Genomic DNA, 254,056 nt, shown 5'->3' with positions numbered 1-254,056 from the left:
TCTACATTCAAAGAGATGGTGACCTAACCACTTTCCCAAAAAGTTGGTAAAATGTCCCTTACATAACTTAAAAGCCTTACCATCATAGGATAAATATTTTGGACTTCATACAAGGAATAAAGATAAAAGTTGCTGAATTGGAAGCTGGTGGTTACCAAGAGACCCATGTTCAAGGCCTGATTATATTTAGCGAGACCAATCACACGAGAGTCTCAAACAAAGCTTCAAAAGCTTTAATTTATGAAATCTCAGGAAAGTCATAAGGAGGATCTGTTTGGGTAATATATCTGGGCAGAACAATGTACATGGGAGATGATGGCTCTTGAGGAGCATTTATTAGCTGTCCAGTATTATTGTCACTGCCAAAGAAAAGAACATTGGTACTATTTTCAGTTGTTAAGAGAATGCCATGATTAGAAATAAAGAAGCAATTTTTAACAAATGAAAAAAATTGGATACAGGCCAGAAGAATGTCAAATGAGAAGCCACAAATCTTGGGAAATTGATATGGGAAGATAAAGCTGCCAAATAAGAAGGTCTCTGACTGGAAAGTCAAAAGGGACTATATAGTTAAGAGCATAAATATAAAAAAAAGACTGCAACAAACCCTGCCCAAACCTCAAGCCCCAGAAATGCTTGGTCATAGCTAGATAAAGCTGGTAAATTTGCTTTTAATGCTGGAGAAAAGACAAAATAAGTATTTCCTTACTATACTTGGGTGAAATCAGTATGATACGCATATATCAAATTAACTGCTTTCTGAACCAATAAAAATAGGTTTGTTAAGTAACAGATGCTGACATTGATAAATCTGTGGGACCAACTTTTTGCTCCTTTGAGTTATAAAAGCATTGGGCAACTTGACTTCTGAACCTTCAATAGTTTTAACAGATATGGGAATGATGAAGAAACCCCAGAAAATCATGTCTTAGTGATAATATTGTGTCAATATTCAGAGAATGAGAGTGATACTGCTAATTATAACTTAGTTAGCCTGATTCAGTCATGGTAAAATAAGGGAAAAGCTGTTAAGGGATTAGCTGAGAAAAACCTGAGGGGTAAGATTATAATTTATGTCAGTTAGCATGTTTTTAGGGAAATGAGTCAGATCAAACAGTTGTGCTGCGAAGACAACAAGATACACCGATAAAGGCAACCCCATTGATACACAATATATAGATGTTTATAAGGCAGTGGATTCAGTACCTCATTACACTGATCAAAACTGCACAGTGCAGTGAGAAGGGGGCCCACATAACCTGGGTTAATAGCTGGCTAAACCATGGCTCCCAGGACCTATTTGCAAAGCAGAAGCTGTGGCTGAGCAGTTGTACTGTGCTCCTCCTCTGACACCACTTCTGGGCACACGCCAGTGGCTTGGGCTGTGCTCAGCAGGGCCGTGCTCTGGGGCACATCCCTGTAAGGAGCCTGAGGACTTTCACAGTGATAACTCCAGCACAAAACGATAGGTAAATGGACCACAGCTCCTTCCCTAGATGGTTTTGAAAGAAAATGCCCACTTTCTCAGTGGAAGACTCTGGTTGATCGTCCATGAACAAATAGCTCAGAAGAACCTGGTGCACATCAGGTCAGAGGGTCTGATAACCATGGACTGGCTCTTCTTGGGCAGGAATGCCAACTTGATTTCTCCCTGGCCGTGGCAGGAATGCCCCAGAAAGATATTTTCAAAGTCTCCTTACCTAATTTAGTCAGAACTTTTCTTTTTCAATTTGTTGTTCAAATTGGAAACAGTTTGGAAATAAGATTGTAGCACAACTGGAGTTCCCCTTGCTTTCCTGATGAGAATGGCTGAAGTTTGTTTTGCTTAAACTTAACAGAGGAAAATTCAGCAACTGAATAAACCAGGCATGGGAAATTTTTGTCAGAAGGTAATTATGGGCAATTGTAAACAAGAGAGCTGAATTGAAACCCTTATGCATCCTAACCAAAATGAGCATTACTGATGCAATAAAACCACAATTTAGATTAAGTATATTTTGCTTAGTGTCAATTTTTCAACTAGGTTTTTTTTTTTTTTTTTTTCCCTAAACAGGGGCTCAGTGTATGCACATATTTCTTTGCTTCCCATAAACTGTGTCCATGAGCACTGAGCAGAGGCAGACTAAAGGGAATTTTGGAAGGATTTTTCAGAATGAATCTTGGGTGCTTTCTCCTTATGTGCATTTCTCTTTCAGTAATGATAAAGAAGTACCACAGTGGAACATTTATTCTGACCTGTGGAGAATGTGTCATGATTTGTTTCCTGCTTGAAGACTGATGAAGCTGCTAGCATGTGAAACTCCAGTTGTTGGCCATGCTGACAAAAGAGGAATTTGTAGTTTTTAAGAACTGTCATTAATCATACCTCGTGTCAGGGAGGGAAGAGTGCAGCAGTGCCAGCATATTTCTAAGGAAGGCTGACAAAAAGGGGAGTGGGACTAAAGAATTGCCTGTGTTTGGCTGTGAGGCTGTTTGGTGCTGTGCCACGTGGGTGGAGTGTGCTGGTGTCCCAGGTAAGGGGGTCCCCAGGCAAATGCAGATGGGAAGTTGAGCTGCTGATTCAGAAGGTAACTTTCACAATGCACATGCCTTTGGGAGAGGTGTGGAAGGTAGAAGCGGGTTGTTTGCCCCAACTTTTCACTCCCTTGCTTCCCAGGGTTCGTGCCAAGACTATTTTGTACTTGTGTACCTTAAAATGATTTTTAAAGTGCATCAAATTAGTTTCCTAATAGATTTCAATTGTTAAATAATGTCTGTGAGGGATATGAAGTGTAGCTGCTGACAGAGAACAAGATTTATGTGCTGTCATTAGCTGTACATGAAGTTTAGTGCAATAAGCCACATTAAAAGCCTTCTGTCTAATGTAAACAGTACATTTCTTCTACCTGTTGGTAAGTAGGTAAATAGACACGAAATAGCATAAACAGAAGCATTCTAGGCACAGATCTACACTAAATGTTACAGATACTTGCATTATTTATTATGGGATATCCATGAACAATCTCTGAATCTCTGCCATGAGAAAAATTCAGCCAAAACTAAATTTCAAGCTCTTCATAAAAAGAAATCATAAAGCCTGAATGCTGGTACTTTAACAGTAGCATTTGAGCAGAAATAAATGGTGATAAACTAGTCTGAGCAAATTTAAAACAGATGCTACAAGATTTTAATCACTGAAGAATGAACATACTTACACACTGAGATGTAAGTGCAACTGAGGCTGAGTCAAATATAGCACAAAGGAGGCAGAAAATGTGGGTCTGGTATGCTATAAACTCATAAAAATGAAGCTGATAAATAGAGAAGCTGATAGACCTAATGATGGGAGAATGATGGGCTGGGGAACATGTCAGTTTAGCCACAGGATTTCTGCCAGAAGTGCTCCTCTATGCAAAAGCAGGCAGAGTAGGAGCAGGCAGGAGGTAGAAACCAGGCCTGGCAATATCTAGTCAGGTCCTTGTGTCTGTGCAGAAATGTCACAGCTGCAGAGCACACTATGAGAGAGTTTTGTGAGACACTGTCTACCAAACACACGAGAAGAACAAACCTTTAGTATTGTAAAAAATCTGCAAGTTACCGTGATCTTCAAGGCCTTCTATAAATATTCTTTTGTCTCTGGGAGACATCTCTTTCCTGCGAATACAACTCGGTGTGATGCAACTGGCTCACTCAGATCTGGGTCAGGTTTGTCAAGGAAGCTGATTTTCTGTAATTACACACACCTTGTTAAGGCAAAACACATGTACTCCCCCTGAGATTCTGATGGAAACTCACTGGTTGCCTGGGTATACCCCCATGCCCTTATCTCACCGCTCTGCTTTTTCTCTGAATCGATGCTGCCCAGATACTCGGTTCTGGAATTTCTCCCCCAGTGTGGCATTTTACTCTTTGACATTTCAAGCTTGTTCCATGTATATAATAATTTTGTTTCATTTATTTCTATTTCTGCTTTCACTTTCCTTGACGTTCTTGGTGTTCTGTCTGTTGTGTATGTTAGAATATGAAACTTCTGTGCCTGGTTTCATTAGGTATTCTCAGAAATGACACATTTCCCCTTCATATTGCTTATGAGGACCTTATTCCCAGTTACTCCATCTCTAACCCAAATATTTTCCTGCCTTGTATATACATCTTTGTGAAGTAGTTGGGCTTGTCACTACTACTGGTGGTGTTTTAAAATTTTCTGTTATATCTGCTCAAACCATGTCAGCTGCTCTTTTGCTGACATTGTTTGGCATGTTTATTTATTTTGCTTTTTAGTTCTCTCTGGTCTTTACTGAAATAGTTTTAAATGGGTTGCTTAGTATCATGTAATCTGTGCCTTTTAAAGACATTTGGGATTCTGATTCAGTTGCCACTCAGATATTTCTTTTTCAATGAATAACAAGTCATCAAACCACACCAAAACCCCACAACAAAACTCTTCAGGGTGAGGGTGGGAAATCCTACTTCCTTTTTGTATCCTGAACTCTCTCTGAGAAAATGGACATTTCTTCCTATGGACACAATGTTCTTCCTACCTTTGCGTTGGCATTTCAAATCAATGTCCTTTTTTATCTCCCTATACAAAAGGCAACCAGTACTCCCCAGACCAGTGCCATTCATTTAATGGTCATCTCTTTTACTAGTCTAAATGATTTTCATGTACAACAGAAAGTGCTTGTTGAATCTCATATTTTTCAAGATTTTAGTATTTTTTAAAGCTGCCATATTATTTACACAGTTCCACCCAGTGAGGTTGAAACTCTGCTTTTGTTGTGATTTTTCTGTACCAAGGTTAGTGATTTTCACCTTAGAGTTATAAAATCATTTGGGCTGGGAAAGAACCTTAAGATCATCGAGTCCACCCATAAACCTGACACTATCAAGTACAGCATTAAAATATGTCCCTAAGTACCACACCTATATGTCTCTTAAATAGTTCCAAGGATAGTGACTCAGCCTCTTCCCTGGGCAGTCTCTTCCAATGCCTGATCACTCTTTCCATTAAAGAAATCTTACCTAATATCCAGTCTAAACCTCCCCAACAACCTGAGGCCATTTTTTCTTGTCCTGTTGCTTGTTACTTGGGAGATGAGACTGAATTCCACCTGGCTACAGCCTCCTTTCAAGGTCTTGTTAAGAGTGATAAGGTCTCCCCAGCTGTCCTTTTCTCCAGGCTAAACACTCCCAGGTCCCTCACTGTTTCTCATCAACTCTGTTGCCCTTCTCTGGCCTCACTCCAGCCCCTCATTGTCTTTCTTGCAGTGAGGGGCCCAGAACTGGACACAGCACTCGAGGTGTGGCCCCACTAGTGATGAGTACGGGGGACAGTCATTGCCCTGATCCTGCTGGCCACACCACTGCGGATACAGGCCAGGATGCCATTGGCCTTCCTGGCCACCTGGGCACAGCTGGCTCATGTTCAGTCAACCAGAGCCTCCAGATCCTTCTCTGCCAGACAGCTTTCCAGCCGCTCTTTTCCAAGACTATAGTGTTGCATGGGGTTGCTGTGATTCAACTGCAGGATCTAGCAACATTTTCCACTGCCTTGATCTTTTTTCTATATTTACTGTGACTTGTGATTTCCATTTTAAGGACTCTAATGCATTGAAGTCCTATTATATGCAAATTTTAGGCACCAAACCACAAACAGTAAGCACAACATTCATGCTGCTATCTTTTATTCTAGCTTTTGACTCGGCCACTGTTCCTGAAGAAGTATGTGAATATCTAGCAATGATACAACACAATAACCTGTCAGCAGTTATTTAACTATTGGATGGAACATAAACTTCCATTGCAGCATTTATAGGGAGGCTGGATAGGCTCTCTGAGGCATGAAAGGACTAAATGTAAAGCTTTGAAGACGTTCAGGTAAGATCAGCAGATTTTTATTTATGCTTAGAGAAGGGATGAAGTTGGCTTCATTCTTCCTGAAGGGAGACAGCTCCCTGTTCTTTGTTTTCAGAGGGTGTGCTCACATGTGGGTGTTTCTGGAAGGGGAAAGAAGAGAATGTATAATGATGCTGAAAGTATATAATCACAGATACAGTAGAGCAGAAGTTCCCAGTCTCCTGTCTCTGGACATTTTCATAAACAGCGGCAACACTGGTCATCACAACCAGTAGAAGCAGGCACAGAAGCACCTTTTTTCTTCACCCATTGTCCCATGCCTAGATTTCACCAGAGAAGCTCTGTATGAGTATCCAGATTTTCAATCTCACTGGAACAGTAGAATTTCTAAGTGTATCTAATAAATCCAAGTATCTGCAAATCTCCTGTGTAGTTGTTCCAGCTGGGGGGGCTGTGTATCTGGAAGTCAGGGTGGTTTCAATCACATGCCTCACACAGTTGCTGCATAGCTGTCAAGTACAGCTCGTGCCATGATGATGCACTGGACTCAATTACTTTCTGTCTGCTACTCAGCCAATTGAGCCTGAACAGCATTTTAAGCAAATTCTGGGTTCCTTGTGTATATATGACTTTGATTCATACCTTAATAAATGCAGCATGATCAAAATGGTCAGGCTTACTACTCACCCACACCTACGTACATCTGGGAAATTCCAGACCAGCAGTGGGAGGCCACTTAGGTTCACATGGCACAGCTTGAATACAGGCAGGGACCCTGTGGGATTTGTGGCTAGAAAGCCTCATGCAGTGGAAGGGGGGGAGGATATTAGAAGTTCCTAACTAGAGGCACTTCAGAGATGCAATGTAGGGCCTTTGCTGGATACATTTCCATTGCAGCTTCTGCAGGGAAGCCCTGCAGTGCTTGTCTGATGTTTGGATATGTGTAATTACAGACCCACACACAAGCTCAGCTAAATGATGGTGGTAGGAAGAGCATGGCCACCTGAGGGCTGGGTGGTTTTAGATGACTTGGAGGGAATGATGGGAGAGAGGGAGAAAGTGTTAGATAAATGAGGGCAGGATTACTGAAAAGTGTAATGGGCAGACTAACATATCAAGAGGAAGCCTCATGTTTGGATGAGTAAATCTTCCATTTCCACTGGCTGACTTTCAACCTGCACAGAGGCAGATGGAAAAATCCCTGTCTTACTGTTACCAGTCCCAACAGGCACCCTGGTGGCTTCACAGGGTAGCAAGGATAAGCACAATGCTTAGGACACAGCCCAGCAGCTTTCCCAGCTGCACATCACTCTGGAGCTGGCTGGATAAATGCAGGACAGACAACAGTCTGACAGACATTTGATGGGTGAGCATTGCATCCACGCAAGAAAGTAATGTATTTTCCCACTGTAGCTGATGATGGTGCTCCTGACCTGGCTTTTTTGATTCATTTGGAACAAAGGAGCATTGGTGCATAAACTTCACAGTGTACCATGTGAACTGACAGCTGCTGCATCTGGTCAATTTGTCTTGATGCCTTCAGCTCCACCATCAGGCTTGAATCAGCCTAGGAGATCCCAGGTATAAAGGTATTATAGGTAAAGCCTGGAAGAGCTGCAATTTTTGTAGAACCTTTCTTCCCTCCAGATCTGCGGCTGGGCTAATGAAGGGAGGTAACAATGTGTGAGCTGACACTGTTATTTTTACATCAAGTGGTATACTCTCCTGTAACAGCAGAATTCTTCACTGCCTGTTCACAGTCCAAGGCTCATTCAGTACCATGAACTGAATGAGAACATTTTACCCAAAATTAGGCTTGCCAAAGGACTTGCTTATCAGCTTGTTGAAGTTCTAAGGAAGTTTATTCTTGAATGTCCATTTTTCCTTCATGTTTTTGTCTCTTTCTAAAGTGAAACATCTTTTAATTGCTCTTTTGATATTGAAGGAAGATAATGCCGAACTATCAATAATACAATGATAAAATGTTAAATGGTGATATATTTAGGGGCCCTTCGGTTTTCCACATGACTTTCTTTAAATAGAAAACATTTTTTTTTCCTTTCAATGTACAGATATAGAATAAAAACACTTGAAACCAAAGAGTGAATTGGATCTCATTAAAACATGGAGTTAGTGAAATTGTGACAGATGGGCCCTGCTGGGAAGGAGAAGATCGTTGAATGAGACTGGGATAAGTTAGTGACTTTGCAATTATAAAGCATGTGGCTTTGTAATTTCTAACCCCCAGTTCTGCAAAGTAATCAGTGCAGTTGGGTTCATATGCCTGCAGGGAGGCTCATTGAGACAGGCACGAAGATCTGCATAGAAGAACAGGGGACAGGCAGATATTCCAAAACACAGCTGCAAGGGAGCGAATCTCTCTCTTTTCCAGCCAAATTTTAATCTGCCCTCTCCAGAATGGAAGAATGCTTCACTGTGAAATATGAACTTGATTTTCACGCTCTCCTGTAGCGCTCACCAGACTAGGGATGGAATTCTAAGAAAAACATGACCCTTTCAACACTGATTGATCTGCTACTGTTAAATGTTGTCCATCTCAGTATGCCTGTGGCAATGGGTGACAGGATTTTCTAATTATGTTTCAAAGCAGACTCTGACTTGTTTTTTATAATGTTGAAAATCTTTATCTTGACTCATTTCTGTAATAAACTTCTGGCAATGGGAAGCTATAATTTATTTACTTAGAAATTTCTCATCTCTATTATAGTAAAGATGTCTTAGCAATTCTATTTTTAGGATTGCACAAATGGGGCATAAATCCTGTTTCTCTTTTAAAGCAGATTGTGCTAGGATGTCAAACATCAAATGTGTGAGATTTGTGTCCATCTGAATGATCAGCTTCATTTTTATTTCCAGGGACAGCCTCAGCCATCAAGTCTCACCATATGCAAAACCAGACCACTAAGCAGGTGATATATTTAATTTGTTACACAATCTCTTCCATGCATTTAACATGCTGCAATAATTCAGGGATGGTCTTCCCAGTGCACACTACAGGCAACTATTTGGTTTTAAGGCCTTGAAGCTGTGCAGCTCTTGGCTCTATTTTCTGACCATCCCTGGAAAACTTATTTTCACTTTTAAGCCAAAGAATGACATTGCTGCTGCTGATTCCAATATGCAACTCATAGATACCACATTTTCCTTTACAATCTGATATTTATGCTCATTTTGTGTCTCTGTAAAGAAGATGCCATGAGTAAGTTCAGTTTTCATAGCTGCAAATTTTCTGATGTAGTCTAATACACTTTCATGGCTCCCAAATTTCTTTTTGATGTGCAAGCCCTTTCATGCCTTAGGGAAGCATAGAAGAAAGTATGGAAGTACTTGAAACATTAATAAGTAGGTGCTGGAGGCTCATATTATGGTCCAACTGGGTGTAGGAGGAGCTGGTGTCTTAGTGATGAATCAGAAATGCTAGGAGTGGGGGAAGGCATGTCAGGAAAGATTGGGAAGATGCAAAGCTTGAAGTGACACAGAAAGGGCAGTCACTCACAAAGAAAATGCCTTTCCAGAAGCATTCTGAATGGATATGAAAAGTGAAATACTGCCTTTTTCAGAACCAGAGACAAGGAGGCATGATAATACCTAGGTGGAATAGTTTGGCTGAGGTGATGGATCAGAAAGTTCACATCTTTGATATGTTACAGAGAAAAAACTCAGCAAGGTGTGAGAGAGAATTTGGATGTGAGGACATAGGGAGAATTCAGAGCAGAAGACCTTGCACATGATAGAGGTCTGAATTAGGAGAAGAGTGTGTTCTCATCTCAATTGAAAATAGAATGAGGCGAATGAGATTAGGACAGAAATAATCATCCTGCTATAGCCACATTAAGGCTGAACAAGGCTAGTCTTCCTCGTAAAGCTATAGGGTTGCTTGGAAGAAAATGGGATCTGAAATACAAAGGTCGATTTGAGATTATTATTGTGATAGAAATAATAGTAAAATGTATGTTTACATACACCCAGCAACACAAGGAGGAGGATATAGAGAGCAGGGCAATGGGCCCAAGAACAAAGGTTTGTGGCAAAGCTTGGCTGAGGGTAAAGTCTTTTTCAGAGAAGCTGTGATTGGAGGGATAGGGGGAAAAACATAAAGACAGTCACAGAAGCCACTAGTGAGTCTAGAGACTGGATTTAATGAAGAATGTGCTCTTGGGACCCAGTCACCATTGAGTCCAAGAGAACATGAATGCTATTTCAAGCTACATCAGATTTTCCATGGAACCTGGAAAGGCTGGACAGTTTTGGAGAGAAAACTGAAGAAGAGGCTTTGCAAATAATGGATCCAGACTGTGTGCCCAAATTCTGACGCTAGAAAGGATCACTGCAGTTTCGAGAAAGTGATATGGCTCTCTAGTTCTACAAGACTTACTTTGTGTACCTCTGAAAAATGTGAACTGCCCTAATAGCTTTTTAGAAATGTTGGCTTGTGGAAATTCAGTGACTTTAGTACTGATGATCAAGCACTTTTGGACCTCAAGTTCCCAGTTACATTAGCAATTGATCAAAGTCAAGGCAGTCAGTACAGGAAATTCCTGATTCTGGTGCAAACCTTTATGTTTCAGCTCAGGACACTTTCAAGAGTGTTCTGGGTATCTGTGATAAAACACGAATAGATGCAAAATCTATACAGTGTAGCACAGGCTCACAAAACCCAACTAATTCAATATAGTTCTATATTTAATGTTGTTCAGCTACAGAGTAACACCACTGCAGCGTGGAAAATCACTGGCAAACTTACAGGGATATGCATATTACCCAGTATGACAGAACCAAAGGATGAAAAATTACTAATAGACTTTGGTAAAAAGTAAGAAAGTCAAAACAAGCACAAAATTGTAGAAATACAAAACTTCATTATGGTTTAGACACAGATGCTTTAGAATTTGGAAAGGTCATAATAAACTAAAAAAACTACAGAAATGTCACTTTCTTCCAATAAACTAAACACAAATAAACATTTTCTAAAGAAATTGGAGACTTCTGCTCAGTCTTTTAAAGCAAAGGAAAAACTAGCAGTTGGCAGAGAAGAGTGAAGGAAAGGGCAAAAAACTGAAGAACAAAAGTCTTCATCTTTGTTTTCCAGACTGTGTGTAAAAGCAATTTAACAAGCGAAGACATGAACATATATGAAGATAATTTACTTTACCAGATCAAAACTAGAAGACAGTTGAAATGGCCAGCGACCAGTTGAAGCATGTTAATCCTGTTTTAACAACATTCAATGCTGGGTTTAGTTGCTGTACTGACTGGAGTGCATTGTAGTATCACTGATAATACAGCTCTTTTTGTTTGTCTTCTCTTTGGTATCTCTGCCCCACACTGGCTTTTTGGGTTTTATCACCTCATGGCAATTTCTCACTCTATTCTGCTTTTCACTAGTGCAAGATTACTGAGCAGGGCCCAGCTGTCTGCTGCATGGCAATGTCATAGCATTTCTTTGTAGAAAATGGAGAAGAGGAAGCAAAGTAAGTTGATGGAAGAGTTTAGCTGAGCAAAGAGATGGGAAAGGCCAACAGCTCCAACATGGTATGCAGTAAGATCCAGCAAGGGGGAATTCAGAGCTTGGTTGTGAGGGTATAAGGAGTGGTCAGAGCAGAGAAATTAATCTTGTCAAGGTCTCCTTTACTTTGAGCAGTTAACTTCAACTAACTTGATTGGCCCTAAGTGTTTCTTAATCTGAATTTTTTTGACGCTCCTAGACCTGTGCTACTATATAGACTGTCAAGAGTATTTTTTATTAGCTCAGCTGCTTTCCTTCCCTGGAGATCTCCCAAATAAACTTTTCTTGAGGGCTTAATTTTCATAGCAAACCACACTCAGATGAGCAGCTGAGGACTAACCTGCAGCACATCCAGTTGGACTTGGGAGTTCTTTTTTCACAGGCCAGCATAATTCCACAAATTCGAAACACGTAAAACAAACTATAAGCCAGATAACAAACCTAAATGCCTGGGACTGCTGTTATCAAACTGCATTGCTCAGATTCCAGCTGCTGTGACAGGGATCAAGGCACCCCACTCATGGGCGTTGGCAGCATTTGTGGTACTGGAAACCACTCTTGGCTTTGTGTCTGCTTTGTCTATCTGCAGGACATGTGACTTGGTGTTTTCTCTCTCACTTTCTTTGTGTATTTACACCTCTACATGGGATTCCTCTTCCTTCTGGAGCTTGTCTCAGCAGGAAGGTTTCCTGCAGGGAGCTGCTGCCTGCTGCTTCAGTTCAGCTCTCATTCTGTCACTCTTACTGGAACCTGGGATTGTCGCCTGCACCTGGGAAGTCCTCTCCAGCTCAGTTAGCTTTACTTCAGCAGGCTGAGCTGACCTGTTCCCTCCCCTGCCTTCATACCTCCTTAGCTGTGATTCAGGTTTGGCTGCCAGGTTCACTAAACAGACTCTGGTCTCTATAATCTGTGAGTACCTGAGTCTCTGGCGTTATTATTAAACCTTTAAAATGCGGAAAACACCTTACTCTGAAGAAAGCTGCAGGTGCAACTTGTTTCCCAAATTTATGAACCTACTTTTGTTCTGTGACCTCCACTGAATCTTGTTCCTGCAGCTCCCTTGACCAGGGCTTTCCTTTTGCTTTTGCATGAAACCTTGTCATGGGGCCCTGTTTTATGGGGTGCCCAGGATGATTTCCTTGAGATCCTCTAGTCCAACCCCCTGCCAAGGCAGGGTCACCTGGCGCAGGTTACTATGTGCAAATAATAGAGCAGGAATGCATCCAGGTGGCTTTTCAATGTCCCCAGAGAGGTAAACTCCATGGATCTTCATGTTCCAGTGCTCTGCCATCCTCAGCGTCAAGTTCTTGCTCCTGTTTCGGTGAAACTTCTTGTGTTTTAGTTTATGACCACTGCTCCTCGCCCTGTCGCCGGGCACCAGAGGAAAGAGTCTGGCACCATCCTCTAGGCACCCATCACCGAGATATTTACGTGCATTAACGGGATCCCCTCTCGGCCTTCTCTAGACTAAAAGAGAGCTCTCCAGCCCGCTCAGCATCTTTGCGGCCACCCATCGCCCGTTTCCCGCAGCCGCCGGTCCGAGCGACGCTCCCCCGCGAGCGGCGCGGCGCCCTCAGCCCGGCCCCGCCCCGCCCCGCCCCCGCCCCGCGCGCGTGCGCCGCCCGCCGCCGCCGCGCAGGCGCCGTGGGGGCGGGCAGAGGGTCCGGAGCGGGACCGGCGCGGCGGCCGCTCCCGGCGCCGTTCGCAGCGGGGCCCCGGCGCGGCCAGGGGGATGCGCCTCCGCCCGGCCCGGACGAGGGGACGCGGCTGGAGCGACGCCGCGCGCCAGGCCGGGCCCCCGGCTCCCCGCTGCCGCTCGTCCCGCAGCCCCGCGGCCGCGGAGCTCGGGGAGCGCCGCTGACCGGAGTCGCTCGCTCGGGCCCGGCTGGCCCCGCGGCGAGGGAAGGAGGGCAGGGGGCGCGCAGGTAGCGGGGCGACCGCGCCCCGGCCCGAGCCCCCCTGGGGGCGGGGGCCGTCGGGGCGGCCCGGCCTCCCCCCCTCCCCCGTCCTCCCTTCCTCCGGCGCCCGCGGGGAGGATGGTGATGGTGCAGCCGCCCGCAGCCCCCGAGCCGGGCCGGGGCCGCCCTCCGCAGGGGCTGAGGGGATGAGCCGTGCCCCGCCGGGGAGTCGCTAGCGGAAGGATGACCACTCCCGCCCTGCTGCCGCTCTCCGGGCGGAGGCTGCCCCCGCTGAACCTGGGGGCCTCCGCCTTCCCGCACCACAGGGCTACCTTGAGACTCTCCGAAAAATTTATCCTGCTCCTTATTCTTAGTGCCTTCATCACCCTGTGCTTCGGGGCGTTCTTCTTCCTCCCCGACTCCTCGAAGCACAAGCGCTTTGACCTGGGCTTGGAGGATGTGCTCATTCCCCACGTGGACACCAGCAAAGGGGGCAAGAACCTCGGCGGCTTCCTTATCCACGGGCAAGGGCACGACGAGCACCGGCACAGGTGGGTGCCTCGCTCGCCGGCAAGGGAGCGGGACTGGGTGACCGGGAGAGAGCCCTTAAAATAGGTCCTTCCCCTGCTGCTTTCCCTCCTCTCGCCGACATCCTCGTGTCTCCCCAGCGTGTATCAACTTCTGAGCGCTCGCCTTGCGTCCTCCAGCTGCCATATGTAGCTGTGGCTCCATGTTGCCTTCCCCAGTGTGAATTTAGACTTCTGGCGAGATAGAGCAGGGAGGGCAAATACGAGGTGTCCTCCAGCGGCTGATTGGTTTTCTCACTCTAGCCAATTCCATGCATCAGGCGTGGAAAGAAGGGGGTTAAGTTATGGTATTTGTGGAGGCAGTGTCAGTGACTGAAAAACTGCCGCATCTCTTCTAGAGCTATTATGTGCTTACTCAAAACAGCTGCTTGTTGCTGACTAGTGCACAAGAACTTTGATCTGAAAAAGACTTCATGCTGTGATCCAGAGGCTGTCAGCCTATGACGTGCAGGACACAGAACTAGTGCAGATGGCACAATTGCCTTTTTCTGGCCCTTAAAATCACTTGCTCTAATGTTAATCTAGACGATTGAAGGTGCCGGTGGCTGAGTTTCCTTAATTGTATTTGCTAGTGTAAAGAAATCACAGATAAAATAAGAGTACCAAGGGTGGATATGCTGTATCTACAGCTTTTTAGGGGCCACCTAAAGCTTTGTGTGGTGCACGCCTCTAAATGTTCAGGACTGGATCATGTGAAGTTAAACATTCAAAACGGAGGTAAAAAACCTTAAATGATGATTATATAGTATATTTGCTTCTAACATACTTCAGTGCCTAAATCCTACCCTGTTGCCTGGATCTTAATGAAGCTGACAGATCTGTCTCTACTGTCAAAAATATGTTAAAATATGATGGTGGGTGATAAAATACCTGCTTTTCTACTCAAATTAGTAATACAGGGAATTTTAAAGAAAGGTTACTTATGCTTACAGTGTTCCTTTGAAAACAGCTTAAAATATATTTTATTGACGTAAGAATTATTTTAAGGTTATTTGTATGAGATTAAAATGAGAGGGTTTAATTTACTTATTTGTATTAATCTCTTATGAGTTATAAAGAACATGTGAATACTATGGTATTTTTCCTTAAGGCATCTTTGCTGTTGGATGTCTTGGGGCACTTACTATGAGCCCTTTCTCCCTGAGAGGGCATGGGTTCTTAACATTTAACAAGGACTTATTTTTTCTATGATGTTAATTTCTGGTGTGGTTAAACACTACATTAAACATAGAGACTGTCTAAATCTGATATGCCTTTGAAGTTCTTGTCTTTCACTGTGTGGGTTTATTTATTTTTTCTTCTCTGTGTGTGATCTTATTTCTTAGCTTCCCCAGTCCCTGTAGCACATACAGTCAAAATGAGTTTCTAAAATATAGGACACATGAAACAAAATGAAGAGTTCGGAAATGTTCAAAACTCCAGCTGTGGCTGTTGTACCTTGTGTTGCCCAGTAGATGGGCTGTAGAAAATAGGAGTCTGTTGATAGTGATAGTTCATATGAATCCTTTCCAGGTTCCCTCTTTTAGTTACTGAGGCCACAGCTTTAGGAAAGAAGGACTACTTTTTTGTGTCATGTGTAGGTAAGCAGTAGCTTACAATTGTCAGAGCTAAATGCATTTTGGTTGTTTGGGATCTGTTTTTAAACAAAGTGTTTATCCTGACATCATTTAACTGTCCTATTGTTCCTGTAGTGCTATGGCTGTGTGTACCTCCCGCCTGCCCTCCATCCAAAATTTCCCTGTCGTGTTCATTTTTTGAGTTGTTATTTGAGCAAGAATACTTATTGTTCCTGTTGATTTAGCTTTGCAAACCGGGTGTATCTTAACTACTTAAAAAGCCTGTCTGTTTAACCTGCTTGTATGACCCTTGTGTGAATGTCACAGTATGCATTGTGAAGCAGAGTTATGTGCTTTACTTTTGAAATAACTTTGGCCAATTACCACAGTTTTATCAATGGGCTCTTTGCCATCAGCCTGGGGCTGATGTGGTTGTTTACCATAATGGAAAACACATGCTGTCATTTTCATTGTGGGGTTCTTTCTCCTGGATTGCAGGGATATTGACAGATGGTATTTTGAGAAAGTGTAGGATCTTCAGTGGTGAGCTCTGGATTACTTACTGTTGCAGTTTAGGATGGAAAAATTTGTTTTCCTTACTATCAAGGGGTAAAGTCAGGCATCAGCTCCTTTGTAAGTGTTGTTTTTTGGGTGAGGCAGAGGAGTTAGATCAAGAGAAGTTAACCTAATTCTAATATGAAGGAGGATCACCCTTCTGCAGTGTGAAGGGTGAGGATGGATTGACAAGTTGCATTTCCAGAAATCGAGGGCCTTCGGAACTAATTGGATCAAAGGTCATTCCTATGAAGTAGACACTTGATTATGAAGTGACAGATGTTTTGATTTAGTCACTAAAAAGGAAAGTGTTTATTCTGTAAATGCTGGTATTGATGTCTATCAAATGATAAACCACACATCTTATTATACTGCTCCCTTGGTATATAGGCTATAATATTTTAATACTCATTTTTCCTTACTCAAGTCTTTAGTTTTGTAGGCTACTGGAAAATATTTGTATTTCTATCTTCTAGAAAAATGCAGCAGTGATGTAGGTAGAAAATCATCGTACCAACCATGCTTTAGTGTTGGGTGTGCAAACAATGGTTCCCACTGGACTTTCTCTGTATTCCTTGCATGCTTTCCCACCTCTTCCCCTGGGCACCCTTGACATTCTTGAGTGCTTTTATTTTTATTGTTACAGTGGTTACCCCTTGCTGACATTAACTTTACATCTTCCATTAAATTGTTTTCTTTACTGCTCCTGTCTTTTGTTTTCCCCTTCCAGGCAGAAAAATTTGGGGAGGGGGGGTTGTCCCGACTCCATTCCTCACGGTCTTAAATATTTATTCAAGAATTACAATGTTCTTGCCTATCTACGGAGAAAAACACATTTATTCTAAGAAGATGGTTAAAATCTGGAGTAAAACTGCAGTTTGTGTTTGGGAAATGGATGGTCTGTATTGCAATGTAACACTCACTTTCAGCTGTTTGTTTCATCTGTAAGCTCTTCCTGCAGGGTAGTGCGTGGGGAATAAGTGAGTAATGTTGGGAAGGTGTACCACAAATTTTTGCCTTTGAGAGGAGGGAGAGTGGAAAGGATTAGTCCAGGACTTAAGAAGATATGTGCATACACATATCACAGTTTTAAAAAATAATTTCATTTCCTGAAGATGAGCTTCTTTCCATTTCAAATAGGATATTGCAGAGATTCTGGAATGAGAGCTGCATGGTTTTGAAGACACATCTTGCCAAACAAACTTGTGTAGCACCCAAAATTTCTTACATGATTTTAGATAACTGTAATTTTCCCAAAGTTTTGCATCTCTTGCTGCACAAAGATACTTAAGGTGTTTCTTACTACCCAGTTACTTTTCAAGTGTCTGTGGTGTTTCATTCTTCACTACCAGATCTAAAAGATAGCTCTGGAAGTAAACCAAGACATTCTTATAGCTTCTTTGCATCTGATGCAAATGAGTGAGACTGCAAATGCCCTGTAATCTCGTTGAGTTCTCAGATTTTTTAAAAATAAGATTATCTGCAATATGTAAATTGAGAAGACTTGTTTCTTTAATGTGTGAAAGTAGCTGCTCTCTGTATTACTTGACAAAAGCTAAGGCCATTTCTGTGGTGAAAATACATTAATCTTAGAGGCAACAAATAATGTAATTTTATGAGCTCATAGCTACTTTGTAGCAGCACTTGGACTGCTGCTGGGCAAACACTTCAAGCCTTCAGAACTTGTGAAGATGTATCTTGAGCTGATGAATTCCTGTGTATCACTTCAAGTCAAAATTTCTGTCTGGAAAAAAACCTCACCAACCCTCAAGTCATCAGGTTGACAGCAGCTGCTGCTAATACAAGTGCCCACCTCAATAGCCTTGGCCTCTGTGTGGCAGTGGGTATAGATCTGTTTAAATCATGCTTTTGACTCTGTTTCTGGAATGCTGAGGAATACTGACTGCTGTGTTATGCAAAGATGGAAGCTCTGTAGTCTGATATGATGAGTTGTGGGTCAGCAGTTGTATGGCAGTAGCTGCATGCTCTTTCTTCTGTTGCTCAGTATGTGTTTGTCTCTTTGGTAGTAGCAGTGACTGTCTCTATTCTTAGGAGGTGAAAATAATAAATTATTCTGAGATGCTTTTGGTTTTAATTTCTTCTTCTAATTTCTGTGCTTTTTAAAAAAGGAACATGAAGAGCTTAATATGCTTCTTTTGAATCCCTTTATCTTCTCTCATCTATATTACTTAGCTTTAGTAAAAGTGGGCAGAGGAGATAATTTAGCTTCTATTACTCAGTGGGATCAGTGTCTTCTGTCATCCTCTGCCATGCCATCGAGTATAAAAGTGCATAAAACTCCTTGCTCTTCCTTTCCAACTTTACTTGGGGCACAGTTCATTAATGAAATTAAGAGTATTTGCTATTGTGATTCAGGGAACCTGCTTTTTTCCCCTGAAAAATCAGGAACTACTCTAATGTCTGCAGCCCAGCTCCCACACCATTCAATTTTTCAGTGCATGAGATTGAGCCTTTAGGGCAGAGTCCCCATAGTCTCTCTGAAATGTGGGCACTGATTTTAAGCTGAGATGCTTGATCTAGAATCAGGGATTTTCTGGAGTGCCACATTCAGGAAATACAAGTCCTCATGGTGACATCTCTCGAGCCAGTGTGTTCCAAGTCAGGCTTCAGAAATGTCTCATATGTCTAGGGTGAAGCTGACCTGTAACTGCCTGGTTCAGTCTTCAGCTGCTGAAGCTTCTGCAACAGCACTGACCTTCTTTATTTGAAGACTTTTCTTAGCTGGAGTTTTTTAGTGGCCACACGTTATTCTTTCCTCTGGAGCCTGTGTTGAGAAGAGACTTGAGAGATTATGATGGTACTTGAAGAATTATGGGAGTTTGATGTCTTCTGGAGTGCCCACATTATAACCTTAAACGTAATTGGGATTTTTCCTGAAGTTACACTGGACAGTGGGAGAGGTGCCCTCTTGGATTATTTCTAAGGTTCTGCTGAAATTAGTGCTTTATGTTGTAGGCTGAGAAATGCTTTCAACTTTGAAATACAAAATGTAAATTTTAGACCATCTGTTTAGATGTCCTCCCTCCTTCCCCCCAATCTGCTGAGCAGCCTACATCATATGTAGAGTGCTGCTTTCTTCATGTTATCTTGCTGTACTTCAATTAGTCAAAGTATTTCCTGTATTATGAAAGAGAGGAGTTGAGTGCTGGTATTCTTCAGTTCTTTCCCTTTCCAGTAAAAAAAAAAAAAGGCTTGAACTTGTTGCTTTTCTGCATGATCTACACTTTGTCTACATGATGGGAAACAATCAGGCGTGGGAAAACTGCAGAAAGCCTGCTGGCTGGATTTATGCCAGCTAGTGGGTGGAAGGCAGTAGCAATTTGGTTCATTTGGAGTTTTGTAGATTAAAATCTCAGAAGAACTTTAGCATAAATGTGGGTTGCTTGATGATGGTAGCAGTGCAGGCAGTAGTAAGCAGTATGGCTAGTTGTGGGCATAAAGCACTACAAGAGTTCCCCCATCTTCTGGTCCTTTCAGTTTCCTGTAGTAAATATAAGCATCTCAATCCTACTGGGCTAGTTCTGAGTTACATGTTTTTTCTTCCTTACAACAAATAATACCAAACTTGTAATTAGTTTTACATGCATGTGTGTTATGTGTACATGTTTTCATAACAATTGAACTGAGGCTGAATATGGGCAAAGAGGACAAATTTTGTAATGCCTTTTTTCTTATGTACATCCCTAAGAAGCCTGTAAAATTCTAAATATGGTCAGTGCTTTTATTCTACCATCCTTCACTTTTAATTATTGCAGCTCTCAATGTTGAGAAAAGTCTGGTCTCATGGGTAGGCAGCTGTTTCTCACAGTAGTTATTCAGGCTAACAGAGTAGGAACCTACTCTGTAGGAACACATGTTTGGGAATAGTTTGTGGAATTTGTTATTTTCCTTTCATTTTCAGAAGCAGGCTCAAGGTAGTGCTGTCATCTGTCTTAATTCATTAACTAGATTATCACTTTTTTACTGAATTACGAGTTAGTTGCAAGTAAACTGTGGGGAGAGGGGTGCTCAACAGGCCAATAAGCCAGTAAGGGGCAAGAAAGGGAAAAAATAAATGCCTTTTTCCTGCCACCTCAAACCTTGAAATAAAAAAATTGGTGAGCTCCAAATGTCCTATATGCCTGTAACTGTTTTATTTAGAGTGAATACATGTATTCATGGTGGAGGAAGATTGGGAAAAGTTTTGGTGACTAAGTTCTTGTCATATGTTTGCTCATAAAATCTGTAGGCTTTTGATTCCTTTTGTCTTTATGTTGTCTAATCTAGTGCCTAGTATAGAGCAAATTATGTAACTTTATCTATTCACTCAAGGATGTGGAGTTTCTGTATTATTTTTGAGCTCTACAAATACTAAATGATAAATAGTAAGGGAGATAACTTTCTCTGGTAACTTCCATTCCTTCCACTCTTGTCAGAGTACGTAACCAGGTACCCTAGCCTTTCTAAAATTTAAAGAGGAAAAGGAAAAAAAAAAAAACACAGAGAAGATTGGTTAATAAGTAAGCTGTAATATTCTTTTGTTTTCTAGAGAACTGCTTTTGAAAGGTCTTTCTGGCCTTGTCTCTCAAGCAAACAAACTTTATGTGGATGTGCTGTGGACACATTGTAGCTCTCACTGATCCTTGGCTCTTCTCTATTCCCTCCTTTTTCCCAGTCAATCACTAGCAAAGGTTGACCTGTTAGAATTACATTTCTCTAGCTTGTGTGCCCTGGTGCTGAGGGAAAGACCTTAATTGAGAGCAGTGCTGAAGGAAGGATCACAGAGCCCAAGAGTAGTTTGTGATACTTCTGCTGCTGCTAGTCAGTCTGCACAAATGTAATTTTGAGCCAGCCACAGCATGAGTCTTCTGTTCTTCACTGATTGTTAAAGAAGGCTGGTTGGAAATGAATGCTGTGGTAAGGCAAACCTGGGTTTTGTGGCATAGCAGTAGCAATGGGGTGTGTTTATTGAAGTAGTAATGAAAGCGTTGGGACAGAAAGCTAAAGGCCATTCATGTTTGAAATACAGGGGTGTGTTGGTTCTGTTTCTCAGAGGATTTATTTGCCCAAATATTGAATCATATTTGTAATTTTGTCTTGCTGTCTTTGTTCTTCTAAATATTCTTATGATGCACACCTGTGAACTGGATTACCTTGCATATTGTATTCAGCATGAGTTTTGTTGATGTTTGATGTGCTCTGTTACTTGTTAGTTAACTGTTAACCCACCAGAGGATTTTGGAAGTGCTTCCCCAGCTCCTTGCAGCAGCACTGCTATTGCAGCTTCCAGTGGCCAGATAGTTATTTTCTGTGACTCTATTTGAGAGATCAAGTTTGAGGTTTTCACTAGGCTTAACATTATGTAATCTGATCAGTATGGCATGAGCAAAATTACAGTTTTAAGGGAGTGCATGTGACAAAAGTATTTTCTTGCTATATAAAGCTCTAAGAGCTCCTCAATGAGATTACTTTGTGTCTGTTAATGCCAGCATGCAGAAGTGTCAATTTTCACAGAATCCTAGAACGGTTTGGGTTGGAAGGTATCTGGAAGAACATCAATTATTAGCTCCCCTTCCAAAAGCAGAGACACCTTCCACTAGACCAGGTTGCTCAAAGCCCCGTACAGCCTGGCCCTGAACACTTCCAGGGATGGGGTATCCACAGGTTTTCTGGACAACTCATTCCAGTACCTCATCACCCTCAGAGTAAAGAATTTCTTCCTAACATCTTATCTAAACCTGTTTCAGTTTAAGGCCATTCTCTCTTATTCTATCACTACACACCCTTGTAAAAAGTCCCTCTCTAGCTTTTTTGTAGGACCCCTTTTGGTACTGGAAGACTGGTAGAAGGTCTCCATGGAGCTCATTCCAGGCTGAATCAACACCAGCTCTCTCAGCCTGTCTTCATAAAGAGCTGCTCCATTTTTTTCTGTTTGCTAGTACCCATTTGGAAGTCTTTTGCAAGCTGAGTTTTGCATCTCAGCTGAGTTTTAGCACCATTTGCAGGTCAGCAAGGCATCTGAAGCTTGCACAGACAAGCTGTGTAAGTATTTTCTCAGTAATTTGTTATCATATCTCTCTGTGACCTGTTGACATGTTTTAAGGCTGAAGTATACCATCAGGCCACTTAAAAGCAGGTGACCATCAGTGGTAAATCAAAATAATCCAATTTACTTTATATTGGATCAACTTGAATGTACTTACAAAGGGCGAAAAAAAACATACAGTTTGTGGGAGCATTATATTCCTTAAATCGTTCAGTGGGAATGGGAAGATCACATCTTCTTGCTTTAATTATCCTGCTGGATAAACAAACCTGGGTTGAATATACTGGGCTCTATTCCTGGTTTAGATTTGTTGGCTAGTAAGAATAGCTTACAGCCATGTGCTGTTTCCTCAGCAGATTTTTCTGGGTATGTTGCTATCTTTACCGATGTATTGCATTTGCAGGGCTATTTGCTGTTTTCCCAATGCAAGTTAGAGGCTCTGCTTTTGCTTCAGAATACTTGCATCCTTTCTGCAGTATATTTAGTGAATCATAATCCAGAGCTGACTTTCTGGACCACAAACTTCCTGTTTGTTTTCATTACTTTTATGAAATAGAATTTGCTATACACTTTAAAAACAAAACTTGAAAGAAGACCTGCCACTCTCTTGGGTTGTTTGAGATGGCAGTAGTGGGAAAGATGCTTAGAGAAGAGGGAAGTTATTTTCCTGGTTATTTCTCCCCTCTTCTTATTTTTTTTTTTCCCTCACAGAAAGAAAGTATTTTGTCTTGAAAAAATGATAACATGAAGTAGCTTGACTTAGAACCGTGTTTCTAGTGACCTTTTAAATCTCTTAATCAGTTTTATCTTGGAAACACTGATGAGTATTTAATTCTAAACTTAATAATTGCAGATGATGCAAGCATGTGTCTGTTTTTCCAGTACTGTAATCACACATCCCTAGTTTCCTAAAGGCATCTGTTCTGTTGTCACTGGCTTCTGTTTGAGTGGAAAGTGTTCTCCAAGTGATTAAGTAACACGTAGTGAATTCTGAATTGCAATGCATGGTGTTCTGGAGAAGAAAATATTGCAGAGGTGTAAGCGGCTCTTTGCATCACAGAGTTCTGATGTTATAAGGAGTATAATGGCAATTCAGATTTCTAATTTGTGAATAATTCTGCCTTTTACAGACAGTGGAATCCATGACAATTAAAATATTAATGGGTCTGTAATACAGACATTTTCCAATAAGTAGAAAAAAAAAAATCAGAACAAATGTGAAATAATGCAAGCAATTAAACAAAACTTAAGTTTTATCAATGTCTTGCACATGATTTTAACTGGTTGTTACCGTGAACTGTCCTGATTTAGATACTTAAAAACAGTCAAGCTGGATCTGCTAATTGTTACACTTGTTAAATTGCTCCAGATCCATGCAGTGAAAAGTTCAAAGAGTTTCACTGTTACAGCTGTTTCTGTGTGAAATGAGTTACTTTTTCAAATCCCTGATGCTGGAAGGGAACTTAACTGCTCTTCAGTAGCTGTCACACTGATAACTAAGAATTTTTTTAGTTTTGTAACATGTCTGGGAGCTTTGTCATTTTGACGGTCTGATACCTATGGAAGAAAACTAAGGTATCTGTGTATGTGGTATCTCTAAACTGCCCAGTGAGGTGGATAATCAATTGTCACTGGCATCATTTAAGTACTCGAATGTGAAACTTCAAAGCCAATGGCTAAGGAGATGACCGATACTGTACTGGCAGTTTTTATGAATAACTTCTATATGAACTTGGTTCAGTATTTTCTTAAAGAGATAGAACATGATGATCGGAAATAATTCAGAGTTTTTAAACAAACCACCAACTTTATTGGTAGCCAAAAGAAGCTTTTTGGTGAAAATAAGACTAAAATCCACTCAAGTCCCTACCCAAAACCAAACAATAAACCCTGCAATCACTCCATCATTCTTGGTATTCCTTAATCTGAAAAAGATTCCAGGTTCTCTTCCACCAGTGGTTTTTTTTTTTGTGGTTCTTTCTGACTGGCTTTTACTTAGCCCCATGTTAGTCTTGCAGTATTTGCCAGCCGCTGCTTGCCAGAACAGGCAATGGGAACAGTTTATTGACTCACTAAGCCAAATGCCTGATGCTGATTTTGTTTTTGTGTGTGTTGGTGAAACAATGGAATTGTTGTGATTGTGTTTTAAACACTCCATGTGAACCCCAGGTCCTTAGTTTGGTTCAGGTTTTATACATCTGTGGTCTTTTGATATGTTTGTTTTGATTTCCATAAATCACTTGAGCACTAATTTTATTCAGATGGATTTGCTGTTGCAGTTATGCATCGTCATTTGCTTGACACCCTGTCTCCCCTCTTCAGACATAATTTTCTCAGAATAGCATCTGGCCATCACACTACAGTGGGACTAGATCATCCAATCTACTGCTATTACAAAGAAAAATGAGGCTTGACATATTCGTGTCAATTTGGCAAGATGCCTGAATCATTATGCTCAATGAAATATGTGACATTTCAAGTGGGAATGTAACCTGCAGGAACACTTGCCGGAGAAACTTGAGGCAGTACAAAGAAAATGCCACCCTTACTTAGGCTGGGATGTTGAGATACTTACATGAGCCACCTGATCAGTACCCATCACAAAATTTTGGCTTAGTCCGTTCAAATACTTAATTTTGTTAATAATTTTTCAATCTCTAGAATGTGGTGGTGGTGGTGATCCTGGGAAAATGTAAAGAACCTTTTGAGTTTAAAAGGAAAATAAAAACAACATCCAAGGAAATATCTATGGAACTTCCTTTCATAGTGTAACAAGTAAACTAACTAGCAACTAGCCCAAAGTCCAAAGCAGTGTGTGTAACTTTTGAGTCATTTGTAATTGCATGCTCTTCTTTGGTTCTCTAGCAAATTTGTTTTGAACCTTCATGGATTCGTAGTGTGGAATTTTTAGGAAAAAAGCAGGCTGTGTAATATTGTCTAGTGTTTTAGTAACTAGAAAATATATGGAAGCATAAAAAAATGTAAGTACTCCTTAAATATGATACTTAACAAATTCTATATCTGAATTCTTTTAAGAAGAAAAGAATTCCTGGAGCCTGTACAAACTGCAAGTAGAGTTCTTCCAAGCTGTCTTGAAAAAATTGCTTTAAATTTCATCAGCCATAACCTTGCTCTTTCTAGCTTTAAAGGGTATTCAGTAATGCTTAAAATAGAATGTCTTTTGAGATTTAGAAACTCTTATATTTACATCAAACTGTTCAAACACATTTGTGGCAGATGGTTTTTGGTTTTGTATTTTATTTTCAGTTTCTGCTTTACCTTTCTTTTTTATAGAATTGTTCACTTATTTTTAGCAGTTTGACCCTACTGCTTTCAGTTCAGTGCTCAACAGTTGAAATAAAACAGGACAGTGAAATGGCAAGGGCTGTGCAGTGGCTCTCTAGTCCAGAACTTCTAAAACAGCAGCATCTCTGCTCTCTAGAGATGGGAAGGGAGGAAAGGATAGGAAGAGTTGGCTTGAAGTGTAACGCAGAAATTTTTCTTGTATTCATTTATACCAATGTCCTGGGGTTGACTTTATGATGCTGAATTGTATCCCCATTCATCTGTTTAGCCCAGAATTAAGTTTTGCAACTTAAACTACATCTGAGAGTGAAGGAGGGGAGAAGAAGCCATGAAAAGTCTGAGGTGGCTGTATTCAAAAACACAGGGATAAGAGCTTCAGCCTACTCTCTCAGGAATGGTCTTGTCTGCAGCATGGACAGTGGGACTCCTTTGCTTTTAGTTAGTTTTTTTTGCTAGGTGAGGCAGAGGAGTTCTCCAGACTGTGTTTTTTCTTTTTCTGGAATTGATGAGCCTTGCTTTGAACCAAAAGCCCAGGAGCTCACAGCTGTAGCCCACTAGGGCCTGGGGTGCAGCATTTTCCAGCACCAGAGGGACAGATAAGAGACTGAGCAAGCCAAGACACACCCCATGAAAAGGACTTTCTGAATTTGCCATCTCTTCAGAATAATGAGAAGCTTTACTGTTTAATATTATTCGTTTTTCCATGTTTTGACTACTTTGCTTGTTAAATAAACAGGTATTTTTCCACTTTTCTTTAAGGAAATTTTTGTCTCCCAAACCAGGTGAGGGAGGGGCCATTTGAATTTGCTTTCTAGATGGACCCCTTTGGATGTTTGATACCTAAATTTGCCCTAAACCAGAACAGCCATGCTGTTTTTCACATCACAGCCTTTGGCCCAGCCTTTTTTCTACAAAGGCTTGGTGTGGTCCTAAAATATGTTATGGTCATGGATGGGTAATATTGCCTCTTTTAACCTGTTGATAATGACTGAACTTTTACCTCTGAGAAGAAGGAATGAGTAAAAGGCTCCATAACACTAAAGAAATCCTCAAGAAATGAAGTTACATTAGGCTTTGACAGCCATCTTAAATATCATGTTTTGTGTTATTTATTTTGCCCCATACCTTCTTTCTGGAATCCAAAATGGTGAGTGATGGTGACATAATATTTACTGGGGAGGGAATAAAACTTCCATTTCCTAGTCTGAGTGCTTAATTTTGCAGTGTCTTTACTTTAGGGTTGGAAAGAACTTCCAGCTAATATTCTCTTCCATGCAGAACATTGGCTGCAAGGACATGACCTTTTGCCAGACCATTAGTCTTGAGAAATAGAGTCTGTCTTTAAAATTACTGTGGGTGAGTGTTCGGCATCTTCTACCATGCACAGAAGTTCTTCAAGCAGGAGATACACAGCAATTATTTACTGGCTCATGCAGAGAGCCTAGCCAGTTAGGCAATTTACTGTGGATTAATGTGCTTACCAGCTCAAGGAGTCCCTGCTGGCTTGCAAGGTATAAGGTAGGAAAATACCAGCCTCCTTTGATCTTGGAGTGGGTTGATTCTTGATCTTGCTGAGTCAACATGTTCCAGCTCCACTTTTTTTTCAGCCTTTATGCTTTTAGTCAATATTTTTCTCTTGAATTAAGTTAGTGTCTCATCAGTTACACTTTTTACCTTTTGTGGCTTACAGCAATGAGAGAATCCTCTTAAAAGGTACCAGTTTATTTTTGGAGGCACTCAGCCCAAGCTCACACTGGATTTTTGTAAAAGAGTAAAATTCTTGGTTTAGTGATCTTGGGACTGCATGCTTGTTTACTCTGGACCAGTGTATTTGAAGCTATTAGATCTGAATTAAAAATAAACATGACTTGGTTGCCTACAGCCAGTGAAATGAAGAAAAGGGTTGTGGGTCTTTTTCCATTTCCAGAGCTTTCATTAGTCAAATCGACAGTGTTATCCTGCTTGAGTAATCTCTTTCTTCATTATGTGCTATTATAGTGTGGATGTATTTGTTAGTGAAATGAACTCTTTTTCATTAGTAAGGTAAGAACATTGCCATAATAATTTTAAGTAATGAAACAGATTTTAATTTAATCTTGAAGGACTCAAACATGTACTTATGACTATCCTTGAACTGCACTTTGTTATTGGGAGTTCAGAAAGTTGTATGTGGTGGTGGTAGAGGAAGAAGAAATTAGACTTTACATGCTGGATGCATATGTTGTTTTATTCTGCAAATGAACAGAGGAAGACAATGCTGTGTACTATGTACCGTTTCTAAAGCTCTCTGAAAAACCTGAGATTCTATTGTTGAAGACAATTCCAAGGTAAAATTGCTGAGACATTTTATACCCCCAGCTCTCCCATTGCTCTAAATTCATGTTTTGGGCTGTGATAGTTCTGTGTGTTTTGGTCATGTTGAGAGTAGTTTGTGTCCAGCTCATCTGCTGCTGCATACTTCTAAAGCCTGTATATGTAGCTTGTAAAACATGCTAATATTAAAAGTATTTTACTGATACTAGAAATAGAACTGATAGCTTTAAATCAGCATTTCATTACATTAGCTTAATGTGTTAATACTATGACTGGCTTGTGAAAAGCACACATGGTAGTTCTAAATGTACATACCGCTGAAACATTGCTTATTTGCTGTATTTTGTTTCACTTGTGTCCTGACAAGATTTTGATTGCAGATATATATTAACAAAGATTTGCTCAGCAATTCCTGAAGAATGCCAAGTCATCTTTGTCTGAATTATCTGTAATGTAAGAGTAGTTTACACATCATAGTTTATTCTCTTGTACATTTTCTTTTTGCATTCTGTGGTCTTTACTGTCATAATGTTACCTACCGTCCTTACCTTGTTTATGAGTCAATGTTTCCTTAGACTACATCCTGGATTTTGCTGAGATGGCTGTCAACAGTGTTGTTTAGTCAGTTGGGAAGACATTTCAATAGGGAAGGTATCTTTTGCACAGTGAAGCTTAACATTCATATTTTGTGCAGTTTTTTCGTGGAATGGAGCAAATGAGCAAACTCCTGCATAATTTGTGGCAATGATGCCTATATTCTTGAAGATATTTGGAAGCTATCTGGATGTGATCCTGAGCAGCCACCTCTAGGTGACCCTGCTTGAGCAGTGGGATTGGATCAGATGACCTCCAGAGACCCCTTTCCCCCTCACCCTTTCTGTGATAAGGACTGTGTTCTCATCTGACGTGCAAATACCTGCTTTCCATATTTATAGATGTACTGAGTAGTCTGAGCCTTGCATTTTTAGTTTTTTTGGATGGGGAGTTACTAATCTAGTGTTGCTTTTCTGGTCTTTTTGAAAAGGCAAAAAACCAACATTCAGTTGTCTGTCTTCTGAATCAAAATCGTGTATTTTATTAGCAGTGGGGATTATTGTCATGTGGAAACTTATTAAAAGCACCTGGAAGGCTAAATAATTTGTCATATAGTTGTCTCTTATCCTCTGCTTTACTGACAAGAGTAAAGAACTTTGTGAGTAATGAGATAGAGTTCTGCTCTGTGGAAACAGTGCAGATTAGACTGTACGTCATGATTTCCAGGTATTTTGTTGCTCTGTCTTTAGTTACTGTTTTGGCTGATTTGCTAAGTGGAGAGGTATAATGCTTTGGTGTTCTTTCCTTCTGACTAGTCCCAGCGGTACTGAATCGGAGAACTTATATTTCTGTTTCAGTTAATGCAGCATTACGTATATCTGCACTATCCTGTGTCATTTTATATGAAAACCTTTTAAATCACAGTGTATATACTACATGTGTGTATGTGTATATATGTATTTCCACCCTGAAACAAGGACAACTGTATTTAACAGCAGAACATTGCCTGCAGCTCCTGTCCTGTTAGAGCTTTTCTCACAACATGTCACATAATTCGTTCTGGAAACTGTGGATATTCGGAGACTGAGTTCAAACTTTTTTTTTTTTTTTTTTTTTTTACTGTTGTTGCCCTGCAATTCATCCAGTTTCTGCATAGCAGGGTTGTGTTTTAAACTGCTGCCACGTAGAAGGAAGGGAGTGATCCTGCCAATCTTGCACTGCAAGACTCTGTGTCTTTCAGACAAATGCAGTGCTGCTGCTGTGCCACAGTGAGTGTGCACATTGAGTAGCACTGATGCTGTGTGAGCCAGGAGGGTTGTGCATAGTGGTGTCCTGGTGGCAGGAGGAACAAGTCAGAAGAAATTGTTCTAGGCCTGTGTTTGGACAGAGCTGCACACACTAGTAGTGTTGATCCCCCATAACAAAGAGCTTGTCTCACTTTGCTATGGGAGATCCCAGGATAGTCATCCTCTTTCTCTTCAAGTTCTGCCATACAACACATTTCAGTGTAGGGCTTATGACAACATGCATGTTGAGTACTATTCTGATTTTAAACACATTGATAGACAGGTGTCAATTTACCATACAGACATATGGTAACAATTATTGGTACAGGAGGAAGATAAATTTGAACAATGTGTGTGAACTTCGAATTAGATATTTAAAGCAATGTTGCTTCTGGGATGTGCAAGGCAGCTTTGGCTGGGTGATTAAAATAGCATTATGGAAATGTGGTAGCTTGAGTTGACAGAACATCTGTGTGAGGGTAGTCACTTCCTTAGAGCTCTGTAGGACATGCCAGTGGGTTTCCCATGCAGAGAAGCCTGGTACCATCTGCTTAACTGAAAGTTTGCCATCTCTGAGTCTGCATTATGTGCCACTTGCTACTTTTACTTTGTAACAGCCATTCTCAATGTATGTGGTTTTTTGCTGTCAACTTGTTTGGGTATTTGAACAATTAAGAACTTTCAGACTAAGACTATAGCAATATCATGGCTATTGCTTTAAATTGCTAACTTTCTCCAGCTGTTTTTCTTCTGTTAGTGAGAGTTTTGGTTGCTTACTCCTGGAGATCAGGCTACCAAGGAGACTCCAGAGTGTAAAAGGAGGGAGCTACCTTATTTACTGTGTGCCTGTTTTGAACATGGGCATCAGGAAGAAGATATTCGTTCAATTAATATAGTTCTAATTTTCCCAGTATAGGGGGTGGGAAAAGGAAAGGAAGTATCTGATTAGGAATGGGAGCCTGGAGGGGAGGAATGAGGTTGAGCCAGGGCTAGCAGAGGACCTTGGTGGTGATGAGGAGCAGCAGTTTATTTCTTTGAAAGTTGGAGAGGGAAACTGCACTTGGAGCAAAATAGACAAAGGTAGGATAATTCTGAAATAGTGCTTTTTGGTTTACTTCCTTTTTTCCCTAAGTAGAAAAAGATTATTGTTGTCTCAGGAGTAAGAAGAAGCAGGCATTGGCTGAGTGAGATACAGAGGCCTTGGGAGAGGAGACATTTGGAGGAAGTTGATAGTCAGGGAGGCATAAATAAAATTTAAGATGGTGTAGAGTGACTCTTGCTGATGGAAGAAGCAGTATCAGTGGGGTCAGCTAGAGAAAAGGAAACTATATGGGTGAGTGATGGAATAGATGGAAGTGATAGTAGGAAATGGCCGCGGATAATGGCTATGTGAATTTGTGGGCAGAAAACGTGCTACTTGTACCTTGGGCTTTAGTTTAACACCTTGTACATGCAGGTCTAAACACTTTGAAGCTCATTTCCTGTTCTGCTGTGTCCCCAGACATTTAATCTTGACTGTATTCTAGCCCCAACATCAGTGTTTAGGCAGTCAGCCAGTTAGGAGACCTGATTTGGCCTGAAATGATCCATAATTTTTCAGCTGGCTCAGCTCACCACTGGCTGAATGGCTTGTTGCCCAGTCTCCTGAGTACCAGCATAAAAGGAGTAAGGGAGCTTGCTTTTACAGGGCCACTAAAACCCTGAGAAAAGAATGATTTGCACAGAGATGGTGACCAAGGTAAGGAATATAGGGTTATAACATCCTTTATATGTAAACCAGTATTTCAGCTGTTACAGTTGATCATTCTAGTAATGCTCAGTCACACACAATCAGTCTTTAACCTACCAAATCAGCAGCATGTATGGACATCCAAGCATTCTTATGTGTCACTTCTTGTTTCTGCAGAAATGTGCTAGTTTTGTTGCCATAGGTGACTGGCTTGTGACAATGCCAGGGAAGAAGTGGGCTTTATCTGGCTGGTGATCAGCAGAGGGGACCCTGCTGATGGTGTGTATCTCTTACCCAGGGATATTTTCTTACCACACAGCTTAATTTCTCAATCTCAGGTGTGCAGTGAAGGCAGTGTAATTCTGCAGCTGGACGTTGGGTCTACAGATGGGTGCCCTCTGAGTTTGTCAGAGAAGATCTTCCCAGAGTTTAACCTGCCAAGACTTGTGGATGCATTGGTGATCTGTGCTGTAGGTGTTGTTTCAGTTCTCCAATTATCATTAATCTCACCATGTTTTTATCCAATAGTCCTCAGTTTCCAGCAGATCCTTGCCTTATTGCTGTTGGGACCTTTCACTTGTCCGTAGCTAGGTATTAATCAGCTTAAATATAATGTGCAACTGTAACTGGAGTCTCATTTTTTTTGCTGTGAGCAAAAAAATATGTGAAACCCTGTCAAGGTATTTTCTCTGCCTCTGTTGTTTATATAGATGGAGGATGACAGCCTCCTGCTACTGGCTGAAATGGTGGATTCTCTTAATGATGAAAAGCTCACGGATTTCCATTTTGAAAACAAAGAATATTAAAATGATTGTCATAATTTTCAGTGATTGCTGCTTCTTAATTTTCTTAAAAAACACACCCTTACCCCCACCTGCAATTCTATATGACAAATGTCTTTTGTCAGCCTATTTTCTGTTGTCTTAGCTTCTGTTCTTAAGGTTGCTTACTTGACGCTTCTAGAAGTCAGTAAGATATTGCTGCTCACAGTTGGTATCTAACTTTTCCTGGGTATTATTTGAAACTAAATGTAGTTTTCAAACCCTGTTCTTAACAAAATAAAATTTAAAAAAAAGGGGATTCATAGAGGTGTTGGCTTGTTAACTGTGTTGCTTGAAAAGTTTTCTTGGTCTGTGTTACGATTTGCTTGGTCTTTTATCCAAAGCATCAGTAGACGAGGAGTTTTCTTCTTTCTACACTTCATCCTGGAATCACGCATTTAGTGTGGGTTTTTTGGACTAGTTCTTTTCATGTCCCCTCTTGTTCCTTCATTTTAGAACAGCTTATAATATCTGTGTAGAATGTCACAGAAGCATCTGTCCTACCACATGTGGAGAATGAGGCTATCCTGTTCTATTAAGTATTTAAAGCTTTTGTATGAAGCACTTCTCATTGAAAGGAATTAATGCAGCTTTCACTGTGATAATCTTACACAGTGATTGCAGCGAGCTTTTGATACCTGCTGAATGAAAGTTTTCAAGCTATAATTTTATGAAGGTAACAGGCAAAATCCTGTTTCTCTTTTGCTTGAGGATTCTCATGTATTGTTGTTTCTGTATGTGAGGTGAAATGTTCAAAAATTCTTCATAGCTTATGAGACAGACAAATATCATTCTCTTATTGGGCTGAACAACCTGAACAAAGGCATATGCACATCAATAGATGTGCTAAAAATTTCTTTGCTTCACCATGTGCATGTGCAGAAGCAAAATAAATTTTTTCAACTGGCTAAAGCTCCTACTCAGAACTTCAGTTTCTGGAGGCTATTATTTGTGTCCTTTCCATTACTCCTGAAGATTTTTTTGGCATGACTTCAGAAACTTCTTCTTTTTCTCTGGTAGTATCATTTGTAAAAGGAGAGATTTATAAATTCTGGGGTCAAGGAATATCAGAAAAGGAGGGAGGGCAAGATACTGTGTATAACACATATATATGATTGCAGTTCCTTTGTTGTCACTTTGTTCTTTTGTTTTTTCCTCATATCCTCCCTGTACCCAGCATCCTGTCTTGGCACAACTCTTAGGCAATGTGGGTGGTACAGAGGGTGAAGGAGTAGCAAGTCAGTAGTGTAGTGCTGAACATGTAATTCAAGCCTTCTGTAGAGCATACACTAAAACAGTTGCTGATAGTAATTTTCCTTAGGTAAAAAATATTTAGGAATTAGGTTTCTGAAAAGTCGAAAACTTCTCACTCCCCAGAACATTAAAATGTGTACAGTAGTACCTGCATATGCAACTTTTGGGTCTGCATGTGCTTGAAAGGGTGAAAATTAAGGTGTAGCAGAAACTAGTGATATTCTTAGGGTTTAGGTATTTGAATATATTTTTTAATCTAAAATTAGCTAAGTTTAGCTAAGTTTAACTGATTTTAGGATTCTGTTTAATGTTGGGTAGCTAAGTTAGCAACTTTTTCCCCTGAAAAAACTTCTATCAAAGCAGCTTCGTAAATTATGGTGAAAATTTTGAGTTTAGAAATACTCAGTTTGTATAGAATAAAGAAAAATAAGTAATGCTTGTGAAGAATGTAGTGTGGTTACCTCTGTGAAATATGAGCTTTGAGTGATATGGAAAATGCAGTAATGCTTCAGACTCTGTAGCAAGTTTTGTGATAGATGCCAATTTATTGAATGTACCACTCTTATTTTCCTTTATGTCTTGTGTTGATGAGTTTAAATATTTGGGGTTTTTTTTTTCCCCATTGGAAACATAGTTTTGGGCAATAGTGGTAGACTAGAAATAATATTAAAGAGCTTAATGCTGTGTGTGGGAGTACTCTGGTTCCTTTAAGTTCTGCTTGAGCATATGCTTCAGTATCTGATCTGTGCCATCAACATCAGTGGGACTGCCCTGTCCTATATGTAAATGTGCTTATTTTTAAAAATTTCTTCTTTAATAGGAAGCAGAGATGATGCATTGGTCTTGTACGAGAACTCAGTTCGTTGCTTCCTCAGTGTCACACAACCAGCTATGTATTATTCTGCCTTCATCAAACTATCCTTTGTGTTGATAAATGATACAGTATGCAAGGTGTTGGTCCATGCTTCTTAGACTTGACTGTAGTGAGTAGAGTGTAAATACATTGCTATATACATGATTAAATTTGTGTGACAGCAGTGCTCCCAGTGACTTAGCCTGATTTGTAGTAGAAAATACAGTGGTTTGACATTGTTAATTAAAATGGGCTTCTCAAATTAATTCTGAATTAAAATAATCCTACTGGTTTTTGGTGGATTGAAACGCACATCAAAATAAACCTTACATTTCCAAATGGAGAATTCTTAACTTTTTCCCTACCCAATTCTCTTCTTCAGTATTGATATCTTTTTCTGTTCCTTACTCCCACAGTCTATATGTATTTTTTGCTCCCATTTCTTGTAAAGTTATTTCATCTTCATTACTGTTAAAAAATAAAATCTATCTCACTTGGGTGCTAGCTGGAAAGGAAGAGCTGATGCTCCAATCAGTATGGTGCTAGGATACAGGAAGTTATTTAAAACAGTTTTATACAGGGCAAGGTACCACCATTCTTCTCATTCAGTTTTCTTGAGGAAACAGGAAGAGATCCTAAATTTCCTGAACTTTTAGTAGAATTTTCAGAATCTTTTTATAGGCATAAGATTGATTCCTAAAAGATATTTTTCCCCTCTATATTAGCATTGTAAGAGCTTGGACCAGATTTAAGACCTTGTTCTGCAGACACTTAATATTCTGCACAGAAGTAATTAGTTGCAGATGTTAACTCAAGTTCCTTTAATCACCAAAAAATCTGAAATAATGCCTATTTTTGATTGTATTAGTGCATTGAAGCAAATGTGGTTGTATTCTCTTTTATACTGGAGGAGCAGAAGAGAGACAAAAAAGATGTATTTGATAGGGCTGTAGTGATTGAAAACTCTACACTGTTGATCTTTGTGCAACTACTGCTATTTCTAATGATTGGTTTTGTAACCAAATGACATTAAGACACTAAAAACTAAATGAGTTTGCTTATATCTAGTTGAAAATGTGTAATTTTGTTTGGTCACCACTTGTGAACATTGCATTAATTGCTGTTGTAGTCATAAAAAGTATTGTTTTTCTTCCTGAAATAGTTGATCTGACTCTTCTGAAAAATGTGTTTCAGCTGATACTGTAAATTGTTTTGCAAACAAAGAAGTTTCATGTAATCTTAAAAGGTTTGCAGAGTCTCTAGTGACCCTTCTTAACGTTGACAAATGCCTGGCTGCTCTTGTGTAAGTGCAAGTGTAGGAGTGTTTGTAGAAAACAACTACTTTTCATCCCTAGTAAAACTTGAGCTGGCTGTACCAGCTATAGCAGTACTTCCTGAGCTTGGCACCCTTGTCCTTTTTTCAGGTTTGGTTTTTTTTTTTGGGATTACATGGCTGCTGTAAACAGAGATGAGGAAGAAATGTCTCTGCTAATGGTCACACCACTTCACAGATTCTCAAAATAAGTTTTATCAATTCTGTTCATGTAAATATTCATAACATAGGAAGCAAATAATTCCCAAAGGATGATCCCTTACCTGCATATCTTTTTTTTTTCCTTCTTCCTTCAAAGGTTATACATGTTCAACATTTGATAGTGTTAGCTGTACTGTTTTGTTCTTAACTGGAAGGTATGTTTTATTCTTTTTATTATGGTTGTAAAGAAACCCTATGCATTCTTTTATGTTACCATTCTTAATTAATAAATTATTAGCATATGAAGATTCATGAAGGTCCTGGCTATGTTCCAAAACAAAAAGATACCAAGGAATACTAAGTGTCTTTTTGTTTTGTAGAGGATTTCATGCATAAGGGATGTGCTTCAGCTCTGCACTCCCTTCTAGAAGTTCTGTGTGCCCATCCTATCCCTGTTTTTGAAATTCCCTCTAAATAGATTTCCCCCAGGATTTTGCTTGTCCTCATTCTAGAGCTGTGTCCAAGCCCATACCTAAATTAGAAGACAAAGGAAAAGAAATAGGTAGAGACAGTAAAGGAGTAACAAGTAGAAGGCCTCTAATGACTAGCATAGAAATCTGTGCATTTAACATACCAGACTTCTGGAAATAGACACGTTTTTGGATGTTTCAAAAAAAATGCATATAATGAATTACACTTGCAGGGGAAAAAATACAGAAAGGCGGTCTAAGGATGTCAATAGATAAGTGGCTTGTCTTCCTGGTGGAATTGCTGAATAAAAGGAGCACAATCAAATTCTGAGGGCTTCTAATGGTATGTGTTAAGAAAAACTGAATTTAAAATACTTGGCAACTAAGCAGATAAATTAGGTGTAGTCAGGTTCTAGGAAATGGGAAGAATGCCCAGACACTGGCAATCTGGACAATGGCAAAGTTTCCACTGCTAAACAAAAGAAATGGAAGGAAGATGAAAAGTTAAGTTACAGTTTATTTGCTTTGAAGGTGACACCCAGCTATCTACAAGGAAATGTCAGGGGCTAATGTTTTGGTTTAAATGCAAGACCAGATCTGAAACGGGATCTGTGAGCTGAATTTCCATCATGGAGATGAGAAGTCTTGAGAGCAGTGATAAAGGTGGCTGAAAGCCCAGATTCTTGGTCTGAGATTTGGGCTGCAAAGAAGAACAATTAGGGGCATCATTTCTTGCAGAGAGGTGGAAGGACATTTTATTTGAAGAAGATCTGCATAGACTTTGTTGGAGTATTTAGAATTCAAGGAGAGTGCCTGTGTCAGTGAATTCTCTCTTCTCTCTCATTGTCCAAACAAGTTCAGTGAGGAGGACTGGCATCCAGAGTAGTGACCATGCCCTTGTTGAAGACCAAGGAAGCAAACTAGTGAAGCCTAAGTTGGTGTAAATAATAGTAAAGGAAGGTAGGAAGTAGGAAGGTGAAGGAGGTCAAGAGGAAGTGTCACAGCAAGAGGGGAAAAAAGCTAAAACTAGATGGAAAGGGATAGGAGTTGAATAAGGATTATGTCTCATGTTCCTTCTGTTTGAGGAACAGTGCTCATGTCATATGCAAATCTAACCACTTGCTAGAAATAAATTCTACTGTCATATTTGTCTAAAAGAAACCAATGAATTTGGGGTGTGGGGTAATTTTCTGGGCAATAAATCATAGAATCATAGAGTGTCTTGAGTTGGAAAGGACCCATGATCATTGAGGATCGAGTCCACTCCTGGTACTGAGGGGACAACCCCACAAGTCACACTGTGTGCCTGAGAGTATTGACCAAATGTTTCTTGAACTCTGTCAGGTTTGTTGCTGTGACTGCTTCCCTGGGGAGCCTGTTCCAGTGCCCAAACACCCTCTGGGTGAGGAACCTTTTCCTAATATCCAACCCAACTTCAGTCCATTTCCTCAGGTCCCATCACTGGTCAGCACAGAGGAGAGATCAGTGCCTGCTCCTCCTCTTCCCCTGATGAGGAAGTTGCAGCCTGCAATGAGCTCTTCCCTCAGTCTCCTCCTCTCCAGGTTGAGCGGATCAAGTGTCCTCAGCTGCTCCTCATATGGCTTCCTCTCCAGACTGTTCACCATCAGAGGATGGTTCTGCTTTGGACACTCTCTGATAACTCCATGTTTTTCATGTAGCACTCAAAACTGCCCCCAGCACTCGAGGTGAGGCTGCCCCAGTGCAGAGCAGAGCGGGACAGTTCCCTCCCTTGCCCTGCTGGTGATGCTGTGCCTGATGCAATGTTGGCCAGCTGGTTGCCAGGGCACAGCTGACTCAGATTCAACTTGTCATTGACCAGAATTCCCAGATTCTTTTCCACAGGTTTTCTGTATATGGAAAAGTTATTCAACAATAGCTTTTCAAAGTGTATTAGATATGTTCTCTTCTAATGTCATAATGAACTTTATTGACTCCCTTGGGGAAGAAGCTTTGAAATGGGGAATATTCTGCATTTCAGCATTTCATTCCCAGGCCACCATATAGATGCATAAATAACTGTATAGTGTGTGCATATAAGCACATGTAGGTATTGCTGTTTTAATAATACAGTGACCAAGTAGGATGCTTGCAGATAACTAAAAGCATAATGTTCTTAAACTAGTTTAGAACATAAACAATAGACAGTTTGACTTTGTCATTTTTTTAAATAACAAAACCTTTTTCCTACTAAGTTATCATCTATTTACTCTGCCTGTGCTAGCGTTGTAGGCCTGCGTGTCAATCTGCAAGGTTATTTTAAACAAAGGTGAAAATATGTTTAGAAACAGTGCTTTGGACAAACACTGTCAGATGGATGATTTGGGGACAAAACATCCTGTTGAAAATATGCATAATATTCTTGTTAAAGTTTGTTTGGAAAATCTTTATAACCAATACTTTGACAGTGGTTTTGATACACTAAAGTTATCTTCACAACTGTAGAATACATTTATTTTCCAATAAAAATATTCCTTTCTAACCAATGATCTCTGACTTGGTTCATTACCTGAAGAAAAAAAAAAATCAGTCTAATAAATACAATCTTAACTTGCTTCGAAAGAGAAAACTTGCTAAGTAACAGCCTCCCTGTTAATGCTGGAGCTTCCCTCTTCAGCTCTCACAGACACATATTGCTCTGGTACTCCTTTGAGTGTACTTCTGATGCATCAGAGCAGCCCATCAAATTGGGAGAAAGTAGTAACTTTTGCAGGATGATCGTGATGAAAACCAAACATTAGAAAAAAATAATCAGGCCTCTTTTTCTGTACATGCTTGACAGTGATACAGCCATGCATACAGTAAGGGTGATCCAGCAAGAACAAAGCCCAGCACAACTGTCCTGTTCTTCCAGTTCTTCCTCTTTCAGACTCAAATCATGTGAGGGGCAGTATATGTATCTCCATGCCTGTTGTATGCCATGAATGTATATTCACCAGATACTGAGAGAAAATGGGGTTGTGATACGTGGGGTTATTATAAAACTGTGTATGCTGAAAGAATGGAGTAAAGTTTTGCAGTTAATGTGTGAAATGTTTTTAGGTGCTGGCTCTCAAACTTTTTTGTTTCAGTTAGTGCCTGTTTTTTTTTGTTTCACTGTCTCTGAAAATAGCCTCCGGTTGAAGATCAAGGGTGAGCGAAGTATAAAAGTTAATGATTTCCACACAGGAGGCTATTTCTGAGTGATAGGCTTACACAAATGTTTATGTCCTCTAACAGTTGTCTATCCAGCTGCTGAAATTCCAAATGATAATAAACTGTGTATCCTTTTGGTATGATATGCCAGTGGCCTACTTTTTAGTGGCAAGAACAGTTGCTGGTGGCCTGTTTGTTTTTCTTGACTCTGTTCTAATTTTTATTTCAGCTTTTTAAATTTTGAATCTCACAAAGAAATTTGAACAAATTTTTAGAGGTGTTTTTTTTTTTTTTTCAGTTTGCTTTCTAAAGAGCCTGTTGTGTCACAGCAGATAGGAAATACTTTTGTTAGAAGTCGTTGTCTTGACAAGTGAGGCTTGGTAGCTGTTCAGAAGACTCGCTACTCTGTGCATAATTAAAGCACATTAAGTTCCAGTTGGTGATTTGGGTGTCAAGCCTTATAATTTGTGGTCTTCTCTGAATGATATTTAGGCAGCTCGTGGACACTTTGAGGGCATATAGTGTCCCTACATAGGCAGCTGCAATAACTTATTGCAGTGATTGTTTAAAAAACTTGCACCTGTTTCTAGTTTCAGGTTCTAACTATTAGATCTATTTATGGTTCTTCTTGGCAAAAGCAGTCTAATCACAGGTTATTTTAACAACATTGCTTTGTTTAAAGTACCTACTCCTGTAGTATTTGAACCTCTCTTGAGACTCTTGAATAAGCTTTATGGATGACTAGAAGAAAGTAGCTTTCTCTTAGATAAGGTTTGGAAGAGTTACTCAAAATACTTTAAATTTTAAGAGTTTACTTTTGCTGCTTGGAAGCGAGGGTGGGATACGGAAACAGTTTGACAGGTTTTGGTATATGTGTTTATGCTGGGATTCTCTCCAATCTTATATTTTTAGATTGATCCTTCTGAGGTCTCTAATTATGAGTACTTTAATATAGTGCTCTCTGCATGTGCTAAATTGTTGCTTACTCTTTCCTCTGCTGGCCAGGGAGCTTATTGGTGATTTGAGGGGGTGTCAGCTGCTCACACATAATCAGTCTTCTAATTCTCTTAACTTTATTCTGTATTTTCACTTAATTCAGCTCAGAAGAAAAATGTGGTATTGTTATTTAGGGGTGTAATTTTTCTTCTATCAGGGTCTTATACTTCAATACATTTAAAAATATGTCTTCAGCTGGCATGTAGAATATGACCTATCATGTAGCTCATGCTGTCCATCAGTGGTAATTGCACAGAGAATTTGTGTCTGCAGAAGAAGCTCTTGTGCTATCTCCTATAAACTCCCTCAAATACCTGTTGACCTTTCTCTTCATCTTACTGTTTGTTTATCTCAAAATGTCACTTCCTGGAAGAAAGGCTTTGAGCTGATCATACAGTTAGCATTGGGATTTTTCATCTATTGAGTCTGTTTATTTTCTTCTGAGTGACTGAAGGAAAGCAGACTGTGCCATTCAAACTTTCTTAATGACTCTAATTGGATTATAGTGCTCTAGAAATGAACCGCTTTTGTATGTTTATACAGTGGTTACTGCAGTGTAGACAGATGTGAGTTCAAAACTTGTTTTCCAATTTATGGCTGTTTCATGCTGTTTGAATCTAGAAATAGATTAAGTTGGTAGAGTGATGGAACTTATATTATGGTTGTTGCATGCAGCACCTGGAACTGAAAACTTAAAAAAAGGTAAAAGGAAAATCTTCCTGGCACTTGATATTGATAGTGCAAAGTTGTGAAGGTGCACAAAGCACATCAGCAGTGACTCATTTCAGTGAATCAGACTCACTGTAACTACTCAAACTTCATAAATCTTTTTCACACAGGGAATTGTATTTAGGCACTTCCAAGTTAACCATGTGTTTTACCAAACATATTTCTATTTTTTAGTAAAGCAATTAGGTTAATATAAATATACCTTGACCAGCTTTTTATTAAGGTCTGAGATACACTGTTACTTTTTCCCTCATAAAAATGAAGTTATTTCAAGGATTGTTGATCCTTTGCAAAAATAATTTCAATATCTATCAGCAAAATGTTAGTGAATTTAGTCAGAAAGTAAATTCCCTACAGATACTGAATTTTGAATATGAGAAATGTACCTGCAGAACACATTATTCCCACACTGAAGTATTTTGACTCTTAACCGTTCAGTAGCATTTCAGATTTCTCATTCTCTGTCAAGCACCTCTTTGGCTCCTTTACATCCTGCTGTTTCTTGGGGAGAACATGACTGTGGGAATGATGTCTTGTTCTGGTAACCTCATTCTCATTCTCTCTAGTTGCATCTTATGTAGAGCCCTCTGCTAGCCTTGGAAAAGCTTTCCAAAGCTTCAAATCTTCCAAGTGGTAGAAGTTTTTGTCTGCTTTTGTTATTGATATTTGAGCATGATACTGCTGCCACGACAGAGTGTGAGTATCTTTTTCAGGAACACAAGAATGTTATTTTCTGATATAACTGGGTCATTGTAGAAGTAAAAGTTACCCTAAATGGTATTACTTGTTTTCTCTTTTTAGAGTAGTGGTTTGCTGCCTTGGAAGTTTTTTCTTTGCTTCTCAGTTAAGGGATAGAGGCACTGATACTGTTAGACAGTATTAATGATCTTGGATTTGACAGTCAAATTGAGGAGCTCAGTCCTTTGTTTTTTTATTATTATTTGGAAGAAATATGGATGTGGTGTGAATCATATTGAGAAAAGTGGCTGAAGAACTTCAGTTTGAAAGTGTTTCCATCAGTGCATCTATTAAAATGTTGCTTTGTATTCCTAGTACTGATATATTGCAGGTAATAATGCTGCTATAATTTATTTTAAATGCAAACCTAATAGCACTTTAGAAAAATGTAAGGGCTGATAAAATGCTCTTTGTGTAATGCAGTTTTTTTACCTAATGCTTGTTTTAAATGCCTACACCTTTTTTTTTGGCTTACATTAGTCATTGAGCAACTCTGTTTTTTAAAGAAGCTTGATAAGGTGGTGCTATATTGAGAGTCTGATGTGTGACTTTCTGATGCCTTGAAATATTTTAGACTGGAATGGGCCATTTTTATCTATTGTTAGAATAACCTCTTTAAGCCAAGCTTTAGAGTAGTCTTCGTTCTATGTGCAAATCTCAAAACCTTAACTAATCATTAAAGATCACACTGTAAGATACTGCTTAAAATCAAGATAATGTTGGTCTTGTTGAGAGTTAATTTCAAAATCAAAATCTTTTTTTACTAAAAGCTCTTATGCTCCTAAATGGCTTTATAATTAATTCTCCTTTTAGGACTGATGCTTTAAGGACTGTATTGATTGGAACAATGAGTTGTGGATTGAAGGGAAAACATGTTGTGGTGGGAGTTGTTAATAAATGAAGTGGCGGTTGTTTTTTTTTTTTTTTTTTTTTGTTTTGTATTTTTTTGTAGTGGTTACTTCAGATCTTGTCAAGTTGTGTACGATTTATTCATTGTGGAGAAAGTGAACAAAAGCCCTTCTGATTTCTTTAAAAAATATTATTGAATTATTGCTGGATGTGCCTCTGCACAGATCCTGTAGTTGAAGTACAACTCTAAATTCTTGAGTGGACAAGCAAAGGTGTTAAGACAATCTAAAAAATTCCTATGATAAATTTTTCTACAGTGTTGTGGATGTGTGTCGTGTTCTTTTGGGGTTCCTGGCAAAAATAGTGTAAGACTGTGCACTAACACAAATCAGTAAACTTGTCTGAATCGTTAGACTTGCTTAAAGAAAACCAGCTTTAGAGGTGGCTTCGGTTGAAGCTGCAGTTTGTAAGCAATGTGTTTTTAGTAGTGAGATGCTGACTAGCGTTTGTGTCTCTAGAGAAGAAGAGGAACGTCTGAGAAATAAGATCCGAGCAGATCATGAAAAGGCTCTGGAAGAAGCTAAGGAGAAATTGAAGAAATCACGGGATGAGATTCAAGCTGAGATTCAGACAGAAAAGAACAAAGTAGTTCAAGAATTGAAAAAGAAAGACAGCAAGCCACTGCCCCCTGTTCCTTTACCAAACCTGATAGGGATAAACAGTGGAGAACCAGCAGACCTGGATATCCGAGAGAAGAGGAACAAAATTAAAGAGGTAAAGATGATGATGATGATGATGATGTGGTCCTACCTGTTCTTGTGTCTGACAGCAGTTATTTATATGGCATTTAGTTGCTGTGATTTATTTTAAGAAGGAAAAACAAATCTACAAGTCATGTAGTAAACTGGAAGTGCACAAGTAGTAATGAGCATCAGCATTATTGCATGTTTTTTTCCTGGTGTTGGAGTATTAATATTTCACTGGATAACAATTAAAAAATTATTTCAAGGAATTTATTCAGCTCAGTGGTATGGATTCAAACTGAGTTTGTCATTAACACATGGAAGAGTAACAAGAGCATCTTTAAAGTAGAGCATGACTTTATGAGTTTCCTTTCAAAGAATGGGATCTCTTACTGTGTCACAGGATACTTTTAGATGTCAAATCATTAGATCGAAAAGATAAGGAAAAAGAAGACCTGCTGGTAATATTTGAAAATTACCAAATTATCACTTTTCAAAATAAATTTTAAATGGGTTTAAAAAATTTAAATTGATTGAATGTTTTACAGGTAAATGAGACAAACTAAGATCTTTGTTTAGGCTTTTGGTTCTGCGGCAACTTACACTATGGGAATTGCTGTTTGTGGTCTTATCGTCTCCACTACTGGTTTGCTGTGAGATTTATTGCCCCTTTTTGTCCTGGCATTGCCAACTTCCTATTACTATTGGCAGACATTTCTCTGAGTCTGACCTTCTAACTAGTATGGCAGAAATATTGTACAGCCTCATTATTCTTTTTCTTTCCTGCACTGTGATGAGTTTTGTGCCAGAAAATCCGTTTAGCACAGCAGGAATGGTTCAGGCCAGATGCAGATAAGCACTGACTGTTACTAAAGAATGTCCAGGACAATAGCACTTAGTATTTACATTAGATAAATCTACTTTTACATTGTAATCTGAGTTTACTTAGCTTATAAAACCAGAAAGAAATCTGTCATACACCTGTTCCTGTCATAGGGAAGAGTTGTACCTGAATTATGTGCCATTCTGTGGGTAGATCACCCAAGCTGGAATTTTCCTTTGGATACTAATGATGGCTAGATGGAATCAACTCTTATATAGTATTGAGCAGCTGGTTATTATACATGAGTGATACAGTGTGGAGCTGTATCACTATCTGTAGTAGTTACTCCATATAGAGTCCTGTCACAATCTGGATATCTGAAGTGGCAAATCCTTCCCTGCAAGGAATTACAGTTAGTGATTACTGCAGAAGTACTTTTGCCTAGGAAGTTGTGTCTAGAATATTGGACCTCCTTGACCCTGCTTAGTTAGGGCTGCTTCCCAAAGAACATAATTGAATTGTGGATTTGAAAAGGCTCTACTAATTTGTCTGCAAACATTTTGAGTGAGAATATATAGAGCAGTTTGCTTTTCTATATGTTTTTGTAGGGTAAACAGTGAATGGGATGGTTGTCAACACTTAATTTTTACTACAGATTTACTGTAGCAAAATACCTTTGAGATTAATTTAATGCCTAGAATAAAAATGGGTTGACCAAGTAATGCAAAATTACTGAGCACAGCTAACAGTGAAGAAGTATCCGGAATAAATAATCAACCAAAGTTCTTATAGACCAAGTCTGGAACTGGAGTGGTGGTTGAAAATTAATATTTGCATTTCTGAGGTTGTTTGGTCCGTGTAGACTGAGAGATGGTAAGCTCTAGGCTAGTGTACAATGGCAATTTTCCTGGTCTCATGAAAAAGTAGTAAAATTTGGACCATTCTTGCTGATCTAAACCTGGAGGTATAGCAAATTCTAAGGAACTCAGGGTATTTTGTGAGTAATAATCACCAGGTGGTGATGCTTAGCTGCAGTTGCCACACACCTCGTGCTGTAAAAAGGCTTACACCTTTTTTTGATGATCAGCCTACATGTGAGTCACAGTGACAAGCTGTTTTTCTATTGCATAACTTGTTGATGACTACTATTATGGTTTCTGAGGTATAGCTTTTCATTACCAGACCGTAGGTTTCTGTGGGACTATTTTTTAAGTGGTTAGGTCCTTCAGTTAGGATAATAATGCCTTTGTCTTGAGCAGTTTTCATTTGTGCGCACACTGTGCTTGTAACAGCCCAGGAGCACGGGAGCATGACTGAAAATTCTTTGTTATATGAATTGCCTTCATTGACTCAGCCATGCTAGTACTGTAGCTACCAGGTAATCTCCAGAATTCTTAATTTTTGAATCATGCAGGGCAGGAGATTGTCACTTCTACAGCTAGATGTGTGAAGGCATAGAACATTGCAGTGAGAGGTCTACTAGGGAGAATGGATAAAGGGTAATGCTGAGGAGCCATTGATGGAACAATGTGGCTGAGATTAAAACTTAGATTAATAGTGTCAAATGAATAATATTTTACCTGAAGCCTGTTTTTGACAGCATCACATGTCTCAGAGAAGACAGCAGAGCTTTCAGAGATGTGAAGTACATTTTGAAATACGTTCATCACTGAGGTCCTCCCTCACTGTTTTATGTAACCAGTGTGTAGACTAAGACAAATAACTTTTGTAGATAGAGACTTAGCAGAAAATAAGAACAAGTTCCAGGAGACAATATTTCTAATGTATGTCCACGACTGGTAGCTATTAAAAAAAAAAAAGTAATTTTTGATGTTAGACATTATGATTGCCTGGATTGAGGCCTGAAAAACAGCTCAGGGAAGCTGCTGGCTTTTTAGAGGCTGCACATCTGTCTTCAAAATTCCTGGTGATCTCAAAACAGCATTTGACCTGCTTTGGTTTACTATGAATTGTCCTGATACATGTGTGAGGAACTTGACTCTCAAAGAACAGCTTTAGACTGTTCAAATTCACAAAATTAATGATGTTATACAGCCTATTTCACTCCTATCAAATGGTGAAAAACTGTAGAGAATTGGATGGAATGATGGGGGCTGTTTGTAATACACGAGTCTTTACATTAGGGAGAAAGGCTGGAAAATTTTCAAATAAGGATTCAGTTTCTATTATTTTTGCAGAAAATATATTACCAGTTTTTCTTTCCAAATAGCAGCTTGATGAAGGCTGTTTTTTAAACATCTCTTTATGAGTGGTTTGGCAGTCGTTTAATATTTTAAAAAGGCGTTTTTTTGATTTTAGAAAAAAGTGCATATAAAAGTAAAAAAAATTTTCTGTAATGCTCTTAAGAGAGCTTTGCAAAACATTTGAAAGGTTTATATAATAGGAATGTTTGCTGAACACAGAGAGAGAAGCTTCTTAAGGTCAAGGAATACAACTGGGAGCAGAATTTGCATCTTACTAGGGTTTTTTTTTTGTTGTGTCATTTGGTTCTCATAATTATATATAGTGTTACATTGTATTCTCAAGCTTAATTTACAAAATTGTATAATCTGTCTATATTCTTCTAAGAAGCTATTATTTCAAAAAGGAGAATTTGAGTTGGCCGATTTTAGTTGCACAATGACAACTCTGAGAAGTGAAGGTTTTCCACTTGGTTACCATACATGCTGTATAGCACTTCTCTGGCATATTAGCTTGCTGTTCAGGCTTTTAAAAGATGCTTTGGTGTTTAATTAACTGGTACTTTAAGAACAAACACATTGAAAATTCTTCTTGCTGCTACACTTTAGCTTTGTATTTATATTTTAGCTTTTTGTACTATGTAGAAGAAAAATATTGAAAAGAGAAAATATTTTTTTTTTTTAAGATTTTAAGTGCAACTTGTATAATTTTACAGCAAGGCTTTAATATATGTCTTTTCATTGTGGTTAATGTGGAGAAATTAAGAACAAATCCCGTCTTTTGGAAGTCATTGGCTTCCTTTCCAAGTTAAATTAGCTATAAATTAGTTGAGCACTTGGAATTTTGGCACTTAATTTCCATTATTGTACTCTTTAAAGATGTTCAGAGTATTTTTTTTCTTTCCGTTTCAATGTAATCATCACATAGTGCTATTAGGTCTATAGCAATTTTTGTTTCCATGGGAAGGTAAACTTTACCCAGTCAAAAAGGGAAATTTTGTAGTTCTTTTCACACCATTCAGGATTCATGTTTTCTTTAATTTCAGCCTAAGGTGTCACAGTATTATCTTCCTGCCAGCACTCATTTAGGATACTTGTTAAAATCGTGTATTTCATCCAGTAATGGTCCTAATCCTATGCAGGTGATCCTTCCTCTCTGCTCAGCACTGGTGAGGCCACACCTGGAGTCCTTTGTTCAAGTTTTAGACTCCCTGGTATGAAAGAGGAGCATTGTTGGAGAGGGTCCAGTGGGAGACCATGAGGATGCTTAAGGGACTGGAGAGTTCTCATCTGAGCAAATGATGAGGCAGATGGGCTGGACAAGAGAGGGAATCTTGCAAAATACCTGGAGGGAAGATGCAAGGAAGACAGAGCCAGGCTCTTCTCAGTGATTCCCAGTGGCAGGCACAAAGGCAGGCACACACTGTAACATGGGGAGGAAGCTGCATCTGAACATCACAAAGCGTTGTTTATTGTGAGGGTGGCCAAGCACTGGCATTGGTTGCCTACAGATATTGTGGAGTTTCCCTCCTTGGAAATGACAGCTCGTTTCAAATTGCCCTACTTGAGCGGGGAGGTGGGACCAGATACCCTCCAGAGGTCCCTTCCAACCTCAGCTATTCTGAGGTAGGATGATGTTTGTTGACTAAGCCTGTCAGCTGAAAGGCAGCTTCTCCAGAATGTTACATGAGTGCTCATGGTAAACTTAAGAGCTAAATAATAATGCTGTAAATTTCAGATAGATTGTAAAATCAGAATTTTCTGGAGCTTCTGTTCTATTACTTGTTCTTTGTTGTGATACGCAGTCGTGTAATTACACAGTGCTAACTGTAAACACCCCTTTTTTAAATTGAGCTCAAAGGAAGTGTGGTGTCCACAGAGGTAAGGTACGGTTATGAAGTGACCGAAGCTGCTGGCTGTACCATTCTTGCTTGTGCAGTTTAAAAGCTCTTATTTTTAATGAGATGAGATGGCAAGGTGCTATCTTTCTAATAAGCTGTTCTCAACATGGCAAAATTCTGGTTCTGTTCCTGTGTGTCATGCCTTTCTGGTAAAAAGAAAAAAGGTGGAGAAGACATTTAAACAAAAGTTATTGTGAAATGGACATCCAGGAAGTAGAGGCACCAGAGTTAAAGGTCATTGAATAATAGGATAGTTTGGGTTGGACTAGATGACCTTTAAAGGTCCCTTCCAGCTTGAAGTTCATTTGTGACATGTGACACCTGTAGAAAGAGTTAAGTTTAGATGCTTTGCACAAGTGAGGAAAAAGTCTGTCTGGGAAGTTGGGGATGTTCTGACTTGAGTTCTTTTGCCAGTGAACTTCCCTCAGCAAAACTTCCCATTTATCCTCTTTTAAAATTAGAGTTGTAATATATTGCCTGTTTGAAGGGAAGGTAGGAAGTTAATGTATTTAATATTAGTGGAGGCAATGTCAGAAGTACTTACAGATATGTGCCAAGAAGAAAAGTGATTAAAATGTATTTTCATCATGATCTCTGGATGATACTCAAGAGGCTGCTAATACTGTTGGGAAGTAACAGGTTGTTTTATAAGCAGCAAAACTTACCATGGATTTTTGACCTATATCCCCTTATACCACCCTCTGATCATCATGCACTTTTTGCTGTGAATATCCTCTGAACCTTCCTGTTTGAGTGCATGAATTGCAGTGTGTTCTCTGCCTTCTTTAGAGCTACTGGTGTGCTAAATGCTGCCAATGAATAAAGGGCGGGATTATAACTGCTTTTTTCTCAGGGTAGCAATTTGTGTAGGTCTGCCTTATCTATGCACGGATGTTTTTTCTTTTACTCAACACAAAAAGTAGAGTATCTGGTTCCTCCAGCTCTTTAAAAACAAGTGTGAAATTGGAAAATGAATTAAAAATGTATGTGTCAAATGATGGATGTACAGACAGCAAGATTGCATAAGCCTCATTCTTTTAAGAACTTGAGCTAAAAATAGTGTGTCCCTTTACCTGAATTCTAATTTGTGTGCTTATTGAGAAAAGAGCTGTGTAGAAGGAAGAGTTACTTAATCATCCAGAGATCTTTTCATGCTGCCTAAGTCCTCTTTTCATAGTTACTATTCATAAAACTTTCAGACCTAATCTCATTTATTGTTTCTAATTGCAGTATTTCTGATCTAGCCAAATAGGCTGCCTTCTGTGACTGGAGGACCTTCTTTTGAAAATCTAAACCCAATTTAGAACAATTTCATTATTGCTGACACTTTACAGTCTTTGTTTCCTTGGTCAAATTTATTTGGACTTCTAGCTGGTTGCAGCATCAGTTTACAATAATCCATGCCTGTTAAGGGTTTTGCACTGTATTTTGTAGCTCACTGCTCCTGACTTGCATTCCTTCTGTTATTTCCTGAAACTGAAGGACATAATTATCACCCAACTTTTTCCGTATTTAGGTAACACTCCCTGCAGTGTGAATGTTTGTATAGAATCCATACACACACATTTTATAGGTGTGTGTGTATAAAAATCTCTTTGTATCTATACATGTGTATACACAGACACACTGTTTATTAGTTGGTTTTGTTTGCACACTATTTGGATTCTCTGTGTTCTGGGTTTTCCAAAGTAATTTGACAAATTAAGAACAGGTAAGTTGGCTTTCAGTTAGTTTTGCTACACTGTTTTAAAGCTTATCTTAATTTTACTGAATTAGTGAAATCTGTAAATTAAGGATAAAATCTTTCTGATGGAGCTGTTGGCAAAGTAGTTTTCCATTTATATATTAGAATGAATATTGTTCACTTGGCACTTTGACCAGTACAGACATGTTAGGAGTGGCCCTGAACAAAGCTGTGCCCCAGCTTGTGGGAATGATTTTATAAAGAACTCATTTTGCATTTGTTAAATGAATCATTTATGTCTGTGAGAAGCTTTGCAGCTTGGTGTATGTATTCTACCAGAACAGAAGAATGGAAATAAAACTCCTAGTGTGCAGCTTCATTTGCAATATTTCTGCTGCACATCCAGTATATGTTGATTTGATTAGTAACTTAAAATGTGCTACTCATGAAGAATGCAAGTTTTTGTTTGAGGGTATTTTAAAAATGAATCAATTTAGTCAAGTTGTGGAAATTACAGAATTCTCCAGTGCTTGTGCAGTATTGGAAGCGTGTTAAAAATTCAGGAAGGTGTTCATTATTAAAGATATCTTTTTTCCAGACCATTGTGAGAAGAACCTGTCTTTCAACAATGAATTAGCACATTTGCAGTATTTAAAACTCATAAATGCAAATAAAAATCGAAGAAATACTGAAATATTTCACTACCTGATATTATCAGCCAGACAGAAATGAGTGAAACTCCAGGTAAATTTTTTATCTTCAGAACTGGGTAAATCAAAAGACTTCATGAAATCTAGTTGACCTTACTGCTATTTTTTTTTTTTTAAATTTTGTATTTTTATGCCATTTATTCCTGTGAAACAGAAATGCTGGTAGCAAAAATCATGAATTACAGCTAGATAGAAGAGATCTCTGTTTTAAATTACACACAATCTATTGTACAAGTGACAATAGGTGTGTTTTCAGCTATGGAGACTTTAATTGGAAAGCCAGAGCATCCTGTTATGTTCTTATTAGTCATCTTTGCATAATTTCTCCTGTAGTCCCCTCTGTGTTTGCTGGAGCAGCTCCATAGAATATATACCAATGTGTTCTTAACATGCAGTTTTCCACATGGCATTAGCTCTGAAGTATTGATAGTAATGATGTCACTGATACACAGTGTGAGCTACTGGGAGTTGATGTGTAACCTCTCACAGTGCCATTATTCCATTAAGACAGAGACCATCTGCATACAATACTGAACTACCTGAAACTCCCTACAGTTCACTCTTAATTAGTTTGCTCTGAGGTTTGGATTCCTGATTTGCATCGCTGGCATCTATTCTTATTTTCTGCTTTGTTACCAGAGGAATAGTGGCTAACAAGGCATCACTGTTGGAAAGGGATTCAAGGGGAAACCAAAGCACTGCAGAACCCTGTGTCTGCTGAATGAACTGCAGATGACCAGAAACCAGAACAGGGGATAGAATCACTGAGCATACAGATATGTAAGATGTCCTGTTCTATTCCAAAGCCATAGAAAATCCCAAGAAGAGTCAAGAAACATGTGAACAAGTGAGAGATGGTTGGATACATAGTTTTTAAAAAAAATATTTGGCAAGGTTCACTGCTAAATAGGTGTTGAACTAAGCAGCCATGGGATGGAGGATAGTTTGCCTGGAGAAACTGGTTAGAAGACAGGAAATGGAGAGTACAGATAAATAGTGCTGGAGGCCACAGAGGACATGTGCTGGGGATCCATGCTCTAAATTATACAAATGAATTATTTAGAGTTTAAAAATGGATGAATAGTGGTATGACAACTTTGCAACCAACATGAAGAATTGCAGAAAAACCTTATGGGACTGAGTGATAATATCTTTTTTTTATTTCACAGCAAAATGTAAAATGATGCATATTGGGGCTGGAGATGGAGAGATTCCAACTTCATGCTAAGTATGAAAAGCTGTGAGGTGACTTAGTACACTCGAGAATGAGAAATTGTGTTTTTTATAGTTCTTGGAAATGTCACTGTAGTGCTTAACAGCAGACAGTGAGCAGCTATTCAGTATTTCAGAGAAGGAGAATAGAACAGATGAGGTTCTTTACCACAGTCTGTGAAGCTGTGGTGCTCCTGCATCTTGTAAGCTTCACGTAGTTCTAATCTTTCAGCTTCAAAAAGGAAAGGGTAAAACTGGCAGGGGTGCAGGGCTAAGCAGGTGGTGGCTAAGCTTAGACTAATGCCTAAAAGGACAAAACTGGAAGAAAGGAGCTATAGGAAATTCTCTCTCCTGGCTGATGTGCAGTTGTGGCTGTTTACAAAGATGATTCGAGAAGCTCTACTTTTCTAAACAACACAGCACCAATCAATCTTGTGAATACCATATTCTCTTGAAACCATAATGATGCCCAAGGTCAAAAACACCTGCATCATGTTAGATTAAAAATATTTGGCTTTCTTGAATATTTTTGACCAAGGTTCACTGCTGCAAGCTCTCCAAATTCAGGTTCTTTACATCTATCATTCCAGTTCTCACCAATCTGAAGGATTTTTTCCTATATAATTTCATTAGGGATCTAAGGCTTCAAGAATTTAATGCCAGCAAAAGGAGTTTCCTACTTTGCATCCATTTGATAAGTGCTATTGTTTTATTAATGGATTTGTTACTAGATTTGACAGTAAAAGAAAACCCAGTGTTTTGTGTGTGTTAGGAACATATTCCAAACAGACTTTTTCAGTGACAATTTTTAAAAATGCATAACAGAGGCATGAATTGATGCCTGAAATAATTTGAGATAGAGCTCCCATAAAAATAAAAATAAATGTATGAGTTTTCTAATTTTCATAAAAAATCTGAGTATACAAGGAAAAGGTAATTTTTAAATTAATGTCCAACAGTAGGAAAATGGTTATTAATTTTTAATCTGCCAATTGAGCAGTAATTTTGTCTAGCAAGTCCTTGGTTAATTTTAAAACAGAGGTTGAAGGTGGTTTATATAAATCTCTCAAAATTGTATCCTTAAGCAGAATACATTGCTTTGAAAGTAAAACCTATTTGCTGTCTGTTATGCACGTTCCTGATGGAATGGCAGGAACCAGTAAATACAGCAATTTGCCAGAAAATTGCATCTTTTGCTTATTTCTCAGGACTCCTACTTTCTGTTTGCCAGTTGCTGTCCTATTTTTAAGACTGGAAAGGGATTTTTGAACCAATCCTTAGCTTGAATTACTGTTTTTGACATGCTGATATAGTGGTAGAACTTCCTTACAACTCTCTTTTCAATAATTGTAGCCTTCTTCTTTGTTTGTCAAAATACATCATTGCCGCTCTGTTTTTATAAAAAATGTTTATAAAAATCTTGATTTTCCAGTAACTTTAGAGGATTAGATCCCATGAACATGTTCTAAAGTCAGAAAAACCAACTAGATAATGGTGTACCTACAAAAGCAGTTTCATTTTGCAGGTCTTGCTTTTTGCTTTTCTGTCTCTCTTGCAGCAGAGTCCAAATTAGTCTTTTTTTGTAGAATTGCCAAGTTGCATTTGCAGCAGTATCTTGCTGGTTGTTACTTCCATTGTATCACATAATAAACATTTTCAAGATTAGTATGCAACAGACCAATACCCTATGAATGATTTTGTTTTCAAAAGCAAGATCTGTCATTAATGGTGTCAGTAAAAAATCCATTGCCAAAACTGCTTGTTCTCTGGTGGACAGATTGCAAGATCTATATATGACATGGCCAAGTTCCAATCCTTTCCTCTGACAACTGCTATCAGGTATGGAAATTTCAGCTATGGAAATGTGTGTCTTGCATTTTTCACACTTATTCATCCATGCTTGTAATTTTCATTCTACTGAGCCTAAGGTACCTCTCTTGAGTTCTTTAAGGCCTGGGTACATTTGTTTTGCTAATAGTTTTACCTTCTTGCTATAATCTGTAGTGCTGATGTTCCAGTCAGTTCTGAGACTTTCCTCTCCTCCTAAAGACAGAGCTTTGTTTTAGGAAAAGCCTATCTATCCCTGTAGCTGTTCTTCAGCATTTCCAGTTTGTATTATGCAAACACTTCCTAGTGTAACTGCAGAAATAACTTTGTTTTTCCTATCAGGACTTCATGTTACTTGTACTTTCTGAGCCAAAATGCCATCCTCAGTTACATTTTTTAGCTGTCAGAGGCATCTGTCTTCTTGTGTCTCTCCAAAGCTTTTGTGTGCACAACTGCTTCCAATAATACAGATGTTCTGTCTGTAGCATAACATGCTACCTGTTCTGGCAGTAACAGAAACCTCCATGTTGTTACAAGATCTCTTGGCAGATCATCCTTACAAAACTTAATACTGTATGCAAGAGCTCTGGGGCTTCTCACTTGCGTGTAATGTGCAGCTCTCCGCTAACGTGATACCATGAAGTCTGCTTGCTTTGTGGTGGAGGAAAGCAGCAAGTTGAGTGCCAGAGTAATGGTCAGCATTCATCTGGAAAAAATCAGGTGGCTACTTAGTGTAATAAATGATTCTCAAGGACTTAAAACACCATATTCTTAGTGTTTGGGGTAGGCAGAGGGGCAGGGCAGACGTGTTTGTGGTTACCAAAGTAGCTTAGTCTCCTCAAAATATGATTTCTTATCTCACTCTTAGTTGATGCAGTCAACTGTGTCTTAGTCTCTTGTGTTCAAGAGACTTTCACGTCTTACTAGTGTATTCTTAAGTTGCTTCTGCATAAATTCATGTATACATTGAAATGTACTCCTTTGCAGTTTCTATCTTAATAAAATTTTCTTAGGATAAATTATATATATAGAAACATCTTGTGTTGTATGTATTCTGTTTTAGCCCTTTGTAATTTGCATACTTTTTTGGGTTTCTTCAGAATGAAATATTCTGTAATAAATTATGTACCTTCCCCCCAGAAGCACAGTGAATTAGGACAGTGAAATATTCCACAATTAACATTCTGCTGTGGGGAAACAAGTTGTTCTCCTGGACTTAGCTAGTTTTGATCTGTTCTGGTATTTGCTATACCATCAGATTTTTAAAAAGCTAGAATGTCAATGGCTATTTGATTCTCCTTCATGAAATATTTATTTGGGGCATCCAAAGCCCAGTTTCCCTTATGTGCAAGCCACTTGGTTGGATCTCCCATGTCATGGTCACATGTTGTTTAGTCATCTGTCTGTTTTCAAACACATAGGGTGCACTGGTCAGTCTTTAGTTTCATCCTCTAGTTCTTTCTAAACCTTTAGGTCTGTTTTCCCACGTAGAGTTTTTAGGACTAGCAGGCTGCAGGTTAGAGCAGGACCCTTCACGGAAGCCTTGACTGTTTCCAGTTCTTAAATTTCCCCGAACTAGGTAAAGCCTAAAGTAGCCCAGAGTGATCCCATAAGTGATCATGCTTTGAACAGGAGAGGCATCCTGAGATTCCTTCCCATCTGAATGATGATGTGAGTCTAGCTTTTATGATACTAAGTTAATGAGCAATTTTATATGGGAATTTGTAGGTTTGTTCTAGATAACATAAGTGAGAGCTCTCAGAGGAACTTCTGTGCTTACTGCCTGTGACCAGGCTTTTATTGGATTTGTCATGCTGCAGTTTTCTTACCTGTCAAGAGAGGGTCCCTTTACCTGACTCATCTTGATGTTTCAATAGCCATGAATTGGCCAGTTTGATAAGTGCTATGTAAACACTTAGGAGTTTGTGAATGCTAGGGAAATGGCTTTTCTCTCCTCTTTTAGTATATTTGCATCCACTTTTTCTTACACTGCTAGTTCATTACACTAAAAAAAGTTCTAGAGTATTGTGGCCTAATCAGGTGTCAAAATTAGTGCAAATACTAAAAGCAACATGTGAGCTGACAAGCAGTAAGAGTGGGACTTTGGCATCTTGAGAGGGGCAGTGTGCTTAGGTTGATGCCAGTTTAACACAGAAGTGCTCCCCAGTTTCCTGGGCCTGTGTGTAGGGTTCAAATTTATTTTCTAGGCATGAGTTAACTGAGCCGTGGGAAATTTGGAGGGAGTTTACATTTAAAGGAATTACAGCTTTGTAGTTTGGATAGGGATCTCTTGATGGTTGTAGGGAGAACAGGGACTTTGTTTTCTATTCTCAGCTGACAGTTTAGATGCAGTTTGAAAAATCTGGGATTCTTGCATGCTGACTTCCACTAAATCTTGAATTTGGTGGGAGGAGGGATCTGACACGTAGTAAGAGGAGAGATGTGAAGTAGTGCTGGTAAGGCAGCTGGCTGCACCTCATTTTTTAGCCAGCATCTGCTTGTTCCCTCACATTTTCTGTGAGTATGGTGGCTCTGATTAAAGTAAGAAAATTACGGTCATGTAAATCATAGTGAAAACAGATTGCCTTGCCTCAGTTTCTTAAAGGGTTAGTATTGTTCTGTTAGTTACATTCACATAGTTTCTCCTCTTAGAAAGCATTTATCAAACTTGTGAAAATCATTATTTTAAGTCCTATACATTTTCTTGGGGACTTTGTTTATATTAACACTATTATAATACCATTTTTAAAATGAAAAATAAAATAAAAAATGTATAATGTTGTGGATACAGACACATTGCTGTTGTTATAAAGGTTTCTTCTTAGTGTTCTTGTGTCTGGGGCAGTCAATGTCTTTTGATGTCTAATTTCCTATTACTTTTATCTGTTTAGGTACTAATAATACTTATTTCTTTAAAACTGCATTCACTTTGCAATTTGGTGGCTGCTGAATTTCCAACAAGTAAGGAGTTTGAAGAGTTTTAGCGAATTCATAAAAGCATTGCTTAGTGGCTGATGTGCACAACTAGTCAGCAAGACCTTTTGGGTTTTTAGATGTAATTTTCTTACTAGGTGGTGGAAATATCTATTAAAAAGCTAAATGTTTTGTGTAGTAAATATTATTAACATTATACTGCTTTGTTCATTATGCTTTCTTAAAAGCAAAGCTTTTGGCATTTCTTTTGGTAGAGGCTATATGATGGTACATCTTCATCAAGTAGGTGTTGCTAATGAGAAATCTGTTAAGCCTTTTGCAAAATTGTTGATTCCTACTTGGATGTACCGGTGTAAATAAATCCTTTTAATGCTTCAGGTATCAGTAGGTATATTTTTATTTTAGTTAGCACCTTAAGACAGTAGCCAGTGTTTTATAGCAATTTCTTACACTTAAATGCATTCCTTATGGTTACATTCTTAAATGTCTGTGCATATTTTAAAGGAAAAGAAAGAACAAGAAAACAAGCTAATGCAGAGCATTAGATTCCATAGCTCAAGTCAAATAGACTTTAAATTTTTTCCTAATTTATTCATGCTGTAAAATCTGATTTCTGCAGGAGATAGAAGCAGTGACAAAGTAATTAGTCAGTATGCTGCGCTGCCTATGAAAGATGAAGTCTCAAATAAGGAGTAAAATATTGTTCATAGAGAGTACTTTTATAATGTAATCAAATCCTATTTTTTTCTGTTTCTTAGATGATGAAGCATGCCTGGGACAATTATAGGCAATATGGATGGGGCCATAATGAGCTCAAACCAATTGCCCGGAAAGGACATTCCACCAACATATTTGGTAGGCTATATTTTCTGGTTTGTTTGTAATTTTGGTTTTTAATATTTCTGTCTGTGTATCTTTAAAAGTCTACCCAAACTTTCTAGCAAACTCTGTTTTAATAAATAATCTTTCTAAGTGTGACAGAAATGTATTATTTCAGTGGTGTTTCACTGAATTACTTTACTGACCTATCTTTTTGGGAGTAGTATGTTCTTATTGTTGCAGAGGCTGAGCTGTGTCTATGTGCACTGATGCTCTGTGTGTGTGCATATATAAATGAAAGTCCTGATGCAATGGTGGTTATTTTTTTGTTATATTTTGAGAGGCAATGAATATAAATGTGTTTTGTTTTAACCCTCTTCATATTGTCTAGATCTTTGTGTTTAGTTCCATGAGAATCATGGAACAGTTTGAATTGGAGGGAACCTTTTAAAGATGATCTAGTCCAACCCCCCTGCCATGGGCTGGGACCTTCCATGAGACCAGGTTGCTCAGAGCCCCATCCAGCCTGGTGTTGAACATTGCCAGGGATGGGACACCCCACAGCTTCTCTGGGCAGCCTGTGCCAGTCCTCACCAGAGGTGCTTAGCACAGTGCAAGGAGAGAGTGTGAGCTGAAGGGAACACTGGAGCAAAAGGCTGCTTCCTTGACAGAAGAGCATTTCTTAGGTACCAGAACAGCATTGTGTAGTATCTTACTTTGTTGTCTTGCACATAGGCACTGCCTTAATTTTCTCTAAGAAAATCTCTTCTGAACCTTCCTGTGATTTAGTTTTATGTTATGATTAATTGATGGCTTTCCTTTATAGTTTTACAGATGATGATGTTGGATTTGACAGGGAAAAATCTTTAATGTTCACCTCTATGATCATGTAGTCTTTGTTACTTGCAATTCTGTTGCTTAATTTGCCATATGTAATTTTAGATTAGCCTTGCTTTGTAACCCAGACTCTATGAAGTAAGTTTTTTTCCTTCATGTGGCAAAAAGACATTTTTATGATGTTTGTTTTTAATGTGACTGACATGATATTTTGAAGCAGTTATGTATTATAATTTCACTGTAGTCTTTTTTTTCCATTCCTCCTATGCTTACTTCTAACATGTCTGCTAATGAGTCTGGAGGATTTCTGTTTTTTTTTTTTCTTGGAACGATTATTCTTTGGAGTGCTTATTTTTGAATTTTTGGCATTGCTTTCTGAAAGAAATTGGAGGCCTTGTCCATGATAAAGTTTCTGCTCCTCTTGTTCCAGCTAACTCTAGCAGCCAATGTCGTACATGTTTGTTCTTTTAAAATCCAGATGCTATTTTGTGCCAATTTTGGCTATTTTAGCCAAATCATGTCATGATTGCTCTATTCAAGGCTATTTCATATGAAAAACTTTCTGAAACATATAATCTTCAGCATATATCAAGTCTAAAATAGAATCAGCTATTGTTCATTTGGTGGATGGTTGACGGGGTTGGGGTGTGTGTGGAAATTGGTCTTTGTCAAGGACTGTCTAGGCTGTATTGTTATTCCAAGCTCTTTACCAATCTCTATTACCCCTATTGACATGATTCCCAGCAGTATTTGCCTTTTTAGAAGGGTTGCTTAATTTTTTTTGAAATTTTCTTGCTAGTTTTAATAAAAAGATGCTCAGCAAAATCTGTTTTTATTATTCATCTCAAAGATGATTTGATCTAAACTATTTTCAGCCATTACTGCAATCTACTGTGCTTCCATTTCAATTCCTAGCACGTCTGTGAAATCCTGCAAGGAGATGGTATCGTTGGTTGAGCAGCAGCCCTTTGCACGAATCTTTGGGGAATCAGGTTTGCTGGTAACTCCCAAGTGAGGTTAAACACAATTCAGTTTCAAAGACAAATAAGTAATTAGTCTTCCTCATTGGACTCTGCTTTTGTTTATATCTATGCCAAGGAGAACACAGTGTTTCTAACATTGCAAGATCTAGCAGGTTTCAGTCTGGGGTCAGAGAAGGGGAGATGAGGTGATCGGCTCTGCTCTTATAAATGTTTTAAGTAATTAAAAATATAAGGAAGGATAAACTTTATAAACTTGAAAGCAAGATGCTCTATGCCTCACTGAAGCATGCCAGCAAGGATGTGTATGGGCTTCCACAATTACTAGTTTGACTTTTATGACAAAACATGGTAGTTTGCTTTAGTTGGCCTGCAGCAAGAAACTCTTGCCAGTTGTTTTGAGATGTCTGACTGTAAATTGTAAAAGAGAGTCTGCTAAAAATACTGTCTTTCAAACTGTGTAATCAGGCAAAATCTTGAATAGCATCTCTTCCACAGCGGGGTCGTGGCATTAGTAGTATGGTAGCGCTTTGGTAAAGTATGACTGGGAGTGGGTCAGCTTTTAAAGATACTTACATTTAGATTATATATGAAACAAACCTTAATAGGTTCTCTGTTGGTGAAATGGGGTGATAACTGCTTTTGAAAAGGCTGGCATTTATTCCTACCCTGTAAAATGAAATATAAAAGTCAAGGAGAAAATGCAGCAGAGAGGTGTAAATTTTCATTCCAGTTTAATTTTTATTTGCAGCTCTGCTGAAGGTTGTAGCAGTTAAGCCAAAAAAGAAAAGTTGACCTTTTTTGTTGGTGAAAAAATTTGATGGCAGCTGCAGGGTCTTGCTGCAGAAGGAGTTTGAGATCTCGATCAAGTTCTCTTTAGAACACAAAGGGTAAAGAGAAAAGGCTGATGGAAAATTATGCATGTAAGATAATGAGCAAGCACAGCAAACACTGAGCTTGCTTCAGGAGGGTTTCTGAGTTTAGCATGAACCAGAGTAGTTGATGGTATTGTTGAAAACTCTGTAATGAAATCTGATTGGATTTGCTTTGGAAGATGAGAGTAGCCACCTGGAACATGCTGTTTGAAGATAATTTGTCTCTGTGCATGTTTGATGACCTGTAGGTGAACATCTCCTGAAAACACAATTAAATTAGTTCAGATATGCTTCAGAGTTTTAATCTGTATGTGTTTGTGGTGTATCTTTGCATCCAATATCATATGAACTAATTACTGTAGAATAAACTGTAAGGATACTTTATTGAGTTAAATTGAGTAGTTAGTACTACTAAAAAAATATTTTGAGTAAAATGGAGTAGTTAGTTTCTATCAGTCTTCAATCTCTTTTTCTAAAATATATTTAGTTGAGAACCTGAGCTACTATAAGGAACAATATAAAGAAAATAGACATTGCTGGAGCAATTTGGAGCACTGTCCTCAGCAAAACTAGAAATCGTGGGCTGTCATTGAACCTGATGCTTTCTGAAATGAGAGTTCTGACATTTGTGTTTTGTTTTGTTGTTTTGGGCTTGTTTTTTGGTTTGTTTTGCTAATTTTAATTATCTATAAATAAAGTGAAGATGTGCAATTTGTCACGTAATAAGTACATGGCAAAGTATTGATACAACTCTTGCAAAATTGAAAACTTCCCATATTGCTATCAGTGCACTTCTAGACCTTGCATTTGGATGTATTCTGTCTAGAGATGAGCTGCTTTATATGAAGATGATCCAGGAATACACATAATCCATAGACACTTACATGTCTAGATATGTCTTGAAGGATGTGGAAAGATTTCAATAATGATAAAAAGTTTTAGAAGTTTAAAAGTTGTAGATGCTTGCATATACATGTGCCTATTCTCATGCACAAAGATTTAATAAAGTCATTATTTTGTATTTTGTCACACTAGAGCTGTCTCATGCATTGATAGTGCTTTCATGCCTCTCCTGTTCTCTCACATGCCACGCAAACAGTCAATTTAACCTCAGCTGCCTGCCAGCTCTCTCTTGGGATCCTTCTAGGGGGGAAGAGAGAATTGTCAGTGAAGTCACATTGTGGTTGCATTTGTGGCACCTGGTGGAGCCCCAAGGCTTCAGTGCAGTGCCTTATCTCTTCCTTAAAACTTGTCCAAATAAATCTGTCCTCTCTTTTATGAGGAATTTTTGTCTGGCATTTTAAGTGTTATTGGTGACCACTATATGTCCAAGGGAATAACTCGAGGATTCAGGTGGGGCAGCTCATGTGCTGAGTATTCCCTGATATACCAGTGGACTCCTTGGTTTGTACCACATCATTGAGCATGTCCAGCCTTAGCCTTTTGCTGCCAGTGCCACTGATGAACCCCCGTGACAAGGGACAAAGTTGCTGAGGTGACTGCCCGGTGCTGCAGCAGTGTAGGAAGCTCCTGCGGCTGCTCCTCGTGTTGCTAAGCAATGGAGATCTGACAGTGCATTTCTCCCTGTGCCAGGGAGCAGGAGCAGCAAAACTCCCAAAGAAAATGCATCTGTCACACTGCAAAGATGGGAGGCTGTTGCAAAAAGGAGCTGAGTCAGGCACAGGAGCCTGCTTTTCCAGTACCTTTGACAAGTACAGTATAGCTTGGGAGAGCAATGTGATTTCTTTCTCCACTTCGTGGTTCCTGAAGTGAGAGGGATGGAATATTTCTTCTAAGCACTGCAAGAAAACATAACAGATTTTTTATTATTACGTACCCTTGGAAATTCTTTAGTTTATGAGACATTTTTGTTATCTGTCCTTGTAGCAGTTACTGGGCTGCCTTGAGCTGCTCTGACACTACCATATGCTGTCACCTGATTAGTTGTAATTTACTTTCAGAGTTCACATTAATTGAGTGTCAAGGGTGTCTGATTTAGTAAGCCTTTTGTATTTTTTGGTTTGTTCATTTGTTTGGTTTTTAGCTGGCAAAATACCTGTTTGTTGGAGACAAACACTTGTACTGGAAAGAAAATAGATTATATGCTTTAAAGACAATGGAATGACCTCTTAAAAATATGGTGGAAAACTTCTGGTGTCTTCTCACTGTAAAATTCTAATAAAATAACAGATGGAAAACACAGCTCCTGCTCAACATCCTTCTTCTGTGCATGTGGTCAGCCTCTGAATCCATGTAGAGGATAAATGAGCACAAAAAGGGAATGTGAGGTATATGTAAAGAAAGATGTTCTTGACTATATGTTATCTTGATAAACAAAAGCCTCCTTAGTGAGCAGTAATTCTTATCTTTTAACTGTACATGCACAAGTAATTTACTTATTATTGCCTTTTTCTGTGGCAAATGGAAGGGGAAAGAAAATCCATTCATGCTAACTAGGGAAGAGAGGTAATTTCACAATGCAAATTTCAACCTAATCTCTGTATTTCAGGTTCAAGTCAATTTTAAAATAAATGGAAATGGCCTTAAGACAGGTCTGTGCATCTATGTCCTCTGCAAAGTCCATAATGAGTGATTACAGCAAGATAATGTTGAATTTTATATGTACATTGAATGTGTATTTTTTTGACCAGTAAGACAAATTTTGGAAAGAGAAAATTTTGAGAAAGAGCATAACTCTTGAACTGCTGGCTTTATTTGAAACTAGAACAGTGTTCTAATATCACAAGAAATGTTCCTTCAGGTCAGATGACAGATCAAACATGATCATTACTCAGTCTTCAAAAATTGCTCACAGCATGTACCTAGGGAAGACATGTGAAAGCAGGAAAAACTCATCGTGAGCTTGTCTCAGAGTATCCACAACCTTACAGAAGGTTGTGTAGTGCTAGTGCTTCTGTGGTCAGAGGCAGCAAGTTTTATTTAATTGCTTCTAGTTTATTTTTCCTTGATTTTGTCCAAACTGCTTTGGAGTCTGGGCAACATTAAGAGCAACAGAACCCATTACAAGTGGTTTCATAGTTTGATCTGATATTGTGTAGAAAACCTTTTTGTTTTGAAGTCTGCTCGCTGTCCTGGATTACTACTTTTGGTGTTGGAAAAAAAAAAATCCATTTTTCATTTCTTGCTTGCCATTCATGAGTTTGTAGAACTGCATATGCCCTCAGTAGTACCCCTGTTCTGCATAGAGGGTCTTAGCCTGTAAACTCATTTCTTTTACTTACATTTTTTCCCTACCTGGTGTGTTATCTTCTTTCTTTTTATATTTTCAAGGTGGTGGTTTTGGAATCTTTTTTGGTCTTTGAGAGAAAGACTAAAACTTTGTTCCATTTTCTGTTTTGTTTGCTGTTCCTTTCCTAATAATTGTATTCTGTGTCTTTTAGGCTCCTTGTTGAGTCTACAGCCACAGTACAGGGTAGCTTTTCTGCAGTAGCATTCCTTTTGGGAAATCCTCATCCACTGTATCCAGTGATACATTTTATAAATCTAATGTTATAAATACTTTTAGTTATTTAATATTTAAGGTTTTGCCCGATCAATCATCTCAGTAGGATCCCACTGGTGATTTTACCTCACACTGGTGGTTGTTTACCTATATCCCATTACCTACCTTTTAAACCATTATTCATCTGCATGAGATCAATTTTCTTTTACCCTGTGGCAGGTCAGTTTTCTTAGGAGTTTTTGTTAAGGGGTGGTCTCAAATCCCTTCTGTGTATGCAAGTTCACTTCTTAAAATGATTTTAACATTGATGCTAAGACAAGACTTCCCTCTACAAAATTTCTGACTTCTCCTTTGTTTATCTCATTTACAGCTGTCTTCTGATTGATGCTGCCAATTGGGCAAATAGTAATTTGTTAGCACTCTTTTGCTTCAATGCAGCGCATATCATGCTTAGAATATAGTTGTTCTCTGAAACTTGCAAATTTGTGCAGACAGGATACAATCTGTCTGTGTGTTCCCTCTTAAGTGTTTTGCAGCACTGGTGCTGTAGATAAAAACAACAGCTTAGCTAAGAATGTTTTTTGAATGTCACTGATATTTCATCAAATTGTCACAAGTGTGCCTATGCATATCAGGAAAATTCACCATGAGCAGCTGTTGTCTTGTTCTTTTTAATAATACAATATTCCTACTGAATTCTTCTCACACAGTTTGTATTACTTCCTGTACAAGACAATTAGGGCAGGTGTACTCAGTGACTTTTTAAAGTGTCTGAAACAATTATGTTAAATCCTATTCAGAAGATTGAAAATTCTGCTTTATCCAGAAAATCCCACAAAACAAAAAAAAAAAGATGCACAAATGCAAAGTGAAATTAGATAAACACACCTAATTTCTGTAACCTGCCCTATAGGATAGTGAGGTAAACATCTGCATGAAATGGAAATGTAAAAATTAAGTCATACTAGACTTAAGGGCTGAGGCTTAGACTCAGAATTTTGATTCTTCCCAACAGCATTCTCTCATGTTTTTCTTGTATAAACCAGATGGTTTCCTCAGTGGAAAAAAAAATTGTTTCCTGTTGGAAATCTTTGGACTTAACATTTATTTTGATTTGTGAATTATTTAGGTTGTGGCAATGCTATTCATGAATTTAAACTTTTTTCCTATCCTTTGGAATTGTGAGCAGAAGGTATAATAAGGAAATTAACAGGAGGCTATGCACTCTTGTTTTGGACAGTGTTAAAATATGAACAGACATGACAGCTGAGTAAGAATTAGCATTCTGAGCTCTAAAACTAAATCTGCTGAGGACAAGTCCATGGGCATGTGCACGGTGAGGGAGTCAGGTGTGGGTGGGCTTTGCTGTGGTCAGAAGGCAGCAGATGCACGAGGCAGCCGGAATTTGGGAATTTAACCGTGTGAGTGGAGCGCTGTGCTCGTGTCTGATACACTGATACTGTTCACTCAAGTTTTGCGCCCGTCTGGTGAAGTTCTGTGGCTATCCCACTGAAAATCAGCTCCTCTTATGCTGTCCCAAAGAAAATTTACAATGTGGTTTGGACCAAAGTGTGCAGGAGTGGCCCAAATATAAAGTAGAAAAGTTGTGTGCCATGATGGCTCTTAGGTGGTTTTTTTTAATATATATGCCTTTCCCTACTGCCTAGCTGACCAAGTAATTTAGCTTACAATTATCTGTGAGAGATTGTATCTTGTCTTGGAAAATCTGTACTTAGCTTGCTTCATACATCAGGTCACACAACTGTACTAAAGTCCAGATAACATCTTGTTCTCTTATTTACTCTCAAATCTTGCTTGCTGTGGTTTTTAACTGATTGCTGCAAGTGTTTAGGCTCTTCATACTTCCAGGCCATCATTCACAAATACTTTTCCCTTCAGTTTTCCACTTCTTGTTTTCTTAAAATGGGCTTATTTCAGATCTGTATTTTTTGGTTAATTTTGATTGCTTTGTGGGTGCAGCAGATTTGCTGTCACCACTAATTTTCCACACATTATTCTTGTTTTCTTTCTGATATGCTTCCATGGCCTCCTTTGTACTCAATGCCATCTTCTCTCCCTCCTTCCTTTCCTACTCTGAAATTCATCCTAACCTTTCTCTCCTGACATTGTGGCTTCTCAGTTATCACTAGGTCTTAACCTTCCACTAATTCAGATCATAGTTCCAGCATTAATCTATATTATGGTCTGCATACAGTCCTCCTCCTGTGTACAGTAATTTAGTTTGGTCTTTGTGCTTAAAAATAAAAAAGAAAAAATATGGAGGAAATTGGATAGAAATGTAGAAAGTTGAAATGGTCTGAGGATAATCAGGCTTTGTACTAGAGGGACTGCATTCAGCTCTTGCTTGCATGAATTTTGAATTAAATTGAAAGGCCATGTAAGATTTAGAGAGCAAAGTAAAGCCATCAGGTGAAGAGCAGTCAAGAGGAAGGTTTATTGCAGTATAGATTCTTAGACAAAGTTTTAAAATTTGTGTCTTAAGAGCATAGGTATTCAGGTAGCAGTTTGTTGATTATTAACAAATACCAGCAGGTCCAGTTTTTAATAGGTTCAAAGTCTAGCTTACAATTCAGTGTTCTACTCCTATGATTTCCTTGGTTGTGAAATTAAGGAAAGCATTAAAATTGATAATTTAATGTTATTTATATGCTAAAGTACTCTATTGTCTGGTACAAAACGTTAAGACCTCCTTTTCATCTTGTCTATTATCAGCAATTTAACAGAACTAAGTAATCAACATGCTTATTTTTTTGTTCTGCTTTTTTAATTAGTCTAAAATGTTAAAGGCAATTGGTTTCTTCATGGATACTTACAGGCTTATTAATTTCATTTTATGACTGAGCTGAAATCATATACTGCAGTTTTCTATGAAATGTATAGTTTCATTGACTAATTTTGATGCACTTGTTTTCTCAGTGAAATTAAACTCTCTTGTTCGAAAGTTTAATTAATTTTCTTAAACATTATCTTGTTCCTTGTGAGTCATTAAGATATTTTGCAAGTGGCACGCTTCAGTAGTGGCAGCTTTATTGCCAGACCCTCATTAGAGATACAGAAAACAGTTGATAATTGTTTGCTTTTAATTTTCATTTTACATATTTTCATACCATGTCTCTAATTGTCTGTCACATCAAGAAATCCTGTTGCTACAGTCTGAAAACTATAATTATTTAAATATTTTCTAATAGAAATTGTTATATTTTCTAATATATAGTGCAGTCTTGCCCAGTATGTATTTTTCAGGCGTTACGAATCTGGACAGACAGGAATAACAATAACAAAAATATTTATTTTCTTAGGATTGTAATAACTCTGTATTTAATATCAGGCTGAGTTTATCAAGGAAGCATTTTAACTCACTTACTGGGAACTAAAACAATTGCCTATGTGAAAAATAACTAGACTTTTACCTTCAGAATGTGAGAGAGTATATATTTCTCCTTGGGGAGGCTTTACATCTCCTCTTTTGTTTTTGGAATCATTGTGGTGGAAAAGGGAGGATCTGCTTGCTCTATGCTTGTGTACACCCCACCATTGGGTTGCTCTGTCAGCAGTGCTGGGCCAGTCTGAAGCTGAGGTTGCCTGCTTTAGTGGAAATTTATCTTAGAAATTACAGTAAATTGTCCCTGAGGCATTGGTCCTCTTACATTCCTTTTGCAAGCTGATCCTGCTTTCATCTCCAAGTAGCTACAGCAGCAATCCAGCATGTTCTGCACCAGCAGGAATAGGTTCAGCTTTCACTAAGTGATGTCTGTCCAGGGCCCTGCAAAAAAAAGAATCAGATGTGAGAGAGGCTAAGACCAATACTATTTCTGGCACTATTTCTGTTTGTATCTTATGGTTCTGTCAATCAGTATGATCACCCCATTGGCCATGGGAAGCTGTTTCAAGAGTGAAAGCTATTTTCTTGCATCTAGATCTCTAGTCTTTGCACATAACTAACTATGGATTCCAGCTTTTTATTGCTTAGGAAGATAAGTCTGCTTTCTAGACTGTCGGAATCTGAGGTATTGATGATTCCGAGATTGTAGAAAGTCTCTGTCTCTCAGCCCCCCTGCCAGAGAAGAAGCCATAATTCAAGATTGTTTATTCTTGCCTTTTCAAGGTTGTTTATTCTTGCTTATCTCTAACATGTTCTGCTGCCCTGCCACAGGTCTGTCCTGCAGGGCAGCGTGTGGGGCTCTTTCCTCAGTGGGATGTTACAAACATTATATACCAGAAACTACCTGTGCTATATTTACAATAATGTGCCAATATCTGTCACCTATGTTGAACAGTGTGTCCCCAGCCTAAACCAATAGAAAAATGCCAACACTACAGTGATCCTGATGAAACATGGAGAGCATGAAGAAGAAGAAAAAGGATGAGACACACCCAATTTCCTCCATCTTGTCCCCTTTGAACCCCTAATCTAGAATTCTAAAATTTTACTTTTGCACCTGTGCTACACTTAATTATCATTTATATCAAACACTCAGAGCTTGTAGTTCATCCTGTAAGATTGAAAACTCTTTTCCATGGACAGAGATCAGAGACAGTGTCTCTCAGGGCTCTGTACAGGGGGGTTCCTAACCCCCTGCCAGGGTCCCAGGCCTTCCAAGGCAGCCAGAGGGAAGCCCTGGATTCCCACACTAGAGTAAAAAATAATTTATTTTGATTGCAGGGGTGTCTTAACACAGAGATACTTGCTGTTTGTGTGGTGTTGTCAGAGACAGTTGTCTTCAGTAATGGCCCAAATGCTTTTGTTGTATCCAACTTCTTGTTCTTCCTCGATCTTGTAAATTCCCTTAGCTTTCTTCAAACTCTAGCTGCTGCTGATGTCTGCAGGCTGTCTTTGCAAAGGAGAGTAAGAGTCCTTATTGGATTCCTGTGTAATTTTGTCACTGGTTTGGGAACTATGAAAACCCTACCTTGACTATAAATGGACTGATGAGCATCCTACTCTGGACATGTCATCTGCTGTCTTTTCTGAGGAAAAATAAAATGCTTCCTTCTCAGTCTCTGCTTGAGGTGGAAGTGTTGGAATGGTTGCATGCGTCTATTAGGCCTATTTATATGACTTCCTTGGAAGCAGAGTGACCTCAGTAGTTTTCCACTTAGGCTGCTTTCATTGACTTCGTAGCAGCAGTGTACATTTTGGTAATGAGAGATCCATATGAGTAGGCTGGATTTCTTTCAGGTTTGTTACTCCTCTAGCAAGTCCCTGGGTAAATGCCAAGAGTGTTGTTAGACACTCGCACACTTGTGGCACAGAGGTGTTGGAGCACAGGCAGAGGGAAAAAGGGTAAGAAGGAAATTCTCTCTCCAACCTTATGCCTTCTCCTGGCTTACTCACTGTGGGTGTGAAGGGGGGCAGGAAAGAGAAAGCCTTGATGCTGTGCAAGCACTGCTCAGCAATACTCAAAATTCTGGTGTTTCCAACACTGGTTTAGTCACACATCCAAACCCCACAGTACCATAAAAGCTGATGAAAATTAACTCACTTTCATGCAGACTCAGTATCCCTGCTCAACCCTCCACTTGGGCCAATGACAGCCCCTATGGAAGTGCTTTTCAGGAGATTTGTGTGTGGTGTATACATGTTGAAGTAATGAGGAGGTATGGGTGAGATGTTAAATAATCAGAGTTTCTGTGAAGCACCTATTTGATGATTACCTTTCAGCTCAGTGCATGACTTCAGTTTTTTGGTGCAGAGTTTTGTCATCTTGTTTCTTACTGAACTTGTCTATGTCTTATAACTTTAGTATTTTCTCTTCATAATTGATCCCTACATAGTTGATCTATTAATATATTTTCTCTAGTACCTCACTGCTTTTAGTCTCTTCTGCTTCCACATAATAAATACACAAAGCAGCCCTGATCTGGTATCAGATGTGCTAAATCTCTACACTTTTTCTTATGGTATAATGAAAATGGGGTATTTATTTTCTTCATATTTCTTTTGTTGTGGAACACTTGACAGCAATCTGTCTCCCTTGTACTTTGATAGTCTCTTGTGAGACTTTCAAATGGCACTAATAAGCCAGTTCCTCATCTAGTGCTTTGGCATACTGAAAGAATTCCAGATAAGAAGACCATTTTTCTTTTAGAGGTCCTGATATTTACACTTAGTAAATTTGCTAGATTTGCTAGACATTTCAAACTGTAGATCTATGTAGTATCAAGTGAAGGAATTATTTGACTTATCTCAGGAAACTGAAATCTACCTAACTAGAAATCTGAATTACCATTTTGCAGTCCTTTAGAATAATACTTTTGCTTAATGACAGTGTGCATGATTTTCTTAATAGTTCAGCTATTTCATTGCTAAATTCTTTCCATTAGCTCATGATGGATGTTCTGTTTTATTTAGAAGAATGGGCATTGCATTCATTAGGCAAACTTCATTAAATTTGGAGCTCAATCAACTAGAACTATAATTATATGGAGAGGAAACTTCCTAATCTGACGTTTGTAAAACTGAGCCTTTTTTGGAATTGGTTATTATCTTATGTGACATGACTAGCTGAGCCTTTGTATTGAACAGAGGCAGACTCTGGGAGGAGTGCCTTTCAGCTAGCAGAAGTGTTATTTTCTATTATAGTTTAATTGTTTTATAGGCTTTTTTCACCACAATGAGACATCTGCTCCTTCTATATATGGAGCAATAATAGACTGCTTGAGGTGGCAGCAAGAAGTGTATACTATAAACTGTTATCTCATCATTTAGGGTTACTTTATGGCACTTCAAATGATACCTTCTGCTGTTTAATTCCAGGAAGGTTATCCTCTTGTCCTTTTGATCTAAAATTTATGGATCTTGGTATGTCTGTGAAAGGAAAAAAAAAGAACACTCTCTATTATGAATGGAAAATTATTTCACTTTGTGACTTCAGATGAATGGTTTCTATCAGCATCAGTAAGGGGAAGCACCACTGCTTATCCATTTCTGCTTTACCTATAGCAGCACATGTAACCCTAGTGCAGGTTAGTGATTGGAACACTTGCTGTTTCTTCCTTCTTCGGTTTTTGGTCAATGCCTTCCTGGAAGTGCAGTACATTTTAAGATGAAGACAGCTAATAAAATGTCACTGCTTGTTTTGGTCAAGCTGTAGATACTGAAAAATTCAGTGGAAGCTCTTACTTAAGAACAAATTAAGAATTACATTCTTTCTACATACTCTTGAAGAAAGAAGCTGAGAGCTAATTTTACTCTCTGACCAAACATCATGTAGCTCAACAAATGGTTTTAAGTTGTACCTGTCTTGCAGTATAGAGCAGCCAAGGTGTTAAATGTGTACTGTCCTCAGTGTTTCATTGTGTTCAGTTCTGCCCTATATTCTTTTAGGTACAAGACTTCTGAGTGTGAATTCTTCATTTTGGACTTTTCCACCTCACTGCCCATGAGGAGTGAATTAGCTTGCTTCCTGCTGCCTGATTGACACTAAAGGAAGAAGACTGGGCAGACAGTCTGTTGAAAAATTTTGACTTGTTATCCCTTGACCTTTTGGAAACATATTCAGCCAAAAGGATTTGAAAATGCAAAGATTGTTCTTCTGAGTCTGCCTCAAGGAAGAAGTACTCATGTGTAGGAAAAAAGAGAAATAACTCAAATTTGGTTGAAATAGTCTGCTTATATGAAAAAAGAAAAATAATTTATTATAGGTTGGGATGTATACGCTATCCTTAGGAGATTGGGATAAAAAAATAGTTGGGCTCTCACGTGGAGTCCAGAAACAATAACCACACTGATTTGTGCCTCAAAAACAGGTACCCATCAGAAGGGGTTTTTCTCAGTAATGTTTTGTTGGACATTCATGGTTCTAGAAAAGATAAACATAAAAGGTGAAAGAAAAGAGTGTAAAAACAGCTGGAAGGAGGGCTTGAACAAAGTAATAGAGTATGGCCCAGACAAAAATCTCAGAGCCTATGCCTTTTATTGACTCTTAAGGACAAAAAGTGCTGAACAAGCTGGTTTTATTGGCTGCATTTGTTTCTGTGGCTGCAAACAGTGCCAAAGGATCTGGTGTGAAATGGGTTGTAGGCAATCCCTTTTGGGGACCACTGGTTTAGGTGAGATCTTTGTATATGGGGTTGAGGGCTCACTTTTAACATGGTGATAGTGAAAGCAAATTTCTTGTATGTATTTGGTGAAGTCATACTGTTCAGTCATTATGGGATGCACTGGGGAAATTTTGAACACCTTTGATCATCTCTGGAGAGAGCTCTGTTCTGTTCTCTCTAAATTCATCTATTAGATTTGTGAGATGGCAAGAATTATGTGCTTTTTAATTTCCATGGCCCTTTTGGGTTCAGTGCAGAGAGAACTCTGTGATAAAGGTTGTTTAAGTTTGTTTTTTCAAAGATAGTTTATTGACATATGGCAAGTAGGCATTCTTGCCCCCAACATATTGCTCTCCCATGTTGTTGACACTGGAATATAGTTCTGAGATCTAGAAAACTGTGGAAGATTTGTGGTGTCTGAAGTTCTTTGGAACAGTGTGGGGAGGTAGGGTGGCAGACAATGACACACCAGTTCCATTTCCATGCTACGTGTTTTCCACATCCCTTGCAAGTTGAAGAATATAAGAGCTTACTGAACTGATTACCACTGTGTTTAAGTTGGAAAGTTTTATTTTTTGAAACTATTGCACGAGGAACTTCCAGGATTTCCCAAGACTTATGTATCCTATTTGTTCAAACACTGTGTGTATTTGGAAATTTTATCAATGTGGCTTAAATAAAGGAACAGAAATTTGAGTGTGTTGTGGAAGCTGTATAACACATTCCAACTTTATGTTAAAAAAATACTTTGTCAGCTGGTACTGTAGGTAGTCCTTGTGTCATGGCCTTATTTGCATATTTTTGAAGTGATAAATTAGATAACTGTCACATTATGCTTTTGAGAAGGTGCTAAGTGCAGTGCTCTGGCTCTGCTCAAAGCAACCTCCACTTTAGCATAAGCAGTGGAATTTGTCATTTGGCTGAAGGCATTAAACCTTACAGTGCTTGAGCACCACAGTGAATTAATTTCCTGAGAGTTATAGGTATGGCTGATGGACAGTTTGTCAAAGGATTTGTCTTTTAATTAATCTTGCAAAAGGTAGCATGCCCCAATCTGTACTTGAATTTTCTTAACAAACACTGCCAACTTCAGGCTTTCCAAATCTAATTGCAATTAATTAAAAGCAATGCATGACTATTATTTAAAAATTAGTTGGTGGTTACATTGTCATGGATACCGTTGTGTTTAATTTTTATTATCTGGGGAAAGAAGTCCCTGAAAATGGAATTAAGCTTACATCTCAGTCATTTAAGTGTGTGAAAGAAACACAGTGGTGGTGATGGATTCATTCAGTTACTATTATGTTTGAGGAGAAAAAATATAGCACTAACCATGTGAAAGTCAGAAATGGATGAATAAAAACTACCACACACGAACACTGTGCTGTAGAGGTTCCCATTATGGGTAGAAAGCACATTAAAAGAACACTAAAATGGACTTGTTCGACACTAGTGTCATTAAATTGCTCATCAGTTTACTGGAATTTATAAACCAGAGTGTGCTGGTTTATAGATTACAGGTATGAACAGTGAAATTTGGCTACTTTGTTGGTGCGCAGGAAGTTTTAAACACTCCATGAAAACAGATAACTCATGATAATTTTGGTTTCTCTAGAAACCAAGATCCGTGCCTACTGAGGGCAGCAGCTTGGGTCAGGATGGCCTAGGGAGACCAGGGCTATCATGGGCCATGGCTCACCATCTCTTCATCCTTGCACAGACCAATGAGTCACTCATCAATCAGCTCTAAATTGCTGCTGTTTCAAGTGAATGGCATTTTAGCTTAAAGCACCATTGATTTTTATTTGGCTTTCAATGCTCCACTTGAAGTGGTGACAGTTGAGAAATCCATTAGCGCTCATGGCTGCGTCCCTGCAGATGCCCAGGGGAACATCTTGGGACTGCGGCTCTGGCGGTCACGCCAGGCCAACGCTTCCCTGTTCATCAGTCCGTGCTTTTCAATCATTAGCTAGCATCCATAATTGGGAAACTTTGAATATTTCAGACCTAAATGTTGGGAAATGCAAGGCATTACTGCAAGTACTGATTGCTTTATCTTGCATATGCTTTTTTTTTTTTTTTTTTTTTTTTTTTTTTTTTTTTTTCCCCTAATGCTTCTGTCCTAGAATTCCTAGTAGCTTTTTGAAGCTGCATGTCTTTCTGTCCTTTGGTTAATTGTGGGGTTTTATGTCTTTCTGTCCTTTAGTGTTCTTTTTTCCCCAGGAGCCAAACTGTGCCAGAGGATTGATACTTTGAGAGAGAAGTGGGAATCCTCTTATGTACCTGATAATTCCTTGCTCATTTTGATAATTCTTTGTGCTGACACTGTTGTAGTAACTTTGCTACTGCTTGGGTTATTTTCTCATGTTTATGATGTTTAGGAGAAGTAGTGAAATACTCACTTGTAATAGAAACCCTTCTTTTCTTGCATGTAGGAAACTCACAAATGGGTGCTACCATAGTAGATGCATTGGATACTCTTTATATCATGGGCCTTCATGATGAATTCAGAGAAGGACAAGAATGGATTGACAAAAATCTTGATTTCAGTGTGGTGAGTAGAGCCTGCTCTTAATATTTCTCTAGTCCTTTTCAAGGTGTTCATCTTGGGAAGAGCCAGAAGAGGTCTTTCAAGTGAAACTTAATAAAAATTACAGATCAAAGTGTCAGATGTAAACTTGTTACGAATGTGACATTCTCTGTGTGTCTAACTTTGTATTAGAAAAAAAAAATGCCTGACCTTTTCACAGTTATGATTGTAAGTAGAGATATACCTATATATTGTACTTTCAAAGTACAAATTATAACTAGATAATGGAAATAAGGGGAAGTGTTTTGTGAGAAACAACCAGGCCTCAGAAATGAAGACATAAAGATAAGTTTTTTTGGCTGATAGTTGTTACAAATAGCTGAGCTATGAAAGACAATTTCCCCCCAAACTACAGTGTATGAATTACTTAAGAATACAATCTCTTCTTCTATTTCTTAAGAGTTTTAACACAAAATATGTCACTTGAATTCTTGAGTTTTCCTACAGGCTCTTCATCTGTTGACACATCTATCACTAGAATTTCCCAGTTGGTCATGTAGCATCTGAAATTCTTGAGAATCATTGAATAGAAGCATTAAGTGGAAGAAATGGCTCTATTTTAGTCTTATTGATTAGTGTACTTAATACTAATTTTGGGACTGTCACAGACTCTGTGATGGAATTTGTATTTCAGTCCTTGGATTTGCCCTGTGGTTCCAAAAGTAATTTTTCATTCATAAATGCAAATAATAAAATATAGTTGTACACTCTGAATTCAGCAAATGCTTACTGTTGTTTCTATATTTTAACCTACTTTTCAAAAATTATTTGTTTGGGCTTTTTCCTTTTGATCTATACCTTGACTGTCTGGCAAGCATCAAAGAAATTTTACTCTGCTATTTCAGTTAGTGCCAGCTAATTATTCAGTCTAAAACAGAAGGTCCTAAATATATCAGAGACAGTGTAGAGATAATGATACCATTATGAGGGTGAACTAAATTGCTTCCATAGCTTTTGTCTGATCTTAGGCAATTTCAATATAAATTTGCAATATTAATCTAGGATTTGGATGGAAGAAATTTACATGACCCTCTGGGGTTCAGTTACATCTTCCTATGTATCAAAATCCATTTTTGAAGGTTAATTAGTTGTCTTGTGCATACACCAAACTTGAGTAGTTTCCTGATATGGTTTGGAGTTTATAAATAAATACATAAATTTTATCCTCTTGGATTCTTCTACTGGGACATGGAAGTCATTGGCTTTACACTGTCCCACTGCATGTGTGATTTATGACTTTAATAGGTATTAAGTGGAATCATCCTGCATTGGTGTTATTTTTCTTGTATCACCTTTATGTGAAAAGCCTTTTATTAAAACATTAGGGAGTATTTCAAACTTCAAAGTTTTAATCAGTGCTGTTTGAAGAAATTTTTATTCACATAATCTTTTTGAAATATGTAATATGTGCAAAATGAATTTAGTTTTGATCCAAGCACTGCAGGTGCCGTAGAAATTGCACAAAAGGAAAGATGTACCTGTAAATGTCATTTCAGCTGTGTGCAGATTGGTGAGTCAGCTTGTTCAGTGCACGTTGTAGTGACTTTTCTGGATAAAAGGAAAAGTCTTGCTGATCTCAAAATCTCTTAATAAAACTACATTTCTGTGTCTAATAGGTTGAAGAGAAGTTTATGGGGGAGACAGATGGAGTGTATGTGGAAAATTAGCTGAATGGGGCACAGAGGGAGTCAGTTGTTAAAACTATCTGGTTCCTCTTAATTTTTTGTGGGTTAAATGAGTCAAAAGATACTGTTGAATTTAACCTAAGGATAATAATGTGGAAGAAGGCAATAAAATCGTTTATTCTCTTGAATTTCTCAGTGGTCCTGCAGTACTACTTGTTATAATATAAAGGCTATTCCAAGACAAAAATTATGTTAAGATAGAGCTCTGAATTTAAATTTAGTAATTTAGGTTAAAAAAAGTGCTTTCTGGGAATTCTCTAATTACTATTTTGCTTTATCTTTTAAACCTAGAAGGTTCGGTGCTATACTGAAGCATAAGAGAGAAGATGCTGAATTATAGAAATGTGCAGTCCTTGCCTTTTTTCCCACCAGCCCCATATTACTGTAATTGCACTTTGTGGTGATAAAATGGTTAAAAGGCAGGAGAAAAACTAATCTGATTTTAATAAAATTGGTTGAAGCTGTAACTGGGATTGTCATTTGGTGTCACAAAGATGTGCACGAGCATTTCAGTTTGGATCTAGAGACTGCAACAGTACAGAGCCTTGCATGTGGATTGCCTTAGGATATGTACTTTCTTTTTCCTTGATAGTTTTTTTCCTTCTTTCATTAAGGAGTTGGTTAATTATTTATTAATGCTTTCTTTCTGTTCTAGAATTCCGAAGTGTCTGTTTTTGAGGTCAATATTCGCTTCATTGGCGGTCTTCTAGCAGCATACTACCTTTCAGGACAAGAGGTAAGGAGATTGGAAGGTATCTGAAATTCAGTGTATTATAGCAAATGTGGCAGATGGAGCCTTTTGTAGAATCTTGATTTCTCAGTAACTTGCAGACTAATTTCACAGCAGTCAGTTGTCCAAAATAACCAAATTCTTAGAGTATGGAATCTTTAAAGTTTGTTTCTGAGTAGGTCTCTTGGCATTTAGGACACTTGGTTACAGTTTTGAAATGCTTCTTTTATCAAGATGTTTTCAGAAGATATCCACTCAAATAAGCATCAGCTTGAAATGTCAAGTGAAATGTCAGCCTTCTCATGCCAACAATAACTTGTCTTGATATTCTGCAACTCTATGAAGGTAAAAATAATAGCTTTGCCACTTGTCCTGCAAGGCTGTAGGTTTGCTTCATCAAAGTGCTACTCAATCTTCTTACCATTTTCTCGGTGACAAACTGAGAAATAGCAAGCCAATTTTATACAACTTTTGAAACTTCTGTTAAAAATAAGATGTAGAGACATGCTTAGATTGACAGGATGCATGTCCCCAAAGACTTGCAACAATGGACTTCCTTAGTCCAGCAGTCACAGTGCTGTGACCTCTTACTTCACATACTTTAACAAGACTAGAGCTTGACCCCAGCAATTCTCATATCTTAGGAGCTGCGTGTCTTTAACCTATTGCCTGTGTCTTTGATTCTTTGGGTTTGTCCTTTATTTTTCATGACCCTTCTGTAGCCAACCACCTGACGTATTTCGTGGCTTTCAGGTGTTCTTAGGCATCTTCTTCCTTTGTTTAGGGAAGCACCACATATGAATCAAAAAGTTCTCAGAAATTTTAAGACTGCAGCCCTAAAAGTAGCCAAGAGAAAACTCATAATTTCTTGTCTCTTTAAGTCTTTGGCATCATCCTGGGATCTGTGAATTTTCTCTTTTATGAGTGTCTTGGTTTGGGAAGAAGAGCTCAGTGGCAAAGCAAAAACCTTGTGTACATCTTGAAAGAAATGAGTGGTTTATTTTTCATCCAGTGCTCCTGCTTCACCTTCTTCAAACTGGAACATACTCCTTGGAGGTATTTACTGTGAATATGAAAAACCTCAGAGAAAAAGCAAGAATTACACATTCACAGCTGAATTATTTGTATATATTGTTACTACACTTGTGCACAAGCCCCTTAAAAAGAACTTTTTTGCTCCAGTATGCAGATGGGTGCAGCCAAGCACTGCCAAAACATATGCTTTGCCTGCAGAGTAAAGCAGAGTATTCCTTCTTAAATTTGCTTCTAACCTCTTGGTAGAGTCAGAACAAGCTCCTTTGCTTAAATAGCTTTAATTTCTTTCCTTCTTAGAAAGCATCTACCCTTGCTTTCCTAAATGGTGGCTGGGCTGAGTCTTTTGTTTTTAAGATTTTTATGGCATAATTCTCTCCAACAGACTTCAAATGCTTCATGACTTGTGATACAGGATTCCCGTCAAATGTCCATATGTATCATCTTTATTTTCCTAAAGAACTGCTATAAAAAAGAGATCAGACTGCATTTCTTTCAAAATAGTGTGGCAGCTAGGATTGCTTAGGGTATCTCAGAGTCTCCTTCCTTTGCCAAGTTGGACGGGGTTTCTCTGCAATTTGTCATTGTGGATATGACAAGTAAAGGATTTTGAGGCTCTTTAGCAATTGAGCCCAGGAGAGACACCTGCGTCTGGGAGCTCATTGGAGTTGGAAACAGGTTGCTTGAGATGTGATTTCCAATCTGGTCCTCTCTTCCCCAAAAAGGGAATATATTCCTTAGCTCAGGATTGGGGTATGCTTGATTTCTTTATCCATTGCATTCAGACATGTGAAGAGGCACTTTGTAGCGTTCGTAAGACAGACAAGCCTGTTCCCAGCCTTTTGGGTGTTTTACCTGATCAGGTTGTGAACATGCACATGGGCTTACACCTTTAAGGCAGTCTCTGTCTCCTGGTAGTTGTCCTTTCTTTGTTCATCAAGCCATCATTTACTTGATCATATTCACTTACCACACCTTGTTGATATTCCAGTCACTGTCTTCCTACCTCCAAGCCTCTACTTCTGCAAGGCTGTTGCTAGATTGGTTTTAGAATGGTTTCAGGTTAATTTTCCATACTTTTGCATGTCTTGTTTGATGTATTTTAAGTAAGGTCCAGTGCAATGAACTGCTGCTTAGAATTAATTCTGTTTTTCTCCTTTAAATAAATATAAATTCTGCATAAGTCTGCAACAGGAGTTACTGCTGTTTGATGATAGTTATAAAAGCTGCTCTTACTTCATTTGGACTACTATCACTTAGTGTTGATAAAGGTGCTGTAGGGACAACCATAAAACAGTGTCCAATACTCAACATCAGCTGTGGAACTTTAATAATTTGTAAATGGCCATGTCTGGAGAATTTTAAAGTCCTCGTGGTGTATCTACAATGCTTTTTGTAGGGAGAAGGCAACTGTGCTTGAATCTGATTGATTGATAATGGTAGCTATAGACCATAGTTTTCAAGTACAGCAGAATATTAATTTAGATTAAATAGTCTTTTTAATGCTTTTGCTGAAAACATGTTAGATTTAAAGTTTATTTAGCATGTCTAGTGGCATGACTCTGTGGCTTCCATGCTGTATTTAAACTGTCCTGTTACTGCTATTCCTTAGAAGACCATCAACTGAGATAATGGTTTTAATAATGCTGATTATAATTAATGGAAGAATTTTAAGCCTTTTTTGCTAAGATTGTGAGTATTGCTGTCCTTTAATCAATAAGGGTTCCCTCATACTCACTGCGATGAAATGGGTGAATAATGAAATATATGTCCCATATAACCAAAAATAAAATTGCTGTTCTTAGCTGCTGACAGCTTGGCTGAAAATGCTGTAGGGTTTGTTCTGTCCAGTGCTGAGTCACAGGCCTTTCTTTGTGAAACATGACTTGTGTAAATTTTTTAACAGCTCAGCCTTTCACATGTGGGAATTTCTGCTGGGCTTTCATGAGTGATGAGCATGTAAAGCTAAAGCTTAAGAAGGATGCATTTTGGTGAAAATGTCATGGTTGTCTTGCCTCCCTGTACCTGTGTGCTAAAGTAGGGAGACATAGTTGTTTCCCTAACAGGCAGTTCTCTTGATGTGTGAAAGATCACCATCTTTCTCCATTTTTCCATGTCAGTGTGCCTTTTAAATGGAAGATAATCAAGATACTACTGCAAACCTAGACATAGTGGAAAGTTTGCCCATGCATTCTGTTTCAGTCTTCTAAAGTTGAAGCAACATTGATACCTCTCTGGTGGCAGGAGTTGTAGGTCTGCAGTCTGGTGGGGGGGTCTTGTTTAAATCCTCTGCACAGTATGTTTCTCCTGGCTGATTGTGGACAGGCCATCTGTTGTCTGGCTAGTTGTATGTTACCAGATAAAAGAGTGTGCCTTCTTTGTCTCAGTTCCCACAGAGAAATGAGGTCCCAATCTGTCTTCAGTTTTGAGATTCTTTGACTTTTCTCCAGGGTACATTATTTGAACTATATAATGAATATATGCTAAAACCGTGGAGTATAGAATCATAGAATGGTTTGAGTTGGAAAGGACCTTTTAAGATCATGTAGTACATTCCCCCTGCCATAGGCAGGGACAGCTTTCAGTAGACACATTACTCAGTCAGTGCTCTCTATGTCCTGGCCTTGAACACTGCCAGGAAAAGTCCACAGCTTCCCTGGACAGTACAATCTTGTTACCCTCATTTTAAAAATGCCTTCCTAATAGGGCCCTAAGAGGGCTTTGAGCAGCCTGATCTGGTGGAAGGTGTCCCCTCCCATGGCAGGATTTGGAACTAGATGATCTTTAAGGGTCTTTTCCAACCTAAACAGTTTAGTGATAATATCCACTCTAAAACTACTCACAGTTTTAAAACAGTTGTCCCTTCTCCTGTCATTAGAGGCTGTAGTAGAAAGTCCTCTTCATCTTTCTTGGAAGCCAGGCCCCATTCAGGTGCTGGAAGGTGCTAGAAGGTCCCTCTGGAGCCTTCTCTTCTCTAGGCTGACCAACCTCCACTCTCTTAGCCTGCCTTCAAAGCAGATGTGCTTCTGCCTTCGGATCATTTTTATGTCTGTCTTCTGAACCTGCTCCAACAGGTCCACATTCTTCTTTTATTGAGACCCCCAGAGCTGCAAATGGTATTAGGGTCCTCAGTATAAGTGGAGGGTGTTTAGTGTATTTCTTTCGAAATTATACAAATGAAAGGAAGAGGAGGTTGGACCAGATCATCCCCTGGGGTCCCTTCCAACCTGACAGATTCTGTGCCACAGAAAGAGGCTCAATAAAAAAGGTTGGAAAAAAGCATGATCTCTCCTGGGAGTGCTCTGTGTCATAAAATAATAGAATCATCTAGGTTGGAAAAGACCTTGACAATAGAGTTCAGCCTCTCCAGGCAGACTCTCTTGTATTTTGCCATATTCCAGAGATTTCTTCCCAGTTCCAGTAAGCAACCTGTGTAAAGCGTTCACTCTTAGTTATTCTTTATTAAATTGTATGCTAATAGGTATAATCTCTAAGTACCTAAATAAGAAATGTAAAATTCATTGTGCCTATATTCAATAAGGAGCCACTAATTAAATATTTTTGAGGTGTAGGGCTTATGAGAGTTGCTTAGTAGAATCGTGAGTGACTGGAAGACATACTGTGAAAACGAGGCACTCCTGTTTTCTACCCCAGGTCATGATAGAATGGATAACATGTTTATATTTTACATTTTGGTCAAACATTATTGTAGTTAAAGTGTATGAACTGCAAGTTTCCCGCCTTCTCAGTTCAGAGGCACCACTGTGCTTCCTCTTTTGCATCTGTCAAATGAAATTAATAGTCCAAAATAACATCTTGATGGTAAAAGATATAATGACTTCTTTTCTAAATTGAACCAGACTGTTTCTCAGTAATCCCTGAAACAATCGTTTAATTTCTGTAAGAACTATGTACAGTCTTCATTATGCTTGTGGGTTGGGGGTGAGGGACAAAACTATGATACAGCTGATAATGTAACAGATAAGCAGAAATTAAATGTTCCATATGTCTAGTTTGGGGTAAACATTGAGTATGGCAGCTTAGGCTGAAAACTAGCTTTATATTATTTAAAAACAAACAAAAACCATCAATAAAATCCCAAAACAAAACAACAAAAAAGCAAGTTTTTTTTTTAATGTGGCTGCATTAAGTATTTTCTTTCTTATGTGCATCATACCAGCACAAATATAATTTTTGTCTTTAATTATGAATCCATGTGTTTTTTTATAGTTTTCAGTGATGCCTAGCAAGGCACTGTTTAGAATTTTTCCCAGAACAGTAGGCTTCTTTGTTTATTCCAAGTTAATTCCCTAGATTTACTGTATAAGAATGTTTTGTATTCTTTATGATTTTCTTTAATTTAGTATCCAGCACTAATGAAATAAATATCTTTATATTACTGTATTGTATGTAACAGCATCAGGATAGAAATGCTTAATGAAAGAGTATCATGTATACAAGGAGATTAGAGCAAGATAAAGCTACTTGTATTTCACAAAGGAAAAAAAAAAAGGATGCTATTGCAAGTTGTATTCTTATTAGATTGGATCTATCTGTTTATACAGTCTTCTAAAGTAATTTTCCAGGGAGGTTATCTGGAAATGAACCCACAGGGCATGGCTGTTTACTGAGGATCTGCCTCTGGAACTCTTTGATCTCCTTTGGTGTCTATCTAGTTCTGTGGTTCAAGATTTTATTCAAGATCAGTCGTATTTGGAGCTTGTTTTTTCTCTGAGTAACATGGGGGTTTTCCTCTTCAATATGGATGTTGGTATTGGTAAATTCTTTTTTTCAACACAAATTATCTAATTGCTCTTTATTTGATATATGGTTGATTATATGTTCTTCCACTTCTTTCAGTTGCATCTGTGGATCTGGATCCTTTTGGGCATCGGGGTAGCTGATACTGATTTCTGAGGGAGGATAGGAGAACTATTTTGTAAAATCACTGCCTGTCCACAATGCTTTCAACTCCTGGTGCAAAAGAGCAACAAGCAGGCAAACAAAAAGAATGAATGGCACAAAGCAGAAATGAGTTGGCTGATCTCTCTGTGTTAATGCTGAAAGAACAAAACTTGCCAGCAGACCACAGCGATGAGCTGCAGGAGAATTTATAAAATAGATCCATGATGATTGTGTCTGAATGTAGAATTTGTGAGAGTAGGCTACCAGGAAAACAGGAGTTACAGTGTCCTCAAGGACTAAAACAGTAAAAGGTCTATTGCAACCTGATGTAGGATATCACACTGGAATTTTCAACAGAAGTTGGATTTTCTCGTGAGGTGCTGCATCAAGTGGTCCAAGAGTTGTAATTTCTGCTATGCTGTCCCCAGACCTGGCTATTAAAGGAGCAGTCAGTACGAGGAGGACTTCACCAATGACAATGCCAGAAGAAATCAGATTCAAGCCTTCCTATTGGGTGTGTGAACTTCTTTGAGCTCATAAAGGCAGGTGGAGATTCCTAGAGCATCTTGCAGGTTCCATTGTTCCTCATTTCTGAAATCCATTCAAAAGACAGCAGTGAAGATACTGAACCCTGCTACGAGCAGTATTTTCACTTCCAAGTCTTTGTGAACACACTGTAAATGAACTTTCTGCTCTCCAAATGGGAATTTGTTCAAGGAGGGAGAGACAGACATCTGCAGAGCCCGTGTTGCATACATGCAGAATCATCCAGTAATTAAACACAGGGAATAATCATTGTAGCAATAAAGCCTAAATAAGACAAAGAACAATCTTATACCAGAGGTTATTGCTCTATGTTCAAAATCCAATTTTTTTACAGTTGTACTTGATGAATTGCTGTCACTGCTCCTCTATGGCTTCTGTCCAATAGCCTCCAGCATTGATGATACCTACTGCTAGAATGAGCATGATTGCCTGCCAAATGTCTGTCCAGCTTCTTGAAAAATAGATAGATAAAGTCCAACTTTTTGAGTAAATCTACAAGAATAGTAATCTCTTCACAGTGATCCCAGTCACAGGCATGTCTGCTGTCTCTGAATACTGTGGCATCTTTCCTAAAGGTTAATAATCCTTGACTATTATTTATTTTCCATGCTGTGGGACCACTTCTTGCTTTTAAAAAGGTTGTATTTCCAGAGTGGCTTGGCATACTTCTTACATGGCAAGCCCTAGCCAAAAAGAAAAGGGCCCCATCCACTGATAATTACAGAGTTATCAGCATCTCCCCAGGACAGGAGGGAGTCTTCTACCTTCTATGTATCAAGTTTTCCCCTTCCCCATGGCTACAGCCCAGGCTGTGACACTGAATGGCTATCTGGTGGCTCGCTGTGGTGGCTTGCCCTCATGACCATGGACCCCTTCTGGGGCTTGTCATCACCTGTGGGAGTTGGTGAACTCCCTCAAACAGCAGTTTCCTGGGTTAGGGATTTTGGTATTTCCCCTGTGTGTTCCCAGCATGCATTATTTTCAGTTTTCTCATAATATGTGTTAGGATATGTGTTAAGTGAGATACTGTTCATATGGAGAGCAGGAAATAAAATCCTCTAATGCTGAAAAAGAGTACCTGGAGCAAACTTAGGCAGGCACTTGCTGGAGCTGTAGGACAAGGCAAGATGCAAAATGCATGTCATCATCAGGAGGCTGGGGAGGTGTAGTTAACTGAGACTAAGAGAGTCAGAGGAACATGATGTTATATGATCTATTTTGTTTCACTGCAGACTTTCTGGTACATATATTTTATCCAAATTAAGATGGATCCTTTAAATATGTGGATTTCCCCTTTCTTTCTGAACATTAAAGATGAAATAGTACAAAAACATGTAAATAGAGCCCACATCTATACAAACAAAATTCTTTAATGGTCGTTTCAGTGAGTAAGCCTGTTTTATTTTCTGATCCTTAAGAGATCATTGCTTGTTTTGATGTGCTTACTCGCTAAGATTTTTTTTTAAATGATATCACAGGCTGTAGAATGCATCTGCCAAGTTGGTTGTTTTGAACTAGGATTTCCCCCAAAGCAGTGTGTGTGCTGACTGTAGTATGCTACCAACACTCCTCTATTCCATGTCTGAGATGGTCACTATATTCCAGGGTGTTTGGGAAGTTAGTGCTCTGTTCTGCAGATGCATGAAATGCAACCTCAGACAGAGGGGTGATCACAGGGGAAGAGCTAGTTAGTCATCACCCATAGGTGCTGTTCAGGAGAGTTGGCAGAGGTGTATGTGTGTGTACCATCTGTGTTTATGAGCACCCAGGGTGAACTTCCTGTTCTCCATCCCTTCTGTGGAATTGCATTGGACATATGTCTCATGAAGATTTACAGTGTTTTGAGAGTGTGTGTTGTTGTGCTCATTTCAGGCATTAATAATTGCAAAGTGGATAGACTTGAGGATAAAAATACTAGAGATAGTTACTGGATTTGGAGTACTTCAGTGATCAGGAGTATCACATTACCTTTTCTCAGCAATTAGCACTCCGAGTGCCTGTGGCCCTCTTAGATTAGAGTCATTAAAGCTTCTGACAATTCAGCACATTTTCTGAAGCAAGAAGAACCAGAAAAAGGAATGCCACAGTTATCTCTTAAAACTTGGATTTAACTTTTCTGACTAGTATCTGATAGAAAGTTTATAACAAAACCAAATGTTCAGCCCATGGCTTTGGAATTGCTTCCCACAAAAGTTCATCTGCAGCTGTTTGCAGCAGAATGTGAAGGTTGTTTCCAGTTCTTGCATGTGTTCTGGTTTGTAGGAAAAGTGGCTGAGAATTGGGCTAAGTGATCTTACATGCTTTGCCAAGAGCTCCTTTGTTAGCAGTTCATAAGAGATTTGTAGGGTATGCAGGAGTGACCCCATCTTACAGTAACTAAGTGTTCTCTGGTATGAGCAGCATTTGTCTGAGGAGAGAGTGCATAAATGACCAACCACTGCTTGCTTTTTTTCATTAAATCATTAAAACTTGTGGTGTGACTGTCACTTGGAAATAAAATATTCCTGCTAGCAGTACTGCATGGAATGACAAAAGTCCAGAGGTGGATAGAGAGTATTGTGATTGTTGCACAGTGTACACGGCTGTGCTTGAGGAACAGCGTGATAGCAGCAGGAGGATACTTGCACTATTATGACAAAGTGTTCCTGTCTGCTGCTGATTTATTAATACAATAAAAATGGTAGCTTATTGTTTTATTTTTGTTGAACAAAGTTATTTACAGTATTTGCAATATTAAAAAAAAAATTAATAGTTTACTGTATTTACCTTTGCCAGCTTTAGATATAAAGCAGTTCATTTACATGACTGTCTTTTTCATCTTTTTAAACACCATCAAAATGACATATCTTTCTGGGCAAAATAGTAATATAATTTGTGTGGATAAATCCAGCCTCAAATCTCATTTAAAGTAGAGCATGAGGGATGTTAAGTACCTGATACTCTATTAACAGATAATCAAACTAATCCTTTCCAGGAATCTGACAGGCAGCATCTCCTCTGTTCAGGAAAACTCGTTAGTCAAATTATGTTATATGTGTCAATGGATATCCCCAACAACCAACCTAACTATATAAAATATAGGTCTTCAATAAGTAAGACAATACTGCATGTACTGGTTTCACAGGATTCTTAGATGTACTGATGAAATTACCTAAATTAAAGCTTTAAGGCTTATCTAAATTAAGTTTTCAAAGGGTGAAAATCTCAGAAGAGTTAGCAGCATTGTGTACATCCTGTTCAATGAATATGAGATTTGAGCTTGTTGCCAGGAGATGAGCTGCTTATTCATAAGTAGTTGTGACAGCTCACTGGTCTCTTAACAGGACACAGCCTGAAAAAAACCCTCTATTTTTCTCTGACTTTTAAAGCATTGTCTCATATTGGGCGTTGCCACTGCTCACTGCAGTGCAGATTGCAATGCTTGTGCAGTTTCTGTTTACCAGGCTTGAAGTAAACATTTTCTTGACTGGCAAAAGACACTTAACCCAGTTTATTGCTTCATCTTGGTGCTGCATGATACCTGAAGCAGAGAAAACTGACTTCATTGCGGATTTGTTTCTTCCATTCTGATTGAAAATAGGTTTTTTTCTGTTACTATAATATACTTTAAACTGGTGGAAATAAAGGACAATCTGATTTAGCACTAGAAAATAGAATAACTGTGCAGTGATAGCTACTCTTAAAACTTATTCTTTGACTATGTTCCTGTGGAGGGCTGTAAAAACTAAGAGGTATAGGTAATTGGTAACTATTCTTCATGGTAACATGAAGAGGAGATGCCATGCATCTCCTCTTGACCGGGTCTGTTAGTTTTTCTCTCTCTTCATTAGTTTAATAAACATATTGATGCTGATGGGCACCAGTGACAGCAAGTACAGTATCCTTCCTCATGTTTTTCCAGGCATTCATTTATTGGCATTACTCTTGACACAGTAACACATTAGTTTCTACCATGGAGTTTTCTGGTTCTTTCCTCCTGAGGGTTTTCACACTTTGTCTGATCCAGAAAGGAAGTATGGCATTGTCTTTTGTCAACTGAAAAACACAGTTCTTCCAGCAGGATTTTTTTCACTTTGAAACAGATCTAAAATACAACTCTGGACATGATACTACTTTAAAATTGTGCATCTTTGGCTGGCTTTGCCTTTTGGAACTTGTTCTCATTCACTACTAACTCTTTTGTTTTTGTCTTGAAAAGGAATTTGCATGCTAGCTGAGAACAGATATGGTGAAAGAAAAATAAATGCCAGGAATGCTACAATAGCTGCTAAGCAAACCCACTAGAATCTGGGAAAAATATGGACAAAAAATATGTTGCCTCTGATGATGTGTGCACCTACCACGTGATAAAGATGGTGAACTCTTCTTATGTGCTAGGAATCAAGAGGATGCTGCCTGCAGTAACATTCAGTTACCATTTATGAAGTGGAAAATCAAGAAACATATTTTTAAAGGAATGGCCAAGAAGTTGTGTAGCCTTCCAACTCAGCATATTCTGTGATTCCATTATTTTTTTTTTTTAATTCAAAACACAAGATTGAAGATGAACGCCTATATTAAAATAATGCAACTATGTGCATTTTAAGAAAAGGTGTTTTAAGGTGACCTAAGTAATTGTGAACCAGATAGTCTGATTTCACTTCTTCTGCACATCCCAGCAATTTATATAATAGAAAATAAGAGATGATCAGTACAGTAGTGATTTGATAATAAAAGTCTTAACTTAAGAATTTATATCTGACTCTAGGTTTGCTTTTGTTGAGATGGCAAATACGTAGAAAACTGCTGAGAAATTTAATTAAATGTTTAACTAGGCCTGTGTAAATTAAATCCACTTTAGTGTTGCCAAAGGTGTAGGTGCAGACTGGCACAAGAAAAATGAATGACTCATGCTGAACAGACCAACATGGGGACAGAATAAGGGATTGTATTTTGAGTAGCTATGGCTTTGGAAGAGTATGTGAAATTCAAAAAAGGCAAGCTGCTCAGCTTGAACCTCTGGTATGAAATCCTGTAGCAAAAGACCTATGACCATTTGGGTTTATAAATAGGAACTTTTATGAGGAGGAATTTATTTCTGTTGAAGTCATTAATAAGGCTTAAAAGACTGCTGTTGGTATGCTGCAAGCTTCTTGGTAATGATGTTCTCAGAAGGATTTGTGGAAGCAGTAGAAAGTTGTGAAAAGTTAGAGGAGTGGTAGTTGTGCCTCATGGACACATGAATAGTCAGGATGTAGTACAGGACAGAGTCCAGATATCTCTCTGCAGGGAATCTTCCACTTAAGTACTGCTTATTGATGTAACTATAGAGGTATCTCTACACTTTTTATTTTATGCAGATGATCAGATTATTGCTCTTGAACCTTTTTTATTTTCATTTGTGTGGCATAAAAGAGCAACATTTTTATCTTATAGTTCTGGTCCTGAGAACTATAAATTATGCTCCAGGAGTCTGGATGTTTATCTCACTATTTTGTCAAAACAAATGTCTGGTTTTTCAAGTGCCTTGCAGAATTTATGCAACTATGAAGATTCAGTGCTTACTAATTCATTGCTCATAGATTTTGCTTGCCAACTAATTTTCTGTCAGAACTCAGTCCATATATGTATATATGAACTGTAAATAAGCTATATATCAGTTGATTGGGGAAAACATGCCAGTTCATAAAAAAAGAAAAAACAAACAAAAACCAACAACCAAACACTATTTACTTTAATCGGGTGCAATGTAATGTGCTTTGCATCTGTCATTGTGTCAGGGATACGTTTTTGAAGATGTAAAAGCTGTGTGATTTTTACTTTTTTTTTTCCCCCTAGACTGATTTTTGTGTTGTAATCTGTCACATTATACCAATGGGAGAAGGGTGGCTGTGTGTATAATGACTGCACATAGTGTAAAACAATATGCAATTTAATCTCTGTTTAACTTTTTTTTTGTAAAGGCAAATACAGTCTAAAAGGGACTGAGTAATTTCTGACAAAGGGGAAATCACGATAAATTTAAAATGGAAAGCTTGGCAGCACATTCAAGAGAAATGGGAGACAGAGGAATAACTGAGAAAGAAAGTAAAAATTGAGACAATCAAAGCATAGAGCTGAAAGACAAAAAAGAAAAATGTATGGGAAATATATTTCATGTCATAGACAAATATGAGAAATAAAGGAGATACTTGTCATGAATAGAAAAGGTGCTAGGAAAGGTGTTACCAAAAAGAAAGCCAGTGTAAAGCGGCATTAATAATCACAGGAAGTAGATAACATCTATTGCACAAAAATGGTTCTAATAAAACTTTTTAGCTTAATACAAACATCTTAATTATTTTATTTCAGAACCATTTCTTAAGGTTTCTAACACAGATTTTTCTTCTTAAAAAACACAGAGTGACTGAATCATCAGTTGGACTGCGAACTTCAGACACACAGTGCAGTCTGTAACTCAACTGAGAACAGCTGGTAGTACCAAAATACCAAAGATCATTGATTGATAGAAAAAAAACCCACCCCAAGATTTGTTGATACCAATTGCTTTGCCTGGATATATTTGGCTACAAGGGCATGTTGAAAGACTGATATATTAGAGTCAATTCTAGATCCTACGAATATGTTTTGGAGATGAGATGAGCTGATGTTTTTCCCCTGTCAGATTCCCCAAGATGTTTCTCATAATCCTGTTCCTTACAGCTGTACTTTTGGCAGTCCATCCCTTTTATGTCTTACCTTCTTTAGATCTCCATTTGTTCCCTGTCTTTCGTCTTGATGCCCTTGTTTCTCCCCTTCACTGCCTATTTATGCTTCCTTCTTTTACAAAATTCTCCCTGACACTTCACCTTGTAGGAGGTGGGAGACTGGAAGCTCTGTCCTTTACCACTTCTGCTTCCCCACTGGCAAAACTCCATGCTGATCTTCTTTCTCTTGATGGCTCTTTTCTTCAGTTTCCTGGTGGCCATCCAGATCAATTTTTCTCCTTTTTCTTTCTCCATTCCCTTTCTCCACAGTTTAAATCAGTCTGTCCCTATGCCAGCTACTAGTGGGGGAACATTTAAGCCAGAAGCCAGGCATTGTCCATGGTGTCACATCTGGTTCCCTCTGCTACTGTAGTAGCTCCCAGAGAAAGAGGAGATAATGCTTAGGCATGAGTGACTGTGGTTGGTGTGTTATGCAAATTCAAGATTGTTGCTTTTAGTTCAGGGACCATTTTTTTACAAAGGTAACTAAACTGGCAGATTAATACTGCTTGTGTAGGTAAATTTAGAGTGAAGAAGCTGGAGATATGAAAAGCAGGAAAGATGAAGCACAGAAATTGCCTACTACTCTAATAATAATAGCAGAAGAGAAAATTAACTGAAGACTGCCATGGTTTTTGGCTCAGTTAGATGGGATGTGAGGCAGTGTGCTACATCTTCTGGAATTATCAGATTGAGGAGGCATTTATATGCCAGATTTTCATTACATTCATTTTGAATTTTAAGTCATCTGTGATGCTGACTGACTGGTGTAAAGTGCCTTGGATTTGAAGGCCCTTTAAAAATTGAGAACATGTAGCATTTCTACTCAGAAATGCATGAAACTTGTGCCAAGGAAGCTAATACAGCTATTGAAATAAATGGAAATTATGCAGTTTAATTGAAGTATTATTAGCCAGTGCCAGGTAGTTCAAATATGATTAGCTGGTTGCCCAATACATGCCAAATTTTTATGTTCAGATCTTCTAAAGCAAAAATTCTGAATATTTCTAATAAGCTAATATATGCACAGACTTTCTCATATGGATTTTTCAAAAATAGCAGTAGTGTGAAACCAATGAATATTTCATTATATCCTGAGATGCCTCAGTCAACAGTAACTGGATTCCTCATGTCTCTTGTCCAAGAAACCATATTTGGAAAACTTTTGAAGAAGATAAAGATAGTATCACTTAAGAATTCTGTTTGCAAATCTTTCCCTGCTGATGGTAGAGAAACACCAGAGTATTTATCTTTTATCTAAGAAGCAGCATTTCAATATATATTAGCTAATTTGTAAAATGTAAATAGGGGAAGTTGTAGTCAACCAGACAATATGTCTTATCTGCAATTAACTGATGGAGTTGGAGTATTTTTGAGTGTTTATTTTTCAGCTCATTTGTAGACTGTAGCTGAACAATATTATCAGATAGACATTTTAATGCTTTTCAGTACAACTCTTAACTTAGGAACCACCACTAGTATACTTCTCGATTGTTATGATCAGATAGTTTTTTCCCATCTCTTTTGATAGTCTTTGTCCCTGTATTCTTTATTCAAAAAAAACTCATGACCTGTATTTTCATCTCAAAACAGTTTAGAGCCTCTAGGAAAGACGCAGCTTGGATGCATGAATGGACCTGTCCAGTCCTCTGGGCTTTACTGAGCTTTTGGTTCCAGACGTAAAGTGCAGAGCATGGTTGCAGCTTTTACCTTGGAAGTGGTGATAGTTGTGATACCCTGAATTAGAAAAATTTTACCAACTTGATATTTGGATCCTTAAGCAGAGAAACTAAGGAGAACCAAACTTGTGTAGCCATGAAGTTTAAGTTAGGTGTTTCATCATCTAATTTCTTGCATCACCTGAAACTGGACAGCCTTCCTTCCCTGTCCTACTGTTCTTTAAAATTGTCAGCAAAAGTGTATCTTTCAGGGAGGAATCTGGTGTGACTTTCTTAAATAAAACTGTTTGTAGAAGTCTTTTGATTTTACTGGTTAAAGAAAATGTCAAGCTAGTCTACATGTTCTGAAAACTAAGGCAGTTTCTTTTTTCCACAAAGAAGGAACATTCCATGAAGCATTTATTGTCTTGTGAAATGAGCAAATCATCAAGTTATGCAATATTTATGGCTTAAGTACTATCTGCTTTATTCTGTTGCTCTTGAGAGACCAGAATTCTCATAGCACAGGAGTACTTTGTGGCAGCAGATGTAATCAGTCATGGACTTCCATGAGAGTGAATTTTGGCAGTGTTTTAAAATTTTGGAGACTGTTAGAATTAAGCAGTTTCTTTCCCTTTGCCTGTGTAAACTGCCTGTGTGTAACAGGTGAATGCCTTGCACAGGTGTAGGAGCTTTGCCACCAAAGGTTTAAGTGGGTATCATTTGGCACCAAAGCTCAAGGTGAGTGTGATGGCATCACCCTTAGATTATTCCTACCTTCAAAAAGGGCAAGCAGGAGGATCCAGGGAATTAGAGCCTGGCCAGTCTTACCTCTATCCCTGAAAAGATGATGGAGCAATTAATTTAGAAAACTCTTCCCCAGAACAACGGAACTCATATTCAACTGACCTTGATGACCTACGATGAACTGACTTTATTTCATAAGATCCTCATAAAGAAGCTGGTGAAGTGTGGGCTGGATGAGCAGATAGTGAGGTGGATTGAAAACTGTCTGAGCAGACAAGTTCAGAGGGTGATCATCAGCTATGCAAAATATAGTTTGAGGACAGTAACTGGTGGTGTACCCCAGGTCCAATCCTTTTCAATGTTTTCAGGAATGATCTGGATGATGACACAGGCGGCACTCGCAGCAAATTTGCTGATGACACCAAACCAGGAAGAACAGAGGAGCCTCAGTAGGATGGAGAAATAAGCTTGACAGGAACATCATTCAGTTCAGTGAGGGCAAGGGTAAAGTCCCACACCTGGGGATGAACAAACCTAGGTGCCATTATCTGTGAGGACCACCCAGCTCTGTGGAAAAGTGGTGGACACCAAGTTGACCATGTGCAGCAATGTGCCCTTGCCGTAAAGAAAGTGAATGGTATCCTGGCATGCATTAGGAAATATGCCAGCAGGTCAAGCAAGGTAGTTCTTAGCCTTTGCTGTATCCAGTTCTAGGCTCCATAGTACAAGAGACATGAACATACTGGAGAGAGTCCAGCAAAGAACTGACAAAGATAGTTAAAGGACTGGATTATCTCTCATTTGAGGGAATGCTGAAAGAGATGGGACTGTTCAGCCTGGAGAAAAAAAGGGCTCAGGAGAGATGCCATCATTGTGTGCAAATATGTGAAGGGAGGAAGTAAAAGAGTTGTCATTATAGCCATTTTAAGTTGTCACCATAGTCCAGATTCAAGTTGATTCTTGGTTTTTTAACTCTGATCTTAGACTGCTGGGATGGGTTTAGGTTTTTCATTTCCATGTTGATTATTTTCTCTCGCACAATAATGTAAATTCATAGAGCATTCCCTTTGCAGCATAAGTCTTCGCTTGTTTAAAGAGTTTCAGTCTTTTGGAAATCCTAAGTGTTGTTCATCAAGTACTTTGGTAATCATTGCAGTTCACCAAGGACAGCAATAGTACCTGAGCTATGGCATTGTCTTTACTGTATCTGCAAATTTTCCCTCCTTGAACATCTGCTACAGCTCAAGAAACCTACAGTGCTGATGAGGTGGTGTTGAATTTATGTATTTCTACATCATTTCACCTCTGTAGGTAGTATAGTATGTAACTGATTTGCTAAATGTCACATGAACATGATTTGCATTCTCCGGGACCAATTCTAGATGTGGCATACCTCTTCAATCATCACTAACAAACATCTATGAAATGTACCTCAAGTGTTCTCCCACTCTCATTTCATACTATGATAGCTGAAATGTTACCAGAATCTTACTGCATCTCTCTCATCTCACAAGATGACTTTGTAATTACATCCATGAAAATTACTAGAAGCAGATGTGTAAAGAGGGAGCTGTTTCTCCATTTCTGGGCAGCAAGATGGCCCCCACTAGCAGGGGAGAATGCCCTAGGAACAGTGTAAAACCTAGAAGCCCCCAAACTTTACAGAGGCAAAGTGTGTTCGAAGAGCTATTCATCTAGGATCTTAGAGCTATTTATCTGGCATGCAGACATCTTTTTCCTATGCAGTAAGACTTAGGTGTAAACAGTCATCAAACCCACAATGCTTATTAAGCTACTTCTGGTTTTCTTAATTTGTTTTTTGGTGATAATGCTGCTTGATTTTTACTCTTGCAGAGAGTCCTTTCTAAGAAGTTGACCTTTAAATGAGTGTTTAGCCACCAAAAGGCAGTGAGGAGCTGACTGCTGCAGATTGAACTCTGAAGGTAGAAGGATAACTATTCTTGATTGGGCCAAGGAATACCACACAATTTCCTCAAGGGTCTGAGTCTGGTATTGCTGTCAAGAGCTCTGGTTTTTCAATCTACACTTAGTAATTTGATAGGTCTCCCCCATCCTCTTCATCCTTAGTGTTGAAAGGAAATGTGTTCAGGATTTGATACCAATATAATGGTATTGATGGTGAACCAAGTACTACATTTCTGAGAACCTGTGCAGTATGTCTGTTTTTTCTGATGTTTTTTTTCAATGATCCGGGGCCATCAAGCCTACAGCTCCAGCCACGTTGCATGGCCATAGATTCTCACTAGTTTATAGCCATAAGATTTCAGAGAAGTCTAGCATTTATTACTTTTTAACAAGAATGATTCAAAAGCTGCTTTATGCGCATAAATGAAAGAGATTCCTTATTTGTAGAAAACATCTATCATCGCTCTCAGAGTTAGGAACAGAGGCCATCCGGTGCTGTTTGCTATTCACAGTGCTGGAAGGGAACACCTCACAGCAGTATTAGCATAATACATGAGAGCTGCAGCCATGCATCTAGGCAGTCACTGGATACATCAATAAGACTTTTGAAGAACTATTGAAATCTTTAAGGCCCTTTTCTGCTGAATGTTTTAATGGCCTTGCTTGGATTAATCAGCTCAGGAGCAAGCTTTCATACTGTGGGGTGGGTGGCAGGTTTGATATGTTAAGCATCAATTTAATGGATGAAAATTATTCAGGCTCTCACAGCTGGTCTGCTGTACATACTAGTTTGTAAATACTGATTGCTGTTTTCATCTTAATGAGGGATCCACTTATCCGATTTGGGGTTTAGATTTTGCTTTTTCTGCCAATCTAGCTGTAAACAGCTTGATTTGTTTTTTAAAGGTGGAAAAAATTCTTCCATTGGTTTACAGTGTTTGCAGAAAGAAGTATTAGGCTAGTAAAGGCCATGTAAATTGAGGCTTTAATATGTTACATTTTGACATGTAGAATGGAGACACTTCTCCCAGTCTACAGTGGCTTCTAAAACTTTTCTGAAGGACGTACGTATTTTGGGACTGGACAGAACAGCTACCTTGGGATTAATACCCATTTACTTATAACAGTCTTTCTGGATCTTCAAAGCAGGATGTCTTGGTGTTGTTGTTATGGTGTTTCTAAGAAGATTCTGATCAGTTCAATACCTGTAGCTTTGTGCTAACATAGAAACTTGGGCATAGATGGTCTCCATTATCCATGAAAGGTGCTATATGTGTCTACAGAGTAGATACCATACCTGAGAGGCAGAACATTTTAATCTTACATGTACAGAATGTGCACAAGTCATCTCATACTTGGGAACTTTGGTGGGTTGACCCTGGCTGGATGCAAGGTGCCCACCAAAACTGCTCTGCCACTCCCCTCCTCAACCGTACAGGGGAGAGACAAAAAATAAATGCAATGAAAGACTCATGGGTCAAGGTAAGGACAGGGGGAGATCACTTGCCAAGTACTGTCATGGGCAAAACAGATGCGACTAGGGGTAATTAATTGATAGTGGGAAATAAAATTTAAAACCTTACCCTCTCTTCTTCACAGGCCCAATTTCACTAACAATTTTCTCTACCTCCTTCCCCACAGCAGCATGGGGGTCAGGGAATGGGGTTGCATTAGGTGTTATCTCTGCCCCTCCTTCCTCTTCAAGGGGAGGAATCCTCACACTCTCCCCTGCTCCAGCATGGGGTCCCTCCCACAGGAGACAGCCCTCCATGAGCTTCTCCAACATGAGTTCTTCCCAGAAGCCACAGTTTTTCACAAACTGCTCCAGTGAGTGTCCCCCACAAGGTTGTCAATCCCACCAGCAAACCTGCTCCAGCATGGGCTCCTCTCTCCACAGGGCCACAGGTTTGCGAGGACCCTGCTCCATTGTAGGCTTCCTACAGGGTCACAGCCTCCTTTGGGGATCCACCTGCTCTGATCTGGGGCTCCTCCGTGGGCTGAAGGTGGATCTCTGCTCCCCCATGGACCTCCATGGGCTGCAGGTGGATCTCTTCTCTGATGCCTGGAGCACCTCCTTTCCCTTCTGCACTGACCTTGATGTCTGCAGGGTTGATTCCATGACATATTCTCACTCCTCTGGCTGCAGTTGCTGTTCTGTGGTTGGTTTTTTAACCCCATTCTTAACTATGTTATCACAGTGGCTCTACCACTATCACTGATGGGCTCAGCTTGACCCATGGTCAGTCTGTTTTAGAGCCAACTGGCTGGGGCTCAGCCAGGCATGGGGAAGCTTCTGGCAGCTTCTCACAGAAGCCGCCCTTGTGCCCCCCCGCTACCAAAACCTTGCAGTGGAAACAAAATGCAGCAACATGGCTGGAAGAGTGGCAAGGCAACTGAGTAATTCTCAGTTGTTTTTCTGTTCCTTAGCAAAGTTAAATAATCTAATTCTTTGTATGTGTCGTACAGAGCATTTGTAAAAGCTTTAGTGATGACTTTGCAGTAATCACAGTCATGCTGCATTAGTAGTTATTCTTATCCAAGTGTTTCCTAATAACTGACTTACTTTTCCTTGGTCCATTTTGGTGTTATTTTCTGTTCTCCACATCCATGGAAAAATATTATTTTCTTTTACTTGTGTTAGCCTTTTATATACTGCAAAGTCATTATCTTGTCCTCTCTTGAACATCTTATATCTAGACTAAATAACCCCAATTCCTCTGCTGTTTCCTAATGAGCTCTATTTTTAAGGCAGCCATTAATTTTTGTTCTCTTCTGTTCTTCTTGCCTATGTATTTTTTGAAATGCATTGCCTGTCAACAGGGAACTGCCAGGGCTGAAATAGAATCTATGAGCTCAACTCAGTTTAAAAAAAAAATTAAAGTAAAAATATTACATGATAAGTAACTGTGTTGTCTGATACCATCACATTATTTATAAGCTAGAGCCCGAGGCTTTTACTGTTGTTCTTATGGTAAGTTTGAAACTTGCTAAAGAAGGCACTTTAATGAGTGCAGCAGAACTCTCTGGACACATCTGCAGTTTCCCGTAAATGACACCTCACTCACCACTGCTTGCTACATTTCTTTTCCCTCCCTCTCCCCAAAAATGCTCTTGTGGTCACTTGGCTCTGATAAAATCCTGGGCAGTTGTCTCCCAGTTCTTGCTCCAGCCTGCATAGGTAACCACTGTGCCAAACACTCAGTTGTTTTTTTATGCAGAAGTAGCGGTGAGATTGGACTGAGATGACAGTAATAGAAATGCCTTTAACCAATTTTTTGTTTCTGTATATTCAGTTTTGGATGAGAGGCATATAGAGAGGGAGTGTTGTACCCTTCTTATGCTAGATCAGTGGTGCTCAAGGGTCCTCAGCCCGATGGAGGTGCCAGGAAAGTGCCTTTAATTGCAGCCAGTTTGGGCAGGTACTGCTAACAGCATGGTTGTCTGAATGAGCAGTTCCTGCTGGTGCTCTCATGCTGCAATGGCTCCATGATTGCCTTGCTTAACTGTCTTGCTCAGATTCATGCACATTTAGATCAGCTCAACCTTTACTTCATACACTATAGCTAAAAACTTCCTCAGGTACCATACATTTCAAACGGATTAAAAGCTGGATGGCAATGTAAATAGTTAACCATTAAGAATATGCTTGAGCAAGGAAGTTTCTAAGGATGTTCTTCCATTGAATATTCTTACCCTAATGTTTCAGTATCTTTTATTAATGAACAATATGATAGTGCATAGTACTTTCAGAGGGTGTAAGATATGAAAGCTGAAGACAAACAAATTCATGTTACAAATGTCTTTCCAAACTATTTACCATTTCACTGAAAGTCATCATTCTGTTCTTGATTAGGTATTGAAGCTTGCCTGCACTGTAGAGTCCCCCCAGATGACTCCCAGTAGATAGTTCTGTCTGGTCTTGACCCATCTGCTACTTAAAATTCTGAAAGTTCAACATGAATTTTTGATGCTTATTTATACATTCAAATGAGATAGTTCTTATTCATCTGGGCCAAGATCGAGGTTTTAGTTCTCTTAAGGCTTTCTTTTTTCCCCAGTTACCATAGATTTCACCTGTATTATACCTCTTCCTTATATTATGCCTTCCTATTCAGAATGGGTCCTTTATTCAAGGTCAAAGTGCTATATGAATTTTACTGCTAAATTCCTGCATGTTTTATCAAAGACTGTTTCTTGTCAGTTTCTTTGCTAAAAATAATTCAAGCTGTATTGCCTCTGTTGCTTCACAGTTCTACCAAATCATATGCTTAGGTATGTCCTTTTTTGGTTTAGACATATCCCATCTTACAGTTCATATGGAGAACCTCTCTAAAAGTACTTTATCCTGGCTCATTGCTTTCAGATTCACCTCTATCTCTCCATACTCCACTGCATCAAATACTATTAGATGTCATCTTTAATATTTTCTTCTGGTTTATTTCATGTCTCACTAGTCATTTCCTCAAACATTAAGATATTGATTTTTTTCCCACCTTCATATAAAAAATAAGTATATTCCTGATTGTTTATTTTTCAGCTTGCTTCTCTAGTGAGAATTTCTTCCTTTTCTTTCCACAGACTTTACAAATCAGCTGCTGCAGTCCTTCTTAAAGATTTTATTCATTTTGATTACAGATTACTGGTCAGGTAGTTGACAATAGAATTGTAGAATATCTCAAGTTAGAAAGACCTTTAAGGACTGGGGAATCCATCCCCCTGCTTCTCTCAGGACAAGCTAAAACTGAACCATGTGACTAAGAGCATCATCCACACATTTTCTTGAGTTCTGACAGGCTTGGTGCTCTGACCAGTCTCTTAGAGAAGAACATTTTCTCTATCTGAAATTGTCCTTGTGCATCTTCATTAGATTTCTTCGTGTCCCATTGCTGGTCACCAAAGAGATGATGTTTCTATACTACATCTGGGATGTGGTAGCTCTTTTTGTTACTGGTTTTTATGGTGCATCAAATGGGTAAATAATGTTATCTTCAGTTTAAGGAGATACCTGTCCAGAAATGTAGTGAATACTGAGAGTGCATTAATTAAAATGTATGCTAGCAACTAACTGGTAAAAGCAGATTCATACCATGGGGTTATACCAAATACGCCTTTGGAAAACATGCTTGCAGGAAGGCTTACAAGGAACTTCCTCCCATTTGCTTGTCTGTCTAATAAATGTTGGGCTCTGAGTAAGGCTATTACAGACTTATGTTCTAAAGTAGAAATAACACTAGAAGTGACTGAGATTTTGTTCTGTCAGTAATTTCTGTGAGGGATCAGACTAGAGAGGCAAGATTAGCCCTGTAATTATTTTTTATATGCATTATTGATGAAGGAAAAGCTAGAGGAAACTGCATATCTGGTTTTGCATAGACAATGTTCGTAAAATAATAGGAACTCTGTCTGCACTAATCTCATTAAAAAGAGGTTGGAAGTTTGTAAAAGCTAAAATACTTGGGTAGGAGAGTTGTGTCTTGGTTTTTAACTAAAAAATACAATGTATGATTTAAAGACTGTTTTAAAAAGTACTTGATTTTCCTAATACTGGTGGAGGGTGGTGGGAGGAGACCTGATATTCTTCTGTAATAGGAATCTAAGAACTGTTGCTGGGGAGCCTGGAAGGAAAGAAATCAAAATGACAAGTTTGCTTTTCATGTACAAATCTAACCAAAAGTTATAAAGTGAACAAGCAGCAAAAAAATTATAAGTTAATATGTTTTTTACAATGTAAAGCTTTTTTTAATACAAAGAGGTAGGTGGGGCAAGGAAATTTCAGTCTTTACAGTTCTTGGAGATAAATCAGACTTAGTAACTATTTGCAATTGATCCTACTATCTTAGGTTTTCAAGATCAAAGCAGTACAACTGGCAGGAAAACTTCTTCCAGCCTTCAACACACCTACGGGTATACCATGGGCAATGGTGAATCTGAAAAGGTAATGAATTTTCTTTTGTGAAATGTGTTCCTTCCCCTCCCTCCAACTTAATAATGGCATATATCAGTTTTTCTTAGTAGTGGAACTGTAGAAAATGCAGACAAATTGACATTCCTGGCATGTTAGAATCATTTTGATAGAGTTCAGCACATTCTAACTCACTAACTGCAATACATTTTGATCCTGTTTTTATTTTTATGATTCTTCAATAAGCATTCAATTGGACCACACTTAACATATTCTTCTGTGTGTTGCTCTAGAGCTTAATAATTGTTTCTTTAGTAATTACAAAATCTGTTAAAAACCAAAATTGTTTGCAGGACATGGTTGAACTTACTGAGTTTTCTGTACTGTGTGAGCTGTATGTTACCTTTAGAAGATTCCTAGCATTTGAGAAGATGATGAGACTCTGAAGTTACTATTTCATTTGACATTTTAGCTTGGGGTCTGGTGTGCTAAAGTGAACTGTGATCTATGCAGATGAAGAGGCTCCTTTAGATGACTGTTCAGATCAGACTGAACTTAGATGGTCTGCATTGCCTCATGGAAAACAACTGCCTTGCCTAATGTATGTTGTATTTCTTGCTCAGTGCTAGGATTTGTTTCTCTCAGATTTTGAGAGCATTTTTGATGCAAGGCATTCTTTACATTTTCACTATGTCCAAAACAGTAGCTGAATTGGGATGTATATCTAGATTGTGTGTACACTTACTCATATATGAAATCTTTTTATGAGAGGAAGTAGCAGTAATCTTCAGAAATACATAGTTAACTACAGAAATTAAAAAACTCAATCCTGAAAGGTGATGAAAACTCCCAGATTAGATTAAACCAGAGGTAATTTAGGAGTTAGGATTAGTAAAATGGTCTCACTCTGAGTGCAAAAGGTAGGAGATATGTCACACTTTCTGCTGATTCTTTAGGTGAGCTGAGGAACTTGTATATTGTGCCAACAGTAAACATCCTATATTCCTATGTGGACACAAGGTAGGGAAGCACATCCCACACAAGTAAAGGGAACACAGCAGATCAAGGCAGCAAAAGCTGCCACCTTCAAAACTTGTCTTACCTTGATTCTTGTTCTTAAGAACATGCAGTGAATAAAGAACAACTGCAATTGAGCCCATTGTTAAGTCATCATATTTCAGTGACTTCATGGTATTATATTTTGTTGATGAGGTTATGGTATCTTTATTCCAAAAAGATTCAACCAGCAAACCAACTGATCAATCAAATCACAACTCCTGTAATCTTAAGTGTGGGTTAAAATATTGTTGTTATTTTCTTAATTGGCTGTGGAAGTTGTAATGTGCACAGTAGTTCTGAATTTTCTGTTGTTTTCTTCCTTTCTTTATACATATTTGTTGGAATTCAGTGGTGTTGGTCGAAACTGGGGCTGGGCTTCTGCTGGCAGCAGCATCCTTGCTGAGTTTGGTACTCTGCACATGGAATTTGTCCACCTCAGTTATTTGACAGGGGACCCTGTATATTACAACAAGGTGAGTTTCAAAATAATCAATATTTATATCATACTTCTTATCATAAATCTCATTAAAGGGGAAGTACTTTCTGTATTGAATTCTACTTCCATTCTTGGTAGCAGGTAAATACTTTCATGCTTGTATTTCTGTTGCCAAATAGATTTATTTTTCAAGTAGAAATATATGATAACATAGGTTTTCTTATTTGTTTCAGAATACTTTTAAAAATCATGATTTTTAAGCATGTTTATGTAAGCATACTTCAAAAACAAAGCTGAAGAAAGCCCTCAGGAAAGCTTGTGGTTCAGATTAATAAAATTTGCTACTAAAAATGAAAGAAAAATGAAAAATATTAGATTTAAATATGTGCAGAGGGCAGATGAACTTTGTTAGTGGTGAACCTAATTCTTGATTTAATTTAGGTCATGCACATTCGGAAGTTACTTCAAAAAATGGATCGTCCTAATGGACTTTATCCAAATTATTTGAATCCAAGAACAGGCCGATGGGGTCAGCGTAAGTATTCTTATTTTATTAATTCCTAATTAGAAGCCTACTTCTTCCTTTGTTGCTGAGTTGGCAGTCAGAATGTTTATTCTGTAGGGCACAAACAGCATTTCTTGATAACATAAAACACAGAAGGATTGCTTGAACTTGAGGTATCCTGTAATGAATCTTTGCCTGTCTCTGTCTGAAGTCACAGAGCTCACTTTTTAGGGTACCTTCTGAAAACAGATTGCTACTTAATCTGATGCCTATCCTTATGTTTATCAGTCAATAAAATCTTAGTAATAAAGAATAAGGCTGAAAGTATTTCCTCTTTTTGATTCTGTTCCTGGTTTTGTTCTGGAAACCATCTGCTAAGTGGATTATTATAAGGTGACGTGCATTAAAGCATGTTTGCGGTGGTTAAATTGTGTTAGGCACTGACATCTACAAACATAATTCATCTCCTTAGTGGCATATGAAATGGCATGGTGAACCTCCTTATAGATGTTAAAAAAAAAAAAAAAAAAAAAGCTTTGGAATGAAAAGAAAAAGCAGGCATTGTTGCTGACAAGGTAAGAGGAGAGATAAAACATCAAGAGAGGAATACAAACAAGATTCTTTTATTGAAGTGGTTCTTTCAAAAAAAGTTGAGTGGTTTTGTGCTTTGATAGTGGCAGTGATAAAAGAGAATTTTTTTCTTCAAGGTTTTATTTCTTTTTCTTTCATGAATGCAGGTCTATTTAGGAAAAACACGCAAGATTTTCTATTTCTGTCCTGTTTGACATCATTGATAGGTTTTGGGGATTTCAGTGGTTGGCTGTAAATATCCAGCAGAACATGTTCTGGCTTGCAAACTGAGAATCTGCTTCTGACTTTGAATCTGGTATGTGAGGGAGATGAATACAGCTGTCATTGCAGTCATTGTGAAATACTTGTCTAATCCCATCTTTAAAGCCAAAATTCTCTCCAAAGCATCACGTATCTTTGAGTGAATCATGAAACCATCTGAGATGGGCGAATGGATTGATGGGACAAATTCTTCTGATAAATTTTAACAACGTATTCAGAAATAAGAAAATATGCAAATACAAATACTCTGGCATTATTTATTCAAAAGACAATTTTGTATTTTTGCTTTGAAACAATTTTTTGTATTGCTTTTTTTTTTTATTCCTAACCATCTGCTTGTGCTGGTTTTATCAAAAGTAGTCTGATGTGACATATCACCAGGATTCTTTAGAGGCTTTTTCATAGAATCATGGAATGCCTTGGGTTGGAAGGAGCAGTAAAGATCATCTAGTTCCAACCCCCCTGCTGTGGGCAGGGGCACCTTCCACTGGGTTGCTCAAAGACTCTAACCTGGCCTTGAACACTTCTAGGGATTGGACATACTCAACTTCTCTGGGCAATTCACCTCCACAGTAAAGAATTTCTTTCTAATATCTAATTTAAACCTACTCTCACTTTGAATCCATCTCCCCTTGTCCTGTCACTACATGCCCTTGTAAAAAGTCCCTCTCCAGCTTCCTTGTAATAACAATGCACAGAATTAGTATCTCTTGGCAATAAAATACTCATCATCACTAAAAATAAACATACAGTGAAAAGTTTAACTTTGCAGAAGTTTGGTGGAGCTCACATATACTATTAAATGGATTTTGCAAGATAATACATTTGGGATTCAAGTTTAGGATTAGAAACTGAGATTTACGTTCTGAGGATAAAAATAAATACAAATTCTTAAAGCCTTTAATTTTTCTATGCTGATCATGAATCCTAAATTTATTTCCTGGAATTTGGTTATTGGTGTTTGGGGGGTTTTTTTGAGCAAGTAAGGTTCCAAGTGCATATTCAGATATTCTGGTAATATTTCTAGGATTTTCCCAGTGCAACAATGTAATGGCTTAGGGTGGTAGTGTCCAATTTAGTAGTTCCCTAAAACCACACCTGCTGCTCACTCACCCTCTGCCTGCCTCCTGTTGGAAGCACAAAAGATCATTGGTTGAGATAAGAACAATTTACTGGAAACAACAGTGAGATAAGAAAATGAACAGTAACTGCAGCAATATTAATAATAAAAGGTATAAGGAAAAAAAACTGTTTACATAGAAGATCTGTTCTTTGCAGCCAGTTTCTTCTCCCTGACCAGAAAGGATGCCCTTCTCCCGAGAGGAGTTGTTTTCCCTGCCTCTGGAAATGACCTGAGATGGTATTGAACAACATTGGGGTCTAGCCATGCCCCCTCCCAGCTAATCTAAAAAATTAATGCTGTCCTGGCTGAAACTAGGACAAAACAGCATTTGTAAACCTAATACTGATTTGTGGAGACTAAATAGCAAGAATCCATAATCCTGCATTTCCTGTCACAAATCTGGAATCATGAGAAAATGTCTCTGTTGTATCCCTGGTAGATCACTCTTCAGTGCATCTACTTGCAAAAATTTAAGAAGTTACAGTAAAGGAGCATGTTGTCTGAAACACTGAGCAGATGGGATGGAGGGATGGAGTAGCTGAGGCTTAGGCAGGAGTTCCTTTCTCCCATGCAGAGGTTGTGTCCTGCTATTCATGAGTGAGTCAAGTAAGGGTGATGCCTTCACACACAACATCCCAATTCACTAGAGGACTCGTGTCTAAGTCCTCTACACTGTTCCTGGCTTGAGTCCCATGGTTGGTATTACAGGCAGGCAAGGCTTTTATGTTCCCCTCAGAAGGTAATTTCAAAGAAGATTGTATTTGGCTTGTTATATACCTTTGTGCTGGAAAGACTGAGACAATGGAAAGAGTATCAAAGCATAACTTTTCTTTTTCCAATTTCTGGGAAAGCTGCCCTTTTCATCTTTGCTGTAACCTTTAGTTTGATGCATCTTACCTTGTACAAAGTACTTTCTGCAGAGTTTCTGAAAATTATTTCAGAACACTTTATTTGCCTAGATACAAGTAACTTCACTCTGACCTTTCTAGTGTTGCTTTCCTTTCTTTTTTTTCTTTCTTCCTTTCAAGAATTTTTTCTCCGCTCAGACTTTTTTTGGTTCAATTCTAGTTAGTTGGTTTTTCTTGTTAATCTGTACAGTATTCCAACTAAGTCATGAGGGGTGTGAAATAGATAAAATAAATCAGCATAAATACATACCTAAATGCACTGCTGAAGAACTATAGGTTATAGCTGTAACATAGCATCTTTCTAGTGGTGGGTTGATTTTTCTATTTCTGTACCCTTCATTCTAGTGGTGAGTACCTTTATTCAAAGTAATAATAACATCAGTGGTGATGGGACCTTAGTAGTCAGACCAATTAATGCTATTACTACCAGTTGATTCTTAGTATTAGACAAGATATACAGTGGAAGAATTAATTTAGGTCAAGTTTTCTCAGCAGTTATATTTTGTCTTTGCCTTTTAATTTATTTTTTTAAAGAAAAAATTTACAGTATTTGACTAGAAGAAAAATCGTACCCTTCTGGAAGTATTGCTGTTTTGTTCCAACAAGCTGATAGGTAAACTGGACTATTTAAAGAAAATTCCTGTTGCAAGACTGTGGAAGAAAAGGGAAGTATCATTTTCTCTGGCTTTGGTGTGGCCCCATAGGGCTGTAATCTGGATCCAGCTCTACTTGCAAGCAAAACCTTGTGGAAAGTTCTTGGTACTTTCTACCTTAATACTCATTAGAGTATTTTGATACCTTCTCAAAGCTGTTTCCACTAGGAGCCTAGGCACACCCTAATTTTGTGGGTTTTAACCAAAGGTACACTGGCCCCCCAGTCCTTTTTGCATATCTAGGGTTCGTGAATGGTGATGAGCTAGCTTTTGTAAAGGTCTTTCAGCAATTGTTATGGGGTTTTTCTGTGCCTCAGAATATTTCTTAGCCTCCATAGATGTTAGGCCATGTTGCTGTGTCTTGTCTGGTTTGTCTTGTTTAAATGTAGGTTCAAAATGTGGTCTGTACTCTGCTTGGGTCAGGAGAAGGGGAGCGGTGTATGTGACGTGCTGTAATCTTGTTGACATCCTTCTGATGTGGGGGTGCAGGGTTCAGTGAGTCATTTCTGCTGGGGTTTGATTTATCAGAGTGCAGGCCTTTTGATCTCAGTATAAATAGCATGTTCTGCAGTTTCATTGCTGGGGACACTGCCCTGACATGTGCAGACCACCTTTTTCACTTGTTTGTCTGCTGGAGCTTACAAAGACGTATGCTTTCATTCAAACCAGTCAACGTGTCTGTTACAAGTGCCTGAACAGTTATAACCAATGAAGTAACTTACCAGTCAATTAGCAATAATGATTTCATCAAGAAAGATGTGACCATTGCTTCCAGGTTCTTAGCAAGTTATAGAGATGAGTCAAATCATTATGTCAGTGTGGCATTAATCTATAGGCATGTCTTTGAAGTGCTTACAATTTAATTAATGTAAATTTTCATTTGCATTTAATGCACTTGATGTAGCCCTTGAAGAAGGGTGACAGATTACTTCTTTTTTTTTTTTACTGCCTGCCTCAATGAAAAAGCAGCAGCAGCCAGGGTCTGAAGCCACAGCAGGCAGGACTGAGCAGGGACTACTGCTTCATCCCATAATTTCTTTCCACTTGAATGCTGTAAACCCCAATCCTAAAAACTGCTGAATGAATGGCTTACTGGTCATTGCTAAATCCCTGTCCTCTCCAATGCAAATGCTTTGTAATACAACTGGACACTTAATGCTGTGTAGCAGCAAGGGGCTTCATTATACCCAGGAGGAGGGAAATGATAGCTAAATATTTGGGGTTAAGTTTATAATGTGCAGGTATTATTGCAGCATGGGCGTCATGACAGGTGTCTTTTGAATGGATTTAGCTTAGTATTTGTCAGCTCACTTGGCCATTTGCTAGAAGGTAGAGCTATAATGCCTACAGGAATGTTGACAGAGTCCAATTTTACCTATGGGTTAGGGTGATGGTCCAGTAGGAACAAGTTATTCTGCATTGAGGTTTCAGTTTCTGTAAGACTGAAAAGAAAATAGCTATCAGGAAGGATTTTCTAACCTCTCACATTAACCTTTAGTTGATTTTGTTAGCTTTTCATTTACACATGGTGTGTAGTTAGATTGGTGTGAGCATCAGAACTTTGAATTTAGATTATTTTCAAAAGCAGTAACAGTGCTTTCTAGAGAAGCCTCCTAAGCAAATGTAATAGAAAGTTGATATAAAAGCTGGGATTTCAAAATTACGGAAATTGATTGGTAGTGAAGAAAAATGATTTCTTAAAAAATTAAAATATGTTGAAAAAATTTAGTTTGCATTTGCAAACATGTTAGATGAGAATACCAACTAGAAGGACAATAACAAAAGAAATGCCAAATCTGTGTGTTATTGCAAAGTCAGGGTATGCACATCGTGTTTGCACATTTCTGTAAATTGGGCATTCTTCCTTTTTGCTTTCCAACACTGAAAATAAACTACTTGATTTCTTCTGGTTCTAACATCTCTTGCAAGTAAGAGTGTTGTTGAAGGGGAACTCTCTCTTAACATCAAATCTCATTTCCTGCATCTGGGGTACCTATGGAATTACCTGGATTGGTTACTAAGAGAGTTGTCAATTTAACTAAATTTGGAGTTTAGGCCAAATTTGGCTTCCATATTCAAAAAAAAAAAAAAGCAGAAATGTCATTCTGTATTAATCTTATATGTTTATTTCACTTTAGTGATATGTGGGCACATTAACAAATTGCTGTGAAGTAAGCTAGCATGTGAATTTACAGTGCATGAGCTGAGCATTGCTAATAGGAATGTAGCAGCAGACACCGAATTTGTCACCACCAAATGCTGATGTGATGAACATTCAGGTTGCAGTCTATTCTCTGCTGCTTTATTCATGTCTCCTTACAGAAAACAAGCCCCTTACTCAGACTTGCAAGTAGTCCAGGTTGAAAGTCCAGTGGGGGATCCTGTCATCATCTTTATAAGTTCACATTGACAGTGTAATATTGATCACATGTGATAAGAGTATTAAATGTACTAAATTTAAATGGTGTCTTCCTTGTCAAAGTGATAGGTATCCTTTAAAGACAATAAGAAGATTCACACAGGTATTTAGCCTGTTACACTACCTTAGCCCCCTCTGGTGATGTTCTCACTTTCTTGCAGCTTCCTGCACCTGTTACTACAGAATAGGTAGAGGTACAGCTCAGGTGGCCAAATGGGAGATGTTTATATCCTCTATTTCCCAGTCTGTTGTGCTGTAGACTGGCCTTCAAATAAACTTAAGCAAATATCTTTATGGATGTGTGTACTGCATTTCCTTCAGGTGGTCTTAAATTTTCAACAATAACTGCTTAAATTAAACCAAGTACTTTTAAATTTAAAATGCTACTTGGAGATGCATCTGTAGATTTAATTTATTTGTGTTGGATTTACACTTCTTTTAAAATGGTGCAATTTTCAAACATTGGAAAAAAACTTTAAATTACTGTCATTTAAATGGAAATAGTGGACAAATATTCCAGGTTTTTTATGCCTGCCTGTACAGCTAGTTTGAGGCTAATGCCCTAGGGCTGAGCAAAGTAATTAAGCAAACTGCTTCATTTAAACTCTTGCAGGTAATAGACAAACCATGAGCAATGCATCCTATGTATTTTCATTTGTGATATGATATTTTATCAAATACACAGCACCATCTGTCTATATTTATTTTTCAAAATTTAAAGGAACAGTGAAAATAAATTTGATGTTAATGTATATAACATGGTTAAAGATGGTAATAAAACCACTGTATTTAGCAGACTCCAAGACCTGGGGATTCCTCCTTCCTAGCTCTTGAAGGCCAGCCAGGTCCAAGTGTCTCCATCCCTGTCTGATGGATGTGACTGCTGAAGTTCCCATGTGCAGTCAGGACATATTCTAGAGGTGCATTAAGAGGACACTGATGCAGCTGCCCACACAGAGAGCCTCCAACAGCCCTGCCTTTGCAGCACCCCTGTATAGTCCTGCCACAACTCACCTGCAACATGCTACAGGTAGCCAGGCTTTGATCCTCCTCCTTATGTTCACTGTCAAATAGATGCACAGGCTTGCATCCTTCACAAGTGTCCTCATGCTCATGGACCCTTCAAATACCAGCAGAGGCTCTCAGTCCAGTACCCGTGCTTGTGCCCTGACCCTGTGCAGCCACCAGCACAGAGCTTGGGTCTTTTCAGATCAGCAGGTCCATCTGGGAGATTGCTAATGATGCACTCAGGATTAAATTCACAAAAACAAACACACAAAAACTGTTTTCAGTTTCTAGGGCCCTGGGACCCACCATCAGCCTCTGATCCCTGCCACCCAGCTCTCCCAGCCCCCATGATCTGCAGACCCTTTTTGATGAAGAAGGTGCTGTCAGAGTCTGTGCATCCCCTTGTGAGAATGCAAACACTGAGAAAAATCAGCATGTCAGCTGAAGGGTATTGCCCTGACAGTGTGAGCTCTACCTGATCCATAGGGAGAATGGCTCTCTAAAATGAAAACTTTCAAGGGCGCTACAGAGATAGAAATCCAGATCTTGATTTATTTATCAGTTATTGGGCCTTTCATTTTTAAAATTAAGCAAAAGAAACCCTTTCAGTCTTCACACCTGCCTCTGGGAGATGAAAACCCTTGCAGATGGCAAGGTGAAGTGAATAATACTGAAGAATGAAGTAGTCTTTGAAAAGATTAAATAAATACTGCAGATACATATTTCAGATAAAAATATAATTATGGAATAAATTAACAGGTTGAAAGTGTAGTTAGAGATAGTGCAAAGATGCTAGTATTGGAAAACCTGTCTTTGCCAGCTGAAGCTACTCATCATCTCCTTTAACTGTGATGATATTATACATTCTCTCTCCTACCCTTATTTATTTACTATATACCTTGCTTAGCACAAGGAATATCTTAAATTATTATATTAATACCTGTACCTTCTTTAAAGAAACTAGGAATGTCATGAGTCAGGAAAAATAAAACTATGAAATGTAATGTCAAGTTCTGGGAAAACATTTCCATAACCTTAAAGGAAGCAAAGGGAATTGGGTCAAATAAGCCTTGTATGTTCTAAAGTATTTTCCAAAACTCATCAGATAACTGCTTTCTATTTGGACTTGTGAATAATAATTTCTAATACTTTAACTCAAAGTTGATTATTTTTCCCCTTCAGCATAAGGAAAATATTTTCTCTCTCTTAAATAGAAATGATACCGAAGTAAAGTAATGGCACATTATAAAAGTACACATAGAGTAGTTCCAACCTGACTGCATTTTTTCACATTTATTTGATTTAGCAAGTAAATTTGTATTTTTAATTCCTGTTTTGAACGTCATTTATAGAAATATGTGATGTATGTGATAGTCTGGACATTCGTGTCAGCATTTATTTACACAGGTTTTTCTATTTGAAATCTGTTTTCAGTTTATTGCATTATAAACAAATAAAATTACTGCATTATTTGTAGACTTCCAGTAGTAAGCATGCTGTTGCATATGAAATTGTGTGGGTGGTTCTTTGCAGTTTAATTTCTTTTGCTATCTTGGCAGGTGTCCTTAATTTTGCTCTCCAATTTATTTTGTGTTGTTCTGTCCTTAGGAACATGCATGTGTTTTGAATAGAAGATAATCTGTGTAATCTCTGCTGGGGAATTCCCCTTGCACTTTTGCTTTACAATCTTGTGCAAATGTAATTAGCTGTGTTCCAAGAAAAAATTGCATTCAAATTTGTTTATTCATTAGAAGCCAAGAGCAAGATCATCTGTTAAAACTTTATTTTAATGAAATGCAACAGAACTATGCATTACAGGGAATATGCTTTTATAAGACTACAAGGTTATAAGACACTTTGCTGGTCTGCTGAGCAAGATGCTGAAAAAGGTGAACAAATAAAACCTTTGTTTAGTGTGTTAAAGATTCTAGTGTTATTGGAAGGTTAAACATGTATATGAATTATGCATTTGAAAAGGAGTGTCTATAAATAATTCCTAAAGAAAGGATTTGGATATGGTATAACTTTGGGTTATGAGAATGCTTGCATACATTGCTAGGCAAAGAGATGGATATTTCATTTTGCTCTACCACCAAGCTATACTTTTAGAGCATGATCTCAGTGAGGAGTGCATCAATATCTAGAATTTGTGATTTGTCCCACAGCTGCTTTTCCATTTGTCTTTCTCATCTTTGTCATTTACTGTGAATTCAGTAAATCCATCTGTATTAGAGAAGTCTGGCATGTTTAGAGTACTGCCTGTTATTTTTGAGAGTTTACACTGATGACTTTGAAGACATTGACTTAAAATGATTGGGGAGTAAAAAGTTATCCTTTGACACCTCTGTGAGTTTTTAGTTTGATTTCCTGTGGAATCTTATTATTTCTTTGATAATTTTATGCCTAAAGCTGCATTTTTGAACCATTCTTGACTTATTAGATTCTTGTGAAAGGGAAGCCTATCAAAATCCAGTTAAAACTTGTTACAACCTTATGAAACTTCCTTGGATTTATTTTATCCATTCTTTGTAATGGAGGCTGTGCACTTAAATGTTTCTATTGATGCTCTCTAGATGATTGGTAAATTTGGATGACACATCTGTTGTCACATCTGACATCTGTTTCTTTTTATTCTGTCTTCAATATGTGAGACTTCATATTCTATGTGTAGATGACCTGCTGGTGGTCACGTGAAAAACATTTCCAGTTTGGTGACATTGAGAAAAGAGGGTCTATAGTTCTGTTCAGTGAACATTGAATGTATCTTACCAATGGCTTCTTTTAATCCTGAAATTCCACTGGGAGTTGGACTGTCCTTGTAGCAGCAAGCTAAAAGACCATCTTTACTTGAAGATCTGTGTGATTTTGCAGATATGATCCCATATGACATACATAGTCAAGTAAGAGAGGAGTGGTGATGAATGCAGCCCACATATGGTATGGTAGCTCAGTCACAGAGCACGGACTGAAAGTCTTATAATCAGCACAATGTCCCAGCACTTACAGAGTGATCAAAACTTCAGGTGGCTGAGTATGCCATTTCAGGCATCTGTCATGAGAAGAAAAATAAGAGCTACATAGACTAAAGTTTAGGAAAAAGAAACAGTCAGAGTAGCCTGGGTTTATATTGCATGTGATATAATCCAAAAGTACATCAAAAACAGGGAGTGTCTTTCCTTGCTCCTTAGAATCACTTTTGACTATCAGCTTCCATGTGGGAGATACACATATATATATATATATGTATGTAAATATATAAACTTCCATGTCTTGATACAACTTGAAGGGTGATGTTTTTGATAATGGTTTTGTCAGCTGATTTGGTACAGATGAGTGTTGGACTAGATTTAATCTAATAAAGATTTCCCTCTCCCATGTTCTTGTTTATAATCTTCAAGAGGAGAATCCAGATCTTCAAGGAAGATTAAGGTGAATAAATTAAAGGGTGTAACAACCTTAAGAATTTGTCAATCCCCCTATGAATGAACTCTTATTCAGAAGGGACTCTTTGGGTTTTAGGTGCATACCTACAGCAGTATTGTTTGCAACAGGTGATGTTACCCCTTTTAGCTCTTTCACAGCCACCTTGTCAATTAAAAAAAGTCATCAGAGACAAGCGTGCAGGTGACTTGCCATCAATCCACTGCGAATCCCAGAGGCTTCATTAAAGCTGCCCACACAGCTGGGATTTACAGTGACTCCAAACTTGGCTGAGAGGCAGGTGTGCTTCATTTGGGTGGCTCTGTGGGTGAGTGTAATAACCTTGGAAAGACAACTTCAGGTGATAGAAAGCTTTTCAGTAAACACACTGACATAAGGATTTAATATGCTTCTAATTTTAGTATGTGGTCTTGATGTATTTAGTTGATTGGTGTTTAATTCTTAAAATGTCTTCTGAGAGATGACCTAAATCTTTCCAGAATTATAAATAATAGCTGGAATGTTTTGATGTTTCAGGAAAGTTTGAATAAAAAAAAAAAAGAAAAAAGAAAATATTTGTTCCAGCTGTGAATTCCTGAGAGTGAAAGTACAGTCTGTTGTAAGATACCAAATTAGGATACTCCTTTGACATTACAGAATCATAAATCACATTCAGTCTGAAGAAGTGTTTTGATTCTAAGAACACTAGTTACCTAAATATGTATGTTAGTTGGCTCGTTATATTTGCTGGTCTGTTTCAAAGTATTTCTATTGTCTTTGGACTCACTTGAATTGTGCAAGTTTAATTGTTTTTAATCTTTAGTTTGATAGTCCCTACAGATCTAGGAAGTAATTTTGCTTAATTTTATTATATGAGAAACTGGTAGCACTTATAATTAAGATTGCTTAATTCTTTCCATTAAGTGATTGTGTTTTCAGTTTCTTGTAGCTACCAGACTTCAGTTCTTCCAACTGGAATATTCTGTCTGCCTCAAGCTGTTCTCTTGGGGTTTCTTTAAACAATTTAAACAAAAATGCTTTGGCCATTTCTAAATGAAACTAGAAATGGAACATGATTCTACTCAGATTAAAGTTTGTTTTTTCAAAGAGTACAGTTAAGGAACTCAAGAACCATCCATATTTTTCCAAGCCTTGTGAAAATATTCACATCTAGTTTCTCCATCTGGAGTTTTTGGAGTTCAGCTGCTCCATTCTGCAGGGCTGTGTGTGCTGAGCAGGCGTGCTCAGGCACCCCCAGGTGGGGAGGAGCTGAGCGAGTGGTTCATGTTGCTGGATACTGTTGTGGCACCAGACAGTAGAATGGGAAGCAGTGTCTGGTTAGCTACCTCCCAATTGATAAATGCTTAACTTACATTCTTCAAATCTGGTTCTGTTACATGACACTCTGAATGTTTTTAGACAAATTCTCATGCTGGGAATGTGTACCTTAGTAATACATAGTTTATATCTGACTATAAATTGCACCTCCATATCCCTTTGCTAGGGCTGCCTTTGCTGCAGTTAATTTACAAGTGTGTTTGCACTTTTAAGCCAAACACTATGGCTTATGACATCCTTAGGTTGAATTTCTGCTGTGAATTGCAGCAGCTGCAATTTCCAGGGCCTCTGCTTTCTGGATTAAAGGCTTAAAAAGGGAGCTTGCACCTATTTAGAGCAGCTGAGGAGCTGTAAGTCCAGCTACATGAAGTAAAGATTGAACTGAAATTTAATCAGAGCCAGACTGAAGACAAACAGAAAAACAATTCTTTGGAAGTTTCCTGCACAGAGAAAGAGGGCCAGAACAACTAATGGTGGTAGGGTATGTGGGTTTCTTAAAGAAAGTCAGTATTAGCTTAATCACTTTGCTACCCCCTCCTTGGTCACTTAACTTTTCCACTCTTGAACTCCTTCTCTGATATATTACAATAGCACTTGGTCAGTTTGTGATCCTTGAGGAAGATCTGCCTCCCTTTTTATTGCTTCCCTCTTTTGTTTTAAAGTGATTCTGTACTACTGTTCTTGGTTGAAATGAATCAGTGGTTTGTTTATCTTGGCATTTCCAGTCTGCTGAGTATAGTGCAGCTTTTAGTGAGTTTTGCTTTATTTTAATTTCAAAAGTAATGATTACAGTTCCGAGATTTGAGTTTACAAATAGCCAAATTAATGATTTTTTGCTTGGTTGTTCTCTAGTTTAAAATACTGAATCAGTGAAGTAGTTACAATTTTTGAATTAAAAATACTATGGGCATAGTTGATCCTCATCTCCACCCGTTTATGCTTCTGCACTGCTCCAGTGTTATCTCACAGTCTTGCTTTCCAGCAGGGCAGCCTGTGCATGCTGAACATACCTCTGCTCGGTATTGTATTTCATCTTTTTTATTCCGTGTGCAGTGAGCCATGCAGAAGCTTTCTGCCCAAGGCAGATGTGCCCTGGGGTCAGGGAGGGGCAGTGGCTCCATCCCCTCTGCTCCTGGCTAGCAGGAAGCCTCACCCTCAGGTGTTGGGGACTGCAGCATCAGTTCTGCCCTTAATACAATGCCTGACTTCTTTATTTATTCTTGCTCCTTGCCAAGAAATGACAATTGAACAATTAAGGCACAAAGCAAGAGAGGGTTTAGCAAATCATGAACTGTTTTTAATTTGCCTCATTAAGCTGCTGTTAACTACTTAAAGCCATCTGCTTAAAAATAATTTGCACATCTTAAGTTTGCTCTAGAGAGCAGGTAGACCTTCATTAGAACAGGCTTCATTATTAATGTTATCTTTAGGGGGCTGTCAGTTGTTGTGGGAAACATGCTCACTGAACCAAACTTTCCCTGTAAACAAAAGGAAGTGGCACATGTTGGTAACTTGCAGTCTGTGGCCATAACTGTATTCTTGGGAACCACTGCCATTCATGTGGAAATTGGCTTGCTGTGGAGGAAGTTATTTACAGATATTAGGTAGGTCTGGGAATGACAAATGAGGAAGAGCTGTGTGAATGCATTGTATCCCTGGTATCTACAACTGTCCCCAAAAATTAGTCCTGAAGAGAAAGAACAGCCAGATCTGTCTCAGTGCCTCACTGAGGAGGGGGAACCTTGTTGTCCAAGCCTTGAGGAGCTGTTTGTGGTAAAAGAACTGTTTATTTGTCTCCCTATATTTGTAAAGAAACAGTTTCGCTTACAGAGAACAAATCACCAGAGCTCTGCAGACCCTCCCTTCTCTCTGGGGCTGAGGTCCAGTGGCATTTCAGTGAGATGTGTGACACTGTCTGACCTCCTGCCTGGTGCTGGGGCTTAGTGCCGACCTGCTTCTTGTCTGGGAGACTGTGTCAGAAGTGAGCTCATGGGTAGCTGATACCAATAAGATCATTTGGAATGAAACTATCTTTAAGAATATTAATAATGGTGGTATGAGGTTTTAAAAGAAGGTCCCCCTCTCAGTCTGCGAGAAAGAGGTAGATCTGGTTTTCAGCATATTAGCTGAGACACAGTATGTTACTGAGTATAGGTCTTTTATCAATACATTAAAAACTCATTAGAGTGCTGAGATTGATTGGTGTGTTGTTCATTGAGGGGGTTTTGTTCAGTTGAGTGCTGATGATTAAGAAGAAAAATGCCAATATTTAACAGGATGTAAATGTAGTGAGCAAAAATGTTGCTATGAACTTGAAATATCACTGTCTTTCTATGAAGGTTTTATTTGTCCCTTTTTGGGAAGAAGAATCCTTACTAACTGCACAGGTTTGCACACAATATGCTTTCAAGTGTGACAAACCAGAAAAAGTACAGGGTTTCTTGTAATTGCTTTTGGTTGCAAACGTTGAAGGTATTCTTTCCAACTGCAGTTACTGTGTCTTTCAGTTTGAAAATAATTCCAAAGTAATCCTTGACTGGAATCCTTTTATGTTTCCCCAGTCATCTGTGCCTACATTTGAAAAAATGCAGAATGAAGAAATTACCCAAATTTCTCTTGATTTGAAGGAATGAATGTTCTAAAAAATGTATACATTGAACAGAACATGTGGCTTCAGCCACATTTGTTGTGCTATCATACTTCTGTTCTTTTTCCTATATTTGTCTTAATCTGGAATGAATTCTACTTAAGGATTTCACTGTAAAACAGCTCTTCAAAAATAAAAAAAAACTTTACATGACAAAGAGCTAATTGAATTATTCTTGTAGATCAAATATGTGAAAGAGCTAATCTACTAATTTTCAAAATGCTTGTACTTACTGCTTATCTTCTCAGTTGTTTACTGAGGAGTACCCAGTGTCAAAATGCTATTTTAAGCTTAGTTATTCAAATCACAAGTTACTCCTTTTTAGTACTCTGGATTGATATGGAAGGTTAGGGCCAGTGTGAAAACGTCAGTTTATGTGGAAAACATTTTTCTGAGCAAAACATTCTGAGTTGAGCTGACTGAAATCTTTGAATCCATCTGAGCTATAGCTCAAAGAGAGGAGAAAGTGATAACCACCATGGGCCTTCTGATAAGTTTGGATGGGGAGGTTTGCTTTTAGGAGAGAATGATATGCGGAGACCCAATTTCTACAGTCTTCACCCATTATATATTTGCTAAGGAATCTTGGAAAATATTTCTTTAGCATTTCTGCTCTAGGTAAGAGCAAATTGTCCAAGACCCACAATTTGTCACAAACTGCGTTTTAAGAATTTCTACTTATAGTTCTTATAAAATGCAGCAAATTCTGCTTTAGCAGACGCTAGCAGAAAAGCTGAAGAAGCTGAAGAAGACCTTGCCAGGTTAAATGCAGTTAATGCAGCTGCAGAAGCTGGAAAACTCATTGTTTAAACCTCAGTTCAGCTGCTGCATTGGCCTCCTTTTCACTTCCATCTCCTTTTGGCTATTTTTGTGGATGGGGAGGGGACAAGACATAAAGACATCTGCATCTTGATGTGGCCAGCTCCCCTGAAATACCATCGTATGTTCCCACCAGAAATATTTCATATGTCCTTCTCCTGCTGCTGAGGAGAAGGAACAGGATCCGTTTGCCTTTTTTGACAGGTCTTCCCTCTGGTCCAGCTGTGAAAGCCATCAGCTGGGGAGTGGAGTAGCCCACTGCTGAATGAGAAAGGAGCCTTGAAAACTCTAGGCTGGTCAGAGCTGGAGTGAGGTATGCATAAAAGGAGCAAGGAGAATGCTGCTGCTGGGAATTGGAAGGCCCTTGAAAGGCCTTAGTTTCTTACCATGTGCTTGTCTGCTTCTGAATGGGAGGAGGATCTGAATAGGAGAGGCTTGAGCAGCCCTGCTCTCTGCACGAAGAAGGTGCAGAAAAGGCTGTCTAGGGGATGAACTCTGTGTCCCCCAGTGCTTCTGGTGTCTGTGTTCCCTATACTCTTGGCTGAGAAGCAATGTGAAGGAGAAGGGCTGCTGACAAGAAGAGAAGGACAGTTCTCAAATGACTACCTGAAGAAGTCATGAAATGGGATGTGTTGCTGATAATTGACTTTTGAAAGACACCTGGAATGTGGGTTTCTCTGTTCAGGAAATGATCCTTTTCTGCTCATCTTCCTGCTCTTTCCTGTCCCAGTCCCAGCTGGAGCTACTATAAGAATGCTGCTGAGAGTTCAACAGCTTGTCCTTGTTGGGACCTGAGTGCATCTGTCAAGGAAATCTGGTTGAGGATCATCCCTTACTGAAATGACAGAGCTCAGCTGGGGACAAGGCAGCAGCTTAGCAGAAGTAGTTTTAAACTGTCTCTTGTCAAGTCAGTCCCTGAGCAGTGCTTGCATGAGTTGTAGCTTTGAAGTCTTGGAATAGTTTGTGGTTTTTAACATTTTTTTCCTGAAAACCACATACCCTTGTTTCTACTTAAGAATGTAATTGTAAATCGAAGGAATAATTTCCAGCCCTTGTGTTTGTATAAGAAAGTGACTCATGACCTGAATGTCCTCTTATAGCTCAGGGTGAGAAATCTTATGAAAACTCATAATCATTGAGTAACTGGGTGTGAAAAGACAGTCAAGGAGATTCTGAGGTATAAGATAAGGGCATGAAATAATTTGCTTCAAATTCACACCTTGAAACTAAATGGGAAAGCTACAGGCTCTCTACTTGCTCTTTCCTTTGTTTAAAAATCCATTTTTATGTAGCAGAGGAGCCAAGAGGCAGCTAGAAGAGTTAGAATAGCAGCATCTACCAGCTCTAACCTCCTACTCACATCTACAGAGACAAGCAGACATACTGTAGTAGGGTGGTGCTTGGAGGAAAAAAGAACAGAAGGAGAGCTCAACCTCTCTTTTGCACTTTTATCCCAGAAAAACTGTGAATAATACCGCTTTTTGAGGTATTCTGTAAAAGGAAGTGTCATCTTTTCTTCACCCAGTGAAAGGGTGCTTGCATGACTCAACCAGCCATGCTTAGGGCAGTGAATTTCTGGCATTGTGACAATGTTGGTGTTAAACATTTCCCTTGCTTAGCTTCAGGAGTCTAAGACTGTTCTGGTGCTACTGCTTTGAGAGCTGTAACATTAGCAAAGAGAAGGTTATCTGTATGCTGGTTGGAGTCACTTATTAAAACTCACAGTGTGCTGCTTTTTGAATGAAGGGTGTACTGAGTGCATACCCTGGTTGGAACTGGAGCTGCAAGGCTGCCAGACCTTCAGTGGGCTTTTTGTGGGCAACTGTGATAGTTCAGCCAAAGAGAAACATAGATAGTTCTCAAGTGGCCTGTCAGCACAGAATAGCAGTGACACTATTTGTGAAAGGCAATCTCTGCAAGGGGAAAAAAAAGGGAGGGGGGGGGGAACAAAAAAGAAATCTGTGTGTTAGGAGGTTCAGTTTATGTGCTGGTGGATTCTAATAGTCAAGCAGTTTTACCCTGTGGCACATGGCACAGCTCTGCATAGCTGCTCAGGCACAGTGGAACAGAGCAGGGCTTGTATAGTACACTGCAAAGGCAGCTTGCTTCCCTTTTGACTAAAGTAATTTCAATAAGAACATTTAATTGAGGAAATTAATTAGTCTGCTGAGTAATTACCCTGTAAGAAATAAAAATCTACTGGAAGGATTGGATCCTATGTAGTTCATGGATGGCAGCTTGTAGCCAGCCACATGACCTAGTTACATCCTGGATACAGAGGTCTTAGGAGGTTTTCTGCATGCTTTTTTCACATACCCCTTAAAAATCCAAAAACTAAAACCCCCAAACCCTAGCAGCAAAACTATTAGGTTCTTTGGAATGAAGTAAAAGGTCAAAGTACATTTTTGGTATGAGGGATAGCCTGCGCAGAATGACCAATAGGGAACACATACAGAAGGTTCTGTGCCTGGGATGTAAGTTTGGAGGCGAAAGAGTGCAGTGCAGCTTTCTCCTGCTAAACAGGCTAAAAATGTTTATAATTCTACAGCAGTAGGCCTTAAAAACATACGTTTATGATTTGAATAAATCTAAGGTGCTATTGCATAACAACTTCAACCTTTTTTTTTTTGTTTGTTTTCTTCCCTCTTTCCCTTCTACAGATCACACATCCGTGGGCGGGCTGGGAGACAGTTTTTATGAATATTTATTGAAAGCCTGGCTTATGTCAGACAAGATGGACACGGAGGCAAGGAAAATGTACGACGATGCAATTGAGGTGATTATAATTCATTGAGTTTTCCAATACAGTGGAACCATATTTAATGATTTTAAGGAAATCAAATTAAATTAAAAAAAGAAACCTAGGCAGAAAAAACACCACCATCCACAGGGCTTGTTTTGATTATGTAAGTTTTAAGAAATCAAGTGATGAATAATACTAGCTTCCACTTTGAGGAGTTTAAAAAGTATTATTGTGGAATACATGTGATGCAGATTATTGTGCTAAAAATAATCAGCTTGTCCCAAATGGTACAATCTAAAAGCCCAAGTTCTAATTTATTAGAAGGAGATCTAGCAGCCTTGAGATGTGTGCAGAACAACCAAGTCTCTTTTTTCCAGTGTTGAGACTTCATCCTTCTAGGACCTAAGTCCCAAATGGTTTTATTACTTGGATTATTTTCTAAGGTATCTACATGTTATATTCCATATTTACCTTGTAAAATGTAGTTCATATCTATTCTTGTTTCTATGGTTCTTTTGTGCTATGGTCTTACTACATGTCACAGACTAAGAAGTGCTTGCCTAAGCAGAGCAGTAATGCAGGATGGTTCCCTGGGATTTGGGATGGGGGCCTTTCTGTGGTGGCTCTGAGCTTTTTGCTGCCCAGCTCTTACTTTCCCAGCTTCCCCATCTTCTTTCAGCAGCCTCTCATAATGGTTCCCACTGTGCCACCAATTCCTCTGCTACAGTTCAGACACATAAAGAGTAGTTGAGCTGGTTTGAGTGAGCTGTGGTACCAGCAGCAGCAGTGACTGTGTAGCCTTGTGCCAGTCCTGATGTGTGGTTGGTGCCTGATGTGTTCCAGGCTCTGTGCATGCCCTGTTGCTTTCAATGTAAGTTTTTACAGCTTAGTTTTAAGTGTGGTTGGTCTTCTAAAGCAAAACACCTGTTCTTGGAATTCTCAAAATTCACATTTTATAAGATATATAGTGAACGTTCTAGTACAAAATTGCTTTGAAGCTGTAATATGTCTTATTCCTGACCTGAATTTGATTACATTTGACTTTCAGCTGCTTTGACTTTTTCCTTCTCTGCATTTTTCCTTCATCTACATCTCTCCTCTCTTCTCTATCTGCACCATATAGTTGGTTACTATAAAAGTTACAATAGACATTCTCTCCTGAAGCAAAAATGCCTTTTTTTTTTTTTTTTTTTTTTTGGTCTCACAAGATAAAACAGATTTTGAATTATTTCTTAAGCTTTTTTCTATGTATTTTCCAGTATTTTCAGTATGGAGACAGCAATGTAATGGTTCTTCTAATGTGATTCTTCTTCTAACTGATTCCTTCTTGGTTTTATCCTCTTCATCCTGCCAGAAGCTCTGCTTGTACTCTTAACCTTTGCCTCAAACCATCATCCACTTTCCAGTTGCTTTATTCTGAAGCTGGCTATAATCTTTTCGATTTACTGCTTTCCTACCACTGTGATTTACATTCCCGATTCCTCAGTGTTTGACCTTACACTTATCTCTATTGCAACACATTGTTCAGGCAAAACCCGTTTTGTCACCTGCTCTCTGTGATTGTACAGAACTGACTTTTTCTTTATCATTATCTATAGCTCCATCAATTTTTGTGTCATCTGCAATTCTTTTTTTCTAGCATTTTTCTTGGAGATCATTGTTAGAAGTACTGCCCAGTATTGAATAAAATATCTATGCAGAATCTTCCTGGGATAAGGATTTTTTTTTTCTTTTATTTTGAATGCTTCTAGCAAGCCAGCTTTTAATCCACTTCATATGTGCTGCCTTGGATTTGTTTAGGACTAATATTTTGTAAAATGCCAAGAAATTCTTGAAATCCCTAATATTTCTAATATCAGCATACACATACCAATCATTTATTTTTTAAACCACATAATTCAATTTATGTAATTGTTTTATTAACTTTTTAAACTATTGATAAAGCATTGGCTGTTTTGCAGTCCTTTTGAATTTCCTTAGCTTTCCAGGGTTTGTTAAATACTACATTACTAGTTCAAAATATTACTTCGGTATTTTTAATAGGTTAAAATACAGTTTATGGGGTCCTGTGGGTTTAAAGATGTTTAGCAGTTGATATCTAGCTTCCATTGTGGTTACTGTTGAAATATTTTACTCTGATTCTTAAAGTGTGGACACTTCAAAATTAGAGGAAATAAAGTCTCCTATTCTTCCTCTTCACTGTAAACTATTTTGCAAACATTTTATACGGGCACATCTCTGAATGGAGACAGAGCAAGGCAAATTTGGGACCAGGTGAAAACACTTTTGTGGATGGGAGGGAGGAAAAGCCAAGCTGCTCCTTTTTTATGTGTGATATGTCCTGCAGTCCAAGTATCAGAGGGCTCCTTCCACTTTTTCTCAGCTAAACCTGCCTCATACATTTGAGTCTGCATGAACTGTACTGTTTTATGTGCTGTGAAACATACTGTGTTTCAGGGTTTGTTGTCTCTCAGGTTCTACTGGACATTGAAATACATAGGCAAAGAGTCATTAAGTAGGATTTGCTTTGTATAGCTGCAATTCGAATTTTTATTTAAATTTTTTAAGAGGCCATTCCCTTACCATTCTTTTGTTATTACCTACAATACAGGTCATCCTCTGTAGCTAACACATCTTATTCTTTGTTTTTCAAAATGTGGAGCAGAAGCTCTTTGCATCATTTGTGCAAGCAGAAGGGGAAAGGTGTAACATGCATTCCTCCCACTCACAGCACAGAGTTGGAAATGTTCTCAGCACCCACCAGTCTAAAAGAATGTCAATGTCCAGCCACACTTTGCTCCCTTATCTTATTACAGCAGTGTGAGTGGAAGATGGAGAACAGAACCTCAGTCCTAAGTCTTGCAGTAGACAGTGATATCATTCCTTGGAGCTCACAGAGAAGAAAAATGCAGCATCTGTTCTTCAGATGTCATGGTTTCCAATCCATGGCACATGAAGTCTTAGCCAGATCAACACATACTTCCTAATATGAGTACAAGCAAGTTGTGTATCCATAACCCCTCTGTATATAACATGGGTGCTGTCTTCCACTGTAAAGGACACTTCATTTCCATATCCTAGTGTGGAAGTTCACAGCTGTGATAAAAGCTGAAATTGTGAAACCAATTGGGAATTTCTTGTGGTGATAAAAATTGAAGATGGACCTCTTAACTTTGCCTTCAACATCATCCTATGAGCCTTCCAGCTAGTCTGGTTTCAAGTGTGTTTTTTTCCTTCTCACATCAGCTGGAGGATAGGTAAGCTTCTTTTTGATCTGCTGCCTTGAGTAGCCTAATCTGTTAGGCTCATAAATTTGATCCTCACTCCTTCTTATTGCACAGCATTAGGTAGCTAAAAGAAGGATTCAGCAGGGTGCTTAACTGTCACAAAATAGCAAGTACTGCTGCAAGACAGCTCAGAAAATGCTATTTTTTTGTAGTCATGAAAAGCACATAAACTTCAGAGAACATTCATGTTTTGCATAGAACCACAAAGCATCTTAAATAGCAAGGGACCCTCAGGAATCATTGAATCCAGCTCCTGGCCCTGCACAGGACACCACTAGAGTCACACCATGTGCCTGAGAGCATTGTCCAAACACTTCCTGAACTCTGTCAGGCTTGGTGCTGTGACCACTGCCCTGGGGAGCCTGTTCCAGTGCCCAACCACCCTCTGGGTGAAGAATCTTTTACTGTTATCCAACTTAAACCTCCCCTGACTCAGCTTCAGGGCATTCCCATGGCTCCTGTCACTGGTCTCAGGAGTGAAGCAATCAGTGCCTTTCTTTCCACTGCCCCCCGTGAGGATATTGAAGGCTGCAATGAAGTCTCCCCTCAGTCTCTTCTCTAGGCTGAACAAACCAAGTGATCTCAACCACCCCTGTTGTTCAGGCATTTCACAGACTAAGGAAGCTCCTTCATTAGTTAATCTCTTTGTCAATATGAACTCAATCTTCTCTTTGGGAGTTGGGGTATACACATCCACTCTGGTATGTGTATACTCCTTGTAGTCCAGCTGGATGTCATTGCTTTGCAGTTCCTGTTGGAGTGCTCTGTGGCCTCATCCATCCAGCCCAGGTTACAAATGCCACATCTATCCCAACCTGCACAAACTTTTCTTATCTCCTGGGCAGTGCTCCCAACAATACCCAGCTGTCCCTCGTTAATTATTGTAAATAGCAATCGTCATTCTTCTGCAGTTGGCAGGCAGTGAGTTGCATTTATATTCTTGAGATGCTTCCTTTGTGACTCTCAAAACCTAACCTAGTTATTAAGTAGCTGATAGAACTTGATTTTCAGATTTCAAAAACTACCCCTTCTATCAAGCAGTTATGTTCAAGTTCAGAAGAGGAGCATGTTATATCTAGAGCATGCTCTTCAGTCAAACCATAAAAGCAAATTCAGTGCAGAGGAGTAGCTCATGCAGAAGTATATAAATTTGGTTTGTGTTGGTTATCCTGATGCTAACCACAGCAATTTTGTCCCACTGGAAATGCTTCTGCAGCTATTTGCTCCTCAACAGTTATGATATTATGGGAAGATACAATTAAAATGGAAATGTCACACAGCATTTGGAAAGAAATGCTTTCCTCTAAGAATAAATAATCCATATGCTTTAGTGCCTTCCTGCTCTTCACTGTTAAAGTGGCTTTCCTTCAAAGAGGGCTTCACTTTTATGTACCATATGGTTGAAAAATATCAGTTTTGTCACAGTCTAGAATAATGGGATCAACAGCATTAATGCTCCAGATCTTGATATCCTTTCCAGTGGTAGTTTTCAGCAGATCCAGTATTTCTTGTACCAGTACTTTCAGACCAAATGAGGCTTGTACAGTTAAACCACATCAGGCTCCTTAGCAGCAGAAGGCAGTCATCAATGCCAGTTTGCATGATGATTAGACAACCACCCTGGCAGCTGTCAGACACTTACTGGTTTCTGCTCTGTCAGTTATTTCTGCCTTCTCTCTGGATCCTGCCATGAGCACAAACCTCAGGTCTATCAGTGCTATTAGTGAAGGAATTCACTAATTCACTCCCAACAGGAGTGCAGACCAGCACTTCTCTTCCATTACTTTCTCACTGTCTAATGCTAGACATAGTAAATACTGCAGTATGTTGGTGGAAATTGTGATCCTTTCTATAAGAGGCTTAAGCAAATATTGTTCCATCTAGTTTGCAAACTTTGGGAAGTTAGATCAGCTATTCTTCTAAGAGGATACCATTTATAAGTCACAAGCAACAACATGTATTAGTACAAATGTGCAGAAAGAAAGCAGCAGTTGCCTCACGTATAAAATAATAAAGTTTTTTGTGAGCAACTACTCTAACAGCCATACTCTAACAGCCATAATTTGAGAATGTGCACTCAGACAGCTGCTATGGAGCAGCTAGAAGGTAGCTGGAGCATTCCTGTCACTTCCTATTAAAGACTGACTGAGGGTACAGGTTTGCATATGTTGCTCACCAAAAGTTTCCAGCATGCATGTGTTTTCTGAGTACTCGCAGAGTGCACAGAACAAGTAAGTACTTCCCGGAGTTAACAGACAAATACTGCTTGAGCCATATAATAAATATTAAATCCTCAAGTAAAAATACAGTGTTGCCTATGTTGTGATTTTCCTGTTAGATTTCATTAGCATTTTTAGCAGTTAGGGTAATTTTTTGTGCTTTGAAATTATATTCCTATAGCTGTCTGTCCCTGTAGTTTATTTTTGTTTTGAAAGCCAGACTTTGCTCAATAAAGGAATGTCAATAAGTAAAACTTGCATGTGAAACAGTATTTGAAAGTTCTCTTAATCTCTTTGTAGGCCATAGAAAAACATCTCATCAGAAAGTCCAATGGAGGACTGACCTTCATTGGGGAGTGGAAGAACGGGCATCTTGAAAGAAAGATGGGCCATTTGACCTGTTTTGCAGGTGGAATGTTTGCCCTTGGAGCAGATGGTTCCAGAGATGATAAAGCTGGACATTATTTGCAGCTCGGAGCTGAAATTGCACATACGTGTCATGAGTCTTATGACAGGACAAGTAAGACCTATTGTTATTCTATTTATTATTCTATTCTGATTATTTCAATAGTTGAAATACAGCAACTGTTGTAATTATCGTTAGGGTTTGTTATAGGCCTTGTCTAACATGCACTGGTTTTATACCAGTATGAATTTTTAATATCTGTCTATTTACTTCTGCTTTACATCATGGTGAGTAAATATAAACCCAGACTTTATGGTTCCTTCATGCATGTTTGTCCTCAGTTTTGGATCAGTCAGCTAAGATGGGTTATATGGGTATGGTGAGGAAGGGATTTGTGTGCACTCTTGTCCTCACAGATATATAGGGAAGTTTATACTTTAATATATACTGTTCTTACAGTTAAGCAGAGGAAAAAAATTGTAAATAGACTTTTTACTGGTGTTAGTAATAGTGCATTCTAAGTACAATTAAACAATAGAGGATGAAGAGTACTGTGCTGACTGTGAGAAGGCTGAAGGCCTGACTAGTGAGGAGGCAGCATCAGACTTCATTGTTGGGCTGGAAGTTTCTCAAGGTCAGTCTTTTGCACCAGGAATATTTTATAGTGACCTTGATGCTTGAAGTGTACTGAGTATGCTTAGGGTGGCTGTATAGTTGCAAAACATAATTAAAATGGAAGAGTCTCAGAATAGCAATCAGAGACATCTTGAGAACTGGACTATCAGAAATAAGAAGTTTGCCAGTAAAAGTCAGGAGCTCTTTGTCTAAAGTGGGAGTTGAAAAATGTCCTGGTCTGTATCAGATGAAGAATTTTCAGCAGAGATTAGATAATATTAAGACTGCCTTAGAAGACATGTGTAATTTGTCACCCTGAATACTCTGTATAAATCTGAATTTCAAGCAGAACAAATGCAGAGACAAACCAACAGAATGAATAGAGTGACAGAGCTTTTATCTTACAGTGGGGAAATATGAGAGATTGGCCAGCTCAGGCTAGACAAATAATATCAAAGAAAGGAACAAATTTATTGCCATCTCAAGGGGTAAACACTGAAGAGAAATAGTTATTTTAAGATATAGAAGAACACAGTTGTAACACAGGCAAGTTTTTAAGCTCGCTGTGGATAAATGTAGGTTGGGGATTGGAAATGGTTTTGCATAGCTATCAGAGAAGTGAGTTTCTGAAATACCTTCCCAGTAGAAATAATTGTAACTATAACTTAAGCAGTTTTAAGATGAGAATTCATGTATTTATTCATAGGATTACATCGTATCATTGTATAGTTTCCAGTCTTTTTAAATAAGTCAGTCACACAAGTGGTAATTTTATTTGGGCAGCAACAGTTTTAAAAAAAGGAAAAGAAAAAAATATGAGTATGCTTAAGAAAAAAGGTAGGACATAGCAGCTATTGTTGCCTTCTGAAAAATTGCATTTAAATGTTTAATTTGACATTTAAAAATAAACAATGTTAAATTTACAGTTGTTTGAGCAGACCTAATTTTATTCCTTCAGATGTTTATTCTGTACCCTAAATAAGTCAAAAGATGGGGGAGATAAAAGTTTTGATTACATATTTAATGACTGCAAAAGAACACATGAGCCAGAAAGACTGAAAGCTGTACAGACAGCTATAAATTTGCAATGCCCTTGTTTTCTTATGTTCACTCATGCAGTCCCAGAAATGTGGATTGTTTATGTTTGGGTGTTTTGGTTTTAATTTTCTGGCCTGATTTTTTAAAGGAAATTAAGAACTTATACATGCAAAACGTCAACTTCTTTGTTATGTTTTAAGAGCAGGATTTGAGCTTAATTGTACACTTTATTGGCAGAACTGGCTGATGGCAGAAGAAGCATCTTTAAGAGGGCAGACAATCATCCTGGTTCAGCTAATAGGTTTATGGTTCAGCAGGCAAAGGGGATTGCCTGATTTCTTTCTCCTATGGGAGTGGGAGAATTTGCCCCATTTGGCATCCTCAGAGGAAAGAAAAGGACACAGAAACTGTGTGCAGGGGATAGGCAGCTCTTCCTTTAGATGACCCAGCAGAGCTGCCCTTTCCTCTGTCATCCCACAGCTGCTCATAATAAACTACAGTATGCACCTGGTAATGTAGTACTTCAGTATGAAAATACTACTTCATGAAGCAACCTAAATTTCTGTAGCTGAGCTTAAGTCTCAGCAAAATTGAAACAGAATTTCACAGAATAAAAGCCTTTCTGGAAAAATGAGGGCATTATATTGACAACTATCATCAACCTGTTGCACATATTGAAGGTTTGAAAGCCTGTTTAAAAAAACAACCTGATATTTCAGAAACCTGGTTATTTCAGTAGTAGTACAGAGAAGCTGGAAAGTCCTGGAAACTGTTCTTACTTATTTTCTTGGGGATTATGTCCCAGTGGCAACATGTAAATGGAAGTTTATGCAGGGATGTAGTCTCGCTGGTAATCTGAGTCACCTATCAATGTTCCCCAGTAATATCTGAGAGAAGACCTTAGACTCCAGACCAAGAGGCTGCAGAAGTGACTAGATATGTTGTGAGAAGCTTGGGCCCTTGCCATGGCTCTGTGAAAATCCTTGTAGATTCTGTTTGAGCTGAGGATCAGACTGTAGCACTCATCAAAAGCTGTCTTTATAATTCAGCAGCAGGAGGAAGCTGGTGATCTTTGGAGGGTGAAGGCAGGGGGTGTAGTCGTGGTTTTGGTCTGCCTCTGTGCAAGGGATTTGTGTTTCCAGGATCTGTTGGACATGGCAGCATGAGACCCCTCTCCAAGGCTCTTCCCCTCTTCAGGAAATTGTGAATTCATGTGGCACCCCTTAGAAACACAGAGGAATTGAAAAGGCTTATTGATGGTCAATGAGAAAATGTAACTGTAATCAGAATAGTCTTATGATGTGTAGTCTTCACATGCCTCTGCTTCCTACCAACTCTACTGTTTTTTGTACCATAAGCTATCAATAGATTAATGCTGCAGCCATCCTAAATCTCCCATCCTGTGACAGGAGATTTCAGGATTTTCCTATAGTCCCATGTGCTCTCAGTTTGGAGAGAAGATTGAGAAAAACAAAAATAGGAGGCATGTGCTGATCTGTGTGCCCATTTACCAGCAGAAGAAATCATAGTGCTGTCAGTGGGCACTGGTAAGGCTGCAAAAATACAGCTTCATGTGCTCATGGTACAAGGTTTCTTGATGTTTAAGCTTATGTGAGTACTGCACATCTTGAGGTGCTCCAGTTTCTGGGGATTAGTTCTTTGTTTTTCATGCTTAATGTACACCACTGAGAAATATGGCACAGGCATAAAATAATTGGCAATGTGAAATCTGTAGATGGCAACAAAAAAGAAGTCCAATGAAATCAAAAGAATAGAAAGATCACTGACAAATCAGTCTGAATAATCAGTTTTCATAGGTATTGTAGAGGTGAGATAAATAAGCAAAATTATCTGTATAGATGGCATTGTGTGCTGATCTATAGCACACAGTGTTTTTAGTACACTCTTACCATCCCTTATGCATAAGAATTTTTTCAGCCATTAGCTGGTAGTGTGTAAAGTATTGACTGACTACAGAGAGCTTATTTTAGGATGAAATTTTTTGCACTTCTTTAAAGTTTCTTGACAAGAGCGCTCCTCAGAATCGTGGTACAGCTTTAGCTGGTTTTTATGTGTGACAATTCTAGTGCAGAATAAGCCAGATGACTAAGATTTCAGCTGAGACATATGCAAGGGTATGAGTAGATGCTGTCTCTGCCCCAAGACTTTCAGTAAGCAGCTAAACTGGCAATGCTGAGGAAATGAGAATAATAACATGTTTTGTGAGAAGTTCGAAATAGCAATGTGTGTTAATGGAATAGTTCAGAGTCTCAAACAGAAGTGTATTGGATATTCTCTTCCTCCAGTTTTGTATGAATTAGAGCCTATAAAGCATTTTTATAATTATGAATACTTTCTTACTTTCAGGAAATTTATTGCTAGAGAATTGTAGTCTTAAAGAAACATACAAAACAGACAACAATATTTTCAAAAGTACTTACAGAATTAGAAATATATTTATCTAAAAGTATAAAGATTTGCCCTTTTGTTTGGCAGTGCTAAATACAGCTCTCATTTAAGTCAATTTATGTCAGTTAAAATATTTTAAAATGGTGCTTGTTCAGCTTTGCAGTTTTGCACTGGTATGAAATTGCTTCTCATCTATTCTCCCTGCCTAGACTATAATCTGCCAGTGCTATTAATATGAAAATATTTGGATTATGCTTTGACCACTATAGCATTGTAAAATGGCCTTAGATGGTTCTTGGCTTAGAAGAATGGCCCCTGCAAGGTACTGTGCCCATAATAGCTTCTTTTCTTTTGTCAGCTATCAATTTTGCATCCTTGGTTTCAGATAAGAATTCGATGAGATCATCACAATATGCAGAGGTCACCTATCCTTGGGTAGTTTAATTTCTTGTAGTGCCCAATAGCATTAGGAGTAGGTGTGAGTAAATAATTAAAGATTTAATGCATGAGCAGGCTACAAAGCAAGAGAGGACATCACAGTTTCTGTAGGTGGTGGATCACCAGAACTGCCTGAAATCCAGTTTCTTTGGTGGATAAGACTAACACAGCTCTCATGTTTTCCTGATTTTCAAAAGGCTTTTTAAGAAGTGTTTTACTAAGGCCCATTAGGGACATTAAACAGTTAAAATCTAAGCAACAAGTATGTGCATGGGGGAAGGAGATGGGCATAATATAGAAAACAGGATAGAGGTAAATAGTCCACTCTTGCAATGGATAAATGCTGATTAACCAGCAGTACTCTAATATATTAGAGATATATTTATGTGTATTAAATATATACTGTATTTATATACATTCTAAGTTTATAGTATTATTACATTTCATATTTTAGTATGTATTATATATAAATAAAGCATGCACATATATAAATTATCAGAAAAGGGCAGGAACAGTAAGCTAAGTGTGCTGATAATAGCAAAAAAAAAGTACTACACAAGGACCTTTTGAGGTTGAGTAACTGCATAATAAATTGCTAAATTAAATCCAGTGTAGTTAATTGTAAAGTGAGGCACCTATGAAAAAATTATTTCTAACCTCACATATTAAATGATGAGTGCTAACTGACCATTGCAATTCAGGAAATTGCTTTTGAGATTATGAAAATGTCAACTCAGTAGCACTCAGGAAAAACAAAATGAGAAAGAGAAAAATAGAAAATGTCATTATGCCACTGTATTAATCTCATCTGCACCTTTTTTTTTTTTCCTGTGTTTGCTGGTTCTCTCTCATTTTACAAAGAATATAGTAGAACTGGAAGAATTGCAGAGAAGGGCAAGAAGATTAACTAGAGGCATGGAACAGTTTCCATTCAAGGCACAGCTGAATTAGATAGTATTAATCAGGGTGAAAAAGGGACCTTCTAGGTAGGAATCAGCAGATTTGCAAAATCACATAGGGATTGGAAAATGGTTCTGCATCAAGCAGGTATTAGAGATGTAGAACTCCTTAGGAGAGGTTGTTTTGGATGCTCAAAGCTTACACTTTTAAGGAAGCACCAGATAAGTACTTGGGAAATAAATCTATTAAGAATTACTGACCACCTAAAAAAGTATGTCTAGTTTGGGAGAAGTCTTAAGCTCAAAAACAGTAGAGGCTGGTAGAAAAGATGGAAAAAGGTATCTCATATACCTGGCATGTGCTTCCACTTCCCCGTCAATGTCTGATTTTGGCTAATGTTGGAGATGTCATACTGGAGCAGACAGAATTCCATCTAGTTCAGTATGACCATTCTTATATTCAAAATTTTGGATAGGTAGAACTCTGTGTCTAATCTTCCCCATTTTATAGTGAGATTTATTAAATTTTTAAAGTGAAACCAATAAAGTGGCCCATTTTGAAAGAAGTGCAGTAAACATTTCTAGATGGAGTGATGCTTTTTGTTTGGCATCCAGAGCCATAGTCTCTTGAAACAAAAAGATTAAGGAACTTCTGGAGATTTTCTGCTGGGGCATGTACTGAGAGTTGCTCATATTTTCATTATAGCATTCTAAGGTTCCCCTTTCAGACCCATGAAACCTTGGTTAATTTGAACCTCTAGCCCATAGGAATTACATGATTAATTGCTTTGATAATTTTTAAAGCTCAGTGCAACTTCAGAGTTCAGAGCCTTAAAAGTTCCCTGCCAAAACAAATGGTGAGATGCAGTAATAAGAATACATTATTAATGTTAAATTTGAGGACCAATGTACAGCTGTCTAATACAAAATTTGTGTAACTTCATTGTTGACAGTATTTCTACAGGTGTGTTGTTCTATATGTTCTTAAGGTTGTATCTTCCAGGTGCTGGCACAGGACCTTTACAGGTTCCTTTAAGGACTTAAACAGTGAATCTCTTACTTCAGAGATTTATTTTCAAGTGTATTTAAGACTTCATTACCCGGTTGTAAACCCTTTACTCGAAGATCACAGCACATCAGTTACAGTGGCCTGACAGCACATGCTTAAACCAAGTTTGGATAAAGATACAGGTTTTTTGGTATGACACTACTTGGTTTAGTTCCTAGATCTTTTCCTACTGTGCTAGGTGGGATCAAAGGACATTGAAACCTGTGTTGACCCTTTTTTCTTTTTTCTTTTTCTTGTAAAGAGCTGATGTCGGTCACTTCAATTTTATCCTACAATTGAATGTGTTAGTGTATTTATATTCTTTGTGTTCCATTAGTTTTCAAGAGGATTACTGTAGTCCTGTCAAAATAGGTAGTTTTCTCAAAGGAATTAGATAAATTATTCATGAGAAAAATTATAGACCTCAACAGTAGGAAATATTTATGAGACTGCTTAAAGGTTTTGGGTTTTTTTTCACAAGCTTGGCATATAGCAATCTCGTACCCATCCTTCCTGCAAAGATTAGTAGGGAAGAAATTTTTTCTTACTTTTTTTTTTTCTGGTTTGTTTCCTCTGCAGCACTAAAGCTGGGCCCAGAAGCATTCAAATTTGATGGTGGCGTGGAGGCGGTGGCAGTACGGCAGAATGAGAAGTATTACATCCTCAGGCCAGAGGTGATTGAGACCTACTGGTACATGTGGAGATTCACCCACGATCCCAAGTACAGGCAGTGGGGCTGGGAGGCAGCACAGGTAACTGTATTAATTGTCTGTCGGTAATTTAATTTTGTATCTTTCCTCTTTGAAGCCACTTCAGTCTCATGGTAATGAAACACTTCAAGTGGTAATTGATTTTCAGAGTTTCCTGTAAACCAGGGTACATATGAGGGTGCACACAGTTATTGCTATTTTGCATCTGCTGAGTCAGATGCTCAAGTGAGAGGTGCATTCAGCATTACACAGCCCATGAGTTTAGGTGTGGAAATAAAACTCCCTTGTCATGACTGCTACTGACTGTTGTCAGTAGTGCTCAGCTCCCGAGAGTTTCTCTACTTCCCTGCTATTGCTCCAGCAGTCTTTGGAAACAGCTCAAAGCCAGTTTCAGAGATGAGAATAAACATTAAAGATGACAAGACAGTAATGAAATATTTTGACTACATCCAGAGGAGATGAGGGGAAAGCAAAGGAAGGGACAAACCAGGAGACTGGGTAAGTTTATTCTGTGGCTAAAACCCAATTTTGCTCCTGAAGCAAGAGATCAAGAAATGTGGGAAGAGATCTGTTGAGATGCCTGTATTCAGAATATTTAGCTAAGCTCAGTACTATCCCTCCCTCAGCACAGCTGTAACACCTAGAAGAGGCCAAGTATTTTACAGTTGTGTCTTAGTATGGTTTTCCCTTTTAGTCTGTTTTATTCCAACCAGAATTATGTTATTCTGGAGACAGGTTCTGCATTTGTATTCCAGAATGCATTGCTGCTGTCTCAAAACATCAAACATTGAGTCTCATCATCCCTGCTGCCTAAACTATGCATATTTCTAACATGAGAAAGTTAATAACCTACTTCTTGCCTGTGTAGATACAAAATTCTTGCTGATCAGACAAGCTCCTTTCAGAAGTTATGGCTGGATGATCCAAGCTGAGGTGGAGTCCTTTGCAATAGGTTAAAAAATGTACAAGTGTAAAGATTTTCAGGCCAGGATCAGTCTCTTAAGCACACTGCAAAGCATGTGTTTTAATTGTGTTTTCCTCAGTTTTCTCCATTTGCTTTCATTATCTTGGTTCCCATTAATGCTTTCAAAACAAACCCTCCCTTCCTTCTCCTCTGCCTCCAACTTTCTCTGTATGCCGGGTAGGATTTTATTTTATCCTGTCAGCCTCCACTAAAGCTGTAAATCAAGCAGCCCCTGTGCTTAATTGCCTCTGTCCCTACAGACTGCCTTCTTCTGCTTTTTTTTTTCCTTGATAGAAGATTTCTTTATAAAACATAGCCATAAAATATTTTTGACTTTTTCATAAATAGTTTTGCAATCCCCTTCTTCCCACAATTAGGAATTTTCTTACCCCACCATCATACTGGCACAGAAGCTTGAAGCTTTTTGTTCCCCAGGATTGTCTGTTCATTGCATATAGATAATAAGTTCTTGTGTTTATTCTTCACACCTACTCACTACTTTTTCTTCTTCCCTATCACACACAGCTCTGGCTGTGTTTATTCCATCATTTATAAATAGAGAAGAGTCTGGTGTGACACGCAGAGCAGTTGGCTTACTGCTGTTGTACAACACTGTCTGAATTTGTCTTCCTTTTGCCTTCCAACCTCTGAAGCATACTTGGATTTATTATCTATATTTTTTTATAAAACTTATGCACTTTAGTGCAAATCTTATGCTTTGTTCAAGGTCTGTTTTGTTGCATCTCTCCAAATCCAGTGTCTCTGGGGGAAGAGCCAGGAAGTTCAATCTTACATTCCCTCAGTGATCATAAATCCCTGTGACAGGGTCTCTATCTCTTTCCTGATTAAAAAAAAGGCTAATTCTCCCTAATACTGTACTTAGCACTAGAGACAGCATTCATCTCAATTGTATTGGGCCAGTCAAATTGGATGATGGTGTGCTGGGGGGCTGGCTGGAGTATTACAGAAATAAGCATGCAGGATATTCAGGGAAAATACAGAAAATTACTAAAATCCTTTTCAGGCTAATTATTTGAAAGCAGTAAGAGTCACCACTTCATAATAGGCATGTAAAGCCAATTACTAATCTGAGCTGTGTGAATGAAGGGTTCAATTAAGAGTTGTGGACTTGTGTATCTCACTAAGTAGGACTCCACCACAGAGGCAGTGAGTTCATCAGAGATTCTACTAACAGTGAAAATAAATAGCCAAGACCTGAAGCTTGGGCTAACTTCAGGCAAATTGAGGACTGATAGACAGAGAGGAAAGACCTGTATCTCTCTGCTGTCATGAGACCTCAGTTGCGCCCAGATCTGGGGTCCTCAGCACAAGAAAGACAGAGACCTGTTAGAACAGATTCCAGGAAGGGACACAAATATGATCCAAGGCTGGGAGCACTTCTCCTACAAAGACAGGCTGAGAGAGCTGAGGTTGTTCAGCCTGGGGAAGGGAAGGCTCCAGGGAGACCTCATTGCAGCCTTCTAGTAACTAAAGTGGGCTTATTAAAAGAAGTGAGATGGTGTTTTTATGTGGGCAGATAGTGACAGGACAAAAGGCAATTATTTTAAACTGAAAGAGGACAGATTTATATTAGAAGATAGAAAGAAATTCTTTACTGAGAGTGTGATGAGGCACTGGAACAGATTGCCCAGAGAAGCTGTGGATGTAAGTGTTCAAGGTCAGGTTAGATGGAGCCCTGAGCATCCTGTTCTAGTGGCATCCCTACCCATGGCAGTGAGGTTGGAACTAGGTGATCTTTGAGATCCTTTCCAACCCAAGCCGTTCTGTGATTCTGCTTAGAGAAGAAGAGTAGACAGAAAAGAGCCAGACATAAGTTGGAGGTAAAAGAAATATGGTTTCACAGTTTCATGGGTTAGAAGCTGTGAGTACGACAGCTGGTAAAGAAACTGGCACAGCTTTTATGGGCATGTTGTTGGCACAGTTGAGAAAAGTCACATATGCCACAAAAAAACACCCTCAGAGAAACTGAGGGAGCTGGGGTCCAATCTAGAAGCACATCAAATTTTATTTCCAAAGAACTTAGGTTCATGTTGACCTCCCTGTATGTTACAGGCCCTGAAATTTCACTTTGTGTCACTTTTGAGTTGAGACACATGTATTTGGCAGAAGTATACTGTTGAATATTCTCCTGTTCCATTATGTATTTGAATAAAGGAAAATAGAAAATCCACTACTTCTGGTAGTTTGTTCCATTATTTATTTATTTTTGCTGTTTAAGACCCCCCCATATTTTATTTCCTATTTGAATTTGCCTAGTTTCAGCTCTCAATCACTGGGTTTTCCTATGACTTCCTATGCCATTTTAAAATGTCCTTTATTTTCTTTCCAAATAATTTTCATAGATTATAATAAGCAATGTCCTAGCAGGAACTCAGACTGAACTGTCTTACATGGCCATGGAAGGCTTTGAAGTGTCTCTGCATTCCAAAGGTTGTCTCTACCTTCCAGACTAGCCTGGGTCTCTGCAGTTACACAATCTTGATGACTAGATTTAGGATTATGTGCCTGGTTTTATGAAACTCATTTTGTTTGGCACCCAGTTACCAGCAGATTACGCTGTCTGCTGTTATTTACGTGTCATTTTAGCCAGAAGAAGTGTTGCAGTGATTGATAAAACTTCAGACTGCTCCTTGTGGATCTTTGTGAGAAGCAGCTCTATTTTGTGATGATTTTGCATTGCCAGTTCTTTCTTAGAGCACTGTCAGTCAATTTTAAATTGAATTATATTGATATGGTATAGTGCTGCCTTGTCTTCCCATAACATCTTAAATACCATGTCAATTGCCTTAGAAGCTTTTAAGTTTATTACAGCTCTGCGGTTACCTTTATTTATCAAATTTGTAGCTCTCAAAGAATGAAATCAAGCTTGTGACCAAAATAGTTTTCTATAAAACCCTGCTGAATGGTGTCAGTTATCCTCTAATTTATCTCTCTCTCTCTATATATATATATTATATATATATGTATATCCACGTGTCTCTGTAATTGACTGGAACAACATCAGATATGCCATCCTAAAATTATTTAGTCTGCCAATGCCTCATAATGGTAGCAATACCCTTCCAGTTTGCTTGGAGCTTCCCTGTATTCTGTGGTGCAATAAATTAAGCATTGTTTTATCAGGGAGACTGGTCTTCAGCTCTGGAGTGAAAGTGTATCTGGGTGGAAAATTAGATGCCACTACACCAAGTGCTCTGAGGTCTCTGTGAAGACAGAATACAGAGAGTTTCAAGTGGCAAATTTAAGCAGCTTGTCTGTAGCACCAAACTTTTCGGCCAGTTTCCCAAAATTCTGTACAGCTCGGAATCATGGACAAATTATTTGTTCATGTTTAAAAATTTTCTATTTGGATGAATAGCTGTAAAGCAATCTTTCATATGTTTTTTTTCCTGTACAGTTCGTTACTACATGCATTATGTAGAACTCCGATCAGCTAAGGTAGATCTTTGCCTATTCTGAACAGCGTTTGTCTTCCCAAGGAGAAATTTCTGAAGATGCAAGGTTACTTAGTAACCATAAGGAAAAAAAAAGTGGATACAGAGCATACATTTTCTTTCTTCAGGCTTGTAGACTTGCTGACTTCACCAGTGTTGCACTTAGTTACCCAAATATGAGACCTCTACAGCAGAGAGCAGAATCTCAGTACTATCCATTAGCTGCAGTTTCCAAATAAGTTTTGTCTCTTACACTGGCTTGAGGATTTAATTCTTCTGGAGGAAGGAGATGGTGTCCTAACAGTGGTACCATGTATTCCTTGTTTTCATTTTGCTACAGTCACTAGCAGGTTTTCCTGTACAGGCTGTGGCACATAGCATCAGGGTTGCTAACTGGTTGACCAGAGAATCTATGTCTGATCAGAGTGTATACTGGGAATTCTGGCAGGAGCTGGAAACACTGGGGCTTCCTCCTCCATCTTGCCATGCTTCAGAGCAGACAGAAGGTCATGTTCTGCATTATTATAAAAAGGGATATGCCAAGAGCAGGCACTTCAATTTTCTGCCTATAAAGCAAAAGTGCTTTGGCTCTTGTTTATTCATATAACACCTGCCTGGTGGCTGTAGGAGTTCTGGGGAGGAATATGCAAATGGTTCTGTAAACAGTATATGCATTATTTCTTCAGAAGCTAAGCAATTAATTTTTTTCTTTCATTTTTGTTGGTTTGGTTGATTGGTGTGGTTTGATTTTGTGTGAAGAGAGTGGTGTTGGGGTTCTTTGTGTTGTTGATGTTGTTTGGCTGTCATGTGGTAGCTAGCATCACTTTGTTGTGCAAGAGCATGCAGAGATTGTCATGCATTTGGTGCTGTTGGGTTAGATGTGTCACATACCTTTCTCCTCACTGCAGAGAAAATCTGGTCAACCCAGATCTCAGCACGTGAGTAGCCTCAGTATAGCCCTGGCCTGCACCAGTAACAAAATCTGAAAATAATTCATCCAGACACTTTCTCCTTTTAGACTCAAGTCCCAGCAAAAAAATGGAGCGTTTCCATCTAAACTTGGAGAAGGCTGTGCTTGAGATAAGGAATTACAGCAAGCATTAGATTTTGCCAAGAAAGACTGTACCTTTCTTGGCGTAAATCCAGACTCTAGAGCCACAGCCATTCCAATAACATACTTTTGCCAGTCTCTTCACTTGCTTTTCTAAAAACCTTCCTTTTCAGAAATTTGGAAGAACTTTGTACAGTCTGGATTATTCTTTGTTCCATGAACAGTCTCAGATTTCTACAGGGTAAGAGTGTATTCTAGGAGGATGTCAATGGAATACCTGCTGTGCTATGACTTACTGTCCTGGGTATCCTGCTCAACTTTTCACTTTTCTCCTGATTTCAATAACAGCATCTGCTGACTTCTTTGTCCATTTGTCCAGTGGAAAATTCCTCTTTATCTCCCAGTATTTCTAGTATGCAAAGGCGATACTGAGGTCCTTGAAGAGTTAGTTTTGACTGAATCTGTTTTCTCTGCATAGAAAGGGCATCATTCAAAACTTATTTGCTCTCCTGCCTTGACTCCCCTCAGCTTCTGCAGAGTATAACTAGCAAAAATCAGAATTAACAGAAATGTGGGCCTAAAGCACCATGTAGAGAGGAGCTTCACACAAGGCTGTTGGGCTGAATCATAGATTACTGAGCTACAGGTGGCTGTGTTTAGTTGTTGGTAATGACAGACATCCTGAGACAAACATTTTCCTTCATCCCTGCTTCTTTTCTGTCCCTGCATGAATCTATTAAAAGAGTTGGTATCTGCTGAGGAAGCACAGTCAAAGCAGCAGGGAAGCACAAATAACCTGTGAATCATTTCAGAGTCATTTCTTCAGAGCCAGTTTTAATGGCTGATATCCTTGTGTGCTGTAAGGTCATGAATGCGAGTGGAATAATGAAAGTGTAGGCGAGAGGTGCTCTGAGCTACTAACACTTTCCATTCTCCTCCTCTTCCATTGTGCTTTTCACAGTACTGTATTGGAGCTGGGGAGGAGGGAGAATCCATTGGCCCCTTCCTTCATGGATTGTGCATGGATTTAAGCTCCATGCTTTAAAGGTAAAGACCTCTGCTGCAGTCCAGCATGCAAGCTGACTTGAATTTCAGCTGTATGAACAGGAAACTGAGAATAGCATAGGTAGGAGAAGGAGATGAGAGGAGAAAGCAGCAGCTAGCAGAGTTTACAGGATGGAATCAACAGTCCATAAAGATGAGTACAGTATTATATTTCTACTTTCAATAAGTCTCCATGACTAGCTACCAATCAAAGAATTCCTATAACTCTTCAGACTCTTCCAGCTCCAAAATCCAGGGATATTTGTTACCTTCCTGTGCACATCACAGCACTTAATCCATTGACTTGACTGATGTTCTAGCCAATGTCACCGATGAGGAAATGCATGAGCTCAGAGAAAAAGTCTATGGAGTCCTTGTTATGTCATCAGTATCAGCCAACCGTAAATACCCAGGAAAGAAAGTGTTCTTCCCCAGAATACTTTCTTAGCATGTAGCAGTTTGTCAAATGTGGTGTCATTAATAACCCTGGAAGGATGCGACTTCTGTATGTGTCCAGTCTCCTTTTCTTTTTTTCAGCATAAACTGTTAATGTCCATAGCATCCTTCAACAAAGAGATTCACAGCAGAAAAATGCAGCACAAAAAGAACCACCTTCTTTGTTGATCAAGCCTGATATTTTAAAATTTCCAAATTTTGTTTTACAGTTAAATTCTCTGTGTCTTTTCCCTTCATTTTTGCAGGCAATTGACAAGTATTGCCGAGTTAGTGGTGGCTTTTCTGGTGTCAAGGATGTGTATTCCTCATCTCCTACATATGATGATGTACAGCAGAGCTTTTTCCTTGCTGAAACTTTGAAGTAAGTAATTTTCACTCCTGCATCTTTCTGTAAAAACTCAAATCTAAATTCTAGATGTTTCACAGGTAGATAAATGAGGCAAAGACTGATTTTGAGTATTAAGGGCACCAAATGGAATAGAAAGCATGTCCTGAAAATGGCAGGTTTTGTGTCTAATTCAGGCATCACAGCATGTTTCACTGGGAAAAAGGGATTCCAAGTTCATCATGTCTAGGGAGATAGTGTGGCTATTCTGTCCTTCTGCTGGCTCCTTACCAAATTCCTCTAGGTAATTACAATATTTTGTTGCCTCATGTTACCATTATAAAAAGAATGTCAGCCACTGCTACCTCCTCTGTTGTCTTCTTTAATTTTATTTCGCTTACTCCTTCAAGTTCATTTTCTGGAGACTAAAAGCAGTGGTCCCAAAGAGAGAGGCAGCAGTTTCAAGCAGGTCAGGTCAGAGAAACAGTACGACTCCAAGAGCTGATGGTGTATGATTGATCTGCCTTTAAAAGCCAAATAAGAGAATGAAATCTGCTCCTAAGGCATTTCTGTGATGGCATGGCTGACTTTTGATGTATCACCAGAATCCTGTCTGCATCTTAAATAATCACAAGGAGATCTGAAAATTCACTGATGCATCAATGAGTAACTGGATATACTATAGTGCCAACATTGCAGATGGTGGCAGTTCTAGGAAAGAACTCAGCATTTTTTACTGACTTTTGGTTTGGAGCATTTCCTGCTTGTGAAACAAAATATTGAAGAGCTGGATATTAGATGTTTTTGACATTGATGCAATGGGCATTGCCCAAAACAGAAACTGGTTTCACAATGAGATAGCCCAAATGAAAATAAAGATGGAAAAGTTTGGTGTGATGTCTTGAGGAAAAGGAAGATGTTCCTCAGAAGAGGGGCATAAAATATGTCTTGAATAATACCTGCTGTAGTTTTTTTTTTTCTATTGATGATTACTTCTGCATATTCATTCCTCTCAAATTCACATTTGGTAACTGTCCCAAATATGCTTTATTGCTGCTTGGATACTTCAATTTATCAGAGATACACAGCAAATTTGCAAGTTTTGAGCAGTACTTGGAATGAAGGTACCTGTTGAGTGGGAAGGATCAAGATGGAGAAACAGGTTGCTTAAGTTATTCAAAGGAAAATTCTGACTCAAATGAGGAAGGTGAGTTTGAGTAAAATGAAATATTGCTGCTGTGGTGAGAAAGAGCTTGGAGAGCTGCAGCAGGAGAGAGCGAGACAGAAGTATTGAGGAAGGGAAAGGCCTGATACTTTAAAGACTAATGAAGAGTGTGAAGAAGGAGACAAGATATGTGTGACAAAACTGAATCATCTCTGCAAGAAATTTTTATCTGTAAACAGTAAATAGATGAGGAAAGAAAGAAAAAGTAGGGCTCCATTGACTGGATTGCAGATAGAGCTGGCAAATAAAGGCAGCAGAAGAATTGATCAGGCAGTGACACAGGGCTGAAAGCAGCAGACACTCCCAGTGTCTGATAGAAAGTGAAGGAACAGCAGAACACATGTGCACATTCTAGATGTGCCAGAGTCCACTAATGGGAATGACACCCTTTCCTTGTCAAGTGCAGCAAGAGCTGTCTTTTTCTGGATGGCAGGAAAGCAAGCAGGAGGTGAGAGATCCTGTATGCCTATGCTGTTGTGCTTGCACTCACAGCCAGGTTTTCTGTAACAAGGGAAATGTCTTTTGAGTTTTAGCTGCTGTGTTAGGAAACTTTGACAGATCCCTACTACCAGTATGTCCTACAGAGTTATAGCACAGTCACATTCAAAAGTGTGCATTGAGACAAAAGGAACAACAAATACTTGTTTTCTGCATATGCCCAGTAATCCTTATTTTGTTGCATGCTTCATGTCCTCTGCATGTTATTATAATATACAAAATCTGTGAAAACCCTCTGCACAATCTATTGTCCCATTTCCTCTCACCAGAAGCTGAACCAGCTTCCAGAATGCTGATGACAAATCAGATACTGCCATGGTTTAATAGCTTCTCTTGTGCTGCCATGAAGTCTTTGGTTTGGATTAAAGAGGATTAGTCATTTCCAAGTGGGTTTACTCCATTAAGAAAAGCTGTTTGACGATTTCTTCTCTGCTCTCCTGTCCCCCAGATACTTGTGGTTGGTGTCTTGATGTTTGTTTTACGCTCCAGGTCTTTGAAGGGAGACTCAAAAAACAAAAGTTTCTTGGAAAGATTAAAATGCTGTATTTATAACAACTTTTCATTGAAGGACTTGACCATGATAAAAATTACTTCAGATCATCATAATAGGGAAGGTTGTGTGTGTGCTGTAAAAAGATTGAAAGCAAGTAATTTGTTTATAGCTGTAGCTGCTGAACTGTGGAGGCCTGAAGATGGTATGTTGCCCCTGCCTGCCTATGCTCTGCTTTAATACCCATGTTTTTCCATCTCTGTCTTGGTATCCAGGTATTTGTATCTGCTTTTCTCCAATGATGATCTTCTACCATTAGACAACTGGGTTTTTAACACAGAAGCTCATCCTCTGCCTGTTTTACATTTAGCCAACACCACACTGTCAGGAAATCCTGCATATCGATAAAAACAGCTCTATGAAGAGGAAGAGAGACTGTTTTCAGCTCTGTTTTGTTTACATGGACCACTTGAGACTTTAGCAGGAGGGGAGACAGACAGACAGACACTTGGTAAACCTAGACCCCGAGTCAAGCAAGTATTGGCATGGGAAACGAAGCTCTTCAACATATAAATAAGTTAAAAGTTCTGTTTTATACATGACCAAAACACGTGAGTGTGATTTTTGCAGGACGGAGTCTTCACGCGCTTTGAATCCTGGCAAGACATGGAATCTACAGATAATATTAATGCAGCAGCACGAGAAAGAGGAGGCTTTTCCATCCAGGGAAAGGAACTTGCTGCTTGCTGTTGCAAGGAACAACACACAGTCACCTCTTCAGATGGGTGGGTTCCAAATACCTAGGTTTTCTTTTCCTTTCTTTTCCTTTCTTTTTTCTTTTTTTTTTTTTTTTTTTTTTATGATGGCATGAACAAAGCAACACCACTGCACCAGCAGCATCAGGATTTGAATTTCTTTCTGTACCTGTCTCAGTTTTCTAAGGAGCATCTGTCCAGACTGGCAGCCATTTTCAGAGCCTCTAATCTGTTAGACCTAAACTCTAAAGTACAAAAAGTATTGCCTCCTCATTTTCCCTTTCAAAATAATGCTTATATCCAAAAAGAAAAAACAATTAGTAAGCATTTGGTTTGTAGTTCACTGTCAGCAGAGTGGGCTTAGTTCATTTGGCAAGCTCAGTCAGAGTCTGGAGAGTATCACAGGAGTAGGAAGGAGCCTAAGTTTCCCTTCCTCACAAATTATGTCACATGAAAAATGCTATTCTCTTCTTAGTCCTGGTTCTTTTAGCTAAATAAACAGAGAGGACAACATGAGCATAAGTGTTTAATGATTTATATAGGAGGATACAGTATATGGAACTAAAAGAAACTCCCCTTGAGCTAAGCAATGAGAGTTTGCTGCTCTGTATTTTTGTACACAATCTGTTATATTTCATTCTTTGGATACTATTCACAGAACCTTCTCTGTAGGTATATGTGTGTCTGACAGAAGCCTAAAATTGCCCTTGATTTACTTTACAAAACTTGCTTTTCTTCTGGGTACTCCAGTACAAATCCAACATGATCTTTGGAAGCAGCGTAACATCTCTTATATGTGACTGGAAAAAGAAACTGAAGAGTCTCTTCTTTCATTAATTTATGATGCTGCTAAATGCATGGAGTATTTTCAAGTACTTTATGGCTGGGCTGGATAGTATCACTTAAATTGAGTCTTTTTCAGTCTATTTGCTAAAAAAAGTTTCATCTTTCTAGGTTTTTTATCTTTTCAGTTTTGTCTTTCTCGATCTCTTTTTACTGTTATTCAGAACCCCTTACAGCTCAAATTATTCTTTTTACTCCCCTATATAGCTCTCAAATTTTTTTGCCATGGTGACTGGCCCCTTTGCTGACAAACAGCCTTTAGTTGGAGGTTTCCCTCCTAATTAGTGCACAGGTTGAGTCTTTAAAAAATCTCGATGATGATTTTGTACGGAAGCAAGTGGGAGACCTCTTCAGTGAGCTACAGTAGTACAGCATCAGATTTAAAGGGAGTGAGTGCTATTTTCCCTCCTCAAAAATATTTTTATATTAAGTTTTATATAAAAGAATTTTACTCCTTATCATATTATAACACATCTGACTGTAGAGTTTCCCCCCAGAATTACTCTTCATTTGTCTGTGTCACTAACTTAGACATAGAAATCATCATATGATCTAAGTAAAAATGTTGTCAGATGTTTTTTTCCAGACAGTTACTTTAGTTTAAGCGGAAGAGAACATGGGGCTTGGGAAAAGTTTCAGTCTCAATGTTTGTACCTTAATACCAGTTACTTTGTTACTGTAATTTGCAGCAGTATCCTAAAGATAATTTGAGAACTTAAAAAGTAATTAATATAGTAAATAAAACTGATTTCAGTAATTGTTTATTTAAAATTAGAAGTAGCTTAATAAATGGATTCTTCTTACTGGTCCCACAATAATTTATTTTTCTAATTATTATTCACTGGCTTACTGAAGAACTAGTAATTTTTCATTTTCCCAAGTTCAGATATGCTGTGTTTTCAAATTGTTTTTCTGAGAACTGTTATTAGTTTAAAACTGTACTCAGTTGCTTTGTTCTCTTACATGGCTCTGGGTATATAGAAGAAAGAGGAAAAGCAAACCCTCCTGTTAAAAAAAAAAAGAAAGAAAGAAGAAAAAATAATAAAAGTAAATTCTGCCTCATAGACCCATCCCTGTACTCCTCCTGATAAATGCAGGTGTAGAATGGCTGCCAGTCTGTTCAGAGAAAGGTCAAGGAGTCCCAGAAACAGCAAACTTGCTTGTCCTCCTCCATCTCCCTCTTATGAATTAAAGAGGAGCCATTCAAATTTAACCTATCCATGAATCCTAGTGGGTTAACTTACTGCCACAAGAATGCCTGAATTGAAGATTAAGCCATTTCATATTATGGGATGGTGTTCTTCTCAAAGCAGATGTACAGTACTGCTATTTCTTCTTTGTGTACATAAGCAGCAAGTACCAAATAAAGGACACTTGTTTCTTGTTTTCCAGTTACCCCAATAATAGTCAGTTTATTCTCCATCACTCTAAAATACCAACTGGCCTTTTCCTCCAGAAGCTAATGATGTGCAGAGTCTATCAAAAATAATTCATTTTAAGGATTAATTGCTGTGTCTTTCATAAAATTCATCCTGAGATTTCCCAGATCAAGCAGAGTTTGGAGTTTATGGGTTCTGGCTGAGGTACATGCTTAGTTACCAAGCGCCACAGATACTGAAACTTCTGACTGAAGTGATGTGCCCTTGTTCTGAGTCCTTCACAGAAAAGTAGGTTCTGATCTGCAGAATGGCATTATGTGCAATCTGTAGTTCAGACTGTTTTCCCTCTGGGTACATAAGGTACAGTAGAATGTTGCCATTTTCATTCTGTTGCTGCTGTCTTACTTTCTTGAAGATAAAGAGTGTAAATTTAAGCACAAAAATGACTTTTTAGTCCTAGCTGTTTCTGAGTCTTGCACTGTACTCTCTAACAAAACAATCCTCATTTTCTCTAGGTAGCTGTCCCATTTTACAACTCCTACAATACCCTCTCCCCTTACAGAATTAAATAAAACCCAGAAAATCATGTGCATTTTTGGCACACTGGATTTGGGCAAGAGCCTGGAAACCCCTGTCTATTTCCTGTTTGCATGCAGTCAAAATAAGGATGTGTGGTTCTTTTCCTAATCCAAGCCTCAAACTTGCCTGTTGGTCAGGAACTGCCAGCAGTAAATTTTTTTTCTAACAATTAGAGCTTGACTTTTCAAAGAGGCCAGATTTCTGCAGCTTCCATTAACAACCCTGGAGCTGTGCATGTCCTGCAGTCAAGAAGTCAACTTCCTAGTGTTGTCCTCTAAATAAAAATAAAACCCTTGAATGATACTCTGAGTGTTGATTTTGCTGCACAATATACTCCTCCAAACTGAATGTTTAAGGAAATTATAGAGAATAGCAAGTGCCCTGGAGTAGAAGGAAGAGCAAGTAGTTCCATGTGCCAGTCACACCTTTGCTGTTCCTTCAGCTCCCTGCTCCAAAATTGTGGATCACTATGTTCTAGCTCCCAAACACTGACATATTCTCCCACAGTATTTTACAAGATTTGAATATTGCCTGGGTTCTGAAAGGTGACAGTAATTACACACTCTGTGTAATGCCATCTTTTACGGTTAGAGGTGCACCCCCTAAGCAAAGCCCTGGTGGTATTTACACTAAGCTTAGCCTGTGTTTGTAAGAGGACAAATAAGAAACAGGCTTCTTGATACCAGAGAAAAATAAAAGCAAGCTCTTGATCTGTACTGTAGTTGGGAGATCAGTTCATCCTGAGTAAGACATTCCTTTTTCACTCCTTGAATTTTGAGAAAACAGTCTTCTGACTCAAGAGTTTGAGTTGCCATACAAAGAGGAAGCCCAGGCTCTTCTGCAAGTTGTGTGTGTACAGCTGTAGCAGAGATGATAAACACAAGCTGCTTCAGCTGTCAGCACCTTCTAACAAACTGCTCTGTAACTGCCCAGGAAAGTTGGGAGCCCCCAAAGTCAGAGGAGACAGCCTAACCTGTTACAGTGAATTGTTGCCTTTAAGCCTAATCGCTTGGTGGAAGTTGGATTTGCATTCTGCCTTTATTCTTGCTTTGTCTAAAACTGACAGATTATTTTTTTCCTCCAAAATAATAAAAGGGCAAAAGTCTATCTTCTGATGTGGAAACCTTCTGCCTCTGACCTGGAATCCTGCATATGTACTTTTTACAGATTAAAAAATAATATTGTATATAAAAAAGATTGAATAAAGAATGTCTTTAAGTGAAAAGGGTGTGGTCTTTTTCCTTTTCCTCCAAAAGCAGCATCCTGTAGCACTGAACTGTGGAGGTGACCTTATTCCAAAGGCTTGATGGTGCTGCAACTTTTCTTTCCCCTGCAAATCTGCTAAGGACTTTATCAACTTAAACTTCAAGACCCCCCTGTTGCAAAATAAAATCCCTGTACTTGCTTCTGACAGGTCCCTGCAGTGCTCAGATTGCTCTCAAGATGCAGCTTCATGCACAACACTTCGAGGCTGTTCCGGGGTGCCATTGTGAAAGCCACCAAACCTCACAAAAGTTTGACATTTCTCCCCATTTCTCAAATTGTGTGAAAGTGGCTAAAAGGTTCAAAGATCCTTTTAGATGAGGGTAAAGGGTCAGGCAGACAAACAGTTGTACTAAATAATTAAGCCGCCAGGTTAAACCCCCAGATTTTCTTGTGACTTCAGTAGCCAGTGAGTTGGGCAATAAAGCCTGTACGCCCATTCCTCTGCTGTTTGGGAAATGGAAAAAGTTTCCAATTAAGTGTTATTCATGGGAAACTGATGTGAGGAAAAGGCTTCAACTGAGCTTGTTTTCCCACTGCACCTTGAAATTCTCTAGAACTGCTCCTATAGCTCTATTTTTTTTGCAATACAGCCTGTGAATAACCAGATTTGCTTTCTGATTCACATTAACTGTAGATAATCCTTTCTGTCTGACATCACCCATGTTGCTCATACATGGTACCTTGTTTTTGTGATGTGCCACGAATGCCAGCCCTTGTGTCCTGCTTTATATCCCATGCCCAACCTTCCCAGGGTGCTTCAGCTTCAGGATGCAATGATTATAAGAGAAAATTGCCTCCAAAGTGCCATAACTGAGTGCAACACATGGCCCCTGCTGTACTGCCATGCCATCCACCTTGAGATCCAGTTTTCCATCCAGCTGTTGCTCTGTAGCTTCTTGCACTGGCGCGTTCACGCTGCACCCAGCTCCCAACAGCAGCATCACTTCCAAAGCAGCAGCTTTTGCATCCATTGATCTCCCTGTGGTGTCCTTGGCCCCTGAGCCACTTCACTGGAATTCACTTGCTGTGTGTGTCCTGTCCTTTGTGGTTGCACTGCATTGTCTGTGCCTCTTCAACAGTGAAGTGCTTCTTGCTTCTGCTTCCACCTCCTCTGAAACAGACGTTCTTTGGCATGTTCTCTGCCCAAGGGATATTTATAGGGAATATCCTCTTTTATCTCTCCGTTGGCGCTCTGCCTGCATGTCACCCGCCCCCCCTCCCTTCCCTTGCAGACTGTGATTGTGTGTGCTCCTTCCTGGAGACCATGTGCTTTTCCTATGCATATTAATTAGCTGTATTTAAAAATCCTGAAATTAATCCTTTAATGGGTTATTTTTAGGCTTTGTCTTGTAGCTGTGGGAGCTGGCTTCTCTCAGTGCAAAGTCATAGGCTTTCTGTGGGCTTTGGAAAGGAAGCATTACTCTATCTGTGCTGGTTCACATGTGGGATGTGTGAAGGCTGGTGACGGTGTGCTTGTTTTGGTTTTTTTTTATATGAAGAGCAAGAGTCTTTTTGACAATATTTCAGGCTGAGCCAGCTCCCATGAGAAATGGTTTGAGAAAGAGCAGTCACTCATATAGCCAAAATTACTTGCAGGTAAAAGTTCAGGGAAGAATTTGGGGAAGAAGGGAAAAGCACTGTGTGTTCATGTGTACCAATAGTGTCACTGTTTGCTTTCTTAAGTGGTTTCCAGGTAGTCACAGGTGACAGGTATGATGTCTGTCTGTAACGTAAGAAGACTTCGTTTGTAGAAAAATCTATAAAGAGTTGTCAATACAGAGAATGAAGGATCAGATAATGCTGAGGCCTGGAATAGCAGAAGACAAAGTGGAAGTGTAAAGTTGTTGCTCCTGGGACAAGGAGTAAAACCTTTCACTGTAATCTGGGATGCTGTCAATCTGTAATCAGTAACAGAAAAAATCTAACATACGGTCTGCCATAATACACAGATCACCAATACAGGGTGAAAAAAGCAAGTGAAAATTAAAATGGTTGTGCTGAGTCAAAACTAAGGTCTGTCTGACCTCATATCTTAACTCTGATCAAGAGCAAATTCCAACAGAAAAGCAGGAAAGTGAATTTTGATACTTCACAAACATACCCTGAAGTGACTGCAGCTTCCTGAGCCATAGGTGGTTATCTTGGTATTTAATAGGCCTTGACATCCATGGGAGGGGGCTGTTCTCTGGAATTAGTCCAGTCACTCATTGAATCAATAGCGGCTGTCAGGGAGCAGAACAAGCTCTGCCAAGGAGCCTCATGGTGCTGGCAAGGCATCCATGCACTGAGAGGGTGTTTCTGCTGAAACAAAAAGCATGTCAGTGATGTGCAGCGATGGGTGAACACCTCTGAGATGTGGTCTGTGGTTCTGGTCCACCTGTATTCAGGAGGACTTGTGTCAGTGGAGACAGGAGTATTGAGGCTTACCAGGGAATGGAGAGTTGGCATCAGGAGAGGTGAGAGGAATTCAGCCTGGCAAAGTGGAAGGTTGATAGAGAGGATATCTGCTGTCCACAGCACATCAAGTGGTTGGTCAGCCTGGGAGAGAAAAAAGCTGTTTTTCCTGGAGGACAAACCTTGCACAAAAGTCCCACACAAACTGATACCTTTGATGCCTGAATAATTTCTGAAAATGAGGTCCTAGGAGTAGAAAACATGTTTATCTGCTGAATAAAAGGATGATGTTTTGTGTTTGCCTGCAGTTTAATGTACCTGAATTAAGGATGTAAGAGGTCCTTTGCTGTCCTGCATTCTAGAACTCCTGTGGGATCTCCAAGTCTAGGGTTGAATTTACAAAAGCTCTTTCTTTGTTCTCTGTTTCTAGGGCAGGGCGAGTGTAAAATGCCATTGAATCAGGGAGTAAAAAGCCTTTCATAACTTCATGGATGGGAGTTACCCATTCACATTTGCTATGCTGTTTGAGTAACATGAATAGAAATTCACCAAAAGACTTCCTATTAAGTTTTCTGACACGCTTATCCAGTGACCTTTCGCCACTGGATTTTCTATGGAGAAATGAGAAGCAGATTGCAGCATGTTGGAGCACGGTGTTAACAACATAGAGACACCAGTCTCTTTTGATCTAAAGATTGTTACTGAACAAAACCCAAGTAACTAAGAATATTATATTAAAACAAAGGAGTGGTACAGTCTGCCAATAGAGTCAGTGCAGTAATTCTTACACAGCAAAATAAGATCATCAGTACCCTCAGGAGAGAATCTCTGAAGATACTCTCTGTTGCATGCATTTAAATTCTTTTTGCACCCAGGTCTAGATGGCTCATCTTGTCCTTTGTTTGGGTACGCATCCCGTTATTACTTGAGGCGCTTTATGCCTGTGGGTTATTTCTACGCTAATTAATGTTCACATCAAGGGATGTCCCTGACAGTTCTCTGGCATTTTTGCAAGAGTTCTCTTAGCTCTGCACTGATACATGGTCACACATTTTGTACACTTTAGCCTGGCACATAATTTTAAAGCATCCGCAAATTCTTGTTGTTAGTGTGCTCAAATCTTAAAAGCAGTGTAACTTGAACAACCGTTTATGTCAGATCAGTACTACAGTCTGCTAAACCTTATGCCAAACTCCCACACTGTACTTCTACTTGTATCACAGCAAGGTTAGGTTTTCAGGTTCTTATTAGATATTTTGCAATTGAAGTGGAAGTTTTCCACAGGAAAAAAATTCTCCAAATCTTTGAATACACCAGCCATCAACTTGTGGAATTAATTGCTTCACTGTGAAGCAGGCTTTAATGAGCTCAGTGACAACAGTGAAAAATTCACTGCCACATCCAGGTGACATTGTTACACTGACTTTTTATTAGCTTAAATAATACACAAATGCTGCCTTTTCAAGTGTGTCCCCTAAGAAAACCTTTCAATATACTACCTCAAATTTCTTCCAGATCCTGCTCATGCTATTTCTTAATAGAAGTCTATGGGTTAAGCACGTCCAGGCTTCACAGAGCACAGTTTGTAGCCCTGGAGGTGTTCCCTCTGAACAGGTTATGTTCGGTGCCAGATGCTGGTTAGCTGCATGAGGAAGATGCTCTGCCCACATCCTTTTTATTACCCCTGCAGTAGAAACTTCTTGCCAGCTTGAGCTGTTGGGAAAGGGCAAGGATGTGGCTGGGTGTGCTCTGGTGCTGGTCACCTCAGAATCTGGAAGTCATGGCTTGTTTTCAATAATAGTATCAGACTGACTTCCAGAATGGTGACATTTGAACATTAAGGTTCAAATGTTAAGCACAGTGTGTCCCAAATGCTGAACCTTTGCCCACCCCTGTGTGTGTAACTTGCCAGGATGTGCAAAGTTCCTGGTCTGGGGAGTCAGTGAGGCTGAACAGAGCCAGCCAGGCATAAGGGGCACAGCAGTCTTCCCTGAACAGATCAGAAAATCAATACAAAGGATGGAAATGCATTTGTGATGTGGGACATGAACAGTGACTGTGAGGAGCCTTCTTCCTGGAGTGAAAAAAATCACCTGATGTGGAGGGTCTGTAACCTCTGTGGGCACCACGAGATTTTAACTGGCTCCTGTTGAGAAAAGAGTGTACTTCAGCTGCTTGACAAGCCTGATTTTTCAAAAACTGATGAGTCAGGCTGCAAGAATTATGAGATTGCTTCTAAATAATGAGTTTGAGGATCTTTTTCCATGTCTTCAGTTCTGGGGTTTTATTTAATCTTGAGCTTTTGTGTCACTCATAGTTTAATATTTCCAAGCCCTGAACTTTTTGGGTTTTTTCAGAATGGTGAGAACCACCCTTAAAAATAAAGGAAAAATAAAACTTGGCTTATCCTCCAATCTGGCAGAAGTTCCAGCATCATTAAATGATCAAGTGTGGGCACTGCTGTATTAAACTCACCCTGAGCATTGCTACAAATACTTAAGGGCAACTTGCTTTTCAGAAAACACAATTTTTTAGTTTTTTACAACTTAAATGTGAAGCAGACATGGATTTTCATTCCACAGACATACCATGCAATTGATCCTGTTCACTGCTGTGGTTCAAAGAGTTGGCAGCATCCTGGTTTCAGTGAGATGGCTCACAGTAACTGGGTACAAAACATAACACTAAAAAACAGGACATCCAAGTGAAATGTCCCTGTATACAAATGTGAGCCCCACAATTACTTTTGGATTCTTGCACTGATCTTTATAGGGACAGAATAATTTTTCCAAACCAAAGTGGAAATGAATGAATGGGATTCATACTCTTGAATGGAATTCATACACTTGGCCTTGACTCTCTTACCTATAGTTCTTCCATCACTTGATGCAGCAGTGCTGGAGGGAGGAAGCAAGGCAGAAACTTGAGGGATTTTTTTTAATCCTGTGCTACTTATCTGCTTGTACAGAGAGACCCAGCAGACTTCCAATTACTTATTAACTAATTAATATTATTAACTTATTAACCAATTATTTCTCAGACAGGAACAAAACGCTAGACAGTGACACTCCAGTTTTGGAAGCTTCTTCCAGACACTATCTCAGCTGTGCTGTAGGTTTTGTGTTGTCACAGCTAAGGATGGCATCACTCCCACTGGAGCAGTGTTCAGAGGATGAACCTGAGACTTTTCTTGAAATACATGTATCAAGCCATTCCCTTAAAGCGACACTGAGAAATTCTGACGTGTAAGAGGAGTTGTCTTGGGTTGCAAAGCACCCAAGAATGTTAGCGGGAGAGGAGGTGGGATGAATACTTACTTCTGTGATGTATCAGGGTTAATAGTTTGTCTCTGTTTGTCTGGATCCCCCATACTCAGCAGCAGGCAGCCCTCACCAGCAACCTTGCACTGTATTTTTTGTGATAAAAGTGCAGACTTTGTGAAGACGGAAACTCCGCAGTCGGAATATTAAGTTGGGCTTTGCAGAGCAAGCGAGGGGAAGCCATCGCTGAAGATACCATCTTGTGGCAGTTAAGAGGCAGAGCCAGCAGATCTAAGCTGTGTGAAGCAAATCGTCAGTCCTGCCGAACAGCTGATGGTTTTTCCCTTTCCAGAAAAGGATGCCACCGAGGATACAAGTCCTGATCCTGGGCTCCGATCCCGCTGTGTCCTGCCCAGGAGCTGCGGGAGGGGACGCACAGGGGAAGTCCCGGTTTACACTGCACTCACCCCACCCAGCGGCCGCTCCACCACATCCCTTGCCCAAAACACCTTTCCCTGTGGAAGGACGGCGACATCCCAGCGCAGATCTGGTCCTCACCCGGGACCTCTCCCAGATGTGTCCGTGGCCACTCTCCAGTCCGTCGGGGAGCTCTGCCCTCTGGCACCCCCCGCTGATGCCCAGCTTGGCTCGCACAGCTCCCGGCTGCTCCCGCAGCGGGAGGCGGCTCGGAGGCGCTGACGGGCAGAGAGTCCAGCCGGGATCCTGCGGGAGAGCCGCTCAGCCCGCAGGCAAACACAGAGCTGGTGGCAAGAGGCGATGCAGCTCCTGCTGTCAAGTTATCCCGGTTCCTTTCCCTCATTTAGAGCAATGCCAGGAACAGAGAATTCAAATCAAATGAGACTGTTTTGTGTAGTAGGTATAATTCGCGCCATTTCTAGTATGATATATGTGATATTGAATATTTGTTAGAGTATACACCTTTGTATTAGGGTTCCCCCCACCCTCACAGGCGAGACCGGGTGTATGTTGGAAACTGATTTACAAGTAAGAAGGTACGGCTGGCCAGGAGATGGGGATGGGCCATGTCTGGAGAGATACAGGGACTCCAGGCGCTGATCATCGCGTGAACGACCCGAGATGGATATCATGGAAATCCTCGTGAATGCAGCGTTCCCGAATTCCCATAAAATTTCATCACGGGATTCAACAACTCCGGACACTGAATTGTTCTCCCTCATCACCAAAAAGGAAAATCTTATTAACCTATGGCCTTTGAATGGAAGAAAAGACTGACTGCCAAAATCTTGGCCTCGGGCGTAATTTTCCCTATAAAAACCACCTGTGCCAGGATGAAGGTGTGTGGGCACAGAGGAAAACCTCTGCTGAGGCTGACTTCTTGTGGCACACCCAGCGCCGACCCCGGGCTCGGCTCTGTTCTTTCCTTGTGGCTGGCTAGATAGAATTTGATTGCAAAATAAATATTTTACTTGTTCATTTTAATTTGGCTGGACAAATTTCCGTTTATAACAAACTCATTGTAAAAGTAATTCCTCTCTGTAAATACATAGCCAGTACATTTAAGGGGGCTGAGGGAAAGTTCCTGGAGAAGCAGAAGTTGCACACTGCAGAACGGCCGCCTTAACCACTTTGTACAGGTGGAACCTACCGTGCCCTGATCGGGATCAAACAGTTTTCATCTCCTGATTATTGCTCGTGGCTGGCCAGAGAGACCATTGCTGCAGCAAGAGCTGTGTGCCAGAGTTTATTTCAAGAGCCCTGTAGACAAGAGACATCAATCCCAAGATGGACCAAAAGAAACCCCCCCAAAAATGAACTTTCTTGGACTTAGTGGTGAGTGTACAGCATTCCTTATGTCATCAGCACTTGCAAATAGAGCATGTAGAAAGCCCGAGTGCATGTAAAAACTCCAGTGTGCTTTTGGTCTGGATAAATTAAACTTAAATGTATAACTAAAATTGCATGTGGGATTATCAGAAAAATATGTATCTAGCTTCTGATAAAATCACCACATTGAAAACATTGAAGTACAAGAATATTTGAATAAGAAAAAAGAGAAATGGAAGATGCTTTATTCCTGTAATTTATTTTCTTTTTACAAAAAAAAAAAAAAAAAAAAAAAGAAAGAAAGAAAGAAAGGATGATTATCAAATATATAAGTACCTTCAAAGCAATTTTTGCCCACATGTATTTTGTTTCCTTTTACACTTTCTAAATTTTCTTTCCACATTTTAGGCAGCAAAAAAATCTTTCTTTCTCTCTCTTGATGGTCTTCCAAAATGCATGTTAAGCATTTTGAGTGGCACCTGTTATAGGATCAAGCTGGAGATTTAATAACTCTTTCTTTTTTATTAATGTTCTTTTCCCTTTTGCAGATTAGTCCTTAACTGCTTAATATTCATTGCTTGCTGCCAGCACTGGAGAGACACATTTTATTTAAGAAATTAGACAAGTTTAGTTATGTGAATGAGGAATGTCTAGAAATAGCAATCACTGGTCTGAGTAAGAAATCCATTGCACAGCCATACATGAATTCCAGTTATCCAGTGGATTTTGAACTGAGGTGGAGATGCAGATGGAGAGCTTTCAGGAGGGAGAAGAGTATTACATGGGAGTGCAGGGTCATGGCAAGGAGTGGTGAAATTGTTCTTCATCAATGTACCCGACTGTGCTTCCATTTCACAAATTAGCTTTACAGCCACTATAATCTATTATATCTACATGTATAAGTGACAGATTTTTCAGTTCAAGAAACAATTATTACTTTTGGTTTCCTACATAACATGGGCTGTACATAACTTTTCACATTGTTATTCTGCACAAAGCCTGTGAACTGAGCCAAAGCTTTAAAAAAGAAAAAAGCCATTTTAAAGATCATAATTGAGAAAGTTAAAATTAATTTTGGGATTTTTATAATTTAGTCTGTATTAATTCATTTTACATCATAATGTAAAAAAAAAAAATTATTACTATTTGAAGTCTGCAACACACTCAGAATACCAGTGTCATGCTTGTCTGATGAAATGGATTTTTCACAAGAACATGCTCATTTGCATTAACTATCCAACTGTCCTCCATTGACTGCATCCTATATTAATGATACCAATTCCAGACATGGATTTCTGGTATTGATATGATAGCCACTTTTGCTTCTGTTCCTCTGGAGCTTTTTCTTTATTCCTAAATCTATTAAAAATGTGCATTATTATAGTTCCTTGTAAGCAAAACTCTGCTTCTCTCCAGTGACAAAATATTTAACAGCAAATGGTGGTCTTTACAAATGTAGGTTTTTGTACCTGCTGGAACTAGAAGTCATTAATTTGCCTGTAGCATGTAAGTATCACTGATATATATTTGCTATTTAATCTTTTTCTGCCTGTCTGAAGGGTAAATAAACACCTTTCCAGCAAAGCGGCCTTAATGTTTTTTTCTTTTCCATTCTTTATACAGAAGTAAAGTTCTTACTGACTGTGATCCTGTTGACAGTGGAGCTTCATTGATAACCAATAGTTTGCTTTATCGATTGCCAGACAAACTAATTAAATCAGAAGAACAGTCCTGGTCAGCTGACGTAGAAACAACAAGGCTCCTCCTGATCAAGTACATTTTGTAGCCATTTTGCTAACCTGCCAAGAGTAATGGTATAGAAACAAGCTACTGCAAAGTAGACTGGAGTGCAAACTTGCAGAAAATCAACCCTCTGCAGTAAGCTTGCCTGTTCTTCCTCCTGGTATCTTTGGCATATCCTCATTGGCTTGTGTTTGTTACTGGGTGACAGCACACGGCAGCTCTGGTGCCTCTGAGCAGCAGGATAAATGTCTCAGGTAGCCACTCCCTTGGCCTTCCAGGATGTTTTATTGCAGGCACTGCACTATTTTGGGCAGCCACCTGAAGCAAAAGACAACACAGATCCAACCCAGGGGTGCTCAGGGAGGGACAGAAGTGGGGAACAAGCTTCCTGTAAGCAGGAATGGCTTGTCATGGGGATTGAAGGAAGGGATGTGGTAGCAAGACACAGGGAGGAAGTTCAACAAAGGGGGAATTTGACACTTAGAAATCTGACTGTTGGGAGCAAGGCCCTTGGAAAGATGAAAAGATCCCACTGTCTTCCTGTGAAGGCAAAAAGGCAAAGAAAGCTCCAGCAATGGGAGCTTGCACTTGGGAAACAAGTCACTGAACTGTGGAAGAAAAATTGTCCTTTATTCTCTCTGGCAGCATCTGCGGATATTTTAGGACCTCTGTAAAACCTGTGGAAAGGTGTCCAGTTTTCTGGTATGTGTTTTAATACCGCATCCCTTTGATGAGTGAAGTGTTTCCCCCTATTAAATAGTGGCTTTGCTGCTGTTGTTCTCCCTCTTCCTTTCCTGCTCTAATTCCCCATGCCTGGATTGTCCTTCCTACTCCTACCTCAGTGGCAGAGCAGCCATGGCTACACCCATTGCTTGGCACTCACTGAGCATTAGGATGAAATACCATCAGCCTAGAAAAACTGGGGGTGTTACTGTGTTAAACACGTTTTTGCTTTTCTAAGGGTGTGCAGAGAATGGAATAAATAAAATAAGAGTGTGCCTGTAGGGGAGGGAAGAGGAGCAGTGTCCATGAAGGGGGTGTAGAAGAAGAAAGCACAGAGATCTAAGCGCAGTGTCCCAGCTGCAGGGAGGGGTGAAACCTGACAGGACCAGCAGCTGCACCCAAAGTGGTTGTGGCCCTTCCTTGTCTCCCCAGACCTCTCCTGGAAATCACCCTGTGTTCCTTCAGGATGTTTGATAATCATTGTCACCATGGCAGAAAAGGTGAATCGTCACACATCTGAAGGGAGGGATTAAGTAATCTCCTCACAGGCAGATGGAAACCAAAGCCTTGTGGAGGGTCTGTGTCCCCAGAATATGACTGACACTTCTGGTGTCAGCTATTCTACTGCTTCAGATCTTACACAGTTAACCAAAGATGTTACTAAAGCACATAGTAATGTTTGCACTGGGACTATCCAATGTCTAGGGTGCTGAATAATTAAACTCAGCACAGACTTCAAGCACTCAGCATCCCTGGAAATGTGATTTATTTACATTAGTATCGAGTCAGGTAAAATGTTTCTCTTCACACCTCCAAAACAACAGAGGAATTCCCATATTTTAGAGTTGTTTTCAGCAAGTGAGATGTATGTTTAAGAAACAAACACTGGATAACATTTGTTTGTTCAAACAAGATCTGAATCTTTGCCCGCAAGTCAAGTTACACATTGTGCAGAAGTTCATGTGGCCATCAGAGAAGCACAGGGGCAGCACATGTATACCAATCAGCTAAAGTTAGCCTTTGCACCTAGCTGAAATGTGGTAAGAACAGGATTTTTTTCAGCACTCTTTATTTTTCCTCAGTGTTCACAACTACATTGACTCTGCAGTGGGAGCCCCTCTGTGATCAAGCCATCCTGCAGTATTTTTCTCCCTTCCATTTTCTTGAAGTTGTTCTGCTGGATACCCACTGGGTTTATTGCAAAATGAGGGTGTATAAAGAAGTATTCACCTGACCAAATCTGTCCCTTCTCTCCCTCCACACACTGTCCTAACTAAAACTGTATTGCACTTATATTGTACTTTTGATCTCATGATGCTTGCAGTGCTCAAAGTTTGACTGTCAGGTGAACATGAAATGCACCCTTGAAAAAGTGAACAAGATTTGTTACAGCTTTTGCCATCAGGTGGCTTCTGCGTGCTGCCTGTTGGGTGAGGTTGGCAAACTCTGAATGAACAGGGTGTGGCCGTGTGGTATTCACATGTCCTCTGAACAGAAAGAGACTCGGCTTTCTCAGGATTTCTCCTGAGACAAGCTGTGAGAGAAGCAGAGAAAAGAGAATCAATTCTTATCTCATTTGCTGCTCCTCTGTGTGTGTGCCCATGTGGAATGAGGTACAGAGATTGTTTACCCAAGGTGATTGCTTGATTGGATTCTGGTGATGGTTGTTTGGATTCATTGACCAATTGGATCCATGTGTGTGTTGAGACTTTCAGGAGAGAGTCATGGGTTTTTAGTTAGGTAGTTAGTAGTAGTTCTAGTTAGTGTAATATAGTGTGATATAGTTATAGTATATAGGATATTGAAGTAATTAATTAGCCTTCTGAAATTATTGGAATCAGAGCATCATTCTTCCCCTGTTGGGAATCACTGCACCGATATAGCTGAGTGGTGCATATTTGTAAAGTGTAATCATACTTCCAGGGCAAGCTGTGTTTTACAAAACCTTGGAGGTGGCGTGGAGTGAAAGAAGGGCTAAAGTGTTCACACCACGGATTGTGTGGAGTCTTGCTAAAATAAGTCCTTGTGCTGCAGAGATGTACAAGTGGGTGTGGAATATGCAGTACTGTTACCCTCATCAGCCTGCACTCAACAAACAAATGAACATTTCGCTTTTATTTATTCCGAGGTTGGGGGGTGGGGGGTTCCAGTGGGCTCTTACACAAAGTATTCATTTAAATGCTTTGTAGTTTGCTGCTGCTGCTCTCCCAGCTCTCCTCTGGCTCAAGGCTGTACTCAGCAGGGTGTCAGCTCCTCTTCAGGCTTAGGCAGTGCTGCTTTGCAAGTGCACCCTTCTCTGGGGGATCACAGAGGCAATCCACTCACCAGTGCCCTGCTTGGCCTCCTCCCACGTGTAGCGGGGCACGTAGCCAAAATCCTGCTGTGCCTTTCTGTAGGAGAAGGTGAAGGGGGTGTTGAGCAGCGTGACCAGGTGGCGGTTGGTGGAGGGGACGTATCTGACAAAGGGCCGCAGCAAGAAGCTGACGATCTCCAGCAGCAGCGAGAAGTAATAGAGCACGGTCAGAGGCATGGGCAGCCGGGGCTCGATTCCAAAGCCCAGCTCTTTGGTCAGCTCATAGTTTAGGTCAGCGTAGCTCATGTGAGGAGTGTCATCTGAGATGTAGTAGAACTTGCCCCGCACGTGCTTGGCTTTCTGCGGGGCTCGGAGGGCTCTGGCTGCCTGCACGTGTGCCCAGGCGATGTTGCCCACGTAGACGGGGTTCACCAGAGCCTCCTTCCTGGAGAAGCGCAGGTAGATGTTCTTGTTCAACAGGCACTTATCCAGATGGCCTTGGAGAAATGGGCAGCCTTCCCCAAAAATGTACATGGATCTCAGGGCACAGGTCATCAGCGTGCCACCGTCCTTCAGCACTCGGCCATCTGCTTTCAGCACAGAATCCTCTGCCAGTCTCTTGCTTTGGGCATAAGGAAATTTGGATGTGCTCTCATAAGCTGTATCTTCATCACCGTTGAAAATTGGGTCCCCTCTGCAGTTTGGGCCTGTCACTTCAATGGTGCTGGTGTATATGAAGTGCTGGACGTTGCAGCGGACACACGCCTCCAGCAGCAGCTGAGTGCCTTCAGAAAACAAATATGAAACACAACCTAGGTTAGGGCCCCCTAACCAAGAAAACATGGGGGGTTTCAGATCAGAAACAACATCTCTGGCCTGATCTTAGCCAGATCTCCCTCCCTGAAGCTGGAAGAATCCTGTCCTGTACAGGGCTGTATATTCGATCTGTTCAAGATGAATTTCACCCAAATAAAATGTCATTTATTTGCAAATCAGAATTGTGTGTAAAAGTTTAAAGATTCCCACAGTAATGGGAATCTGAGTATCTTTCACACAGAATGTAATGAAGTAAATTATTACTGTATTACATACTATATTCACTGAGAGGGTCCCCTGGTTTGCTTGCCATTCTGTCTGAGGATCTGAAGGTATTTTGTTTAGATTATAATTAATTATTTTCTCAATTCCCTTCCTTTTAAAAATTTGCTTCCCTTTCTTCATAAGAAAGATATTTTTGCTCTGAGATATTGTATGGTAATGGAAGAAAGCCCTGCATCAAGGCAAGTTTAACTTTCTCACTTCTGTCCTGGTTCATGAACGTCCACCCCTGATTCTTGAAACATTTATATTACACAAGTTCTATTTTCTAGGAGAAACAAAACTTTCATTCTGCAAGCCCATGAAGTACATAGCAGTGCCCTGGTTAGTCAGAAAACCAGAAGAGCATCAGAATGGAAATGGAAGAAAACAGAGGACAGCAGTATTCACTCACTGACCTTGTGGCTAGTTGGCTCTGGGAGCAGGACTATGGATGGTATTTCATTCTAACAAATGTTGTCAGCTACTCCTCATTGGCCCAGTGGGCTTTTTTTTCACATAGACAGACACTGTTGGCAGGGGAGTGAGTACAGGGGAGTCAGAGCTAAAGACCTCTCTGGGTTTGGGACATTTTAATAGTAATTTGTTGTTTGGGGGTTCTTTTTTTTTTTTTTTATGTTTTTTATTTTTCCTTATGGAAAAATGTTTTTAAGCAGCATATTCTGCTGTGAAAAACCAGACTGTAGTGAGAGTACAGTCATAAAGACAGATCTTTCCAAATCCTCCTCTGAGCTACCATCCAGGTAAATTTTCATATTACCCAATACACAGGTTTCCAGGAACTTGCCTTTCTACTTTTCCCTCCTGACAGGGCCTAAGAGGCTGCCCAGTGGGATCTGTGTTTTGATCTGACAATTTGTGGCTTTGACTGAGCAGAAATGAAAGGGTCTGGAAGCTAATGGTACAGGGAATGAGCCGCACCAAAACAACTAAAATGCCATCCCACTGTTTTTAAGGTACATATAAGAAACAACTCAACTGCCAAGATTCTCTCTTCATCAGAACACTGGTGAGCAGCCAATATTTGTGAAAGTGATGCCTGTGCAGGTATGTTCCTTATTTTTCTATGAAGAAGCCCTGTGTCTGTGGCAGAGGGGAACAAAGAACTGGAAAAGCTGTTCATGTAAATAAGAACATCTTCCCCAAATCTCCCCCAAGCTGTTGAAGCAACATGTCCAGGCAGGCCAGTGTGCATGCGGGTTAGGCAGTGCCAATTCTCTGAATGGCACTGAGGGTTTTGGCATCACAGACAGGGGGTGAGGTTGTTCTTTTTAGGAAATACATTTCAACTTCCTGGTAGGTGATGCTACATGGGCCATTCCTAAGTCTAAAACTTCTCCCTTCACCTGATCTTCCCTGAAGACTGGGGGTTCCTTAGTGGAAGGGGAAATGCCATCACTGAGTCACCAAAACCCCTGCCTCCCATAGCTCTGAGTTTGTTGGGGAATTTTAAATTATAAACTCAAGGTGGGAGAACACTTGTTTGTCTCAGCTGCCTTCTTGCACACACAGACTTACAGGCAAAGGAAAGAAAAGGAGAAAAAGAATAGCAAGGAGAAAGTCACAGGCTCTGGGATGTTATCAATGCAACATTTCTGTATTTGTAAACTTTGAAAAATGTACACAGGCAGGGATGCCATGTGGGGTGGGAGAATAAGAACCAATTTCTGAGGCGACCACTTGGATTTCAGAGGGGAATTGCTTTCAGAAAGTTCTACTGAGCATGGGTTTATGACTATCACCACGGAAGGCAGAGCCTGTGCAGACCTCAGCACAAGGTCTGACAAGAGTGAGGATCTTGCACTGCCCTGAAGTGGAAGACTGGGTGTGGAGAGGCCCAGAATTTCTTGGGGCTGCACAGACACGGGATTTGCACCCCTAGGAATGTCTGTGCAAGATGCAGAAGGACCCAGTTAACCTGGCTCAAAACAAACAGAGGTCAGATGCTCCCTTTCCTGGGCAGAGGGTGATCAGGACACAGATGTGGCTTTGAGGAAGGTGCTTCCCCTGCTCACCTGTTACATTGACTTCCCAGAGCAGCTTCTTCTCGATGAGGCCCAGGGTGTCAATGAGGGAAGCCGTGTGGATGACGAGGGAGACGCCCTGGCAGGCGCGGTGCAGGAATGTCACATCTCGGATGTCCCCTTCCAGGATTTTCACCTCAGTCTTCCCCTTGAACTCTGCAGGGGCAGCAGAAGACAGAGAATAAGACCTCAGAGGCACCCTGAGAAGAGTTCTGGAAGGGTGGTAAAGGGCTGACCCCGCCTGGTGCTGACTGTCCAGGAGCTGCAGGGCTATTTTGAGGCTGTGAAACAGAAGGCATTTCCCCAGGACTCTGTTGTCATATGACAGTACGATCTAACTACAGTGCTACAGAGGTTTATTCTGCATTACCTACCTTAGACCTGGAGCCAATATTCAACATGCTTCTTTCCATTTTATTTTTTAGAGATCTTTTCTACTGCTAGCAAGCTTCCTTGAGCTGTGGCTGTGTGAAAGTTCACAGAGTAGCTTTAGCTGTGCCTGACTGGCTGGTGATGTGTTAACCCAAGAGCACTGAACAGGCACTGCATGTTCCTGTCTTCAAGCTGATGAATGATCTCTCTCTCCATCCAGAGCATGTGAGAACAGGGATGTGTTCATACCTACTTTCTGCCCCTTTACCTTGCCTGTATTGCAGCTCTTCTAATAAATTACATGCAATTCTGACATCTTTAAATTGTACCTTGGCCAGGACTTACAGTACCTCTTCCAGTTCCAGCCCTGGCTCCATTTCAGTGTCTGTGGATCCTTTTTAGCCTGTGAGTCTTTCTGGTTCATACCTGAACTCTCAAGGCTGTTCTGAGCTACCTCAGCCTGGCTTGAACAAATCCTGCTTTTTAAGCCCTGTCCCCCCACAGCAGCTGCAGTGTGGCAGCCCAGAGGAGCTCTAGGTCTCAGAGCCATCCTGTGCTGGGCAGAAGGAGGAGATTCCATCCCAGCAAATCCTCTGGGAGCCTCTGCTGTGGCTGCACTAGATGGCTCCCCAGACACAGCTACTGGGCAGGGACTCTGCAGCACAGGCAGAGCCTCTGTCTCCTTCCAGCATAATAAAATGCCCCTTTTAGATAAGAGAAGAATCTGATTAATTTGTACAGCTTTTAGCTTCAGCCATGACTGAAATCTTGTGTATCCTCGTGCTTTGTCACCAGCTCCAAAGCAGGCACTCTTTCATCCCATGTCTGTAATAGGAAACACTGACAGAGACAGTTGTTGGATCTGGAACTGAGTGGGAATATATTTTAAAATGGTTTTATGTCTTTTTCTCTATAGCATACTAGAGAATGTAATCCTGTATCAATTTAACAATTATTCTGATGCAACAGGCTTAAGGGGCTTTTTTCCCCACCACAGACAGTCGGTCTGAGATTAAGGTTTGTGAAACATTTGCTGAACTGTTACTAAATCTAGAGTTGCTGCCCTCCCAGCAGAGTCATTACCACATGCTCTCTTCTGCTCCTTTATTTTACAGACTGCATTAATTTCCTAGGATTCTATCTCCAGAAGCTTCACTCTGACCTCTACTTGCATGGATGCAAAAGAGTCAGACTAGAGCTGGGCTTTTTTTTTAAGTACCTGGTAGTTAGATTTGCTCTAATAAACATTAATGTCTGTACTGCCTTACGGCTGATGTTCTCCATGAACAAGGCTTTGTGAGATTGTAATAATCCCAAGAACAGACAGAAGTAGTTTTCACAACATAAGTTCTGACATGTGACCCTTCAAAGTTATCACCGTGCCCAGGAAGGGGTTAGGAAAATTGAAGTTTTACACAAGCAAATCAAAGCTTTCGGAAAAAGTACAGAAGAAGCCTGTCCCTTTTAAAGCTGATCATAGGAAATCTGCTGTCTAGGTGCTTTGTGCCTTGTTTGGGCTTGCAGTTTGTGTGTGTTTGATATGAGTCAGGAAATCTGCTCCTCTATTCCATTTTAGCCAGCAGAAGTTGCCATGGAAAGTACAATATGGGCCTTGCTCCCTTCAGCAGCATCAGCTGCGTGTCAGGAATCATCAGATTGATCTTGTTTTGCTCTGGGTGAAGAGAAAACTGCAGGTGAGCTTGGAAGAAGAGAGAGTTAAGAAATGTCTGACAGACGGTGGTATCAGTTTGAGATGGCCTGCAGGGAGAACTGTTCCTGATTTCCATCTAGACAAACCATTGCTCAGGCAGCACAAGAACACATGTGGGTAGGTCAGAGAGAGGAACAGAATAAATTCAAGTCAGCTCTCCATTTTTGCATAAAGTGATTATGACAAAGCACCTACTGGCTGGGAAAGCTTGTTCTTCTTCACCAGTGCTTTCTGTGTCCTCTGAGTTGTAAGTAAACTCCCAGCTTGCTGTGGGGTAGTTTTTGCTTGAAAATGCAATGATTTCTCAATAAAATTCAGTGTCCTGTTGTGAGCAGTTTTTGACTCAGCAGTACAGTCAGACTATTTGCCCTAAACTTGAGAACAACATAGGAGGTTTGATTTCTCCAGAAGTGCCAATGCAATAGTGAACAGCAAAAACAAGAATTGTGTAAGTGGGAGCACAGGAAAGACAGAAAGATAAATCTGACATGGGAGATGGGAGGTAAGAAACCCAGGCACCAAAGTACCATGTTTAACATTACATCCATTCTCAGCCACACAATGGAACCAGGTGGACTCCAACTCTCAGCCCTCGACTCTGACTGGATCATCCCAGACTCCCTGGGGCTGTGGAAGACCACAAATGCCACTGGTCCTACACAGACTGAGTGTGATGGTCAAGCTCTCAGCAGGAAAGTTGTTTGGACAAAAGAGGAGTGCCCCTGAGTGCCTTCTGGCACAAAGACCTGTGATGTGCCCATACTTTTCTGTCTCACTACCCACAGCCCTGCCTCTGCACAGATATTGCAAGTGCAAGGTGCTCAAGGGATTAGTGAGGAAAAAACCCACTCAGCTCTGCTCCTGGCTGTTCCAGAAATCCAGATAACATCTGCTAGCAAGTAAAAGTCCCTGTAGTAAAACTAATGCAGGTCAGAAGACTCCAGTCCCACCCACAGGTTTGGTAGCAGCAACACACTTGGAATAGGAGTCACTGAGACAGAGAAGGGCTTGAAAAGGAACAGCAGGGACATATTTTGGGTAGTACTGAGCACAGGCACTGGCAGGACACTAGAAGAGATGTAGCCACAAGGGCTGATGCAGACAGAGGAGCTGCCAGTCAAAGTGCAGGGGCTCAAATCTGTTTAAACACATCTGGAATGTCAGCCTATGGTCCCTGCTACTTGTTTATGGGAAAGAAAAGGTAACTGATTTTTCCCTACCCCCTGTGCTGCTCAGATAGTCAGAAGGAATGTTAAAAGAATAGGAGAGGGAGTGTGTGGGCAGTGCTCCATGGAGGAAGAAAGGAGCATAAGGAAAGAGGGCATAGAGCTTGCCTATTAACAAAAAAAAAAAAAAAAAAAAAAAAAAAAAAAACCACCACAAAAAAAAACCCCAAAAAAAACCCCACAAACAAACAAACAAAAAAAAAACCCATCAAAATGTTTGCTGCAGCCCAGCCAAGATTGTGCCCACACAAACAATGGTTTTCACTCCCCAGGATGCTCCATTATCCTGACAAAGCTCTAAAGCTCTTCTGGCCAAAGCAGTGTAGATGCCTCTGCACTGCTGCACCAGTGCTAAACCACACACACTTCTGTTGCTTCAGCCTCTACTGTAGCTGCAGGTTTTGGGTTTGTTTCTGTGGAAAATCTCTGGAAACTAGAGCAGGAAGGGCTGCTGCAAGGCTCAGGGGCATTTAGAAATCCTCAGTGAAATGCTGAGTCAGATTTAATGAAGAAGTTTGAGTTGTGTAAAACCATGATAAAGGCTTGTGCAATTTGTACCAGGTTAATTGTGCACTGTCTATTCCTTTATGACATTTTAATGCTCTATAGAGTGATTGAGGCTCTTCAGCAAATCATACAGAGATATTCCTCAAGGTTTCCCTTAGAGTTTCCTGCATAGAGGAAGAGGAGTCTTGCAATGAAGATGTGATGGAGGAGATTACTGTTAAGTAAAGATAATGTGAGGACTTATGAACCTGACTAAATTTAGGCCCCCGAGATGCCTTTTAAGCCCCCAGATGCCCTAGATGCTTAGAATCTCAATAAATAGGACATTCAAAATAAAACACTGAGCTGCTTTCCCTGCCACAGACTGTTTCTGGCACTGGGCACATCACTCCCTTGTGCTGTCTCCAATCCATTCAAGAAGCCTGCCTTGCACTTTGCAAAGGGGTTCTGTCTCTTCTAGTTAGCATATGCTTAAACAGGAAACTGCAATAATGTTATTAACAGAAGCAATTTTAAAAGTACCTCACCACAGCTCTCAGCCAGAAGATCAAATTAATTAATCAAATTAATCACAGGTTGAAGAAAACCATTGGGATTTGCACCCACAACTTTTTCACTGCCTTCACTGTCTGGCATACCAGAGCCCAGCACAGCATGCTCTGGATAGCTCTGCCCTCCCACCCGGCACAGCAGTGTTTGAATTTTCCTTTCCCTCAAGAAAATGAGTGAGGTTTTTGCACTGATTTTGCTCTGTGGGTTTTGTTGTAAGAGAAGTCAGGTTGAAGGCAGCCTTTTTACTGCATGGAAGCCTTGGGGCCTGACAAAAACCCTGTTGTTTTCATGTTTTGCATCTGATTTCTGTGCTGGAGGGAGAGGGAAGGATAAAGCAAGGCTTCCTTGAGATAAAAACTCTATCTGCAAAGATGGTTCAGATGAGAGGTAAAGGCTTCCCAGCTACCCACAGCTGCAGCACACAGCCCTCAGGAAATGGCACTCACTTACTTCCAAATCTCCCGAGCGCTTCAGCGCTGAAGGCTTTGTCCAGCAGCCGGATCTCAGCCAGCGCCTCCTCTTCTCCCAGCAGCAGGCACACAATCCTCTGGCCAAGGAACCCCCCTGCCCCTGTCACCAGGCAGCTCACCCCAGCCAGGGACATGGCTCTGGCTGCTCCTCGCCGGTGAACTCGCTGTCTCTTGAGCTTGGTTCTCCTCCTGCCTGAGGGAAGGAACATATGACATCAACCTCTGGAAACACTACAAATCAAAGGGTGTTACCAGAAGGAGAGACTACTGACAAACAAACTTTAATCCCTACATCAAACAATTTTGAAGCACCTCTTACTCTTGCTAGCTATTTCTATTCAGAAGTAGTCTACATACTTTTTCCATGCAAAGAAAACATTCTTACAAATCATTACAAATCAGTTCAATTAACAAATCTGAAAGCGCTCAAAATCAACTTCAATGCCAAACAAACCCCACAGAAGTCTGCCTTGAGTCTCGGTTCCACCTCCCTAGCACTCAGAAGACTGTGGGGGAGATTTGCCTGTATTTATATCCTGCTGGGCACCACCTCGGGTTATTTTGCTCCCCTCCCTCTTGAGTGCCTCCTTTGCTGCAAAAGAATGTGATACTTCTACACCACTCCCACCAAAGAGGAAGGCTCTGGATACAGTGGGGTCTGAGCCTAGGTGTGATCCTGCATCCTTAAATCCCCAGGGAACAAACCCTCATGTTCATAATTCTCTTCAGCTGCACTTGCTTGTGCAATACAGTGCCAATATCGTGCCAGTATTGAAGAAAGGGAGCATTTAAATCAAATGTAAAGAGAAGACAAGATATTTAATGTGGTTTGAGGGGTGAATTCTGCTGCTGTATATTTTCTGGATATTGGGCTCCCCCATTATAGCATGGGTTTCTCATTCTCTCTGTGCAAGATCAGAAACTAACCCTGGGGATTTTGTATTTGTTCAGTATACTACAGGCATTTGAAGAAATTAAATTGTTTAATGTACCATCCAAGTTAAATTCAAGCTGCAGGAGGGAAAGATTCACCTCTGCAAATGTCTTGTGCAAGAGTACCTATTTAAAGTAAGGCTGTTTGTGCCTCTGCAGTGATCTGTGTCATTACTGCTTTACATCCCCAACATGCAGGGAAAATGCCCAGGTGTTTCTCCCTGGAATTCCACTCCAGTTCCAGCAAAACTGTTTTGTAGTGTGAGACCAGGGCAGGGCATTAGCCTGAGCCTCCTGGGTCTGTCAGGACACACTGGCTGCAGCTGTATTTTCTCTCTCTCACACACAGGGATAGGCTGACATCCGTGGTGAAGCAGGATGATAAATAGGGACATGCTTTGAGCAACAAGGAAGTTACAAAGAAGCCCAGCAACAGAATTAATTAGGCTGAAATCATTGGAAAAGGGATCCCTGGTTTGGGGCATAGCTGGAATGGATCTCTAAAAATGCTTTGTTTCCATTCATGCCACTAACTGCTAAGCTCCTTTTTTTATTCTGTACATGGGTTTTGTTCACTCTTTAAAGAGAGCTCTGGAGAAAAGCTGTAGAAGAAGCATCCCCACACTGTTACTTTTTTAGAACAAAACTGGGCTTGCAAGTGACAGGAGGAAAGCAAAACCACTTCTGTTGGAGGAGAAAGGTTTCTAGCTGACACAGATGACAAAGTTTTGGCAACTGTTTAAATCCCAGAGTCCTTGAAAATCTGTTCCTTAGCCCAACAAAGCTTTAAAAAAATTGTTATCAGTGCTTCTTTCCTTGACTTTTCACAGTCAGGACCTTGACATTGTATATTCTTATCAGAAGCTGCTGCAAATTAATTTTGTGCACTTTGCAAGGAAAAATAACTGGCCAAATCTGCTGCTCCAAGCAGCATTCTCTGTAACAAAGCTTCCTTTTTGCTTTCAAAAAAGAAATAAAATGCTTTAAAGAGGCATTGTAATAGCCTCTTAGGACAGAAAACACTCTCATGCACCAAGCTTGCCTATCAGAATGACCAAGCTTAGCAGGGGTAGTGCTTAGAACATGAGTGCTTCATAGGGGACTGCAGGGAGATTTACTGCTACTGTGCTTTGTCTTCTTAGGTAGTACTCAGACAAATGCTTAGCTTAGTTTGAGGGAATTTTACACATCACTGCATAGCAGCCTTCTTCTGAATTGCTGTGCGTGAATGTCAGTGGTCAGACAGCAGCAATTTGCTCAACTCCAGCTCAGACCTACTGCTCCTTCCTGCAGTCTCACCTAGAGACAATTTTCACCTCTTAGTGCATGGTGACATTGCTGCTGGGGTTGCTGAGTGGCAGGCCAGCTCCTCCTGTGCAGACAGGACTGGCTCTGGTGTTCCCCAAAGGATGTGGAGGCAGATGCTGGAATGGGCTGCACACCCCAGGACGGCGCCAATGAGCAACAAAGCCAAAATCCACCAGACCCCAGCTCTGATGAAATTCAGAGTTATTGCACAGGACTTGCAGACTAAAACATAATTGAGCAGAATTTGGAAAGTTTATCAAGCTGTGTCAAGGCATGGTCATTTTTTAGCCATGTTGATGTCTTCCTTCTCTTTGACTTCATTGTAAAAGGAAGCCAGCACAATCTGGTATTTTGCTGTGGAACGGACTGCATTACTAAGAGCATCATTTTAGAAAATCAGAGCTTGTGAGTTCTGATGAGTGTTGGAGAAATGCTATACATGGACTAAGGGGATAGCTTAGTATATGTGCAATGAACCATGTCCCATTCCAGCCTGGCCCAGAAACAGTTGCTCCTCTGATTTTACTTGTGCCCACTGTGACAGATATTTTGGGGCAATGACTGGCAGGTGTTAGAGAATGCATTTTCTTAACCTTGTCACAAGAGGAAAAATGGATTGGGAAGGAGTGTAGGGGAGATGAGGAGACAGAAAGAGAAATAGTGAAGGGAAAATTCCCAGCAGCATTAGGAAAAAAACTGTATCATGGTATTGGAATGGGCATGGAAGTTTTATAGGATAAAAGGTACTTTAACAGAGGGCAATGCTGTTTAATTATGGAATTGGGTAAACTGATTTTGCTATCAATCAGGGTATCCTGAATTAAGAAAGGAAGAACAGATCTATTTGTCCAGAAAGGATTTTAATTCAGGAAAAGGTTTCTGAAGTCTGGCCTGTTGCCCAGATCTATGAGAACTGAAGCAGGGAAAAGCAAAAGTAGAAAAAGCATACTCATTATTTAGCTGGAGCTTTTGATTTCTAAATATAGAGTAATTGTGACCAAACACACACACACACACACACACACACACACACACACACACACACACAAAATTCCATGTTTCTTCTCATGTGAAAAATTAACAAAATTAATGTGTTTCTCTACCACTGTATGCCTGTAAGCTGGTATGCTGGGAGAGAGGCTGGACTTTGAAATGTAGATTTACTCAAGGAAAACTTCTGCCCTTCAGCATGGGAGGCACTGTTCCCTCCTGGAAACATTTCCCTCTCTTCTAGTTATACATTGACAAGAGAGGAAAATATTTAAATAATTAACTTGTGGACAACTGTCCTGTACTGGACTCTGAATAAATGCAACTTCTCATAGTGGAGAAGAGTTGTAAAACACTTCAATCAAAGTATGAAGAAAATCACCTTAAGAGACCTCAGTGTTTCTTGTCTTCAAACCTGACAAAGATAATATCTCCTTTTTCAGAAATACCAAAATTCTTCCAGTAGAATGGAGATTGTAAACATTTCTGACATTATCTCCAAGATCAAAAAGGCTTCTTGCAGTAGTCTTTGCCATATTAGACAGCACATGATTTGGGCAATTAACTAGAAACAAACATTTAGTCTCCTTTCCCTTTTGTTTTAGGAAGAACTCTATTTCCTCAGGTGAAATTGATGAGTGACTCATATATTTAAAGGCTGGAGAAATTTGCATCATATGCCAAAAAATGTTTGTTTGGATGCATTTTGTAGATGAACTACTTTGCAAGTAGGCTGTATCTCTGTCCCATCCTCCAGGGATGCTGGGAAGCAGCAGGGTTTGATTGGTCCTTAAGCTACATGTTTACAATCTTCAAGGACAGTTTTTTGGTAAGATTCAACCTTGCTTGAATGTGTAGCAGACATCAAGTACATAAAGCAGAACTTGGTGCAGACAATGGGGCATGAAACTTTGGTATGTATTGGCTTAGGCCTAACCCAGACCATAGACAACTTTCAATATTTTGGGAAAACTGGGCTTGTTAAATAGTCTCTCACCCTGATTGAACCCTGTGACCTCTATCTTTAAGTTCACTCACCAAATATCTTTGTTCTTCACTCAGAAAATGCTTTCTTGCAGCCTTTCACAGAGATGCATGTGCTGCCCCTGCAGCTCCATGTAGCTGGTCATGGCAGCACGGTGGAATGGCAGGGTACAGATCTCATGTGCAGCTCCTATTTTGTGACTCTGTGATATCCTCCTACCATTCAGATTAAAGGCAGCCTCTGGAGATCTCTGTGCTCACCTCTTCTCACAGCAGTGTCAGAGAGGTTGTCCTGGACCTTGCCTAGGCAAGCTCTGAAGATCTCTAACAATGGAGGTTTCACAAACCCTATGTTGCAGTGTCTGACTGCCCTCATGGTGTGTTTTTTTCTCCCACTGATTTCTGCCTGGAATTTTCCTAATTGCAATTTGTGCCCATTGCCTTTCACCCTTTTACTGCACACATCCAAGAAGTTGGCCTGGATCTTCTCCAAATGAGTAGTAAAAGGCAGTGATGTGATCCCCCCTCCCCCTCCTTGCCTTTAGCCTTTGCAGGACTGAGCACTCCCAGTTGTCTCATTCTCTTCTTGTGCATCCTTGAAATCCATCAACTTGTGTGATGTGCTGTAATTCCCAAGTCTTATCTGCCAGGCTGTCAGTCTGTTGACAAGGTTTATTGTTACTGGAACAGAGAGGAAGGCCTCCATGTGAAGGCCTCTGGAACATCACTGCAGACACTGTTATCTCTGAGAGAAACTGAAGTCTAAACAGAGTAAGCTAACAGGGTGAGTTTCTTCCTTCTGCCTCCTTTGGGCCAATTTAAAGTACGCTTTATGCAAAAGGTCACCTTTTGGTAGCATGGCCCCCCCTGCACATGCCAGGGAAATGGGTATCAGGGTATCTGCTGGCTCCAAAGCAGGGTGAGGCAGAGGGGTTGCACCACTGGAAAAAAGAGCTGGCTCTTTCCCCACAAGTGGTACCCTGCTCCATCCCTTCACTGCTTTGCATTTAGAAGCAGTGGGCAAGAACTGCCCCCACTTGCAAAGAGTAGCTGGAGTGCCTGGCAGCTGATTCATCTTGTTTCTATTTTTTTAATGAATAAGTTTCTAATTTTTTTTAATGAATACACCCAGGAAAAGCCTGGATGGAAGACAGCAGCCACAACACTTACTGTCCCAGAGCAGGAGAGGTGGGTGGATTGGGCTGCAGTGAGACTTGGCATGACAAGTGGAAAAAGCAAGGCACAGGGTTTTCCATGTCTGGCTCTGCAGTGTAGCAGAACTTTGGAGGAAGAACATAAGTAATGCTGTGAAACAGCCAGTTTAAAGAAAATGTATTCAGATAAGTAACAATTACCCAAACTGTTATGGAATTCATTGGTCTCAATAAAAGCAGAGAGCAGCCTTTGCTAACACAGAGCCTTTCCTAATATCATCAGAAGTTTCCAGAAAGTCTTATCAGATACTTATTGCACCTCCTTTTCCATCTTCAGTCTGGCTGGGACCTTAGCTTCACCCGCCTCTGTTTGGTGGGCATGGCAGGAGGCTGATCACAGCCTTGAGAACTGAACCAGGTGCTGGCCAATCTCTGAGACGCTGGCACAGCCTGCAATAAATGAAACACTGGTGAGAGACAAAGGTCTGTGGATCAAGCCTGTAAGTCCCCCCTGCTCTAAACCCCAGTCTTGTACGAGCCAGATTGGAATAGTTGGTATCTCCACTCCCCAATGGCATCTTCAGCCTTGAGGTTCAGCACCAGAGTCCCCCCTCAAGAAGAGTCAGAAACATGAAAAAAAATATTTTTATAACAAGCTGAGTAGGGTGCAATCTGATCCAGTAAAGTCATCAGAAAAACACAGAGAAAAGACAGGGGTTGCTGTGCCAAATGGCCAGAGGTGAAGATTTGCATTGCCATTTACTTTGGATAAATATGGGTGGAATAGGGGTGCTGGGTGACAGCTGGCTGAACATGAGCCAGCTGTGTACCCAGGTGGGTATCCTGGCCTGTGTCAGCAATGGTGTGGGCAGCAGGACCAGGCCAGTGATTGTCCCCCTGCTCTGGGCGCTGGTGAGGCTGCACCTTGAATCCTCTGTTCAGGCAAGGTTTAAACTGGGTATTAGGAAGAATTTATTCACAGAAATTGTAATCAATCACTGGAATAGGCTGCCAAGGAAGTGGTTGAGTCACCAGCTCTGAATGTGTTTAAAAGACACATAGATATGGCACTAAGGGATATGGTCTCATGGTGGAATTGGCAGTGTTGCATTAACGGTTGGACTTGTTGACCTTGAATGTCTTTTCCAACCTAAAAGATTGTATCATTCAATGAATTTCACAGCCTCAGCAAAAGCATCCCCACCTGCTATTCTTGCTGAATCCTGTGCCCTTTTGCATGAAAAGAACTGTAATAGTCTGCTGGGGAAAAAACCCAGGAATTTTCACTGGTTGAAAAAGTAACCCATAAAACCATGCTATGGCCAGAGGGATTTCAGCTCCAGTCTCCCAGTCGGTGTTGCTATCCACTTTAGTTCTACATGTCATAATATATAGAATATCCTGCTTTGGAAGGAACCCACAGGGATCATCCAGCCCAACTCCTGGCCCTGAAAAGGACACCCCAAGAATCACACCCTGTGTCTGAGAGCATTGTCCAAATGCTTCTTGAACTCTGTCAGGCTTGGTGCTGTGACCACTGCCCTGGGGAGCCTGTTCTAGTGCCATAACCCTCTTGTTCAAGTGTAAAACTGGGCTCTGCAAATTTGCTGTTTGGTGAGAGGGTCAGTCAGGGCAGCTACAGCTGGGAGCAGTAGTGAGAAATGCAGAGTGAGAGTAAAAGGTGGGGGGGACACAAAGGCTTTTAAAACATGTGTAATCACCTACACAGACTGTATTCTTTAATACACAGAGAAAACTTCTGCATCCATTTTTAATGAACCCTTAATGCGGAAGAAAAGATCAGTTGCATTTTACCTTGATAAACACTAATTAAATACTGAAAAACTTATTCTCTCCTTCCCAGGAGAACAGAAATTCCAAGTTTTGCTTGGCTGTACTTAGCATTTCTGCATCTCTTTACTTGGGTCACAAAGCTGCTCTAACCTACTCCCTTTATTGCTGTGACACCTGGAATGCCACATGGTTTCACAGGAAGCAGAGAATCTCAAGTATAGCAACTAAAACTATCAAAGCTTCTATGGATTCCCTTTTCATGACAATCACACTCCTGATTTTACAGGACTTGCATGCATAAACATCTGTAACACTCATTACAAACAAAGTACTTACCAGCTAAGGCCATAGACAAGCGAAACTCATCCTGAAGAATTCTCAAGACATCCTGAAGACCTTCTTCACCCTGCAGCAACAGAGAAAGCAGTCAGGGTAAATGGAGCACTGGCACAGAGCAGTGCTGCAGGATGCCTGAACCCTGAGAGCTGGGATAGTCCCTTAAGTCTGTGCCAAGTCCCAATTCCAGTCTCTCATGCAGATGAATGATTAAAATTATATGATGGATGTGCTCAGTTCATCACAGATTAATTTAGATGCTTTTCCTTTTGGGATACATCTGAACAGGGAAAGAAAACAAAGCTGTTTTTCACTTCTGACATTTGTAGCCGGTTCTTTTTTTTTTTTAGCTTTCAGTTTTCCCCCACCAATGGGCTTGCCATTTAAAATGTCAAGCCTTACAATGATGACAGGTTTTAATGAAGTATTGAGAGTTTTATATATGTTACCACTCCAGAAACTGTAGTTTACTCAAATACTGGACAGCAAACTTGTAGTTTACATCAAATACTGGAATCTTTAAAAATAGTAGACTATGTGTTTTCTCTGTGTAAGTGGCACCAAGAAGCTCAAAAGCCAATAAAATGTACAGAAGATTTTGATTTTCCTATGAAATACTGGAGGATTAAAATTCTTTTTTCTCTTAAATTTTCTTTTAATGTCTTGCAATAATGAATGCTTTGGGTGCAGACAATGTTAGCACTTGTTTATGCCCTTCCTCTATTGTATGCTTTGGTAATGCCACTGAGATATATATTTAGGAATACTCTATGGAATGTAACACCAAAGCACAATTGAAACCCCCAAAATCCCATCTGCTTTCTGTTTCCACTGTGGAAAAAGTGCAAACAACTCACAGGGTCACTTTTTTCATCTTAAGCCTTTTGTTGTTTACTGGCAGAAGAAATAGTACTGCCAACTCTTACAGGGTTGTTTGGGGGGGAAATTCAGGTGATTTCTTGATCAAAGCTTTGCTACTGAAATTCACAGCAATCACACCACTGGACAGGAGTGCCATTTAAAAGAAAGGCAATGTGTCTAGACCATAAAAAAGAAGTTCTTCTTCTACAGAAAAGTTTTGAAATATTCCATCCAGAGTGTAAAAATCAAAAAATTAGCAACAAACTCCAACTGGTATAGTAATATTTTAATTTTAATTATATTATGTTTACCTCCTGCATCAGAGGCCTAATTCATTACTTTGGATCATAGAAATATGCTCAGAGTTGAGAAGCAGTAAAGCTGGGACTGAAATAGCAGTGGAAAACCCAGGCATCTCCAGGACACAGTTTTGTTCAGCCTGGTCCAAAATGTTTCAGCCATCTGTGGGATGGAGTTCTCTATGTATTTCTGAAGAATTCATAGCACTGCTGTGAAACTGTTCTACCAAAACCATGTATTGTTCCCAACTATTTGCTGAAAGACTAATCTTTCTGGCAAATAAACCCAGCTCCAGTTTTCAAAAGCACTGATGATCTTGAGTCCTAAAGTATTTTAGCACCAAATTGCAACAACAAGAAATAAGGTCCCACAAAACAATGTTATCACCTTCAAAATCCCATTGTTCTAAATCCCAGGAAATTGTCAAATTCAGTGGTATTTTTAAATCAGAGGAAATGCCAGGGTTTCATTCAATTTGGGATGATTCCACTTCAAATTCAGCAAAAATTAAAAAATATATTCTCCACCAGTTTGTGGGAATCCAGATCTTCCCTCTGACTGCCCTGGAAGGCCTGGGACCCTGGCAGGGGGTCAGGAACCCCCCTGGACAGAGCCCCCAGAGACACTGTCTCTGATCTCTGTCCATGGAAAAGAGTTTTCAATCTTACAGGATGAATTACAAGCTCTGAGTGTTTGAGATAAATGATAATTAAGTGTGGCACGGGTGCAAAAGTAAAATTTTAGGATTCTAGATTAGGGGTCCAAAGGGCACAAGATGGAGGAAATTGGGTGTGTCTTGTCCTTTTTCTCCTTCTTCATGCCCTCCATGTTTCACTGTAGTGTTGGCATTTTTCTGTTGGTTTAGGCTGGGGACACACTGTTCAACGTAGGTGACAGATATTGGCACATTATTGTAAATACAGCACAGGTAGTTTCTGGTATTTAATGTTTGTAACATCCCACTGAGGGCAGGGCCCCACACGCTGCCCTGCAGGACAGACCTGCGGCAGGGCAGCAGAACATGTTAGAGATAAGCAAGAATAAACAACCTTGAAAACAGCACAGACAAATTATGGCTTCTTCTTTGGCAACGGGGCAGAAAGACAGAGACTTTTTACAATCTCGGAATCATCGATACCTCAGATTCCGACACCAGTGAAAACTCTGTGACTTCAGTTGCAGGACTGCTGGACAGTGTGAGAAGCAGCTATATGGGCTCAGAGCTCCTTACTTACCTTGTAAGCCAGGCCCCACAGCGCTGGTCTTCCGATGAAGACGCATTTTGCTCCCAGCGCCAGTGCTTTTAACACGTCACTCCCTTTTCGTATCCCACCGTCTACATAAACTTCCACTCTGTCTCGTACTGCCTCCACAACCTCAACCAGAGCATCAATCTGCAAAGAAGTAGCCAGTCTCACCTTGAGGGCAGCTTTTGGTTCCAAGAGAATGAGGATATATTCCAAAGAGACAGGCAGGGATGCGGTGCTTTAGTAGGAGACCCTCTCAAAATGAAACATCATTTGTGGCAATGCATCACAAATAGCTCAGCACCATGAGCTGCAGATAATGTACAGCTCCCTGTTCTGCTTTCCAGATACTTAATACCATTTTCCAGTGCTTTGCTTATACTGATATTCTTTGCTATCTCTTTTGATTAGTGAAAAAATAACATTTTCAATAGATTTATGAAAGATTTTAAATATAAATCTCAATGGGAATAACTGTCATCAATATTTTACTTTTATTTGAGACAATGATGAATAATACTGTTTGCAAAAAAGGCTGATGTCAGACTTCTACTGCTCAAACTACCTAGGCTTACATTTCAACTTAATCCTGGTGACCACTTGTTGAGTTCCTTCCTCTGAAGCATCTGTTTAATTTGCTATGTAGTACAGTCAGTCATTTCCTCCAGGTTAAGTCTCCTGATTCCCCTAAGGTCTTTTCTATAGAGTTCAGCATGGAGTAAGCCTCAGATGTTATTGCAGGGCAGTACCACGCAGAGATGCTGGCTCAGGCACCAAAGGCAGTACAACCAGGGCAGGACAATGCACTGGACATAACTGATTCTCCTTCAGAGCAAATCCAAAAGGCTCTTTTCTGCACTGTCTTACACCATTTTGCCTTCTTTTAATTTTTTTTTTTTCTGAATTTCAAACTGAAAACCTTCAGGCTGAAATTTTCTAAGACTAACTCAGCAAGAGCCAGGCTTGGCACCAGAAAAATAGCAGAGCCCAACTAGGTATCTACTGCCTTGTCTGTCTATGCAAAACAGCTTTTAATGTAGAAGAACAGTTTAATGTGGATGTCATTTCTGTTATTATGCCTTTAGCACTGACTTTATTAATTTTTTTCTTATTGTCAGTCTTGACATAGAATAGAATTCCCTGGTACCTATTTTTATTTAACAAAAGAAAACTGAGAAAAGTAAGTTCGTAAGATACTGTGCAATGCAGAACTGTAAAATAAGAGCAATTGGAAAAACTGACAGAAGCCAAATTAAGCCAGTGAAATACATACATGTCCAAACAATGCATGATTTCTTTGTACAAATTTAAAAGCAGGGGAAATTTTCTCCAGATAAGTTATCCTTTTTCTGGCTCATGTAAGTCAATAAATTCCCATTTAGACTTGAGCCTGTAAATACGCAAGCAGACCTCTCACTAAATCTAGCTGCATTGTCTTGCATGTTTTGACAGATGTGAACAATGAGAATACATTATGCTCTCATTTGTACAATTTTGGTTCCAGAGCTTTGTTTTCTTTTTGCTGCAGTGCGCAAAGAGTTTGAGTGTGCTGCACCAGCTGACGGAGGCACGGGCAGGAACTCTCCCTGACTTAGGCCAGTAGTTTTTCTGCACTTAAGCGGGTTCTGTAGTACTTTCAGAACCCACCCAAGAAGCTGAGGAAATAGTTCAGTGGGTAGCCCCCATGCCGAGGCATGGATCTCACCAGTTTAAAGCTAAAGTATCTCTGCACACATCCATGGCCACTGGACAAACTCAAGTCCACCAGAAGTGTACGCACAAACCTGGGCATAGAGATACCCAGGTTAATGCAAACATGCAGACCATAAATGGGGAAAATGTGGCACATCCATTTTCATCCATTCTCACTTACTGTGGCAGGTCCTTCATCCAGTTGCCTCCCACCATGGTTGGACACAATGATTCCCTGAACTCCGTGTTTCACTGCCAGCTCTGCATCTTCTCTTGTCAAGATGCCTTTGATGATAATGGGCAGGCGTGTCAGGCTCCGTAGCCAGTAGATGTCATTCCAGGTGACTGAAGGATCCAAGCTGTTGGGTGGCAGTCCATACTCAGACCAGTCATCTCCCTACAGTCAAAATGGAGCAGCAAAAGGAAAACTCATCCAGGCTGCAACAATACACAGGTCCCTTGGTGTCTTTCCTTGCCCTAAAACAGATTAATCAAACTTGCCAACAGACATGTTCATCAGCTCCAGAAATGTCACATGTCTCTGGAGGAGAATAATTACAATGGGGTGGAGATCAGTGCCTCTAAGGCAGCTGGGTGGGGGTTTTGAAGACAGAACCCAGTCTGGCAGGAGATCAAGCCAGGATGCTGCAGAACCAGCAGGGGAGAAGATACACCCCACTACAGCAAATGCCAGGGCAGCAGTTACCCAGTGGTTTTTCTCTCATGTGGTACATGCCAGAGCAGTGAATGACAGGACGGGCTCATTTTACAAACCTCAAAGGCTCGTTCCAAGTTCTTCACTTTCATGTGGGGAGGAAGGCGGAAGCCATTGCGGACATCGTCGCGTCTCTTGCCTGTGTAGGGCAGATCCGCGGTGAGGACGAGGGCCTGGAAGCCCAAGGCCTCCGCCCGTTGGACCAGCTGCTGGGAAGCTGCCCTGTTGCGGTGGATGTAGAGCTGGAACCAGCGGAGACCGCCGGGCGCAGCCGCGGAGATCTCCTCCAGCGTGCAGGTGGAGTAGGTGCTGGCAATGTAGCAGATGTTCATTGCTCTGGCCGCTTGGGAGGCATTGGGAGGGAGTCAGAAACAAGGGCATCTGAAGGGTCTTGCCAGACGTGAGATACAAAAGCATGCACAGTTTGCAGAGACCACCCCAACTCCTGGTTTTGTGTGCATCCTACAGCTATGTCCCGGGATTAACAATGACAGTGTATTTACCATGCGCTCCTGCTAGTCCATGGTTAAGAAAGCAGAAAAGGGAGAGGTAATTAAATGAAAGCCGTGCTTTCATTTTGCAGCTACATTTTTAGAAAAAGTGTGAGTTTTATCTTTATGACTGAGTCCTCTTGGGAATGTGCTGTTAGATCTACTCAGCGTACACAGAAGGAAAAGCATTTCTAGGGGTCAGGTCTCCAAACTCTCCACAGAATTTGTGAAAAGGGAGTATCTCTTAACCAGTAACAAGGCATTCACAGTCTGAGTCCCATCCACCACTTGTGCAAACCACCTAGAGCCCCCAGGACTGAAAACCTTATGTGGTTTTTGGTATGAGTCAGAAATGTGTCCACTGCCCTTGTCTTCAGTTTGCAGCAGACTCCATGGGGCTGATTTTTTTATGTTGGTAGCTAGAGAAGAAGAGCAGCATCTATACAGTTTCCTATGCAGGGTGTCAGAAAATAGGAATGGATTTTGCCCCCTTAAGCCTGAAAATTTTTCTCAGTCACACTTCAAGTCATCCTAACAGCTTCTTGAGGCTTTCCTACAACCCCGCTTTTGGTGCTACATGGCACCAGAGCAGAAGAGTACCTCTGGCTGTGCTTTTCTCTCCATCAGGCCATGCTAGCTGGTGGAAGCCTGTAGGAGCAATTCCTACAGGAAAGCCGATTTCAGAACCCAGGATTTTAGTCCTGATGTCCACCACAGATACGTCCCGCAGCATCCGTGGCCGGAAACGAATTCTGTAAGGCAAAAAGAACCTTTCAGGATAGTAGATGTTCAAGAGTTTTCTGGAATTTCATGGAAACCAATTTGTTCACCAACTGCAAAGTAGGAATCTGACCCAATGAAGAAAATACCAAATAAAAATTATAATAAAAGAAAATACAACAAAGGCTCTTTGTCCTTTCTGTTAGCTTTTAGAGGTCAAGTCACTTCCACTTTTCATTTGTCCTGTTTTACCAGTCACAGTACATGATTTCTGCATCTCCTGCCTCAGCTCACCATGTCTTGCTCTCCCCCTGCCCTCCCCCAGGTTCCTTTTACTTGCAGGCAGGCTGGGTCCTTCCACATCACCATTCATGTGTCTGTCCTCACTGTACAGTGTGCCTGCCTCTCAGGCTCTGCAGCATGCTCCCCAGATCCCACCCTACCTGCACATAGGCTTCCTGCTGTTCACCAGGAGCTCTGTCTTGCAACTCAGTCTATTAGAGCTGCTCATGCCCTTTCCTGTAATGCCACACACTCCATAGCACACTGTACCCTATCCTGCCCTATCCTTGCACCTGCCTGTACCCTCAGCATCCCTAAAGCCTCATACAACCCGTGTCATACTCAGTCTGGCATCAGAGTACACAGTGCATGTTGCTCAGGTTTTGCATTTAACTTGGGAGCCCCCTGGAAAGACAAGGTTTTAGATGTCTTTGCCTGTCAAATCCAAATACTTGCACAAAAACAATTTAAAAGGTCCCAGTACCCCCTTCATTTCCTTCTCACACCACCTTTTATATGCCAGGATGTTTTCATCTCGTGTGGTACAGTCATCTGCTCCAGCTGCAAAATAATCCCAAGCAATCTTGGGTAAATACTTCTTAGCATAATCTTCGAAGTCAGACAGACACACCATAGACATTGTTGAGGGAACCTTGAAGAAAAGAATAACATGGAGCAGAAATTAGATCCCTGATCTGTCACTCTCTCTTCCAGGGACTCTTATGTCACTGAATGCAAAGCTTGGATCCATCTGTTTTATAGAAGAGCTGCTGAGCATTGTCTCAGTCTATCTTGCACACTGATCTATGAATCCTCTACCCCAGTAGGAAGAAAACTTGCAGATGCAGCCATGAGAGCAGGAGGACGCTTGCATCTCTGTGCCTCTCTTCATTCTGTTTTAAACAGCAGCCTGAGGAGGACATTTTAGGTCCTCTGCTATTTCAGTTGTGCAATTCTGTCATAAATTCCATCTTAAAACAAGCTGCCTTATTTGTTCCACTAATTCTTCTTAAAGGTTGTCCCAGAACATAATTTGTTAGACTGCCCCTAAGGACGGCACCGTGACTGAACGATTCGTTATGGAGCACAGTGATGGAATTCAAGATCATGAAATCTGGAAACAAGTAAATACAGAGTTTACATGTAACCTGCTCCAGCATGACCACACAGTAAAACTATGTCCAGACCCTGAGAACAAGTCACTGTCAAGGCCAGTGCTGTGGCAAAAAACAAAGCATTTTCTACAGGTTTTCCTTTCTCTTCTGTAACAAATATCTTCTGGGTGTTTGCGTTACATGCTGGAGCACTGATGTACACTATAAAAGGAACATAGAGAATTTGGACAAACCATGAGAAAACACTGGCGAAAAACAAATTCCACAATATGAAACATGTTTCTGAGAACTAACCTCAGCCTTTCAGGAATGGAAGTGAAGCTGTGTGACCCAGATGTCTAATCAAACCAACATAAATGCTGTCCAGAAAATGCCTGCACTTACATACTTTTGAAGAAGCAAGAACTGAAAGCTATGCAAATCAATGTTTTAGCAAACCATGCCTGTGTGTGCAGAAACATGTACAAAACACAGGCAAAGTCAATTTTCTAAATTGTTTGTTGCAATCACTGCTGCAGTCCTGATTAAAATAAGTATTTAGAAAGATATGTGGAAACATAAAATTTTAAAACAGCTGTGGCTCGGTCTGACTTCTCTAAAAAATGTACAGGAAAAAGTAAATATCCTAATTTTCAGGATTAACCTCCCACCCCAGATTAGCAAGGGTTGAAAGCTTCACCAAAATCAGCCCCATGTGTCCCATGTTGGTCACTTTTGGTACAGATAAACACACAGGTTATGTACACAGAAACAATCTGTCAAACTGCAGGCACCCTGCTTCTCACTGACTGAAGTACCTGTGTTTACATTTGAAAATAAGAACTCAAAATTCTCTGCTAGTAAATAGCCCAAGGTGAGTAACTCATTGGAAGAGGAAGAAGAAATGCAACTGATTTCTTCAGTATTGTTCTGTCTGCTCTGACAGGCATTAGGTACCAGGGGGTACAAGTATCCCAAGCCTGCTTTCTTGACTTCAAGAATTCTGCTGATAGCACAAGTCTTTATACATACACTGTGATATCTTTTAAACCATCTATCACAATTTCTGCTTTTCTAACTTTTAGAAAGGTCAACATCATCAAGCACAATAAGATAAACCAAGTCCACTCATGGCAGAATAAACAAGAATTTTAAACAACCCAGGCTCAGTCCTGTCTTCCAATTCAGACCTCAGTTCAGACTTACTTTAGGTTTCAGGGAAAGCTGAAGGGGGTGAGAGCCTCTCTTCAAGTTTCCCAGCAACAGGATTTTGAGGAGGTCTTTTCACTGAGTAGCTTCTGTTTCTTCTGCAGTCAATAAGCAACCACCAGAGATTAAAGCTCAATCCTGAGGTAAACTTTGTACTGTTTGTATAACACTAACTTTGTTTTGCTATCAGGAGATTAAAAATCCCTCCTGAAAAATGCATCACCTCATCAGCATTGTGATTGCTTGGGACAGAGCCTTGTAGCCAAGTTCTTTGGCAGTGGCCAATGGCTGTGCATTCACTTAGGCAAGCAACAGTATTTCAGGGGATTTAATGAACCTCTAAACTGTTTGTAACTCACTGCTTCATCCTTCCAAAATGAGAATTCACAGACAATTTGAGTAGGTACAACTCCCAGCTACAAAGCCTGGACCCTTTCCTAGCACATGGGAGATGTTTTTTGCTTCCTGCAGTGTAAAAGCAACTAAAATACCCTTTGTCTTCTGCCATTTTTAATAGCCTGTAAGTGCTCTCATCAGGACAGAGGTACCAACAAATTTATGATATTGATTTAAATTTCTAAGATATGAAAAATAAGCACTGGAGAATTTTATTTGGCTTTTAGCTTCTTTTAGCCTTTAGGGTTCATGCCTTCAACATTTCTGTGCAAGTATGAGAGCCTGAAGTTTTGATTTTTGCTAACTGAGAAATGAGATATTATAGTGGCAGGTGCAGAAACTTGTTAAAACTTCCCCAAAGTATTGTTGGCCTCGCAGCCCAAGCAGCCCAGATGGGCCAGTGAATGAGCTATTGTGGTGGGAAAGAGCTGGAAGCTAAACAGATCTGCAGCCTCATGAGCTACCATTGAACTGGCTGGTCTGGTCCAGGAGTGCAGACCTGACATTTGTGACAGCAGAAATTGTAGGTCACTGACACCATCTGCGCAGCTGTAGTGAACACCTCTTCTTTCTTTCAGATGCATTCACAGGACCCTGCCCAAATTCAATCAGACACGATCGTCTCTACTACTGTGTTTTGAATCTTCTTTGAATTCAGCCTCCAAAGCTCATTATCTGCTGACAGCACTGTGGAACTGGCTTCTGGCATGGATAGCTGTGGATATGAACATGACAAGGTGTGCACAATTAGCTGAAATGCCCACAGACTCCTTGGTTCGCTTCCCTGCCCAGGATGAGCCGTGGGACAGACAGACTGCAGGTCACTTCTGAAGAGAAGAGCAAAGTGTGTGCTCACAGCCCAGTGCATCCCCGGGAAGGCAAGGAAAGCCCTGCCCTCGTTCTTCCTCCACTAGATGTCAGGTTTGGGTCATATATATCAATCCAGGTTGGTAAAAGCAACAAAAACAACCCAGTACTTGCTGGTCTTCAAGGCACTATGGCCTTAAAACTGCTGCGGTCACATCACCAGAGTACTGCTAATACGTTTGGAAATCTTCACTCCCTGTGCCTTATTTTTAACATTTTCTGGTGCACAGCACAGCAATAAATGTAGCTACATCTGGTCTGGCATGATCTTTGGTTCAGCCTACAAGTCACATGCAAGGTCCTCTGTCATATTTCTCATTATGCTGATCTCAGTACTTCCCTACTTTAGGGATGCACATTGCAGCCAATTCAGCAAACCATAGATTATGCTTTCATGATTATCATAATTTTACATGAATTAAAAATAGTCTGTGACTACTGTATTTTGGATCAGAAAAGGGGGGAAATCTCTGTGTTTATGCTGTGGCTTTTAAGAGGCTGTACTTTGCATCTAGATATATTTCCTTCTTTCAGCAATTCAAAGTAGCAGTGACTTCTTTTTCCAAAAGTGGTATTTTCTTTGATAGCAGTAATATTCCTGATTTAGCTGTGAAGCTGTAATCTGAGGAAATCAAAATTTGCCACAGAGATAATATCCTTTATTATAACCCCTGTATATACTTGAAAAAAGTGGACAAGTTTTAAAATTCTGGAGCCTTTTCATTGGAGTGTATTAAAAACCTTAAAAATACTCTTAAAAACTTTGCTGGCAACCTAGCTGTCTTCTTTTAAAAATTTAAGAAAATAGTATAGGAAATAATTACACACATCTGGTCCACCCTTGCAGATAGAGCAGTCAACAGCCAAAGCCTGATTTTTGCACAGATCTGTGTAGCTGGGCTTTTGCAGCTGCTTACTTTTCAATGCTATCATAGTCAAAGGCTCGTGAGTCCAAACACAAAGGTCCTCTGTAAATCTGTGCTCCAGTTCCTATTACAGTCACAATGCTCCTTCCTCCAGTTGGTTGTATTTGTTTGTTTTTCACAGATGGCAAATCAGGGTGGGTCAAGCTGACATCTCTCTCCCTGATGCATCCACTAGTGCTCACTTCAGTGTGGGACTTTAATACACTTTGGTGAAAAATCTGGTGAACTCCAAGCAATGCAAATAATTCAGATCACATAACAGTTTGCATACAGACCCCACTGTTTCTCCTTATCCGATGCCTTTCTTGGCCATATGCCTCAAGTTCTGAAGGAAAATGCTTTCTCCTTGTATGTCACTTATGCAAGAAAGTTTTTCCCAAACTGAATACTTAAATAGCCATCCCTCTGTTACAGGTGGAGAGAGCAACAAATCTTATATTTAACGTTGCCTAACAGTTTTGATTATAAGATCTAATTTTCAGTTGCTTTTAGTTTTTTCAAATTTTAATCATTCTAGGCTGAAATTTTCCATCCTTGTTCTCTGTGTTGGGCTGAATTTTATTTTGGGAACATTTCACTGAAAGATGGTCAGCACTTCCAAGAATGAGGTTAGTGAAAAATATGTTTGGCCCATGCTGAAAATATCTTACAGTGGTTTCACTGCATTCCAGTGCTTCATGCAGGGGCTTGAAACTAGCAGGGGTTGATCCCTGGAGACATCAGCCTGTACTTGGTGGCCATATGAAAATCCTGTCAGATCTGACCTAGCTGTAAATCACTGCTTTCCACGTGCACGTGGTCTGCAGAGCTTGTCTGAAATGCAGATGTTGTCTTTGCTGAAGACTTGCCTGGTGCAGAGCATGCTTGTGTCTCAGCCCCAAATATGAGCAGAGGGCAGAGAGCTGGCTGTGTCCTGCTCTACCTCACCCTGTGCCACCCAGATTTGGATGCATCCTTAAACAGCACTGAAGGGGAGGAGGAAGAGAAAAAAAATGGCTCAAAATAGAACCTACAGGACAGCATCCAGGGACACGCAGGGAGGGATATGCAGAGGCAACAAGGTCAGAGGCAGAGCAGGTGGGATCAAAACAGGCAGGGATATCTTGGCATGGCAGGGTTTCAGGGGGGTAGAAGAATCAAGAGGAAGGGATGAATTTGGGAAAGAGGCAGAGGGGATGGCCTGTGACATACTTTTCTAGTGTTCTAGGAGACTACCAAACATTTGGCGGTTCTTTCTGCAAAAACCCCTGCCTCCAAAAACCAGAAGAGAACTTGATCTATGCTCAGCATTCACCTGAATTTTTTATGGTATCCTTTCTTTCATGTCATCCCTACAATTTCTTTTTTTCATTTCTCCTTTCCCTCCCCCAACAAAAAACCCAGAAGAATTCAGGAGCATGCTTCTGTGCCCTACTGTGGAAGTGTGTTCCATTGTATTTCTTCAGATGAGGAAGATCTGGAGTGCTTTGTGGCACTGAAGAGAGATAATGCAGTCTTTTCCCCTGGTTACCTCACTTCATAAAACACCTGGAGCTGTAAACTCTGATACCAGCAATGCTTGAATAAGTCCGACAGGCTGGGAGGAAAGACCACATCAGTGTTGGATGTAGGAGACCCAGTTGGGTCATGTGAGGAGTGATGACCTGCAGGTAGCAGGGAGGGTGTGTGCAAGCAGAGTCACAGGCTGAGCAGCCCATAACAAAACATTTAAAAAATGGATTTCAGAGAGCAGATTTGGTGTCATTGAACTATTGCTGGGAAATGCTGGAGGAGTGCTCAGCTCTTGATGTCCCACTTCCATTTTATCAGCTGGAAAATGTCCTGGTAGCTTCTACTTGCAGTGGGAGTGATCCTGCTATCAGCAGCACCATTTGGGAATCAGTGAGAACTAAGTCGTTGTCAGCCACTGGATAACAGTCACAGAAGAGTAGAAAAGTAGGCTGGAGATGAGAAGACATCCAGTCCACTCCTGTTCCTAAGTCAGAATTAGCTACACCCATGGCTGTCTCCATTCATGGAGATGCCACTTCCTCCAAAGAAAACCAGTTTCATCAATTGACTATACAAGGAAAATTTACAGATATTTCATCAGGATCTCCCTTCCTGTAATTTCAGTTGTTTTCCACCCATAATAGGCACAAAAAAAATTTCAGTCCTTTTCTCTTTATGTCTATTTTTAAAATATTTAAAGTTCATCAATGGGCCACCCCCTCTATTGTCTCTTTTCTAAAGCAAGTTATGCAAATTCCTTTGGTTTTTCAACATGAGCCATATTTTCTAGACTTTTGGTCATCCCAAATTCTGTCCTCTGACTCTCCAGCTGTTCAACATCCTCCCTTAATTAAAGCACCAGGAACTGGACATGATCTTCCAGCTGAGTCCTCTCCTGGTCCTCATATGGAACAAAGAAGACAGATTTTGCCAATACTAGTGTTTATTCAGCTGTGATGATAGATAACATTTTTGTGTTCATTACTCAGCAGTATGTTCCTTACTTATTTCTTCAGATGTGCCATTCCATCCTGAGACGAAGAAAGGAGACACTTTTGTTCATCTCTTCCAAAGAAGTAGCCTTGTCTCTTCTTCAACTCAGGTAAGAGTCAGGATAAGGGTAATAAAAGTCTCAAATCTCAGAGATCAACCACCTAGCAAAGAACTCTCATTTTTTGATGAAGATGTTGAGTGGTGGAAGATGACCTAAAAAGATTCCATCCCAAATACACGACAGAGACACCCTAATACATCTTGGAAGTCACCTCAGAGGAAAAAAAAAAAACAAAACAAACAAACAAAAAAAAAAAAAAAAAAAAAAAAAAAACCAAAAAAAACAAAAACCAGGGAAAGCTGCTTTGATACAAAGGAGGCCTTTGAGCGACAGTGTCAAGAACAATCTCTATCATGAAAGATCCACCTCAGCATTGAGATTTCATGGTGGTGGAAGGACAGAAGATAAGGAGATTCTAATAAATCTCAATGTTAATTGGACTGTGGAGTCAAAAGTATAAATGAGAGGCTGCTTCTACCCTTGAGACTGAATTAGTGCTAAAGCTGAGCCTCAGGCTCTGGAACACCTGAATTGCCACCTTTAGGAAGCAAACCTCCACTGTTGTATTGGAAGTTGGCTTATCTACAATTGCTAATGTCTAGACACCCATCAGAGCTTCAGTTTCTCTTGAAAGTAGAGAATTTGCTCTCAAGAGTCCCCAGTAAGGGGTCAGAGTCTGTCCCCACCCCCACCAGCCCACTAGAGAGGCATTCTTCAGGCTGACACCGACTCTGAGAGTGGAGAAGCAGCTGAGTTGAGGCAGTGTGACCCTGTTTGCCCCTGATCTGTAGCAATGTTCCACTGAGGGGTTTCTCTGTTTCGCAGCAGCTTTGCATGAAGCTTTCAGCATGGGACATGCTGCAACCTCCAGATTCCTCCCTGCAGTGCTGCTGTCCAGCTCATGAACATCTGTGATTGAAAGCTAAAGGCAGATGTTGTTTTCCTCACAAAACTCCAGATTATTTCCTCAGGTCATCAAGATCATTTAAAGTAATTTTAAACCCTTCAAATATATTCTGTGGGGGTTTTTTTCTGTGTTATTTGATTAATTAAAAAGTTAGTAAGATATAAGTCTGAATATCAAGCGGTATTCTCTGATTATATTTTTCAGTCAGTATTGCTCTCAACTGCTGAAAATTGTACACAGACAATATTTCCTTAGAAGCTGTGAGACATATGACACAATGTTCCAAGCCTCACTAAAGTTAAAACAATCTTCTTCCCTAGCCACAAGTCCCATCACAGGAACACATTAGATTAGTTTGGTATGATTTGTTCTTAATAAATGCACCCTGGTTGCCACTCACCTTGTAGTTGACTTCTGGAGGCTCAACTATTGCTTCCCCTGATCCCTCATTCTTGAAAAAAAATCTAAGAGGCAACACATTTATGTCTGTACCTCACAGTTCCTCAAAGATAGCAGCTAATAGTGCTGGCATTGCTTCAGACAACCTTCCCAGTATCTTAGCAGGAATTTCATCAAGTCCAGCTGATATGAAAACATCCAACATATCTAAGTCTCTTTCATGATATTGCTTGGTCTTGAAGCAAATTGAAAACATTCTCAGATGTTCTTACCAAAATGAAGGCCCCAGACAGTAATTTTGGAATTAAAATATTCCCCAACAGGCTGGAAAACCCAGGTAGCTGGGGCAAGCTGAGAGGTGTGGAAAAGGCCAGGCTCAACATGAGTATCCTTATGAGATAAAAAAAGGGGAAGTTCTGAATCCTGAAGAAAATCACAATTCAGAAGATGCAAGTAACCCAGCAGGCAAAGGAAAACAAATATAATTCATTTTATACAAGATGCCAATAACAGAACCAAAGTAGTCGTACACTCACTTCTCATAACATGTGGAATCTCAAAAATGAGATAGAGAAGCAGAATATTTGATCCAAAATGCAGACACTGATCAACAATACGTATTGAAAACCTGGAGCAAAGAAGACTACCAAAGGGACACTAAGCACAGGATATAAAATAAAGACATAAACTGTGCAGGAGGCAGCGCATTGCTCTGCCTCATTGAAGGCTCATAATCAAAACAAATTTACAAGTTTACCATCTCAAGTTACATGAAGTCTGTACTGGTTGAAATTCCAGGCCTAAACCAGAAGATTATTGTTATGATAGATAATGTTACTGACCCAGGATAGCAAAATGCCTTGAACCCAATACACTGTAAGAAATCAGAGAAGCAGGAAAAACAGTAGCAATGGGAGACATCAACAGCCCTCCTGTAGATTGACAAATGTCATAGCAGCAGATGAAAGGGACATGACATTTTTGGGCTCTGTCAGCAAATATTTCCTGGAGCATCTGGTCTGAGCCCACAGGAGAAAGGCAGAGCTCAGCTTTGTGGCTCCAGCCCTTCTAATGGAAGCTCCACTCTGTGACAGTGACACAGAGGGCTCAGCTTCACCAGCTCTAGAGGAGCACTGCAGGCCAAATATGCCAGTGCCATTGTCCTCCACTTCAAGAAAAGCTATGCAGGAATGAGGGAGCTTGTTAAAAAGAATCTAGAAAGGTCAGCAAAGAGAAATCCTAGCAAACAGCATAGAAACTTCTGAAGAACACCAGACTGGAAGCACAACACCGCTGCGTATGACCTATTGAGAAAGGCTGGAGAATGGATTAAAGGAGGCCAGCACATATGAACAGCCAAGTAAGCAAGTTTATTAGCAGTAAAAAAGCAATTTCCAAAAAGATGTCTATTGTATCCAAACCAATAAAATGAAAAGAATAGCGTTGTCAGGCAGATTAAAAGCAAAAATCCTAGAAGAGTTTGAGGAGAAGTAGCTAAAGAAATCAAAACTAGTACTTCATAAAAAATGTCTGGAGAAAAATCTTGCTAGGGGCTCTGTATGGCCAACTAGTGATTAGACAAAAATCAGAGACAATTAAGCCATTCTGCAGTGCTTTCCACTGGGAAGAAAAGGGGAAAAGCTTTCATATGGGAGAAAATGCAGAAGATATGTCTGAAGTCAGAGTAACTGTGAATGAGATTTTGTTTCCAATAGGCAACGTGAAATATTACAAGCTGCTGGAGTCAGATGATACCTAGCAGAAATCAAGGATAGAAACCCTGAATTACTATTCATGGTGTGCAGCCTTCCATTTGGAACCTTTTTAGGACATGAAGACTGAAAGGTGACATTTATGAAGCCAATCTTTAAAACAGGTCCTGCTTCATAGTACTTTCTAAGCCCAGAAATGTGAACAGCACAGCTCCAGAAGACCAGGGCATGCTTGTGTCAGAGTGAAAATTCTGCTGTCGACAAATCATTAGCATTCAGTAGAGAATTCATTCTTCATATATGGAGAAATAGAAAATACTTCAAATGAGTCAAAATCTTTGTGTAAAGAGAAGTCTTCCCTGAGAGCTTTCCTTGGATATCTCTGAAAGGATCATCAGCAGATTGTCAAAGACAGCCCTGTAGACAGAATCTGCCATGGTAGGTCCTTCACCAAACCTTGCTGAGTACTGTAAACAGCCAATATACAAGAAGGAAGTTAATGAAAAAGAATTAATTGAACTAAAGTAAACAGAGAGTAGCGATAAATATTTTTCAGAGCAGATGTCTCCAGAGAAGCCAGACAAGGATCTGTGCCAGAGCTAAAAGTATCCTTGATCAAAACAGGAGAACAGTTTTCATAGACCTCTTTCTTACATAGAATCCTAGAACTGTTTGGGTTGGAAAAGATCTGTAACACTTCCTCCAGTAGAACACTGTGGGAAATGTGTCAAAGACTGTCAATACAGTGAGCAGGCCAGGAGAAATAAGTCATGCAAGAGTCATCTTCTACCATACCTACCCATTTTCAACGGCCTCTTTGCCACCAGACTCTTCAGAGTTCCTTCGAGGTCCAAGTGTGCAGTAGAAGGTTCTGAGATGTCTCCTCTCTAATTAGACTTTCCAACTCCTCTATTTTGCATTTTTAAAGAAATGGAAAGATGAACATTCTTTATAAACGAGATGCAAATAAAGGTTTTAGTTCACCTCTCATTCCTTACATATTGACAGATACTTTAATTGTTTGCAGCTCTCTAGGCACAACACTTCTTTGTGAAGTTTGCATGAGGATCAGTTCTACTGTTCAGCCTGTGTTTCCTATTCAATTTCATCTGACCATGCCAAGGTGTCATCAATATAGTTTTAGTCCTAGGCCTTCAACCAGATCTTCCTGTTTTCATATTTAAACATAGTCTTTATGGGAGAAAAAAAAAAAAAAAAAAAAAAAAAAAAAAAAAAAAAAAGAAAGAAAGAAAAGGCTGTATACTTGCAAACTACCCAAAATTATGAGCCCTGAAGTAAGAGAAAGAATTCCTTGGGTTTTGTTTGTTTTCTTGAATGGATTTGCTGCACTGAAACCAGGCAGGAATTTGCCCAATTTGAGCTCCTCTCCTGCTAGATTATTAAAGAGCTCTTTAGAATGTAATATCTACTACAATGAGAAATTTGAATGACTGCAGCATTTCCAATGAGGTTTTACCTTTTTTCTATGCACCATTTATTTCTCATCCTTTTATTTTAGGGCAAATAAAAGCTTGGAAAAAAAAAAAAGCAATCAGTCTTCTTTAATTAAGGGTTATCATTCCCTCTGGTGAATTTGTGGAGAGCAGGAACAGAATAAATTTCTCTTCATTTCCTCACTGGGAATATTAAATGCTATGCTGCTAATTTGTCTCTGAATTAAATTTCCAGTTCTTTTTCCAGCTCTTTAGGGCTGGTCTTATCTTTTATTTTACTGCAGCAGTGGAAGATGCAGTACTATGCTAACTGAGGTATAGTGAAGGAAATAAGCTTTGTATTCTGCTTGCTTTTTCTGGTATTGAATTTCTGTAACAAAGAGAAGTATATACAGGAAATAATGTATGTTGTTGCTCTAGGAATCAATTTCTTATCAGCCTTCTCAGACTATTGAAAAAAATCTCCTTTAGATAGAATATTTACAACAAAGTTGAATCGTTATTTTGCAAATGTATCATTCTTTCACTGTTTACACAGATTTCATGTATGTCATTTCTGCTGCCTCCTATTATCCAGAAGGGTCTATGGCAGAAGCTTTAAAAGCAGCCCTTTCCAATGCCTTTCCTTGAAGGTCCAGAGCCTTGGCAAGCTTTGTGTGAGGGCCAGGTGTAAGTGCCTGTGAATGGTTCCTAAGGCTGGCCTGAAGGACACCAGAACTTCTTTGCTGTGCCTTCATTCCCTGTAACACTTCCTGCTCTGCTCCTTCCAGAAGCAAGGGCAGTCCTATCTTCCAATCAAGCATCTGTCCTGATGACAAGGATTGTTTCTGTAAAGTAAAAAAAAAAAGCTTACAGAGTAAAAAGGTTCTAATCTAGCAGAACAACACATCTTCATCCAAAGAGAACCCACTGGCAGTCCTGTACTTTCACCTTCTCTCCCTTTCTCTGTACTGAGAGCTTTATAAATGTTCATAGATTTTCCAGCTGTGTTGTTTTTGAAGCCTGAAGTTTGGCCTGTTAATTGGGAGAATTAATTGCCCTGTTAATTTGGGAAATATTGCTTACTTGTTGGATACTGCATTGCTCTCCTGCCTACTTTTTCTCCAGCAAGGCAAATTCTTTCCCCCATGAAAGCATTATAATCTCAATCATAGTAAATCATCTCACTAATAATGTCACCATAAAGTTATTACATCTCACTATTCTTAATCAATTTGCAGTGGTTTCACATTTTTCATCCATCTCCACATGGGAGAGAAGAGGATATACAGCCTTTCTCAGTGCAGAATTAAGTTTGGACTCCAAGAATGACCCTAAGGTAAATTTTAGATAAAAGCAAGATCTATTTTTTGCCCCTACTGTCCCATGTTTGGACTGTGGTTTATGTGTGATCTGTGAGCAGCTACAGGTTTAACAATTTATTGCCCATTACTAAACAAAACAAAACAAAACAAAGAAGGCTGAATATGTTTGTTACATTTACATGGGAATTGTTCATTATGCAAAGTATTTCTTGCCCTATTTACTGTGAGAGTTCACTAAAAGCTATCTTGACATGGAACTTGGTGTTTCTAAAAGAAGCCTTTCTATAATCTGTTCTACTTTTCCTTTACACCTGTATCTGTCTGCTAACCCACTAATCAAATGGATTACTCCATAAATACTTAATTATTTATTATATTTGATATATGTTTGTAGTTGTACTTGAACTAAAGTTTTTCCCTATGAGATTTCTTAGGTGGCTGAGGAAAGCAAGGACTTTGTGGCAAGGAAGTGGTTGCAAAGCACAGCTCGTAATTTCTATACTCTCTTCTATCTCACTTCTCTGGATGTCCTTTCACTTGGGGCATCTACTTTCATTGAGGGACAATGTCCTGCAGAATTTGCTATTTATGGTACCCAAACAATGGTGTAGGACACTTGACAGAATGCTATTGGCAAGCAGTCGCCTTCTTGTCAACACTTTAATTTTTTTCTCCTTATCTCTAGAAATTTTGGCACATCTGTCTGGCCTGGCCTAGGCTTATCACAGCCTAGAGTCTAATCAGACTGAAAGATGGGAACTGATGCAGTACTGGTAAAGCAGAGAGAGCACAGATCTATCCTCGTCCTTCTGGGTTCTTGAGCATTGTTCCGGGTTCTTGAGCATTGTTCTTTGGCAGGACACCAGATGTGGGCCATGTGGGGTAAAGGATGATGCTGTTTCCTGACAAGATATATTCAACAAACAGTGTTCAATCTCCACCATCTGCCTCTTTATTTGTGGAATCCATCAGGTGTTTTCTCTGTTCTCTGCCTGCTCTTCTGAAAGTTACTGCATTTGAGACCTGTGCCCTATGCAGCCCGAGTCCATCATCTCTGAAATAATCCTGGGATGTACAAGGCAGAATCACATCAGGAAGGCAGCAGACTCAACAGAAAACAGATCCTAATGTCTTGTGAAAAATGAGGAAGAAAATGCCTTTTTGCATTTTAGAGGAAATCAAGGGAGCATAAAGGGTAAGGTTGGTCAACAGTGACATGCTTTGGAGGAAATTCTTGAAATGGAAATTTCAATGCCTCTTGTGTGGTTCAACATCTGCTAGAGTGAAAAACCTGGGTGATAGAATTGGATCCAGGTCTGAATAACATTTGCATGTGGGTCAAACCTATTGCATATATTTGATCGGGTTAGGTTCCATGGCTTAGACCAGAGTAAGAACCAAACAAAAGAAAAAAAAAAATGGAGTCTGTTTCCATTCTCTGGTATGTTCAGCACACTTAAAGTAGCTGTCTTACATTTTTATGAAAAACATACATGTATTTGAAGTCCTTTTCTCCACCTATCCTTTCCTTAAAGAGGCAGGGTCTAGGTTTATCATTTCCTGCTACAAGCAGGCCTATGACACAGAAACAGGGGCTCAAAAATTATGTTCGAAAAATAAAATAAAAATGCTTTAAGCAATCTACCCTCTGCTCATTACAAGGAATCCATATGCTTCATATACAAAGCCAGCCTCTTTCCTTTCTGATTCACAGGGAGGATATTCACAGCAGCACAGTGTTTCAATATGGTAAACACAGATGTATCAGTCATGCTGGCAACAGTGGATAGTGAGAGCCCCAAGTCTCTTTTGTGAAAAGGCATATGAACAACATCAAGGTTAGAGCAGAGCAGTTAATACTGCTTTAGTACAGCAGAAGCCTTCTCCCAGAGCCTGTTACTCCCTTAGGCTTAGATCCCTTCCATTTGCACAGCTTGACAGTACAAGGACAACTGATGCTGGAAGAATATGGGCTCAGTATGTCAGCCCAGCAAAGGGAGATGAATAAGTATCACACAGATGGTGTGTGCTTAGAGGAGAGGACAGGATGGAGACACTCTCCTTACAGCTGGACCAAAATTTAATCATCTGTGCACCTGGCTTCAGACAAAGTCAGAAGAGAGATGTGGTTTTAGTTAGGGATGTAAGCTGCATCACAAAGGCAGAACGTCTATTAGTTAATGGCTAGTATCAGTTTTCATGCCTTTTAAGACAATAAATATTTTAAATATCAAGGCCTTTTTCTTTCATCTGTGTATCTCTTTCTCTTAAGTGCATTCCACTGCTGTCTGTTCTCTTCTCCTCTGCTCTGGTCTGCAAAAGATTATGCAAGATTTTGTCTGATGTCCACCTCTAAGCTCTCAGCCATGGAAGATGTTCCTGGCTCACCACAGGTCATAGTCCATAATTATTTCATAATACCTATTACTTTTGAGAGAGGATTTCAGTCTGGAAGACTGGGCACTCAGTTTCACAAAAACAGTGAAAATTATGGCACAGCAGGGATCAAGCTCCTCTCTAGATGTGGATTAATTCAAGAGAGTGTGAAGATGTGTCTGGGTGACATGGAGAGTTATTGTTTGATTGGCCAGAGGTGCTCTCGCCCATCCCACCTGCCCAGCATCTCATTTTCTCCCCATCAGTGCTTGTGGTATTTGGAGAGTGTTTCTACATATGAGGACTTTCTTATTTGTTTCTTTGCAGGTTTTATTAGTAAGGCATGCTGCTATTTTGCCCCTATGTCAGGGGAATACACTGACCTCTCATCTGCCTTGCTCAACTTTGTTCTTTTTTTTTTTTTTTTTTGTTCTTTGTTCAGTCAGCCAACATAACAAGGGCAAATAGTCTTGCCTCCTCTTCTATGTATTTTTTCCATTTCAGCTCTTTGCATTCCTTAGATATCAATATTAGTTAGTGATTTCTTTTTGCATTGTCACATGCAATAGAAATGTCCAAGTGAGAAGGCCAACAGCACAGGTGGATTGTACACGGTTAGAGAGAAACATTGTCTGAATTTAGGAGAACTGCCTACAGGTTAGACCAGCTTCAGGGGTGGGACTGAATCCCCTGAAAAAAACACTGACATAATTAATTGGTGGTAGATAATTCCATTTCCTTCAAGTTTTTGTTATAAGGATAACAAATGTTAATGAAACTAGCAGACTTTGTGTTTCCAGAGCTAACAATAGGATCTAAATAGTAGCTAAATACTATCTGGAGGGTGTTGGCATCAGTCAGGTGGTGGAGAGACTGAACATTCAGGGACACCAGAGAGGTAGCACCAGAATTTTTATTTACCATCTCACATAAAAAGAATAACCCTACATTGACCTCTGACATCATCTAGGGGCAACAAAACATGACAGAAACTCAAGGAGTCTTCACCACATTAAGCTTCTCTGTCTTTAGCATGGGGTTTCTGAGTGCAGACTTTATAAGTTTGTCATTTTCTGTGAGTAAAAGCCTTGCTTCAGAATTGGTCATGTATTCATATTAATCTGTGTATGTGATGTGGGTCATCTGGGTCTCTGGCAGTTAAGTGGTTAAATTCTCTGTAGGCACTTCAGCATTATGACTCTTCTGTATTATGATCACTAGAAACAATAAAAATATCTACCTTTATCAAGCTTAATGAATAGGTAAGTTTGTAATTACTTGTCTGCTGCTGAGGCTTCTGTGCCTGAAACTAGATTAACTCTCCAACTTTCACAGTCATCTGTTTAGAGGTGTTTAGCTACACTGAGTGGATACATCAAATGTTGCTTTCACATTGTCCTTTGAGAACAATTTGTTAGACCTCAAGCAGCTGGGGTCCAGATTGGAAAGAAGATGCCTACAGCAACTGAGTTTGTCATTTAATATCCCGGGCTTCACAGAATGTGTTAAAGGGAGCTGGCATGCAAGATATTCAAGGGACATAGGGATTCAATCATACACTGTGCAGTTTCAGACAACCCAACTGGAAAGAAAGAAAGAAGTGACATTTGTGCTATTATCTAGGAATGACTGAAAATACTTTGAAGTCAATGGAAAGATTTCCACTGAATTCCAGAGCTCTGAATCAGGTCCTGGATAGTCTTAAGGAGAATGACGGAACTTTCATCTTCAGGATTTCATTTCAAGGGACATGGCATTAAATGGCCTTGAGTAGGTGTAAAGGCCAGTATATCTTTAAAAAATAAATGGGAAATGTTTAGAGCTTCATGGTTATTTCACCTGTCATACACTAAGCAACAAAAATCTAGACACCTATACTGAGATGTATACGTCTAAACTCAGCTTCTATATAGCCAAGACAGATATGGAGAGAAAACAAGTTTTAGGGCTAGGCTTGAGAAATGCAAAAATCCTAGAGGTCCAGGGACACTGCAACTACAAAAGATAGGCCAAGGGGAGAACAGCACTGCCCCAATATTGCTCCTTCCACACCTTTCTGCTCAGCATCACCCATGTTCTTGGCACCTTAGCAAAAGGTGTCATTTAGTGATGCACACAGGCTTAGGGTTACACTTTGGATTAGGCTTGAGAAAATGAGAAAGCCTAGAGCTCCAGGGACATTGAAGTTACAAAAGGCATCCAAGCTGGTGCACTCCATGTCATCTCCTTACATTTGATTACAATCACTTCTTTTCAGATTTTTTTTTTTATTTCTCTCCATTGCATTTCCTTTCATTTTAAGTCCATCCCCATCAGTTTGTTTCATTTTTTTCTCTGACTTTGAGATTTCACTTCTGTTCACAAAATGAAATTCTTTATTTCATGAAAGGAAATGAAATCTTGCAATTTCAATGAGGATCAGTTCAGCACTGTTCAGCCCATTTCCCTGCACTTCATGTCATCCCATTCCTCTTTATTATTTTCACTTCCAATTTTTGTTGTTGTTGTTTTTTGGGTTTTTTAGTGTTTAATTTAATCAATTTCTTCTCCAGTCTCCTTGTTTCACTTAATTCTCAGATTCTGTGACTTCAGTGAGTATCATTTTGGCAAGGTTTGGTCCCTTGCACTGAAAAAAAAGAACATTCCACTACCCAAAGTTTTCTCCCTCCACACCTTTTTTCTTGGCACAGCCCATGTGCTGGGCACCTCAGCAAAAGGCTACTTTTACTGCTCTGCTTAGGGTTAGGCTTGAAAAAACCACAAAGCCCAGAGCTCCAAGGACACTGCAACTACAAAAGGCATGCCAAGGGAACACAACACTGCCCCAACATTGCTCCCACACCCGCGTTTGCTCACAGACCTTTGTTCTTATGCAAATCTATGCAAAGACCAACCATTCCACAAACATCCTTAGTATCATATATATATATATATATATATATATATATATATATATACACATTTACAGGTGTGGGCTTTGCCATCTGAGTCATAACTTTTGTTCCTTTTGAGTGGATTTACCCAATTTGTCAACAATGATCTCTAATGATGCTGCTATAACAAACCCAACAGGCAGACACTCAGCTGGTGTTCATTGGCACAACTCCACTGACTTCAAAGTGCCTGAAACTTTCAGGTGTGGGCACACCAAGCATGTAGAGGGTGGGTTTACTGTCATGTTCTCCCATGTGGTATCATTTTTGTGCATCCCAAACTTTGTTGCTGACACATTTGAAACTCACGTCTAATTTACAGACTTCTCTCCAGCTTAGGTCTTTTTCTTAGTCTACATATTTCCATGGCTCCCTTGGTGAAAAGTGTGCTTTAGATAATTTTCCCCATATGTATTGGTTTTTATCTTTTCCCAAGTAGTTTCATTTTGTCATCCAGTGACCTACTTTCTGATTCTTGGGCTTTCCCTATTCCCATCACCTTGGGGTAGTACCCTCATGCCTGCAGACATGAGAAACTTGAACCTCACCCTGTTGCCCAAAAGATCTAGAAAATATCAACATTAATGTTCAGTGTGCAATGTGTTCTGCAAAATTCTGGAGAGCTATAGACTGTAAGCCCATTTTCAGGCAGTTTTCAGATTGCCTGTTATTGACAAAGCATTTAAAATCGTGCTACTAAAACCAAAGACCTGAGTCTAGAGTTACAAAATGATTGACACAATCCTAAAAAAGAGATGGGACAAAGCAGCTCAGCACTGTGGAACCTTAGCAGCAAAGCACTCTTAGCACTTCCCAGTCTGGCTGCCTGCAAGTGCCTCCTAAAAGCTAAAACTGCTTGAAGGCTGCTCTGATTCATCTCCCTGACCTCAGGCAGGTGGAAGCCAGATGAGGTGAGAACAGGAAGAATGGGAAGGTGACATGCTTGCATTGGTGACCTGGAGAAGGGACAAAATAGGAGGCAGTGGGACTGCTTCCTGTAGTGCAGGAGCAGGGGGTACTCAGGGGGCCTGTAAGGCACATTTGAAGCTGGTTCTGTGTTAAAGTTCTCATGACATATTTGCTCCACCTACTGCCCTCACTCTTCCCATTCATCTCACACACTACTGAAATCTATTTTAAAAGCTTCTGTCTGACAAAGTCTACTTTCTCTTCATGTTTCCATACCGCAGATCTTGCTGCTTATCCTTTGACAGGTGAGCTCAGATGCACAGCATCAAGGCCCAAAGACAGCACTGGATTTATGCAGTGAAATGATGTATGTGGTGTGGGAAGACAACTGCAGCAGAAGGCAAGATCAGAAGCACAGAAAGTTTGCCATGAGCCCTTCCTAAAGTGGCACAGCTCATGAGGTGGTACATGCTCAACTGCAAAACATGGCTAGAGCTTTTCTCCCAGTCTGAATTAGTTTGTCTCGGCTATAAAATGGCAGATGTTGTGATGCTGCACCACAAATGACAGGCACATAGGACTTATGAGCAAATATTTTTAAGTAGAATAGAAATTAGACACAACACTTTGTGTTTAATAACGTTATAATTGCTTTTCTCAGGTTTTCCAGATTTGTTTCTGCTGTTCTCAATCATGCACACTCAATAAAAACTGCATTTTCAAATGGAATAGGGAACTTGACTGCAAAAAAAATCATAACCTACATTTACCCTAAATATTAATCAACAGCCAGGCCCAGACACTAGAACTGCTGATCTCCCAGTTAAAGCACTGCAACTGCCTCTTGGTGCAAACTTGACACAGAAACCCATAAAGGACAAAAAGATGAAGGGACAACAAAGTACACAGGAAGGTTGTAAACTTCCTGGGTGAGGAGGAGCATTGCAGAAAGCTGTGTGGAAGGCAGGGCAAGACAGAGGTTCCCCAATGAAGCAGAAAGGGAAGAAGAGTTGTCAAAGTAGGAGGGAGGAAACTGGGAAGGTCAAGGACATGAGATGAAGTCAGGGCAAAACTTGTGGCATCTTTATATTGTGTATGGGACCACATAGCAAGTTGAGGCCAAACTGCACTTGGAATTTCAATTTTCCTTGGCTTTTGCTTTTACACCCGTTGCAGAGCTAAGCCCTGAGTCAATCTGTCTTGCAATCAACTCTCCTTGTACCACTGCACAGTACATTGCCTTTTATTGGGTTGTGTTTCCTGGCGAGCACATCTGAAATATCCGTGAATGAAAACTGAAGTCACTGACTCACAGTAACAGGATCCACATTTCCCTCTAATCTCATTCAGTTCCTGATACTGTCTAGATATGTGGTTTCTTCTACAATGAGAGTGAATGCCTTCACAAATTTTACTAATTCATGCTCAAGAACCTCTAGTTGAATGTTCAGCTGAACAGCCTTTGGAAAGCGACACACACAGCCACCTTCTCTCCCACCTCCCATTTCAGAAATGCAGTGTCCTCCCAAAGACCTTTTGTGTCCAGATATCCAATCCAAGGTTTCTCATGCTGCTTTTCCTATCCCGTGGTTTTAAAGGAACAGGGAAAAACAGGACATCCCCCCCAACCCCATACTCCTCTCAAATTTTAATTCAAGATAACTGCAATGCTTTATTTAAGTACTTTCTGTAGGTGATGATTCACTTTCAAGCTGAAATATTTTGTTTAATTAATGCAAACTTGCTGCTGTGTATTTTATTAAAGGGTAAAGCAAATTATCATGCCTTTTTTAAAATACTGTATTAAATAGAACAGTCTAATACTATAAATTTCCCAATGAACCTATTGAAAACATTATGGCAAATTATACCAATAAAACTAATGAGGCCATTCACACTTTTATGTTGTGGAATTGGAATTAAGAAGCCAGCCTAAGAAATAATTTTAGCTAGCTCTAATCATACATAAGTATGCATCCAATCACATATAAGTATTTTAATATGAAAATAACACAAAAAATTCTATACAGTGTTTAGAAAAACAGGAAATAATATATTATGTAAATATATTTCTGATCATGAAGGTAGGGAAGGTAGCATTCATATTAAGAAAAAAGAAAAAAAATCTAATAAATAAAGGGTGCATGAAACATAAGCAAAGGCTGTGGATGAGTAACCTCAGCTGTGGTATTGTGTGTTCTGTTACTGGATCCCTGACAGGAAGTTTCTGCTGTGATCTCTGCTCCCCCTTCTCTTTCTGCCTTTTATGGGCACCCCCATGTTCACTCACACTCTTTAACTTCTTTCCTCACCTGTCCTTTCTCTTTTTCTTACACAGCAGTCTGTGACTCTCCTCTACCACAATTTTGTATTGCCTCCTTCTCTTCCTGATCACTTGTTTTTATTTCTTTCTCCCTGTCCATGATTCCCATTCAGACTATTCATACCCTGCACCTTCTGACTCTCCTAGTCACCCATTTTACTGCAGCTCCCTTTCTTCTCCTGCACCTTTTATTCCTCAGGAATTCCTACCCCCTTTCTAGGACACTCCTGTTTTGCAGCTGCCTGAGCACTGCAATTTCTCACAACACTCTGCCTTTGCACTCACAGTGTGCTCTGTGGGCCCACCAACAAAGATTGGGGTCTTCCATGTCTGGCTCCTACCTGCGCTACGTCCATCCATCTCTTCTTCCCACTTTTCCTCACCCTTATCTTTTGTTTCCTGCAGTCATCTTTAGTGACAGGTACTCTGCAAGGAGCCACTTTCTTTTGTTTTTCTTCTTTATTCAGTCCTCCTGGCCTTTCATCATGGAGTCAGTTTGACCTGCTGAACCCTTGATCTTTTTCACACACCTATTAATCAAGATGCAAGAGGAACTGTCAAGAATCAAGGCAAGTATGAAGTCCAGTCTCCCCCAGATCTAGGAGATATTTTGGGATGTTTTGCCATGCCATGTTGTGGATGGATGGATGGATGGATGGATGGATGGATGGATGGATGGATGGACAGATGGGTAACCTGTGGTGGTGTAAATCTACAGTTTAAATAAATAAATACAATTCTCTTGTACAGAATGCCACTTCTGTATCTCAGCTGCAACAATGGTTGCATCACCCTATGACTGTTCAATGCTGTTCTGCACAAGGACACAAACAGATTCTGTGAAAGTGAATACAAAACATCACTGGAGAAACAACTCATAGTTCAATGTAACTTACATTTCTGCCTTCCCAAATCTCGATGTGCCAGGTATTCTCTAAATGCAATACCACAGGAAAAGACAATTGATTTAATTGATTCCTATTGGCAGAATCCCTATCTGCAGATTGAAATTCCGGCATAAATGCTAAAACAGATCTCTTGGCAAAGGACAGAGAGATTGATTTAGCAATTGGGAACTGAGAAAGAGGGGAAGAAGCTTCCCCTTGAGGGAAGGAAACTGGGAAACACATCTAAAACTGTGTTAGAAAACTGTTCTCCAAAGGTACCAAAGTGAAAATCAGTCAGATGTCCCACCTGCCTCCTTCCTCTGACCTCTCCCCCACCAAGGACCAAGAGGCAGGCATCCTTACAGCAATTAGACTTAAGCAAACAAAACAAATTGGAAAGGTTATGACTGTGTTACCCAAGTGTAAGAACAGGCCTCTTGCATCAGCATTTAGTGAGCCAGCATGTGAGGATGATAGATGGAGAGTCTGGGAAAGGGAGATAAGGAAGTGTCCTCACTGTTGAAGCCCCCATTGAGTTTGATTGGAATATGTGAGCGAGAGACTTGCAAGGAATATGGAGCTGATTATCAAAAACATGGCAGGGAAACAGATGTTGCCTGCTTTGGAGACTCTCCTTGCACATTCAACACAATGGAAAGGGCTCAGATAATAAAACAGAGAGGATCCCAGCAAGAAATATAGCGTGCTGACACTTTTATGACCTGAGATGCTTACAAAATACAGAAATGGCGTTTTGTTTGCTTTCCATGCGCAGCTTGATATCACATGCTCAGCTCTCTCTGCTGCCACTTGGAGTCAGGAAGGACGATATATTTTCTTTTCCAGATAAACCTAGTGATTCTAGTCAGGTGCAGAAAGCAAATAAATTACATAAGAAGACTTTCTGTATCTATTAATCAAGAGGCTTGTCATTTTCCAGGCCTTGATCCACATGAAAGAAAGTGAGGAGGGGGAGGAGGACGTAGGAATAAAGGAGGATGTGGAAGGGAGCAGAAGAGGATTCTTGCTGAAGCTGCTTGAGAGGTTTCTCATAGCACGAAGGACCACAGCTTAGACAAACATACTGAAAAAGAACTCCCTACCCTCTCCTTTTGAAGTTTTTCCTCTGCAAGCCAAGGGGGTGTGGTTCAAAAGGAGAAATGTATGAACCAGGAATATTCCATTATGCTTTTGGGGAAGTTATTTCCACATTTCCTTCTTCTTTTGAATGCTGAGAGGGAAAAAAACCTGCTGTTGAAAAAAGGAGTCACATTCAACACATACTTGGAAGTTCCTTTCCAGCATATAGCCAAGTATTTGTGTACTAGAGCAATAGGGCTGGCTACTTACACAGAGAAAGGAGGAGAGGAAGTTTCAGTGCAGAGTACAATAATTCTAATATCAAGTAGAGAGATATGATGGACTCAGTAGTTTGCTTGAGAAACTGGCTCTATTTCCATCTCGGAAACTGACCTCACATGTAATATTAAAACAAGACTCAGAAGAATTTTATTAAGGCAGATACATTTACTTTCTTCCTTAGATCATCCTGAATATAAATCAATGAATATTTATAGCATTTTTGAGATCTTCCAAGAACATAAGCTAGAAAAGCATAAAATTACTGTATGGAGGGACTAAATTATTGCTGCAGACCAAACATGAATCAGAATAACATCCCACATGAAAAACTGTCAGGAAAGTTCTTGAACCAGGAACCTGGTTCATGGCCAAAGAGTAAATCTGGTTCTGTCTGAATCATCTGCCTGAGAAAATCTGTCTACACACTGATAATCATGTAGTGACAATATGGGCAAAGCAATTTTTAGCTCTGAGGTTTCTTACTAAGGTTAACCTCAGCTTAGGGAAGCTGGTGTCTCTAGGCTCCCTCTACCATCTTTGACAAGAGGATGGCTTTTCCCAGAGTCACCTTGGAGGACTGGAGACTAGGCACTTCTGCTTTGCTTCCTGGAGTTGCCTACACAACTGTGTGTCTCTCATCTTTCTATTTTCTGCAGAGAAATGGGCAGCCAAACAGTTTATACCCACAGCTAAAGTATTGTGATTGGAGCAATAGTTCTAGTTCTGGCATCTACACCCATGACAGAATGGTCAAAATTGGAATGAATTCCAAAAAATTCCAGAAAATAATTTAATTACTAATATGAGGTCAGGAATATCTGCTGTATAGTGAGAGAGGAAGAAATGGAAACCTACCTTATCCAATTGATGTTTTGAGATGAGATTTGAACATTAACTACAAATACGTATGTGGGGAAGAGGTGTCTGATAAGAAAGAGCCCTTTAGTTTAGCAAGAAAAGGCTATGAGAGTTACAAATTTGGACTGGAAAGGATTTCTAATTAAACAATGAAATCACCTTCTGGGAGACATAAGGGATTTTCCATTAGAAAAACACCTTACATCAAAACAGAAAAGATTTGCAAAGGATATGCTATAACTCAACCACAGGCTACTAAAGTCACTGAAAAAAAATTTCTAAACCCTTTAGGTTTGCAACTTTGATCTTAAATCCTGTAGAGGCCTACAGTTTTTTGTAACTCTGCCAATAACCTCTTAGCTTGTTGGCAGCCTCTGTGCTAGGTAATATTCAAGATCAACCAAAGATGATTCTGTAATTTTTACTCCTACTTTAACATATGTTGTCAGGCAGACAATGGGAACACCGAAAATACTGGCTAACAAGCATTTGTTCTGCATATCCCTACTGAAAGTGAGCCCAGAAAACAGCCATCAAGTCTTTCATAATTAATGGCTACACAGTAAAGTTTCTTAACTGGATACCCACACTCCTTAGACAGAGAATTTGTCTCTAGATTTATATTGTGACTTGCTACATCCATGCCTTCTATAGGTCCTGATAGGTGTAACAGAATACCAACCACAAAACTTTCTGCTCATATGAATTTCTTGTAGATGTATTTGTTGGTTTATTTTTAATTAAAAAGTGTTGTACTCATTTCCATTACATTTCCTGTTCTGGAAACATCCAATTGCTCGATTAATAAGCCCCTCATATAACATTTTCTCCTGCCTTAGGAAGGTTTTCCTGAAGTATTCACTTTCATATAACACCTGTGTTTCCTCAGCACTCTGGCTATGTTCTTGAGTTCCCTGCATGCAGCATTCCCTTTCTTTGCTCAGGCAATTGCTGGTAGGTCTTGAAGTGCCAAATGTCATTCAAAATGACAAGTAATATATTCACTGTGGGTTTCAATTCATATATATTCATTTTTACAGTAGTCTCAGCTTCCCACTCAATTTTGCTACCATTTTCTGTGTAGCTCCATGGTATTCTAATTGTTTTCTCATTAACTACCAAGTTCTGGGATGGAAAGGTGCTAATTTGCATAAAAAAACACTTTGGAAAAACATGTGTAGAATTTAGACACAAGATATTTGACAGAGCAGCATCATTATATGAATATGCTATGACAGTGAGAATCAGATTTCAGGGTTAACCATATATACCCTATATATTCCTGCTGTTTTAGTCTCTGATTATCTGTGTTTTGCTCTTTTGGTTATCAGTGGTTTGCAACAGCAAATAGCATTGAGGATGTTATAGATTATTACATTCTGTTGTGTACCCATTTTGTCTTCTGGTTGTCCGTAACGGAACCATCGCACATCTGCAGTGTGTGACTGATGGGCTGTGAGACACTCATTCAGAGATGTATTTACAATGGCTGGAAATCCTGCCACAAAATAATGCCCAGGTGGGAGGTCTGTGAGAACATGTTGGGAATTGCCAGGTTGTGGCTTCTATGTCCACACAACTCCTCAAGCTCCAAAATCAGTGCAACCACCCGACAGAAGCAACTCATACCACCAAATATAAATTTCATTTCTCCATTTTGCAGGGCTATCCACCACACTGGACACAACTGTTTATACCATGCTTTCTTTGATTTTATTTGTTCTATATAGTAGGCACCCTACACTGCCTAGGCATACCCCACCAAAATAATAAAAAATAAGCAAGATTTTGCTCCACATTTTATTCTCACTCTCCTTCTTCCAGTTCATAACCACAGGGCTTTTATTCATTCTGTGTGAACTATGTTTTCCCAACAAATGAAGATAGCTTGATTTCCTGGCATCCTTTTTTCTTGTAGGTTTTACTAGAATGTAAAGAAAAAACAAATTATTTAAAACATTTCCCTCTACACCAGTCCTGATACCAAACCTTTCCATGTGCTCAAAGGCTTGATTTAAAGTCACCAGCTACTGGAAATTCCACCATATGCCTAAATAAGTGGCTTCAGCAGTTGACTGACTCCACAGGCATGCATATACTTCATACCCAATCTCAACTGGATCTGATTGTCTTTCAAACACCAGGCCTCTTGTGCCAGAATTGCAAAATGTCATACAACTTACATTCCTTAAAATACATGTCCTATTGATTTTTAAAATTAAAATGCTATTACTGTGGCTTAATTTAAGCTAATCCCTTGGAAGGTTTAGCACCTCTGCTGTATATATGGAGGTTGATGCCTTATTACAAAATGTTAACAGAAATTTTTATGGAACACTCATATATCTAGAGGAAAGCTTCATAAATTTGGAATGTGATTGGACCAGTGCACCTCTGGATGTCAGAGGTGTGTCTATTCCATAGATGGCTTGCAATATTGTTGCTGATTCTGAAATTATCTTGGCTAGATCCAGCATTAAGGAACTTTAATTTTTTAACTTTTAATGCTTTAACTTTTTTTAGGCTTTTGTTTTTGGTAGCTAATATATGTGACACCTTTCCCAGCAGGATTGCAGGGGCCTGAAACTAGCCCATTGTAGCAGTAAGTGAACTCACCAGTTCACATTATCCATAAACCAATGAAATACACAAAAGCACCAGAGTCTTACACAAAGGACACAACTTATGCATTCAACATCCAGAATTTACACACTTCCACATTCCTCATATAATGTGCATTCTCAGATCAACATTTTTCTCCTCTGAAGGCAACTGGTAATATCTGTACCCTGCTGGCTCTCTGCTGGACAACTACGTGGGATGGGAGTATCTCTTTTTGAGGTATATTTATCATGGATCTAACATGTTTCAAAAATGCTTAATTCGTGTTTGCTTTTAGGTTTAAAAACAGGTTCTGTCTGGTGTTCAAGATACCTCTTGCAAAGACACTTCAATGTTTTAGAATGAGACTGCATCTTGATAGAAAGATTTCAGCTGAAGCACTGTTCACCACAGAATTGTAGGAAGTTAGGTTTAGAAAGGAAACTCAACAATTTCCATCATATTTCATACAAACTTCAGTGACATGGTCTTCTCTGAAGCAAGAAAACATCATCCTGGTTAATTTATACAAGTGGAAGTTAAGTGTCATGCAATTCTTGGAAGTTTTTTGATGGGGAAAAGATAACCAGTGAAAGATAAAAGCAAAAGAAAATCAAGTGACTGGAAACTGAAGAAGATCATCTCAGAGTATAAATTAGATTATATTTTTGTCCATGAAGCCACTTACCCAAGAAACACTTAATCAGCTGACATTTTCAAATAAAAAATGGAGTGTATTTCTAACAGCTAATTTAGAGATAAAGCAGAAGATTCTATTGATGGAACCACTGAGTGCAAACAATTCCTTGGCCTCTCTTATGGAAAACCCTACATTGTAAATATTGTAGCAGTTACTCTGGGCTTTAAGATCTCTGGGAACATCATCAGTGTCCTGTATTTACAGGGGTTTACTTTTTATTTTACCTCTTCTGTTTTTAATAGGCTGATTTTCAGCTTTTAACCTCGTGCAGCTTCTTTATATCTGAAAGTGTCTCTCTTTTTGTGTTTTGCAGCCTCCTTCCTTCAGTGTACAGTGCATCATCAATGGAAAATTTTGCCCCTTTTTAAAAATACTGAACCAGGCAGAGAGCAAACTATGGTTCTTTTTAGCCCACTGAGATGATGACATTTTCCTCTCATATAGCTCTCCCAGTAAGTGATGTTTCAACATCCTCCTTTGACAGAAAAGGGAAAACAAACTTTCAGAGAACCTGCTTCTCACCAGCTGGCAGATCCTCGCTGAAAACTGGCCAGGAAAGCTCACTGTGACTTCTTTGAGCTGCAGAAGGACTGGTGGATGTGGGAGTGCTGAGTGAATGAGGGTGTGCATCGTGTGCTCAGGAAACGTGGAGCGCGATCGTGCGTGTGTGGGTGGGGATGATGTTTCTATTAATGCCTGAGTGGGTGAGACATTCAACAAACCAAAGGTCACTGCTTGGACACAGAGCCTGCAGCACCAGTGAAATCAACACCTGGGTGCTGTAACTGGCAATCAAGAACCACATCTTCACAGAATTTTTAGATTGTGTAAATTTTAGAATGTGGACACATTGACATGCTTTACATCCCTGATCATGGCAGCAATGGATGACTCTTCACCGTCTAAGGAGCTCTCACAAAAATAAAAATATCCTTTCTTCCCATCCACCTTTTCTCTAATAATTTCTCCACATAAGTTGCAAATAGTAAGCATGTGAGAGAAACAGCTTTTCTGACCGGGTGAGAAATGTGACATCCAAGTTTCATTCTGTTTGTCTCAAAGCTTAGCTAAACAGTCTGCAATTACCCCAGCTAACACCTCTGGGAAGCCAGAGCTAAGGTTGCACATGTTGCCTGTAATTTAGGAACTTGATAAAAACATGGATAATGTTGATTAAATAAAATGAATCTGGATTGTAAGAAATGGGAGGTAAGATTAAAGATAAGAATATGCTGCAAAGGACAGAAATGCAGAACCAGCAGGGAATGTAGAGTTCTCTAGAGTACACCTTTGAATATTGTGTATCTACACAGGAGATCACAGCACCTGTTAAATTTAATACATATTAAATATTGTCATATCTTATATATCTGAACATACCTTCATATTTTGCTGGCAGCCTACAATTCCCAGATTTCAGTTTATGTTACAGAAAATATGTATTCAATTCCCAAGGAAAAGCTGATTTAAAAGGCACTACTGGGAATTGTAAGGAGATTAAATTGTTTTAATATTTTCAGTACATGGAAGGGGGAATTTAAATGGGAATCTGGGAATCTTTGTTCCTTTTGTGAGTTGTAAAGGTCAAGATTTTGCCATGGATACAAGAGCTGCAAGAGAGTTTCTAGTTGTGTAGATGTTCACATGTTCTGGGTGGGAGCTTAAGATGTTCTTAAATCACACACAGTGCACATTGATGGCTCATCTTGTCAATGTACACAGGAATTGCAGATCTGTGTGGGTTGTTTTCATTACTGAAAAGGGAAGACATGCAACAAGAGGAAAGCAGGCTGCAGATTGTTGAGACCTTGAACTCGCTGAGGTTTTAGATTTGTACGTTACCTCACTGAATTTCCATTAAGCCTACTTACTTTAAACTCTAGTCTTTCGCCATTATTTTTCATTCTTCAGACATGAATGGTATTTTCTTAATTTTAATTTAATTTAGACTGCTGGAGTGCTCATTTTTTTTCTGTGGAAGAAATGTCATTCCTTTCTAGAATAAAATTAATCTTACGCAAAAGGCCAGTACAAGACCTGATTTATATACCAGGGTAGGACATGAAATCTGTGTTGGCAGCTGTGATCATGTTCTGCCCTGAGAGTCACACTGTTTTCTTGGCAGCACTGCACCCCACTGCCCACCACTGTCAACTTGTGTGCAATAAAAAATTCATGCAAGCCTTGCTTCCAGCTTTACTCCTACAAAGCTCTGGCCCTCATGGCAGACCATACCCATGCCACTCATGAGTTATCCCAGGGTTCATACAAGAGAGGAGAAGGAAAAAAGGAGAAAGAAAAAATGGAGAGTTTCCACTGTTCTCACTCCCAAGATAAAAGAGTGCACATTTTATAGTATTTTATGCTTTATTTTTTAGCATTCTATGCAACATTTCCTCTACTTTTGATAGGAACTGATCTTGGCAAGAATAAAAACCATACTAATAGCTTGCTGCTTGCACAGAGAGAGAGCACCTGAGATCCTCAACTACAGCAGACAAAGCCCTCTCAATCTTTTGATTGATGGCACTATAATGGAAGAAATACAGAGCTCCCTTCTCTGTGTTTAAAACTGCTCGGGTACATTCCCCCATATCCACTGAGAGTTCAACTTATGCTGTATCCAAAAAGGGAAGCTACAAAAAAATATTAAATATGTCATAGCTGGCTAGGGTGAGCTTCTTCAGACTCACAAAAATCAGCAAGCTAAGTTCCTAAAGGCATCCATAGGTTTATTTCAACTCCAAACTTCAACCAAACTAGTCATAGGCAACAGACAGTGATGAGATCATCAGAGAAAAAGATTGTAAAATGGAGCTACAAAATACATTGGTGCAAATAATTAACCTATTTGCCCAGAAAAAATAACATTTGGGGTTAATCAAAACTATTCATAAATCCACACTGAAATGAGCAAGTCTACAGAAATTCTGCAACAGGGAGTGGGGGTGGGGGGGAACAGGGAAGAAATAATTTTGACATTTTCTTGATAAGCATTTGTATTTTTCCACAAAATATTTTGTTTTGAAATTTGTCTACAGGAGATAATGTTAAGACTAAAGAAAAATTTACTAAATTTAAATTATTTCTTTGCTTTAGTATTAAAGAGGGAAAAAAAGGCATCTTGAAAAAATATTTTATTTTTCTGGAAGAAAAAATAATAAATTTGTATTAGCAAAAAACAAAAATTATTTCAGTGCTCTTGACTCAGAACTCAAGATGAAAAACCACCTATTGATAAACCATTCAAAAACCAGCATTCAGTAACCATAAAAAAGGCTGACAATGAACACTCATGGGCTTGGCTCAGTTTGGCCCAGGTTGGTTTCTGGAATTGAGAGGTGATGGAAGGCTGTCCCTGGGTACACACCACAGGTCAGTCAGGAAAGGGAGAAAGAAACCAAAAAGGACTGTCCTTTTCATTGATTTTATTCTCTGGGCCCCAAGAAGAACCTGAAAACCTAGAAAACCCATGATTTTGGCAGATCTGGAATTTTCCAGCCCATGCGCTTTTGAGTCATGACATGCCAAAAAAACTGTGTAAAAAAAAAAATTAAAAATCCCTTTAAAAGAATGCTTCAGTTTCTGTACAAGTCAAAAAATGCCTCATCCAATTTGTCTCAAATTTTCCAGAAAACTTCAGCTCTGACATGAGATCATATATATGAAATGTAAGACAGACTGGTTTGTAGTTTTGGCAAAGATGGGGAGGAAGACAAATTGGATTGTACTTTTAAAGAGAGAATTAGGATCTCATCTTTGAATTATCATTTATTTAGGCAAGTTCTGCCTCTCATGACATTTAAATCATTAGAAATTATTAAAAGAGTAGTAAATAGTTACTGGGGACTACTTTGCACTGGCAAAGAGATCATAAAACATGGAGGAGGAGGATGAGACATAAGGAAAATAGGGATGTGTGGGGAGACCACAGAGAATAAAGAGGAAGTAGTTACAAAAACTTGAGTGCATGCTGTGTGCAAGGAAGGGCTGACAGGGATCATAGGGGACTCTGTGGTGTAGTAGGATTTTAAGGACCATAGAGGACTGTAAAGGTCAGAAGAAAAAGAACAAAGAGATGTTGAGAGGCTGGGGAGGTGAAGACTCTCCTGAGGAAAGAGAAAGAAATAAAAAGTAATTTTCTCAGAGAGGATTTAATGGCTAGAGACATCCCAAAACAGAGTGAAAGGAAAGACAGTTTATGCCATTGTAAGAATCATACATCCATAAATATTTAAAAGTGAATGGGTTAATCACTTTTGAGGGCTTGGGATACCATCTTTCCTGGATTTGTGCTGCAGGAAAGCTCTGGTACACCACCACCCACCTTGCTGCCAGCTCCTTCTGCACTGCAGGGAAACTACCATTGCTCCCCTGAGTGCAAGCACTGCTAAAGGGAAAAGTCAACATTTAATTAGTCAAAAATTTAATTAGTAAACTATGCTCTCAAAATACCTTAGGAGCAGCTTATAGTGTTTGAAACATGCATAAGGATGACTGGACCACACAAAACAGGGCAAGATCATCCACTTATGTTGTCAGCATACTGAAGGTCACCACCTTAAAGAAATGAAACACTTCAAAATAAACTACAAAATTATAAAATATATTAACCAGTAATAATCTGCAAAGAAATAATTCTGTGCTAGAAACCCACCAGCTCTTGTCTTAAACTCCTTTGAGTACCTTGGGATGATGGCTTTTATTACTTTTTGTCATTATTTCATTTTTCCTTTGCAAAGAAGAAAATCTCTGTTACTCTTGGAAAGACATGGGAGGGAAGCAGATGTGTCATGCAGCTCCCTGCCAGAAACACATATGAAGGCAGCCTACTTTGGCAGGAGGACAACTGGCCCTGCCTGTCTAGCCACATATGTTTCCTAGTCTTTATTCTCCCCACCATTACCACATGTCACAAAGTGCTTTACAGAGCCTTGAGAGGAATTGCAGGTTTCCCACCCAAACAAAAATCACAGAAAACCAGCCCTACAATCAAGTATCCGTAACAAATTATGAGGCCTGAGGATGGGTTGCTGCTCGTCAAAATTCATTAGGACTTTTGACTTCTGCATTTTTTTCAGGGATGAGGGGGATTAGGGAGGAGCTCTGGTTTATTTTTTCCCTAATCACTGCCTTTTGAGGGGAGAGCCAGCACTATGGGCATTTAGGTGATGTTATCTGCTAGACAGCAGCCATATGGAGAACATGAAATTGAAGTTTTCTATCCAGCTCCTGGCAAACCTGGGGCAGATGCTGTGTGACTGCTCGAAGCAGTGCACTGAGACAGAACAGGGTGATTTCCATCCTTTCAGATGTGCAAAGGGACCTCTGGCTAGCCCATGTGATTGATGTGTAGGCAGACATCTTATCTCATGGACTCACTCTCAGCCTTTGTTTCCAGGGGCTGGTGTCTGGGAAAGGGCTGCACTTGGTTGAGAGGAAGCAGAAAGCAGAACCATAATGAACATCCCCAGCCACCAAAGCAGGCAATCATATCATGTAATCCTTTTAAAATATCTACCTGCTCCATCTTACAGTTTGTTCAGCTTCCCGTTTCCATTATTCCTCCTGATGCCTTTCCTCACTCTTCCAATTCTCAGCACATGTTTGCTCAGAGCCCTTTGCTCTTGAGCCAGGATGGTCACTCTGCTTATATGGCTCTTCTGTACCGTGGCTGCTCAGCCCTGAATTATACACAGAAATATTAATATTTTCTTCCTGGTCTTCTGAAAACTTTAAAAAGACAAATTATCTTGGTGTCCACACATAAGACAAGCTTTTTACTCAAAGTCATGCCAGCAAGGCATCCTTTACAATTTTACTTCCAATTGAAGCTTTTCCAGGTATGAACTGAGTTCTCACTCGTGATATTAAAAGTCAGCATCTGGTAGAAATGCTTAAGTACACTGGAGGATGACATATGTTTTCTCCATATTCATATCCCACTGTCAACTCACAGCCAACTTGCAACTAAGTAAACCCACAGTTTTTATCCTGCTCTGAAACAACCTTGCCCTCCCCTTTCCATGTGCCTGTATTTATGGCCATTTGTTTTTTCCTGGGTAAAACGTGACCATTTCTGTGCTCATGATGTCCCCAGGTCTGTGCCATCAACAAAGCCATCATTGCTTTCTTATGCTTTGTACTGAAACCATCAGATGAGATCCATCCCATCTCCATATGCACTTCCCATTCTCCTCCTTTCCTGAGAAAGTTTGTCCTGGGAATCACTAGATTTTGAACACATCATGGAAAGATATTGTCCAGCCAGGGAACTTAGTCTGTAAGAGACAACAGGAACTTGAACTACATAGCTTGTAATGCAGTACACAAACTTATTTCAATAATGAAATATGGTCCAAAAAAAAAATCCCCAAGAAAACATAATTCAGGGATATTGAAATGTGTTTTAGAAATGAAGATGTCAAAAAATTTATCTTCCTGGATAAAGCTTTTCAGAACTTCCACTCTGCAGGAAAGTGGATGGTCTGAACATTTGGTAAGGCTATTTTTAGAAAAAAAAGTTACTTAAATATATATTTCCCTTCTTTACTAAAGTTCAAAATTACAGTGAATCATCCACAGTAGACCTAAAAAGATTCAACTGGAAGACAAATGGCAATATTTTCATACACTGAATGATAAATGTGACAGTTTGCATAGCTATAATTTCATAAACAAATGGGAAAATCTAGACTGGATTGCAAAGTTGACAATGAGAAGAAATGTAATAAGAAGTAAAATGTCTTTGGATTATGACCCTGATCTCTGCCATAGGAGTTTAAACTTGCTGGAGCAAACTGTGAAAAGAGCAAATGTCTGTACCTGTGGCACCCCTTTTTCTTGCTCTACTTTGTAAAACTCAGGGAATGAAGTTGGTTGTTCTCACACATCTGCCTTGTTCTTAGTGTGGTGTTCCCCCCTATCGTTAATCTGGTTACCTCACTGTGGGTGGGAATCAGACATGATTTCATCTTGAATTTAAAATAATACAACAAAAATAATTACGTGAAATTATGGACATGGGGCAAAAATTCCATTAAAAGTCTTTTTCTGACTCCAACAAAATTATCAAACCTTTCTAATCTGACTTTGAAGAATTATCATGCCATGAAAAATACATCAAATTGGCTTCTGAGGGAAAAAAAATAGCACCAAATATCTTTCAAATGGGCACATTGGCCCCTTTTATTTTAAATTCCCATGTTTACCTTGTTCTTTAGGAGACAATGTCTACGTGAAACTGCCGTATAAATTATAGACATGATCTATGATGCAGAACAATATTTATAACATGCCTTTAAAGTTATGTAATACTGAGAACAGAAATGCAATTAAAGTGGAGAGAAGAGGAAGTTCTGCCCTCTGCATAGTGTGCTGTCTCATCTTTAAACAATGCAACATGATGGAAACTAATAAATGTTTCTGCAGAGGTGACTGGTTACTCCTCTGATGTATTGATATGGGAGGAGTTGATCTCAAAGTTGCATTTTTCCAAAACCAATTTTTCAAATTCATTTGGGGAAAACAATTACATTTTCATTTTCTTTGTAAGAAAAGTATGTACTATCTTCTCCACATGTTCTCAGAAGACTGCAAGCAAAAAAAGGGCATTTGGAAGTCATTTTCTAGTTTATACTAAATTATTTCATGTGATTCAAAAATAAAAAGCCATGTTTATGTACATGGATATATTTGAGAATGAGACAGATATTTTCTCAGAAATGGGAACCCAAGATGACAGTGACACCAAAGACTTTCTAAGGATGTCAGCTTGCACTAGAGAAGGCTTTGTTTTCCACTAACAGAGTAGTAGTAATTAATCTTTTAATTTCACTTTCTTGAAAGATATTGTTTTTATTTAATTGCTTTTCATAAGCCAGCATAAATATTTTTCTCTCACTAGTTCCTATCTGCCACATTATACTCCATGCAATTGTTGTTTTGTGACTGATTAAATACCAGAAATAGAATGTAAATGTAAATAAATGTAATGTATATGTGTAAAATACCCATGGGATACGAGATACCAGAATCATCACTACTGACAGACAGTTCTATTGACCAGTGTTGGCTTTCTGTGTTGGGTCACTCAGGCCCCTGTGCCTCTCTAGTGTGGAGTCCTAGATAACTTCTTAAAGCTCTGGCACAATCATGCACCAGGAAAGAGCTGTTGGTAAGACAAAGGTCTGTAAGAGACAAAAGTCTGAAAATTAGGGAGAGGCATCAAGCAAACTACGTAAACCAGAACTTTTGCATTGCAAGCCTTAATTTCTGTGCACATGTTGGTTTTTTTACTGAAAGAATCCAAGTTTCTTGGGAAAGTGCCCAAATCAAATAAAATTCAACACTCAACCAGCTCTAGTATACAACCAAAATGAGAGGGTGAGAAAAAAGAAAATACATCCAACTACAGCAATTTGAAAGTGGTTTATGCTCATTACTATCTCATTTTCTTGATTTTGGGGTGAGGGGTTTGATAGGTTTGGGGAACATTAATTTTGTCCTTCCCTGTGTTAAACAGAAGGATGTATCAGGGACATGGGGACCAAAGCCTGAGGACACATGAAGGAAAGATGGCACAGAAATGGAGTAGAAGAAAGGAACAGGATAAAGAAGGTGGAGAAATTGAGAAGGTTGCTAGTTTTTAATGCCCAAACAACACCCAGAAACTAAACTCCGAGCATCCCAGACTGAAGATATCACCAAAGGTGATGGGGAGAGCATGGAGGGGAGCAGTCAAACTTGTCTGTCTTTCTTCCTATTCCTTTATTTTCCAAGACACTGTAGCAGCAGCTGAAGGTGCTCATCAGGCTTGGAGTCCTGATCTAGACCATTCCTACACACTGATTTCTATGGCAAAATGTAGCAGAAATTTTATTCTGGTGAATCTCTGTAAACACATTCACAAATGCAGTTTCCAGAGAAAAGGCTTCAGAGATCACCATCTTCTGTATTAGATAAAAAAAAATCTTGAAGGAACTTGGACTAATTTGCAAGACCACACAGAAAGATAATTAAGATCTTGTATATTCAGGGCTATTTAACTGGAGAAAGACTGTCTTTGGTCACAAATTCAGAAATGAGAGAACAGCTTCTCACATGTTTTAAAAATTGATTGTTAAGATATTAAAATCTGGGAATTTCTTCTCCTCAAACCCAGCCATGCACACTCAGTTGGAGCTGTTCACCATGCTCAGGCATCACCAATGGCTACACTTTATTTCTCCTCCACAGAATTATCAAAAGTGGACAGACTGCAAGTTTTGCAGTAATACCTCTGGAAATATGAAGATTTCTGAAGGAGAAACTTGACAGGACAACATTAAATGTTTACTTTTTTAAAGACTATCACTGAGAAAAAGGACAAACTAGAGAGGGGAGACAAGGCAAGGCACACATTATTTAACAACTGGCAAAAGGTTATAAATCCTAGTCACAAAGAACTCAGAAATGTCCTCTGAGATTTTTTGTTTATGTTTTAAGAAGAATAAGTGAACAACTTAAAGAAATAAGGATTATTTTGAGCAATCTTCCATTTTCAATAGAAAACTCTTTTTTAGTTTTAGAAAATGAAGTTTGGATAGAAATTATTTAGCTTGTTAGTTTTAGAAAATGAAGTTTTGATAAAAATTATTTATTTTGTTGTACTTGCAATCAGGTAAATGTCATAGCTCTAGGACCAGCCACATGGGCTCATTTTGCTAGGACTCTAGTAAAACATAAGCTCTTCTTTGAAGTCACAGATATGAAAGGAAGAAAATTTCTCACATTGGACTTTTGTTTTCCTCCTTTTGCTCTTCAGAAAAAGTGAAGAATTCTGAAAAATAAGTTAAACTATAGGCATCTAATCTCAGAACATAGATACAACACAGGTGTGCTGTGGTTCTAGGACTGTAGGTCATTATAACTAGCAATACCTCTCAGAAAACTTCAAAGCAAGAATCAGAAATAATCTTTATCAAGTGCGCCATTTCTGCACTGCTCTGCTCCTGCTGAAAGAAATACGGATGTTTGCATGAAAAGCACTTTGGTCTTTGTTTTGTTCTTTTAAGACACACGAGGTCCTGCTGTTTAGCTCTCACTGGGGTTTGGAGATTCCTTCAGAGCAACCAATAGTGATGTGATAATCTTGGCCAAGAGTCCTGACACTTAGGCAGAGATCAAAAAAACTAAGAGGCTATTTTCTTGCAAGAAGAGTTAAAACTTGGAGCCAGAGGGAGAGCATATAGGTCAGCTAGTGAGCTGCTAGTTCTACAACCCTGCCAAAATTACATTTGTCAATGTTGTAATACGGACAGGCCAAACACACTGGGACTCACTTGTGCCAGGTCTAGATGCAGAGTTAAAAACAGACTGTCCAGCAAAACTTATGATATCTCTGACATCAGATGGGCAGGATTGTCTGTACCCAAAGAAGACAGTTGGTTTTTTCCCTAAAAATTATCTAGGTTGCCCAAGCTCAGTATGCTATTTGAACTTAGCGTTAGAGCTGTCGCCAGAGTAGTCCCTTTCATTTTAATGGACTATTCACATGTTACACACCACATATTTAAGAATGCTCCAAACTGGACTCTAGAACACCATATTTGTGTGCTCCTGCTTGGTCTCCAGTCCAGAACAGTGTGCCTGTGCAGTGAAGTCACATCTCTGTAACTGGGTTCTCTCTAAGACCTACAAAATTTATGAAATGTTAAATACAACAGCATAACAGGCATTTGGCAGACTGTGAAAAGAGGCTGGCAGCAGGCATGGTTCCCCACACATTGTTCCAGGTCAGATGCCACCACCTGCTGTACAGGAAGAACATTCATGGAAATCAAAGGCAAGATGGTAAATGTGTTTAAAATGTAACTTAGCTACAAAATTCTTCTCAAGTCTTCCATCAGAGAAGAATGAAATAATAATATTAAGATTATAAATAGTATATTCTTCCTTTCCTACAGCAGCTGTTCTTAGCACTGGACTTAATATTTTTCTTCAGATTCTGAGTTGATTTAGAGCTGGTTCCTAGATGACCTCCCCCTCTCAGCCATGCCAGCTGGAGTTCTCTGTCTACAGAGCAGGTGCAGCACCATCAGACACTGCATGAGTTTCTCCAGATATTCACAGAGCCCTTCAGTGGAAAGAGAACAGTCACACAGCACACAATTACACTGTGGAACTCATTGCTTCAGGAAATGGGCACAGCTCACAACCCAACAATAATTCAAAAGGACCAAGAACATCCACAGCTGCCACAGGCAGCAATAGCAAACATCTTGTACTTGAGGGCTTCTGTCACTTCCTAACTCCTCGAGATCTGAATGGCACTGGGATATAAGGTCAAACCATCCCCTTCTCTTTCCTCAGCTCTCACACCACAGGATCCTCAAATCTTCCTCTGAAGACTTTTGGGTTCTGGACACTGAACTGGATGGGCAACAGTCCAACAGGGCTGGGAGTTTCCACTCCTCTATACCACAGAAGAAGAAAGGGGGCTTCCATTGCCTGATGCCTCTCCTTCTCCAGCTCTTTCCACTGTGGTTTGATAATAGGTGTCATATATCTGTGCCTTTCATCCACAAAGCTCAAAGTACTCTCTGTAGGGGTTATGTCCTGGTATAACTAGCTTAGAAAGGCATGTCAAAAGTGCTGAAGTGACTTTTGCCTAATGTCCCACAGCAATCAACTATAAGAAGAAGAGAACCCCAAATATGCTTCCAGCCCGTGATAACTTTGCAGCCGTGCTGGCAATTTCTGGTTGAGTTGCACATGTCACGACTCTGCCCACTGTAGGCTGGCATCCAGCCTGCTGCTTTCCTCTAATCAGACTCTGGCTTCTCGCATTGGGATTGTGGTGGGCTCTGCTTTGAAATGAGATGCCTGAAAATGGTTGACACCTGTACTCCTCTGGCTCTCGGGAAAATTTGTTAACCTTCAAGAGAAGTTCTTGGAGAGGAGGGACTTTCAAGTTTTACAAGATGGTGAAGATCTCTTTAGTTCCTTTAAAAAGCATTAGCAAAGGTCAGATTAACAAGTCAACACTGAAACTAGATACGACCAAGATTCCCAAAACTGAAGCAGGAAAGAAAAGAGGTGGGTGGGGACTGGGTGTGGGGGAGAAAGGCCCACAACACAACATTGGCTCTGATCCTTTCCCCCTTGTTGGGCCTGGGGCACACTTGATAAGGTGAAGGGAAATTGTAAAATTAGACCTGGCAACCTACACAGAGAGGCCCAGTGCAAGGCCCTTGGCCTGAGGCAAGCTGAGAAAGTTGAGGAATTGTGGGGGAAAGGGGACTTGGCAGCCTAACTTCCTGTGGCTGCATCCAGGGCTAATTAGTTTTCAGTGTTCTGTGTGTGTTTGAATGGAAACAAGCCAGCACTGAGAGGCACAGGGTGAGGAAATCAAAAACACATGCACCAAGAAGGAAGAAGGGGGGAAGAAGAAAAAAAAAAAAACCAAAATACCAGAAAACCTGTCCTTTTTAGCTACATTTTCTTTTTCAGGAGGGGATCTCATCATTTTGTTCCATGAGCACTAAATCACCCCGGCTCCCCTGTCTATCACATCTCACATCTGCTTCAGAACTCATTAAACATCAAAAGGCCTGCCCTATCAGTTCTGCTTAGTTAGAAGTCTGAGTTACTAGAGTCCTAACCAGGGAAGATTTTGTATGTTTTTAATAATAGCTTAAGGAACTTCTTAGCACCCCATAAATTACTTAATGCAACAAACTCTTCCTGTGGACCAGCAAATGTTTTACAGAGGAGCTGAATGCTGCCTTAACATGCTTGTGGTCAGTCCAAAGCTACACAGCAACCTGTTTAAATGAACCTTTAATCCATGTTTCACTTTAGGAACTGTTTTCTCATGTATCCTTTCCTGGCTCTAGCCCACTCTCATTTTTACTGCCGCTCTAATTTTATATAACTAGGTTATAACTTGTATTTCCGTAGCATTTTGATCCTTCAGAATGCCAAGGCAACCATTAAAGCAGAGATCATAATGCTACAGCACCAATGAAATCTGCTTATTTTTGCCATACCATTTTCTTTACTTCAGATACACATGCACAGTGCCCTCCACTACTGCAAGTGACAGAAAAACAGTTCACTCAAATAATTCATGTACAAGAAACACAATGGACACAGTAAAGGCTCCAGTGGGCATTTGTTGTTAAGAGTACCACAAGAGCACTTTTAAACAAACTGAGCCTAGGCAGAGTCTGATCCCTGAGGCAAAAGCAAATCAGTTTTCACCAGGACATCCATAAGCTTTTGTCTTCAGTGAAGACACTTTTTTTGCTGATTTTGAAGTTTTTGTCTGCAGCTATAGTATTGTAAGAACCTTTCCATCCCTTTTTACTCAGAAAGCATGGGGTTTGCACTTTCCCTCATACTTAGGAATTAATAAATCACTTTTCATCACACTTTAAAAAAAATGTGACCAGTGGTCAGACTTGAAAATTTGAGTCTCAGAGGTGAAAATTACAGATGGTCATGAACAAATTAAAGAGAGCCTTTGAACTTAAAAAAAAAATCTGCATGTTCAGCTTCAGCAATCATTCCCACTTGATTGATAAGCTTTGCCATTTATTTGCAACTGTTACTTCTTTAGAAGGAAACATGCTTTTTTTTTTTTCTTTCAAATATCAGCATAAATAAAAAGAAATAAAAAAATAAATAACATGACCTCCAAGCCAAGTTGAACTAAAATCATCATGGAGCACGAGCACACATGTGCAGTAGCACATCTGTTATAATGCCCTATGTCTCCCCTGGCTATCTAACACTCACCTTGGTGCAGAAGAAACAACCTGGGACGTCAAAAGTGTTACTAATCTAGGAATCAAGAAAAAAATTAAGACAATGGCAAGTTGCTACCTCTTTTCTAGGATTTTTGCTTGCCCATTATCTGTGAATACTGCCTACCAAGGAAGACTTCCCTTCCCAGACACAGTGTGTCTGGTTCCTTGCTTTTCAGTGGGACACAGTCCTGCAGAACAGTGAGGACCTTCTACAGTGGGCACAGGATGGACCTCAAGGGACCACCCCCTCCCTATGTTCATTTCTTCACACAGAGGGCTCTCAGTGCTCTCTGAACAGATCAGATTTAAGGGAAAAAGTGTAAAGTTTATTCCAATGTCAAGCACCATGAGGAAATTAATAGGCAATTCCTAGTCATTTAGCTCTGTTCGGAGATCTGTGTGGCATTCCCTTCAGTGACACTGCTGATGGGACAATTTCGCAGCTGTCAGAGCTGCCAGCTGAATTCCTAGGTGATCCACGGCCTCTGCTCATTGCTCCTCCAAAGAGGGACCTTTATCTGAGATAAGCTTCCCAGAAGAAAAGTCCAAGTCATAGAGTCATAGAGGTCCTGTTCAAAAGATCTGCCTCTAGACTGTCTGTAACCCTTCACCTTAACAAGAAATGCAATTAAGACATCAGCTTATAGAAGTACATCAGTGAATGCAGCCAGTCACAGCATCAGTCTGTCTTGTGCCATGTGCTTAAGGAATGAAGCACCAAGGTAATCAATAAGTGAGTTCCCTTGCACCACACAAGGCTGACACTCCCTGCAAAGCAAGAGGCCAGGGATTAAATTTAGTCCTCAAGAGTTCACATATGTTTAAGTACAGAGATGTTCAATGACATATCACTCCAAAACTATTACTACTTAAATACTTAAATGATGGAGATGAATCCAGCTTATTAGTAGCTCTGAACAGAGACTAAGCAGATTAGGAAATGATGACAACTTGAAGGTAATTATGTTTAGAGTGAAAAATGCCTCAGCCATGGCTCACTCTGTGAACCCCCATCAAATCATAAATATTCCAGAATCACTGGAAGGCTGTGAATAACACTAAGATGAAAAGTGACCAAAAAGTATCATTGCATGAGTAAATCTTTCAAACAGGTAGACTATGGACTCTGAGTCTGAGGACAACAATATCAGCCCTTAGCTGATATTCTTTGATAAAGCATACAGCTGCAGTCTTTCTCCTGCAACTGCTATATTAGTCTGTATTCAACATTTGTATCCTGCACCAGTTTCAATTAAGCACCCCTATGGAGGAAATGACAGGTTCTGAGTGAAAGAAGCTCTAGGGAGTGTGTGCACTTTCCCACTCTTTGATTTCCCCCTTCATGTGGAGCTCACACTGCCATGGGATGTTATTTACTCTTAACTTAGAGTCAAGGAACATATTTGCTTTCTGTTTTTCATTAAATACAGAAGGTTTCACAAAAGAGGCCATTTTTCATCAAAAAATTGTTTTCAAGTGAAAAATATCTACCAGCTCTACTCCTGACTCTAAACAATTCCTGGCCTACAAGCACATTACTGTGACTTTAGAGTTCATAGAGTGTGACTCCAGAAATGAGAAAAATGTTTTCAAAAAGTTACCATGAATAATTTTAAAAAACCTCAACAAAGTATTTATATCACAGCTAACAGTCCAGCTGGTAGCCTGCATGCCATCTGAGACAGCCACAGCATTCACTAGCATCAATCTTGCTCCTTTTTTTGATGACGGGCTCTACATTTGCTTTCACTAAGTCTCCTGCTTTGTCCTTCATTTTCTATCACTTTAAAATAATTGTCAGTAGCATGATATAAGCTGCTGTGTTTTTTGTCCTCCTGCCTTCCTAGTCTTCCTGCATTTAAAGACATGCTGGAATAAAGACAACTGCCTGGGCTGAAGGAGGGGATTGAACAGAAGGTACTTGAGAGATGCCAGAGTGATAAATTGAAGGTGCTTGATGCACTGTGGCTGATGTATTAAATGGGACATGAGGGATTGCTCTATGGGAATGCTTTGAGAAGTGAAGTATGTCTTATTTGAGTTCTAAAAACTTTCAAAAGACTTTCTTCATATGTGCTCACATTCTTTGTGGCTTCATCAAAGCAAAATCTACCCTCTGTTCAAGCAGGCAATTTTTTCCTTCCTTCCTTCCTTCCTTCCTTCCTTCCTTCCTTCCTTCCTTCCTTCCTTCCTTCCTTCCTTCCTTCCTTCCTTCCTTCCTTCCTTCCTTCCTTCCTTCCTTCCTTCCTTCCTTCCTTCCTTCCTTCCTCCCTCCCTCCCTCCCTCCCTTCCTTCCCCTTTCCTCATCAGCCCAGTGCACACAGCATATTTGGAGGCACCTTATATAAACAAGATAAAATTGAGTTTATTAGCAGTAACACATAGTGGTATATGAAAGTCAACTGAAAAAATTTCCCTTTAGCTTGAGGCTACTGCATTGCCCATCAGAGAGCTCAGAAATCACAACTCAAATGCAAGAATATTGTTAGACTTACTTAAAAGTCATTAAATATTTTTAAAATAATAAACTGTTATGTTTTTATGCCTTTCTATATTTTCAGTCTTCACATTTGGCCCTCTTAATATACAAATATGCTATTTTTATAGACAAAGGATGAGATACACAATCCCTTTAGTGAAAGAAACAAACTAAAATATTACCTCTCACAGGGCACACAGGTAAATAGTGTGAATGAGCAGCATGAAACAAGGTGAAAACGCACAGTAGAAGTTCATTCCCATTTTAGGAAAACACCAATGCTCCCTTATTTCCAAGTTCTCTTACAGAATATAAGGTATCAAAAATAAAAAGACATCTGCTCTCAGAATGCTTGATCATGCTTTCCATGCTGGCAGGACACTGTGAGCTCGCTGCCACATGCCAGCAGGGCAGCCAAAGAAGGCATCACTGCAGGAAGAGGCCAGCTGAGCTCATCGGGGACATGCTCACACTGCCACCATCCCCACACTGTGCGTCACGATTTCTCTAGAGAGAGGCAGAAAATAAAACCCTGCCTCCTCCAAGGGAGCAGCTGCAAGGAGCACAGAAGCAATGCTGTTTGACATCTCCGGAGTGAGGCCTAAGTGAGCAAGATGCTGGATATAGAAAGCAGGTGTGATTGTTGTAGCATCTCTGCAACATGTGTCCATCTAAATGTCTAAGCATTGGTAGAACTTACATCACCGTGATGCATAGAAGTCCCAAAGTTACTGTTTCAACCACAAAAAGCCTCAGTCCAGCACCTGAGGGAATTTATGATTTTATTTCTTCTCCTTTTCCACTCCTATTTGTTGTTGGTGATGGTGGTTCTGCCGTTGTAAACTTCGCTGAACACAGGAGTTTATACATTTTATTTACAGAATGCTAAAGTCTCATCTTCAATGGAAAGCAAGGCAGTCACTGAGAAATTTTCCTCTTCCGCTCTCAGGCCATTGCTTTCAAGTCTGACAGTTTCCTAAAACTTCCTGTAAAATAGTACAGAAACTACAAACCATAATGCTTGAAGCCTAGTGCTTAGTGCTTATTTTTTCATCTGTGTATTACTGCTCTTGGCAAAACATATTTCATTCACTCAGCTGGGAAGAACAGCACTTAAAGCAAAGAGCTGAAAGGTAAAGAAGATCCTTGTCTGCACATGCTCTGAGGTTTGGTTTCTCTGGACCAAAACTATTCTGAATAAATTTCCTGCAAATCAGCAGCACATGGTTTTGACCAGAACAAAATCTTCTACACCATAATCTCTCCCTTTATAGTAGCTCTTACTCTCAGATATGTTCACTTCAGCTTTGCAGAACAGAGTGCTGGACTCCTGCATTCTGTTCTTGACTATTAACCTTGATTAATAGACTTTTCTTGACTATAAGATCTTTCTCTGAATGTGTTAATTAAATGTCTGCCTGTTTTCCCATAGGATAAGCCCCCTGCAATTCCCTCTTCTTTTGTCCTCTCTATTTTTAATTAACTTTTTCCTTTTCTTTCTTTCTACTTCTTCAGTGTTTTTGTGAATTCAGTAATAAAGTCCATGTCCTCTGTTGGCACAGCCCTGAGTCCTGGTGCCAGACTACTCTGCACTTTTCAGATGCTCTCCAGCCCTCTCAGATGGCTAAGCAGATACCACATAGCGCCTTCCCTGACTACACTACCTCTCTTCTGTAATACTATTTTTTCTATTCAGTTTAGGAAATTATTTTTCCCTTCTTTGACTAAAGAGAATTTTCTGGCAAATACCAGCATACATAAACCTTATGCTCCTCCCGAAGCTTGACATTTTGTGGTATTCTGCTTGTCCAAACTGACCCTCCTTAAGGACCAGGTGACCCTAATAGTAGGTGAGGGAAAGGCTGTTCATGTTATCTTCTACCTGGACTTCAGTAAGCCTTTGGCACCATTTCCCACAGCATTCTCCTGGAGAAGCTGGCAGCCCACGGCCTGAGCAGGTGCATTCTTTGCTGGGTTAAAAACTGGCTGTGAGGCCGGGCCCAGAGAGTGCTGGTGGACAGAGTCACACCCAGCTGGTCACCAGTGGGGCTCCCCAGGGCTCTGTACTGGGGCCAGTCCTGTGTAAAACCTTTTCCCATGATCTGGATGAGGGAATCGAGGTGAGTTCCCGGATGACATCAGGGTGGGAGTGTTGGTGTGCTGGAGGGCAGGAAGGCTCTGCAGAGGGATATGGACAGGCTGCATTGATGGGCTCAGGCCACTTGTGTGAGGTTCAACAAAACTAAATGCCAGGTCCTGCTCTTGAGTCACAACAACCCCAGGCAGCACCACAGGCTGGGGGCAGAGTGGCTGGGGAGCTGCACAGAGGAAAAGGACCTGGGGGTGCTGGTGACAGCAGCTGAACATGAGCCAGCTGTGCTCAGGTGGCTGAGAAGGCCAATGGCACCTGCCTGGATCAGCAATAGTGTGGCCAGCAGGACCAGGGCAGGGATTGTCCTCCTGTACTCAGCACCATCCCTGGAAGTATTCCAGACAAGACTGGGCATGGCACTCAGTGCTAAGATCTAGTTGACAAAGTGGTGATTGGTCAAAGGTTGGACTCCATGATCTTGGAGGTCTTTTTTGACCTTAAAGATTTTATGATTCTATGCTTCTGTGATATTCTGTTTTGAGAAAATTTTGTTCATATTCTCCTTCTGGCTTGTAGTTAGAAAAAAAAAAAAGCCTATTTAAATTTGTTTATTTCCTTCTCTTGTATTCTCATTTAAAGAAATAAATCAATACAACTTCCTCCTTACCTTCTTCTGTTCTGTATAGCTTGTACACCTCATGCTGTCCTTCCAGTATTAAGTATGGCTTTAGTTCATTTCAAGGTTTGTTTTAGTGTATTGCAATATACATTCCTCAGTACAGCCTTAGCCTCTGAAATGCTTACCTGACCCACAAGCTCCTTGTACACTAGGAAAATTCAGATGTTTCTATTTTTGATGCTTAAAATAACTCCATCTTTCAGCTGTGTTAGGAGAACCCACTAGACTATTTGTGTTAAGCAAAACCTTGCTCTTCTTATCAGGTTTAGATATTCACTGGAGGAGCAAACTCATCCATCATGAATCATTTACACCTGTACTTGTCACCAGCTCACAGTCATTCATGGTGCTTTGGTGTAACACGTGTACACAATATCAAAACAAGATCATCTCTTACATGTTGTTTCCATATATGTGAAGTTCCTACCTGTGAAAAAAAATAAGAAACATAACTGTTAGTTACAGTTGTAGTTCTGCAAAACTGAACAGAGGAATTAGCACTAGCCTGACAATCAGACCCAAATCTTCTCTTTGAGTCATCGCTGAAAGGAATATTTTGCTGAAATCCCTGAAGTCAAAGCTCAGCTACACAAATAAATACTGTAGCAGATCCTGACAGGAAGAGTTCAGCCCAATCTTTTCCAGATGGCAGTGATGGATGGCTTTGTGCTTCTATTTATTTGGTTTCCCAGGCAATGGTGTCCTGCTTTCACTGGTCATCACTTGAAGTGTTTTGGCTCACAGACCAGCACAACAGGCGTGTGCACTGCCAGACAGGTACTCTGGTGGGCTTACTCATTGCTTGGATGTCAGGGCTGCAAAAAAATGAAGCTAAATATTACTGCCTTGCTGGGATTACCTTTTCTAGAAACGAAATGTTTAAATTTGGGACAAACTCATGGCACAGGCCTCAAGAAGACCCCAGGTAAAGCCCCAGGACTCAAGAAGGCCCCAGTCATATGTAACTTGCTGATTGCTGAGATACGCCAGTTCTGAAAATAATACAGTGTCCCAAATCAGGGAGAGAGGCAGATGAAAGACATCCAAATCCCAAACCACATTGACTGAAAATGTGCCAGTCACTATTGTTCTGTTCTGTAAAACACATGGTACTTTACATAGGGCTATAAAACAAACGTCCATAGATCAGGGACTTGTAGAATAATGTGTGGGGAAAAGTGAAGGTGGGATACAAAGGCTTCTGAATCCAGGCCATTCATTTTGCTTGGACATGCTTGAATAGTGAACCAAAGTTATTAGCAACAAACACATGTTTGGTGGCCTAGGTAAAATGATCCATTGCTTCCAGATGATGTTCATTTTGCAGGCATCTATACCAGGGAATTACATGAGAATTGCTTGCTGCAGGGGTATGTGTTGCACGGTGCTAGCCCATGGTAAGCAACTGAGGGAAGAGGCTGTATATTCATATGTTCAAATAACACCAAACATGGCAGGGCCATATTAGTGACTGGGGTTTTTGACATCAGTCCTAACACAGCAATGGATAAATGCAAATCTTTGATACAAGAACTTTCTAGGGAAACCAGGTGACGGTGGAAATGTGGAGCCACCCGGCACTGAATGCCTAATGGGAGCAAAACCAAAGAAATACCTGATCTTCCCATGGTCTCAACTCACAAACCTACTTAGGCAGACGTTGTTAGGAAAACAATACAACCATTATGATAAAGCCTCCTTCTAAATGAAAGCATGCACACTAACATCAGTCAGTGGACAGATTAGGGGCAGGTTTCTTTAAAAAAAAAAGCTTTATCTGGAATCCAAAGACAGCAGGAAGTGGATGAAATTGGTTGAGGCTGTGGGGATGTGGTCACGCTTCTCTGTGTAGATGAACAGATGGGCAGCAGGATTTGGTATGTGCTGGTTTGGACAGCTGGGACTCAGGAAAGCCATAGAATTGGAATGATAAGAGTATGAGAAAATGAAGGCAAACCAGGGATTTCAGCAGAGGCTGGGTTGTAGCACCACTGTGCACAAGCATGAGTCTTGCAAAAAGCAGTCAGTGCCTGCTAGATTAGGGAGCTGCCTTTCGGGTTGAACCGTATGATTCAACAAACAGAAAAATGAAATTATGAAAACACTGCTAGCCAGATAATCACAAATCAGAAATAATCTAATGGGCTTGGGTTTTTATGCTGCCTACATTAATTAGTCTCTTCTGTGGATGAACACTATGGTTCAACCCTTAAGTACACAACCAAAAGACACATTTTCTTTAAAGGCTTCCTGAAAAATTAGAAACACAAAAATATGGCACACTGGTGGCAACGTATGGCAGACAACAGGACACAGATCCTGTTATTTTTAAATAACACAGATCTATATTGTTTCATCAAATAGAGAGAAATATTTGATTGTCAATGTCTTTTTAATCCTACAGATTAAACCCCCTTACAGTATTGTTCATAGGTAAGTGAATTTTAAAAAATTAATGATTCTCAGTTTTCCATCCAGAGGCTGGAAAAGAATGATGGCCCTCTTTTTTTCCTCCCAATGTGGTTCTTTTAACCAATCCTACTATGTGTCTCTGCCCTGCTTCTTTCTCACCTTGGTCCTGCTCTCCTCACCCAGCTGCCTGTCTCAGAAAAATTACCTTAGTCCCACAGCACAAAGGAGTAAAACTTAGCCCTAGCCTTTCCACCAGCTCCTTCTGATTCCTTCTCCCACCCTCCCATTGCCAAGTGCCAAATCACAACCTCCTGTCCAGGTACACACAGTCCCTGCCAGAGCTCCAGCCCAGCAGCACTGTCCAAGGAGATGCCACAGAGCTAAGGAAAGTGAGGATTTCTGAAAGGATTGTGGCAGTAATTTATTTACGTACTCTTGGCAATAAATTCATTGCTTGCACACAATATGCTGCTGAGTTCCAGATCATTATTTTCCTAGCCACTCAGCACCAACACAACAGCAGCAGCTGGCCCGAAGAAGATGAGGAGTGAGGTGAAGACACAAGCAGCAGCAGCAGCAAGACCCCAGTTATTTGCTAAACGTGATATTTCCATATAATAACACAACTAAAATAAGCATAGGCAAGCTTCTTTGTTTATGATGAGAATTTGAAAAATTATCCCAGTGAATTTAACCCACCCTTCCTGTAGATTAGGAATATGAACTATCTCAGCTTTCAGAATTGTACTCAAAACCCACCACAAAAGAGAATAAGCAATCCCACAGGCCAAAGAAACAGGTGAGAAGGTAGACATAGATTTTATGGCTAAAGGAGAAAAATAGGAGGTTATTTTCACTTCCAGTGAAATACAAGGCACAGAAATCCTATATAAAACTTCTCTGAGCTGGAGGACATTTCCTCCAGGCAAACTGCCAGCCATAATGTAAATTTACTTAGTTATTTCAAGGAAAGAGGAATACACTGCATTTGCTGATGGGTTTTTGTTTTTTTTTTTCAGCAACTCTTTGGCCTCACTTTATGTCCAAACTTGATTTTCTGTTTGATTTTGTCTATCTCACAATGTTTAAACTTACAGACACCTGGTGACTTATGCCTTTGCCCAAGCTGTTCAATCAAAATTTTCTGTCTGTATAGTTACCCACAGGCCACAGCAGAGTTGCTTTCTCATTGCAAATACTCCCTTTGTGGGTCCTATCTGCAGTAGTTTCTAAACTCTCATTATTTTTTCATCACCTTTTTGAAGTGTGGACAGCAGAACCAGGCAGAGATCTTGTGCCAGATACATATGACCAGTGCTGTTTGCAGAGGACATCTGATCCCTTTATTCAGTGTTGTCTGTTTATATACCCAGTGATTACCCAGCCATCACTCACTGGGCTCACTCAGCCATAGCCCTGCACCAAAAGGTCATATTCAGTCATTTGCCACAAGCTGGACTTCCAGAGGTTCTGCCTCCCAGTTAGACTTCAGCAGCAGCAATACCTACTCCCTTTGTCCTGCTAGTGTATAGCAATCCATTCACTTCAAAAAGAGAAAAAAATACTTTCTTCCATCAGGGTGAGGCACTCTGTGTCAGCCTCACACAGAATTTCACAGTAAGACAACTCACCCCTACAGCACAGCACTAACTGTGGGATGTAACAGAACCAACCAGTTCCTTTTCAAGCCATGTATCTGAGTTGCATTTCCTGCTAAAGAATATCCTTTGTGTGACAGCTTAATAAGAATTTTTCAGGATGCATCATTTACATCCTGAGAGGGAGGGAAATAGAACATGAGACGGAAGAAACTTAACTATGAGGAGCCTAGGAGGGATCCTAGGAATATGAGTTATTTCTAGATACAGAATCCCACTTGAGAGCTCAGCAACACAGAGACAAACAAATTGACCACATACCACCCAGCCATGCTGTTCATTTACTACAGGTTATGTTTGCTGTGGAAACTGTATTTATTCACCTGACTTTTGGCCCACTAGAGATACAACACTTTTCACCACCCAAGGATTTCCACTTGTATTTACATTCCAGCTGGGGACTGTGGAATTTCACTCAAAGAGCTCACCACAAAGGGTATGCTCTATCAAAACAAGAGCAAAAACATAAAGGGACTGCCCTCCAAATATCCCATTTAACCTTAGGGTAAGGTGATGCAATTCATCTGAACAAAATGTGCTACTAGCTAATTAAGCTGGTTAAGGCCAGCATGGCGTTAGACTGTCCATTCTCAGCATATCTGAACAGGCGTTTAGATACTGGCTGAAAATATATTGGAATTCTATGACTGATGTTCTATTACTTCTGCCAATACACTGTACAAAAAACAACTTTATTTTATTCAACAAGAGACATTTTAAGGGGAAAATACACAGAAAAGCCAAATCCCTAGAGACTGAAATCACAAGTTCCAGGAATAGAGAATTAAGATCTATTTCAGAATTTATTGGATGAGAGAGGAGGAGCTCAAATTTGCACAAATTTTGTGCAAATGGATATAAACTTGGGGAACTCTCTGCTGCTGACACTCTCAGCAGGAGCTGAAGACTCTTTCTGGCTGAAGTCCACACTGATTTACAGTGCTCAGCATCCTATCAAGACAGAAACATGCTATTCTTATTATCTTGCATTCTTTCCTTCCACTCAGTTGTGGAGTATCGATTCCAACACCATGTAGTCTGGTGCTAGGAAACATGGCAATCACTAAGAGTCTCAATTATATCAATTTTATAGTAGGACTCTTTGCTGAAGACATTTTCCTGAACAGAACTGTGGATTTTGGTTTTGCCTATATAAAGACCAATAACTTGAGATTAGCTTTCTCCATTTTGATTCCTTCTATTGACAGGATTCCACTTCAAATAAACAATCAGACATTTGGTGGGCCAAAATGCAAGTCAACATTACTCCTACAGACTCCAAATGACTGATTCTGCACATTTAGCAGTTGTGGCACTTGTCCAGTGCAGGTGAAAACAAGATTTAAGTCCCTGCTCAAATTAATAATAATAAAAAATGGCATTTGCCACAAGAACTGCTGGATTTCCAGAAAGGACTCTACAGACCTTATGTTCTTACTAGGAATATGTAAGTGTGGATCAAGTACTGTGGGGATTTTAGACAATTTCCCGCAATGCAGCACTATCATTTGGCCTACAGGTCTTTGGAGAAGTTGAAGGTACAATTCTCTCCTTTGCAGAAGAAGTCTCTTGTGGAGACCTGTTCTGAGCTAAGTATTTCTGTTAATATAACATAATACTGCCCCAAACTGAAAGCACAGCATCTGTTTTCCATTAAGAGATCATGCCCTTGACTCCCTTTCACACAACATGAGACTAATAAACTAAGAAAAAGCTCGATGAATACACACTTGCCATGTTCCCTGGAAATGCATTGAATCTTGCAGTTAAAGTTCCTCTGTGAGCTCCTTCAAGCTCTAGAGCTCACATTAGCTCTAGACCATGCTCAATTTAGACAGAAAATGTTTTTTTTCCATATGGGATAATTCAATCAGAATTCAGGCACATAGTAAGGATACTCACAGAGCATTTTGTACTGAGGAAAATTTCATCTACATAATGGACCATATTTCTAACTATTTCTATAGTATTTCAGTTTAAAGCTGTCAGTGTCCTGACTGCAGTAACCAGCTTTGGTTTCTCTGACCAGCCTTACACCTGGAACTCTCCCATATACCCTGACTGTGGGCCCAGGAGGTTGTTATGAGATCATCCTTGAGCTAACTACAGCCCTTGGCTGACCTTTGTTTTAGGGCTACTGCTCTCCAGAGAAGCCAAAGCCTCGTCTGTGTCTGATTTTGAACCCCATGTTTTGGATGTTGTTCGTGGACCTGTCTTGTCACTACAGACCTTCCCCACAATCACTGGACTCTGTCCCATGGATTGACTTCCTGTCTTGACCTTGCACTTGCTTCATCTTTACAAGATTGCCTGATGATCTGGACTCCTGGTTGCAGCTGACCCTGGTCTACTCTGTTTACATCACTTAGGTATGGTGGAAGTAAACTGAGCCTGGTAAACCAGCTGCCCTGCCAGGCATGTTGCTGTTGTTGGCTTCCAGGATCCCAGCCCTTAGGGAGCAGTTGGCCTTTTGTGATGGTTTAACTCCAACCAAGAGCCAAGCTCCACACCACCACTTGCTCACTCCCCCACCAGCAGGACTGGGGAGAGAATTGGAAGGGTAAAAGTGAGAAAACCCATGGGTTGAGATAAAGACAGTTAAATAGGGAAAGCAAAAGCTGCACACACAAACAGAACAAAACAAGGAATTGATTCACTGTTTCCCATGGGCAGGCAGTGTTTAGCCATTTCCTGGAGAGCAGGGCCCATCACATGTAATGGTGACTTAGGAAGACAAATATTGTCACTCCAAACATCCCCCATTCCTCCCTCCTCCCCCACTTTACATACTGAGCATGATATTGTCTGGAATATCCCTTTGGTCTGTTTGGGTCACCTATCCTGGCCGTGTTTCCTCACAATTTGCCATGCACACCTAACCTTCTTGCCAAAGTGTCAGTATGGAAAGCAGAAGGGGTCTTGGCACTGTGCAAGCCCTGCTCAGCAATAACAAAAATGTTTCTGTAGATCAACCCTTTGTTCAGCACAAAACCAAAACACAGCCCCGTACCAGTCAGTGTGAAGGGAATTAACTCTACCCCAGCCAAAACCAGCATGCCTTCACTGTCTCCCCACTTAGCTACTAAGAAGAGAATTCTTCACGAATGTGTTTTCCAATGTTTAGGTAAATGAATCCAACTGTGACTACACAGACTGTTGAAAGACCCTTCATTGTAAAGGTATGCATTTACTATGTCTTACACTTTGGCCTTCATCTCTCAGTCAGTGTCTTGCAGCCTAAGCGAAGGAAAATGCCAGTGTAGCTCTTAGTCAGGCCATTCTTTCTTTGTGGTGATAAACACTGTAACACTTAAATATTACATATATCAGACCTTGGTGTAGGTCCAAAGGAGGCCACAAAGACAGTCAAAAATCTGGAATACCTCTGCTAAGGAGAAAGGCTGAGAGAGGTGGGGCTGTTCAGCCCCTAGAGAAGAAGGCTGTGGGTGACCTCATAGCACCTTCCAGAACCAAAGGAAGCCTATAAGAAAGATGAGGCTGAATTTTTCACTAGGGCCTGTGGATTATTTAAGGGGTAATGCTTTTAAGATGGAAGAGAGCCGATTTAGACTAGCTATAATAAAAAAAATATTTACAATGAAAGTGGTAAAACACTGGAACTAGTTGCCCAGAGTGGTGGTAGATGCCCTATCCCTGGAAACATTCCAAGATCAAGTCGGACAGGACTCTGAGCAGCCTGACCTAGTGGGAGGTGCCCTGCTCTTTGCAGGAGGTTGGAACTAGATGATCTTTAGAGGTCCCTTCCAACCCAAACTATTCTATGATTCTAAAACCAGCATCAAACTGATTCACAGAACAGCAGAGCAGGCACAATAGGGTATGTATATAAATATATCCATATACATATGAATGTTAATTGGCCCAGCCAAAATCACACAGTCCTGCTGTGGAAATGCTGACATCCAAGACCAAATACAGTTCTGGCACACTGTGAAGAGAACTGCTGCCATATAGCTGCAAACAACAATGAGATACACAGCAATCAATCACAATTTATGTGGCAAGGAAATACCAAAAACTTATAACAGCTCAGTCATATCTATGCTGCTACTAGCTGGAGCGCTGTGTCTGAGACATCCAAGGTTCTGGGATTTCAGAAAATAGAAAATTACATTGACAAATTATTCTGCCCACTAACACTTAGGCCATATGAAAATAATGCTACATAACAAACAACTCCCAATTAAGCATTGTAATACAAAATGGAAAATCCTTCGCTTCCCTAAAAAAATTAGTTACAGCACAAATGAGGCTATGCTTTAGTCTGCTCACGTCAGTGGAAATACAGAGTAATCCCAGTGACTCCAACAAAGCTCCAAAGGATAGACAGACCAGCACAGGTGATGTCAGAAACTTGTTAATTGTCTTTTCCATCATTTTGACTGTTAAGTCTCTGTTCAGGACACAAAATTATCAAACTGTGGCAGAAAAGTCTGTTGGGTGTTTTTGCTGCTCAGAGAGTAAATGAAAATGCTTCCTGAGGAAGCAAGGCTTATGAAGACACGTGGCCTGTCAAAGGGGAAAATGGAAGACTGGGATGTTCATTTTCTTAGAATTTCCTTTCTATTCTCTCTCTTCTCAGTATGTTGCTTGAAAAGGTTAGCTAGTTTCAACTATATCTGACACAAGTGACAATATTTCACAGATATTGACTCCAGATAGTCAACATGACAGTCTCTACCTGTAGAGGAAAGCCCTTACAAGTGCTTCCCTGCTGATGTGGAGATGGCAAGGCAAGATTAGCTCTTCACCAACTCTAGAGAGCCCATTCAGGAAGATGCTCTTGAAGGTAATTAGAGAAAGAGGTTCAGTTCTTTGATGTCATTATTAGGCATCCAAATTTTAGTGGATGCCACACAAATACCACAAGTTGCCATTCATATTCCCTTAGTTTCATAATTAATGGAGTTATTTGTCTTCTATTTTGCTTAGTGATAGTCAGAATATATTCTTCTGTAATCACTGACCCATGATAGATTTTCGCAAGGGATTAGCAAATTCAGATAACAGGTCTGCAAATTAGAACTGCACAAATAATAGTCTTTATGTAGGGAATGCATTTCCAGAATTAGTGCCAGACTGTAAACTCTTAAGTCTCCTGAAATGGAACACACTGGTCTCCAGGGATCCCATGGAGAAGACTTCTTCAGGGAGGGACAACTTCCTGGCTTTCCTGATAGTTGAAGGGATTGTATTTTTGTGTTAGCAAGAGAGAAGAATAAAAAAAGCTGGAAATACAATTAGCAGCTTGTTGGAGAATGGTTTGAACAGTCCATTCATCTCAGGCTTCACCTCCTGAGATACAACTTCAAGTTTTCTTCTTGCCTTAATCTAGGCACAGGTATCCCTTGCCTAAGTTGTCTACAGGTTCTACCTGCCCTGGAGGTTCTTCTAGGAAAGAAGTTCCTAAAATTAATCTACTGGGTTTTCAGTGTTGTTGAAAAGCCCAAAGAACACATGCAATCAACTCATCAGACAGAACCTAGTAAGTACATCCATACTCCAGGCAAGTGCATACTTGAATTTATTTCAAAGTGCAATAAAAGTGTAAGATTTTCCTTGGCTTTAAGAACCAAGCAAGCCCACAGCCAGGTATTTCTGAGGTCACTTCCATAAAGAGGGTGGACAAATGCTGGAATTAAGCTTCGAGTCTCAAAGATGTCCTTAAAATGTGGAGTACATAGAAGCTCACTCACAAAGTTAAGAGACACAGGAACTTGCATCAACAATAAGCAGCTGAAGGTGGAAACACTGTGGAGTTTGGATTAGGAGTGTGATACTGGACCCTCTCATGAATCTGGGAACTCTGAAGCATATATGGGGCTTGAATATTTTTTTCTGCCAATCAGTGGTAGGTTTTATTTATTCATGGCTTTTTATGTGTTAGAGACCTTGGACTCTGAGAATACTGCGTCCTGAGCATCAGCTATGGTTACCTCACTCTTCGAAGGACTCTTGTCTGGTGGTAAGAAAGCTGAGTGCTGTTAGCTGATGATATGAAGGTGAGGGACTGAGCTACTGATTCTGCAAACTTCACCTTTCAAATCCAGCCATAAACACAGACAGATGGAGACACTTACCTGACAGATGACTGTGGGTACTTTATACTAATCCAAACAATTAATTTGGATTCTGGATCATTTGGCTTTCTGACTTATGCTAATAAAATGTTCATATTATGCCAGAAACTAATTGATTTATCCCTTCTTTAGACAAAATACAAATAATGTTAAGATCTTGTGGAATGAGTTTGCTGGTTTGATGGCAGACAGAAAAGTCATACAATGGAAGCTGAGAGAAGCTTGAAGAAATCCCATACCTAAATAAATTTACCAGTACAAGATTCATTAATAGAAGATAGACTTGTGGGGAAGGGAGGGGGCAGGGAGAGAGGGGGAAAATAAACCCAACCTAATTGTTTTGAGAATAGTTAAATCTGCAAAACTTTATTTCTAGGTCAAATTCATAGAGTAAATTACAAGAAGATAAGCAGCCACTCATGCTTGACATGTGCTTGACTACAGCAGTTAATTTTTATGCCCTATAGTCTTATAGCAAATTCCTAAGTGTTCCTCTTTAGAATAAAAGAACAACAGGAAGATTTTGCATTTCTTTTCATTTGGAATCCGTTTCACTTCTTTGTTCAAAGCTTGACCCTTCTGCCCTACTGCAAGATTGTGGGGATAATATTGTAAGTGCTTTCTTAAATGAAATGTGAGCAGAGAGATTGGTCTTGAATCGGCTAAGTGAGCAGATACATGAGTTAAAGCTGTCTAGAAATTGATCAGAACAATCCATAATCAGAAGCCTTGTTTCTGATTATGAAACCATGTAACAAACCACCTTGGAGATGATGATTGCTCCAGTAAAATCAAAATTTGACTAAGTAAGGTCCAGATTTTTAGATACCTGCTGAAAAATATGGACTTATTAGAATCTATGCTTTGGGGGCTGCTCAGGAAGAGAAAGGAACCCAGAAGAACTCTGTATGACTACTTATATGATAATTTGAAGTTATATACTGTTCTGGAGAAGATAAGCTTTCCAAGGCAGAATTTCTTCCAGAGATTTCCTTTGTCCTGACAGGTCTGGATGACTGCTCTTTGTCCAGATGCTGTTTTCCAGGCACTGAAAACAGGCAGATGATGCTATTTGCATATGAGGTAAAAAGAAGTGGAGTCAAGACTTGCTCATCCTGTTTCTAGCTCTATCCATACTGTTTCAGTCTCGTTCAGTCACATCAAGCATGGTGTTGGCAGAGAGAGAGCAAAAACTAGGGGGATGCAGGAAGAGTCACAGACCTTTTCAGCTTAAGGGCACCAGGGCAGAGAACTCTTGACCTCTCAAGGGTCACTTTATAAATCTCTTTCACCTTGCTTTTGTCAATACTACAGCACCTGCTTTACAGGTACTTCATGAACATATGGTCACCTTTATTGTCATCCCATGTAAAGTTCATTACTATGAAACCATGTCTGGGGCCTCTTGGCTCCAAACCCATGCCTTCCTTGTGTGGACTTCATTTCAGGTCAGGAATATTCTGGGGCCTGGGACTGATTTTGTTTCGTGTCTTTGGAGACACAGAGAACACTGAGACTGCTTAACACATAATAAAATAAATAATAACCCTAAATGAATGGGAAGCCCTGAAGTATGAAATGAATAAAAGCATTTTCAAAAGTGTCCTGACAATGTTTTACAGGTTTCAAGCAGCAGCTTGATCACCCATGATCAAGGCCTGCTCTTTATGTCTTGGCATCTCTCACCCTAACACTTTGAAGTGCATCTGTGCTGAAGAAAACTTGCTGTGTTTGTTTGCTGCTACTGCGTGTGGTCACAACAGCAGCATCTCCTTCCCGAGGACAAGAGCCCTTTGTCTTGCACACATTCTGCCACAGCAAGCACAGGGGTGAGGCTGCACCTCACCTTTTATCCCAATTTCACACGTTGGCTTCACAGCATTAATAAATTGGTTTCATTTGCCACACATTTGGCAGGAGAATTTTCTAATAACATTTTTATCCCCTTTGAGAACATGAATCACTCGCATGCTGAGTATAAAATTACTTCCCTCCCTCTCCTTATTAAAGGCACCGCACGTTAGCAGGGGTCAGGCACTCAGCCTTGCCGGTGGCAAAGTCACAACCAAGGGCAGGGCTGGGAGGCACGGCTGCAGAGCTCACTGCTTTTCTTTCTTATGGATGGTGGATAACCTATTTAGCACCCAGAATATATGGTTTTCCCCAGCTGTCAATCCTACCTGGTTGGGATACAGATTGAGAAAATGTGTGAGATGCACCGCGCTGCCCACATGGCTGCTGCAAACAAGAGCTACATAAAACGTGTGCAGCAGATGTCTGCTGCTCCTGCCCTTGTGGAGGCCACCAGAAGCTCCCCAGACCTCAGAAAATGGTCCCTTCATAGCCATAGACACCTTGGAAGATACAGGGGTTTCACCTGAAAGCATAGGAGGGATCAGCAACAAACCAAAAATGGCAGCATTCACACATTATATATCAAGCTGTCTTTGACCTCTGGTTCGAAAAGGGAAAAACACTCAATTTTTTCAAAATAATTTCAAAATAATGTTTTTATAAGGAGGATTTTGTTTGACAATTGACTTTAGACAGCAAGCAGGTCATGCTACTACAGCTAATTAAGTATTTGATTTGAGGAGCACTGCATTCTGAGGGTCATTTTGTTCCAAGTGCACACCCCTGTCAAAATGTGCCCCTTGGAAATACAGACCTGTCCTCACATTACCTTTTCTCCTGAGTTCTTTGCAAAGAGTCCCTGTAATGGATTCAGATGGAGGGAAGACAAACAAGAGAGATGCCACAGGGAGCTACAAACTAATCCATGCTGCCAGTTGGGATCACCAGCACATCACCTGCATGCACACAACCCACCTGAATCCCAGGCATAAATTCCTGTGGTGTCACAGAGACCTGAGGGGTGTGCAGGGAAATCCTGCTCACACCTCTCTGGTTACATGTTGCGCTACCTAATGCAGTCAAGTTTTAACTGCTCAGCAGCACTTTCAAGATCACAAGGAGTTTTTCTGGCAATGTAATGCAAACACCTAGCTGGTGTTTTGGCATGTTCCTGAGCAATCTGGATGTTGGTTCTTGGTACTAGTGGTTTTTTTTTCTTTTTAATGGGGCCTTTGTATTTCATTTCTGAGTTGTTCACAGTGATATACACACAGGAGTGATACAAGTTATAGCTTGAAGCTGTTACTTCAGTGATAATTTCATGCATTCCCCATGCTACATGAGAAAAACACTGTGAAACAAAATGTCAGTGTATTTTGTCCAAATATGCTATGTGGTGCATAGAATTTGCCCAGTTTTAATGATTTTGGATCAGTTATGGTGTGGTGAGATTTCATATCCAGTACAGCATACAAACTGCTGCCTATCAACATATATTCATATATCAACATATATTCAAATATAAAAATGGAAGTTCAAACGTAGTGAAGACCACAGGTGAACATGGTGAGCACCAGATTTCCTGGGCTTTTCACATTTAACCTTTTAAGGCAGGTTGTCCTTTTTCTAGCTTCTGAGTCATCAGCAAGAAGAGCAGAGTGCCAAGATCACAACAAAAACACAATCATGGTGAGGCATCTACCCTCTGCTTCTGCATGAAAATAGCAGCCAGCAGGAGAGCCTGCACTGCAGCTGTCTGGGTTAGGTTTGATTGGTCAGATAAATCACATTGTATTGTTTCCATTCCTTTGGCTCAGGGAATGTGTAAGCACTTCAAAACTGAATGCTTATGCATGAGAACTTTAAACTAGTTTACTTAAATGCACACATATGTATCTTTGACATTGACTTTTTACAGATTTTCTTGTCAATAAAAGTAAATTGCTTGACTGTTCTCAGAAAGTTAGCATAAACAGAGTCAGAGTGAATTCCTATTTTAAAATTGTGTTTTAGCAAGCGATTGCCTTCAGTGGCAACTTTGTCAAAAGAAATTAGAAAGTCTTCCTTGCTGTGACTCCATGCCACCATGGCACTGAAGTCACTTCTCTGACCAAGAGCCCTGAACTTCAAGGAATAGCAGAGCACACACTGAATACTTATTTTAGACAGGGGAACTCGCTGATTTATGGCAAGTTGCGAGTAATGAAATTGTCTCAGCTCATCAGAGGACACAGACACTGTCCAGTTACTTCTCAACCGTGCAAATGCTTTTGTTTCAGGGCTGACAACTCTATACCTTTTCACAACTCCTCAGGTCCTTCTTCAGAGTGATGGAGAAAGCCTTTCAGCGTACAGTAAAAAAAATCATACCTCAAAACATTTCCCAGCTCTCAAACATCCTCGGGAAGCAATCACAGCTGCTCCACACAAGGGGTCCTAGCACCTCCTGCCTACCCACCCCCTCCACACCATGAAAACATTAAAGGAGCAGGGAAAGAGAATCAAAACCCTGAATGTTTAGCAGAGTGTCTAGAACAAAAGGAGTGAAAGGTGGAGAGCATAGCTGGTGGTGGATTTTTTAGGACAATTATTTATAAGGGATATAAGAGTACCAATTGGTTAACTCAGGACAGAACACTCGTTGTGGTTCTAGCTTCTCTCTCTCTCTGTCCCAGTTACATGAAGTCCACATGGGAACTCCTCCTCCAACAGGCTGAGCCTGAGGGCACCATCAGCTCCCCTCTGCCCAGTCCTCCCACTCCAGCTCAGTGTCACTCTTTGTACTGCTAGCATCAAACACTGCTTGATCCATCCCACATGGATTAGCCGTGACAGACAGCTTTGCTGGCTGCATCCATACTGCCAGAGCACTGGCTGCTAAAGGGACACAGGTAGGTGGGGGCTAATTTATTTTGAGACATTTAAGACCTATTATTTTTACCTGGACTCTCTTGGAGACCTGACTGATGGATGCAGTCGGATTTGTGTAGCTATTGTAAGGTTAACTCAGTCTTGATCTATTCTTGATCAACATGGTTGCTTCACTTTCTGCTTCCCTTCATGTGTGAAGCAGCTGCCCTTGTTTTCTGAGGATGTGGGGTGGAACTGACACAATTAAAGGTCACCCTCCATCTGAGAAGAGAAAGTTCTGGTCTACAGTGAAGCACAGGGGCTGGTTTCCATTTTGCCAGAGTTATGTAATCTCTAAATAAAAAATATTTCTGCTGTTCACTACAAGATCTTGTTGCTTAATGCTCCCTGGAAAAGGCTGCCAGATTCCTGTGCAAACATAGAATGTACACAGTATTTTAAAACCTACATAGATTGGAAGTTCTTTAAATTGTAAATTCAAAGCATTTTATAGATCAGAATCAGTTCTTCCAAATGAAAAATGGGAGTGCCTGATTTTCAGAGGTGCTGGCTTCCAGCTGAGACCAAAGGCAACTGCTTTTGGTTTTGTGCTGCACTTCTGAAAATTAAGTTTTCAGCATTAACAGTACATGTTAATAACAGGCATTCCAGGTTCAGATGAGAGACATGGAAACAAAGTAGAGGGATATAGGATAAACAGAGAACAAAAACTTGACAAAAGAGGAAGCAGTCAAGCCTTTAAAGAAAAGCACTATTTCCCACTTCATATTTCATAACTCCCAGTTCATAATACAACTGATACATGCTGCAAAAACAGAACTCAAAAGCTAAGGTCTTCCAATTTAAATATGTATGTTCAAGAACCAGTGACAAAAATTTCATTTCTACCCAAGATTAGGTAAGTGTACCCTTGCTTATTTTAGACAATATAATACGTAATTAAGCATTTTCCCTCTATCCTCATATATGTCAAAATGTCCTAGTGTTCAACAAAATTTCATTAGCTTCCAGCTAATGAAACTTTAGTTTCATTTTGTGCATAAACAACATCCAGCACTCGTGGACATCCAGCATCTGTTAAGGTATCTAAACTTTTAAACTTACAGAATTGTGAGTACATATTTCTGTGGAGAATCAGTTATGTGCATTGCATTGTATAGAAATTATGTATAAATTAGGTATACATAATATAACATTCAGTTTGTCTGCTGGAAAACACAGGATGATTTGAGGGAAAAAAAAAAAACAAAACCAAAAGGAGATCTGTCAAAGAACCCAGAGATTGGCTATTTTTAAAAAATGCTTTAATCTGTGCAGCTCTAGCCACACTGCTAAAATTAATTTTTCCTAGGCCTAAGCCATGGATCAATGACAGCAAAACTGCATATCTGCACTATGTGGGTGGATTTTCTATATTGTAAGTACCATTCTTTGCTGAGGGTTCACTGGTAGAAGGCAAAACAGCAAAGTCTATTTCCCCTTCTGCAGTGACAAAGACAACAAAGCTAAGTGGCATTGACTGAGGTTTGCAAGGAAAACCCAAGACCTAACTAAAAGTAACAACGGATGTGAACTTTTGCTGCATCCACTGTGCCTGATTGTCACTTGCTTTGGAAGGAAAACAAAAACAGCAAAAAAAACTGTTCCTAGAATACAGCTGACATAAAGAGATGCAACCACAGGCTCTGAAGAAAAGGGGCTCTGAGGTGCTGAGCTAAAGCAGGATCAAAAGTTAAGGTGGCCAGGTGGCCAAACAGGCCATGGTAGTACTTTGAGCAAGGGTAGAAGAAATGGAGTAGAACACAAGGGAGTGTCCTTGAAAGGGACTAAATAGGATCTGAATCAGAGATCAAATATAACTGATTCATAGTCATTTGCACAGGATCAAAAAAATTTCACCTCCGAGTCCAGGCCAGGTTTGCATCTGTGCCTGCATTTATTAAAGAGATTACTTTCACTCTTTGATGTCAGCATCTCCCCTGTGTATGGATGTCATGTCCAAGATTTCCTCACACAGAATTTTGAGCCAGACACGGTATACCTCTGTAGCAAGGAACCTATTCTAATCACATGTGAACACCCTCTGCACTGTGTATCCTTTCTTTCTGCAGGTACAGGACACTCCTGGGTGGTGCCATCCATCTACAAAGTACCAGCAGAGTACCAAGTACCAAGTACCAAGTACTATGCCTCTCTTGAAACAAAGCAGAAGTAAAGTAATCTAAATATTACAAAACTGCCATAAACTTGGGATTCAAATACTCTTCTTCTTCCCATGAGAAAAATCTATCATCTTACTTTCCTGAGCATCCCAATGGGCACAGAGACATCTATTGTAGATATTTCACATACATAAATTACAGCATAGCCCATGTACTTTGCTTTTATTTCTCACACCTTTTAGAAACAGTCCCCTGACTTCCAGCATTCTGTGCTCACAAATCGAAAGCCACTGCCATAAAGACAGTGCACCTCATGGGGAAAGTTGAGAAAAGCAGTGGAGTAAAGATGGAAAAAATTAAAAAGTTGCAGTGTGCTAGGCATGTAGTAGACTGGTAATCACCCAATTTGCTTTTAAATCAAGCTTTGTTTCTATGTATGTGCTCCTATTCAAACAGGAATTGGCTTGGGGCATCCCAGTTATCTAAGTCAGCGCACAGGTGAAACACTATGGTCAAGCTACTCCCTCTTCAGGCACAGAAGGCCATTATAGTGCTGACAACTCTGCCAAGTACTTGTAATATATTTTGTTTTGATAGCCATAAAGCTCAGCAAGACTAGATGATAAAATGCTTGGGGGCTGGTTTGCTTTTCCTATCCTTAGCCCTGTAAGTTGGTGTGCACCTATAAGCACCCTGAAGGTGCTCCATATGCACCCTCACAGAGAGATGCACTTTTCCAGCCCCTTGACATGAGACATTCTCAGCAGCTAAGACACAGCTGGGAAAGCCTTTTCCTGGCAGTACCATCCCATCACTGGCATCCACCACACACATATTGAGCCCCTCACCCTCTTTATTCCTGTTTACTGAGAAGGCCACTTTAGGGAAGGCCACACTGAGGAAAACAGGTTCTACTTAAAGGAGCTTTACTGGGGGAACAAAAGCATGTGGCTCTCCAAAACAGATTACCAAGACAGTAAACACAGCAGTGTAGAAGGAAATCTCCACAGTCTTTAGACAGCTGTACAGCTGTCACTAATGAAAAGGAAGGAAATATTTTCAAAGTGAAAATATGCCTAGATCTGCCCCTGTACATTAGAGAGGCAGGAGATCTAAGCATCGGGTTTTAATGAGGTAGAGCCTGAAAAGAATTCCATATATGTTAGGTGATGTAAGAAGCATTGTGTCACAGAACAGAAAGTGTTGCAACCATGCCTCACTGCATGAATCAAATTACAGGAAAAACAGCCAGAATCCAAACACGAAGATACCTCATCATTAAAATCTGTTAAAACAAAATGTGTACTGTTACGCATAATCTTGCATTGGCAATCAAAAATTGGACTGAATTATCTGATGCTTGGGTTCTCATGGTTCTCATTCATATGCATCTGTATTTGCAGAGATAGCACATTCATAGTGATTGTATCTGAAAGGGCACCCTCACTGTCACTTTGTAGCATCCCTAATGTAAGTTTCACTAACAAAGAGATAAGTGGGATTCATTTGTCCATGCTGCTGATAAGATGTTTGTGAAGCAAATAAAAAACTTCTGACCAGATCTATCTGGCACTGCTTTTCTGCAAGCATTCCTGATGGAGTTAGTGCTGTTCAGCCTAGAGAAGAGAAGGCTCCAGAGAGGTTTTATAGAACCTTCCAATACTTGAAGGGTCTACAAGAGAGCTGAAGAAGGACTTTTTAGAAAGGCATGGAATGACAGAACAAGAAAAAACAGCTTCAATCTGCAAGACAGTTGGTTTAGGTTAGATACTGCAAAAAAATTCTGTACTGTGAGGTTGATGAAACATTAGAATTGGGTTGCCCAGAGCTTGAATATCCCATCCCTGGAAGTGTTCAAGGCCAGACTGGATGGGGCTCTGAGCAACCTGGTCTAGTGGGCAGTGTTCCTGCCCATGGCAGAGGGTTTGAAATTATGTGATCTTAAAGGTCCTTTCCAACCCAAACCATTCCTATTCCAGCCTGCTGCACCCTTTGGTTTAATGGACTCAGAATGAGATATCTCATCTTAAAAAAAACCTGTGGAGAGTGTGGGGACAAGAGAAACAACCCATGCTATTGAAACATGCACATTTTGCCTCTCAATTCTGACAAGGGATGAAGAATAAATACAGTATTTTGCACTTCCAGTGAGGACTAATCAAAAAAAGTTGCTCTTGATGGCTAAAAGCATAGGTAACTGTAGTGCTTGCAATAGATACAAGCCTCCAGCATGATCTTAAATCCAAAGGGACATGCTAGAGGATCCATACTAGGAATCAAAAGTATTAAAGCCATGACCCTTGGCACAAACAGAGGCTGCTCAGAGTCACAGTATCCCTGCATATAGCTGTCAGTAGATCTGCCTTGCTGTCACAAAAAGGAATCAAATCTTCCTAAAGTACAATATTGGAGATGGGCAATCAGAGACCTAATTAGCAGTGGTGGCATCAGGGAATGGAAGAGGGCAATAGGGCTGAACACAGCTCAGGGATATATTTCTCTTTCAGACACACCCAGGGATCAGCTTCAGCACCTGACCCAGACCTCCAGCCTTCACCCAGGTCTCAGAGGGAAGGCTGGACACCAACCTCCGTGTTGTTGCCACATCTCTGACAGATGTGCTGCCGGGTGCCACTGAGAGCCTGGCAGTCGTGTTCCCTGGGGGCAGCCAGGCTTCCAGCACCAGCGAGGTGAAAGGCAGCTGCCATTCGTCCCAGCACCAGCTGGAGAAGCCACAGCAATGCGTGAAGAGTGCCAGCAGCGGGAGCCTCGGGGGAGAAGAGGGAAAGAAACGGCGTCACTGTAATGGAACCCTTCCCTGCCTGACTGTCTGTCTGTCTGTCTGTCAGCAAGGACTTCTGAGTCAATAAATACCATTCAAAATGCACAATTCTGGCTGACCTGCAGTCCTCCCTTCATCTCTGGAGAAAATAAACATGGGCTCTGGGTGCTGAGCTCCTCTGTTTGCTTCAGAGCCTCCATTGTACTTGTGTTTGCAACATTTCAGCCAGCAACACTGGGCAAGGTTCACTCGGTACTCCCAGGAACTTGGAGGAACTCTCTGGTTATTATGAGATTACCCTTCACTGCAAAATAAACAGTTCCTTAAAGATACCCTCTCAGGGGTGTTCCCTCACAGATGTCTAGGAGTCAGGAGGGGTCAAGACAGGAGGGATTTGACATGCTGTATAAATCCTCTTGGTGCAAGCTGCAGCCCCCAGAACAATGCCATTCACTGTCCAAAACGTCCACAGGAACAGGAGCTGCTTCTGGAAAGCCTAAAGGAGGCACAATGTCTCACACCTCAGCCCACAGCAGGACCTTACATGTCTGCAGGCATCTCAAAATCAGATGCAGAAGGGAGCTCCAGATCACTCATGTCTCAACAGAAACACCAGTTGCCATATCCCAGTTTTCCCTCTTCCTAGGGGATATCATGGGTTTGGGATTCTCTTATTCTCTTATTCCACATCTTAATTGTCCTTGCTATTAGTCAATGTTCACAGCGTAGTTGTCAAACTCCTGATTCAAAACCAGAAGGCCCAGCATCCCTCATGTTTGCTCATTATTTGAGGAGGAAGGATGGGACAGAAATGTGTTTGTTTCTCAATTTGAAAGCAGAAGCAGCAGTATGACATTTCATATTTGGCCTGGCCATTAAAGGCAGTGAGGCGTTCTTTACCTGTGGGCTTCACAGTTACCTGATGACAACAGAGTCTGCATTATGTTCCCCATACTCCAAACTGAACCCTGGTGCTGATAGTTCCCTCAAGGCTTGTTCTCCAGAACCATGGTGCTACTTGCCACTAGCTTCACTGCACTCCCAACTTCCAATTCCAGGATTTCTGTACCCTTTCTTTTACACTGTAAGAACACTAAGGACTATTTTTACCTACAGCTGCAACATATAGCATTGTATATATACCTGGAAAACACCTGACACATCAAGGCACTCCATCAACAATTCCAACAGTTGGAAAAGAAAAAGATTTAAAGATACTTAAATGTGGCAAGGAAGGTGTATGATTATTTGTTACTTTGATTTAAAAAGAAGAAATAGTATTACTGTCAATTTTTGACAACAGAGAACAGAGGGGATATTCTTCAGCAAAACCAGAGTATATAAATATTCTAGCAGGTTTCAGGTCACTTGTCTCCTGAGCTATTGGGTCATTCTGAAAGCCAAGGCTGGTTGACAGTTTGCAGAAGTTGCTTTCTGGCTTTTCACCAAGAGCACTGTTGTTAAAAATGCAGTTCTATAAGCCTGAGAACCCCTCCAAACACCACAGCACAACACTGAGGGTCAGCAGGTAGGAAAGTGAGCTGCATTAGACAAAATGTTAGGCTTCACCTAACATTAGAAAAAGGACTGGCCCAACAGGACACAAGGGTGGAGAATTCATCTCACTGGTGGCATGCACAACATGTGGCATAAGGTGTTCAACCAAAATGTCTCAGAGGAAAAGGCAGAACAGCAATTCTGTGTGGTGTGAGCTGCTCTGGGGGCACAGCCTGCCCTGCTGCACACTCACAGACTCTGCTTCCCACGCTCTGAAGCTCATGGACAACACACCTACCATAAACCATGCTCTAGAAATTATAGCTTTGATTTTAAGAAAAACTCCTGATTATTTCAGTTACAGAAATAAGTGTGAGAACCGGAACCAGGGACAAAGCATTGCAGCAATGCAGAGCTGCCTTGGAGCTGGAAACAACAGCTCTTGCAACACCTTCTGGAAGCATTGCCACATTTATTCCACAGCAACTGAATCTGGCACATTCCTCTAATTCATAAACACAATATTTTACCAATATCTGTAGTCAGGTATCCAACGTGAGTTTCTGGCCAGTTTGCAAGCCAAATGCATTCAAAGCCACGACAGAACAGGTCATAGGTCTTTGTGGCAAGGGAAGAAGTTGGCACATGGCAGCAGAAAGGCTGAGGACTGTGATCTGATACACTGCTTAAGCCATCTACAAATTAACTCCTTCCCAGGCACATACCAGAAAAAAAAAGTCCTGGGCTACACTTCTTGAAACAATAGTTCACAAAACAAGGCCCTGACAATGGAGATAGATTGCCTGGAGACATTGTGAGGCCAAGAAAAGATAAAAGCTTTCTTAAAAGAATGGTTGAAAATATTAATTGCCATATTGTGGTGATGACTATTTTCAGCAGATATGGGCCACAGCTGCACATGTTTGTGTGAAGAAAGGAAGACAAGAATGAAAGGATTTTTTTATATCATTACCATTTGGTCCTGCATCTCATTGCAGAATACACAGAATCTGGCTTTGCAAAGGATGCGTTGTTTTGAATTCTTACAGCTTGAGGCTAGAGTTAAGGTTGTTAATTCATTTAATTTAAGCTGTTAATGGGATAAAGAACCTAACTCACTTTGCAGCAGTGAGCTCCTGGCCTAGAGGCTATACCAGGTCAATGTACTGTATGAATAATAATATGCTGACAAACTATTAATGCTGCAAAGTCAAATACTCAGATGTCAAGGATCATCATCAAGTAATTAGCCTGACCTTATTTCAGCTCTATCTGTGAGCTACCTTACCATGTTTGATTACATAACCACATAATTTTCCATTGGATCTCTGTTAAAGATTCTGGATAGTCAAAGTCTTCTGTTATACTCATTGTTTAATAGGCACCTCATGTCTTACACTGCATGTCATGCAAAAACTGCTCTGAAGCCTGAGCCATAGTTTTTCTAGCTCTAGTTTTAGGTGTTTCTTCCCTCTTACATTTAATTGATGAAATTCCAATGTGTGGAAATTGCCATTCTGTTTCTGGAGACAAGTATCCATGCCTCTCCCTCATCATGCTTGCAGTCCTGCCTGTAAGGCCCCCACCCCTTTCTCAGAGCATCAAGATACTGAGCTCAGCAGCTTTTTGTCCCAATGCCTTCATTCACAGTACATCAGTCCCGGGTCCTTACCTTTTGCAGTCTTGTCAGAAAGGTTCCTTCTCCTCTCCCATGGTCTGTCAGACAAACACTGAAACCACAGTGGAGGGAGCAGCACTGTTCATCTCCCCTGCCTTGAGACAGCATGGGCACGACATGTACCCCGCTGATCTGTTGGGAGAGAAGATTGCCATCCACCTCTAGGGTTGAGAACAGGCAGAAATCCTTCCAAGAACATGCATTTCTAATGTCTTTGTGTGAAGCGGGACTTCCTGAGGCTCACAACTTGACTAAATGTGGGAAATTTTTTGTGGAAATGGGCAAGGTTACATTCCTGACATCAGAGGGACCTTCCACACCATCTACTGATCAAAAGACAACTCTTTCATCCAAATTAGGTAGGGATCATTAATTGTTACCAGCATCCCTTTGAGGTTTTTTTAGCATATGTAGGAATAGTCTCCTAAAATATTTTCTGAAAACTCAGTTATTTATTTTTCCTCCATTTTTCACAGAAGGGGGAAAAGAAGGATGCAAGATACAGAGATCAATCCCTGATATGGGAAATTTCACCATAGTTATTTCAAATGCAGCAAAGTCCATACAAAACCAAAAACAAGGTGTTACAGTGATGTGGCATAAATTTTCAACATACATTATTATAAACATTTCCTTGTATGTTGGTTATAGCAATCAGTTTTCAGGACTATTACTGTTAATTCAATACAAAACTCTGTCTGGCTCCCATATGGATTAAGAGGTGTCCTAAGATTTTGCAAATCTTAATTCAAAAACTCATTAATAACCCTTCCTACACTGCATTGAAAAATTTTTGCTCAGTCTGAGCAACCTCTTCAACTCCATTCCCACAGCCCAACCCACAGACATCATAATGCAGGGTTTTACTTTCCTGTATGCGAGATATGGATGAAAATAGAGCATTGCAGCAGGGTGCCCAACACAGATTAACCAGGGAATCATTAAGGACTCCAAACTACCAGCCTGGTGTCTCACCTTCCTCTTTTTCTGCCAGTAATCCACCTACCTTCCCAAATCCCACAGCCATTCTCCTTCAACTCTTTGTCCCCCCACTAACAGACTTCAACTCTACTTGGGGTGGACATTAGTTCATGGCCTGTGCTATGCAGGTCACATGGAAAATAGTCTGGAGAACAACAAGAGTTTCTGTTTCTGTGCTAAAGAGAGCAGAAACCAGAAGCAGGCCAGCAAAATGCTTGTGTCCTTCATTTCTGTGACACAGTGGTCAGGGTGAGCTCCAGCTCAGTTTCTTGTCAGTCTTAGCATCAGAGTCGAAAGAAAATTTAGAGAATTGAACTGCCTTCTCTCCACAAAGGCTAGAGGAGAAGGCAATTTTTCTTTGGTGAGGTGCTTTGAAAGGGGATCCCCATGAATGCTAATAGGGGAACTGGCAGTTCTGCTACTTCAGTGGTACCTGTTTTGTGGACAAACAAATTACTTCACTTTCCAATGCTGGCAATCTGGAACACCTCATCATCACCAAATTAATAAAAATGTCTTTAAAAAGTGAATAAAAACCATGTAGAAAGCGCTAAGTAGCCAGTTGTCTGGTGCTTGAAGGCCAAGACTAGATGCTAGTGAGGGAGCAGGGGGTCTCTTTCTCACCTAGGTAATGATTATACGAGCCCCATAAGGACATAGTTAAATCAAGTATTAAGAAGACTGCACTTAAGAGGGGGAAAATATGTCAATCACACTTCGCCTTTGACAAAAGGAAATTCCTTGAAACTGAGAATGGGGAGAGAGCGGGAGGGAGAGTGTCTCGTCATGTGGGTGGCCAGGAAACTGGAGGCCAGAAAAGTACGAGTGAGAGAAGGAGTAAGAGACGGGGGCGGGGGGGGAACCCACCAGACTGAATTCTAATCCAAATGCTGTGAGGCGTTCACACCAGGCCTTGTGAGAATATTAACAAGGTTACAGGAGAGGGGCCTTTAGCCTCGGGAATTATTAGTGAATATGGAATTATATTTGCGCAAACACAACCAGATGCAAGCAGCTAAATGCTCTGCAGATGTGAAAGGAGACAGAGTGTGTTCCAAATGGGCAGCAGCTTCATGTGTTTTAGCCCTCCATCATGATGCCTGGCTGCCTGTCAGAGAGGGCTGCTTTTCTGAAATGGCAAAGGAGTGGGAGGGACAGGCTCTTTTGTATCAGAAATTTGAACATGGGTACACTTTAGGGTTTACCCTTTCCCCTAGACATTAGCATCTCTTGGTTGACTGACTATCATGCTGGAGATTACATCCTGACTACATTCTTTTATTTCTCTGTGCCTTAGGTTAATTTCCTGCAAGTTTTCATTTCTCCCACTTTGCCATGTCTTTTTCTAAAATCTCCCTCTGTCTCTTTCCCTGTTTTTCTTCATTGTTTGCCCTCTCTGGTTTTAGTGTCTAACTCCACCATGGCCTGAGCAGTTAGCCTATATGCACAATATAGCAGGCTGTTTCCATTAGAATGAAAAATTGGTTACAAGAGCCAGGTATTTCTTTGAAGTAATCTTGTTTTACTACAAAAAAGTCCCACTTCTTGAAATAACAGTAAGATTGAACAAGAATGCATTGCTTTGCTCATGATCCCAGATCTGCTTGCCGTCAGGCCTCTGCTCAAAAAACCTCTTTCCTTGGCTTTCTTTCAAGACCATTGTGTATTCACTTCATTTCTTGTATCATAACTTTTGGGTTTGCTCCCTTCCTGCTTCCTCCTGCTTTCCATTGTCTCAATCACTCTAATCGATCCTCTGACTCTGCATTCAATGCTTATGTTGGGGCAGCAGACTCAATTTTTTAAGCTATTCCTAAACAGTCTCTTGGTCAGTGTAGAAGGCGATCAGGACACCCAGAACCCTGAGTGGGATTTATGAGGATTCAAAACCAAGAATCTGCCTTTCAGCTCC

At 40.0% G+C, this 254,056-nt stretch overlaps 3 protein-coding genes across 8 annotated transcripts; 1 reads left to right on the top strand and 2 right to left on the bottom strand.

Moving 5' to 3' along the window:
- The first annotated feature begins 13,357 nt into the window (after positions 1–13,357).
- MAN1A2 (mannosidase alpha class 1A member 2) lies at positions 13,358–145,158 on the top strand. 2 transcript variants are annotated; one of them, XM_021549099.4, is made up of 13 exons: positions 13,358–13,811; positions 43,028–43,283; positions 57,303–57,399; positions 74,018–74,136; positions 76,513–76,593; positions 99,967–100,061; positions 101,437–101,560; positions 101,965–102,058; positions 119,876–119,991; positions 125,765–125,984; positions 132,897–133,069; positions 140,243–140,358; positions 141,401–141,543. In XM_021549099.4, the coding sequence occupies exons 1-13, from the start codon at positions 13,504–13,506 to the stop codon at positions 141,426–141,428; spliced, it is 1,827 nt and encodes a 608-aa protein (XP_021404774.1). In that variant the 5' UTR covers positions 13,358–13,503; the 3' UTR covers positions 141,429–141,543. The 2 variants fall into 2 exon arrangements, with proteins under 2 accessions (XP_021404774.1, XP_021404773.1); XM_021549098.4 differs by lacking the exon at positions 141,401–141,543 and adding an exon at positions 142,811–145,158 and having other exon boundaries at positions 13,359–13,811.
- A 14,221-nt stretch (positions 145,159–159,379) lies between these two features.
- On the bottom strand, positions 159,380–168,088 carry LOC110480744 (3 beta-hydroxysteroid dehydrogenase/Delta 5-->4-isomerase). Of its 3 annotated transcripts, none has more exons than XM_085592023.1 (4): positions 167,991–168,088; positions 167,517–167,729; positions 162,690–162,854; positions 159,380–160,361 (listed from the first exon to the last, which is right to left on the bottom strand). In XM_085592023.1, exons 2-4 carry the CDS (start codon positions 167,668–167,670, stop codon positions 159,547–159,549), a joined length of 1,134 nt encoding a protein of 377 aa, XP_085448149.1. In that variant the 5' UTR covers positions 167,671–167,729; positions 167,991–168,088; the 3' UTR covers positions 159,380–159,546. The 3 variants fall into 3 exon arrangements, with proteins under 3 accessions (XP_085448149.1, XP_085448140.1, XP_021404635.4); XM_085592014.1 differs by having other exon boundaries at positions 167,967–168,060; XM_021548960.4 differs by lacking the exon at positions 167,991–168,088 and having other exon boundaries at positions 167,517–167,850.
- Positions 168,089–173,066: 4,978 nt separating this feature from the next.
- Positions 173,067–183,773, bottom strand: HAO2 (hydroxyacid oxidase 2). Of its 3 annotated transcripts, none has more exons than XM_021548895.3 (8): positions 183,644–183,773; positions 181,853–181,995; positions 180,942–181,093; positions 179,910–180,193; positions 179,317–179,532; positions 177,432–177,590; positions 175,036–175,105; positions 173,067–173,355 (listed from the first exon to the last, which is right to left on the bottom strand). In XM_021548895.3, the coding sequence occupies exons 2-8, from the start codon at positions 181,981–181,983 to the stop codon at positions 173,300–173,302; spliced, it is 1,068 nt and encodes a 355-aa protein (XP_021404570.3). In that variant the 5' UTR covers positions 181,984–181,995; positions 183,644–183,773; the 3' UTR covers positions 173,067–173,299. The 3 variants fall into 3 exon arrangements, with proteins under 3 accessions (XP_021404570.3, XP_085448169.1, XP_021404571.3); XM_085592043.1 differs by having other exon boundaries at positions 179,910–179,989; XM_021548896.3 differs by lacking the exon at positions 177,432–177,590.
- Between the last annotated feature and the right edge of the window lie 70,283 nt (positions 183,774–254,056).

Source organism: Lonchura striata, chromosome 1 (genome assembly GCF_050655825.1).
Source record: "Lonchura striata isolate lonStrDom1 chromosome 1, ASM5065582v1, whole genome shotgun sequence".
Classification (NCBI taxonomy): Eukaryota; Metazoa; Chordata; class Aves; order Passeriformes; family Estrildidae; genus Lonchura; species Lonchura striata.
This window is presented reverse-complemented; position numbering and strand designations above follow the sequence as displayed.

What these genes read in the sequence shown, in the direction of transcription:
- MAN1A2 (XM_021549098.4), top strand. Translation starts at nt 13,504, where the DNA reads ATGACCACTCCCGCCCTGCTGCCGCTCTCCGGGCGGAGGCTGCCCCCG. An exon ending in GCAATGGTGAATCTGAAAAG is followed by an intron (nt 100,062 to 101,436) that starts GTAATGAATTTT and finishes GTTGGAATTCAG; the next exon opens with TGGTGTTGGTCGAAACTGGG. An exon ending in ACCCTGTATATTACAACAAG is followed by an intron (nt 101,561 to 101,964) that starts GTGAGTTTCAAA and finishes GATTTAATTTAG; the next exon opens with GTCATGCACATTCGGAAGTT.
- LOC110480744 (XM_021548960.4), bottom strand. Translation starts at nt 167,745, where the DNA reads ATGTTCCTTCCCTCAGGCAGGAGGAGAACCAAGCTCAAGAGACAGCGA. An exon ending in AGCGCTCGGGAGATTTGGAA is followed by an intron (nt 162,855 to 167,516) that starts GTAAGTGAGTGC and finishes CTGCCCCTGCAG; the next exon opens with AGTTCAAGGGGAAGACTGAG. An exon ending in CTGGGAAGTCAATGTAACAG is followed by an intron (nt 160,362 to 162,689) that starts GTGAGCAGGGGA and finishes TGTTTTCTGAAG; the next exon opens with GCACTCAGCTGCTGCTGGAG.
- HAO2 (XM_021548895.3), bottom strand. Translation starts at nt 181,983, where the DNA reads ATGTCTATGGTGTGTCTGTCTGACTTCGAAGATTATGCTAAGAAGTAT. An exon ending in AACATCCTGGCATATAAAAG is followed by an intron (nt 181,094 to 181,852) that starts GTGGTGTGAGAA and finishes TTTGCCTTACAG; the next exon opens with AATTCGTTTCCGGCCACGGA. An exon ending in AGAGAAAAGCACAGCCAGAG is followed by an intron (nt 180,194 to 180,941) that starts GTACTCTTCTGC and finishes ATGCCTCCCAAG; the next exon opens with CGGCCAGAGCAATGAACATC.